General features: G+C 44.1%; 14 protein-coding genes, 2 long non-coding RNA genes and 1 other non-coding gene across 32 annotated transcripts; 11 read left to right on the top strand and 6 right to left on the bottom strand.

Annotated features, from left to right (window-relative positions):
- Nucleotides 1-3716: 3716 nt before the first annotated feature.
- agxtb (alanine--glyoxylate and serine--pyruvate aminotransferase b) lies at nucleotides 3717-7983 on the top strand. Its single transcript, XM_010901797.4, has 11 exons — nucleotides 3717-4063; nucleotides 4396-4588; nucleotides 4749-4813; nucleotides 5538-5638; nucleotides 5740-5810; nucleotides 6009-6093; nucleotides 6282-6380; nucleotides 6487-6556; nucleotides 6733-6828; nucleotides 7230-7358; nucleotides 7649-7983. The coding sequence occupies exons 1-11, from the start codon at nucleotides 3794-3796 to the stop codon at nucleotides 7754-7756; spliced, it is 1287 nt and encodes a 428-aa protein (XP_010900099.1). The 5' UTR covers nucleotides 3717-3793; the 3' UTR covers nucleotides 7757-7983.
- Nucleotides 7984-9980: 1997 nt separating this feature from the next.
- On the bottom strand, nucleotides 9981-17106 carry LOC114833201. Its single transcript, XR_003778431.1, has 2 exons — nucleotides 16796-17106; nucleotides 9981-10175 (listed from the first exon to the last, which is right to left on the bottom strand). It is a non-coding gene; the product is annotated as an uncharacterized LOC114833201 (long non-coding RNA).
- Nucleotides 17107-17187: 81 nt separating this feature from the next.
- LOC105028796 lies at nucleotides 17188-22194 on the top strand. The gene is made up of 6 exons (XM_013140150.4): nucleotides 17188-17408; nucleotides 17544-17699; nucleotides 17894-17970; nucleotides 18178-21637; nucleotides 21770-21848; nucleotides 22020-22194. Exons 1-6 carry the CDS (start codon nucleotides 17244-17246, stop codon nucleotides 22160-22162), a joined length of 4080 nt encoding a protein of 1359 aa, XP_012995604.3. The 5' UTR covers nucleotides 17188-17243; the 3' UTR covers nucleotides 22163-22194.
- An 11273-nt stretch (nucleotides 22195-33467) lies between these two features.
- On the top strand, nucleotides 33468-37669 carry LOC109615643. 2 transcript variants are annotated; one of them, XR_003778429.2, is made up of 5 exons: nucleotides 33468-33691; nucleotides 33874-34085; nucleotides 35488-37124; nucleotides 37244-37322; nucleotides 37507-37669. It is a non-coding gene; the product is annotated as an uncharacterized LOC109615643 (long non-coding RNA). The 2 variants fall into 2 exon arrangements; XR_004575609.1 differs by having other exon boundaries at nucleotides 33972-34085; nucleotides 37507-37668.
- A 17398-nt stretch (nucleotides 37670-55067) lies between these two features.
- LOC114838265 (THAP domain-containing protein 4-like) lies at nucleotides 55068-57501 on the top strand. Its single transcript, XM_029118911.2, has 5 exons — nucleotides 55068-55157; nucleotides 55598-55751; nucleotides 55888-55997; nucleotides 56354-56457; nucleotides 56905-57501. Exons 1-5 carry the CDS (start codon nucleotides 55127-55129, stop codon nucleotides 57040-57042), a joined length of 537 nt encoding a protein of 178 aa, XP_028974744.1. The 5' UTR covers nucleotides 55068-55126; the 3' UTR covers nucleotides 57043-57501.
- A 3817-nt stretch (nucleotides 57502-61318) lies between these two features.
- Nucleotides 61319-65180, top strand: LOC106024202. The gene is made up of 6 exons (XM_029116473.2): nucleotides 61319-61555; nucleotides 61691-61846; nucleotides 62042-62144; nucleotides 62289-64627; nucleotides 64762-64840; nucleotides 65023-65180. The coding sequence occupies exons 1-6, from the start codon at nucleotides 61391-61393 to the stop codon at nucleotides 65178-65180; spliced, it is 3000 nt and encodes a 999-aa protein (XP_028972306.2). The 5' UTR covers nucleotides 61319-61390.
- Nucleotides 65181-68618: 3438 nt separating this feature from the next.
- thap4 (THAP domain containing 4) lies at nucleotides 68619-72171 on the top strand. Of its 3 annotated transcripts, none has more exons than XM_029116474.2 (6): nucleotides 68619-68900; nucleotides 69341-69494; nucleotides 69636-69745; nucleotides 70965-71068; nucleotides 71448-71478; nucleotides 71733-72171. In XM_029116474.2, the coding sequence occupies exons 1-6, from the start codon at nucleotides 68870-68872 to the stop codon at nucleotides 71909-71911; spliced, it is 609 nt and encodes a 202-aa protein (XP_028972307.2). In that variant the 5' UTR covers nucleotides 68619-68869; the 3' UTR covers nucleotides 71912-72171. The 3 variants fall into 3 exon arrangements, with proteins under 3 accessions (XP_028972307.2, XP_028972309.2, XP_028972308.2); XM_029116475.2 differs by lacking the exon at nucleotides 68619-68900 and adding an exon at nucleotides 68937-69229; XM_029116476.2 differs by having other exon boundaries at nucleotides 68728-68900; nucleotides 71448-71851.
- A 245-nt stretch (nucleotides 72172-72416) lies between these two features.
- Nucleotides 72417-78122, bottom strand: LOC105028800 (bcl-2-related ovarian killer protein homolog A). 6 transcript variants are annotated; one of them, XM_034289227.1, is made up of 6 exons: nucleotides 77866-78122; nucleotides 77631-77707; nucleotides 76733-76906; nucleotides 76003-76131; nucleotides 73533-73696; nucleotides 72417-73301 (listed from the first exon to the last, which is right to left on the bottom strand). In XM_034289227.1, the coding sequence occupies exons 2-6, from the start codon at nucleotides 77638-77640 to the stop codon at nucleotides 73176-73178; spliced, it is 603 nt and encodes a 200-aa protein (XP_034145118.1). In that variant the 5' UTR covers nucleotides 77641-77707; nucleotides 77866-78122; the 3' UTR covers nucleotides 72417-73175. The 6 variants fall into 6 exon arrangements, with proteins under 6 accessions (XP_034145118.1, XP_012996102.1, XP_012996105.1 ...); XM_013140648.4 differs by having other exon boundaries at nucleotides 76733-77016; nucleotides 77866-77977; XM_013140651.4 differs by having other exon boundaries at nucleotides 77631-78122.
- Nucleotides 78123-81192: 3070 nt separating this feature from the next.
- Nucleotides 81193-113782, bottom strand: LOC105028801 (prostaglandin G/H synthase 2). Of its 4 annotated transcripts, none has more exons than XM_020045441.3 (9): nucleotides 113710-113782; nucleotides 85483-85599; nucleotides 85248-85391; nucleotides 84873-85016; nucleotides 84477-84658; nucleotides 84024-84354; nucleotides 83515-83801; nucleotides 82867-83014; nucleotides 81193-82377 (listed from the first exon to the last, which is right to left on the bottom strand). In XM_020045441.3, exons 1-9 carry the CDS (start codon nucleotides 113765-113767, stop codon nucleotides 81968-81970), a joined length of 1821 nt encoding a protein of 606 aa, XP_019901000.1. In that variant the 5' UTR covers nucleotides 113768-113782; the 3' UTR covers nucleotides 81193-81967. The 4 variants fall into 4 exon arrangements, with proteins under 4 accessions (XP_019901000.1, XP_019901001.1, XP_010900111.2 ...); XM_020045442.3 differs by lacking the exon at nucleotides 113710-113782 and adding an exon at nucleotides 89544-89631; XM_010901809.5 differs by lacking the exon at nucleotides 113710-113782 and adding an exon at nucleotides 85727-85960.
- On the top strand, nucleotides 87740-118431 carry LOC105028802 (cytosolic phospholipase A2). The gene is made up of 18 exons (XM_013133293.3): nucleotides 87740-87843; nucleotides 96770-96874; nucleotides 97247-97331; nucleotides 97608-97756; nucleotides 97933-98046; nucleotides 98498-98535; nucleotides 98654-98798; nucleotides 98907-99043; nucleotides 99230-99455; nucleotides 100314-100428; nucleotides 104539-104676; nucleotides 105188-105277; nucleotides 106137-106202; nucleotides 106327-106572; nucleotides 107430-107614; nucleotides 107732-107921; nucleotides 108711-108868; nucleotides 116276-118431. Exons 2-18 carry the CDS (start codon nucleotides 96842-96844, stop codon nucleotides 116414-116416), a joined length of 2256 nt encoding a protein of 751 aa, XP_012988747.2. The 5' UTR covers nucleotides 87740-87843; nucleotides 96770-96841; the 3' UTR covers nucleotides 116417-118431.
- trnad-guc lies at nucleotides 117264-117335 on the bottom strand. The gene has a single exon. It is a non-coding gene; the product is annotated as a tRNA-Asp (tRNA).
- A 4592-nt stretch (nucleotides 118432-123023) lies between the features above and the next one.
- Nucleotides 123024-126118, top strand: LOC105028803 (actin-related protein 2/3 complex subunit 5). The gene is made up of 4 exons (XM_010901813.3): nucleotides 123024-123280; nucleotides 123785-123857; nucleotides 124700-124876; nucleotides 125575-126118. The coding sequence occupies exons 1-4, from the start codon at nucleotides 123141-123143 to the stop codon at nucleotides 125635-125637; spliced, it is 453 nt and encodes a 150-aa protein (XP_010900115.1). The 5' UTR covers nucleotides 123024-123140; the 3' UTR covers nucleotides 125638-126118.
- Nucleotides 126119-133581: 7463 nt separating this feature from the next.
- Nucleotides 133582-134601, top strand: LOC117593914 (vegetative cell wall protein gp1-like; the record flags this gene model as incomplete). Its single annotated transcript, XM_034290613.1, has 1 exon — nucleotides 133582-134601. A coding segment is annotated over one exon (1020 nt), but the record flags the coding sequence as incomplete, so codon positions are not given.
- A 9013-nt stretch (nucleotides 134602-143614) lies between these two features.
- Nucleotides 143615-159672, top strand: si:ch211-106h4.4 (MAM and LDL-receptor class A domain-containing protein 1). Of its 2 annotated transcripts, XM_029115896.2 has the most exons (35): nucleotides 143615-143652; nucleotides 144787-144906; nucleotides 145070-145224; nucleotides 145484-145573; nucleotides 145683-145773; nucleotides 146113-146232; nucleotides 146369-146471; nucleotides 146586-146736; nucleotides 146937-147156; nucleotides 147295-147418; nucleotides 147924-148053; nucleotides 148147-148225; nucleotides 148641-148802; nucleotides 148902-149027; nucleotides 149124-149339; nucleotides 149987-150106; nucleotides 150229-150390; nucleotides 150710-150801; nucleotides 150970-151137; nucleotides 151279-151615; nucleotides 151984-152077; nucleotides 152563-152719; nucleotides 153083-153188; nucleotides 153385-153528; nucleotides 153772-153959; nucleotides 154647-154812; nucleotides 155029-155247; nucleotides 155560-155738; nucleotides 156040-156277; nucleotides 156564-156723; nucleotides 156795-156906; nucleotides 157952-158072; nucleotides 158278-158374; nucleotides 158499-158556; nucleotides 159293-159672. In XM_029115896.2, exons 1-35 carry the CDS (start codon nucleotides 143631-143633, stop codon nucleotides 159365-159367), a joined length of 4902 nt encoding a protein of 1633 aa, XP_028971729.2. In that variant the 5' UTR covers nucleotides 143615-143630; the 3' UTR covers nucleotides 159368-159672. The 2 variants fall into 2 exon arrangements, with proteins under 2 accessions (XP_028971729.2, XP_034144996.1); XM_034289105.1 differs by lacking the exons at nucleotides 156564-156723; nucleotides 156795-156906; nucleotides 157952-158072; ... (1 more) ...; nucleotides 158499-158556; nucleotides 159293-159672 and having other exon boundaries at nucleotides 156023-156142.
- A 1695-nt stretch (nucleotides 159673-161367) lies between these two features.
- Nucleotides 161368-186493, bottom strand: LOC105028815 (MAM and LDL-receptor class A domain-containing protein 1). 4 transcript variants are annotated; one of them, XM_029119157.2, is made up of 27 exons: nucleotides 186403-186493; nucleotides 174733-174861; nucleotides 173592-173720; nucleotides 173427-173523; nucleotides 173164-173326; nucleotides 172918-173049; nucleotides 172641-172708; nucleotides 172191-172319; nucleotides 171902-172026; nucleotides 171601-171685; nucleotides 171285-171479; nucleotides 170545-170664; nucleotides 170298-170452; nucleotides 169307-169399; nucleotides 168132-168222; nucleotides 167270-167380; nucleotides 166977-167079; nucleotides 166708-166858; nucleotides 166288-166507; nucleotides 166026-166149; nucleotides 165548-165677; nucleotides 165376-165454; nucleotides 164499-164660; nucleotides 164272-164397; nucleotides 163936-164175; nucleotides 162294-162323; nucleotides 161368-162095 (listed from the first exon to the last, which is right to left on the bottom strand). In XM_029119157.2, exons 6-27 carry the CDS (start codon nucleotides 173037-173039, stop codon nucleotides 161932-161934), a joined length of 2823 nt encoding a protein of 940 aa, XP_028974990.2. In that variant the 5' UTR covers nucleotides 173040-173049; nucleotides 173164-173326; nucleotides 173427-173523; nucleotides 173592-173720; nucleotides 174733-174861; nucleotides 186403-186493; the 3' UTR covers nucleotides 161368-161931. The 4 variants fall into 4 exon arrangements, with proteins under 4 accessions (XP_028974990.2, XP_028974991.2, XP_034144435.1 ...); XM_029119158.2 differs by having other exon boundaries at nucleotides 174733-174829; XM_034288544.1 differs by lacking the exon at nucleotides 186403-186493 and adding an exon at nucleotides 176152-176252.
- Nucleotides 179530-190617, top strand: LOC105028816 (plexin domain-containing protein 2-like). Its single transcript, XM_010901825.3, has 13 exons — nucleotides 179530-180064; nucleotides 181431-181600; nucleotides 182096-182239; nucleotides 183818-183887; nucleotides 184398-184520; nucleotides 186428-186546; nucleotides 186637-186736; nucleotides 186861-186956; nucleotides 187074-187155; nucleotides 187511-187571; nucleotides 187673-187907; nucleotides 189242-189405; nucleotides 189682-190617. The coding sequence occupies exons 1-13, from the start codon at nucleotides 179980-179982 to the stop codon at nucleotides 189904-189906; spliced, it is 1674 nt and encodes a 557-aa protein (XP_010900127.1). The 5' UTR covers nucleotides 179530-179979; the 3' UTR covers nucleotides 189907-190617.
- A 3619-nt stretch (nucleotides 190618-194236) lies between these two features.
- LOC105028817 (plectin) lies at nucleotides 194237-215874 on the bottom strand. Its single transcript, XM_034291341.1, has 17 exons — nucleotides 215604-215874; nucleotides 213059-213230; nucleotides 207680-207901; nucleotides 205340-205476; nucleotides 203898-203975; nucleotides 203312-203409; nucleotides 201688-201768; nucleotides 201412-201590; nucleotides 200454-200791; nucleotides 199620-200215; nucleotides 198174-199331; nucleotides 196749-197891; nucleotides 196172-196357; nucleotides 195771-195932; nucleotides 195252-195347; nucleotides 195026-195086; nucleotides 194237-194876 (listed from the first exon to the last, which is right to left on the bottom strand). Exons 2-17 carry the CDS (start codon nucleotides 213166-213168, stop codon nucleotides 194818-194820), a joined length of 4704 nt encoding a protein of 1567 aa, XP_034147232.1. The 5' UTR covers nucleotides 213169-213230; nucleotides 215604-215874; the 3' UTR covers nucleotides 194237-194817.
- Between the last annotated feature and the right edge of the window lie 7233 nt (nucleotides 215875-223107).

Raw genomic sequence — 223107 nt, 5'->3', positions numbered from 1 at the left:
AGTCAATGCATGTACACCTACGACAGCAGACGTACATCCACTGGCTCTTCCCTGAATTAAGTCTTTGTTCTTCAACTTGAACTATTTGACTGTGTGGACTCTGGTCTACAATAAGACTAGTTGTTTCTGGTGAATATCACATACTTCTCTGATGACCACAAACAGATTTGTGGTATTTATTATTATGGGTTGTAGTGCTATAGTTTTACAAAGTAGTTAGTAGATACAAGTTAAATCCCTTGCAATGTAGTATTTTGTATTTTCTTGTAATTGTATCTTTTTGAAGTGGTCACTGGGAAGTAAACAATCCCCTTTCAAGAGACTGCGGTTCTCTACCCGAGATATCAAATGTTTTTTACAGTCAGCATTTGAAATAGACAGCATCCTTTCTCACATTGTGTGCCTTGTCCCCAGGCTATTGTGTGTGTAGCCTGGCAAAGAGCCTGGTCAACGATGACACTGAGAAGGATGTGAAACATCAATGTTTGGACCCCATCTGCTGGTCAACTATTACTATTACACTAAATGATCAGACAACGCATTGCGATGTGGTTAAGAGCTCCCCTCACTGTATCTCTTTATCCTCTCATAATAACCCTGACAAGGCATGTATGGGGAAATAACATATTAAAAGCTTGACAAAATAAGTGGGAACAGTAGAACACATTAGTGGTGAACAGGGTGAACCCCCAATATGTTAAGTGCTTTGGGTATCCAGAAAAGCACTCAAGGCGCCTTGATCAATCAATAATAAAATGTCTTATGGTCACATTTTATTATGTCTTTGACATTGTTGACGTCTGAAAGGGAATCCCAAAAAATGATAAGCTTGGCTTCCGATGGACAACAGATAGACTGACAGATGCAATACACTTACACGTCAAATAAGGAAATATCCAGGGAAAGGCAATGTCAGGCTGGTGCATTATCAGACAGCGGAGTGACATTGTGTGGATTCAACTGTCATGAGTGTGACATCACACAACACAGAACTTGTCATGACTGTGACATCACACACCACAAATGTTGTCATGAGTGTGACATCACACACCACAGAGGTTGCTGCACTATTCATCGTCAAGCAAATCTCCTCAGATGAACATAGCCCCTTTGTCTCTGCTTCTGTACCCACCTTGTCTCTCCTTCTGTACACACCTGGTCTCTCCTTCTGCACACACCTTGTCTCTCCTTCTGTACCCACCTTGTCTCTCCTTCTGTACACACCTTCTCTCTCCTTCTTTACCCCCCTTGTCTCTCCCTCTCTACCCCCATGTCACTCGGTCTCTTTCCCTCTATTCCCCTTGTTTCTCCCTCTCTTTCCCATTGTCACTCTCTCTCCCTCTTTAACCCATGTCTCTCCCTCTTTACCCCCTTGTTTCGCCTTCTTTCTTACTTTCTCTTTTTCTCTTCTGTCTCTGGGTCTCTCTGTCTCCCGTTGTCTCTCACTCAAACCCGACAATCTGTCTCTCCATCTCTCTCACTCACTCACTAACTCATGCACTCACTTACTCTCTCAGTTCAAAGGTCAGTGAGAGGTAAACAGCAGGGTCCCATGTATTTACCAGCCTGTCTAATTATTGACCGTGGATTATATCAGAGGCAGGCACACAAATCGTTAAAGGTCCTGTTGTTGTGACATAATGTCTAAACCAAACTTGACAAACTTGAGGTGAATTGAACTGCCCACGACTTCCAGCCTCTCACAACTTTGTTTTGTCAAGCGAAGTCATTTTAAAATCCAACGTTTTTCTAGCATGTGTTGGATACAGACGCTGTATCTTAGTTTTCGAGACGTTTTCACTATAATCGGAAACAACATGCAGCAACAGGAACATTGGGATTTTTATGTAGGTTAGAAATAATGGACATGCTCTATAGTGGTTGGTATATTTTTCATACAGGCAAATCAAAATGGAAATTGCAAACTTTAGAGGCCTGTTTTTAAAAACATCACCAATGTGGAATTCCTTCATCAGCAGGATGATTACATTAATATGTGATATCTATGGCTGAATGTAGGCTGCTATCATCACAATGAAAAGTGTGTTGGTACAGCAGATACTGTATCATACTCTTTGTGATGCTACGGCAATCAACTGTTACATTTTTGAAGAGGTATTTCTCATTGGATTCTCATTACGGTCAATAGTTTCGTTTGAATTCCCTTCAATTGAATTCAGTAGGTGCTTTATTGCCAAAGCGGACATGCTTAGGTAGAAATAGTGATACAGTATATAAATAAATACAATGAAACTGTAAAAGGAAAATGTATTCCCTTCAAACAAGGTGTTTCATTTTTAGGGCATAGATTACTGTGACTCTATGAGTGGATCAAAACTCACGTATTGAATTGCTATGTAAATGTACAACAAATGTTTCTTGGAACTGATGTCTAACAGACAATTTTGTTTATACAAGCACAGCCCATCAACAACTGACCACTGTGAGAAACAACAGGTTGCTCATTAACCACCTACGGCTCCCCTCAAACCCTTTAACTTGGCCCACAGCGGATGGGCTGTGCCTCACTTCAGTGGACAGACAAAAACTGTTTTTTTGTATCAGATTTGTTGAGTTGTTCTGGGACATTTTCAAGTCAGCTGAATCAAACATTAATGTCGGTTTGGTGTTGAGTCGTGGTTCTTTGATTCCAGTGCGTTATTGAACATCAGATTATGCTCCAAAAGCCACAACAGGCTGGGTTACCTAGCTCTAGTCATTAATTAAAATAAGAAATGTTTTGATGGTGGTTTGGTGTGTGTGCAAATTAATTTTACTCTATAAATCGGGATCAAAGTGTCCTCGAACTGTAGTATAAACAAGGAAAATTCTGAAAAAAACAACTGTGGATATTTTTGGCACCCGTCTCCTTCAGGATTCAGTGTTTCTGAATTAAACTTTATAATTGGGGTTAGGGTTACAATCAGGGATGTGGTGAAGTTTACGGGTTAGGTTTAAGTTTATGAGGAATCGTTAAGGTTAAGGTTCATTGGTGTTACAAATAGGTTAAAGTTTGGAGTGCATGTGTGCGTGTGTGTACATGCACAAGCCTCTTTTTCTGCCCCCTGTTCAGCCAATCCTCTCACATTAAAAGGGTAGACTCCTCTCTAAACCCCTCAGCGAATGAAGTACAAGGGGTGGGAAAGGTCAGCAAGAACATACACTTCCTGCCACAATCAAAAACCAAAGCTAACTGGATCCAAGCCTGCCCATTTGAGTCAAATGCAAGGCATCACATATAATGTATCATTACAGCCATACTGCACGTTTGTTTTATTTTTATATTGATATATGGACGTGTAGTTAAAACTGTATAGAAAGATTCTAAGAGGCTTTTGTATTTATGTTTTTAATCAAGCCTAACTTACAGTGTCATAAACCAAAGGAATCCTAATATTTCCCAGGATCCACAACCTCTTTTGGTACCAAAATTTTTTTTCTACTGACTCTTTACCGACCCAGGTAAACCCATGTTAGTAAAAAAAAAAAAACTTCTACTATTCCGCTTCACGTGGGGGTATGTGCGTGATAACCATTCTACGATGAATAATTGGTCACTAACGTTCAAAAGTCCGTTAAAGACGACAATCGTTAATTGGTGTTGTTATGCTAGCAAGTAATATCCATATCGGTATGTTTTCATATGACACTGACGTGACGTGACGCACTCGGTGTCCAATAGGTCAAAAACCTGTTTGTTTAAAGTCTCCATCGAAGACCAAAGTAAACTCCAGTCCCTCTGTCTGTACCAGCAAGTCACAGTCGCGCGCTACACCGGAGAAAGGAGTAAACGATGATGCAGCGGGGTTTATTTCGTAGGGGTGCGCTGCTGGCCCAACAGGCCGCTGTGGAGAGCTCACTTCCTCCGATGATTTCACCTCTTCAACCGCGACTTGACCGCTCAATGTCCTCGTTGACAATTCCACCCCCGGCGTGCATGCTCCGGCCTCTCGAGGTTCCTTTCCGTTACCTGTTTGGACCCGGACCGTCCAACGTGCCTCCTCGCATTTTAGCCGCAGGGGCCAGGCCAATTATTGGTCATTTGCATCCAGAAATGTACGAGGTAAATGTTTGGCCCTGATGCTGACACGTTCGTGGATGTTTGACATTTTGACGTTTTGATGTATGAATTATTCACTCTATCCGTTATTCAAAACATGGACGTGGTAAGTTGGTCAATTGAAAAAGAAAACACAGCTACAATATTATTTATGATTGAGATTAAAATTACTTAGTTTTAAAAAGTTACAATGGCTGTGGAAATCAAACAAATCACTTGTATCCAATAATAATTTCATATGCCAATCAAAACATCTATCAAAGTGACAATACATTCGAATAAACATCATATAACTACGACTTAGCTAATTCAGCTATTTAAAATCTTGCTTGCAGATAATGAACGACATAAAGAAGGGAATCCAGTACGCTTTCCAGACACAGAACAACATGACGATAGCCATGAGCGGCTCGGGACATGCAGCCATGGAGTGCGCGATCTTCAACACCGTTGAACCGGGGGAGAGCGTGCTCGTAGCTGTTAACGGTATATGGGGAGAGCGAGTGGCTGAAATCGCCGAGAGAATGGGTATGTTATACGCACGGTTTTACGCACGGTTTCAGCTGTCACAAAACAAGACCAGCTGTTGCGGTTTGATGTTTGATAAAATGTTGTCCGGAAAAAAAATGTGTCTTGTGCATCTGTTCTGCCCTGATATCAGACGTATCAACATGTGTCTTTATTCCAGGTGCCAGTGTTCACACGATGGTGAAAGCCCCTGGAGGAGTTTTCACCAATGAAGAAATAGAAAAGGTAATTGTTTGGTAATGCATTAGGCGTGGCAAAGTAGCATTTACATACAGAATATTGATAACAGTTTCCTTGATCATTTTACCCTGGCCTGTGAACAGTTTCCTTGATCATTTTACCCTGGCCTGTGAACAGTTTCCCTGCTCATTTTACCCTGGCCTGTGATTAAAGCCACAGGCAAGCACAAATAATGGATGCTGATTGGCTGTTAGCCATTCTATAAGAAACACACGGATATGACATCACTTCACTTTAATAGCACTGTTGGTAACCAGTTTATAATACCAGTAATGCATCTCTGGTAGTGTTGTTTATTACGGTGCACTGTGCCTATGAACAGCTCTTAACTGTGGTTTATTGGCCATACATTATACCACAGCCCTTATCATTCTTTATTTCTTAAATATATACAAATATATTAGACAACTTTATTGCCATCGAACAAGTACAAGTACAGTACAACGAAATGCAGTTAGCATCTAACCAGAAGTACAAATAGAAGAAGGCAGAAAATGTACAAGTATTAAGTATATGTATATTACACATGGAATGCATAGATGTGCAATGAAGGCAGATGCAGTACAAATGGCAATACTCAATGTGCATTTAATATATATAGATACATATAGAAGTTAATATGCTCAACATGTCTTTTACTATGGCATATGGCATAATGTTCTAAAAACCAGTTGTTCATATCATCCGACTTAACTTTGGGTCAATCTAGGCCCTGGCTAAACACAAACCGGTCCTGTTCTTCCTCACACACGGAGAATCTTCTGCTGGCCTAGCACACCCTGTTGATGGCATTGGAGACCTCTGTCGCAAGTGAGACATTTGCTCCATCGCAAAACGTATTTCAGAACATCCCGCTGCATTTCTCTCAGGTCACTTTTCTGATGTTATCATGGATTGCTCTCTCTTCTCAGACACAACACGTTGTTCCTTGTAGATACTGTTGCATCTCTGGGGGCAGCACCTATTTTCATGGACCAGCAAAGTAAGGAAACGTTTAATATTGTTTAAACCATAGCTTGCATAACTCGGTCAGACGCTCCGCCACCTACATGTGCATTTTTTATGCAGTCCCCCCACTAGAGATAATAGAAATGGCCAGTTGTCTATATCCCCGCCTGTCTGTCTCTGTCTGCCCCACTGCCCGCGTGGTCACATCATCAGTTTGTTGCTGTGTTTGCAGATATCGACATCCTGTACACCGGCTCTCAAAAGGCCTTGAACGCACCGCCCGGCACGGCACCCATCTCCTTCAATGAAAGAGCCTGGTGAGAAATGTGCCCGTGGGAGTGTGAATGCATAAATGGCGCCTGTGTGTGTGCGAGAGGGAGGTGCATGTTCGACTGCATGTGTGTGTGAAGAAGGTTCGTCACTAATGAATAGAGGAGTAAGTTGTGTGCAAGGGAATGTTGGAGTGACAAGAAATATTTGGTCTTCCGCGTTTAATCCTGCGCAGCCAGAAGATGTTCACCAGGAAAACAAAACCAGTGTCCTACCTCTTGGACATGAGCCATCTGTCCAACTACTGGGGAAATGACGGGAAGCCAGCCAGACTGTAAGTTAATCGGTGAACACAATGCTTGTTATGTTTACACATCCCGTCCTAACTGGGTGAAATTGTAATAAACAATTGAGTCTTTAATGTGGCCCTCTGTTTTCAGATACCACCACACTGGGCCTGTGTCTGGGTTCTTTGCCCTGCGGGAAAGTCTTGCTATTCTTGCTGAGACGGTAAGAATCGAAACAAATAAACAATGTTTATGTATATTTTACGGTGCCATTAGCTTATTACTTTGCTCTGGATTGTCTGCATATTCAGCTGAATTATACAATCCAGCGGAACGGTTTCAGACTTGCAGGCTTTCTGCACCGGCCTGATAAGTAAAACGGTCTTTGTCTCCCCCTAGGGGCTGGAGGAGTCCTGGAAGCATCACAAGGAGGTGGCGGAGTACCTCTGGACAGGCCTGGAAGACTTGGGCCTCAAGCTGTTCATCCGGGAAAAGGTAAAAGCTTCAGGGCACTACTTCTGATCAACATGCCTGTTGGAATTTAGTGGAATATTAGAGTACGACTGTAAATAAAACCATTCACATTCTGCACTGAACAAAAATATAAGCACCACATTGCAAAATGTACGCAATTTATTTCATGAGTCTTATCAGTCATTTAAGATATAATCAATTTCGCCCAAATCTATGAATTTCATGAAAGAAACACTTTCTGGGGCTTGATAAACCTCTGGAATATTTTATTTCAGCTCATGAAACACAGGACCTACACTACACGTCACGCTTTCATGTTTTGTTAATTTAATACCTCCTTTCATGGCGGTTGCATTTGCCCGTCCCTGGGTTTCACAGAGGCGTGTGTTAATTTTGCGACTCTGGCATTTCGTCTCACACAGGACCTGAGGCTACCATCCGTCACAACCATTGCCATTCCCCAAGGCTACAACTGGAGGGAGATACTGCAGTACATCATGAAGCACCACCAGATGGAGATGACAGGGGGCTTGGGGCCCTCCATCAACATGGTGAGCGGGTTCAGTCTCCAAGCAGGTTTATGTGTGGTGCCGTATGGCTCAGCTGCCATAGAGCATCATGGTTAATGCCCAGGTTTTATTCCAGGGACCGTTCATCCGTGAAATACGTCTACGCTCGTCTGTCCCCGTTAAACGCTGTATTTGAACTTTGCGCTTGGTTTGGGGGCTGAGAGTGTGTGTGTTGATGTAGTTGGAGGGTTAGATTGCCGAGGGTGTAGAGCACACACCAGGTCAAATGTGAGCCCTCCGGATGATGTCTCCATAATTGTATGTCTTCTCAGGTGATACGCGTGGGCCTGATGGGATACAACTGCCAGAAGAGAAATGCTGACTTGGCCCTGGCTGCTCTGGCCGACGCTCTGAGGAACTGCAAAAAGAGCAAGGCGTGACAACGTTTTTATGTGTTTTCTACCCTGAAGGGTAACAGACGTGCCGGAGGAAGCTTGGAAGAAATGGACGGTTGTGAACACAGATCATTTAGGCAGCCATGTAAAAAGACAGATTCACATGCACCTGCTTTCCGCGTAGAGGGTTTTTAATTATTGTAAATGACAAATGCTCTCGTAGGGAAAGAATATACGATATATTCAAAGACAATAAAATATTTACAATGTGTGCATTGTGTCAAACTCGTCCACCCTAACTTTCTTGCCAATTGTCTTCCTGTATTCACATATTCTTGTCTTTTTTACCTCATATAATTTATGTAACATTAGGTAAGAGGTCATTCAAGATGACTGAAGTTCAAATTCAGGTCAGTGAATTGTGTTCTGTTGTATTATGTTCTCCTTTTACCGTTCTGTACATGATTATGTTTGGGATTTAATTATCGACAGCTCTCCATTTTGTTTTACTTGAATATTGTCTTCACTGTGCTGAGAGAGTTAAGTGCAACATGGACTCTGAACATACGTAGTGTATTGTAGCGAGTAACATAGTGTAACTGATAACTAGTTAGCATGTTAACATTCACGAAATTTAGGCACATGTCACATTTTCACTGCAGCAACATATCTAGGTATTTTGCATTTATTGAAATTGATTGAAAGTATATATAGCTAACTTATATATAGCTAACTGATGTCAATTATACTCCCCATACATGTCTATGTAGTCTGTAAGTTTGGCAACTCCCTTGCTGTCGGCCTAGTTACGTAGCTAATTAGTTAGGTACTGTAGTTATCTACAAAACTAAACACGTTAGTTAGGTTAGAAGTCCAGGAACTTCAACTAGTTAGCTACCTACCTTCTATTGAGCATCAACTCGCACGACACACAGACAGAGGGTCTAGTGAAAAGTGGAAAGCATTTGGATTTGATTCATTGGACCCAAAGATCGGGGATCGTTGGGCAGCCAGTAATCTCTGGTCTCAACAACTGACCCATTCTGTACGCACTAGTACAGAGAAGAATGCCCGTTTTATAATGATTCCCTTATGGAGTCCCTGGGAATCGATTTTTGACATTGATTCTTGACATCCCCAGAACCTATGTCATCCCTGTGTCAATGGCACACCCCTTTCGTGGTTGTATTACTATCAGCAAAATAATTCAGCGGTATTAATGGCACAAGGCCCTACCTAAGGCCCGAATCAGTTATTGCCAGCTTAAAACAACGGCAAAGAGATGCAGGGATATTCAACACCCTCGCGGCATATCATTGGCATATTTCACTGGGAGCAAAATGGGGCATAGCTATTTCGCTCTGGTATGGGGTGACATTTTTAGCTGACCACCCTCGATATTATAATGTACACCATGGAAAACTAAACCGTTAAAGGTTTTATCTTTCTCTCAGACACTGCTAGGAGCCCTCAGCTCACTCTGCTAAAACATTATATTCTGGCCTATAAAGTGGGTGGTGTGCCACTCTAAAGCTCGCTGAACAAGCACATTATACACAGATCCCAAATAGCGATAATACCACCAATGTCAATGTGCACATTTTGGTCCCAGGGTTGGTGGCCGAATGCCTCATGTTTGGTTTCTGCACCATTCTATATGATGGTTAAGTAATGTATTGCCAGGTGAAGCGGGAATGATGGCCCAGCAGGACGAGGGGACTTCATTAATGTTCGAGGCAGACCATGATTTGTACACATTGCCTGATTGGGTCGACTATGAGGAGGGCCATGAAGATGATGGGTCACCACCTGACTTGTAAAATCACTTTGTGACAACTGCTGATGTAAAAAGGGCTTTACAAAATAAATGCGATTGATTGAACTAACCATTTCTATCAATGGAGAGAGGAAGGTACTGTAACTGTCTAAAGGAGTTTCCTTTTGACAGAGTACTCACGGACATACAGAAAATACATGTGTTCTTTTAAGTCTGAAAGCTGAGGCATGAGCTCTGTTTCTGGAAACCTCTCACTCTTATACCATTCAATTATTTGAGAGTGTGCCCCCTCTCTTTCATCATAGGTACTGCAGTTACTTTTTTCTTCCGTGTCATTTAGAAACAACTCTTGCCAGGAATAGTTTGTGAAGCTAATTGAACACTATTCTTATAATGCTACAGTGGTTTCTGACTCTGAAACTTCAGGTAATATAATTAACCATAGTACTATTATAATTCCTAAAACTGTATAATGAAAAACAACATGAAGAATTACTGCAATGATTTTTATTGCAAACATTTTGAATACAGATTAATCAGACCCACTGTTGAAGCTGGAGGTAAAGAGACTGGACAGGCCATTTCTTGTATCTGAAAATGCCCTTGAAAAGAATTATTGCTTCCTAGTTTTTTCCTTGCCGGAGGTTCCATTCTCTGTTTTGCCAGTATTTTGATCGTAGACACTCCCTGAAAAATAATAAAGATGTTATTGTCTCAAATGGAGTTCCTTTGGATATTTAACATACATTCCTAATTTTGGTACCTATAATTCAGTAAAATTTATATTTTCCTTAAGTTTGTGATGTATGAAGGTTTTGATGCATGGTCCTTTTTCATGTCTACCTTCTTCGAATGCTAGATAAGAATTATTTTCAGAGTGGGTAGAATTGCACAAAAATAAATGTGGCAGTATTACAATACTGTCTAGCAAGCCAACTACAAGTAATGATTCAACAAGATATTAGACAAAATTGTAAAAGTGATATAAATAAATTAAGAACGAATTGAATTAAATGGTTGACACTCTGTTTTATACTGTTTTTAAACTGGTTTTCATTGTCCAGGTGCAGCAACGGGTCCAACGGCAGAGGAAGGTGAAGATAGAATTGAAGACCACTCAGACTCATTTCTGACTACAAGTAAGTGTAAAGTCCGTTTTTGCTTGTGTGATTGTACTTTGTCGGTTGGATAATATTAATAGTTTTTTTCAATTCATTGTAATTTTTTTCTTATCTTCATGATTTCACAATTCTTCACCATTTGAAAAGAAAAGGTCTACAGTTTCATCGGAGTTAACTAGATGAGATTTGCTACTTTACCAGATGGTTATGAAGTCCCACACAGTTCTGATTTTAATTTCTGTGCTGTTGACCAACCTGGGAGTGTGAGGTGGGTGATAAATCTTTTTATTTTTATTTATTACATAAATGTTCTGGTTTGTTTGTAAATGTATATACTTTTTTGCTACATATGGGGCTCTTGTATATTATTAGATATGTCATGTAAAGTGCTAGGAGAAATAAAGGTATGGAATAGTTCATCTTCAGTCTCGCTAGAAATTGCTCAATTCCTATGATTATTACTAGGAAGTTAGTAGGTACTAGTAAGCCTATTTTACACAATCCACAAAGGAGTCTAGCGGCTGCTCAAACTTGTAATGCCGTGGCGTAGTGGTTAACGACAGTCTCTCTCATATTGAGAGCAATGACATTTATTCATTATTTCTGGTAGATTCCACAATTTTCTCGTCTTTTAACTTGATGAAAAAGTTAGTTATCGTCGCCTTTATTGATAGTTATTGTATAAATGTAATTCACGAATGAAAGAAAAACGTATGTTGTTTTGCCATGAAAGAAAAAAATAGGTTCCTATGCCATGAAATGAAATTGCTTTGGCAGACTTGCTAGCAATTGCTCAATTCTTATGACTATTCCAATAAGTTAGTAGATACCGGTAAAGCTTATTACTGGCTAATACGCTGTTAAAACGGCCAGTGGCAAACGCAATACATAGCCGCTATTTGTGGTGGAGGTAAACTTAGTAAGAAACGTTAGTCAGTTTAACTATATCAATTTAATTCTCGAATGGCCAATTAACTGTTAAAACAGACAGTGACAAAAGAGGATTTGTTCAGGATAGAGACAAGAGGCACCTGGCAAAAGTGCAGCTCTGTGGTATAATGATTAATGACACAGCCTTTCACATGGGTGACCTGGGTTCGAATCTCGAGATGGCAACACCTGTTGCGGGCCGGCTGAACTAGCCTCGCCTGGTTTCTTGCTCTTTCATACGTGAATGACGCTGATGCAATAACTATCAGTATAGGTGACAATAACTGACTTTTCCCGTCAAGTTGCATACTTAACCAACTGCAAAACATAGCCCTTTTGAGTGATGTTCGTTATTTTCATGTGATATCATTGCGGATACAGTCTGTATTTTATCACACCGATCCGAGAATCATGGCAACCAAGCTTGATCCGTCTCGGGATCCGACAGTCAACTACATCATGTTGTATTCGACCACGTCGGATAACGGATCGGATCTCGCGTTATTGGATTTGGGATGTGTACGTGAAGACTTCTACCTCCTCTTCAGTTTTAACATGTAAGATGCATAGGCAGAGCTATCATATTTAAGTTATTGAACATTTTTACCACCAGAGTGCCCCCGACTTTACAGAAAACAAGTACGAATCGTTAGGATAGCACTGTTTTTTCCTTGCAGTCTAAGATGTGCATGCTCTTTTACTGCAGAAACCAAACATGGTGAATTAGATAACTTTTATTGCTGTTGTTCATGGCTTTCTACTAGATTTGCTTGTGATATTATATTCTGTAGACTGAATAATTAGGCAATTGTTGAAAAAAATAAACAAGGTGAATTCGTTAACATGACTATTTTTGTGAGTAACTAAACAGTGTGCTATTATAGTAAACAACAAGGTCCCACCATGATATAGACATGGAATTAAGATCTTGGACAAAAAGATTCATTAAATGAATCAGTGATTCATATGATCCGATTCTTTTCAAAGAAGTGTACTGAATGATTAGTAGTTCCTATGGCTGTGTGAAAAAGTGACTGCTAAAATGCACAATCTCTGTCTTAGTCTTCACTTAGCTAGCTAAGTAATGGAATGAGCCACCACCAGTCAAGAATGCAATGTAAGTAGCTAAGGTTCGTGGTAACAATCTCCACACCACCGCTGGCAATTTATTTTCTTCAGTTCTGATGTTTTGAATCCTCTAGATATAGCTAAAGTGTATTTTAAGAATTTGGTTTATGCTATGTATGATCATGGCAGGAAAGTGATGGACATGAACAAACAGGCAAGGAGAGAGAGAAAGAGGCTAGAAACCCACAGGTTAATCATTGATAAGAGCCACGCCAAGATAGACTGTTGATCTGTCATCATGTACATCAATCAGAGTCATTGAATAGGATCTCTGATAGCAGGACAGCAACTGAATTTAGGATTGTACGGTATGAGTTTACTTCATTCAGGAGAGAGGCCGTCATAACAATAGCATGGTAGCCTGAACGAGGGAGAGAGTGGCCACAAACCAACAGGTAAGATAGAGAAGTAATAATTAAATGTGGTTTATAGGAACAGATTGGAAAACTTAAAGCTGGACTAACATGCCTGAATGAAATGTTACCAACAGCACTGTAGTATTAGTCTCTTTAAAAATTAACTTTGGTTACATTATTCTCTGTCTGAAATGCCTTTCCAGCTGAAAAGTCCAACCATGCCAAAAAAGTCACACAAGGTATAATTTACCAATGCAAGTTTTGGACTATTGCATGTTGAGAAATCACTACTTTCTACTTGCCCATCACTACACACTCGCTGCATGGAAGTCCTAAGTCTGATTTATGCTTCTCGGGTCTGCGTTGTTAATATCATGTGCGTGTGTACCGAGACATTCTCAGCATTTATACTTGTGGGGCCTTGTTGTGTAGCCAGCCATTACACTTCTTAGCACTAGGCGGCAATGTCGCACAAAAATGTTTGTTGGCTTGTAGAGCAGGAAAGCTTCACAGAAGAAGTAACCCTGTAGTTGGTAAACAATATAATACATAGCCAACTAGCTAGATCGGGGAAGACGGTTTCTGGGTGGCGTGTTTGAGAGAACTAGTAAAATTAAATAAAGAGGAGGAAGGAAAGAGAGAAGACGCTTGGCACCTGATTAGTTTGCTTGTAGATCAGGAAAATTTCACACAACAAGAATCTGTTTAGTTTGTAAACAGTATAATAGCTATCTAGCTAGTATCCAGTGTACTTGTTCAACAGATGCGTAAGATGGACGAAGAGGTGTATTTAAAATATTTTAGCATGTTTCAACGATCTTCTGCACCGCTTGAAACCCTTTATTACACATCAAGCCACCCACTTCACGCAATCCTGCTTCAGGGGAAAATTGATGTCCCACCACCTGCAAACCTTCCTGGGATAGGAGTCACCATCCCCATGTCATCGTTGGAGATGCTGCTAGCCAATTGCTTGAATACTGACAACTTTACAGATTATCTGTTTTCTATGTACATCACTAGGAGATAGATGGACCAGGATAAAAAGCGTGAAGAACCGGTACCCACTAAGTGTTGATCATCTTAGCTGGTCTACAGGCACCGTAGGAGGTGTGACAGGCAATAATGTCCAGCAGTGCAGGTAGTGATTACATGAATACTTGTGAGAATGATAAACATGCCATACTGAAGGTCTGTCAATATAAGTTCTTTGTATCCCATTCCTCGCTTGCCTTTTGAGCTAAGCAGTGTAGGGCCCTATTTGGGAGACCAGACTTTGGTTTAAGTGTCTGTATTTTGGATGGGGTGTTATACAGGGATCCTGCCTGGTCACTACAGATCCCATGGCACTGATAGTATGAGTATGGGTTTTGAACCATGTCATGGCAAAATATAAAATATGGGCCTCATAACAACATTGGTACCTAATCATCCCCAGTCTCCAATTGGCTCATTCAAACCCTCCCCTCCCATTTTGACTATTCCCCCAGGTTATTGTTATAAATGAGAATGTTCTCAGTCAACTTACCAGGTAAAATAACATGTTCAATAACAATCTACTTGGGAAATTAAAATAATCTTCTATTCATGTGTATTAATTAGTCAATAACTAATTAATACCGCAGACTACCACAGGAACTGGGTCTAAAAGGAGTTCATATCTCTGGAGTGGTGGAAACTATGGATGCATCTACCTGTGAAACAAGATCTCTGCTCGTATCATCCAGTCATGTAGGGTAACTGCAGCAGTTGCCTTTCATTTTGTCTTGGGCTGGTAACCAAAATGTTGCTGTTTCTAATTCCCCAGCTGAAAGTTCTTAGTATACACTTCGGGTATTTTTTAAAGGGCAATATATATTTCATATCCAATGAGTTACATAGTGGCCAATTGTATGGATGGAGTAAAACACCAGCAACAATTGCAAATACACAGTGCCCCTTGATATGTTTTCTCCATATAATCATTCTATAGACTCTTCTGAACATTTTTTACAATACATTCACTGCGACGTATAGATATATTTTTTTTACAGGGCAATATATATTTCATATCCATTGAGTTACATTGTGGCAGAGTAAAACACCAGGAACAATTGCAAATACACAGTGCCCCTTAATGTTTTTGCATATAATCATTCTATAGAGTCTCCTTGACATTTCCTACAATACATTCACTGCGGCATATAGAATCGTTTTTTCTGTTTGAGTTAATGTGTATTTCATATCCATTGAGTTGCATTGTGGAAAAAGAGGGCGTGGAAATATTGTGTTGCTAGATGTAGCACACCATTCCCCATGATTAGACAGGTTTGTCTTACTCTACACATTCTCCTGGACATTTCCTACACTGCTTTCTCTGAGGAATATTCAATCGTTTCTGAGCTATGAGGCTATATGTATTCCATATTCTGTCATTGGCATTGTCTGAATTTTACCCTTGGAACGTGTTTTAATGCCCACTTTTTATCGAAATGACTGTCAAATATGATTATATTTGAATTGTTGTCAATGTTTTGAGAGGTACATGTTCTCAAACAATTAATAAACTCAAATTATCTTAGTTTTTAAGTAATTCCTTGGTCTCTTTTATTTTGGAAAGTTCCAGATTTTCGTGACCCGGAAGTGTTTCTTTAAAGTGCCCATATTATGAAAAAATCACTTTTTCTGGGTTTTGGGGTGTTCTTTTGTGTCTCTGGTGCTTCCACACGCACACAAACTTTGAAAAAAAACATCCATGCTGTTTTGAGTGAGATATGGGTTTCTGAATGTCCTCTGTCTTCAGTCTCTGGGTGAGCTGTTAGAAAACTTTTTAGAAACTTTAGAAAAGCTGCAGAGGACAGAAGAGCGGTATGGCTTGAATTCATTTTTGAAGGCAATGTCCCTGCTACAGTTGTCGAAAAAGTGTCTGTTTGTGCTAACCACTTTGAGACGGGCTGTTTCTCCAACTTCGGTCAGTACACGGCAGGATTAGCCAAGAAACTTTTGCTAAAAGAGTGCGCAATTCGAACTTTGCGTGGCATACCTGCAGACGAGGGACATGTAAGTAGTTCTATACAATTAGCAGTCTTTATTTTGCAATTCTACACGAACTAACCAAGAAGTGTTTTGTCAAACTACTACGTTCTCCCCGCTACCATGGTAACAGTTAGAGTGGGCGTGGGAACGGAGCAGCAGCTAATGAATTTGCTATGAGCAGCAGAAAACGGAAAACTTTGAAAGGGACTGAAACAGAGGGTAATAGAGGGAGGTAAGAATCTTTTCCTACAAGCTATTTCCAGCAAACAACTTAAGAAACATGTTTTATGGAACTTATAGACCTATTTTAACTTGTTGAAAAGCAGTCATAATATGGGCGCTTTAATGTAGTTCACAAGACGCTGATATTTCTCCGTACACCCTTACATGACATTAACAACGCAGACACGTAGAAGCATAAATCAGGCTTTAGGCTGCAATGAAAAAACAGTGCCATCCTAACGATTCATACTTCTTTTCTGTTGAGTCAGGGACACTCTGGGGGTAAACATTTTCAATAACTTAACTATGATAGCTCGGCCTATGCGTCTTACATATTAAGACGCGTAGCTAGATACCGTTAACATCTGATATGCACCTAGAAATAAATCAACTTCAGCTATATTGTCTCTGCTAATCTGTACAGCCCGGTACAGCGACACTAGATCACTTATTTTAAGCAATTAATTGCAAACAGTTCCTTTAATATCTACATATCTGCGAATTAAAACTGAGAGCGGAAGGGAAATTTACTCACTGTATTCCTGAACCCATATGTACATTCCACTGAAGAGAAAGGTTGTTACAATATGAATGCACTTTCATGGCATTCATTTGAAATGGCTACATATCTCCGCAGCAGGAAGACTAGGCAAATAGTTATACACATATTTTGATAAATATAGGGCATGAATCAAAATAATAAATAGTTGCGGGAGTTCAAGTATATAGATCCCTTTTCCTCCGTTTTTCAAAGCGCGCAAATGGGTTACGATGAGTTACGAAATGTGCGTGTCCCTCAAACAGTGGGTGGGGTTTGTAACTAGGGGGCGCGGTCAACACGTTGATGGCCATTGTTACGTCATCGTTTGCTGACGTTAGCACAATATACAGTATAAATAGAATCAGCTCGGATATTTGGCCATTACTTTTCAATAACACATGCACGATAGACACAGGATAGCCATTGAAATGCGCTGTTTACCATGGCAAATGAAAAGTTAAATTTGCCAAAGAAAGATCGAAATGATACTCGATGGTTTAAGGTCTGCTATTTGAAGACCTTTACCATGCGAAGAAGCAAACCAAAGGGTGGTCAACAAAATCATGACTTTCCTAAGGAGCAGGAGGCAATGAAGAGAAGTGTTAAGGTGAGAGAAGATGGAGGGTTGTTTGTCCTTACAATACACCTTCATGTGATATTAAATTAATCATATGGCCTGGCTCTTCTCTAAGGGCTATGAGAAGGCTTCCTTCTGAATCATCTGTCTTTGTCTGTAATACAGCATTGCCCCGTACATCCTGCTGGCTGGTTGCTGACACTACTCAGCCTCGTTGGTGTTGTTTGGCCCAAGAACATGAGACCGGATGCTGGAAGTAAAGGGAAGAAGGATCTCCTGCCTCAGACTGAGCAGGCGTCTAATAAGAAAAAGAGAGTCAAGGTGAGAAAATAGATTGGGAGTGATGTGGATATTTTGTGATGTCTTTTCAGGCTTTAAGTTTTTCTGAGAACAGTAAATTCTCCATACTATATATGTTTTTCCCCATTATTAAATAATGAGTCTTACTGCTGTCCTAAAAGGGCTGTAGTTTAGTGTCTTTAAACAATATGTAATTGACTGTTTTGTCTTTCAAGACCATAAGGATAAAGAGAAATGCAGTGGAGCCGATCGGTGAGAGAGATCGAAACCGATCATTAAGTTCTTCCAATGGGTAAGTTAATTATTAATTATGTAACCTGATGAGAATGTTTCACCTGACTATTTGGAAGCCAGTGTGGGGAAAACATATATATTTTGATATCTGGATAACATTCTAATGACACATTTTACTAATTGATTACTGAATGATGTATTCATGTGACTAAAGTGTCTATTGCAAAAACTGATTTGTTATATTTTCTGCTTTTTAACCATGCAGGTCTCAGACTGTGTTACCAAGGACTCAAGGAGACAGTGGACTTAAATCACCTGAGCCGCTTTCTGGAATCACTGAGGGCAGTCTCCTCTGTGGTGTTAGGAGTTCCTTTAGAGAGTTGCCCAAAATGTCTATACAAGACCAAGTCCTCTTTGACACCTCTGTAAACATTGTCAACCAGGTTCTAGCTTGGTCTATTTCTAAGGTGATGAAGGACGACTTATCTGTTGGAGGGATTAATTCCACCAACGTGAGGAACAGTGAGACAATGCAGAGTCGGGACAGTAATGTTGGCTCAGGAACATGCCAGGCATCATCTACAAAGGCCTCCCGCTCCATCAGCTCTGCCAAATCCAGAGCTTCCCAGAGTGATAGTTTTAGGAATGTTTTGCCAGGCACTCCAATCCCAAAAGAGTGGCCAGTTGAAAGTGATTTCCCTCTCATTAGGAGTTCGGCCATTGATATGGGTAGGTCCTCAACTAATTCCAAAGTGTCACTAAACAAGTCAAAGCAAACCATCGCTGCTGTAGTAGATACTGTTATGGAGGACAATAAAAGAGAAGAAAAAGATCAAAAGGACATTGCAACACTCCGTTCCAGTCTTCATAACTTTTCACGGGAGCTCACCGACAAAGTTCATGAGCTCATAGAGAGTCGCAACAGACCCGAAGATCTTTTTTCACCTGCTGGAAAGGCTGCATCAGACTCGACACTTTTGAAACTGAAGACCAGATTTGAAACTTGTGAACAATCTTGGGAGATTGAGCTGGTGAACTTCTTTACTAAGGAGTCAGTAAGACGTCTACTACAGGATCTGATCTCCTGGCGTCCTCCACCGTCTGAAGTACCAGATAGATCTGGTAGTTCCTCACAGGTTTATCCAGACACCGAGAAGCAGTTTGCTAATACAGAGGTCAATCGGTTGAAGAGTCAGAATCGGGACAGTAATGTTAGCTCGGGAACACACCAGGCATCATCAACAAAGTTCTCCCGCTTCATCAGCTCGGCCAAATCCAGAGCTTCCCAGAGTGATAGTTTTAGGAATGTTTTGCCAGGCACTCCAATCCCAAAAGAGTGGCCAGTTGAAAGTGATTTCCCTCTCATTAGGAGTTCGGCCATTGATATGGGTAGGACCTCAACTAATTCCAAAGTGTCACCAAACAAATCAAAGCAAACCATCGCTGCTGTAGTAGACACTGTTATGGAGGTCAATAAAAGAGGAGAAAAAGATCAAAAGGACATTGCAACACTCTGTTCCAATCTTCACACCTTTTCACGGGAGCTCACCAACAAAGTTCATGAGCTCATAGAGAGTCACAACAGACCCGAAGATCTTTTTTCACCTGCTGGAAAGGCTGCATCAGACTCGACACTTTTGAAACTGAAGACCAGATTTGAGACTTGTGAACAATCCTGGGAGATTGAGCTGGTGAACTCCTTTACTAAGGAGTCAGTAAGACGTCTACTACAGGATATGATCTCCTGGCATCCTCCACCGTCTGAAGTACCAGATAGAGCCAGTAGTTCCTCACAAGTTTATCCAGACACCGAGAAGCAGTTTGCCAATACAGAGGTCAATCAGTTGAAGAGTCAGAGTCGGGATAGTAATGTTAGCTCAGGAACACGCCGGGCATCATCATCAAAGTTCTCCCGCTGCATCAGCCCGGCCAAATCCAGAGTTTCCCAGAGTGATAGTTTTAGGAATGTTTTGCCAGGCACTCCAATCCCAAAAGAGTGGCCAGTTGAAAGTGATTTCCCTCTCATTAGGAGTTCGGCCATTGATATGGGTAGGTCCTCAACTAATTCCAAAGTGTCACTAAACAAGTCAAAGCAAACCATCGCTCCCATAGTAGATACTGTTATGGAGGTCAATAAAAGAGAAGCGAAAGATCAAAAGGACATTGCAATACTTCGTTCCAGTCTTCACAACTTTTCACGGGAGCTCACCGACAAAGTTCATGAGCTCATAGAGAGTCACAACAGGCCTGAAGACCTTTTTGCACCTGCTGGTAAAGCTGCATCAGACTCAACACTTTTGAAACTGAAGACCAGATTTGAGACTTGTGAACAATCCTGGGAGATTGAGCTGGTGAACTCCTTTACTAAGGAGTCAGTAAGACGTCTACTACAGGATCTGATCTCCTGGTGTCCTCCACCGTCTGAAATACCAGATAGATCCAGTAGTTCCTCACAAGTTTATCCAGACACCGAGAAGCAGTTTGCCAATACAGTCGTCAATCAGTTGAAGAGTCAGAATCGGGACAGTAATGTTAGCTCAGGAACACGCCGGGCATCATCTACAAAGTTCTCCCGCTCCATCAGCTCGGCCAAATCCAGAGCTTCCCAGAGTGATAGTTTTAGGAATGTTTTACCAGGCACTCCAATCCCAAACGAGTGGCCATTTGAAAGTGATTTCCCTCTCATTAGGAGTTCGGCCATTGATATGGGTAAGTCCTCAACTAAAGTGTCACCAAGCAAGTCAAAGCAAAGCATCGCTCCCGTAGTAGATACGGTTATGGAGGTCAATAAAAGAGGAGAAAAAGATCAAAAGGACATTGCAACACTCCATTCCAGTCTTCACAACTTTTCACGGGAGCTCACAGATAAGGTTTATGAGCTCATAGATTCTCACAATAGCCCCGAAGACCTTTTTGCACCTGCTGGAAAGGCTGCATCAGACTCAACACTTTTGAAACTGAAGACCAGATTTGAGACTTGTGAACAATCCTGGGAGATTGAGCTGGTGAACTCCTTTACTAAGGAGTCAGTAAGACGTCTACTACAGGATCTAAACTCCTGGCATCCTCCACCGTCTGAAGTACCAGATAGATCCGGTAGTTCCTCACAGGTTTATCGTGACACCAAGAAGCTGTTTGCCAATACAGAGGTCAATCAGTTGAAGAGTCAGATGCCACAGGGAAGTTATCCAGAACCTATGTTGGACCTGAACTCTGTTAAGGATACATCTTCCACACATCTGGCATTTGACTACACTAGCAATGACTACGCCACTTTAGTATTTTCACTGGTTTTTGGACTGCTGTCAAAGATAAGCGCAGGTATGTCAATGGAAACCTCTGTCATTGTTGACATAACCAAAGTTCTCATCAAGAGGATACTGTCTGATTTCTGTAGCATCTCAGGCATTCAACAAAGTCAAGCCTGCCCCCAGAAACTGAAAATCGAAATGATCTTCAAGAGCATCTACAAACAGCTTCATCAGGAATTTGGATCAAGAAAGATTCTCCAGGTGGCAATGAAGTCACAGAATACTGCATTTCACAATGCCTTGGTTAAATCAGTAACCAGGGAACTATTGAACATATGCAATGAGACCAGCTCTTCGTCCTTCTCAATTACCACATTGTCCTCAGACAGTGACAAGGCCAGGCCAGCTGGGCTTCCAAAGGCCGGTGAAAAGGAAAAGGGGGGAATCGCTCATCGGTTTCGACTACTTCTAAAGGTAAAATGAGTTAAAAATAGCAATTCTAATTATAAAGAATGTTTTGATTAATTGTGTAGTGTGACGGAAAACCTTAATACTTATCCTTTTTTTTTGTGAATTCTACCCACTCTGCAAATAAATCTTATCTAGCATTCAAAGAAGGTAAACATGAAAAAGGACCATGCATCCAAACCTTCCCAGAACCAGACCCCTGCTGTCCATAGACTAGGTATTTCAACACTCTCAAATATACTTGCTTTCCCAAGTTAAATATGTACCTTGCATCATATACTTAACAAAAATATACATTTTACTGAATTATAGGTATCTAAATTAGGAAGGTATGTTAAATATCAAAAGAAACACAATTTGAGACAATAACATCTTTATTATTTTTCAGGGAGTGTCTACGATCAAGATACTGGCAAAACAGAGAATGGAACCTCCGGCAAGAAAAAAGCAAGGAAGCAGTCATTCTTTTCAAGGGCATTTTCAGATACAAGAAATGCCCTGTCCAGTCTCTTTACAGTGGGTCTGATTTAATCTGTATTCAAAATAAACATCATTGCAGTAATTCTTCATGTTGTTTTTCATTATATAGTTTTAGGCATTATAGTAGTACTAATGTTTAATTATATTACCTTAAGTTTAAGAATCAGAAACCACTGTAGAATTATAAGAATAGTGTTCATCTGAGGTAACGAAGCGCAAATTGATGGGAAGACTTTGATGGTAAAACAACCACAAAATGGTGTGCCATTGACAGAATAGGTAAATTATTGAAACCAGAGATTACTGTATCCCCAATATTTGGGTCCAATTAATCAAATCCAAACGCTTTCCACTTTTCACTACACCTTCTGTCACTGTGTCGTGCGAGTTGATGCTCAATAGAAGGTAGGTAGCTAACTAGTTGAAGTTACTAACGGTTTGGTTTTGTAGAGGACAAAAGTATAACTAATTAGCTATGTAACTAGCCAGACGGCGAGGGAGTTGCCTAACGTACAGACTACATAGCCATGTATGGGGAGTATAACTGACATCAGTTAGCTATATATAAGTTTGTGTTGAAGTATAACACTTCCCCGAGTTGGTTTGTTGGAAAGGAGAATAAAACACAGGGAGTCAGGGCAATTACCGTAGTTATATGTCCATTTATTACAGAAGCTTCTGGAGACACGTGTCGCCGCACAATGTCTAAGGATCAACATTCAAAACATCATTTTTATACTTCTACTACGCCCAAAAGATAGAGGCGTTAACTTACAAAGTGTGTGCCATTGGCCCAATCCCAGTTTTATTCCTTATAGGATAACTGCAAGTATCTTCTTGTCTCCTCCTGGTATCTGTCTGGCCTGTCAGACTATGTGTGTGTGTCTCTGACCTGTGACCTGTTTCTCACAAAACAGACATACTAAATCTTTCTCTCCCCGGCAACTGCTTAACCAGGGTTTCCTATCCTCCTACTTGCTCCTTCAGTTTCGGTTCATATTACAGACATTTAATATTTTGTTTCATTGGTTACAACAGCTTATAACAGTTCACTAACTTATACAATCACTACATCTACAATTCCCCCTTTTGATCTCTCCCCAGAGAGATCACCCCTATTCGCCAAGCTCCAGTTCTCCTGGGTCATGCTGCTCCAGTAGAGGCATCAGCATCCCTGGTGGCGATCCTGGAGCCTTCTCAATGGCTGTAGAAATCACTCTCATGGCAAGCCCTCTTATGCATGGGATACAACAACACCCACAAGTAACCATTATAGCACCAAATGTAGAAAGCGATAAAAGAACAGACATTATCAAACCTTTCCACTGGCCGAACATTGAGGTCATCCATTCCTCCAGCGGATTATCTATCCCAGAATGCTCGTATGCGACCCCGTGACATAGTCCAATTCAATCCCCCAAATTTCCTCAAACAGGTGTCCTCAGGTGGGGTCGCTGACCTCTTCGCTGGGGGAATGAAGACCCGATGCCAACCTGGGAAACCTGTAACAACACACAACACACATATCATTATTCTACCAATTCCCATATACCACTTCATTCTACTATCATCTCCCCAGACCTTTCTCTGTAACCCTGTCATCTTGGTACGAGTGGTATGAGCCACTCGGTGTCCTATACCCCCTTTAGTTACAGTATTTTTCAGTTCTTTCCCCTAAGAGTCTATTCCCCTGGCGCCGTCCTCTGTCTCCTTCACTCGCTCGTAGTCCCGGCGCTGGTGTACACTGGCTCCAATGGTACCACGTCTCTCCTTTGTCCCTCAGGCGGACCGCATGACTCGTTCTCTCGACCACCTGATGAGGACCCGTCCACCTTGGCTCCGACCACTTTCGCTTGATGACCTTCAGCAACACCCACTCCGCCTGGGGCAGGTTCTGGTCCAGCGGGTGCAGGTCCCTCCGTTCTCCGACTCTGTTGGTGAATTCTGAAACGAGAGCTCGCAATTCATCAAAATACATTCTGTGATCTTTGGGCCACTTTTCCCCTTCCGGGACCGCAGGCCCCGCGGCTGGTCCTGGAAACTGTCTCCCCGTCAGCAGCTCGTATGGGGTGAACCCAGTGGTCTGATTTAACGAGCATTGAATCGTCATGAGTGCCAGTGGCAGTGCATCCACCCAGTTCAATTTAGTCTGTGCACATATCTTAGCCAACTTGTTTTTTAAGTTTTGGTTCATCCTTTCTACCTTTCCCTGGGACTGTGGATGGTACACAGTGCCAAAAGCATGTTTTAGGCCCAATAAGCTCTCTACCTTCTGTAAATCACTGTTCTTAAAGTGAGTCCCATTGTCTGACCTGATTTTCTCTGGGAAGCCGTGTCTGGGAATGTACTGGTTCACTAAACACTTGATCACTGTCTGACTGTCCTCCCTTCTTGCTGGCCAGGCTTCTGGCCACCCTGTGAACATGTCCACACACACTAACATGTAACGGCACCCCCGTACTGTTTCCCCCATGTCAGTGTAGTCTATCACTATCTCTTGTCCAGGTCTCGTCGTCATGGGGAACGCCCCCATCTCAGGTTTGATCGTCGGTTTTGGATTGTGGTGTGTGCAGATGGTGCATGTCCTAGTGTAGTTACGTACCATGTCTACCATAAACGGGTTCCTCAACATCTGTGCTGGCCCTACATGGCCCAACCCGTGGGCTTCTGCAAATTTATCTCCCCGCATGGCTGGTGGAAGTATTACTTTACCGTCTGGCCCTCTCCAGAGCCCGCTCGTCTCTGTTGCCAAATTGTTTTCTCTTGTAGGGAAGCCCCCTTTTGATGTCTCACTAGCTCGTCTCTCTCAGAGCCTTCTCCCCCCTTTTTCTGAAACAGGACCCCGTTCATGACTCATCCTGTTTCAGAAAAATCTAGAAAAAAGGTGTTGTGTAGTCTGGTATGGCCAGATCAGCTGCGGTGGCTAGTTGTTGTTTCAGCAAAATGAAGTCCTTGTCGGCCGGGCAAGTCCAATCGAGAGTGGCTTTAAGTTTACGCATTCCCTGCTCCTTAACTAGCGCTCTAAGTGGCTCTGTGAGCCCTGAATAGTTTGGGATGTAATTCCGGCTATACCCCGTGAGCCCCAGGAATGATAGCATGTCCTGAACAGTAGTGGGTTTAGGATGGTGGAGGATGGTTGTGCGGTGAGCTGAGGAAAGCCCCGCTCCTTTCTGCGAGATTACTCTGCCCAGAAAGGAGACATGCGTCCTTACCAGCAGTAGCTTTTCTTTTGACACCTTCAACCCTTTCTCAGCCAGTCTGGTGAGGACCGTCATTGTAGCTTGGATGCAGGCGGCCACCGTTGGGGCCGCCATTGTCGCCCCTATGTGTGAAAGAAAAAATATCACGAAGTTCCTCTGCTAGTGGGAGACAGAAAAAAGCGTTAGCCAGGTCAATGCAGGTGTACCATTTTTACGTCTTACAGCTGTGTGAGTACCATACGTTTGGCGCCTGAGTGAGTGTCCAATCAGTACATTTGACCGCCCTTTTAACCATGGGCCCCAGGTCTTTTGCTTGGTGTTTAGGATGCAGGGCCTACATGTATGAATTTAGACCCGACCTGCCACGTGTCCCCACACACTACATCCCCAAACCCCTCTCTATACACCTCATCGCCCTGCCGATCATAAAATAGGGTTACATGTGGGGGGTCTGGCAGAGGAAAGTACGGCTCGAGGAGGGAGACCCACGGCCTCCACTTGAAGTCGATGTCCCGTCTGGTAACGTGACAGTTAGTCCATCTGGAGAACACAAGATATTAGCCCCCAGTTTTATCAACAAGTCTCTCCCCAATAAGTTCACTGGTGTGTTTGCTGACACCACATACGGATGGCTGAGGGCCTGTTTACCCAGTATCGTTTTAAGAGGAAATGTCACTGGCAAAGTCTGTCCCACTCCTTCAAACCCCACAACTTCCACTGTCTTGGAGGATAGTAGTCCTGTGACGGGAGGGGCGGTGATGGTGGAAAAAGTGGCCCCTGTGTCAACCAGAAAGGAGAAGTCCTTCCCGTCGACATTCAGGGACAGCATAGGGTCTGCCCTTCCCCCGCTGTCCCCTCCCCCCCCTGTAGACCGTCACACCTGGTCCCACCCTCCCTCATAAGAGAGTGGGTATTGTCCAGGTGCGCTAGGTGGTGGGACGGCGTGTGGGTTGGGAACTGGAGCTGCCCCTTGGTTTGGGTATCCTCTGCCCCCTGCAGTGTTCTGTGGGCAGTTTCTGGACCAGTGGTTCGGGTCACCACACGTAAAGCAGACTCCGTACTGGACTTGGGCTCCTGGAGCCCCTCTGCCTCTACCCCGCCCCCTCCCCCTACCATAACCTCCCCTCGGAGTCCCTGGTCGATAGGGCGCGGTGAATGCCCCCCGGCCACCGTGAGGTTGGGGTGCCCATGTGGGAACAGGGTATAAATCGGGTGTGTCAGGTTCTCCTGAGCCTAGAGCTGCCATCTGTCTGTGTTTCTTTTTCCCTTCATTGAGCCTCCCTTTGGCTTCACCCAGCTGTAAGCGCAACAGGTTCTCTTCCAGTCCCTGTATCTGTTTGTCTTTCTCTGTCTCCTCATCTTTTGCCCTCTGTAAATTATGTACTATGTGTCTTTCCCATACGTGTGATTCACTATCCGGCAAGTCAGGATTTGCCATCATTGCCTCCTTTATTTTCTCTGGAAGTCCCTCTAAGACCGCCCTTCTAAACCACTCCTGCTGCAGACCCCCTTTCCCCGGGTGGTGCCCTGTGTGTTTGGCCCATGTGTCCTTACATGCTTCTAGATACTGTCTAGGGTGTTGCTCTTTTTCCCAAGGTAACTTGAGCATCGGGGCCCCAGCGGGCAAGGGAAATCGTTCCCTCAGGGCCGTGGCTATGCGCCCGACCACCTGACTGAAAGGAGTGTCGTCAGGGCTCCGCCTAGTGGCGGCCCCTTTTTCTATCTCAGTCATAGCCTGGGCGGACACGGCTCGGGCGGCTACTGCCCTCCAGTCCCCCAGTGCCAACATTTGACCAGCTGTGAGTTTATCAAATTGTGACAACCATAGTCCACCTCCCTCTCCCATCGGGGGTAATTTATCTACCAGTGCCTGTACGTGTCCCAGCCCCAATGGTTTATATCGCGGTTCTCCGCCTCCCACTCTAAAGAGAGGCAGCTGAAACCCAGCGCAACCAGCTTCCCCTGCTTGTGACCACGTATACATTTTATTTTGAGTCTTTTGAATTGATTCTACTGTGTCATGGTGTAGTTTATGTTCTGGTGGGGGCGTACGCGGCAGAGGGTATACGTCTACGTCTCCCTTACTCCCGTCTCCACTACTGTCTGTGTCGGGGTCTTCGTCTGAGTCAGTCCATCTCCCTACTGCTTTGCCCGTGAGTACCACCCGTCCTCTATGTGAATTCCCTTTTTTCTGCCTAATTCTGGTCCTTCTTACTGTGTCACTATCGTCCGACCCCAACCTTGAGTCCTCACCTAACCTGCCTTTAGTACGGCCTGATCTTTTCTTTATGGCCCCAGTAATCTCCTCTTGTTTATTCTTTCCTAGTCGTCTCCCCTTCTCGCTCCTCTTTCTCTGCCCTTGCCTTGAACGGTTTCACCTCCCCCTCAGTGTCTGTCTCGCTCTCTGACTCCGCCTTCCTACTTAATTTTCTCTTATCTTGCTTTCCTGTGAATTGAGTTATGGGCTTGCTGTTCTGTGTGTCTAAAGACAATATCCCACTCTCTAAACATAACGCTGGATATAATGGTACACGGTACCATGCACCACCAGGTCATCTTCATATGCTAGGGGTTCTATCTCTCCTCCCTTTTTCTCCTTAATTTTCTGTCCCTTTTTCTCTTTGTTCAAATGGTCTACGCCCTGACACCACACTGCTAATTTACACCATTCTTTTCTGTGCTTTTCTCATTCCTTCTCCTTTTCTCTATATCTCCCTCTCTTGACCAAATTGGCTGTTTCCTTCTTGTCTCTAACTCTATCTCGATTTTTAGAACACTCCTTCTCCTTATTCCACAAAATAACATGTAATGATCTCCTTTCCTCCATCCTTAATCCTGCCTCGCTCACCACTTGTCGCAATTTCTCTTCTATCCCTTCTTTTTCTTTCTGAATTGGGTCCATCCTGCCTACAACAGTCATTACATTTGCCACCTGTATCCCCAATTGTTACCACTTCCCAGTGCCTGGACACCGCCCATCGTCATCAACTTCTCTCTCACACTTCCCGTCCATTTCAACCTGACTTACGTTACCGGGACTCAGAATAATTAACAAATGATAAACGGGTACCTGACCCAACACTTTTTGGGACTTGAACCCAGTTCCCTTATACAGAATTTGGGGAGCTCTAAAACTCCCCGGGACTCCAACCCAGATACAGAATTTGGGGAGTTCTAAACCTCCCCGGGACTCTAACCCAGATACAGAATTTGGGGAGTTCTAAAACTCCCCGGGACTCTAACCCAGATACAGAATTTGGGGAGTTATAAAACTCCCCGGGACTCTAACCCAGATACAGAATTTGGGGAGTTATAAAACTCCCCGGGACTCTAACCCAGACACAGAATTTGGGGAGTTATAAAACTCCCCGGGACTCTAACCCAGATACAGAATTTGGGGAGTTATAAAACTCCCCGGGACTCTAACCCAATACAGAATTTGGGGAGTTATAAAACTCCCCGGGACTCTAACCCAGATACAGAATTTGGGGAGTTATAAAACTCCCCGGGACTCTAACCCAATACAGAATTTGGGGAGTTCTAAACCTCCCCGGGACTCTAACCCAATACAGAATTTGGGGAGTTCTAAACCTCCCCGGGACTCTAACCCAGATACAGAATTTGGGGAGTTATAAAACTCCCCGGGACTCTAACCCAGATACAGAATTTGGGGAGTTATAAAACTCCCCGGGACTCTAACCCAGATACAGAATTTGGGGAGTTATAAAACTCCCCGGGACTCTAACCCAGATACAGAATTTGGGGAGTTATAAAACTCCCCGGGACTCTAACCCAATACAGAATTTGGGGAGTTATAAAACTCCCCGGGACTCTAACCCAATACAGAATTTGGGGAGTTCTAAACCTCCCCGGGACTCTAACCCAGATACAGAATTTGGGGAGTTATAAAACTCCCCGGGACTCTAACCCAATACAGAATTTGGGGAGTTCTAAACCTCCCCGGGACTCTAACCCAGATACAGAATTTGGGGAGTTATAAAACTCCCCGGGACTCTAACCCAGATACAGAATTTGGGGAGTTATAAAACTCCCCGGGACTCTAACCCAATACAGAATTTGGGGAGTTATAAAACTCCCCGGGACTCTAACCCAGATACAGAATTTGGGGAGTTCTAAAACTCCCCGGGACTCTAACCCAGATGAACCTTTACACACAATAAGTACTTCGAGGTGCCCCTAAGTCCTCGGGACTCTAACCCGACTGGTTGCCGAGACTCTAACTCGCAACTCTCCACCGTCCCCGTCGGGAAGTGGCGTAGGGTAGTCAACCCTAGAACGATTAACGGGCCTCTAACCCGACTTAGAGTGAGACTCTAACTCACACACCGGTAGCGGGCCTCTAACCCGACTTACAGTGAGACTCTAACTCACACACCGGTAACGGGCCTCTAACCCGACTTATAGTGAGACTCTAACTCACAGACCGTTCCCCTGACCCCCTGAATTTAAACCAGTCTCCCAATACGTTTTCCACAGGTCCACAATTTAGTTCATAGCCAATATGCAGATTTAGATATAACAGGCTCTGCTTACCTTTATCATGAGCCGGCTCGGAACCTGTGAATCTCGCGTAGGTTGTCTGGACAAGATCGAATTCCTTCTCCTCTTTCCAATCCCGGACGAGCCCCCAAATTGTTGAAGTATAACACTTCCCCGAGTTGGTTTGTTGGAAAGGAGAATAAAACACAGGGAGTCAGGGCAATTACCGTAGTTATATGTCCATTTATTACAGAAGCTTCTGGAGACACGTGTCGCCGCACAATGTCTAAGGATCAACATTCAAAACATCATTTTTATACTTCTACTACGCCCAAAAGATAGAGGCGTTAACTTACAAAGTGTGTGCCATTGGCCCAATCCCAGTTTTATTCCTTATAGGATAACTGCAAGTATCTTCTTGTCTCCTCCTGGTATCTGTCTGGCCTGTCAGACTATGTGTGTGTGTCTCTGACCTGTGACCTGTTTCTCACAAAACAGACATACTAAATCTTTCTCTCCCCGGCAACTGCTTAACCAGGGTTTCCTATCCTCCTACTTGCTCCTTCAGTTTCGGTTCATATTACAGACATTTAATATTTTGTTTCATTGGTTACAACAGCTTATAACAGTTCACTAACTTATACAATCACTACATCTACATTTGCTATATATACATTCAGTCAATTTCAATAAATGTGAAATACCTAGAAAATGTGTTGCTGCAGTGAAAAAATGACATGCCTAAATTACGTGAATGTTAACATGCTAACTAGTTTTCAGTTACGCTCTATGACTCGCTACAACACTACGTATGTTCAGAGTCCATGTTGCACTTAACTCTCTCAGCACAGTGAGTACAATATCCAAGTAAAACAAAATGGAGAGCAGTCCTTAATGAAATCCCAAACAGAATAATGTACAGAAAGGTAAAAGGAGAACATAATACAACGGAACAAAATTCACTGCAGGGCTTGACATTAGCAGTTACAGTTTTTCCAGCATTCAAAACTCAAAGGTTACTCAAAGGTTCCCAAAATCTTGCACCGCGTCGGTGTGTTGCCATGGTAAAACCATTGGCGCTCATAAATAAAATACCAGACGGTAGGAGGAAAACGTTTCCATATTTTTATGTTGGCAGGTGGGGAGTTTTCTACACACAATTGCGGGATTATGTAATGGGCTAGGGTAGGTCGATTTTCTCTGGAGTCCGCGGGAGAATTGCAGTTTACTGACAATGAAATCTGTCAACCTTGCATACTGGACCACAGGTCCTGAAATCGCGTAGATCGGAAAAACAATTGGATAATTTTTTGTACAAATATTTCATTAAAACGTAATAACCTCAAACTACATCCAATCCGCATAACATTTTTTAACATTTCTGGTGACTTCTAGTTGCCTAGAATGACAGATTTATTTAATGAGAGATAGCGAGACAAACGAAGATGACTGGTGAAAAGACCATCAGATTAGTGTATGTACTGTCACCAGAAAACATTAGGCTATATATGCAATATACTGTGTAAAAATATACAAGACACTAACAATATAAATATATGAACATGAAGACAATGGATCAGCGACAGCAGCAGAGCCTAGTGCAGCTTAAGGAAGTCAGAGAGGGAAACAAACTATGTGACCTCAAGGGAAGGATGAGGAAAAAATTACGTGACAAGGCTGTAATATTTGCAGCTCTGTTTCGTTTTTTATGCACATCTATATTAACAAGAACATAGCATAACGAAATAGACAATAAATATTGACTGCGATTAATTTTAAAGCTGATGAGCTGACTTTTCAATACCACATGCAAGAAAGATACAAGATAGCCATTGAAATGCACTGTTTACCATGGCAAATGAAAAGGTACATTTGTAAATAAGTCATGTAGATAATCTCCCTGCGTACACGTACCAAAACCTCACACCAAAGGAAGCTATCTTCACTTTAGTCCTGTCAGAATCCACAGAAAGTCTGTCACTATGGATAACGACAGTGCTTATTCTAACCACCAAATGTATCCATCCCTCATGTCCTCTCCTGTCTCTCTAACAACATATTGATTAACATCCAGAGGTACCTCTAACTTTTCCCTCTAACTTTTCCTTTTATCTCCTGTCTGAATTTGCTCCCATCCTCCCTTTCCCTCGGTTTACTGATTATGTCCTTAACTTCTTTCCTAATTTCCTTAGTACCTAGTTCCCTTTATTTACTTGCTTTATTTTTTTCAAACTGTGTTTGTAGGACAGTTTGTGTGTAATGGTGGTGAAATGTATAGTGTCTCTGTGTCTGAAGTTAAACAAGGCCTTCAGAGCGCTAACAAAGAATGAAAAGTACATGACTAGTTGTTTGTACCACATATAAAACATGTTCTTATTTGTTCCCATCAGAGTTTAAATAAAGATCGAAATGATACTCGACGGTTTAAGGTCTGCTATTTGAAGACCTTTACCATGCGAAGAAGCAATCCAAAGGGTGGTCAACAAAATGATGACTTTCCTACGGTACAGGAGGCAATGAAGAGAAGAGTCAAGGTGAGAGAAGATGGAGGGTTGTTTGTCCTTACAATACACCTTCATGTAATATTAAAAGAATCATATGGCCTAGCTCTTCTCAAAGGGCTATGAAAAGGCTTCATTCTTTATCATCTGTCTTTGTCTGTAATACAGCATTGCCCTGTGCATCCTGCTGGCTGGTTGCTGACACTACTCAGCCTTGTTGGTGTTGTTTGGCCCTAGAATGTGAGACCAGACTCTGGAAGTAAAGGGAAGAAGGATCTCCTGCCTCAGACTGAGCAGACATCTGATAGGAAAAAGAGAGTCAATGTGAGAAAATAGATTGGGAGTGATGTGGATGTTTTGTGATGTCTTTTCAGGCTATTTAAGTTTTTCTGAGGACAGTAAATTCTCCACACTATCTTTGCACACACGTCCCTCCACATCTATGAAGTCACCTGGGATGGACTCAGCTCAATGGGTTCAATCGGGTGGGAATATCGGGAGTGAGAGAGTCACCAGGGCCTGTCAGACCACCAGGGCTCCTGAACTCCCTCCCTTAAATCGAAATTCTTGAACGTTTTCACGTGTGAGTTTTAAATATTCCTTACCAACCCCCCAGCGTGAGTTTTTTTGCACGTGACTTCAGTACTCACTCCAGCATTTTAACTCACTCCAGCATTAAAACAGTCACCTTGCCAGGTAAGGAAGACTACATACATTGCATTGCAAGCTTCTCAGCAAACATCAGCTAACCGCTAGCAAACGTCAGCTAACCACTAGCTAACAAAGCATGACCAGTAATTCAGTGCAGTGAAAATGAATAAACTATATAAAAAGCATACAACGGGTAACGTAACTTCTAGAAGGTTTTTACAATGGTTTTGATCGGTTGTCAGCTCTTCCAGGAAATGTTAAGATGGTCTATTGTACTCGCTAATATAATTTGTTTTTTTGTATTAGTGTTGGCTGTCTGTTGGTACGTAAGTAACACTTCCTGTCCCGATTTGAATGCTTTCTACCTGGTTAATATCATAGTGTGGTCTTGAAACAATTACAATCAGGAAATAAAGTTATAAACACTGTTTGAGCTAAATGTGAGTAAGTAACAGTGCGGTCTGACCAGCCATTGTTACGTTACTTGTAGCTAGGCATGCTAATGGTGCGTTCTAAACAAGACGTTCTAATCACACCGGTGTGACCGTATGCATCAAATGGTTAAATTCGATTATCATCCAGTTTCTCGAAAAACTAACCGAAGAGTAAGTCTAGACTTATTTTGTGCTGATGGTCTGCATGTTTGTGTTTTAGTATTCATGTTTGTGCTAAATTATATTACCTTCTGCAGGCAATGGAAGCAGCTAAGAGTTGGCACTACGGACCCTGTACGTTTTTTAATCTCATTTGTTAATCACGATTAATGTATCGTATATGAATAAATTATTAAATACAATTATATACAAGCACTTGATTTACAAATCATTCACATTATCATTATGCTGGTTGGGTAGCCTTGGTTAGAGCATCTACTAAAATAAGAGCAAAAAAAAGTATCTCTGTCCTACAGGAGATGAAGACACTGCTTGCAGGGATGATTTTGGAGAATGTACAGTTTGTGTCTGAGACCATCCAGGAAGTCATGCCTGCAGTTTTCCATTTCATTAGAATACACGGTCCTGTGCCTCCAGTGTCCATCAAGAGGAGTAGCAGCAATGTCAAAGTTTGCCAGTCAGGCCAAAACAAGTCACTTTCAACCCCCTCATCAAGCTCATCTAATGGGTAAGTTCATTTTTAATTATGTAACCTGATGAGAATGTTTCACCTGACTATTTGGAAGCCAGTGTGGGGGAGACATATATATATTTTGATATCTGGATAACATTCTAATGACACAATTTACTAATTGATTACTGAATGATGTATTCATATGACTAAAGTGTCTATTGCAGGGATGGAAATTAAAAAATGTTGTCCACCGGCCACTGTGGCTGGTGGATTTCAAAATCTACCAGCCACTCAATGTTTTTACCAGCCACTTTCTTGTTTTTAACCAACAACGTGAAGCGTGCTGACGACATACAGAGCAGTACATTATCAGATTTGTCTCGTCGTAAACTAACCAATCGCGGGACTCCCCATTGTCTGCTTTTCTCCAAAAGTTTTTTGACTTTCGCCTCTTTGTCCTCTGGCTCCTTCCGGAGATGTTTTCTCAGTGGACCTCTTAATGCCTGCGATGTAACGCCACATTCTTATGTGCGCCGCCTCTAAAGTGTACGTAAGAGGATTAGTGCCAAGCAATAATAAAAAAAATGAAACCATCTCGACAATAAAGTCATTATAATGCGAGATAAAACTCGTTATATTTCGAGAAAAAAAGTCGAAATACAGTCTTGAGAATAAACTCATTAAATATCGAGAATAAAGTCGTTGTGTTTCGAGAAAAAACTTGTTATATTTCGAGAAAAAAGTCGAAATACAATATTGAGAATAAACTCATGAAATATTGAGAATAAAAGTCGAAATTAAATGTAGAATAACGCATTCGATCAGTGTGCATTGCATACTGATGGCAGAGTTGGATCAATTATTCAAGCTATATTATAGACTTTCTTTCAGTAACAAAGAAATACTATCAACTATTAGCTAATTATGACAGAATTAAAAAGAGAATTTGCAAGCGGCTAGGTCTTTTTAGAAGAAAAAATCTGTCCAATTTGCGCTATGTACTCGCTTTGTCCAACATGAATTGACAACCAGTGGACAAATGCAAGGTTATCGCTGGCTTCACCTACGCGCGATTCATCGAGGTTTCGTGGTTTCCCAGGATACCATAAGACGGATTATTAAACGTTATTCTTGATATTTAATGAGTTTATTCTCAAGATTGTATTTCAAATTTTTTCTCTAAATTTAACAAGTTTAATCTCGCATTATAATGACTTTAATGTCGAGATGGTTTTATTTTTTTTATTATTACTTGGCACTAATCCACTAATCCGAAAAAGTGTCCGGGTGAAACAGTATGCTACTTTTATTTACCCGCCACGGTGGCCGGTAGGTGAAGCGAGTTTACCCGCCACAACACAAAATCACCCGCATTTGGCTGGTGGCGGGTGCTAATTTCCATCCCTGGTCTATTGCAAAAACTGATTTTTATATTCTCTGCTTTGTAACCCTGAAGGTCTCAGACTGTGTTACCAAGGACTCAAGGAGACAGTGGATTTAAATCACCTGAACCACTTTATGGAATCACTGAGGACAGCCTCCTCAGTGGTGTTAGGAGTTCCTTTAGAGAGTTGTCCAAAATGTCTATACAAGACCAAGTCCTCTTTGACACCTCTGTAAACATTGTCAACCAGGTTCTAGCTTGGTCTATTTCTAAGGTGATGAAGGACGACTTTTCTGTTGGAGGGGTTAATTCCACCAACGTGAGGAACAGTGAGACAATGCAGAGTCGGGACAGTAATGTTGGCTCAGGAACACACCAGGCTTCATCTACAAAGGCCTCCCGCTCCATCAGCTCTGCCAAATCCAGAGCTTCCCAGAGTGATTTTTTTAGGAATGTTTTACCAAGCACTCCAATCCGAAATAAGTGGCCAGTTGAAAGTGATTTCTCTCTCATTAGGAGTTCGGCCATTCATATGGGTAAGTCCTCAACTAATTCCAAAGTGTCACCGAACGAGTAAAAGCAAACCATCGCTGCCTCAGTAGATTCTGTTATGGAGGCCAATAAAAGAGGAGAAAAAGATCAATAGGACACTGAAACACTCCGTTCCAGTCTTCACAACTTTTCACGGGAGTTCATGAGTCTCACAACAGACCCGAAGATCTTTTTGCACCTACTGGAAAGGCTGCATCAGACTCAACACTTTTGAAACTGAAGACCAGATTTGAGACTTGTGAACAATCTTGGGAGATTGAGCTGGTGAACTCCTTTACTAAGGAGTCAGTAAGACGTCTACTACAGGATCTGATCTCCGGGCGTCCTCCACCGTCTGAAGTACCAGATAGATCCAGTAGTTCCTCACAGGTTTATCCAGACACCGAGAAGCAGTTTGCCAATACAGAGGTCAATCAGTTGAAGAGTCAGAATCTGGACAGTAATGTTAGCTCGGGAACACACCGGGCATCATCTACAAAGTTCTCCCGCTCCATCAGCTCTGCCAAATCCAGAGCTTCCCAGAGTGATAGTTTTAGGAATGTTTTACCAGGCACTCCGATCCCAAATGAGTGGCCAGTTGAAAGTGATTTTCCTCTCTTTAGGAGTTCGGCCATTGATATGGGTAAGTCCTCAACTAATTCCAAAGTGTCACCAAACAAGTCAAAGCAAGAGTCAGATGCCACAGGGAAGTTATCCAGAACCTATGTTGGACCTGAACACTGGTTCTTGGACTGCTGTCAAAGATGAGCGCAGATATGTCAATGGATTCCTCTGTCATTGATGACATATCCAAAGTTCTCACCAAGAGGATACTGTCCGATTTCTGTAGCATCTCAGGCATTCAACAAAGTCAAGCCTACCCCCAGAAATTGAAAATCAAAATGATTTTCATGAGCGTCTACAAACACCTTCATCAGGAATTTGGATCAAAAAAGATTCCCCAGGTGGCAATGAAGTCACAGAATACTGCATTTCACAATGCCTTGGTTAAATCGCTAACCAGGGAACTATTGAACATATGCAATGAGACCAGCTCTTCGTCCTTCTCAATTACCACATTGTCCTCAGACAGTGACAAGGCCAGGCCAGCTGGGCTTCCAAAGGCTGGTGAAAAGGAAAAGGGGGGAATCGCTCATCAGTTTTGACTACTTCTAAAGGTAAAATGAGTTAAAAATAGCAATGAATGTTTTGATTAATTGTGTAGTGTGACGGTAAACCTTAGTACTTATCCTTTTTTTTGTAAATTCTACCCACTCTGCAAATAAATCTTATCTAGCATTCAAAGAAGGTCAACATGAAAAAGGACCATGCATCAAAACCTTCCCAGAACCAGACCCCTGGTGTCCATAGACTAGGTATTTCAACACTCTCAAATATACTTGCTTTCCCAAGTTAAATATGTACCTTGCATATGTACCTTGCTTCATATACTTAACAAAAATATAAATTTTACTGAATTATAGGTATCTAAATTAGGAAGGTATGTTAAATATCAAAAGAAACACAATTTGAGACAATAACATCTTTATTATATTTCAGGGAGTGTCTACGATCAAAATACTGGCAAAACCGAGAATCGAACCTCCGGCAAGAAGAAAGCAAGGAAGCAATCATTATTTTCAAGGGCATTTTCAGATACAAGAAATGCCCTGTCCAGTCTCTTTACCTCCAGCTTCAACAATAGGTCTGATTAATCTGTATTCAAAATGTTTGCAATAAACATCATTGCTGTAATGGTTCATGTTGTTTTTCATTATATCGTTTTAGGAATTATAATAGTACTAATGGTTAATTATATTACCGTAAGTTTCAGAGTCAGAAACCACTGTAGAATTATAAGAATAGTGTTCATCTGAGGTAACGAAGCGCTGATGGGTAAACGTTGATGGTAAAACAACCACAAAAGGGTGTGCCATTGACATAGGGATAGGGATGTCCCTCTGGGGATGTCAAGAATCAATCTCAAAAATCGATTCCCAGGTAATCATTATAAAACGGACATTCTCCTTTGTACTTGTGCGTACAGAATGGGTAAGTTGTTGAGACCAGAGATTACTGTATCCCCAATCTTTTGGTCCAATTAATCAAATCCAAACGCTTTCCATTTTTCACTAGACCTTCTGTCAGTGTGTCGTGCGAGTTGATGCACAATAGAAGGTAGGTAGCTAACTAGTTGAAGTTACTGGACTTCTAAACTAACTAACGGTTTGGTTTTTTAGATAACAACAGTACCTAACTAATTGGCTACGTAACTAGTCAGATGGCGAGTGAGTTGCCAAACGTACAGCCATGTATGGGGAGTATAACTGACATCAGTTAGTTATATATAAGTTAGCTATATATGCTTTCAATCAATTTCAATAAATGTGAAATACCTAGAAAATGTGTTGTTAAAGTGGAAAAATGACGCCTAAATTACGTGAATGTTAACATGCTAACTAGTTATTAGTTACGCTATATGACTCACTACAATACACTTTGTTCTGGGGATGTCAAGAATCATTGTCAAAAATCGATTCCCAGGGACTCCATGAGGGAATCATTATAAAACAGGCATTCTTTTTGTACAAGTGGGTACAGAACGGGTGAATTGTTGAGACCAGAGATTACTGTATTCCCAATCTTTGGGTCCAATTAATCAAATCCAAACGCTTTCCACTATTCACTAGACCTTCTGTCAGTGTGTCGTGTGAGCTGATGCTCAATAGAAGGTAGGTAGCTAACTAGTTGAAGTTACTGGACTTCTAACCTAACTAACGGTTGGTTTTGTAGATAACAGTACGTAACTAATTGGCTACGTAACTAGTCAGACGGCGAGGGAGTTGCCAAACGTACAGACTACATAGCCATGTATGGGGAGTATAACTGACATCAGTTAGTTTTATGTAAGTTAGCTATATATGTTTTCAATCAATTTCAATAAATGTGAAATACCTAGAAAATTTGTTGTTAAAGTGAAAAAATGACATGCCTAAATTACGTGAATGTTAACATGCTAACTAGTTATCAGTTACGCTATGTGACTCACTACAATACACTACGTATGTTTAACTCTCTCAGCACAGTGAGTACAATATCCAAGTAAAACAAAATGGAGAGCAGTCCTTAATGAAATCCCAAACAGAATCATGTACAGAAAGGTAAAAGGAGAACATAATACAACGGAACAAAATTCACTGCAGGGCTTAACATTAGCAACCGCCGTCATTCGCAGTCACTCTACTAGCCACTTTGGCGGGTGAATTTTTATATATCCAGAGTTTTTCCAGCATTCAAAACTCAAAGGTTACTCAAAGGTTGAGTTAAGTCTGAAAAACAATTGGATCCTTTTTTACCCAAGCATGTAAAAATATTTCATTAAAACGTAATAACCTCAAACTACATCCAATCCGCATAAAAATGTTTTACATTTCAGGTAATTAATGAGAGATCGCGAGACAAACGAAGATGACTGGTGAAAAGACCATCAGATTAGTGTATGTACTGTCACCAGAAAACATTTGGCTATATATGCAATATACTGTGTAAAAATATACAAGACACTAACAATATAAATATATGAACATGAAGACAATGGATCAGCGACAGCAGCAGAGCCTAGTGCAGCTGAAGGAAGTCGAGAGAGGGAGACAAACCATGTGACCTCAAGGGAAGGATGAGAAAAAAATTATGTGACAAGGCTGTAATATTTGCAGCTCTGTTTCATTTTTTATGCACGTCTATACTAACAAGAACATAGCATAACGAAATAGACAATAATATTGACTGCGGTTAATTATAAAGCTGATGAGTGATTTCATTTTTCTTTTTAATAACATGTTTATAGGCTTATGTTAAGAATAAATATATTGCTTGTATATTTTGGTTGCTATTAGGGAGGACATGGACAACAGGACAATGCTCTTACTGAGGGAAGGAGGTTGTTGGAGGTTGTTGGCCAAGATCTCATGATACATTGCCCTATCCATCCTCCCCTCAATATGGTGCAGTCATCCTATCCCCTTGCAGAAAAGTTTCCACCTCCATGCTTCACAGTTGGGAGGGTGTTTTTGGGGTTGTACTCATCCTTCTTCTTCCTCCAAACACGGCGAGTGGAGTTTAGACCAAAAAGTTCTATTTTCGTCTAATCAAATAGGTAATGAGTGGAGAACAGGAGGGCTTTTTAAAGAAAAACTAACAGGTCTGTGAGAGCTGGAATTCCTACTGGTTGGTAGGTGATCAGATACTTATGTCATGCAATAAAATGCAAATTAATTATTTAGAAATCATACAATCCATCTCTCACAGTTGAAGTGTACCTATGATAAAAATTACAGACCTCTACATGCTTTAGTAGGAAAAAATAGGAAAACCTGCAAAATTGGCAGTGTATCAAATACTTGTTCTCCCCACTGTATATCCCACCCACTGACAGGTGCCATGATAATGAGATTATAAGCATTTTTCAATTCACCTGTCAGTGGTCATGATGTTATGGCTGATCGGTGTACAGTATGTCCCAAACCATAGTACACTGGAAATAGACCATTTTTGTATTAGTAAACAGCGATGATGTATATCGTAGCAAATCTGAACTGGTGGCCTTTTCCAATTATTCTGTAATGTAAATGTCATATCACAGATATAATATGACCGTATATCCAATAAATTCATTAAATGCTTGCAAAAATCCCGTAAGGACAGCTTGCACACCGTCCTGGCATCACCAAACTACGTTGGTGGCTTGCAACCATAAATATCTGCTGTCGTGCAAGATGGTGGCCAGTGTGGTTTGTAGTTTTTGAGCACTCGATAGTTTTTGAGTACCAACTTTTAAATTGAGAAATGGGTAATATGTTCTACTAAAACACGTTTGATGCGACCATTGATGGACAGACAAGATTTTCTTATACTACTACAGTGAGTAAACTGCACATTTATAGGTTTCTGCTTTGTGTTTTCAGTATAGCTAAATGCTAGCAGCCTAACTACTGTAACCTCAGGTAAAAATGCCCAAGCGTCACAAACAGAAAGGTTGTTGATGGAATTAGAACATGACCAAGACAAGTCGATGTCAGGATGCTCTTCTCTTGCCACCACCCCCACTAAAAGCCCTAATCCCAAGAATTTATGAAACCAAGATGGTGAAAAAGAGTGAAACCCTATATTGAATGAAATCCTAAAAGGATTTCAGGAGTTAAACTGCAAATTTGACACATTAGAACAGAAGATCAATCATAACGCGCAGGAGATTGTGGAGATAAAATAAAGACTGTAAGGTCTATACCATGAAATACAAATCTCTGTGGATAATATGATAAAAATGAGCAGTAGAATCAATACCCACAAAACAACAAAATTAAGATATAAAACAGTACAGCTGTAAATGGAATTTGAAGTTATTAATTCTCCCGGAGAATATCAGTGAGTTGACAGAAGATGTCAGGAACAAGATTTCTGACATTTGTAACCAAATTGTTCCAGGGGAGTTTTTTTGTGAATACAGTGCATCGAACTGGCCGACAGAGTATGTGGAGCAACTGCCGTCCAGTGTTGATTCTGTTCACAATGCGCACATACAGAGATAAGGTCTGGAGAGCTTCACGTCATGCCATGGTGATGAAGGAACAACGACTGAGGCTGGCGGAAGACCTGACAACATATAAACCGCACGTTGAGACAGCATGAAGAGAAGGGAAGGCGTCATGGAGAAGAGCTGATGCTGTAATCGACGGAAAAAGGGTTTCTGCAGTCGAGTAAGCAGAATTTACACTTACACTTGCTATTATCTCTATATGTAACACAACTGGTGCATTTTGATAAATAAGACAAACAGTCAATACTTCAGTTCAGCAAATATCTACTTGAAATGGGTTCTACAAAGTTACTGTCAGCTGCTGTCTACTTGAAAGGACTGTTTTAAAGTATAGTGCTCAAATCCTCAAGTTTTCAAATTTTACTAGAGTTTGTTATAATACATACATACATACATACATACATACATCTTCTTCCGCTTATCCGGGGCCGGGTCGCGGGGGCAGCAGTCTAAGCAGGGATGCCCAGACTTCCCTCTCCCCAGACACTTCCTCCAGCTCTTCCGGGGGGACACCGAGGCATTCCCAGGCCAGCCGGGAGACATAGTCCCTCCAGCGTGTCCTAGGTCTTCCCCGGGGTCTCCTCCCGGTGGGACGGGACCGGAACACCCTCCCAGGAAGGCGTTCCGGAGGCATCCGAAACAGATGCCCAAGCCACCTCAGCTGACCCCTCTCGATGTGGAGGAGCAGCGGCTCTACTCTGAGCTCCTCCCGGGTGACCGAGCTTCTCACCCTATCTCTAAGGGATCGCCCAGCCACCCTGCAGAGAAAGCTCATTTCGGCCGCCTGTATGCGGGATCTTGTCCTTTCGGTCATGACCCAAAGCTCATGACCATAGGTGAGAGTAGGAACGTAGATTGACCGGTAAATCGAGAGCTTCGCCTTGCGGCTCAGCTCTTTCTTCACCACGACAGACCGATACATCAACCGCATTACTGCAGAAGCTGCACCGATCCGTCTGTCAATCTCCCGTTCCTTCCTTCCCTCACTCGTGAACAGGACCCCTAGATACTTAAACTCCTCCACTTGAGGCAGGCACTCTCCACCAACCTGAAGTGGGCAAGCCACCCTTTTCCGACTGAGGACCATGGCCTCGGATTTGGAGGTACTGATTTTCATCCCCACCGCTTCACACTCGGCTGCAAACCGTCCAAGTGCATGCTGAAGGTCCTGGCTTGAAGGGGCCAACACGACAACATAATCCGCAAAGAGCAGAGACGAAATCGTGTGGTCCCCAAACCTGACACCCTCCGGCCCCTGGCTGCGCCTAGAAATTCTGTCCATAAAAATTACGAACAGAACCGGTGACAAAGGGCAGCCCTGCCGGAGTCCAACATGCACAGGGAACAAGTCTGACTTACTGCCGGCAATGCGGACCAAGCTCCTGCTTCGGTCGTACAGGGACCTGACAGCCCTTAGCAAGGGACCCAGGACCCCGTATTCCCGAAGCACCCTCCACAAGATGCCGCGAGGGACACAGTCGAATGCCTTCTCCAAATCCACAAAACACATGTGGATTGGTTGGGCAAACTCCCATGAACCCTCCATCACCCTGTAGAGGGTATAGAGCTGGTCCAGTGTTCCACGGCCTGGACGAAAACCACACTGTTCTTCCTGAATCCGAGGTTCTACTATCGGCCGTATTCTCCTCTCCAGAACCCTGGCATAGACTTTCCCGGGGAGGCTGAGAAGTGTGATCCCCCTATAGTTGGAACACACCCTCCGGTCCCCCTTCTTAAAAAGAGGGACCACCACCCCGGTCTGCCATCCCAGAGGCACTGTCCCCGACTGCCACGCGATGTTGCACAGGCGTGTCAGCCAAGACAGCCCCACAACATCCAGAGACTTGAGGTACTCAGGGCGGATCTCATCCACCCCCGGTGCCTTGCCACCGAGGAGTTTCTCAACCACCTCTGTGACTTCAGCCCGGGTGATGGACGAGTCCACCTCTGAACCCTCATCCTCTGCTTCCTCAATGGAAGACGTGACGGCGGGATTGAGGAGATCCTTGAAGTACTCCTTCCACCGCCCGACGACATCCCCAGTTGAGGTCAACAGCTGCCCACCTCTACTGTAAACAGCGTTGGTAGGGCACTGTTTCCCTCTCCTGAGGCGCCGGATGGTTTGCCAGAATCTCTTCGAGGCCAGCCGATAGTCCTTCTCCATGGCCTCACCGAACTCCTCCCAGGCCCGAGTTTTTGCCTCCACAACCACCCGGGCTGCAGTCCGCTTGGCCTGTCGGTACCCGTCAGCTGCCTCAGGAGTCCCACAAGCCAACCAGGCCTGATAGGACTCCTTCTTCAGCTTGACGGCATCCTTTACTTCCGGTGTCCACCACCGGGTTCGGGGATTGCCGCCTCGACAGGCACCGGAGACCTTATGGCCACAGCTCCGAGCGGCCGCTTCGACAATGGCGGTGGAGAACATGGTCCACTCGGACTCAATATCTCCAGCCTCCCTCGGGATCCAGTCGAAGCTCTGCCGGAGGTGGGAGTTAAAGATCTCTCTGACAGGAGACTCTGCCAGACGTTCCCAGCAGACCCTTACAGTACGCTTGGGCCTGCCGAGTCTGTCCAGGTTCCTCCCCCGCCATCGGATCCAACTCACAACCAGGTGGTGATCAGTTGACAGCTCCGCCCCTCTCTTTACCCGAGTGTCCAAGACATACGGCCGCAGGTCAGATGAAACGACAACAAAGTCGATCATCGACCTGCGGCCTAGGGTGTCCTGGTGCCACGTGCACTGATGGACACCCTTATGCTTGAACATGGTGTTCGTTATGGACAAACTGTGACTAGCACAGAAGTCCAAGAACTGAACACCGCTCGGGTTCAGATCAGGGGGGCCGTTCCTCCCAATCACGCCCCTCCAGGTGTCGCTGTCGTTGCCCACGTGGGCGTTGAAGTCCCCCAGTAGAACGATAGAGTCCCCAGTCGGAGCACTTTCCAGCACCCCTCCCAGAGACTCCAAGAAGGTCGGGTACTCTGCACTGCCGTTTGGCCCGTAGGCACAAACAACAGTGAGAGACCTATCCCCAACCCGTAGGCGCAGGGAAACGACCCTCTCGTTCACCGGGGTAAACTCCAACACATGGCGGCAGAGCTGGGGAGCTATAAGCAAACCCACACCAGCCCGCCGCCTCTCACCATGGGCAACTCCAGAGTGGTGAAAAGTCCATCCTCTCTCAAGGAGTGTGGTTCCGGAGCCCAAGCCGTGCGTAGAGGTGATCCCGACTACCTCTAGTCGGAACCTCTCAACCTCACGCACGATCTCAGGCTCCTTCCCCGCCAGCGAGGTGACGTTCCACGTCCCTAGAGCTAGTTTCTGTGTCCAGGGATCGGGTTGTCTAGGCCCCCGCCTTCGACTGCCGCCCGATCCTCTCTGCACCGGCCCCTTATGGTCCCTCCTGTGGGTGGTGAGCCCACGGGAGGGCGGCCCCATGTCGCTCGTTCGGGCTGGGCCCGGCCGGGCCCCATGGGGAAAGGCCCGGCCACCAGGCGCTCGCGATCGAGCCCCAACCCCGGGCCTGGCTCCAGGGTGGGGCCCCGGCTGCATGTTTGTTATAATCTTGTATTTATTTATTTTTACCTTAGAGGTTAGTTTACTAGATTTTCTGTGTATTCTCAGACACTGTTCATTTTTTCGTTTAGATGTCTGATTTTAAGTTCAACTCTTTAAAGATAATGTATTTTAATGTTAGGGGATTACATGACCATATTAAAAGAACAATATTCGCAAGAAAGACACTTGTCATATTGACAGTCATTTTTGGAAAAGTCAATGGGGGGACCAAGTATATTTTTCCCATGCCAAAAATCATTCAGCAGGTGTTGCTCTTCTTTTTTAATACATTTACCGGGGATATTTTGGAGAATTTAAACTTGGAAGATGGCAGGTGGATAATAGTTGTTATAAAATCATCTAACTCTTAATTCCTGGTCTGTAATGTGTATGGTCATAATGGGGTAACCCAGGCAAAAACCATGTTCACTCAAGTTTATTCAAGGATAAAAGATTTGCAAGATAAATATAGAGATACATATTTGCTTATAGGAAGGGACTTTAATGTTGCCCCAAATGATTGGAGATATAGAATCCCAGAAATACTTTTTCAAAACTCGCAATTTAAAGCCACATCTTATCTTGGCGAGAAGCTCTCAGTAACAGATGCGTGGCGATTTTTTTTAACTCAAGTGGTAAAGAATATACTTGGTCTAATGCTAAGTGTACTCAACATTCCAGGATCGATTTATGGTTACTCAATAAGCAATGTCTTTTCGAACATGAAAAATTAAAACCACTGCAATTCCAGAGTGGAATAGACAAATCATATATTGCAGCTGCTAAAGGAGCCTTCATACAATCCAGGGCAAGATGGTTAGAAAGTGGTGAAAAAAACACCAACGATTTCTTTGCATTGGAAAAACACAATCATAAAATAAATTATATTTTGGTCTTAAAAATAAACAACTTTAACAGTACTAATCCCAAAAAACATGTACATGTAAGATCGTTTTACAAAGAATTGTACACCTCTAAATTTTATCCACAAAACTTTCTTAAATAACATAAAAGAATATATTCCCACCATTTCAGAGCAGTTTAAAAATGACTGTGAAAAACCTATTTCAATCTTGGAAATTAAAGACGCTTTGAAACATTTGAAAATCACCTGGGATTGGTGGTTTGACTACTGAATTTTATTTCTACATTTGGTATGTTCTTGAAGCTCCACAATGACTCTTTATTTATAAAGAGTGCATTGATAAGAAAGAAAAACGACAACAATGAAACAAGGCTTAATTAGTCTGATACCTAAACCAAATAAAGACTCTCCATTGATAGAAAACTTGAGACCCATCATACTTTTAAATGTATTTGCTTAACGTTTGAAAATAAATCTTGAAGAGATTATAAATGAAACCCAAACAGGCATTATGGCTAATCGACATATAAGTAACAATATAAGATTGATTCTAGATTTACTTGATTACCATTACATGTGGAATTACCAGCTGTTATATATTATATTTTATATTATTATATTTCTCGATTTTTATAAAGTGTTTGTTACAGTAGAACAACCATGTATATATAAGGTTTTAGATTTTGCCAACTAAATGGTTAACATTTTTTTCTTTCTCAGACACTGCTAGGAGCCATCAGCTCACTCTGTTGAAACATTATATTCTGGCCTAAAAAAGTGGGTGATGTGCCACTCTAAATCTCGCTGAACAAGCATGCTGTACGCAGATCCCAAATAGCTATAATATCACCAATGTCATTCCTGCACTATCCAAAATAAGAGATGCTTTCGGACTATCTAGTTGCACAGGGACGTCTGCTGTGGCTTGGTTGACTGAGTATTTAGGTCCCTAGGGGGCCATTCATGTGCACATTTTTGTCCCAGGGTTGGTGGTCGAATGCCTCATGTTTGGTTTCTGCACCATTCTTTATGATGGTTAAGTAATGTATTGCCAGGTGAAGCGGGAATGATGGCCCAGCAGGACGAGGGAACTTCAATAAATATTCGAGGCAGACCATGATTTGTACACATTGCCTGATTGGGTCGACTATGAGGAGGGCCATGAAGATGATGGGTCACCACCTGACTTGTAAAATCACTTTTTGACAACTGCTGATGTAAAAAGGGCTTTATAAAATAAATGCGATTGATTGAACCAACCATTTCTATCAATGGAGGCATGAGTAAGAGCTCCCAGCAGCTCTGTTTCTGGAAAATTCTGTTATTTCAGAGTTTGCCCCCTCTCTTTCATCATAGGTACTGCAGTTACTTTTTTCTTAGGTGTCATTTAGAAACAACTCTTGCCGGGAATAGTTTGTGAACCTAATTGAACACTATTCTTATAATGCTACAGTGGTTACTGACTCTCAAACTTCAGGTAATATAATTAACCGTATGATAATTATTGCAAAAATTTTGAATACAGATTAATCAGACCCGTTGTTGAAGCTGGAAGTTAAGAGAATGGACAGGCCATTTCGTGTATCTGAAAATGCCCTTGAAAAGAATGATTGCTTCCTTGCTTTTTTCTTGCCGGAGGTTCCATTCTCTGTTTTGCCAGTATTTTGATCGTAGACACTCCCTGAAAAATAATAAAGATGTTTTTGTCTCAAATGGTGTTTCTAATTTAGGTACCTATAATTCAGTAAAATATATATTTTCGTTAAGTATATGATGTAAGGTACATATTTGATTTGAGACAGCAAGTTATATGTGAGAGTGTTGACATACCTAGTTTAATGAATATTTGGATATGTCATCAATGACAGAGGATTCCATTGACATATCAGTGCTTATCTTTGACAGCAGTCCAAGAACCAGTGAAAATACTGAAGTGGCGTAGTCATTGCTAGTGTAGTCAAATGCCAGATGTGTGGAAGACGTATCCTTAACATAGACTGTATAAATAATGGACGACGCCCTTTCGCTCTTTTCCATTGGTGAAAAATGAAGCCACCAGTGTCCTGATACGGCGCTGACATCTTGGACTTGCGTCTGCGCAGATAGCGATCTTGGCACCAGTTCTGCGCAGTAGTTATGCGCAGTAGCGAGAAGGAAGTAAAGCCGTAAAGCCGCGAAATCAACGGCCCCACCCCTGTGCCCAGCCCTCACTCTCCCTCGCAGAATGCGCATACCGTAATCAATCGCAAGTCCAAGTACAGTACAACCTTTGCTTGTTAAACCTAGACGATATGTTATAGCCTAACTTACATCATGTTTAACCTTAATTTAGAATAGGCCTAATACAAAAATAATTGGTAACTTCTAGCTAACGATCACCTGCTAGCTATTAACATGGCTATTAACGAGGCTTGTTGTCTTTTAGCTAACGTTAGCTAGCCCATTACATTTATTTACTAATTAAATGGCTTATAAATTTAACTTACCGAAAAAAATTAAAAGATCGATTGGAAATGCCAGATCGGTTAGCACAATGTACTGCAGAACAACCCATTATGTCCGTGTGAAATTATATCAATTATAGAAATTTAGAGATTAAATGTAAAGTTCCAATCTCCTTAGTCCTCCGAAGATTCAGTGGCTCCTCGGCTCAGATAGCTGTCAATCACAGCTGTGAATCACGACGTCACACCACCGTTTTTAGAGCATTCAATAACTAACTAAAAACAAACTTATTTTAAAAACAAACTCTTGAATTTACATTAGCGTGATACAAACTACAGTAAATGACAGAAACCAGCTTCGGAAAAAATATATTTGAAGGGTAATTTAATTGTTTAGTTGGTCTCGCGTCCCATTGAATAACATGGGGAGGGCGGGGTTTATGACCTATACTGGGACCACTCACTAAGGGGCGATCGAGACGTTTTGGCTTCACTTTTCAGGGCTTGTGCGGCACGCTTGATCCTTAACAGAGTTCAGGTCCAACATAGGTTCTGGATAACTTCCCTGTGGCATCTGACTCTTCAACTGATTGACCTCTGTATTGGCAAACAGCTTCTTGGTGTCACGATAAACCTGTGAGGAACTACTGGATCTATCTGGTACTTCAGATGGTGGAGGATGCCAGGAGATCAGATCCTGTAGTAGACGTCTTACTGACTCCTTAGTAAAGGAGTTCACCAGCTCAATCTCCCAGGATTGTTCACAAGTCTCAAATCTGGTCTTCAGTTTCAAAAGTGTTGAGTCTGATGCAGCCTTACCAGCAGGTGCAAAAAGGTCTTCGGGTCTGTTGTGACTCTCTATGAGCTCATGAACTTTGTTAGTGAGCTCCCGTGAAAAGTTGTGAAGACGGGAACGGAGCGTTGCAATGTCCTTTTGATCTTCTCTTTTATTGGCCTCCATAACAGTATCTACTACGGCAGCGATGGTTTGCTTTGACTCGTTTGGCGACACTTTGGAATTAATTGAGGACTTACCCATATCAATGGCCGAACTCCTAATGAGAAGGAAATTACTTTCAACTGGCACCACTCTGTTGGGATTGGAGTGGCTGGTAAAGCATTCCTAAAACTATCACTCTGGGAAGCTCTAGATTTGGCGGAGCTGATGGAGCGGGAGAACTTTGTAGATGATACCCGGCGTGTTCCCAAGCTAACATTACTGTCCTGACTCATCGCATCTAGCTCCTCCAACATGGAGCTCATAATAGAGCAAATCATTGAGCCTTCTGCTGAGGTCCAAAAGCTGTCTTGAACACGGAAAGGAAGGCCTGAAGCTGACAAGGATTTCTCTAAATGGCCAGACACCACAGTGTCAGACACATGAGTCGTCTGGGTAAAGCCATTAAAGTCTTAAGCGATGGTTTTAACAATATCAGAGGCAGCTTTTGTGTGAAGAGAAGAGGTCGACAAAGGTTCTGTTCTAGTCTTTTGGAAGTTTCCAAAATCTCTACTATCACCATCAATACTTGCTTAAAATCTCTGAACGTGTGAAGGATAACATATACTCCACTATAAGGCCTCCACTCAAATTATATCTCTAAATTACCTTTAAATGCAAATGGATTACATGCCGCAAGAGGAGATTTCAATTTTGGACCTCGATCTCTCACTGATCGGCTCCACTGCATTGTTCTTCATCCGTATGATCTTGAAAGACAAAATAGTCAATTACTTATTGTTTAAAGACACTTCACTACAGCCCTTTTAGGAGAGCAGTAAGATGTATTATTTAATATTGGAAAAAACACATTTAGTATGGACAATTTACCTCACAAAATATCCACATCACTCCCAACCTTGACTTTCTTTCTCTTATCGGACACCTGCACAGTCTGAGGCAGGAGATCCTTCTTCACTTTACTTCCAGAGTCTGGTCTCACATTCTTGGGCCAAACAAAACCAACTAGGCGGAGTAGTGTCAGCAGACAGCCGGCAGGATGTATGGTAATGTGCTGCATTACAGTCAAAGACAGATGATTCAGAATGAAGCCTTTTCATAGCCTTTTGAGAAGAGCAAGGGCATATGATTAATTTAATATTACATGAAGGTGTATTGTAAGGACAAACAACCCTCCATCTTCTCTCACCTATACTCTTCTCTTCATTGTCTCATTTTGTTGACCACCCTTTGGATTTCTTGTTCGCAAGTTATAAGTCTTCAAATAGCAGACCATATACTGTTGAGTATCATTTCGATCTTTATTTAAACTCTGATGGGAACAAATAAGAACGTGTTATATGTGGCACAAACACCTAGGTCTTACTTTTCAGTATGTTGTTAGAAAGACAGGAGAGGACATGAGGGATGGATACATTTGGTGGCAAGAATAAGCACTGTCGTTATGCATAGTGAAAGACTTTCTGTGGTTTCTGACAGGATTGAAGCGAAGTTAGCTTCCTACCGTGTGATTTTTTGGTACGTATGCGCAGGGAGATTTACGTGACTTGTTTATAAATTTAAAAAGTAATTTACAATAATTAGTCTTTCATTAATTCGTAAGTCAACTATCAAGTTAACAATATTTGCTAACTTTGGCTAACTTTAGGTCTAGTCTTCGTGAGGTAAAGAAACTCCATGGGAAAGTGATTGTTTCTAAACATTTTAGCTTAGTGAAACAATAATTCTTCAAAATCTCTCCACAGGTTGTATTGGGAAAGCAGTGCATGGAAAGGCTATGATTTTCACCTTATAATGGTGTGATTCTTGGCTAATCGGGTACGAGAATTCAATGCCCAGATCAAGCCCCGCCTCTACGCCAATAGGCTCTGTGCACAAGCGTATGGACGAACTTCCGCTTTAGCCAGATGTGGGCATATCATTTTCCGGTTTACTTAAGGCGATCACCCGCGTCGCCCAACATTTCTGTTTTTAGTAGATGTCTCCAAGAACTGCCTAAAATAAGCATTAGTGATGTCCATCGAATTGTTGATGCCTGGTCCCCTGCTCCAACAAGCAAGTGGAACAAGGGATTCAAACTCTACGTATCGAGTTATCTGCACAACTACGAGGGTAAGTAGTTTACTGTGGTGTGCCGTCCGGCTATCGGCTAAGCTAGTTAGCGACGTGTTCCTTTTTAGTGTGGTATTAGGCAGGACAATAGAATGCATACAAATTCACCCTAGTCTCAAAAACGGCAAAAGAACGCTAGCGCGTCCCTATAGCAAGTGAATTGAAACAAACCTTCGTTCAGCCTCTTCTAACCTGAATGAAGCTTAAAATTCCATAGCCTCAAAAAAGCACCAAAACAGGTCTCCTATTTTATTTATACCTCATTTCACAACGAAACTGAAAAATAACAACTGGCATAGGAAGTAAACATCTGGTCCTATATGGTATTAATTGCGCTTAAACCTGCGTTACGTGGAAGTATATGAAAAATCGCCTTTTCTGACTATTTCTGGTCTAGCGTTCGAAGTCATTGAATGGCGCAAGCCATATTTTATTAAAAAGAGGACATTCTCCTGATTAAAATGATGCCCCATTGTACCCTGAAACTTAAATGAGTCACGTACATTATATTTCTTTTTTTTTTTCGTACAGCAGCATCACTCATCTTGTTGTGAGTTTAGGTGTTTACTAATGCGGATGAGTATTAGTAAGTAAACCGGAAACTGCAACACAGACTTCTAGACAAAAGCGTAAGTTCTTACTACGCTGGTGCACAGAGTCTATTGAGGCTTAAAACTTGGTTTTGAGAAAACATGACTCGAACAAAGATGGGAAGAAAATGTAATCGTAAGACACGAACGTGGGAAAAAAGTTGTTTGAACGAAGACATTTTAAGATCGGACGCGAAAATCCATTTAATGATTTTAGCATACACTTTTTCCACACTTGAATCTGTTTTTGCCAAACCGGGTAAGTGGAGCCGGCTAAGAAGAGCGAATGTCTCTTACTGACTGACATACTGACTCCTCTTTGTTAAATAGCGTAGTGGTTAGAGAAGCAGACTTGTAAACTAAAGGTCCCGAGTTCGTATTTCCTTGCAGGCGATGCTTAGTACGCATTACGAATTATTACATATAGATGAAAACTAAGCTGGCTAAAACCGTTAGTATATACAGTGGGGAGAACAAGCATTTGATACACTGCCGATTTTGCAGTTTTTCCTACTTACAAAGCATGTAGAGGTAATTTGTATCATAGGTACTCTTCAACTGTGAGATACGGAATCTAAAACAAAAATCCAGAAAATCACATTGTATAATTTTTTTATTTTTAATTTGCATTTTATTGCATGACATAAGTATTTGATCACCTACCAACCAATAATTCCGGCACTCACAGACCTGTTAGTTTTTCTTTAAGAAGCCCTCCTGTTCTCCACTCATTACCTTTATTAACTGCTCCTGTTTGAACTCATTACCTGTATAAAAGACACCTGTCCACACACTCAATCAAACAGACTCCAACCTCTCCACAATGGCCAAGACCAGAGAGCTGTGTAAGGACATCATGGATAAAATTGTAGACCTGCACAAGGCTGGGATGGGCTACAGAACAATAGGCAAGCAGCTTGGTGAGAAGGCAACAACTGCTGGCGCAGTTATTAGAAAATGGAAGAAGTTCAAGATGACGGTCAATCTCCCTCGGTCTGGGGCTCCATGCAAGATCTCACCTTGTGGGGCATCAATAATCATGAGGAAGGTGAGGGATCAGCCCAGAACTACACGGCAGGACCTGGTCAATGACCTGAAGAGAGCTGGGACCACAGTCTCAAAGAAAACCATTAGTAACACACTACGCCATCATGGATTAAAATCTTGCAGCGCACGCAAGATCCCCCTGCTCAAGCCAGAGCATGTCCAGGCCCGTCTGAAGTTTGCCAATGACCATCTGGATGATCCAGAGGAGGAATGGGAGAAGGTCATGTGGTCTGATGAGACAAAAATAGAGCTTTTTGGTCTAAACTCCACTCGCTGTGTTTGGAGGAAGAAGAAGGATGAGTACAACCCCAAGAACACCATCCCAACCGTGAAGCATGGAGGTGAAACATCATTCTTTGGGCATGCTTTTCTGCAAAGGGGACAGGACGACTGCACCGTATTGAAGGGAGGATGGATGGGGCCATGTATCACGAGATCTTTGCCAACAACCTCCTTCCCTCAGTAAGAGCATTGAAGATGGGTCGTGGCTGGGTCTTCCAGCATGACAACGACCCGAAACACACAGCCAGGGCAACTAAGGAGTGGCTCCGTAAGAAGCATCTCAAGGTCCTGGAGTGGCCTAACCAGTCTCCAGACCTGAACCCAATAGAAAATCTTTGGAGGGACCTGAAAGTCTGTATTGCCCAGCCACAGCCCGAAACCTGAAGGATCTGGAGAAGGTCTGTATGGAGGAGTGGGCCAAAATCCCTGCTGCAGTGTGTGCAAACCTGGTCAAGAACTACAGGAAACATATGATCTCTGTAATTGGAAACAAAGGTTTCTGTACCAAATATTAAGTTCTGCTTTTCTGATGTATCAAATACTTATTTCATGCAATAAAATGCAAATTAATTACTTTAAAATCATACAATGTGATTTTCTGGGTTTTCGTTTTAGATTCCATCACTCACAGTTGAAGAGTACCTATGATAAAGATGTCAGACATGCTATGTAAGTGGGAAAATCTGCAAAATCAGCAGTATATCAAATACTTGTTCTCCCCACTGTACAATATATATATAGTGTAATGGAGCAGAGTGCAAACGATGCTGGAATGAATAATTAAGTATTTTGGTGCAGGTGTTATGTACATGAGGTAGGGGGATATGATATATTCAGTATATATGCAGTATGAACAGCACTGAATTACAGGATGACCAATAAATAATAAGTAAAAAACAGGTGGATGTTAGGATCAGAGTTACTGGGTTGTTATACAGGGATTGTGCCTTGCACTGAGTGTCTGGAGTTGACTGTTCATCAGAGTGATGGCCTGTGGGTAGAAACTGTGTGTCTGTATGTTTTGGCGTACAGAGCTCAGTGGCGCCTACCAGAGAGCAGGGGCTGGAAAAGGTTGTATCCAGTGTGTGATGGACCTGCAGTGATGTTTCCTGCCCTTTTACTGACTGGATTTGTATAAGTCCTGGATGGAGGGCAGGTTGGCACCAATTATCTTTTCTGTAGTTCTGACTGTCCGTTGTAGTCTGTTCTTTTCCTGTTTCGTGGCAGATCCAAACCAAACAGTGATGGACGTGCAGAGAACAGACTGCATGATGGCTGTGTAGAAGTGGAAGTGGGTGGTCATAATGTAAGTGATGATCGGTGTATGTTCTGGTAAACTAATCTGGCAGAAGTGGTACCAGGGTTGCCAGATTGCATTTGACACTACACTACTCCTGTTGATTCCACAAAATCCTGACAAACGAATATGTTATCATACAACCCTATCTGTAAATTGACATTACAAATAGCCCACTTGTTCGGGAACCTATCCTATCTGGCAACACAGGGTGTTACGGATGTGTCAGGAGCAGTAGAGATTAGGCACGCACATTCCTAACTGAAACGCCATAGAATAGGCCTAGATAAGTTGGCTAATGGCAAGATAGCAATCCTCCCAAGATTCATCTGTGAGAAGTGGGCGTCAGTAATGCATAAATAGCAATTGTCTCAGTGTGATAATTACTCATACACCTTTCGCTGCAGTTTGATCTTCAGTGGCTGACATAATGACTCACACGTGCCCTTTTCACCAGTCAGGTAAGCCATTTAAAACATTTGAAAGTCAATACAATGCGGCAAAATAATGAACTCCTGCTTGTTGTAAATGAATGAAAATATATTCAGTGTCAGCATACGATCGACTCGACGTAATTAATCTCGGTGCATAGCTTTCAGTCTTTGAAACATAAAACGCTATTGCGCAAACTCCATTTTGTAGGTCGGATAAAACATCAAGATATTAACAACAAACAGCACGTTTATAAATTGTCCTTAAATAATATACAAGAATTGCACTTGGGCGTTCATAGGCTACATTGAATTACGTGCCTTGTTGCGGGGGTATGTTACGGAAATTGCACTGCCCGGTAACTGACAATTTAAGTGTCATTTTCTCTGAACGCCTCAAAAAGATCCTTTTCATTAAAGCCAGTTCTGAGTTTTCCATCCTCGTTTGAACCCCTTTGTTTCCCCCGTAGCTGAGATGAACCCAGCGCTAATGCCGTTGGACTGGCTTCTTGGGGTCTGGGAGTTAGACGAGCCAGGAGAAGGCTCCTTTCCCTCCATACCCCCTTTCCGCTACAACGAAACTCTGCACTTCTCCCATGTCGGCCAACCAGTCATCTACTTCATGTGAGTCTGATTGCCGACTGAGTTATCTAAAATGTTTACAAGTCTTATTTCACAGGAAGTTTTCATGCCGTTGTCACTATATACATGTGGGCACAGTCTGACTCAGTAACTGCTCTTTATTTCTCTTCATACCCAGGTTTAATGCATTCAACGCAGAAAATAAGAAACCGTTGCACAGGGAGTGTGGCTTCATCAGGATGCAGCCAGGCACCAACAGAGTAGCCTTCATTATTGCACAGAACTCTGGTATGGAACTGTTCACACTGCATGTCTAGACTATGGGAGTGCCTCTCTGTTCCCGGAGGGCTCAAACACTTTGTTTAGATTATTACCTGCTAGTTTATTATACTGGTCTGTGACTCTGGAATGTTTAGATAGCTGGGAACTGTTCAATGCTTTATGGAAATGTTGAATATGCCTGACAACTGGAGAGCTGATCCGTGCAGTGTTCTAGTATGGCCAGAGACCCTGTCCACGCTGGCAGTCTTCCTGCAGTTCCGTGTGCCGAGGGCCCTGTGAGGAATGAGACTGTGACAAACGGCTGAATCCTTCAGTCTGTTCACTAGTTCAGGCCATTTTGTCAGAATGTGTGTTCTCTGCAGGGCTGGTGGAGGTGGAGGAAGGATTACTTACTGGACAGCAGTTGACTCTACACACCCATGCCCTGGCCAGGACCTCGTTTGCTAAAGAACCCCATGTACAGCAGGTGAGACGGGCACTTTCTGGTCAGATGTCAATAGGTCAAAGTCTGTCCCTAATAGGTCTGATTTAAGGTTACCCCTTGTCCGTTCTTGGGCTGTAGGGTTTAGAAACCTTCTAGGCACTTCTAGCAGCTTGGAGAAGTTGCCTTGTATCAACTTGCTTTACATTTTCTTGCTCCTGTAACTTTGACAATATGACACTAATTAGGGAGGTCGGGCCTGCCCACCCAATTCCTGGAGAGCTGATGTCCTGTGGGTTTTCCATCCCACCCTAGTTATGCGTAACCTGATTCAGTACCTAATCCAGCGAATAATTTGGGTTGGCGAGAGCCCCCACAGGACAGTATCCCTGACTTTCCAAAAGTAAACATTCCACATCGGATACACTGCGCCCATTAGGTACAACGCTCTGTACTAATTGAGGATATTGTGCGTGCCGTTCTCCCTCACAGATTTCCAGAGTCTTCCAGCTGAGACCGGACGGTAAGCTGGAGCAGACAGTCTCCATGGCCATGGAGGGCGGGCCACTGATTCAGCACCTGTACATCACCTACTGTAGCTCTGCTCGACCACAAGGAGGCACTATATGATCTTAGGTTTTGGTTGCACTAGATGGGAAACACAAGTTGGGGCAGAAAATTTAATAGTGAAACTAGATATTGTCGGGCTGTGAATTTTCAGGAGATTCAGTGAAGTTGCCGGACTTCCAACTTCGTTGGCTGATCCCTCCTGATAACCTGGTTGATCTTGATCATAATGGGAGCACACCGTGGCTCATTGTCTCAGTAAATTGAATGAGGAAACCAGTGGTCTCTTCCAAACAGGCCTTTAACTGGGTTATGTAGATGAAGAACAAAGACACGCAGTCTTGAGTTCCTGAAGTTGCTGAGCCTCTTTGACCTGTTGCGGTCAGTCCCCTTTAATTGGGAACTAGGAAATGCCGGGAGTCATTTTGGTTGCACTGTTGATTAACGTTTGACTACTGTTGGACTATTCCATGTGATTCCTAGTTATGTCAGTGCACTATTAAAGAGCTTTTGTTAATGACAGGAAACTGGAGATGTATCACTACAATTACAGAATAAAATACATTAGTAATTTAATAAAATAATTTAAGAATCAATAAGACATCACCAAAAACCAGAATTTCCCTTGTCTTCAACTGTATTGTGCTAGGTACAACTGGGGCGTATTCATTAGCGCACATCATAGCAAAGCAGAAACACATTTAAATCAGACAAGTACAAGCTCAATCCCTTCCCATTTGGTTCCCAGCAAATACACCCTGTGAGATCAATAGCACTGCCCAAGGCCTGGATAGACTGTCACACACTAGCGCCACACAGTGGTAGCTCGTCACACGAGTCCTGCACAGCGGAGCAGCAGAAAGCATCACATTCGTAACCGCTGAACAGACACTTGCGCTCCATCCACTTGTTCCCAGAGATGATCACAATGCACCTATCACAATGTACATAGTCACTGGGTACGGTTGCAGGAGCCGCAGTTCATTAAAGCTCTGAAAGATGCACGGGTATGTACAAGTCCGTGTGGAAGTGTATAATAAGTGTTTCACTGTGGCTTCTCTGGAATAGTCCTTTGTGATATTGGTGATTATACAGATTTGATACTGCGACTTGTGCTCTTCAAAAAGTAAAGTCACGGTTTAGACGGCCATCACCGATCAGCAAAGGGGTCTAAAAAAGGTTGAGTCTGTTAGATGACTTGTTGAATAATCAAGCTTTCACAGAAGTCCTTTTAACCAGTCCTTCATGAATCCTTCATAATGTAAATATAAAGTGTTGACAAAAAGTGCTTGCAGGACTCCGCAACAGGAGACAGCCAATGGGTCTGAAACAGCATCTACTTTCACCACACACCTAATGTCCGCCTGGGGAGGGAAAAAAAGACAACGTCAGGATGTTTTTTTTTTTGCTTGTGCAATTTTACTTGTGCAATTCCTCTGAAGACCACCAAGGGGTAGCATAGAGATGATCATAAACACTACATGGACCCATGTTTTTCATTATATAGTTTTAGGAATTATAATAGTTGTAAGAGCCAAGTAGTGCCCTTTGTATAAATAGGAACCAATATTTGGTTCCTCAGGGTGCAACCTGGATGCACATACAGTTTTTGACCACATACACACACCAACACCATACAAGCAGTAATTTGTCTGGACTACTAACGAATATCTCATGGAAATAAATGGAACCAATGGTGTTAACTGCAAATATGACTTGGACTTTCATTGATCAAAAAAGGTAAGAAAGTGCGTAAATTACTCTACCTTACTCTAATGATTCATTATATTACCGTAAGTTTCAGAGTCAGAAACCACTGTAGGATTATAACAATAGTGTTCATCTGAGGTAACGAAGCGCAAATTGATGGGAAGACTTTGATTCCCAGGGACTCCATGAGGGAATCATTATAAAACGGGCATTCTTCTCTGTACTAGTGTGTACAGAATGGGTAAGTTGTTGAGACCAGAGATTACTGTATCCCCAGTCTTTGGGTCCAATTAATCAAATCCAAACACTTTCCACTTTTCACTAGACCTTCTGTCAGTGTGTCGTGTGAGTTGATCCTCAATAGAAGGTAGGTAGCTAACTAGTTGAAGTTACTAACGGTTTGGTTTTGTAGATGACAACAGTACCTAACTAATTAGCTACGTAACTAGCCAGACGGCGAGGGAGTTGCCAAACGTACAGAGTACATAGCCATGTATGGGCAGTATAACTGAAATCAGTTAGCTATATATAAGTTAGCTATATGTACATTCAATCAATTTCATAAAATGTGAAATACCTAGAAAATGAGTTGCTGCAGTGAAAAAATAACATGCCTAAATTACGTGAATGTTAACATGCTAACTAGTTTTCAGTTACGCTATGTGACTCACTACAATACACTACGTATGTTCAGAGTCCATGTTGCTCTCAACTCTCTCAGCACAGTGAGTACAATATCCAAGTAAAACAAAATGGAGAGCAGTCCTTAATGAAATCCCAAACAGAATAATGTACAGAAAGGTAAAAGGAGAACATAATACAACGGAACAAAATTCACTGCAGGGCTTGACATTAGCACCCACCAAATTCGCAGTCACTCTTACTAGCCACTTTGGCGGGTGACATTTTATATATCTATTCAGAGTTTTTCCAGCATTCAAAACTCAAAGGTTACTCAAAGGTTGAGTAAAGTCGGAAAAACAATTGGATACTTTTTTACCCAAGCATGTACAAATATTTCATTAAAACGTAATAACCTCAAACTACATCCAATCCACATAAAAAAAAAATTACATTTCAGGTGACTTCTAGTTGCCTAGAATTACAGATTTATTTAATGAGAGATTGCGAGACAAACAAAGATGACTGGTGTAAAGACCATCAGATTAGGGTATGTACTGTCACCAGAAAACATTAGGCTATATATGCAATATACTGTGTAAAAATATACAAGACACTAACAATATAAATATATGAACATGAAGACAATGGATCAGCGACAGCAGCAGAGCCTAATGCAGCTGAAGGAAGTCGAGAGGGAAACAAACCATGTGAACTCAAGGGAAGGATGTGGAAAAAATAACGTGACAAGGCTGTAATATTTGCAGCTCTGTTTCGTTATTTATGCACGTCTATATTAACAAGAACATAGCATAACGAAATAGACAATAATATTGACTGCGATTATTTATAAAGCTGATGAGTGATTTCATTTTTCTTTTTAATAACATGTTTATTGGCTTATGTTAAGAATAAATATATTGCTTGTATATTTTGGTTGCTATTAGGGAGGACATTGTAGTGTGCATAAGCTGCTCAAATGGACAACAGGACAGATTTAACAATAAAATAGTTGTCGTTTTCAAGTGTGCAGCCACATATTACATACCAATGGTATGGGTGGAGTAAAACACCAGCAACAATTGCAAATACACAGTGCCCCTTGATTTTTTTTTGCATATAATCACTCTGTAGAATCTCCTTGGCATTTCCTACAATTCACTGTGGCGTATAGAATAGTTTTTTCTGTATGAGTCAATATGTATTTCATATCTATTGAGTTACATTGTGGAAAAAGAAGGCATGGAAATATTGTGTTGCTAGATTTGTCTTACTCTACACATTCACCTGAACATTTCCTACATTGCTTTCTCTGTGGACTATTCAATAGTTTATGAGCTATGACGCAATATGTATTCCATATTCTGTCATTGGCACTGTCAATGACTGAATTGACAATGACCCGGAAGTGGGGACTTGTTTAATGTTGCTCACAAGACGCTGATATGTCTCTGTACACCCGTACATGACATTAACAACGCAGACACGCAGAAGCATAAATCAGGCTTTAGGCTCTGTACAGCCCGGTACAGCGGCACTAGATCACTTATTTTAAGCTGTTAATTGCAAACAGTTCCTTTAATATCTACATCTCTGTGCAAATTAAAACTGAGATCTGAAGTGAAATTTACTCACTGTCTTACTGAACCCATTTGTACATTCCACTGAAGAGAAAGGTTGTTACAATATGAATGCACTTCATGGCATTCATTTGAAATAGCTACATATCTCCGCAGCAGGAAGACTTGGCAAATAGTTATACACATATTTTGATAAATATAGGGCATGAACCAAAATAATAAATAGTCGCGGGAGTTCAAGTATTTATATCCTTTTTCCTCCGTTTTTCAATGCGCGCAAACGGGTTACCATGAGTTACGAAATGTGTGTCCTTCAAACAGTGGGTGGGGTTTGTAACTCGGGGGCGCGGTCAACACTTCGATGGCCATTGTTACGTCATCGTTTGCTGACGTTAGCACAATATACAATATAAATCGAATCAGCTCGGATATTTGGCCATTACTTTTCAATAACACATGCACGATAGACACAGGATAGCCATTGAAATGCGCTGTTTACCATGGCAAATGAAAAGGTAAATTTGCCAAAGAAAGATCGAAATGATACTCGATGGTTTAAGGTCTGCTATTTGAAGACCTTTACCATGCGAAGAAGCAAACCAAAGGGTGGTCAACAAAATGATGACTTTCCTAAGGAGCAGGAGGCAATGAAGAGAAGTGTTAAGGTGAGAGAAGATGGAGGGTTGTTTGTCCTTACAATACATCTTAATGTAATATTAAATTAATCATATGGCCTAGCTCTTCTCAAAGGGCTATGAGAAGGCTTCATTCTTTATCATCTGTCTTTGTCTGTAATACAGCATTGCCCTGTACATTCTGCTGGCTGGTTGCTGACACTACTCAGCCTTGTTGGTGTTGTTTGGCCCAAGAACGTGAGACCGGATGATGGAAGTAAAGGGAAGAAGGATCTCCTGCCTCAGACTGAGCAGGCGTCTAATAAGAAAAAGAGAGTCAAGGTGAGAAAATAGATTCGGAGTGATATGGATATTTTGTGATGTCTTTTCAGGCTATTTAAGTTTTTCTGAGGACAGTAAATTCTGCATAATATATATGTTTTTCCCCAATATAATAATAAGTCTTACTGCTCTCCTAAAAGGGCTGTAGTGAAGTGTCTTTCAAAAAATATGTAATTGACTGTTTTGTCTTTCAAGACCATAAGGATAAAGAGAGATGCAGTGGAGCCGATCGGTGAGAGAGATCGAGGTCCGAAATTGAAATCTCCTCTTGCCGCATGTAATCCATTTGCATTTAAAGGTAATTTAAATATCATTTGAGTGGATGCCTTAAAGTGGAGTATATGTTATCCTTTTATTAGTTACTTTAAATTACAGTGCTCAAAGTTAGAACATACTTACCTCAGTGAATACTTTACCTCAGTGAATGCCTATTTGCACCCAGGTCCCTCCACATCTATGAAGTCACCTGGGATGGTCTCAGCTCAACGGGTTCAATCTGGTGTGAATATCGGGAGTGAGAGAGTCACCAGGGCTCCTGAACTCCCTGCGTTCAATCAAGATAGAGGAGAAAAAGATCAAAAGGACATTGCAACACTCTGTTCCAGTCTTCATAACTTTTCACGGGAGCTCACCGACAAAGTTCATGAGCTCATAGAGAGTCACAAAGGACCCGAAGATCTTTTTGCACCTGCTGGAAAGGCTGCATCAGACTCAACACTTTTGAAACTGAAGACCAGATTTGAGACTTGTGAACAATCCTGGGAGATTGAGCTGGTGAACTCCTTTACTAAGGAGTCGGTAAGACGTCTACTACAGGATCTGATCTCCTGGCATCCTCCACCATCTGAAGTACCAGATAGATCCAGTAGTTCCTCACAAGTTTATCCAGACACCGAGAAGCAGTTTGCCAATACAGAGGTCAATCAGTTGAAGAGTCAGAGTGGGGACAGTAATGTTAGCTCAGGAACACACCGGGCATCATCAACAAAGTTCTCCCGCTCCATTAGCTCCGCCAAATCCAGAGCTTCCCAGAGTGATAGTTTTAGGAATGTTTTACCAGGCACTCCGATCCCAAATGAGTGGCCAGTTGAAAGTGATTTTGCTCTCATTAGGAGTTCGGTCATTGATATGGGTAAGTCCTCAACTAATTCCAACGTGTCACCAAACAAGTCAAAGCAAACCATTGCTGCTGTAGTAGACACTGTTATGGAGGTCAATAAAAGAGAAAAAGATCAAAAGGACATTGCAACACTCCGTTCCAATCTTCACACCTTTTCACGGGAGCTCACCAACAAAGTTCATGAGCTCATTGAGAGTCACAACAGACCCGAAGACCTTTTTGCCCCTGCTGGAAAGGCTGCATCAGACTCAACACTTTTGAAACTGAAGACCAGATTTGAGACTTGTGAACAATCCTGGGAGATTGAGCTGGTGAACTCCTTTACTAAGGAGTCAGTAAGGCGTCTACTACAGGATCTGATCTCCTGGCATCCTCCACCGTCTGAAGTACCAGATAGATCTGGTAGGTCCTCACAGGTTTATCCAGTCAATCAGTTGAAGAGTCAGAATCGGGACAGTAATGTTAGCTCGGGAACACACCGGGCATCATCTACAAAGTTCTCCCGCTCCATCAGCTCTGCCAAATCCAGAGCTTCCCAGAGTGATAGTTTTAGGAATGTTTTGCCAGGCACTCCAATCCCAAAAGAGTGGCCAGTTGAAAGTGATTTCCCTCTCATTAGGAGTTCGGTCATTGATATGGGTAAGTCCTCAACTAATTCCAACGTGTCACCAAACAAGTCAAAGCAAACCATCACTGCTGTAGTAGACACTGTTATGGAGGTCAATAAAAGAGGAGAAAAAGATCAAAAGGACATTGCAACACACCATTCCAGTCTTCACAACTTTTCACGGGAGCTCACAGATAAGGTTTATGAGCTCATAGATTCTCACAATAGACCCGAAGACCTTTTTGCACCTGCTGGAAAGGCTGCATCAGACTCGACACTTTTGAAACTGAAGACCAGATTTGAGACTTGTGAACAATCCTGGGAGATTGAGCTGGTGAACTCCTTTACTAAGGAGTCAGTAAGACGTCTACTACAGGATCTAAACTCCTGGCATCCTCCACCGTCTGAAGTACCAGATAGATCCGGTAGTTCCTCACAGGTTTATCGTGACACCAAGAAGCTGTTTGCCAATACAGAGGTCAATCAGTTGAAGAGTCAGATGCCACAGGGAAGTTATCCAGAACCTATGTTGGACCTGAACTCTGTTAAGGATACATCTTCCACACATCTGGCATTTGACTACACTAGCAATGACTACGCCACTTTAGTATTTTCACTGGTTTTTGGACTGCTGTCAAAGATAAGCGCAGGTATGTCAATGGAAACCTCTGTCATTGTTGACATAACCAAAGTTCTCATCAAGAGGATACTGTCTGATTTCTGTAGCATCTCAGGCATTCAACAAAGTCAAGCCTGCCCCCAGAAACTGAAAATCGAAATGATCTTCAAGAGGATCTACAAACAGCTTCATCAGGAATTTGGATCAAAAAAGATTCTCCAGGTGGCAATGAAGTCACAGAATACTGCATTTCACAATGCCTTGGTTAAATCAGTAACCAGGGAACTATTGAACATATGCAATGAGACCAGCTCTTCGTCCTTCTCAATTACCACATTGTCCTCAGACAGTGACAAGGCCAGGCCAGCTGGGCTTCCAAAGGCCGGTGAAAAGGAAAAGGGGGGAATCGCTCATCGGTTTCAACTACTTCTAAAGGTAAAATGAGTTAAAAATAGCAATTCTAATTATAAAGAATGTTTTGATTAATTGTGTAGTGTGACGGTAAACCTTAATACTTATCCTTTTTTTTGTGAATTCTACCCACTCTGCAAATAAATAAATAAATCTAGCATTCAAAGAAGGTCAACATGAAAAAGGACCATGCATCAAAACCTTCCCAGAACCAGACCCCTGCTGTCCATAGACTAGGTATTTCAACACTCAAATATACTTGCTTTCCCAAGTTAAATATGTACCTTGCATATGTACCTTGCATCATATACTTAACAAAAATAGAAATTTTACTGAATTATAGGTATCTAAATTAGGAAGGTATGTTAAATATAAAAATAAACACAATTTGAGAAAATAACATCTTTATTATTTTTCAGGGAGTGTTTACGAACAAAATACTGGCAAAACAGAGAATGGAACCTCCGGCAAGAAAAAAGCAAGGAAGCAGTCATTCTTTTCAAGGGCATTTTCAGATACAAGAAATGCCCTGTCCAGTCTCTTTACAGTGGGTCTGATTAATCTGTCTTCAAAATAAACATCATTGCAGTAATTCTTCATGTTGTTGTATAGATGTCAAGAATCAATGTCAAAAATCGATTCCCAGGGACACCATAAGGGAATCATTATAAAACGGGCATTCTTCTCTGTACTAGTGCGTACGGAATGGTTTGGTTTTGTAGATAACAACAGTACGTAACTAATTGGCTACGTAACTAGTCAGACGGCGAGGGAGTTGCCAAACGTACAGACTACATAGCCATGTATGGGGAGTATAACTGACATCAGTTAGTTATATATAAGTTAGCTATATATACTTTCAATCAATTTCATAAAATGTGAAATACCTAGAAAATTTGTTGCTGCAGTGAAAAAATAACATGCCTAAATTACGTGAATGTTAACATGCTAACTAGTTTTCAGTTACGCTCTATGACTCGCTACAATACACTACGTATGTTCAGAGTCCATGTTGCACTTAACTCTCTCAGCACAGTGAGTACAATATCCAAGTAAAACAAAATGGAGAGCAGTCCTTAATTAAAATCCAAACAGAAGCATGTACAGAAAGGTAAAAGGAACAAAATTCACTGCAGGGCTTGACATTAGCACCCCCCAAATGCGGGTGGAATTTGCAGTCACTCTTACTAGCCACTTTGGCGGGTGAAATTTTATATATCTATTCAGAGTTTTTCCAGCATTCAAAACTCAAAGGTTACTCAAAGGTTCCCAAAATCTTGCACCGCCTCTGTGTGTTGCCATGGTAAAACCATTTGCGCTCATAAATAAAATTTCAGCGAATCACTGCAACTAATGTGACGGTAGGAGGAAAACAAATATACAATAGAAATATTTCATTAAAACGTAATAACCTCAAACTACATCCAATCCACATTGTTTTTTATTCACGTCTATATTAACAAGATCATAGCATAACGAAATAGACAATAACATTGACTGCTAGACTGTTGAGACTGCTGATGAGTGATTTCATTTTTCTTTTTAATAGCATGTTTATAGGCTTGTTAAGAATAAATATATTGCTTGTATATTTTGGTTTCTATTAGGGAGGACATTGTAGTGTGCATTAGCAGCTCAAATGGACAACAGGACAGATTTAACAATAAAATAGTTGTCTTTTTCAAGTGTGCAGCCACATATAAAAAAAAAGTATTTCACAGAGGGGGGTCTGATATACACACCCACACACTTTTTATTTTTATTTTAGTCTTCTCAAAAGATAAGAAATAATAAACTCACTGCAATGTGAGTGACACTACAAGCTACGTCCCTACAATTCCCATGAGCACTACCTCCATACAGTGTTTGATTCTGGTCCATTTGTGTTAGGCTTATTGCCTTGCGCGCCAGTGACCGACAGCATGAAGTATATAGATGTAGCAAAAATAACACACGCCTCTGGTCCAAGCAAATACAGGTAACAAACTGAGATTAGGAGCACTCCCTTTAAGAGTGTTCTCCTAATCTCATTTTGTTACCTTTATAAAAAGCACCTGGGAGCCAGAATCTTGTCAAAAATTTCTAAAATTGTCAAAAATTTCTAAAATTTCTAAAATTTTTGACATGCGTTTTTAACAGCTGTTCATAGGCACAGTGCACCGTAATAAATAACATCAGAAATGCATTAATGGTATTATAAACTGGTTACCAACAGTGCTATTAAGGTGAAGTGATGTCATATCCGGGACCTTGCTTATAAGTGCGTGTGTTTGTGTGGGTGTCTGTGTGGGTGTCTGTGTGTGTGCGCGTATGTGTTTGGATTTAATTTCGACAGACTTGTTAACAGTATGGTTATACCATGATATTAGCTCCTCCCATTATGCTAATTTCTGGATGAATCCTTCATCAATCTTCCACCAACCCTCTGGGATCCGCCCCCCAAACCACCGTTGCTGGCATGATGGTGATTTCTCTCATTCTCTCATTCTCTCAAGATTTTGCCAAGAGAGTCAAAGACAGGCTACAGGTCCCTCTGCCCTCAGTATGAGATAACAATAACCACTCATTGCACTGACCATGGGAACAGTGGTCGAGCCAGAGCATGAGGACAGTTCATCACTCTCTCTTAACAATTAAACTGTTTGGGAAAATAATATGAGCCCTGGTTAAATGTTTTATCAATTAACACTCAATTAATATACAAGTGGTCACATGAGACGTTCTGTCTACTCTTCATCAGGTTAATGTGAAATAACAACATTTTATGAAAATATCCCAAAAGATCAAGCATCAAACCATCATGAAAGGGTGCACATGGTCTGCAACAATGCTCAGGTAGGTGGTACGTGTCAAAGTAACATCAACAGGAATGGCAGGACCCAAGTTTTCCCAGCAGAACATTGCCCTTCTTGACCTTCTTCCCATGGTGCATCCTGGTGTCAGAGCAGGCCACCTCCTATTTCTCCGTGTGCCAGTTCTGATGCTCATGTACCCATTGTAGGCCCTTTCAGCAGTGGTACAGGGGTCAGCATGGGTTCCCTGACTGATCTGTGGCTACGCAGCCCCATACACAACAAACTGCGTTTTCTGACACCTTTCTATCATTACCAGCATTAAAGTTTTCAGCAATTTGAGCTACAGTAGCTTGTTGAATCGGATCACACGGGCCAGCGTTCGCTCCCCACGTGCATCAGTGAGCCTTGGCCTCCCATGAACCTGTCGCCGGTTCACCGTTTTTCCTTCCTTGGACCACTTTTGATAGGTACTGACCACTGCAGACGCCACAAAGGCTGCAGTTTTGGAGATGCTCTGAACCAGTTGTCTAGCCATCACAATTTGGCCCTTGTCAAAATCACTCAGATCAGATCAAAGTCGCTTGCCCATTTTTCCCATCAACATTGAGGACAGAATGTTCTCTTGCTGCCTGATACAGTGGGGAGAACAAGTATTTGATACACTGCAGATTTTGCAGGTTTTCCCACTTACAAAGTATGTAGAAGTCTGTAATTTTTTATCATAGGTACTCTTCAACTGTGAGTGACGGAATCTGAAACAAAAATCCAGAAAATCACATTGTAGGATTTTTAAGTAATTAATTTGCATTTTATTATATGACATAAGTATCTGATCACCTACCAGTAGCTCCATGGACAGGTTAAGCTTATTAGGCAGGTGGTCTAATGTTATGGATGAGCCGTGTATGTTCTGGTATACTAATCTGGCAGTGAGATTGAATTTTACACTATACCACACCTGTTGATTCCATAAAATTCTGACCAAACGAAAATGTTATCATACAACCCTATCTGTAAATATACCCGCCCAAGACATTTTTTGCCCGTAGATTGACATTAAAAATAGCCCACTTGTTCGGGAACCTGTCCTATCTGGCAACACAGGGTGTTACGGATGTGTCAGGAGCAGTAGAGATTACGCACGCGCATTGGAGAGTTGGCGTTTCCTAACTGAAACGAAATAGAATAGGCCTAGATAAGTTGGCTAATGGCAAGATAGCAACTGGCTTGTATCTGACTACGACCTGTCCTATGTTCTGCTCACTCGGATTCATTGGCCTCGTTTTGAGGGATTTCTTGATTTAGTTATAATCTTGGTAGTACGCCTTCATCACTCGTGTGGCAAAAAGACTACTTCTCCCATGATTCATCTGTGAGAAGTGGGCGTTAGTTATGCTTAAATAACAATTGTCGCAGTGTGATAATTACTTGTACACCTTTCGCTGCAGTTTGATCTTCAGTGGCTGACATAATGACTCACACGTGCCCTTTTCACCAGTCAGGTAAGCCATTTAAAACATTTGAGAGTCAATACAATGCGGCAAAATAATGAACTCCTGCTTGTTGTAAATGAATGAAAATATATTCAGTGTCAGCATACGATCGACTCGACGTAATTAATCTCGGTGCATAGCTTTCAGTCTTTGAAACATAAAACGCTATTGCGCAAACTCCATTTTGTAGGTCGGATAAAACATCAAGATATTAACAACAAACAGCACGTTTATAAATTGTCCTTAAATAATATACAAGAATTGCACTTGGGCGTTCATAGGCTACGTTGAATTACGTGCCTTGTTGCGGGGGTATGTTACGGAAATTGCACTGCCCGGTAACTGACAATTTAAGTGTCCTTTTCTCTGAACGCCTCAAAAAGATCCTTTTCATTAAAGCCAGTTCTGAGTTTTCCATCCTCGTTTGAACCCCTTTGTTTCCCCCGTAGCTGAGATGAACCCAGCGCTAATGCCGTTGGACTGGCTTCTTGGGGTCTGGGAGTCAGACGAGCCAGGAGAAGGCTCCTTTCCCTCCATACCCCCTTTCCGCTACAACGAAACTCTGCACTTCTCCCATGTCGGCCAACCAGTCATCAACTTCATGTGAGTCTGATTGCCGACTGAGTTATCTAAAATGTTTACAAGTCTTATTTCACAGGAAGTTTTCATGCCGTTGTCACTATATACATGTGGGCACAGTCTGACTCTGTACAGTAACTGCTCTTTATTTCTCTTCGCACCCAGGTTTAATGCATTTAACGCAGAAAATAAGAAACCGATGCACAGGGAGTGTGGCTTCATCAGGATGCAGCCAGGCACCAACAGAGTAGCCTTCATTATTGCACAGAACTCTGGTATGGAACTGTTCACACTGCATGTCTAGACTATGGGAGTGCCTCTCTGTTCCCGGAGGGCTCAAACACTTTGTTTAGATTATTACCTGCTAGTTTATTATACAGGTATGTGACTCTCCAGCTGGGCTGGTCTACAATCCCAACACGTTGGGCATCCTGGGAGAATGCTTTCTCAATGTGACTCTTGTTTTACCTGACAGTGTTGAGTTTAACTTAAATGGCCGGAACTTTGCATTTTAGCTGTTAAACAGAGTGTATTATATAATTTGGGTTATATGACTTTCTCAAGGGCACAGATCTTTCACCTTGAGATTGATCTGTGGCTTGATGAGTGTATTCTTGTTGGTCTCTGTGGGACAGATGGCTGGTCACTCAGGCCCAAAGGAACTGTTCAGGTGGCAGGTTTTCTTGGTCATGTTTGACAGTACTGCCTGCTCTCCACTTGTAAGGATATTTTTTTTGACAGCAGGGGATTGCCCAGGGTGGGAGGGGTTAGGAAAATGTTGTGCCGGCACACTTCTCTGCCCTGGATGAAGAGCAGGTGGCAGCCCACAAGCCTTTCTGCTGACCGTTCCACTCTACCGCTACTGCAAGTTTTCTGAACTGTGTTGTCTGCGTTATGTTCCGGAGCTTTCTACCTGCACACGGATACCGGCTTGCTGACCGCTGCGTTGAGACAGACCGGGCTAGCTTCTCTTGATGTGTTACAGGTACAGTTGTTGGTGTTAAGTAGAGAAGGGATGAGCGCATGTATGGTTGTGGTGCTACAGTGTTGAGGGACATGGTCTGAAACGTGCCTCCTTGTCTTTACATGCTGCTGGTCTGGAATTAAGTGATCCACTGAAAGATGAAGCTGTTCACCCGGGCAAGTTAGTCTTGCAGTACTTCTGGGATGATGTTAAATACTGAGCTAAAGTCCACAAACCGTATCCTTGCGTTCAAGAGGTAGTGGAAGGAAGATTTAGTGTGTTGTCTCATCATTCATGTTTAGATAGCTGGGAACTGTTCAATGCTTTATGGAAATGTTGAATATGCCTGACAACTGGAGAGCTGATCCGTGCAGTGTTCTAGTATGGCCAGAGACCCTGTCCACGCTGGCAGTCTTCCTGCAGTTCCGTGTGCCGAGGGCCCTGTGAGGAATGAGACTGTGACAAACGGCTGAATCCTTCAGTCTGTTCACTAGTTCAGGCCATTTTGTCAGAATGTGTGTTCTCTGCAGGGCTGGTGGAGGTGGAGGAAGGATTACTTACTGGACAGCAGTTGACTCTACACACCCATGCCCTGGCCAGGACCTCGTTTGCTAAAGAACCCCATGTACAGCAGGTGAGACGGGCACTTTCTGGTCAGATGTCAATAGGTCAAAGTCTGTCCCTAATAGGTCTGATTTAAGGTTACCCCTTGTCCCTTCTTGGGCTGTAGGGTTTAGAAACCTTCTAGGCACTTCTAGCAGCTTGGAGAAGTTGCCTTGTATCAACTAGCTTTACATTTTCTTGCTCCTCCTGGTTTTCTATCCCACCCTAGTTGTGCGTAACCTGATTCATGACCTAATCCAGTGAATAATTTGGGTTGGCGAGAGCCACCAGGAATCCTGTCCACTCAGACCTGGGCAGCCCTGATGTTCCAAAAGTAAACATTCCATATCGGATACAGTGCGCGCTTTAGGTGCAACGCTAATATTTTGCGTGCCCGTTCTCCCTCACAGATTTCCAGAGTCTTCCAGCTGAGACCGGACGGTAAGCTGGAGCAGACAGTCTCCATGGCAATGGAGGGCGGGCCACTGATTCAGCACCTGCACATCACTTACTGTCGCTCCGCTCTACCACAAGGAGGCACTATATGATCTTTAGGTTTTGGTTGCACTAGATGGGAAGCACAAGTTGGGGCAGAAAATAGGTATTTAATAGTGAAACTAGATTTTGTCAGGCTGTTAATTTTCAGGATTATAATTTTTTTACTTTGGCCCCTTTGACGCTGTTTCTGCGTACAGTGTTGTCGCCACAAATGTTGGAGGGCTTAAGGAAAACGTGTTCTGGCATAAAAATCACGCTGGAAGACATCGGCCATGTGAATTCAGAGAAGTTGCCGAACTTCCAACTTCGTTGGCTCCTGATAACCTGGTTGATCTTGATCATAATGGGAGCACACCGTGGCTCATTGTCTCAGTAAATTGAATGAGGAAACCAGTGGTCTCTTCCAAACTGACCTTTAACTGGGTTATGTAGATGAGGAACAAAGACACGCAGTCTTGAGTTCCTGAAGTTGCTGAGCCTCTTTGACCTGTTGCGGTCAGTCCCCTTTAATTGGGAACTAGGAAATGCCGGGAGTCATTTTGGTTGCACTGTTGATTAACGTTTGACTACTGTTGGACTATTCCATGTGATTCCTAGTTATGTCAGTGCACTATTAAAGAGCTTTTGTTAATGACAGGTGTTGCATTGTTTTTATTTTGTGTATTAAATTCTTCTAAAAAAGTGTCTGCTGAAAGAACACTGGGTCAGATTCAAACCTGTGATGCAGCAGCTCATCGAGGTGTCCTTGGACTACATTTATTTCGAACATCTCACTTTGCCTTTATTTAATGCTGTTGTAATCAAGCTGTCCTTCTAAAGGAGGCTGTTCACTTGACATCCATTCTAATTAGACAGTACAATATCACTTGTACACAAACGTCTTGTTTTAAATGTTTATTTTGCATGTGAAAAGCAGTTAATGTAATTGACCCCAAGGAAGAAACTGGAGCTGTATCACTACAATGACAGAATAAAATACATTAGTAATTAAAAATAATTTAAGAATCAAGACTTCCCCCAAAACCAGAATTTCCCTTGTCTTCAACTGTATTGTGTGAGGTACAACTGGGGCGTATTCATTAGCGCACATCATAGCAAAGCAGAAACACATTTAAATCAGACAAGTACAAGCTCAATCCCTTCCCATTTGGTTCCCAGCAAATACACCCTGTGAGATCAATAGCACTGCCCAAGGCCTGGATAGACTGTCACACACTAGCGCCACACAGTGGTAGCTCGTCACACGAGTCCTGCACAGCGGAGCAGCAGAAAGCATCACATTCCTAACCGCTGAACAGACACTTACGCTCCATCCACTTGTTCCCAGAGATGATCACAATGTACATAGTCACTGGGTACGGTTGCAGGAGCCGCAGTTCATCAAAGCTCTGAAAGATGCACGGGTCTGTACAAGTCTGTGTGGAAGTGTATAATAAGTGTTTCACTGTGGCTTCTCTGGAATAGTCCTTTGTGATATTGGTGATTATACAGATTTGATACTGCGACTTGTGCTCTTCAAAAAGTAAAGTCACGGTTTAGACGGCCATCACCGATCAGCAAAGGGGTCTAAAAAAAGGTTGAGTCTGTTAGATGACTTGTTGAATAATCAAGCTTTCACAGAAGTCCTTTTAACCAGTCCTTCATGACTCCTTCATAATGTAAATATAAAGTGTTGACAAAAAGTGCTTGCAGGACTCCGCAACAGGAGACAGCCAATGGGTCTGAGAAACGGCATCTACTTTGACAACACAGTTCTTAATGTCCGCCTGGGGAGGAAAAAAAAAATAGAATGTCAGGATGTTTTTTTTTGCTCCTGCTATTTTACTTGTGCAAATCCTCTGAAGACCACCAGGGGGTAGCATAGAGATTATCATAAACAGTGCATGGACCCAGCTTGCGCATTATTCAACTCTCATATTGAAATCTGCTCTGCAGCTGTTATGAAACCACACTGGCCCTTGTTCAGCAACATCAACAACAACTTTCCGGCCACTCACCCATCCTCCACGTTTCTTCAGCCAATGGGCCAGGTTCTTACGTACGAAGTGACCCAGGCTGTCCACGATGGTCTGGACCGTAGCAGGCTGGTTCTGACGCACACAGTCCACTGCTAGAGCACCAGCCACCGCATACATGGATACCACCTTCCCCCAAGTGATTCCTAATATGGACATGACAGAGGGAGACAATAACAAACCGGTTGGCTGATTGGTGTACTGGATCATAACGCTTCCTGCTTTCGTCTTGCAGTACCATAAGCAACAACACTAAAAAGTTCAAATGATGCAATCAAGACAGCTGAGTTTGCAATGGTGTTTGCCAGTCCCAATGTATATCCATATGTTTATATTGCTCTACATGCCCCTGGTTAGAAGACATAATACAGTCATAGACAGGGCTGTCACCAGGAATCCTGGGCCCCCACACTCATGGATGTAGCACAAAATTCTGGGCCCTGTACATAGGCGGTCTCTGAGGGCCCCTCCCCACTTTATTCAAGATTCAAAAATTTTTGAGGGCCCCCCTACACATTAGGGCCCTATATACTTAGTACCCCTTTTCCCCCCAGTCCAACGCCCCTGCCCACACTTATAGACAACAATGACATTATTACGATCAATGGGGCCTGCCAAGCCGTGGGCCTCATGAATCATCCCCACCTTTCCCTGCGTTTGCTATGCCCCTGGTCATAGGACAATGAATACTTTTGAAAATCATCAGTGTATTACGGTCAAGAATTAAGAGAAAATTGCAATCAGAGTTCCACGTAACAGGTCATTCGTTTCCCAGGACAGCAGTCTGGGGTGTCGACCTTGTTCTTACTATGATGTAACAGGAAGGCTAATGGTATTAGCAGTTTCCATTGGTGGAATGTTTGCCTGCACCGGCTGACCTGTGGCCTGGCTCTAGGGATTTATGGACCTCGGGGAAGGCTTAAATAAGTGGACTCTCTCTGGGACAGAGAGTCCCTCACGTCGTCTAGCTCTAGAGATCGGATCCTGACGTGAGAGAGAAGTTTGCCTGGGGGATATGGAGAAGATGGGGGGGACGAGTTGGAGGGAAAGAGTGAAGCATGCTTGATCAGTGCACTTCGGAATAAGGAAAAGAGGAAGCTTAAGCAAAATGTCTAGCCAAAGTACTTCCTCATGAAATGTAAAAAGCAATAATGCAATTATGTTTGCCAAATCACTTCCTTTTTCAACTTTAATGTGTATGGTTAATTTCAAGAGTTGTTTTTGGAAGCATATTTCAAGTGATGAAAGTCTATTATCTTAGTGCTGCTACTATTCTATTACAATAATTATATTTCAAGAATCTGGCTTATCCTTTCAGTCAGATAAATGTACAGTACAGCTGTTTAACCCCACATCCCAAAAGGCCAATGGTTTGTTTTTTCTCTTAGGAGGAATGCAAAAGTGTTCCAAAAATGCCCCCGGTGATGTGAAAACCGTCACAGTTCAGCCAAAACTCTATTTTAAATTATTTTTTCTGCAGGCTATTTTTATCTTTCCAGACACAGAGCCAAGTTAGAGAAAAAAAACATTGTTCATGTGCCCATTTTGTTCTGAAGCAGTAACTCACGTGTGACATTGAATTACTTTCTTTGACCATGCAGTAATGTTACACAGTAGAAACTGTGCGTACCCTACCCCCCTCCACTTAGCATAAGAGTTTTAACTCTTTTATGTTAAGTGGACAAAGACAAACAGCAGAGACTGTATGTACCCATGAAAGAACGGGATGGTTGTACCCAACACCCCACATTCTCTGTGTTTCAATGTAGAATGAAAGACACAGTTCACATCTTCAGGGCTGACATGTTCAGGGCTGAGCGTCAGTGGTTCAGCAGTCTAAACAACATTCCTGGGTCTGAGAAACCTTTTGGGAAGTAAAGTGACTGCAATACGAGTTTAGTGCTTTAGAGCAGTGGTTTTCAAACCTCTCGTTGTCCTCGGGTAACCCTGGACGTGAAATGCGGGGACACCGTTTGATTATTGTCAAAAAGAAAGGAACTTTCTTCGCTTTTGGGGCAACCCCTGAGACAAGCGATAAGTGGACTGGAGTGGGTCCGTCTGGATACAAAAATAATATGTGGGCTTTCCTGGTTTCTGAGCTTTGAAATATGGATATGATTCTCTTGCCCTATAGACTTGTCAGGGTGAAGAACCATCTAACCATGTGGGAAACAATGTGAATTAAAAGGCTGCAAGGAACATTGGTTGACTAGTAGAACATTCCTCATGGCTTTTTCAGGCTTGATTAACCAACTTGAAACACAAAGACTTGGAACCTGAGCTTAAGATGTTACATTTCTGTTGATGGGCAGGGTTAGAAGCATTTGAGTGGTGTGTCCAGATTCCTAAAACCGACATTCCAAAATTAACCCTGACCAACCTGTCTTACACAACCACCTCAAACCCTCATCACCCCCCACCCTAACCCTCACTTCATTTCACGGCTGTTCACCTGCAGAGAATATCTCCGTTGCCACAGCGACGAAGGCATCGGACACTGTGGTCTCCATGGCCACTGAGATGTTGAGCTGCTTCGCCACATTGCGGTAAACACTTGGTCGCATGCACTCCAGCTCGTCACCTAGGAAACCGGGGGAAATGCCAAAACTGGAAATTACAAACAAGACAGGATCGTTGTTAATGAAGCAAAGTTCATTTAACCATTGAGGCACAGGACATGAGGGAAACCAAATAGGTCAGAGGAAGTAGGTCAAAGATCAGGTTGGCTTTGTAACCAAGCTTTAAAAGACTTGTGATCAGCCAAGTAAACAATTCCATTGTCCTGGCCACCACTCATGTCAGCCATAGCCCAAAACCCATCAGTGATATTGCCCGTTGGTTCTGGCCTCTCTATCTTAAACCCGGCTCCACTGTTCACGTGGTGGACAAGCCACAATTGCAAGATCATATGGATCCTAAAGGGAAACACTGCTTTAACGCGCTGAACTACACACAAGCAAACACACTCAACAGACCAAACACTGTCGTTTTCCTCGAAGGAGCTCTCACTCCTGTTCCAGTGGCATTTGCCAACCAGGAGCTTCACATTTCTACAGCCATTGGGCCATCTGGTTCCCGGTTCCATCAGTTGTCATACTGTAGACGACAGGTGGTTGCCAATGCCCACAAGCGGGACTGTGTGACATGCAAAAATCGCCCAGTTCAAAGCAGCAGACTCTTACCGAGACAGAGAAGCACAGCGGACACCTCACAAGGCGTCGAGTCCACCTGGGTTTTGGACGAGCCCAGTCCGTAGAGGTTGAGTCTGGAGTGGATGTAGTCCCTGCACAAGGCCTTGGCCTGGAACACCAGCTCTTTGTCCGACGGGGAATAGTCAAAGGCCTCCATCACCCCAGCTGCAAACACAGAGGAGCGACGAATCACCTCCATGTTCCAAGCAGGAATCTGAGCAGGATGAACCTGATCAGCGTGGCCTGTCAGACCCAAAGGGAATCTCTCCAGCAGTCTGTCCCCAAAATGAGGAAAACATTTAGTCTGGGGGGGAATTTTTTTTATAAAAGGTACCACAAGCATTTGAGATTTTCTTTTTAATGGAATAAACATCAAACATGCATTGAAAAGCTTTTGTATTTTATATACCTTAACCTGATCAAACTTCAAGTATGTGGTATTTTTAACAATCTTGAGGCACAGTCAAGACAATTATTATCATAAACCCTGCAATTATTTAATATTGGTGTCTATGAAAGCTAGAAAACCACTCAAGTTGTTAATTATTCCATAATATTTTTGAGAGACCAGTTTACCGTCCAAAGAGAGAAGCCTGAATGTTCTGTTCTACCTCATAATTAATTACACACACCTGGTGCCCCAGAGCTAAATCTGTCTCTGCGTGCAACGATGAAGTAAAGAGATTTATATCTGGGCTTGATGTCCAGGCTTGAGAGACAGAAGCCAATGCCATCGTATTTGTAATGTTTATATATTATACTAGGATTTGCCCTAATTATTAATTTATTCTAGATGGAACTTTTTAACGGGTTACACAGCATACGCATGAACAGCTTAATCATCATAAAAAGTGGACTTGAAATGTCACCTTTATGAAATTGAACTTACCCGATGACATATCCGTTTCAAACCATTCCTCAGGTGCAAATTCAAAAATGCCAAATGAAGGCTATTTGGAATCCTGTCTGCACACCATCAAAAGAAACGGTGACACGAAAATCGTAGAAATAAAATTCGTAACCGTTCACGATATAAATAGAACAGCTTGGCACAGCGTTATTAATATTTATTAATAAATATTGCTGTACCTCGTGTGGAAATCAAATACATAGAAAACACTTACTGCAGAACAGCTCTAGTAACCTTCTAATGCAAACGATGCGGCGAAGACGCGCAGTCAGAAGCGTCTTTTGTCGCTCCTCCCTCTTGACCCGCGCAACGCATAGCGGCGGTTGTTGGCTCCATTCACATACTTTACATCCGAAATTGTTGTCATGCGTAAGTCAATAGGCATTCATATTTTGGAAATTGTCTTACAATGTGTTGTTAAATAAATTAATCTCCACCATCTTTCGTATAGAAAATGAGGGTTGAGCTAATATAGAAACTATAATATAGGCTGATCTGGCCACATCTAAATAAAATAACGATTATATGCCTAGTGGCTAACATTAGTCCTACAAAGAACTAGACCTGTTACAATTTTTTTATTATCTACATGCAAATAAATGGCACTTTACATTCCAAATATAGAAAATGATCATAAATAAACCACTAGATACATCTGATTTACCACACAAGAGCACAGATTCAATTCGGGGTGACTGTGTGTCCCCATGTGACCTCCATCCAGATCAGCGCTTTAGTCAGTGACGTCAGAATGTCAGAGCTCCCCCCGGGTCCACTTTCTACCTATGCCCTGGGCGTGGTTAGTAGGTTATATGTTATTTACCCACTGCTTCAGCGAATGGGCTGCTGGGGCCTTGTTTCAGCGAAGATGTGGAATTATGCCACCACTTTATTATAATTTCTCATATTGGAAATTATGCCACCACTTTATTATAATATCTCACATTGGAAATTTAAGGGGCAGTTTATTTGCAGGTAAATAAAAAACAGACAGCTGGAAAGATGCTTCTCCGAAGCACCACCTTGTGACTTGCAGGTGCTGATGTAAAAAGGTGCTTTAACTGAAAAAAGTTCACTGATTGATTTGAGAAGTACTGAATGCTAAAAGGGAGGGGGAGGGGGCAGAAAGAAGAGCAGAACAGATGAGGGGGGTACCTGAGTTGAAGAAGAGATGGTGATGGGATGGAAGAAAAGCTGGTGCTCCAGGAGAACGGCATGGGTCCTTCTACTGTATGTTACTGTATTTCACTGTATGTCACTGTATGTTACTGTATGTCACTGTATGTGCCTACTGTATGTGCAGGTGCCTACTCATTCAGCAGTCTCCAGGATCCTGGGAGGTGTAGTTCATCAGTATTTCCTAAAAACATAAGACACTCAAAAACCAGCAACTGATTTAAAGGTAGAGGCTGGGGATACTGTGGATGTCTGGGAATGTAACAATAGTTCTGCTTTGATGGCGTTGACAGGAGGACTAGTCCTCGGGGACTAAGACACATCCGCTTCCCATCAGACTGGCTGCAGGCACGGAAACGCGCACGTTATCAAGCCTAGCATCTAAACATATAGTTTCATGATGACAAGTCAAGTCGCCCTACATACATCACAAAGTCATGCTAACAAGTACGGCATAATGAAGTACATCACAGAACTATGTTGATGAACCTAGTCACTTTTGCAGCTACATCACAAACTAAAGTAGGACAAGCTCAAGATAGCAGTTGCAGTGAATTAACTGATTCCAAACCGCTTTCAATCTAAACAAAATGGAGAATTTCCTATAAAAAGCTATGTTCAATTATTAGTTTTTTCCATTTTATCTTAAGACATTATAATTAGTAAAAATTTTAGAAAAAGATTGTGCAATTTAAAATATGTTCTCTGCTTCCCCCTACATGAATCAAACAGTAGTGTCTTTCTGGCTACTTTCATAACAGTAGTAAATAGCTCCCCCTCAAGATGAGTGTGTAACTATTAGGCAGGTCCAACCCACTCATAAGCACTGTTGATGTGCTTAAAATACACTTATTGTATGACTAAATAGGCTAATTTGTCTCATTAATATATAAAACAATATAATACATGTACAATTTGTATTTAACCAGTTATTTTTTACAATGGATGGGGGAAAAAGGTGTCTTGTGTTAATTTAACAAGTTAGTGTGTTACCCATGACCAGTCAGGCATAGTCTCTTATTCTCAAAATGTTCCTCGGTACAAATGTAGCTGAGTGCACAAGCTAACAAGGCGACAGAAAACTACGAACGATTTGTACTTCTGTTCCTACATTAGTGTATAGTACACATCCTCCGTTCGTCTCATATGCTCACATTCCGGGTTAAGTAGGTTATGTGTATTCTCGCCCTACCACTGGCTTCGCCATTACACTTATATAAAGGTCTGGGTGTTTACAGATTTACCTACTGTACTGAATGAAGGCGATTAACCTATTAGTTATTTCTCACCACAAGGTGTCAGTATTCACTCTCACATGACTGTTGTTATAGCCACAATTAGCATTAAGGTAATGCCAAGTAATTAGATGATTTCTTTGTTAGAATCATTAACTACTATGTTTATTTGTCCAATGTAACTTTAAAATGTATCTGTAATGTTTCCCAGACACATTTGAACCCTGGAGGTGCTCAGTCTGGTTGTGGAGGGTTAGGGGAACCAATTAATAGATGTTAGGACCTTTTTTAGGCCCTTGAAATGCTTAGTCTGCTTGTAAGGGTTTGGGGAAACCAATAAGTGGTTGTTATTCCCTACACAAGGACCAATTGGTCAGAATCATCTGTGATTGCTATGTAAATGTACACATGTTCTTATCAGTCAAATGTATTTATTAAGCCCTTTTTACATCAGCAGTTGTCACACAGCAGTGTCCAGGGTCTGTAAAACCTAATCCAGGTCAGAAGCGTGACCAGATGGACAAGGACAGGGACAACCGGGGGCTTTGCAACACAACCAGGAGGACTTTGGACCAGCATAGCAATGAGTCTTCAGAGCCTGGTACTCCAGAGCTGTGGGCTAAGTCTTCATGTCCTCCTATGTTTAAATGAAAGAGGAGACAAGGAGAGTGTATTCCTTAGATTTACAGTAGAGAAGGAGAACTGACCCCACTCCCCCAGCCCAGTAATAAAGCAGCGTAAAACCTTGGGGCTGAGACAGGGGGGTCCAGTGACACTGTGGCCCTATTCGGCGGAGGCCTCAGACAGGGCCCAACAGGCAGGAAGTCAATCCACCCACATTGCCAAGCTCAGAATTGCATTTTACCATTGGTCATGGATGAAATGCCAGGCATGTAAATATTTCTCAGACATGCATTTATAAGTCAAACATCAATCAAATCTATTTATAAAGCCCTTTTTACAACAGCAGTTGTCACAAAGTGCTTTACAGAGACACCCGGCCTTAAACCCCAAGGAGCAAACAACAGTAGTGTTGAATTTGAGTGGCTAGGAAAAACTCCCTAAGGCCGAATTTTAGGAAGAAACCTAGAGAGGACCCAGGCTCAGAGGGGTGACCAGTCAAACATTAATTTATTTTATCATATTCTTTATTAAGTCATTTTAGTCTTAACAACATTCATTTAATTCAGTATAAAAAAGTCATTTAAAAAGTATATTTGTCTTAATGTACAAATTATGACCGAGAATATACAGTCCAGCTGATATTTCATTTGGGCAGATCAAGACCTAAAGTAGACACAATTATTAATGTTTTTCTTCAAGTAAATGTAACTTCACAGTGCATTCAGAGTAAACAAACAAGACATTTTGCATCTATCATGTGAAAGTCAAACTCTGCTCGATCCATAAATGGGAGCAATTAGTGTTAACTTCTCTTGGGGAAGGAACAACATACTTTCCCACCTTCTAGCATTCCCCTTTATTAGTCAGATCCGCTTATCGTTAAGCTAACTGTAAGGTGTTACAGCTATACATGTTTAAACATAAAAACTTACAAGCAACTTAATTTAATCACCACCAATACAATAAGCTAATAAATACATTAATAATAACTAATAAATACTTAAATAAATCCACATTAAATAAAAACAACAATGGTGAATGTGTGCAGTAATTGTTCAATGAGGCAGTATTAACCACTCAGGACCTAAAATGTCAGGCTAAAATACCCCAATATAACTGAGTAGGACCCAATGGACCTGAAAAGAGGAGGTGCTTAAAACATTTCAGAGAATTCTAGAGTTCAAGGGGACGTTAAATTAATGTACAACATATGACATATCGTGTCCCCGCTGTCCTCAAGAGGTCTGAGTATGTTTAAATAACACCTTGTGGTTTGACTCTTTAAAGCTCTGAAGTCCGTTCTTTGAGCAGAACCCCTGGGTTCACATCAATTGGCTGGGTCTCAGTATTGTTGACTGACGCCTTCTCAAATGTTCTGAGGAAATCCGGCACCTTGAAGGACACTGTTGGACAAGAGCCCTTCACATTATTGCACACCAGCCTCTCCAAGGAAGCAGTGTTGACAATGTCAAAGCCCACACTCCCTCCAAATGTGCTTGGCATCCAGTATTCTGGAGAGCAAATGGGGTTTCCCATGAGACCTTTCAGAGAGTAAGGGGAGCCCATCTCAACAATAGTCTCCCCGAAAATTGCGTTATGTCTGGGCCGCTCAACCAGAAGGCCTGGATACAGTTCTAGAGCATCCACGTCTCCGTACAGGTTCTCCAGCTCTGCTGCCATTTCGGTTTCTCCTACAACAGAACAACAGGGGGTTAACACATCGAACATGCTAGTCAAAATGTCATTTGAGAGGAAAAATTAGGCTGCAGCAATAGGTTATGTGGATCACGATATGTGGACATTTGTTTTGTAGAGGCAAATCAAATATGATTAATCAAATGCCTTTTGAAGCCTTGGATACACTCCAGTTTGTGATTCCTGCTGTGTACAGTATGAACCAAAAACATTTACCCAGGGGCAGCAAAAGAAAGGCATGCAATAGATAATTCACTTACAAAAGACGAAGCAGATTAAATTGGGGCCTGCCATGACAAGTCAGAGTTCTGCCCTTTATGGGTGTTATTTGGCAAGACACAGACAGGGCACACTGGGACCACTAGACTGTAATAACACACCTTGAGGTGATAATCACTCACACTCTCCTCAGCTGCCACAGAGATGGTAACCAAGCGAATTACAAAACAGCCTGACTAAACAAACCCTCTCGCAGTGGTTCTTACCTGTGAGGTCTTCAAATGAGGTGTAGGGCCTCATGCCGAAGCGTTTCCTGTAGGCATTCAGGGTCTGATAGCGCATCTCCCTGCTGTGTTCCAGGGACTTGGCTGCCACGCCAACTAACGTCGGGGGCAGGTTACGCCCACCGGCCACCTGGGAACCAATTGGAATCAAGATCCCCAGTCAATACAGCTGTTGTCCTCAGCAACAGGCCATCGTTCTCACGGAGAGAGCCAAGACCGTGGTCATAGTTCCCAAACAGTTACCTGAATGGCTACATTACATACCATAAACTAAAGTATAGGATTTGCACACTGCTCATATCTGATTATAATATATGCTCACCACTCATTGTATATCAATTTTGCCTAAATGTAGTGTTTTCTGTCTCTATATTCATGTTGCATACTAATAGCTGCACCATATCACCAAGTAAAATGCTACCTGTGTGTAAATGTATTTAGCGAATATGTGATTCTTATTCTGATATCCACCTGTATGAACTATGGGATGAATTAAGCTGTATGAGCATGTCTAATATTCGCTTTGTACTACAAGCTTTACCACAGACTCCATACCACAGCAAGCACTGTCTGCTTTGAAGAAACCAACAAAGGCAAAAACATTTGTCAACTCAACGGAAGGCAACTCACCCTTCCAGCGATCTGCTTGCTGAAGGAATCCACCAGGTTGTTGATGCCGTGCTTGGTCACCAGGGAGTTGTTGAAGACAAACTCAGGGTAGGTGTATTCGTTTTCCTCAATATTGAAGGTTTCGGGCATCAGTGGGTGCCAGTGGTACAGGGTATTGAACTCCGAGGCGATCCGGTTCTGATACTGGAAGCGCTGGTTGAACAGGAGTTCCGGGTTGAACTTGAGCTTGAAGTGGTAGCCACTCAGGTGCTGGACGTAGTCCTCAATCACAATTTTAATGGTCTCTCCTGCGAGACAGGATATGAAGGAGAGAGGGAGAAAAGGGACGTTTGAGACCTCTGCTGGAAGTTGGTGACACATCGGACATAATAAATACCTGAAACGATTACAATCTGACCAACACAAATCTGTTCCAATCTAATGAACTGGCGGTAGATGCTGTTCTTCTGCCACGGCTGGATGGCTCTCTCGCCGTAGTCTTAGTTTAAGACCATAGATCTGTAACTCACCAATCAGTATCAGGCGCGTGGTCTGGAAGATGCGTTCGTCGTCCCAGTCGGGATGCTCTCGCTTCAGGACGTCACAGACGCGGTTGTGCTCCCTCAGCCATATGGTGGCATACATCATGAGCCCTGGGAGGAGGCCAAAATGCTCGTGGCCCACGGCCAAGCGGTGCTCCTCTGCCACATGGGGCGGGTAATGCATCTGGACCCCCACCTCCCGTACCGACGGAGGGTAGACCTCCCCATTCACCTCCTGGTACTTCAGCTTGCCGTCCTTGAACAGCCTCAGTTTGTGCTGCCTCTCCAGAGTGTCTCCGTACACATGGTTCAAGTCCACCTGAAACACGGAGGGCAAGGGTGAAATTCGAGAGTACCTTTCAGAGAACACGGCTGAGTTCGAGTCAACCAAAAAAGAAAGAAACACAACGGTTCATTTGTTAATGATTAACAGGGACGTACGCCGTGGCCCAAGGCTCTGGTGAAAGCTGGTCCTTTCTTGAAATCTGATTTGAAGAACTGGTGGGTGAAGTGCTGGGCGAAGAAGGCAAACATGAGATTGGAACCCTGTGGATCCGGAATGAACCGCTTCCTTAACAGAACTTTCTCAACCACAAGCTTGGCGTCTGGAAGCACTGATCTTCCTATGAAGACAAAGATGTTATCAACATAACGTAGTTCCTTGCATACACTCATGGAATACGTTTTTCCTCACTAAAGACAGTTATAACAATGTCTATAAACGTTTACATGATTTCTTTGGACTTTCAGCTGGGAGTGAGAGATTTTTCTATGGGTAAAATGAATGAAATAAGGTAGGTTGTGGGGAATCCAATAAAACAGAGTGAATTCACTCACCCACGGTTCCCATGGGAGTAGGGCAGTTCTTTGGCACAGGGGGAAGGGTTCGTGTGTAGTACGACAGATTGGAGTAGGCCTCCCAGCTTTTGTAGCCATAATCAGCATTGTAAGTTGGTGGGCTGTCCACCAAATGTGAGCGGGCTGTGGATAGAATCAACAAAAGCAACATTATTAGTTTAGTTGGGAAGCCAAGCAAATAATGTAATCTGTATGATTTTCTGTAGGGTTTATGACAGGAAAAGTATTTCCTCAGTTATATTACTTATTTTTCCTCTTTATCGCCATCCTTCCTATCAGTAAATGTCATATTTTGAATATAAGCCATTCACTCAAGCTTTCAGACAAATATGAATATTTCATGCTTGAACTTACATGTCAGGACATAGCTCATTATGGCGTTACTCAAAAATGGGATCTTGTTAATGATGTTCCACAGCCCTTTGTAGTTAGTAAGGGCGTAGTAGACGGTGTTTGGAGCAGGTTTAAACAATGTCTTCATCCACGTTAGGAATTCAGCTATAGAATGGAAAGAATGTGGAACACGTGAGGTTAATGTGGGTATGCTACGCCAACCGTAGTCGCTAGAACGTGCATTAGGGCTACTTACGAGTTGAGCAGTTCTTTCCATAAAATCCCGTTCTTGTACAGTCGCACTCATAGTCGTCAAAGCCTTTGGAATTACATAACCCCCTATTTTCACAGGGCTGAGAACAACAAGGGTCCACTGAAAACAAAACATTTATGAGAATTAAGGCATTACTTTAGCAATGTAATGTTCTAACTACAAACGGTTATTACAAGCAAGCATATAAATCAGATAAAATGATATTGGCTATTAAATTCATTCTCACCTCCTTCACATAAATAGATCCCAAAGATCAACAGTAAAATAATACTGACTGTATACATTCCGAAAGATTCTGTTGAATCGCAGTCCGGTAGGAATATATATATATTATCGCAGTTCAAGCTGACGACCACTCCTGAACACGTTTCCCTTTGCCTGTTCCATTTATAGTACTGAAAGGGGCGGATCAGAACCATTCAGAACAGGGCGTCATTCAAGGTGCATCCGATTATTCATCGATTTTTGTAATTTTACCCAAGTTGGTTAGGTTTTACCGCTTGCTAACGTGCTCAGTTATATACAGATGGGCGATAATACCACACATGATAATACGAAATAACAAGAGACAGATATCTGTACGACTTAACCCAGCTCTGAATCGGGAAACGCCGACCAACGGACCTGGATACAAGTAAAAAAAAAATGGAGATGCTAACAACAGTGTTTTTTTCGGAGATGCCGGTCAAACGGTATTTTTTAAACAATCCCTCAACTCTTGCGGTGTGTCCGAAACATGCGAACACGCACATATACTCTCCAAAACTAGTTACAAAAAAGGGGTCACTGAATGGTTTAATATGAAAATGGTCTGAATAGGCCTTCGCAGTCACCTGATCTCAAGCCAACTGAACACCTATGGAAGATTTTGAACCCACGTGTTAGACAGCGCTCTCCAACACAATTTAGAAAGAATTGTATTTCACCCATCCAGGGAAGATCCAGTGGCTCGTAGAATCCGCAATGAAGCTGTTCTGGCCGCTCGTGGTGACCCAACAACTTACTGAGACACTTTATGTTGGTTTGTCGTTTAATTTGTCACCTGTTCTCAAACTTTTTTTCTGACTTCATGTTAGTTCCTTCAGAAAAGCTTTACTAACCTTATCTAACAAATCAATAACCTAAAACAAAATATGTTTAACTATGAACATCTTCCCATGGCTTACTTAAAAATCCACAAAATACAAACAATAGTGTTTAAAATCATTTCATATGTTTTTTTTTCTATCAGTAAATCTACTGGAGTTTGTAGTTCATAATCTCCTAATGATTGTGTGTGTGATAATAAAATCAGTTGTATGGTTCGTTGATTTTTGTATTTGCAGAATAGTATTTTAAATACCTACAAATACAAATTTGACATGAGTTGCTAAATATTCATTATGTATTGAACATGTATTGAACATTTTAGGCAAATCATGACAACTACTGCTTTTCTTCTAATAGTAGACATTTGAAACTACTAATGCAGTAAATAGGAATCAACTTTCAGGTTTACAACTAAGATGAAAAATTGAAAATTCTATCCTTTTGAATGTATCTAGGCTACATAAAACAGTTAGGCAATGCTACTCTGATTTTGTCAGTATGGCTGACTAAAAGATAAAATAGAAATATCTCTTTGCATTTGGATTTTGATCCAAATATCAGTTTCAAATCGTTTTACAATTACCCCAATTTTTACCACGATTTATTTTACTGTCCTTGTAAAAATAGCCGAATACGAGTTTCTGTGGAAAAAAAAAAGAAAGACTAAAAGCTTTAATAGTAAGGGGTTGACTAATCCCATTCAGAATTATTTGTGTTTCGGATTACTTAACAACTAAATGAAAATAATCACGTAAATAAACATGTTTAACAACATATTCATAAGGCCGGTAGCCTAATTAATAAATAATTGGATTTCGCTGTAGACTGTAGGATGTAACAAATAATAATCAACGTAAATTATTATTTTAGTTATTTTTCATATAATCCTTTAAATTATGTTATTGTACTGAAGCTAAAAATAATAATTCGTAAATAAAAAACGATTAATATGAAACTTGTATGTTATGAATCTAAAAGGCATGGATGCTCTCCATTCTCCACTGATTCATAATATAGTTTTTCATCATCCTCAAGGACTTGGCTTAAAAGCTAAGAAAAAAATGAAAGTGCCGAAGCCTGATCCACGAATGAGGGAACTTCCTCAAACCGACGCGAGGCAGCGCCAGAGCGCAAGCTTCCAAGCGTTGCTCCTCCGCTCCTGTGTAGTTTCACACATTTCGACAGCTCAAAGTTTTATAAGCAATACACTGAAGGAATGCAGTATCTGGGTTGATGGCTTGACATTCGTTAAAGGTGAGGTTTTATTTTGATAGAATACTGAATTCAAATAATGATTATTTATTGTCATAAATAACAACAACAATAGTTATACCACATTGAATTTCGCATGGTAGTAGCCTACATAGGCAGCTTACATCGAGAATTACTGGTTGGTTACGCTACCTGTCGACTTCCGACGACATCAATTCTAGCATTCATTGCTGGACAAGTGTACGTATTGTTTTTACGTCAGTTAGTGTCAAACATTTTGATGCACTTAGTCTTATGGACAGAAATATTATATATAGCGGCATTTTAAAAGAACCAAATCCACATAGGCTACAGCATAGACAGCATGCATATTAAAATGAAAAACTCCGTTTCGTATGACTACGGTCCATCAACTATTTGCTGAAGTAAACACTACTGCTTTCTATGTGTGCAAATATGTTGTTGTAGGCTTGTATTTAGGCTAAAATATAAGCATACATCGTCGACAGTAACCAGTGTTTTAACATTTCATATCTGTCCACAATGTTATAAAACAGTATACAGAACTTCTCCAAAACAAAAGAACAGTTGAGTAATGAGAGATACCACGTCATTTGAAAGCAGGTGCCTCCACACAAACGTGGAATTAACATCCCATCAGCTTAGGGTCTTGTAGAAAAATGCTCTATGGCAAAGTGCCCTGTATTTTGATTACCATGGCTGCAAGAGATCTAGCTGACTTCGAAAGTAGGAAACGTGTTGGGGCTAGTTTAACTGCTCAACTTTCAGACTGCTCAACGCACAGATGTTTCACGATATGCCGTTGCGGGCTCAGGGTCGACAGTTCTCAACCCACCTTTTGGAAGACTCTGGAGCTTAGTGTGAGACCGCGGTACTGCGCCACCTACAGTGGCCTATGTTTCAAACAGCGCGCGTGAACGGCCGCGCAGCAACGCCAGTCCCACCGCGCAAAAGTAATGCCAGTCCGCACAGACTACAAAACGTCACATCATTTTCCCTATTAGCATGGTAGCGGGAAGATATTTTCTTTAGGGTGTCATGACAAAACAGCTCAATGTATAGGGATATATACAAATACGCCATTTGCCTCACGCGCCATCTCAGCCACTGAACTGTAGGCTTTTGTTACAGGTAGTGGCGTCGTAGGGCCTGGGTGTCCGGGGCTATAACCTCGGATCTTTTATGAATAGCCCCGGATCTCAAACTGACCCAAAAAACTAAAACAAATAGCCCCTGATCTATTAATTGTGCATTGTGACAGAGGCGTTGCTAGGATCTCAATACACTCGGGCTTAGCCCATCCTCCTGCCCCGCCCGGGAAAGGAAGTACAGGGTTTTGAATGTACATGTGGAAAATGTCGATGTACACGCTAGCGGCTTAGATGTCTACATTGTCATAATGCGCAACCGTAATTATAGATGAATAGATCAGGGGCTATTATTATTTTTTGGTACGTTTGAGATCCGGGACTATACATAAAACGTCCGGGGCTAACAACGCCACTGGTGACAATGTAGACGTGTAGGCCCCTAGCGTGTACATCGACATTTTCTCCACGTACATTCAAAACCCTGTACATTTTGTCCCAGGAGGGGGCTAAGCCCCGAATGTATTGTGATCCTAGCGACGCCTCTGGTTACAGGCAGTAATAAAAGCGCAAAAATAGACTAGAGAATGAGCTAAAACGCTTCTGTTAAAGCAACACAATAGAACGTTGTACCTCTGCATAGCACGTGTCACTTTGCGTAAGAGTGCCCTTTACCGGTCGCGTGTGTCGTCCATCTGCTGCTTGATGGGCACGCGTGGTCCGTTTGTGCGAGCCGACAACGTCCGGTCCGCGTAACCTTTTAGCCCAACCTTTTTTCCAACTTTAGCACGTCCCTTGAAAGGTCTGTGGAAGCCCCCGCTCCCTGTGCAAATTTTGTTACCAGGTTTGATCAAACTGTTCATGTAGGATATCTTTCTCCATCCATAGCGCATAGCATCCAACAATTCGCAAGAACACCAACTAGCCAGAGCGATTAATCAAACACTTACGAAGAAGTAAATAACTTGTATGACTTTTTTCTGTCTGGCTGTCAAAAATCGCTCGCAAAGAACTTGGTCGCTATGCGTAAGCCTACGTCTGGGTTGAGAAAAAACGTCCAGCAAAGTTTTAACCGACTGCAGATCATTTGAATGACACGGGAGGTATTTTAACTGTGGTGACATTAAAAAAGGACCTATATAGTGAAGTGATTCAACTTTCTAGGTAGCCAGACATATTGCATATTCCCTAATACCTGGATGCAGCAAACAGCATTTTTCATGCGCAAACATAATGCCCATTTACTTAAATATGCCTACTGGGGCCTATTGGTTTGAATACTAGAGCCTATTTATTTGCAAAACATATTAATAATTTTTAAAACGCATCAATCTATTTTCCACTTCTCATGGAGTGTTTAGTAAAATATAGCCTATTTTTAAAACCTAAGATATAAACTTGGTATATCAGTATTGTTGTATTTGATATATTTTACATATATTATTGTCTTTGCTTCATATCTGTAACATACTTGAAATGCTGTTCCAATTTAGAGGCAGTGTTGAATTTTAAAGGCAGTCTTGGTTATATACTATAAGCTAGTCTATAAGCAGAATGTAGCCTACTCTGTATAATAATGATAATACATTTTAATGTTTTATTTTTGCAAATACAAAATCAGGCTCCCATGTAAAAATGTCACAAAGGCCACACTGTAAGGTGCAAACAGCTCAAAAAACAGAAAGGCCAGATTAAAATGGGCTAAAAATATGAAGCGTGGTGGTGGTAGTGTCATGGAATGGGCATTCATGGCTGCCTCTGGAACGGGCTAACTTATCTTTATTTAGGCTGTAACGAATGATGGCTGCAGCAGAATGAATTCTGAAGTGTTTAGTTGCATCTTTGCTACCAATGTACAAAACATATCCGCCACACATTCGGGAGAGTTTCACAATGCAACAGTACAATGATCCAAGACACCCTGCCAACACAACCAAAGAGTTCATTGGGGGCAAAAAGACAAGTCAATCTCCTGATTTAAATCTGATTGAATATGCATTTCACTTGCTGGAAAGGAGACTGAAGTCAGAAACGACCCAAAACAAGAAACAGCTCAAAATGGCTGCAGCAGAGGTGGGAAAACCCTCTCAAAGGATGATACCATTAGTTTGGGGTTGTCAGTGGGTCGCAGACTCACTGTTGTTATTGGATTCAAGGGATCATTGTTCACTATAATTGCATGCCGATAGTTGCACAGAATTTTCACAACTTTAAACTTTCCCCTCAGGAGACAAGACATTTCCACAATTACCCAAAATATCGGTGGGAAAATTGTCCACCAGCATAAACAACATACCAAAATCATGAAATGTATCATAGAAGAATGGTGTTGCATCCCTAGTCTAGGCCAAGATACACTGAATCTGTTATGGTGGTTTGTGATGCCTGTCTCCTTATTAAGACTATTTACTAATTCAGTGGTTCCCAACTGGGGGTACTTGGCCTCTCTAAGGGGGGTACTTGAAAACACTCATGACACCATAGGCTTACTAGTGAAATTAACATGAGGGGGGACTTCAGGGGTACTCCAAGCAGAGCAAGATTCTGTCAGAGGGACAGTAACTGGAAAGGGCTGGGAACCACTCATTAATGTACAGTGCTGTGAAAAAGTATGTCACTTTCCAATTTTCTCTATTTTTGTTACTGAATGTTATCAGAGCTTTAACCAAATCCTAATGTTAAAAAAAGGCAACATTAGCAAAATGTAGTACACGGTTTGTATAATATTTGTTTTATGAACAAAGTTATCCAACACCAGTATCTGGTTGTGCTCAATCAAACACTCCCTGTAGTGATGGATCAATCTCATTTCAAGCTCTGTCTTGCCTTTTCAACTAGATTTAGGTCTGGTCATTGACTAGGCCATTCCAAAACTTTATATGTGTTGCTTTTCAGACTGCTTCTCTTATGTACTTGCTTGTGTATTATGGATTATCTTCTTCCTCCATGCCTCAGATGTGCTTCAGCTCAAGATCACCTGACAAAAGCATCAAGTTTGCCAGAACACATATGGAAGCACCTGTCAAGACCTGTTAACACTCCACGGAAGACTTTTCTATGAATAGATGATTCAAAGGTGGCGCTTTACCAAATAACGTGAAGTTCCGGTATTTAGTGGAAACGGTTAAGCAACAACCATTTCCGTACAAAGAGGCCTTGCTGTTTGTGTAACCATGGACAACACCCTGCTGTTCTAAGGAAAAATCAGGGAAGGTTACATGCTCTTGCATGTTAAGGGAGGAAGTGGCACGGGTACTAATGCAGGCATGTGCAGACTGCTGCAACTCCGTGTTGGTAGGGCTGCCTGCTTGAGCCATCAATCCCCTGCCAGTCATCCAGAATGCCTAAGCCCACTTAATGTTCAGCCTTCCAAAGTTGTTCCATGTCACTCCACTGCTCAGCAGACTCCAGCGGTATCCAGGTGAAGCTCACATCCACAACAAGGCCATTGTGTTCCCCTACGGAGCAGGAAGGATAACTGCTCCTCCCTACCTTAAGGCAATGATCAAACCCTACACTCCTATCTGCAAAGTCTATAATTGGTAATTATTTCTTTAATTTCCCTCACCCTCATTCTTTTGTTCATCTGTGACTTGGCACAAGCTCTTTCCGTCATGCCTCTCCATCACAACGATGGTCACCGAAACATGACACCACAAAATGTTCTGGAGAAAGAGGATTTTTCTCTCTTCATTCTGCCACCTCTGGTCTCTTCCCATCCTTATGGGAAGGCAACTCCTAATCTCTCCTTGCTCCCCATTAGTGGAACCATCTCTCCCTTGGAGTAGGACTGTAGAGTGCCTGCCAATTTAACATTGGAAATTTTCCTTTTTCAAGAGTATCTCCAACCTACACCCACCATCCAACCTATTGTGAACGAATGCTTTCCATTTTTATCGCTGATTGTTTTCATCTTCCTTCTAACTATGATTTTGTTAATAGCTACTTCATTGAGTAAGGTGTAATTACTACTACTGAGTTGTTTGGTTGTCCAACTCCGGTATCTTAACAAGAATGCAATACTTTTATTTTACACTGCATAAAAGCGTTTCCTTAATGTTTACTATTTCAATTCAACTTGGGGCAGGGTTAAACCTCCATCAGATGAACAAAAGAATCATCCGAGGATGAGGTTGAGGGAAATTGCAGAGGAAGTTAGTCAACAGGCCTGGTTATCCGTTGGTGTGGCATGGTATAGCCACAAACTAATCGGTTTACTCAACCCAAGATACAGTATGTACAGCATGCATACTGTAATGGGAGAGAATGGGGACGGACACATTTCCAGTGTTTAAGGCTCTGAAGCAACAACCTAGGAGCAATTAAGATTCTCGATCCGGGACAAAACAAAAGAACGGCAAACTTGGGATTCACACAAAGCAATCTTTCAGTTTCTCGTCAGACACTTTAATCACTACACAACTGTAATGTGAAAACTGTATTATAAATGATGTCCTTGAAATATCCAACCCAATATATTCCCTGTAGAAGATATTTTGGCCGATGTGAAATTCAGCCCATTCAGCATGCTCACACACCCTTGCAGGTTACAATGTTGTGACACAATTTTGTGACACTGATGATGATATTGCAGACTAGGGTGAATTGTTCAATGAGTCTTGGACTACCTGGAGCTGTTAAAATATTGAGTTTAATAAATAATTGTGTTGTAGACCAGGTTCCTGAAAAGGACTAAGCTAAGACGAGGCTATCGCCTTGTCATGTGAAATAACGAGTGTCAGAATAGAAACAGCCTGCACCGTCCAAACCACAGATTCATTTGGTTGTGGGTCAACCTCTTTTCCTGTGTGAAGAGTGTATCCCCACTGTAGACTTTTTCTTTCTTTTACCCGACACCCTCCACAAATGGCATACCGTACATCACATTTCACTTGACTATTAATATTGTTCAGCTTGATTCTATATCCCTGCATTTGCTAGAACTGGTATTAAAGGAGATATTGGCGACTGTATGTGTACATTTAGCAGATGAGTACATTTATGAATAAATTCAAATGAAAAAATTCAGTTGGAAATGCCAGTTGTGTGTGTGTGGCATAAAGACTTGTAAGGATGTACTTTTTGAAGAAAACATTGCATTACGCCAACATATACATACAGGACTTAGGCATACTGGACATCATAATCTCTACAACATTCATAGAGTACGACCCTCCCTCACAAAGGTAGCAGCACATCTACTAAACTAGACTAAAATATACACGCAGTAGAGAAAAAGACAGCACTATAAACTGTTACAATGTTGGTAAATACTTTTTACTTCAAAAAGGAACTATGCAGTGTTCTAAACAGTCCACTATACAGTGAACTATACAGTGGGCCATACTGTGGACTATACAGTGGGCCATACAGTGATCTAAACAGTCCACTATACAGTGGGCCATACTGTGGACTATACAGTGGGCCATACTGTGGACTATACAGTGATCTAAACAGTCCACTATACAGTGAACTATACAGTGGGCCATACTGTGGACTATACAGTGATCTAAACAGTCCACTATACAGTGGACTATACAGTCCCCACTATACAGTGGACTATACAGAGGACTATAACAGTGGGCCATACAGAGGACTATGCAGTGGATTATACATTGGGCCATACAGAGGACTATGCAGTGGACTATACAGTGGGCTATACAGAGGACTATGCAGTGGACTATACAGTGGGCCATACAGTGGACTATTAGGGATGCAAGAGTACAGTGGGCCCACAGTTCAGTATGTATTGCGATTTGTGGGTATGGTACGGTTTCGGTATGAATTATGTCATCATGTTATAAATGTTTCCACTAGAGTAGCCGACAGCATGCTGACTGTACTATTGTTTACGGTCTTCTTATCCTTGTTATCGCACTGAACGCTGAATCCAAAATGTTCCCAGACAGCGGGTTTAAAGGACGGCGGTGCCTCTTCATATTGGCTTCTCTCTGATTGTATTTTAGCTCTGGTCATGCGCAGTGAGAAACCACGATTTCAGTTAGAATATTATATGTCACTCAGCAAGACACTTGTGACGGTTGGCTGCTTTTCCTCCAACAGTTGCTCAAGAGGTAGATAGCTAGCTAGTACTAAGCTAGGTAATTTAGTTAGTTACATAGTGGACATTGGCTGCTACATTTCCCGCTGGTACTATGTGAAAAGGCCAATTCAGTCATACGTTTTTGGACAGCAGCAATTTTGCTGTCTGGTTGAAATCTGTTGAAGAGAAAGAAAATGAAACCCACTGTTTTTTGCAAGAAGTCTTTCAAACTTGGACCATTTATGGGAATAAGATGTGTGGAATCCCATATGAAGTGTGAGAAACACAAAAACAACAAAAACGCTGCGAGAAAACTCCCAACAAACGCCCGGCATTTCTGCTCGTATCACTGACGTCAGTCCCACAAAGTACAAATCTACGTGTGAGTGTAGCATGCAGTGCAATAAGCATTATGGAAATTATAGGAAAATGGCCGGCATATCGCAATTCCGCGTGCAGAACGGTACGATAACATAGCGTTGCATCCCAAATGAGTGGTTCCCAGCCCTTTCCAGTTACTGTCCCTCTGACAGAATCTTGCTCTGCTTGGAGTACCCCTGAAGTCCCCCCTCATGTTAATTTCACTAGTAAGCCTATGGTGTCATGAGTGTTTTCAAGTACCCCCCTTAGAGAGGCCAAGTACCCCCAGTTGGGAACCACTGAATTAGTAAATAGTCTTAATAAGGAGACAGGCATCACAAACCACCATAACAGATTCAGTGTATCTTGGCCTAGACTAGGGATGCAACACCATTCTTCTATGATACATTTCATGATTTTGGTATGTTGTTTATGCTGGTGGACAATTTTCCCACCGATATTTTGGGTAATTGTGGAAATGTCTTGTCTCCTGAGGGGAAAGTTTAAAGTTGTGAAAATTCTGTGCAACTATCGGCATGCAATTATAGTGAACAATGATCCCTTGAATCCAATAACAACAGTGAGTCTGCGACCCACTGACAACCCCAAACTAATGGTATCATCCTTTGAGAGGGTTTTCCCACCTCTGCTGCAGCCATTTTGAGCTGTTTCTTGTTTTGGGTCGTTTCTGACTTCAGTCTCCTTTCCAGCAAGTGAAATGCATATTCAATCAGATTTAAATCAGGAGATTGACTTGTCTTTTTGCCCCCAATGGACTCTTTGGTTGTGTTGGCAGGGTGTCTTGGATCATTGTCCTGTTGCATTGTGAAACTCTCCCGAATGTGTGGCGGATATGTTTTGTACATTGGTAGCAAAGATGCAACTAAACACTTCAGAATTCATTCTGCTGCAGCCATCATTCGTTACAGCCTAAATAAAGATGAGTTAGCCCGTTCCAGAGGCAGCCATGAATGCCCATTCCATGACACTACCACCACCACGCTTCATATTTTTAGCTCATTTTAATCTGGCCTTTCTGTTTTCTGAGCTGTTTGCACCTTACAGTGTGGCCTTTGTGATATTTTTACACGGGAGCTTGATTTTGTACTTTCAAAAATAAACCATTAAAATGCATTATTGCAGAGGAATGGGCCATACAGAAGAGTATACAGTGGATTATATAGTGAGCTATTCGGTGCATCTCATTTTCCGAACATGAAGAAAACACAGAATACATAACACACCACGAATGATTTAAAACGAGAAGTATACGTTCATATATACGTATATGTTCACAACCTAAACTCCTGATGTGGTAGACCTAAATTTAAATATAGGTGTGTATTATACTGTATATTTTTTTTATGGCTTAGTATTCAGTAATATATTGTTTTCTGTCTGTCACCTGATTACAAATGTAACGTCAGTATTAAAATGTATTTGCTGTGTTATTCAGAGGGATTATCAAAATCTGAAAGTTCACTGGACAGCTGCTTAATTCAAAGTACCTTGACTGGCGTCAGAAAGAATGTCTTCAATAGACCCCTATCAGTATATTGTGGTAAGTAAACGTCAAGTATTGTAAGGACATTATAGACAAACAGTAATTTACATGTTATATCCTCACTTTTATCATGTCATCCAGTTGCTCTTGGTTTATGAGTCACAAACAGCTAAGTATGGAAATAGATAAACACACGCAGTGTGACGGACTGTGATGTCAGGCTTTTTAAGGTCAAATTCTGTCTGTTTGCTTTAGCTATTTGATGTTTTCCAGTCATTTGCATTCTGAAAGGAGCCCCCCACCCCCCAAAAAAAAGCAAATAATGTGTTTTTGTTTTGGTGACCAGAACAAGGGTTTGCAACGCCATTTGGAAAGTCTCCAGTTCTTTAGTTTATAATAGGACGTTCCTTCTGCTGTTTGCTCCTGCAGGTAGAACACCAGTATTCTCACCGGTTGAAAGTGACTGTGATACGAGCTGAGAATGTCACCAAGGGTTCTGCCCTGGGAGATTTGTGTGAGTTCGCAACACTGTGTGTGGGTGTCTGTGTGTTTACATGAGTGTGTGTGAGTGTGACGTGCGCGCCTGGGTTGGCGCGGGTTTCAGAAGGATGTACAACGAAAATATTACATTAACCTGGTTGTCGTTTGCACACAAGGTTCAGTCTAGATCTTACTTCCACATTTAACCCAGACCAGGTGATGCACATAAAACATGATATTTGTCTCAGTGTCCGTTTGTTTCACGTCTGTCCTCGTTGGCTGATGATTTGTCTGTGTTCCTGGGGGGCAGTGGACACTCCAGATCCGTATGTGGAGCTGTTCATCCCAGCTGCTCTGGAGTTAAGGAAACGTACGCGTCACATTGACAATGACATCCACCCCAAATGGAACGAGACCTTTGATTTCATCCTGGACCCCAATCAGGAAAACACCCTTCAGGTGACCACTGTCAGCTACGTGACACTGTATGATTTGACACTGACAAACATCACGTATTCTATCTGTGCTGTAAGATGGTCAGTTAGCTTATTATGAGCAGGAATACCACCACATCAAGATAAATGCCCAGTTCTGTATAACATTGTATTTTATGATTTGTGTAATTTCTGTTTCAGTTGACATTGATGGATGCTAACTATGTATTGGACGAGACCCTGGGAACGGCCTCCTACTCAATTTCTAAGCTCAATGTGGGACAAAGTGAAGTGGTTTCCTTCTTGATCGGCAAGGTAGGCCTGTCTTGTTTGACTTGGAAGATGGTACCGAAGGTACTGAACAGATGCTGATGACTACATTGGATTTAAGTGATCTTTGTTCCTGGATACAGTAACAGCCGTGAACCCTCCTCACCCCTCTGTGTTGAGGCTTAGAGAGGCCCAGCAGTAAATAAACACATTCCTCTCCTCCCATCCCATCCCCATTCAATCTCTGTACTCCCTTCCCTTCCCAAACAAGATGAGTGGCACAGCAGTATAAGCCAATGCCTGCAGTTCATGTGTCCTGATGTGTCATTGGTTTGAATCGGGCCCACTGTTCTTCCAGCAAAGATCTCCACTATCCTTCAACGATATCACTATCAAATACAGCGCAGACGTGCTACAAAATATATGTATGTATAATATAAAATAACCAAGCCATTGTAAATCTCTCCTCAAACATCCTCTGTCTTGTTTTCCCCAGTCAACCAAGGTGTACTTGGAGATGTCCTTGGAAGTGTGGTATGTGTCGCTGTCGAAAGAGGCTCCCGTACATTATTTGCAAGTAGCACTGAAGTGAGTTCCCTTTGTGGAGCTTATCAGCGTGCATGTCTCTCTATCTGTCTGGCATCTCCTCCAGTTCCACCACAGACCTGAGGTTCAGCATGGCCCTGTGTGACAAGGAGAAGCTGTTCAGACAGGCGCGCAGAGACCGGGTGATGCTGGCCATTAAGAAACTGCTTGACACCGAGAATAGAAAGCACCTGCCCACCTCGACCAGAGAGGCATGTCCACACTCACGCACGTCTGTAGAGCCCACTAGACGACGTCACGCTCATGGCGGCGATCTCTGACCGTTTTTTTTTTTACGTGCATTTTTTTGTTCCGTACAGGTACCTACCATCGCTATTCTGGGGTCAGGGGGCGGCTTCCGGGCTATGGTTGGTTTTTCTGGAGTGATGAAGGCCCTGTCTGATTCTGGAATTCTGGACTGTGCTACCTACATCGCGGGTCTCTCTGGGTCCACCTGGTCAGTCGGGAACAATGCTCTAGTTTAGCTTTCTGTTGAAAATCTCCCGAACGGCATAGTGCTTTGTCCGTTAACAGCAATTCCGCAACGGAGGCATCGGTTCGGTCCTCGCCACGACACCACAACGGGCCCGCTTCTGGGACGCACAGGAAGTGACTGTTTCCCACCCTCATCTCTTCCACGCAGGTACATGTCCATGCTGTACTCCCACCCGGAGTTCCCTGAGAACAGAGGCCCCGGGGAGATCAACAAGGAGCTGATGAGGTGCGTGAGCAACAACCCGCTGAAGCTGCTGCTGCCCCTGCACATCCGGCGCTACTTCAAGGCCCTGTGGAGTAAGAAGGCCGCCGGGCAGCCCGTCACCTTCACGGACGTCTTCGGCATGCTTATCGGAGAGACACTCATACCCGGGGTGAGATAGGGCTGATGCGGGGGGGGGGGGTGGGGGGGGGGGGCGTGTGGTGGGATGCTGGAAGGTGCGGCGGCGGTGGAGAGTGAAAGTGCGCGGCGTCTGGGTCATCCCTGAACGCAATAATGGTTCCCTTTACACTTTTATCTCGTTGTTAGCTGGAATAATCTGACGCTCGTGCATGTCCTCTGTGTTAAATGCCTGTGTTGTGGGTGGATTTCCTTAGCGCTGTACAGAAGATCTTAATTCAAACATCCTGTTGTTGTAGTAATTTTCCAGCAAAGCTATAAACATAAGCCTGCAGTGTATTTAAGGTTTAAAAAGGCTTCTGAAGTTTATTTCCATTTTTCTGGCTGGATTGTTCCTAACAAAAAAATTGCATCAACCCCTAAACATATTTCCATTTATTATTAATCCACAAATCACATTTCCTGTTGCTGCTGGATTATTTTTCCTGCTTTAACAAACAGTCTCAAATTTAGATATGACACCTGTAGCAAGGCTTCATCTAATCTGATGCCATCTCTTGCAACATGGCTTGTGGTTGTGTGTGAAGGATGAACATTGTATCTGAAGGGAAACCCACAGTGTTGTGTATACAAACCGATGTTGTGACTATTTGGACACATTGCTCATAGTGACGCAGTCAAAGTGAGGTGATTACATTTAAGATGGAAAGTAGTAATTCAGACACGTCAGGCATACACAACACATACACTTCACCTCTGAGAAGTTTACATCTGAGCACATCTGTTAATAGACGCATGAACAACTAATTTCTCACTCCACTTCCCTGTCTCCACTCCTCTTTGTATCTATGTCTTCCCTTGCTATCTCTCTCTTCTCCATTTCAACATCAAGAGAATGGACTCCAAGCTGAGCCACATGCAGAAGAAGGTGAACGAGGGCCAGACCCCACTGCCCATCTTCACCTGTCTGCATGTCAAGCCAGACGTCTCCGAACTCAAGTTTGCCGGTAGGGCTGAGAGGATGACTTCAGTTTCACTGTAATGGCAGTTGTCGAATGCTCACGGTAGTTTTCGAATGCTCACGAAAGTTCATATTGCTAGCAGGTGTCTTTTTACAAGTGCACAGCTCTAAGTGGTCTGACGACCTACATGAGTCCACCTCCCCACAAATATGGTTGTGACGATCCATCTTCTTGCGACATGTTTGCTTGAAATGAATGGAATAGATGAGCAGACATGTTTGGAGCTAATGTGTCTTTGGGGCAGTGCGTTGTGTGGCCTTCGGTCGTCAGGCTGTGTTTCAATGTCAACAGACAATAAGGATGCATTTGTTTATTTCCCTGGAACATATGCAAATGTGAGGTTCTATAAACGTTTTTGTCACACTGCTCATGTGACTGGTCAACATCTGGTGCTGTAGCTAACTGCCACCGACTAGCTACAGGGAAACTGTATGAACACTGCCCTGTGGTTTGCTGGCAAACGTGCAATACTACAGGAGACACACTGTCAAGCAAAACTTGGAATAGTGACCTGCCAATTAGTCAATGTTAATGCCCCCGGGATACATGACAGTATTGTTAGTGGTAAGCATCTAGATGAGTCAGTGTCTTTTTCTCTCTTGCTTGCTTCAACGCTGCAAGTTAGTATAGCCAAAAGCAAGGCACCTTAACCACCGTACAGCTGGCTGTGTGTGTCACCCCTGTTGCTTCAGCGCCCCTGAAGCGATTCTGAAGTAATTTTTTTATGTCTATTCTCCGCTGCACGCGATACCGATTTGCTTCCTTTGCGAGTCTCACTGACAAAACAAGAGCGCTACGTCGTTGGAAGTTGGTATGTGCAACTATCTGCTTAAAAGAATATAACCCTGCGCAATTAAAACAAGGCCCGCGCTATGAAAATGTCTGCTCCCGATGCGTGCGTTTCTTAACCCCATTCAAACTGAGTTAATGTCAGCTCTCAAAACAAGCAGACATCTACATTTTTCTGAATTTGAACAAAACACGCGGGACTAGTTATAAAAGAACCTGGGCTAACGACGCCAGTAGCTGCGACTACCTGAGTTTTCGTTACATTTGTCATTTATTTGGATGTGTACATACTTATAGTAATTTTGGCTAAACTTTATTCAAACAAACTTGCTAAATTGCTAACCTGAAGAACAACTGTGAATTATTTTATCGGTTGCATGCCCAGGAGAGAGCAACTGTAGGGTGAAGATAGTTTGGCTGGATTAGCCAATCTGCCGCTAAAGCAGGGAAGGGCAAACGTTTTGCCTCAGGGCCACATCAGGATTTTGAAATTAAACGGGGGGCCACATTTGTTTTGTAATTTGTTAATCATAAATGATTTTCAGGCCAGAAAGTGCAATAATTAAAACATCTATATTGCAGGTCCATTATAATGTCTAAATAATTTTAATTCACAAGTATAAGAATGGGCTGGTCAGTTATGTTTTACTTCCCCTCAACTGTTTTGTTACCAACAAAAACATGAAATTATGAAATAGACCATGGAATAGTCCATTAAATTATATAACTGGCTACAATATTATGAAGAATGTCTTGAAATTATGAAAAATGTCATGATATTTTTGAAAAGCCATTGAATGTCATGACTATGCCCCACCCAGAGTACTTAGCTTTGTGCATTTTTCTATGTGGGTGTGTTATAGCTGACTACCCTTGTGAAATATGCACATCCATTACATCAGTAGTTATTACAGCGCTCAGTCTATCACCTTGGAAACCTTCGAATATACATACAGCAGGCTTGAGCAGTGGCGTATAAACCTTTTGGCTCGAGGGCCACGTCACCTTTAGAAATCAGACGACAGTCCTGCGCATATTTCTGTTTCCCTCTGACATGTTTGTCAAATTTAATTTGTGACCCAGGAAAGAGCAGTTTTTAGAAATGTAAAAGGTCCATAATTTATTCTGCATACTTTCTGTCCTGTTTAAGACATTCAAGAGTCAGGGATGTGAACTAGGGCGGGACAAAAAAGGAGACAACAAGAAGAGGAAAAAAAGCAGAAAGCCTGTGTGAAATGACAGAATATTTGCTTATTTTCCGTGTGTTATTGTCACAAAACTAACATTTTACTAGTAGCATGACAACGACTGTCATTAAACCTACTGCTAACTATTCGTTCACCTCAAACCACAAAACAACTGCTCACATTTTTACACATGCTGTGACTGTGCTACACAGGAACCTGTCCCACCACTTTACATCTATCTTCACGGTTTACTTTACAACAGAATAGGCCAAATCAAAAGAGCTGTGCTCGTATCCAAAGGATGTTTTTTAGGAGGAATAACATCATGATGGGCTGATGTCAATGTGACCGTAAATGGAAAACACCACGAAACCATGTTCCAGCTGTTGTTTTCAGATAACCTGATGCATGTTGTATGTTCCGCTTGCCTCACACTCCTCTCTCACACGTACCTTTTGTCATACACATGCAGCGCTCTTTCATTCTCACTAGAGGCTAGTGGGACCTCAAGTGAACCATCCCTGTGAGCTGGTCTGGTGCCTCATATTTTTAAGTGAGCAATGTAGTTGGGAAATTCTGCAGCCGAGTTTTATAAACAAAATGGGAATGATAGGGTAATCTATGGAATGTAAGCGGTGTACCAGTCGACCTGATGTAGTTTGCAGTGATGGATGGTAAACTTGTCATCTGTGATAAAAGGCAGCTGTGTTGTAGAATTTGTTCAGGACTGTTTCCAGAGGTTTTAAAGTAGAGATTGCCACATGCATGTAGATTACAACCTTGTGATCCGCAGACATGAATGTAGCGCTGAGAAATATTTTCTTTTCTACCCCAATATATGAGCTCATATTTCTGTAAATGAACCCAACCTTCATTTTCAACTTTACTAACTTAATGGCATGTTTCGCTGCGTATCATCTGTCCAGATACCAAGATATCCATAAGAGGGAAGTCTGTCAATTTGGGCTTTGTTCAAGGTTACCGTTGCAAGGTAATTTAAGTCATGGGTCCTAGAAAATAGTGTCTAATTTAAAATAGATTGCATTTAGTACTAACTGAAGTTCCAAGAATCATCTCCCTAGTGCTGGTGAAAAGGCATTTCCACTGCTCCAAGTTCCACAGTTTGACCAGTCTTGTGTGTCAAGATCTGGCGACAATAGGCAATGTAGCCAATTCTGCACTGACAACCAAATGTAATTTAAGCACCCGTGACATGGTTTTGGTGAGCAGTAATTACTTGTGATTATGATATATAGGGGGAACAGTTGACACATCATTAATCCCCAAATAACCTAGCGGGCAAAATCAGAGTTTTCCTTTTCACGTTATACCGATAATTTATCCCATAACGGGATTTACATCCACATCAAATAAGATCGGTTTCCCTTACCCCGGCTCGGCATTTTAAATAACCGTGTAAATATCATCATAATAAGGTGATGCTTTTGTCCGTATTTGCATCGATTCACTCAAAACAAGTGTTGGCCAAATATAGTGGGGGATATTGATAAAATTAAAGAAGTCCCTTTGTCAGAGATATTTACACAGTTATCAAAATGCTGTGGCGTGAGTCTGATGTAATAACGCAACAAGACACATTTCAAGGTTTGCAGCTAGGCATTATGGGGATTATGACGCATTATTTCAATCAGTTGTGAAATTAACTCTCTGCTTTTTTTGTTTGTGACCAATAGTTAATGATGTTATCTTTTTGTTTGATATGGGAGTTAATATGCTCAAGCAGAATATCAATAGAATACAATCGTGGTTTATGTAGCGACGAGTATACAAATATTTGCCAAGTTTAAAAGGCTGGCTAGTTTGCTACGTTGTTAGCCAAAGGATAGCTCTCTGCTGTTCTGCTATCGCCCCCTGATGAATGGCATTGGGATAGGTGAGGGAATCACATGAACAAATGGGTGTTTACAGCTCCAAAGGTCCATATCCACCAACATAGTTCTAAGCAGATGGTCTGTGTAGACCCCTCTAAGTAGACATGGTTCCAGATTCTGCCGCTGGCATTCTAGTTGCACATGGCTAATTATACTGTACAGCTGAAGACCAATCGTCTGTTCCCCAATTATTTATAGATTTGCAATTTCTGTGTTTCGATGTGCAGACTGGATGGAGTTTACACCATACGAGATTGGCATGGCCAAGTATGGCACCTTCATGCCCCCTGACCTGTTTGGCAGTAAGTTCTTCATGGGCAGTGTGGTGAAACAGTATGAAGAGAATCCTCTGCACTTCCTCATGGGTAAGACTGGCTGCTGCACTGAAACGCATGCACCTGAGTTTCCATACATGCACAAATACACTTGAGCATCAATACAGGCACAAACACACCTGAGCTTCAATACAGGTACAAACGCACCTGAGCTTCAATACAGGCAACAAACACACCTGAGCTTCAATACAGGCAACAAACACACCTGAGCTTCAATACAGGCAACAAACACACCTGAGCTTCAATACAGGCACGAACACACCTGAGCTTCAATACTGGCATAAACGCAACCTGAGCTTCTATACTACCAGGAACACACCTGAGCTTCTATACTACCAGGAACACACCTGAGCTTCCATACTGGCAGGAACACACCTGAGCTTCCATACTGGCAGGAACACATGTGAACTGCAAAAACAAACAAACGCCCCAAGTAGACACACATCTTAACAGACAAAAAAGTTTATAGTTCATCATTGTACGCGGTGTGACGGTGGGTCGGGTTGTGTACACTTTTAGCTGTCTGTTGGGTCTTTTCCAGGGGTGTGGGGCAGTGCTTTCTCCATCCTCTTCAACCGGATCCTGGGGGTCAAAGATAACTCTGGAGGTAGCACCATGGAGGAGGAGCTCGGTAAGATACTGTAAAACAGCACCTACATTTATCCTGCTTAAGTCCCTTTAAATGCATGGTCTGTTCAGCATGCATTGGTGTGTGTGCCTGTGCATGTTATTCATTCTGAAACACAGACGCAACAACAGGCCAATCCCCCTTTTTCGCACTCTCACCTTATTCCTGTGAGTTTCCCCAGTTAAGTTTCTTCTGTCATCGCTTACAGACTTTTGTTCTTGAGCCCTCATTACAGCAAATACCGGTTTACCTTCAACCAGGTGACTGGTGACAGGGCTGACATTTTTTTCCGGTTTACCTAGAGTGTGTGGTGTGAACTGGAATGGCAACAACTGTCTGATATGAATCATAACTTTCTCATTCATGGCATTGTATAAGCTAATCTAAGATGGTACTTAATATTGCAGGAAGCAATGACTCCATATGAACAAACTTGCGACATGTGTGTCTGTGCTCTGACTGTTCTATTCATGAACTAGTCTACCTGTACATATTTATAATTAAGTCATTTAGCAGAATCTCAAATCCAGTCTGACTGAATGTAGAGTGCATACATTACCGAACATTATCATACTGGATCCAGTAGGCTTTGGAAAAACAAGAACTGAGTTTTGTCTGAAAGACAGCAAAGGAATTTTCACTTGTCTGGCAGTGATTGTCTACTTTTTCCAGGCATTTCCTGTTGCACAATGTGAGTCTTTCCAATGCGCTCACTGTTTCATGCTGATCATTTTCAGAAGTGGGAAACCAGGTTACAAGCACCCAACCCCCTGCCCATTGACTTGAATGGGATCGCCCTTCTCCATTCCGTTCATTTCCACTGCTTTTGGTTTTCACGCACGTTTTCATCCCTGTGTTTCAGAGCAGATCAAGCCACAGCACATCTTGGGTGAGGAGTCCCAAGAAAATGATGACGAGTCTGCGAAAGGTTAGAAAGAGTTTGTGCGTGCGTGTTGGAGGTCTATAAGGGAGAATGTGTGTCTGTATGTAGTGCACTAGGAGCTTAGGTTGCAAGGCCGTTCTCCCCCCCCCCCCCATATCTCCTCTCCAAGCAGGGGGAACGGAGAGCCAGGACGCGCAGGAGGAGCTGCAGCGTAAGGCCCAGGCCAGCTGGACCAGTCGGATGTTCACCTCCCTGGTAGGGGAGTCGACCCTCTTCAACACGCGCGAGGGCCGAGCGGGCAAGGTGCACAACTTCATGCTGGGCCTGAACCTCAACACCTCCATGCCCGTCTCGCCCTGCGGTGGCGGATCGCACATGTTCCAAACCCCGGAGGACGAAGCGGATGCCGTCACAGGTCTGAACGTCAGCTCAGCAACCACCATACACCCCCCCCCCCACCCCCCACCCCCCCCCCACCCCCACTGCACCCCACCCTCTACAGAAAAACAAGCAAAGGGAAAAGGAGAGCCGAGAGAAGCCGAGAAAAGAAAGGGCAATAGAAATGTGTGGGAGTGGCCGGGTGGGCCCGTTTTAAAACACATAATCGTGTCAGGTGAACTTACTATTTATCACCGGCAGTAAGAACTGGGTGAGAGTGAAACTCAAGTGCGAGGGTGAGTTTTCAGGAGTGAATTAGTGAATTGGTGAATTGGTGAAGTGGTTTGGTCCGTTAAGAGGCTCTCTCACTAGCTGAATGACTTCCCAACCAGTCGTGTTTGCTCGTCTGAGACCACGTGTCATGGAGGCTTCACGCTCCGCTGAAGCTGATTCTTCTTTGTTCTAACCCATTTAGTTCAGTGGTTGGGAGTAATTTTGGCTCGAGCAGTTTCATTTCGGACCACATATTTGCTGTTGTCAGGAGGGAGTTATTGGCCGGAGGAAGGGAAGCTACAACCTATATCACAGTTAAATGTGAAGGTCAGAGTTAGAAACAAACTCTCTATATTGTGAACAATGAATAGGGCTGTGATATTTTATACTTTTTTAATTGTAGACAGCATGTAAACGGAATTTTGTTTCCAAAAAAAAGTGTGATCTGTCCATAAAACTACATATACAGAAAAATGTTGATGACATTCTAATCAAGGATTTCCCTGTATTTTTAATGGGCTTGAAAATTCAAGGCATCAAAGATTTACAATGGGATACATTTAGGGAAGACCAGTTTTGGACCGGGCCCCTCCCTGTACATGTGTCCTTTGTGTTCACCAGACCCGGACGAGTTTGACCGCATCTACGAGCCGCTGGACGTGAGAAGTAAGAAGATTCACGTGGTGGACAGCGGCCTGACCTACAACCTGCCGTTCCCCCTCATCCTCAGGCAGCAGCGCGGCGTTGACCTCATCATCTCCTTCGACTTCTCGGCCCGCCCAGGGGACTCCAGCCCACCCTTTAAGGTGAGCAGGGAGTGCACGCACACACATGCGCACTCTCTTAACTTCTGAACAGTGAGTTTGTGCTTCTGTCTCTTTTTTTTTTTAAATCTATTTTTGTTTTTTTCACCATGCCACAAGGAGTTACTGCTCGCTGAGAAATGGGCTCGCATGAACAAGCTGCCCTTCCCTAAAATTGACCCCAAAGTCCTGGACCGCGAGGGCCTCAAAGAGTGCTACGTTTTCAAGCCCCGCAGGGATGACAAGAAGTGCCCCACTGTCATCCACTTTATACTGGCTAACATCAACTTCAGGGAATTCAAAGCTCCTGGTAAGGAGTAGTGAACCTGGGAAAACACTGTGGGAATCAGGAAATACCATAGAGGGCAATTATGGCATCCTATTGCCTATATGTAACCCTCTGATTACAGGCTATTATATGCTGAAACAACACTGCCCTTGGATTGGTTAGAATTCTGAACTAGGCTTGAATGTGTAATCAGATGGTGAATCATCCTAAACAGATGGGATAAACAACCATTCAGAAACCATAATACTTTTTCAGTAACACTGCCATGTCCATTTGAGATATTACACGTGTTTGTTATTTTACTGAGAGCAAGTTCTGATTTACAACAACAACCTGGGCAATATTTACTGGGGATTGAATGAACCAATTGGAATCTGGGGATAACTAGGTTGCCATGTTGGAATATTTACCGGGGAATGAATAAACCAATTGGAAGCTGGGGATTACTAGGTTGCCATGTTGGAATATTTACCGGGGAATGAATGACCCAGTTGGAAGCTGGGGATAACTAGGTTCCCATTTGGTTTTAGGAGAGGTTGCCATTACACTGGGGCTAAAACAGCTACTCATCTATGGGATCTGTAGTGATCACAGAGAATCAGGACACTTTAACATCCTGTCTGAATCCCACCCCTCCACACAGGCTGTCCCCAGTCATTGCCACGTGACTTTGGGATTTCCTTAGACCAAAGGAAACATACAGTAGGGGGCTTTAAGAGTGAAAGTGAGTTGTATTTGCATTATATAGTAAATATATGCACTGCTACAAACAAACACAGCAGCAATTCCCCCTACTGTTCTGTTATTCAGGAGTGCCTCGGGAGACTGACAAGGAGAGGGAGTTTGCCGACTTTGACATCTTTGATGACTCCGAGAGTCCATACTCAACATTCAACTTCCAGTACTCCAACCAGGCCTTCACCCGCCTTCATGACCTGATGGAATTCAACACGCTCAACAACATCGAGGTCAGTAAAGTACACAAACAAACACACAAATACATATTTATATAGACACAAAAATCCCTGGGGTCAGGGATCATCAGGGTTGAAAACAGCTTCTTAGTACTAGAAATGCTTTTCTAGTTTTGGAAATGGCTCCTTAATGTTTCCACATTAAGAATTTGCTGGAGTGGTCAGAACTTGAATTCCAAACCATGCGTGCTTGGTGAGCGCGTTCCTGTAAAACGCTAGCACAAGGATGCGCTCTTTAAAATTGTGATTGACTTTGATTTACAAACAAACCTACTATGTGCACAATGGGAATGTTTTTTTTGTAAGATTTGTTTTATGTCTGCAGTTTTTGCTGAAGTAATTCATGTTAATGGGCAGATATTATCACATCTCAAGAGTCTAAACCAACAGAATCATGCCTGTATGCAGAGGTCTGTGTGAAGTCTGCTCTGTGTCTGCTCTGTGTGCACTTTGGAGGGGAGTGCTCATTTCCCAGAACCAACCCCAGTAGACCACCTCCGCTACAAAAACAATGGTTTGGATCTGCCCAAAGTGCTGCTCCCCACATTTCCCAACTAAGCTGTCTCTGGTAGGCGTCCTTTTTTCGTGGTGCAGCTCTTAATGGTGACCCAGTAGCACCATGGTTGTGAGAGACGTTTCTTGCCAGAGAGGACGGAGGGGAGGACAAGCCTCACCTTCACATGCCAGTCACAGAGACTCCATGTGAACCAGGCATCCACAACCAAGCCATTTCTGGAGCCAACCGGCATCCGGAGACCAACCAGTTCCCTGGGCAATTCAGTGTTCAATCTGCCTGTTCAGTCGGCCAGCTTTTCCATTCAGTTCCAGCCCAAAGAGGGCCACATTGCCCCTGCTTCCACAGACACCAAAAACTGTGCACAGGGAAGGAACAAGATCTGCACCTCCATCATCCCGGCCCAACTTTTAAACTGTGTTTTTCTAATAGGCCTACTGTCCCACGCCACACAAGCCTTTTTCATTGTCTAGAGCGCACAGTTTCAGAAACTGTTTTCCAAAATCAAGTGAGGAGGGTCAATATACCACTGTCATTCTCAATGGAGCCAACTAGTGACTGTTTTAGTTATTGCAGGGAAGTTGTTACTGGTGTTGCCATGGTTAAGGAGATAATCAAAGTATGTTCTCCCTGTTTTCCACGTTGCAAATTCATAAAGCAAACTTTGTTTGAACTGCAACAGTTTTCCCCAAATTGAATTTATACCCCGCCAAACATTCATTTTGTGAGTAGAAGCAATATAGGAACTTAAAGTGAAGTGACTTTATTTAGCAGATGTAGGAAATTAACTGGTTGGCTGATGTTCATAGCTAAAACAACAATTTGTCTGCAGGTTTGGTAGCTAGCATACACGTCCAGCTAATTCCTTATGGTAGTTACAACCTTAAATAAATGTCTTCGTTCAACATTTTTCTAGGGCCCCTCTACATGTTAGGGCCCTATATTAGTACTCCCTTTTCACCCTGGTCCGACGCTACTGACGACAGGTGTAGGTGCTCAAAAAAGGGTGTCACAACAATTACATTAATTAATTAAGTGGTGGCCCCTAAGCTCACTCAATCAGCCTGTCAATCAAATGTATTTTAGAAATACCGTTCTACATAAGCAGTTGACACAAAGTTATTCCACTCGTCGACCTAATGTATTTTCTGAACACAGTCAGCCTGTATTCGTGGGGGCAGTGGGTGACTTCCACCAGAACTAACAACCTGGGAAGACAGGTCTGACACCCTACTCGATGGTACTGTCAGTCACCACAGCGATACGGGTGAATACACAGAAGCTATGTAACCAGAAGTGTATTCAGCGGTATGGCGAGGATGCAAAGCAAGGAAGAATGACAATGTTCTAGGGGTGGCTGAAACTCAGCGTTACGGGGCGTAACCACCATCTGATAACCTCAAAGCTGTACCTTAAAGACCCATCTGTCAGACAACCACAATGTCTGATAAAAGAAAAGTCTGGAATTGAAAATGATACAGCAAAGGGTAAGTGGGACAGGAAATAAAGAAACGTGCGCATTAGTGGAATAAGCTGGTGATTGACAGTGGAATCTTGTAGAGACATAATACAGCCGTTTCACGCAGCTTGAAGTCTATGAAGACATTGTGGTCCGTGTCCCAATATCCCTGTGTTCCAGAGATGTCACCTTTGGGTTTATCGCTAGTGAACCTTCAAGTTTCTCTCCGATAACTATGTGCACCTTGAAACAAACAGAGGCTAATATGTCATTGTAGATCAGGGAGTTCACAAAAAACTACACCCAAGTAGATATTCCAAGGTTTCCTTCCTCGGTTTGCATGTCCTACCAAGCACCAAGACCACGACAGAGGGTTTGTCAGAACCTCTCACACAGACGGCAACAACTTGCAGGGATCTCCCATTCTTTAACTTTTCCATGCCATCATCATTGGTGTATCAGTAGTGCGACTACGTTTTCTATATGCACTAGCAGTATTTAGTTAATCAGTCCAGTAGATGTCGCTGTGACGTTGTGGTCGTTGAGTAAACAACTAAGTTCTGGCCTCGCAGGCATCCTTTTTTTCAGAACATGCAAAAGCGTCAAAACTATTCAAGCTATTACCTTTGTTGTGTCTGTTTCTTGGTACAGGTAAAGTATTTTGGCTAAAGCAACCGTAAACCCTAATGAAAAGAAAATATCATGCTAGTCAACAAATCAGTTGAGGTGTTATAATTTGCTTTTAACGGTTAGGCTTTAATGTGTCACATCAAGTGAAGGACACAATTAACAGTGAATTAATGCATGTTAGCTTATGCTAGCGGTGGTAAATAAAACAAACATTTACCAGTTACATAGTCTTTTGGTTCAAGAAAAACTTGTCATAGTTTTTACTAGGATTTGTGTAAAATTTTGATCATGAGAAGGTAAAATGGGAGATTTCTCTTTCTGAAGGCAATGAGGGTGCACAAAGAAACAAACATTTGGGGTTGCGCTAGCTAGTTTAAGGCAGATTTTGTTTTATGTGTACTGTATTAATATTTAAACATGTTATTTCTAGTTCACCTGTAAGTGTTTCTGTGAATAAGAAATATTGGCCCCATAAGGCAGTCAATACTATACTACTGTATATGGAATCACGTATGCATTTGGCAGATGTACTCTAATGATAGTGCAACTGAGTGTACTATGAATTCAGAATTTTTCACGGACTGACTATATGGCGGAACGTGCCCAATGAACTTCTCGTCGTGCTGTAACAGCAATGGAGGCATTCTTTCAATCATACCAAATAAGGCACACTGGCGGCTCAGATCAAGTGCAAGAAATATTTCACCTTCTGCATGTAGGTGATTTTGTTGTCTAACCTTACTTCTACCGTAGCCATTTTGTTGTCTAATCTTATCCCAAACCTTAACCACACTAGAGTGTTACTAAACCGTAGCCCTTGACCAGTTTGTAGTGCTGCGCTTCCTTTTGCATACATCGGAATTTGGGCATTGACTTAACGGACGCAAATTTGTCATGAGATGCATTGAAGAGAGCGTAGGGCATGCAAAAAGATGATCTCACCATGTATTTGAGCGACTGGAATACGGAATCATCCAGTATTTCTCTGAAAAACAATGGACGTTCCATTTTCAAAAGGGGATTTTCTGTATTTGACCAGCTTGCGATCAAAGTCTGTTTAATTGAGAAACAATAGTCTGGGCATTTTTCTAAGACAGAAATGTAAATTGATTCACAATAAATACTACATTTGTTTTGTCCATGATCTGCTCGAGACGCTTCACACCTGTATGAGCTGGCTGTGCTTGAGTTGAACTGTCAGCTGAGTGCCTGTCAGTTACAATGTTGCTTGAAGTAACATTCATTCATTGCCAGTAGCAACTGCCAACTGCATTGTTGAACCTAGACATTATGTGACAAGGTGGTGAAGTTTATGACCCATTCGGACCACACGGGTTGAAGCTCGGGTTCCACATAAGTCTCCAAACAAATGAAGAGCGGAGTTGTGCTTTTCAGTTCAAAAGCCTTGCGACCACACGGGTTGAAGCTCGGGTTCCACATAAGTCTCCAAACAAATGAAGAGCGGAATTGTGCTTTTCATTTCAAAAGCCTTGCGTTATTTTACAAACCACAAAGGAACATATTAAAAGGTATTAAACGTGTACCAGAACATTAGAATTTACCTATTTTAATTAAAAGCAACTACACAAGGTATCAGGGCAATTGACAAAAAAACACAGCAGAAGGGTGAGGGCAGAGCCTCAGCCAGGAAGTGATACACTGATAACCCAGGGACCCGCACTGATAACCCAGGGACCCGCACTGATAACCCAGGGACCCGCACCAATGTGACGGTGGAGTTCATTTTATCCTACGACACCCGGTGCAGTGAGCCAACACTATCATGACGACTGTCCTGCCCGGAGTGCGCCACTCAAATAAAAAAACTGAACAACAAACTTATAGTCCTGCCCATAAAATCACTGACATACAACAAACAACTACTAAATAGTTGGTTAGGTTAATATACACGATTACACCAATCTGCCTACGCTACTCTTTCAATCTTAACACAATTGTAGGTTTTCTAGTAAAGCAAAATGGCAGCAGCATAGTCCTGCTGAACAAAGGCAATAATTAACTTGTGCTAAGATTATTAATCAGGAGTCATAAACAAGCACAATAAGGTCTTAACAATGCCATGAAACACAGCGGTAAAGTCAGACTCCTCGCCCTGGTTCCTTTCTTATTCCGACAGTATAGTCTAAAACTTGACAATTACATTATACACACAAATTACCCCAATACACAACAACATACAAAGAGCAAAGCTGCATCCATTTATCCACATACCTTGATAATGGAACACGGAATTTGCCAGCAACCGAAGGCGCTGACTGTCTTCCTGCATCCTAAACAGAAGCCTCTCTAACTACCAAGTGCCCACACCTGATATGCCCTCTGAGTGTCGGGCTACAAGGTGTCTCCTGAAAGGGACGGTCCTATCCTTAAAAGGACAGTACTACCCATCACAATCAGGCACTTTGGTCCAATGTGACTAGAGGATCAATGTGTGAATATTGTGCACTGCACAAACGTCTACTCCAGAGTCAGCAGGCTACTTTTATTGCTAGCTTGTCCCGTCTGCCGTTTTAGCTTTCCACTTATGCAGCACAGAAGTTGGGTAATATATTTTAATAATGGAGCTCACATAATGTGTCCAAGGTGTTGGGCCACGAGCCTCCAGGACAGCTTCAATGTGCCTTGGCGTAGATTCTACGAGTCTCTGGAACTCTACGTCCCCTCATTTGGTGTTTTGGTGATGGTGGTGGAGAGCCCTGGCTGAAATGTGGGCCCAAAATCCCCCATAGGTGTTCAATTGGGCTGAGACCCAGTGACTGTGAAGGCCGTAGCATAATGAGTCACCTCATTTTCATACTCATCAAACCGTTCCAGGGACCCCCTTGTGCCCTGTGGATGGGGGTATTGTCATCCTGGAAGAGACCACTCCCATCAGGTGTACGTTACACATGCATTCGCCCACGTTTTGTGAATGTGGTGTAGGATGACTCAACTGACCATATCCCTTTTTTCCACATCCATGTAGACAAGTGCCTATGGTTTTTGCAGCGCTGAAGTCTAAAATGTGCATTTGTCTTTGTAATGAGGAGTTTATGCACTGCAAATGTACTATAAAATCACTTTGTGTAGTTCTTGAATGACTGTTCTCGGTGATCCAGTCAGATCATGTCCTGCGTTGACATTCTCAGTTAACTGGCAAATAGTTGCCCTTTTGGTTTTTCCTTACATAAATCATTTCCTTACAGTAATACACAAGCGCTTCTGCCCACAAGTTCCCACCCTGTTTATTATGTCTGTCTCATAGGTATTAATACAGATGTAACATTAGTTACTGTTCCTATTGAAATACTAGCCAGTTGAGCGGACTTTGTTCCTTGCGCCTGGTCATCTGTGCCCCAGCAATGAACCCTTGTTCAATGTCACTTGAATCTTTTCACCTTGCCTTCATTGGTTATATTCCTCCTCTTATTAATTTAGTTTTTTGCCGGACAGCGCAAGCGGAGCCGACTAAGAAGAGCAAATGTCTCTTACTGAGCGACTGACTGACTGACTGCTCCTTGTTAATTAGCGTAGTGGTTAGAGACGCGGACTTGTGAACTATAAGTCGCTAGTTTGTATCTCCTTGCAGGTGAAGCAAAGTACGCATTGTGAATTATTCCGTATTGACGAAAACTTTGCTGGCTAAAACTGAAATTGTATACGGTTATATTGCGACTGTTTCTGGCTAGTCTCACTAGCAATTGCTCAATTCTTATGATTATTCCTAAGAAGTTAGTAGATACCAGTAAGCCTATTACTGGCTAATAAGCTGTTCAAAAGGCCAGTGGCAAAAGCTAAGTTCATAGATGCTATTTGTGGTGGAGGTAAACTTAGTAAGAAATGTTAGTCAGTTTAATTGTATCAATATCATTCATGGATGGCCAATTAGCTGTTAAAACTGCCAGAGGCAAAAGAGGATTTGTTCATAGACACCAGGCTATACTGAAAACCATTGAACGTAGAGCCCTGTGGTAGTGGTTAGCGACACAACCTTTCACGTGGGTGACCCAGGTTCGAATCTCAAGAGGGCATTACTTTATTGCGGTTCCGGCTGAACTAGGCGTGCCTGGTTTCTTGTATCTTTGATCTGTAGGTGAGCGAGACAACTTTTACAATGCAGTTTGAACCGAAGCTTTCTGCCGTAGGCTAACGTTTGTTGCTAGCTTTCAGCCATATCCTACATGGATTCACTTAACCTCAGTATTGAGTTAATATGCTAAGTGAACCATGTGAACCAAAACTATAAACCCCTCCTTGCCACCAACATAGTTTCTGGTGCACGTCACGTGCCTGGTTCATGCCTGAGTCATTTCATACCTTTCTTAAAGAGACAGTGCCGCTTTTAAGTTGGTCCTTTTCTGAAAATATATTTCTAATCAGTTGACCGTAATAGAATTTTATTTTAATGGAATTTATGGACTTGTAGTCACCGGTTGCCCCATGATGGCATATGAAACCAGCGTGCTATAGATCTTGATACTTTAACTTCAGCTGAAACCTTTATTTCTTGTGGTATAATTTTGCTATTGATTTAGTACAGGATGGTATCGAGTATTGCAACAATAAACCTAATATCATCACATTTCTGTCATCTTGGCAGCGCTAAACCGAAAATACATAGTATTTATGTTTTCCTTTTTATCATGTTTCTCTACATAGTACCATAGTCAAAGGACAGCATTTACCAACACGATTAAAAATGAACTTTGTGTAGGAACTGTATCTGAAGTGTCCCCATTGTTCAGTTCATGTCTTAATTTCTGTCTGTCACATGATGTTCTCTTCCTCTCTACTTCAGGTGATCAAAGATGCGATTAAGGACAGCATTAGCCAGAGACGAGAGAACCCTTCTCGCTGCTCCGTCTCCCTCTCCCTCAGCGAGATTGAAAACAAGAAATTCTTGAAACGGAATGGCAGCTCAGCTAAGCTCCCATTCTGACACCACCACAGACAACTTTCTATATCCATGACAAGACCTAATGATAAGCTTTTGGCTACAAAGACACATTACAGCTCATGGTTACCAACTACAGACTTGTCACTGTTTCGACAAAACAAGCCTTGCTTCAAGCCAACCTGGTTTCAGACATCCTGCCTCAGGGTTGGCTAGATGGCACAACTGGACTTGAAGTCGGGCTGGCTTTAAACTAGTGTTGTGGCTTTTGTTTTGAGCACTGTGAGTATGTTGTGTTAAAGCACACCTTGTTTTGTGCATTCCTGGTCTGTGATCTAAGGTGGGGTGATTGCACTTTAATTGGCTTGCTCACTCCATATTCATACATACACACACACACACACACACACACACACACACACACACACACACACACACACACACACACACACACCAACTCACATCCATAACCCAATACACATTCCGCACAAGAGAGGGGTGAGACAATGCCCCGGTATTTTCTGTGACGGGCTGCCCAGTTTTGTGTCCCTGGCATCGGCCAGTCACGGCATGGTGTTGGCAAAGGATCAATGCTTTACCAAAACTGCTTCTACTGACTAATGTGTATCTACTGCAAATCAAAACTGGAAACATTTTGTTTGTTTATTTTGAGTAAGTAATATCTAATGATAAGTCCCTATATTTATGTATTTATTAGAATTGCTGTTTCAAACAAACTGCTTCAAGGGTATTTTTGGCTTTGCTTTTATTGTGGAATGTGTAAGATTAAGGGCTTCCTCTTCTGTATTTCATTAGATGTGGAAAACAAAGATTTCTCTGAGGCTTTACTTTCCCTTTCCAGCCACGGAGTGGGGGGGGCAAAAAATGCATCCTCCCCGTCGGGGAATTGAACCCCGGTCTCCCGCGTGACAGGCGGGGATACTGACCACTATACTAACGAGGAGCTGGTGCTTACGGTAGCACAGCACTCACTATAAAAACACTGAAGCAATCTGAAATTCCATTGGCCTATATCCACCCACGCTCTCATCTTAAGCCAGCGCGGCAGTGGAGTGCTTGCACAGTTTCGTCCACCCGCCCTCACACTCCTCCCTCCCCCACACTGCGGATGTGAAGCGGGGGAAGGGTTAGGGGAATGCTTGTTTGCTCTTCTCACCGGTTCTAGTCGGTGAATACAGCCAGTGTGTTTTCCTTCCTCCATTCGAAAGGCCTGGCTGAATAGAGTGACGCGACAGTGGAAAATCGGGTGGTGGTGTTTGGAGTTGAGCAACCGTGTGATTTCTCAGAGCTTAAAGCTGACAATGGCTACGGAACACACAGGAAGCTTACTACCCCAAACGCGTTCCCCATCGGGGTGGCCAAATAAGGTGTCTCTTTCAGTAACCCTGCTACTATAACCGTATCATCGTAACCTGTAATATGGCTCTGGTTATTTCATAACAGCCGATACAGGTTGAATACTGTCGACACGAGCCATATTTAACAGGGGCTCGAGGGTTTGCGGTAATTTCTGAAGAGTCTGGAGGGTGTTTGACATCTTGCTTTGTGAACCTGTAGTCTTAACACAGAGGAACTGAATTGTATATGTGGTTTTCTCAAGAAAGCAACATCCTACTGTACCTCAGATGTGGTCACTTTTCAAAACAGGCCAATGGGAATGTTGTCATTACACTTGGATTTCACCTTGATGAAACCCTATCTACTAAACCTTACATTCAACACCTTCCCATACCTAAAAATATAAAAGTTAATAACAAATTGGCCAAATAATATATTTCCAAACAAATATGTGTTCAAAATATGAGCTTGAGGTTTGTAGCATAGAACATCAAGTAATATAATACAATTTGGTCCTTAAAAAGTCATGAATTATTGAAGTAAATTAATCCGCTCTCCTGTTCAAATATAGCAGTTATTTAATTTATGATTAGTTTTTTTTGCTTGCTTCCCACAAGTGACAAGTGTTTTGCTCATGTTGCGGTAAAACCACATGCAATTGTTACAAAGAAAATTAAATAAAATGTTGGCTTCCATACAAACATTTCCTTTGAAAGGTTCACTTTCTCTCCTTTGAATATGTGATGCAATATCCTTCACCATGTCAAATTGCCAGGGTTAGATAGATTAATGCTTTTGCTGGTCTAGATGCAGATTATATAGATAGGCTCTGCCTGTAGCCAAGGCTGGTGGTTCTGAAGGTTTAGGGCTGAAAAAAATAAGTGAACTAATTAGCCTACATTATCTAGAAAAAAATAATAACAATGCTGGATTCTCATGTACAATTAAAACTGAAATTCAAAATGTAAGCCCACACCTTTTAATGTTATAAATACCAGGTAGACCAGTGTCTGTGTATTAGCCAGTTTGTGTTTTTGCTGGGTTACAAAATGTTACATGCATGTTTTGCCTATTCCTTAGGCTTAGCTGCCACCGTGAATCCATTAAATCAGATGTAAGGCCACAGACCTAACTTAAGTTAATCTGTGAGGCCAAAGATTTTGTTTAGATTGTTTCATCTCTGCCGCCCAATCATCTCGGAAACACTCTACAGAAGGATTTGAACCAGATTTCAAACACTCCATCACATTCTCTCGCGCTCTTTACAACAGGGCTGGTGTGATTCAATTCCAGCCATTTGAGACGGCATGCTAAAATGAAATGTATCTTCACAGCTTGTCGACAAATCTGGAATTTGGTCATTTCATGTCTGGTGAATATGTATGTGAATATAAAGGTTGTGTGATTCCACGCTAGTGGAAGGAATGCACGCAGTCCATTACAAAAACAATGACTCAGCTAATTTTCACTTTTCCCCCGCTCCAGTAAACCAGCTGTCTAGACGTGGACTAGTATGCCTATTTGCTTCCACTGGTAAAGACGTCAGTCTGGATCATTTGCTTGATGTCGCACGCTGACTCATTTTTTTCTCACTGTTATTTCCTGGTTTGGAAATCTGTGTTTAGCAACACTACTACTAATAGCAGTGAGTCACCAACCGTACATCACCTTGCAATTACGGTCACCAACTAGAACGAACCGGAGCCCAGTCCATACCCTCCCCATCCATTCCATTCAGGGAGAGTGGGATTGTGTGTGACTCATGCTGATGTCACTGTGACCCCCTGTTAACCTAGATGACACGTTATCTGGCAAAGAGACAATATCTACAAAAACACAAGGAACCAAAAGGTAAGGGGTAATTCACTCACCAAAAGACCACAGGGAATTTTGTTCTTTATTATCTATAGTGATTGTGTATGATATCAGGACTGAGAGATGTTTTATCATGTTTTCTGTGTAGAGTCTGTGTCCCAGCTTGTGGAGGATACCTGTGACCAGAAAACAAGACACATCCATGTTTACACAGAAAGCCCAACTGTTATCTTTTTCTTGATTATTATTTTACAGGTACAAATGGTGCAGTGCCCAAATGCAAAATTATTTTCAGTGAGAGTCTTGTCTGCGGGTTGTATTTTGGTATGATAACACATTTATCAAATAGATAAATGTGACAAAAACCGCATTGGATTTTATTACCAGTAGATAGTTGGGCTGCCAGGATCAGGGTAAGAAAAGGTGCAGAAATAAAAAAGAAAAAATGTTTTTGTGCTTATTTAATTTATTTATTTCAGCATAATTTAACCAGTTAACGAGTCAAGTGACAAAGAATTCTGATTTTTAATAGAATACAATTGCAAAGAGGAACAGTAGTCTCAAGTTGACGCTGACTGGAGATGGACACGTAACAGGATATTTGGTCATATTTGGATAACACACAATCTCAATGATAATGTGTGTTATATATACAGTGGATATAAAAAGTATACACACCCCTGTGAAAATGCCAGGTTTTTGTGATGTAAAAGAATGTGACAAAGATAAATAATTTCAGAAATTCTTCCACTTTTAATGTGACCTATAATGTGAACAATTCAATTGAAAAACAAACTGAAATCTTCGAGGGGGGAAAATATAAAATTAAAACCTTACAATAACCTGGTTGCATAAGTGTGCACACCCTCTTATAACTGGGGATGTGGCTGTGTTCAGAATTAACCAATCACATTCAAACTCATGTTAAATAGAAGTCATTACACACCTGCCATCATTTAAAGTGACTCTGATTAATCACAAATAAAGTTCAGCTGTTCTAGTAGGATTTTCCTGACATTTTCTTTGTTGCATCTCAGAGCGAAAGCCATGGTCCGCAAAGAGCTTCCAAAGCATCAGAGGGATCTCATTGTTGAAAGATATCAGTCAGGAGAAGGGTACAAAATAATTTCCAAAGCATTAGATATACCATGGAACACAGTGAAGACAGTCATCATCAAGTGGAGAAAATATGGCACAACAGAGACATTACCACGAACTGGATGTCCCTCCAAAATTGATGAAAAGACGAGAAGAAAACTGATCAGGGAGGCTTCCAAGAGCCCTACAGGAACATTAAAGGAACTGCAGGAATTTCTTGCAAGTACTGGCTGTGTGCTACTTGTGACAACAATCTCCCGTATTCATCATATGAATGGGCTATGGGGTAGGGTGGCAAGACAGAAGCCTTTTCTTACAAAGAAAAAGCCCTGCTGAAGTTTGCAAAAACAAACATCAAATCCCCCAAAACCATGTGGGAAAATGTGAAAATGTGTTATGAACAGTTCCAAATATCAGGCAATTTTGGCACAAAACCTTCAGGCGTCCGTTAGAAAGCTGAAGATGAAGTTCATCTTTCAGCACGACAAACCCAAAGCACACATACAAATCAACAAAAGCATGGCTTCACCCAAACAAGATTAACGTTTTGGAATGGCCCAGCCAGAACCCAGACCTGAATCCAATTGAACATCTGTGGGGTGATCTGAAGAGGGCTGTGCACAGGAGCAGTATTAGTTTAAGGGTGTGAACACTTATGCAACCAGGTTATTATTAAGATTTGTTCGTTTTTCAATTGAATTGTTCATGTTATAGGCCACATTAAAGGTGGAAGAAGTTCTGAAATGATTTATCTTTGTCTCATTATTTTACATCACAAGAACCTGGCATTTTAACAGGGGTGTGTATACTTTTTATATCCACTGTGTTAAAAAAAGATATATAAGGAAATCATTTCAAATTGGTGTTCGGCAGGTGCAGGAAACAGAGGTGTGATAACATTTGCAATTATTTTTCAATTATTTTCAGCCATTGAAAATGAAATGAATTTTGGCAGGATGGTCATTTCTACAAGGGTATACTTGGCATCTTGGGTGAATGGTGTTTTAATGCCTAACAATAAACAGATTCTACAGTTAACTTCAAACTTAAGGTGGGTGATATACTTACTGGTTTGTAGTAATTATAATTATATATTGTGAAAAGTTGTTAAAGATACAGTACCAGCCAAAATCTTGAGTACACTTGCTAAGTTTGTTTGAAGTTATTTATCAGCAATATGTTTCTTTGCTAGCAAAAACACTATCAATTACAATGAATGCTAAAAGTTAAACGATATACTGTGAGATGGTAAGAAGCAAAAACAAAAAAGAAACTTCAAATGTGTTCCCGGAATTTCTTTGCCATCTCACAAGAAACTGTATAATGACCTTTTGTACAGAACAAAAACGAACAAGAGTTCCAGAGAGACCAAACAGCCGGTGCCCGAATTGCATCGGTCACAAAAACAGCTAAATTATTGAATGTGTCAAGGGGAACCGTTTGTTGACAGCATAATGCCAAATGTGGACACATTTCATCGGCAAAGAGGAACAGTAGTCTCAAGTTGACGCTGACTGACGGGCAGATGGACACGTAACAGGATATTTGGTCAACGCTCCAAAAGCACAGCCTTGAAAATGACCACCAGCATTGAATCAGCACCTCTGTGGCCCCAGTCTAAACAAAAACTGTACGGTGTGAGCTTAACAAAGTTGGAATTTATGACAGGGCTAACATCCAGAAACCCTCTGTATCTAACAGCAACATACAACGATGCATAACTTGGTCTCTTGAGCACAAAATCTTGACCCCTGAGTAATGGAAAAAAGTAATAGGGTTTGATTATTCACGTTTCATCCTATTTCCTACATCCTGACGGGTTCATGTTTGGAGAAAGCCAAAGGATGCCTTTGGCCCCCAGCGATGCCAACTGTTACACATGGTGGGGGATCCGTAATTGTGTGGGAAGCCATCTCATGGGAGTCACTGATTAAGATGATTGCTCTGCATGGTTGTATAATGATCAAGGAATATTAGTCCATTTTACAAGAACAGATGCACCCCATTGTGTAAACACTGTACCCCATGATGTTCCAATATTCCAGGATGATATTGCTCCTATACACACTGCTAAACAAATTCAACAGTGGTTTTTTGAACAACAGGATGATGCCAATTGCCTTCCATGGCCTCCCCCAATCACCAGACCTAAACACCATCGAAACTTCAAGAAAAGTTCTGGTAGGCAAAGTGCAAAGAACTGAACACATTTCTTCAATAACAGTGCATTAGCCCACTTCACAGTTCAGGGCATGAATGACGGCATTCCAAGAAGAGCTAGCGTTTTCTTGTCCTCTAATGCCATCTACTGTCACTTACGTGCATTGCTCCATTTAGATAATAGACATTAACCACTAGAGGGCGCCTTCTATGCGGAAGTTAAGCTGTCAGTGCAAGACAGGAAACCAAAGCAGAATTTTTTGAACTGTAGCAAGAGCACAGACACAGTGCAGTATTGTCCGCAATACCTCTTTAAACAACAAAAGGTGCCGTCAAAATGTCGAAGAATACTGATTCGAACCAGTTCAGGAAGGTAGATGTTGACGAGTACGACGAGAACAAATTCGTTGACGATGAGGATAATGGAGAGAGTCAGGTCGGTCCAGATGAAGCAGAAGTGGATTCGCTGATCAGACAATATCCTTTACACCGATTTGATTTATTACATTTAACGGAGTGGCGTAAAGCCGATGCAATTTTTCTACAGCGTTGCAATGCATACCCTCTGCCTAGTGGTGTTAGTTGCAATTTTGCAAATTATTATTCGCGTGTAATACTCAAGTCAAGGGCGTGGTGCTTCCATGCCATTCTACCTTTATTTTTTTGTATTTTGTTAAATCTGGTATTTGTCTTAAGTATGAGATCGTGTTAGTGGTTGTAGGAGTTCTGGGAGGAATAGTCGAATCGTGACATTAAGACATTTTGTTTTAAAGCATGTTCAGGCAAGTTGGGGGGTGGTAAGGAAGTAAATTCCACCAGTCAGTCAGTCAGTCTGTCTGTCCGTTGTCCGTGAGTCAGTCACCGAGTTTCTGAAACATAAAAGCGACGTGATTCAAAGAGAGGCAAATCAAACAGACCAATCTTCTCTCATCAGTGTGACACTGTCACAGTCTGCCTGTTTTCCTTAACATTTTGATGCACAGGGAACCTGATGGAAGCTCTACAGGCAGTGCTGAAGAATCCCCCCATCAATACCAAAAACCAAAATGTTAAGGTGGGCCTTGATGACAGTAACACCACACAAAATCTTAATAAACAGCCACTATCGTTTTTGGAACTGTACTGGTTGCCTGTAACGCAGTGGTTCTCAACTCCAGGCCCTGGGACCCAAAGTACTGCTGGTTATCATTCTAGATATTCTAAATATTTACTAATTTAGACTTGGAACACATGGTGAATTCAATGAACTATCTTGCAGAATAGAAAACAAGCAGCAGTCTGGGTCCCCAGGCTTGGAGTTAAGAACCCCTGCTGGAACAGACCGTGGTGTTCAGTCATGTTCCTTTTATTTTTACACTTCTCTATATTTTGTTTTTCACACATGATGACATCATTCAGTTAAAGCTGCACTAGGTTGGATCTTTGCAATTACTCACTGGTCAGAAAGCGGTTCCGCGTCAGTGCCCAGTAGCGAATTAAGTTCCTGATAATAATATGAAACTTAGAATTACCTGTTCCAAAAAACAAAACAATGTTGTTCTTAGCCTTTCTATTGTTAGGAAGCTTAGCATACCTGGTGGCTAGCTATAGAGAGCTAGCCTAAGTCTTCTTTCGCTTCTTTGGCTGGAAAGTAGCGGCACGCTCCAATAATTATAAACTGGACTGAACTGCCTGTGTTGCTAAACAACTCTTAGGGGGCCTCATTAGTTTATACATGTTTATAGGGGACAAAACTTTTGTTTATTAACAGAAAAAAACTCCTACCTAGTACATGGTTAAGGCATGTTAATGTGTCTACTTCTGTAGCAGAAGATATAAAAATTGCAGTGTTTGTTTGTGCGCGTGTGTTTGTGCGCATGTGTTTGTGCGTGTGTGCGTGCGTGCATGCGGTAATAGGATCGTGCTGAGGCTCTGGTGCTCAAAGTGCTGACCGCCTTCAAAAGTGGCGACATTGAGAAAGCTGTCCAGTCACTGGACAAGAATGGAGTTGACCTGCTCATGAAGTACATCTACAAGGGCTTCGAGACGCCCTCTGAAAACAGCAGTGCTACACTGCTGCAGTGGCATGAAAAGGTAAGACCCTTGGTGGTGTGTTGGTGTATGGCTGGAAGGCCAGGGTGTATGGCTGGAAGGCCAGGGTGTATGGCTGGAAGGCCAGGGTGTGTGTGGCTGGAAGGCAAGGGTGTGTGTGGCTGGAAGGCCAGGGTGTATGTGGCTGGAAGGCCAGGGTGTATGTGGCTGGAAGGCCAGGGTGTATGTGGCTGGAAGGCCAGGGTGTATGTGGCTGGAAGGCCAGGGTGTATGTGGCTGGAAGGCCAGGGTGTATGTGGCTGGAAGGCCAGGGTGTATGTGGCTGGAAGGCCAGGGTGTATGGCTGGAAGGCCAGGGTGTATGGCTGGAAGGCCAGGGTGTGTGTGGCTGGAAGGCCAGGGTGTGTGTGGCTGGAAGGCAAGGGTGTGTGTGGCTGGAAGGCCAGGGTGTATGTGGCTGGAAGGCCAGGGTGTATGTGGCTGGAAGGCCAGGGTGTATGTGGCTGGAAGGCCAGGGTGTATGTGGCTGGAAGGCCAGGGTGTATGTGGCTGGAAGGCCAGGGTGTATGTGGCTGGAAGGCCAGGGTGTATGGCTGGAAGGTGTGTGTGTGTGTGTGTACTTCTGTCTGCCACATGATTGATGACACAAGTGGATTTCCTTTACGAATGAATGACGCTGAAGTAAACATGCACTGTAGTTTAGGCGGCAGATCCATGCAGTGGTGTTTGTGTGTGTTCTAGGCCCTCTCTGCTGGAGGAGTCGGCTCCATCGTGAGAGTTCTGACTGCCAGGAAGACTGTGTAAAGCCGTCCTGGGCGCGACTGACTGCCACTGGGACCAAACACTCAGGGGATGTGCTGGCCATAAAATCCCCAAGGCCTGTACTCATTTAGCGTCTCGGAGAACGCGTGCTGAACTAGGATCGGTTTTGCCTTTTTTAGATAGGATTTAATAAAATCGTAGGACCGGGAAAATCTGATTTTAGTTTGGCACTTATATCCAGAGACACTTTATGAGTACTTTACTCGAAAACAGGTTTTCTCTCAACACCCACAAGGGTGCAAGATTATATCAGTGTTACTGTCGCAAATGGCCCCTTGAGAAGTTAAAATGCTAAAAGATATTTGATCAGAATCCAATGTCAGATTATTTTGTGTCTTTTGGTCAAAGAAAATGAGGAATACTCTTACTGTCAAATTTACATAGTCATGATGCCTTTAAAAAATCTGCCATTTTCCGAGGTGGATTTGGTTCTGTCGTCACGTGTGTAGATGTCACCATGCAGTAAGCTTCCATTTCCTCTCATATAGAGATCAGTTTGTGTGTGATTATGCTGGGACAAGTTGACCTGATTTTAGGTCTGTTTGTCCTGTCAGAGCCAAGTCCTACTTGGCTCTGATTAACAGCGCTGACAGGTTAGGGACAGCAATGTTACCAACAAGTCCTTAGCAATGTAGTGATGCTCTCACATTTTCCTGTACAAAAGTCCCAGAGGACATCCTTTTTTTATTTCACAAATTCCAACTAGCAAATAAACCATGTCTTCAATTTTCCACCTGTATATTTTAGGAAATATGTTACTGTAGTGTAAAGTGAAAACGTTCTAAATCCAATGACCAAATGCCTTATCAAAATGTTTTTATATGTACAATATAACCTTTCTGGATATAATAAACAGAAATCTGACTATATTCTGTTTGTTTTTTTTATTATTTCTGGGGATTAAAAATGTCCATTACATTTGAAATAATTGATACACTATTATTCTGCTTATAATTTGTTCTGCATGTAATATCTGCCTATCTACTCTATCACCTCACCTCTCTTTTTCTGTCTCGTGTCACTTGTATCTTACAAATGTTGCTGTACCTTAAAATTTTTCTGTCAGTCAAGAAAGGAAACTAAATCCATCACTGCATTGAAATGAAGGAATTCACAATATATAATTTTACTATTGAAATCTACTGGCATAGACCGAGCAAGCTTAGTTGATTCAAAAATGAGGTAGTTTAGATATTTAGAGATGAATGACACTGAACCGGTAACACAACAGTTACTGTAAATGTAAACATGTCTCTTGTACAGCATCCATATTAGGAACGTTATCATTCCTCCCCAGAAACTCTGTTCTTCCTCCTCCTCGGTCATCAGACCTCCCCCGGTCAAACGTCACCCCTGCCCTAGTTAAGTATCCGCTCTCCCCTTGACAAACATCACCCGTTTAAGCTTCAGTCCTCCCCTGGTCAATCATCAGTCCTCCCCTGGTCAATCATCAGTCCTCCCCTGGTCAATCATCAGCACTCCCCTTGTCAATCATCAGCACTCCCCTTGTCAATCATCAGCCCTCCCCTTGTCAATCATCAGTCCTCCCCTGGTCAATCATCAGTCCTCCCCTGGTCAATCATCAGTCCTCCCCTTGTCAATCATCAGCACTCCCCTTGTCAATCATCAGTCCTCCCCTTGTCAATCATCAGCACTCCCCTTGTCAGTCGTCAATCTTACCGTTGTCAATCGTCAGCCCTCCTCCAGTCAAACATCAGCAATCCCCTTAGTAAAGTATCAGTCAAAATATACGATTTTCCCCAGCGAATAAAACGAGCAGAAAAACTGGAACTATTATCACATGGACTCAATACAGAAGAGGTGCTAGCTTGTCTAAGGTAAGATCAATTTGAAAATTATGTTTTTCGCTCTCATAATTACAAAATGTCAACTTTATTGAAATATTGTTGTATACTTGCTTAGCTGACGATTGACCAGGGGAGGATTGAGGATTGACCAGGGGAGGGTTGAAGATTGACCAGGGGAGGACTGACGATTGACCAGGGGAGGACTGACGATTGACCAGGGGAGGACTGACGATTGACCAGGGGAGGACTGAAGCTTAAACGGGTGATGTTTGACAAGGGGAGAGCGGATACTTGACCAAGGGGAAGGTGACATTTGACCGGGGGAGGTATGATGACCGAGGAGGAGGAAGAACAGAGTTTCTTGGGAGGAATGATAATGTTCCCAGGTGACCCAGGTGGTAGGTCCCTTTTAGTCTCCTACAGCTCTTGCTGTGCCTCCTGTTGGGATCTTGTTGCAGACACCATCTGATCAGCTTACATTCTACGTGGTGAAGGAACAGTGATGGTGGGCTGGTCTTCAGACACCTTCTCAAATGAATATTTGTCTTTGGAGACCTTTAATAAAGTTATGTATACACAAGTACAAAATACGCACTCAAACATAACAGAAATGTTGGATTCTCTTTCCCTCTCTCTACTGGATGCAGTTCATCAGTAAAGTTATTTCAGATCATTGTTTATACTCTCACTGTTGGTCAATCCCTTGTTCAGCTGCCGGCACCCTGCAATAATGTCAGCCTCATTGTTGGAAGGTAGACGTCCACACACCATGATATAGAGCAGTACCCCCAGTGACCAGATGGTGGCGGTGCGGCCCTGGTACTCATCACTACGCAACCACTGGAGGACAGAACTGCTCTGTGCCTGGAGGGCAAATACGCAAGGCCTGGTCTAAGATGGGAGCTGTAACCCGTTCATATGCAGTTTCTGAGTAAAATCCACTTCTCTGAAGTGTATCTGTTTAAGTCAGTGATTAATAATTTACTACAAATAACAGCCCTAACAATAATAAAAATACTAATTTGTTATTAGTAAATAGCTTTACTCACACTGTGAGTTATAGGTGGGCCTGCCATGTGTGATGCGTTTTCCACACGTGACAGAGGGACTTCGGTGTACCTAGATTTAAAGGTCTGTGTGGTCGTGCCGACCGCTTACCTACCAGGTTCACATATGGCTCGGCCGTTGCCCTGGTTCCGTACTTTATGGCCACCTGAATGAAAAGCAGCACAATTAAAAACAAATCCTGATTTCCTGTGCTTTTACATCTCTACGGAAAACACTTGAATGTTGTCCTGGTAATCCAGCCGTATGACTGGAGTAAGAAATCAACATGGAATTGGCATGAGCTTCACCGTTGACCATCACTCTGGCAAATACCGACCCATAACCTCCTTCACCCAGCATGCTCGCCGCTGTGTAAAGAGACTCAAATCGGCCTGTAAGTAATACAGTTTTGCATGTGACAAAGCTCAGCATACACAGAACATTGAGACTATTCGTCTGACTGCCACGGAAGCCGGACAGCACTAAACCATCTGGGCCCAGTGTAGCGCGTAGCCGGGTCTTACCGGGGTTGGGTCCATGGTGAAATGTGCTGGAGTCTGAGAAGGATGATGATGTCCCAGAGCTAACTTGTGGTTTGTGTAGTGAGTTCATCACCTGGGCTCTCCTCTGTCGGGTAAGGTGATGCACAATCATGGGTCTCTCAGGACTGGTGGTTATATCGTTTTGACTCCTCCCTCCCTCCAAGGACCACTTTTCCTCCCCCGGTTTTTCTCCCCTGTTGGGTGTTGGCACGACGCCATCCCAGGACCAACCCTCCTCTCCTCCCTCCCCTCGGTGCGGAGCAGGACAGGACTCCGCTGTTCTCTTCCATGTCCTCCTCCTCCTCCTCCTCCTTGGTCTCCCCTCCCTCTCTACTGGCTGGAGCGTGAATCTCATCCAGCGCATGCGGAGCTGCGGCTCTGGGCCTGAGTCTGTATGTGTACGTCTGCTGGACGTCTCACTTTGACTCCTGCGTCATCTCGGGAGTGATGACTCGTCCCCCTGTGTCCCTGGCTTTGCCTCGCTCCCTGGGCTGCATCTATCGGACCGCGCTGGTTTTCACCTGTCGGTTCTTGGCTCTGGACGGAGCAGTAGGTTCCTTGTTGGTGGGATCACTGCCTTTTAGTCCAGGTGTCGTTCGGCCTCTTGCGTTCTCCCTTGGTTGAGAACGTTCTGACCCTGAGCCCTGATATCTCTGGCAACAGCTGAGCTGCCTGACCTAGTGTTCTACTACCTTCTCTCTCCTGTCTTTCTCCTTCTCTCTCCTGTCTTTCTCCTTCTCTCTCCCGATGGTTCCCTATCACTGCCAGAGCGGGACCAGCTTCTGCCAGCTTCTTTCTCGTTTTCCTCTCTGTTCTCACTCTCCTCTTCAATCACTGACTCTCTCCTCTGCTGACATCTAGGAGCTTTGTCCCTCACCATCTGAGAGTGGCGTCTCTTGATAATGTTGTGGAGCATTTAGTCTCCTTTTGTGTGGAGACCCAAGCCTCTTCACAGAGTCTGCTTCCAGTCTTTCATGAGGAGGGCGTCTCCTTGTCTTTCCAGAGGTGACCAGTGGTGGCCTGCGCCTCCTCCTGGGCTGTAGTTGGGGAGAGTCTTTCCTCTCTGTGGCACCTGAGGCTTCTAATGGGCAGGGGCCAGTGGCCGGTGAGTCTCTGGTCGTGGACAGAGGTCGTCCACAAAGCACCCTATGCCTCCCATGAACTGGCAGGGTAAAAAAGAGCTTCTTTATTTCTAAATAGCTTTTCTAACACCAAGGCCCAGACAAACAAAAAACAAACCATTCAAAACCCAGAACATTGTAAGCAATCAACAATCAACGGAGTTGTCGTCAGAACCGGTAGCTTAGAGAACACTAGAAAAGTCTAACTTCAGTCTTGTTTTTTAAACTGTTTCTATGGTAGCCAACCAGTCTTAAGTCTGTGGTCTTATAACATGGAGGAATAGCAGGCATATTTATGATATTAAAATAGCCAAGGGTATTCATATTTATAGCATGACATGGCTGCAGCTCATTGTAAATATGTTTTTAAAACATCAATTATTTGAACCTACCAAATCCAGCTGATGGACTAGACAACTTGCTGGCAGACATACCTTATGATCCAGTTTGCAGTTTAGCCTGGCAGAGCATCACCAGAGAAGATACCTAGTGTCTAGTGGGTTCAATGGGTCACAGACTTTAGGCGGTTATTGTATACAAATGACAAGCAACCAAATTCAAAAAATAAGTGCTTCATTTGGACAATATATAATTTTCTCCAAATGTGGGCAGAAAACATTCAAAAACTAGTCAATTATAAATATTTAATCCAATGTAGACAAATAGCCTTGAGTAAAAGCTGTCACGTCCTGGCTGTGCCCCTAGCCATCTCTGCGCTGGGCTCGGGGCATAGCCAGGACAGGACAGGAGGTGGCCTTTAGCCACCTCTACTCCTTTTTTTGGTTTCCCCAATTGGAGGCAGGTGTTAGTCATTGCCTCCAATTGGGGACCCTATTTAAGTTTAGTTTGTAGGCCCCAAGGCGTGGTTCATTTTGGTTTTGTTTATCCTGTGTAAGGAATACCCACGTCACTGGTTGCTGCTTTTTGTTTTGTTGGAGTCCTGCATTCTTTATTTTGTATTAAATGGATTACCTTACCTACCTCTACTCTGCGCCTGTGTCCTCTTCATCCCACAACCGTGACAGAATGAACCACCACCAAGAGACACAGCAGAAATGGACGGTAGGGGAACTCCTCGGTTGGCCGGACAGCGACACCGAGGAGGAGGAGAACCCCTACTGTCCTCTGCGGCACACCGGGCCTCCACAGCATCCACCCCGGAGGAGACGTCGACGGAGGCGACGTAAGCAAACCTCCGTGTGTCCGCCCCAAGAATTTCTTGGCGGGGTGCTGTGGGGGCAGGCGGAATGGAAGGACGCGGCCGTGCCACCCGTGCTCACGTGTGGGGTAGTCCAGGTGCCCCAGCCCTGCCCGGTGCCAGCTCCTAGGCGTCGGGCAACAACGCCGGGGGGGCCTATGAGGGCTTTCCCTGATGTTGGGAGATGTGAGGACTGGTGGGGCTATCGGGACCCGCCGTACCGGTTCTCGCAGCCAGCGCCCCCTGCTGCCCGGGAGCCGCAGCCAGCGCCCCCCGCTGCCCGGGAGCCGCAGCCAGCGCCCCCCGCTGCCCGGGAGCCGCAGCCTGCGCCCCCCGCTGCCCGGAAGCCGCAGCCTGCGCCCCCCGCTGCCCGGAAGCCGCAGCCTGCGCCCCCCGCTGCCCGGAAGCCGCAGCCTGCGCCCCCCGCTGCCCGGAAGCCGCAGCCAGCGCTCCCCGCTCCCTGGGAGCCGCAGCCAGCGCCGCCAGCGCCCCCCGCTGCCTGGGAGCCGCAGCCAGCGCCCCCCGCTGCCTGGGAGCCGCAGCCAGCGCCCCCTGCTGCCCGGGAGCCGCAGCCAGCGCTCCCCGCTCCCTGGGAGCCGCAGCCAGCGCTCCCCGCTCCCTGGGAGCCGCAGCCAGCGCCGCCAGCAACCCCTGCTGCTTGGGAGCCGCAGCCAGCGCCCCCCGCTGCTTGGGAGCTGCAGCCAGCGTCCCCCGCTGCCTGGGAGCCGCAGCCAGCGCCGCCAGCGCCCCCTGCTGCTTGGGAGCCGCAGCCAGCGCCCCCCGCTGCTTGGGAGCTGCAGCCAGCGCCCCCCGCTGCCTGGGAGCCGCAGCCAGCGCCGCCAGCGCCCCCTGCTGCCCGGGAGCCGCAGCCAGCGCCCCCCGCTGCCTGGGAGCCGCAGCCAGCGCCGCCAGCGCCCCCTGCTGCCCGGGAGCCGCAGCCAGCGCCCCCCGCTGCCTGGGAGCCGCAGCCAGCGCTCCCCGCTGCTTGGGAGCCGCAGCCAGCGTCCCCCGCTGCTTGGGAGCCGCAGCCAGTGCCCCCCGCTGCCTGGGAGACGCAGTCAGCGCTGCCAGCGCCCCCCGCTGCCCAGTGGCCTCCGCCGCCAGCTCCTCCCGCTGCCCAGTGGCCTCCGCCGCCAGCTCCACCCGCTGCCCAGTGGCCTCAGCCGCCAGCTCCACCCGCTGCCCAGTGGTCTCAGCCGCCAGCTCCACCCGCTGCCCAGTGGCCTCAGCCGCCAGCTCCTCCCGCTGCCCAGTGGCCTCAGCCGCCAGCTCCTCCCGCTGCCCAGTGGCCTCAGCCGCCAGCTCCACCCGCTGCCCAGTGGCCTCAGCCGCCAGCTCCACCCGCTGCCCAGTGGCCTCAGCCGCCAGCTCCTCCCGCTGCCCAGTGGCCTCAGCCGCCAGCTCCTCCCGCTGCCCAGTGGCCTCAGCCGCCAGCTCCACCCGCTGCCCAGTGGCCTCAGCCGCCAGCTCCACCCGCTGCCCAGTGGCCTCAGCCGCCAGCTCCACCCGCTGCCCAGTGGCCTCAGCCGCCAGCTCCTCCCGCTGCCCTGTTTTCGCCGCCGCCAGGACCCGCCGTGGACTGGCCGCCGCCCGGGCCCGTGGATGACTGGCCGCCGCCGCCCGGGCCCGCGGATGACTGGCCGCCGCCGCCCGGGCCCGCGGATGACTGGCCGCCGCCGCCCGGGCCCGCGGATGACTGGCCGCCGCCGCCGCCCGGGCCCGCGGATGACTGGCCGCCGCCGCCCGAGCCAGAGGATGACTGGTCGCCGCCGCCCGGGGCCGTGGATGACTGGCCGCCGCCGCCCGAGCCAGCGGTTGACTGGCCGCCCGAGGCCGCGGATGACTGGCCGCCGCCGCACGAGGCCGCGGATGACTGGCCGCCGCCCGAGCCCGCGGTGGACTGGCCGCCTTGTCCCGCAGCGCCTTCACCTGCCCAGGAGCCCCCGCATCGTCCTACGGCGCCCTCGCCTGTCCCGGCCTCAGCGGCGCCCTCGCCTGTCCCGGCCTCAGCGGCGCCCTCGCCTGTCCCGGCCTCAGCGGCGCCCTCGCCTGTCCCGGCTCTCCCTGACCCTCCGCCGGCTCTCCCTGACCCTCCGCCGGCTTCCCTGTCTCCGGCTCCTTCGCCGGCTCTCCCACAGGGTTCTGACCCTCCGGCGGCTCCCCCGGCTCCTGCTCCTCCACCGGCTCCTATTCCCCCGCCAGCTCCCCCGTCTCCTGCTCCTCCGCCGGCTCCTGCTCCCCCGCCGGCCGTCAACCCTCCGCCGGCTCCCCCGGCTCCTGCTCCTCCGCCGGCTGCCGACCTGCTGCCGGCTCCTATTCCTCCGCCGGCTCCCCTGTCTCCTATGCCTCCGCCGGCTCCTATTCCTCCGCCGGCTCCCCCGTCTCCTATTCCTCTGCCTGCTCCTATTCCTCCGCCGGCTCCCCCGGCTCCTACTCCTCCGCCGGCTCTTCCGCCGGCTCCGGACCCTCCGCCGGCTCTTCCGCCGACTCTTCCGCCGGCTCCGGACCCACCGCCGGCCCTTCCGCCGGCTCCGGACCCTCCGCCGGCTCCCCCGGCTCCTGCTCCTCCACCGGCTCCTGCTCCTCCACCGGCTCCTGCTCCTCCGCCGGCTCCTACTCCTCCGCCGGCTCTTCCGCCGGCTCCTGACCCTCCACCGGTTTCCCCGTCTCCTACTCCTCCGCCGGCTCTTCCGCAGGCTCCTGACCCTCCGCCGGCTCCCCCGTCTCCTATTCCTCCGCCGGCTCCCCCGGCTCCTACTCCTCCGCCGGCTCTTCCGCCGGCTCCGGACCCTCCGCCGGCTCCCCCGGCTCCTGCTCCTCCACCGGCTCCTATTCCCCCGCCGGCTCCCCCGTCTCCTGCTCCTCCGCCGGCTCCTACTCCTCCGCCGGCTCTTCCGCCGGCTCCTGACCCTCCGCCGGTTTCCCCATCTCCTGCTCCTCCGCCGGCTCTTCCGCCGGCTCTGGACCCTCCGCCGCCTCCCCCGGCTCCTGCTCCTCCGCCGGCTCCTATTCCCCCGCCGGCTCCCCCGTCTCCTACTCCTCCGCCGGCTCTCCCGCCGGCTCCGGACCCTCCGCCGCCTCCCCCGGCTCCTGCTCCTCCGCCGGCTCCTATTCCCCCGCCGGCTCCCCCGTCTCCTGCTCCTCCGCCGGCTCTTCCGCCGGCTCCTGACCCTCCGCCGGTTTCCCCGTCTCCTATTCCTCCACCGGCTCCCCCGGTTCCTGCTCCTCCGCCGGCTGTCGACCCTCCGCCGGTTCCCCCGGCTCCTGCTTCTCCGCCGGCTGTCGACCCGCCGCCGGCTCTCCTGCCGGTTCCTGTCCCTCCGCCGGCTCTCCCGTCTCCTGACCCTCTGCCTCCCTGGCCTGTCCCTGCGGCTCCGCCTCCCCGGCCTGTGCCGGCGGCTCCGGGCGCTGAGCCTCCGCCGGTCCGGGTGTGGTCGTCCCGGTCTTGCGGTCGGGAGCCCGCGCCTTTGGGGGGGGGTACTGTCACGTCCTGGCTGTGCCCCTAGCCATCTCTGCGCTGGGCTCGGGGCATAGCCAGGACAGGACAGGAGGTGGCCTTTAGCCACCTCTACTCCTTTTTTTGGTTTCCCCAATTGGAGGCAGGTGTTAGTCATTGCCTCCAATTGGGGACCCTATTTAAGTTTAGTTTGTAGGCCCCAAGGCGTGGTTCATTTTGGTTTTGTTTATCCTGTGTAAGGAATACCCACGTCACTGGTTGCTGCTTTTTGTTTTGTTGGAGTCCTGCATTCTTTATTTTGTATTAAATGGATTACCTTACCTACCTCTACTCTGCGCCTGTGTCCTCTTCATCCCACAACCGTGACAAAAGCTGAGACTGTCCTGTGTGTCTCAACCTCAAAACAAGAGTATAGAGCCAAGAAGAAAATAACAAATTATTCACTGTCCCAATACTTACCCAGCTCACGTTACTGTATGTAAATATGCTAATCTATTTACAGTAGATATGCTAGAATATGAATAGTTGACTAATCTACACCCTTCAGATTATCACAGGCTTTGCCCTCCACTGGTTGAGTCCATTGTGCGATACATTTCCTAGCATTAGCATATCTGTCAGCTGTGAATTTCAGTACCTTATAATCATGAAAATTCTTATTGGCATGAGACCTCAAATTCCCTGATGTCCAACTGTACAGTTGTTTGACATTCTTTTCATTAGTCCACCATCCCCATTGTTTTCATTACTTGACTGTCTCTGTTCTTTTCAATTGTCCACTGCCTCCATTTGTTTCAATTGTCCACTGTCTCCATTTGTTTCAATTGTCCACTGTCTCCATTTGTTTCAATTGTCCACTGTCTCCATTTGTTTCAATTGTCCACTGTCTCCATTTGTTTTAATTGTCCACTGTCTCCATTTGTTTCAATTGTCCACTGTCTCCATTTGTTTCAATTGTCCACTGTCTCCATTTGTTTCAATTGTCTACGGTCTCCATTCTTTTCATTAGACTACAGTTCCAATTCTTTCGTTGGTCTTCTGTCCTCAACTTTGACCACAAGGAGACACACTGTACTCTGTCTATGTTCCCATCTCAAGTCCATGTCAGTGAACACAATGAGAGATCAAGGAACACAAGTCAATCTCTAGACATTCAGCAATCTAGAGCCACTTTGTGCTTTACCAGGCAGACTCAGACATGGTTCAGACTTTCACAGAGCAGCTCAGTGCTTCATCAGGTCCCTCTGATAAAATAACCTTCAATATTGTCTAAAAGAAAAATAGGGCCCTAGAGCAACACTGCTTCTCTGAAATGCTCTTTATGAACACTGACCCGAAAACACTCTTTAGGCCATAAAAACAAAGCAGCGGAAATGTGATGAGCTTAATGAGAACACTGTGTGGACTTTAAGCACATGCTGGTGATAAGAACCATAGAAAGACAAAATGATTTAGATAAAGGAATCAGTCCAAGATGCTCTGTGAAACACATTCCTGGAAGAGAGAGTATAGTTCATATCATCCCTGGTCAACACTTATTTATCCTCAAGCCGACTTAGCTACACAGACTTTTGTTCAACATGAGAAGATTATTTGTCCTCTTAACAGGTGAGTTTTCCCGCCCATATTGACTGACTTTGATATTACTGTGAATACCTTTGGGTGTATTTGTGTTTGTGTCTCTTCATGATCTTCAGGCAGAAACATTAGTGTGGTTTTGGTACACGTGGTGTGACCGTTACCTTGACCTGTCTGGAATGGAATGGTCGCCTGGGGGTTTTGATCAGTGATGAGATTGTCTGAAATTGACAGGTGGATTTGTGGGATGATGTATGATTGGAAGAAAGGGAGAAGAGGGGTATTTTAGGAAGTGGAAACAAGTGTATTTAGTTATAATGGCCCTTGATTAAAGACATTCTGAAAAATACCAGTTGGATATTTATCATAACATATCTAAATTGCCACCTAAAACTATGTGTTTCTTTAGAATGTTTTTGGTTTTATCATATATACTATGAAATTGGATGATGTAACATACAGACAATGGGGTACCTGTTCTGTTTCATACATTTTGAGTAGACATTTCAAATGTAATTCTAAATCACTGTTTGAATGTTGCCATTAGTCCACCATTATGAATTGCTCCTTTTCAGTTTCTGTGGTCCTGGTTTCCTGTTTTCATGAGGGAGACGTCCTGTGTGCGTCTGGGAAATGTGTCCCTGGTGATGTTGCCTGTGATTTCAGGCAGGACTGTGAGGAAGAGTTCTGTGGTGCGTCTCTCTTCCTACACCAACAGCTACTCAGCCAAACTCTGAGCTATCCAGTTATATACTTTTAAACTATTTTTTTATATTATTTTTGTATATTTTTATCTGAAAGTGACCGGAACCAGTTGCTAAATACCTTCTGTCTGATTTTCTTTTTTTTATCCTGTTATTGTCAGAGGTTCTCTCGCCTCATCCCAGCCTTAAGGCTGAGTCATATTCACAAACTAACAAAAAATCTATAAAAGTAACGTTTCAGTTTCTTCCATTTGGGGCCTTATGAACGTGACCTTGCTGTCCCCTCTCAGGGTCGTGTGATTTTGAGTCCCACTCTTGTGGCTGGAAGGACATCAGTGTGGGACAGTATCGCTGGAGATGGGAGATGGCCAACATCAGCCTGATACCAGGACAGGACCATACCACAGGATCACCATGGGGTAAATGTCTCCATAAACACACACACAAACACACACACACACACACACAGTACTTGACCTGTTTAATCCAGGTGTTTATGTGTCACAGGTCATGTCATGCATGTGAAAAATGAATCGCGTCCAGGCTTTACAAAGGCTGTGTTGGAGTATTCAGTCAACAAAACAGGGGCCCTGGGATGCCAGATCAGGTAAGAATAAATAGTCAGAGTCTCCCTTTGGTAAATAGATAGTTTAATCATTGCATAAGAAAAGTAATTGTTGTGCTGAAGATGCACCTCAATGTTTCAGCTTCTGGTCATTCCTCATTTATGACATGGGTTCGTCAACTAATCTGTATCTGAAGATGATCCGAGGCTCTGTGACCACTGATCTCCTGCACATAAAGCCTCAGCAAACTAATGAATGGCGGAAATCCACAGCCTTCATTGGTAATCAACCAGGAGGTTTTAAGGTTGGCATTGAAAACTAACACACACGCACAAACACATGCTCGCACACACACACACACACACACACACACACACACACACACACACACACACCCTCGCACGCACACACACATGTTAAATGCACATTTGACAACAAAGCCATTTTTCCGACCCTCATGCAGAGTGACTTACAGTAAATTGATAACAGCACACATGTTCATGTTCTCTGTCTTGCTCTCTTTAGTTAGTGTTTTATGTGGAGCCGTCATATTTCGGTGCAAAGGACGTCGTGCTGGATGATATCAGCTTTGACAGGTGCAGGGAGGGGGACATACCGACAGGTTCCCAAAACCTCACATGTGACTTTGAGAAAGACACCTGTGCCTGGTAATGATATTACAGTAGCACCCGTTCACTCGCTGTCATCCATTATCTTCCCCATAATCATCCGTATTATAATGACCATCCGTGTAATCATCATTCTCATCATCCTTATCCTCATATTTGTTCTGGTCCTCATCATCCCGTCCCAATAATCATTCTTATTTTCATCAAATCATCATCATCCTCAATCTGTCTTCCTGGTATGTTTGAAGGTACCCAGACCAGACCACTTCCCATCTGTGGAAAAGATCACCAGGAAAAGACCACACATCTGGCTCTGGTACGGCTGAGTGTTACCAAAACCTCATAGTCTGTAGAGAGTCTCTTTGATAAACAGAGAGGGAGAGATGAGGAGATGAGGAGATGAGGAGATGAGGAGATGGAGAGATGAGGAGATGAAGAGATGAGAGATGGAGAGATGAGGAGATGGAGAGATGAGAAGATGGAGAGATGAGCAGCTGGAGAAATAGAAATATGAAGAGATGGAGAGATAAAGATGGTTTTCAACAAATGCTATTGACTTTGTACTTTTCTTTGTATGTTTTTTTTTTGGAGTTTGCTATTCTCAGCTAATTAAATTTTTTATTGTTTGGGTTTCATTAATGTGGTCATATGTAATCTGTGCGTGTGTGTGTACATGCGTGTGTGTGTGGTGTGTGGGTATGTGTGTATTGTGATGCCAGGTTATTTCATGTCCAACAACCCTACCAGAAATCCAGACCCATCGTCAACAGCCAGACTCATCAGCTACCCTCAACCAGCAGGCACAATGTGTGTTAGCTTCTGGTATCGTATATATGGCAGTAATATTGGTAAGACCATTGCATAATGGTGACATTAAATATTTTAAGACAATTACTGTATGTGTTACGTCTCTTTAACAATGTAATTCAAGAGGCGTCAGGCTTTCAGGAAGCAGAGGGACCTCAATACTCAGTACTTCTACAGACCAACAGACAATGTGGTTCTGTTCCAGGCTCATTGAGGTTCCTCACTAAGTCATCAGGGGAACCAGAGACTGTTGTGTGGATCAGACACGGAACTCAGGGGAACAAGTGGCGCTTTGCAGACCTCACCTTTACTACTGACGCTCCACTACAGGTACTATGCCTGTTTGATATACCTCATATGTATCATACCTCTTGCAGTGTATAGAATACCTCACAGCATAGTCTCCTACACTGGAACAATCTGGAAGAGTTGTGTGGTATCAGCTTTACAAACAGGAAGAGTTTTGTGGTATCAGCTTTACAAACAGGGAGAGTTATGTGGTATCAGCTTTACAAACAGGGAGAGTTATGTGGTATCAGCTTTACAAACAGGAAGAGTTGTGTGGTATCAGCTTTACAAACAGGAAGAGTTTTGTGGTATCAGCTTTACAAACAGGGAGAGTTATGTGGTATCAGCTTTACAAACAGGAAGAGTTGTGTGGTATCAGCTTTACAAACAGGAAGAGTTGTGTGGTATCAGCTTTACAAACAGGAAGAGTTGTGTGGTATCAGCTTTACAAACAGGAAGAGTTGTGTGGTATCAGCTTTACAAACAGGAAGAGTTGTGTGGTATGCGTAGTGTTGGGGAGATCAGGGTAATCTGGCTGTTAAAGCATCTGACCAGTAACCCAAATGTCAGTAGATTAAATGCCCTAGCAGGCAAGGTAAAAACTGTAATTCCGGTAGTTGGGAAAAAACAGCCCCAAAAAAAAATGTAAATAGTTTGTTTTGATTTTGGTACGCAAAGCACAAACATAATTCATTTGAACTAAGTCCCATCTATACTTTTCAGTTCATTCTGGAAACTGTGGTAGATGGCAAGGTGGGCAGCATTGCCATTGATGATGTGGTAGTTAGCCGAAGCGCGGATGGCTCCTGTCCCCCTGAGAGAGAGTGCACCTTCCAGGGGTCCCTGTGCGGCCTGCGGGCGGACACGTCTGGAAACTTCAGCTGGGACAGAAACGCCGGAGTCCTGGCGGCCAATACCTCCAGCCCAGCCCTTGACCACACCCTGGGCACTGAAGTGGGTGAGGGAGACACAAGTTTTTGTACACACGCCCGCACGTGCACACACACACATTTAAACATCCACCCAAACACACCGTCACCTTGTCTGGGTTGTTGTTATGTTCCCCAGGCTACTACTTGAGTGCTCAGCTGTGGAAGCGCCCGGGCGGCAGCAGGGGCCGAATGGTGACCGGGGCTAACGAGGCCACCCCTCCCAGTGGAGAGTGCTGGATGTTCTGGTACCACATGGAGGGTGGCGCCGCAGCGGAGCTCAACATCTACTTGCAGCCCCTAAAATCTTCCAGGTCCCCTACACGACTCTGGTACAGGAGCGGAGACCAGGGAAGCCGCTGGAGACACGGCCGAGTCACCATACTGAGCCCGGATATAGCCTACCAGGTGCAGGTTGACTCTGTTGGTACTGGTACTACTGGTACTGCTGCTGCTAGACCTACCTCTGCTGGTACTCATCTTAGTACTATTTATACTGCTACTACAACCATAACTAGCAGCAGTATCAGGATTAATAACTAGTACTAATTGAGCTACCGCTACTATGGCTACATTACTACTTTCTAATACAGATACACCAAATACTATGACTACTAATACTACTACATCTTCTCTTACTACTAATACTCCTAATAGTACTACTACTAATGCTCCTGCTACAACAACTACTACTACAGCTCCTATTACTGCTATTACTACTACTACTACTGCTCCTATTACTACTGTTACTACTACTACTATTACAACTACTACTACAGCTGCTATTACTGCTGCTGCTACTACTACTACTACTACTACCACAGCTCCTATTACTACTAATAGTATTAACACTACCATTACTGTTAATCAACAACCACTGAATGTACATTCATTTGGCCTCAGCCGTAGTGTTTCGATTTAAAACGTTTGGCACTGTTTCACGGCTAAACACGTTTCCTCACTGAACCGTCTCTTAATTGAGTGATTTAATAGCTCATATCAGGTATGAGACGTAATGTTTTAACTGAATGAGCAACATGAATAACCCACCAGTGAAAGATAAGGACTCAAGGCATGTTGCCGCTACGGACGGGAGATATAACCGCCGTCACGTACCTCGTTGACATTGTCACAGAGTCCACCCTGGCCACTGATATCAGGTTGGGATGTTTCCGCAGCATAATTAGGTTTGCTTTGTACAGCCAGTTGACCCTGGGAAGTGCTGAGGGGTGCAGTCTGCAATCTGGTTCTCCGGTTCTGTAGTTAAGTCACCTGGTGAAAGAGACCAATCCCGGGTCTGAAGGGAAAACTGTCAGTCAGCAACCTGGCAACCGTTGCTTGCCAACAACTGCTCCTCGCGAAACTAGTGTGTAAGTCCCCTGCTCTAATGGATGTGTGTTTTCAGGGCAGGTTGGAGTAAAGTCAAACTCGTTTTGGAACTCGGGTTCAACGGCCAAATTCATTTGTCATATTTTGAGTGTATTAGCACACAGAGAATAATCTTAGGAGAACTGGAAGATATCCAAGGCCCTAAACCAGAGCTGAACAGTATTGCCCTCTATTGGGAATAGGGTATGAATTCTCCAGAACTGGGATAACCTGATGACACTGTCCTTACCGTCCACTCTGTTACTTTTATCAAGCCTTGTATATGTTGTAGCATAAGTATTGTCAAGACTTTGGCAATGTGTTTTCGGATTGATAGGTCATCTTCGAGGCTGTGGCTGGAGATGGCCATGACGGGGACATTGCCATTGATGACCTCACTCTTCTAAACGGGCCGTGTCCACCCGACGGTGAGTAACAGGCAGAGGACATGATCGGTAAAAACAGGAAATAGAAAACGTATTCTGATTTGAGTGTGTGTGTGTGTGTGCGCGTTCTGCAGGGTTCTGTGACTTCGAGATGGACTACTGTGGCTGGCTGAACAGTCCCCCAAACAGGACAGGAGTGGACTGGGACTGGTGGTCTGGGTCAAGTGGAGGGAGGTTCTCTCCAACAGTGGACCATACCACCAACTCTGGCCAGGGTACGCTCCCAGTCCTAAAGACCTTATATTGATCACACTTGTTATTTTCCTTTACTTTTTGTTGTGTATTTCAAGTTTTACATGTTGGAACTTTTCACCCTGCAATTTGACCTAGATAATATATTTCTTTTTTTTATGTACATAATGATTCACATTTTCGTTTGCTGGAGTAATATTTTCCAGTTTGGAAACAGAACTTCAAAAAGAAAATGTCATTTTTTTATCTAAATATTCTGTTTGTCATGGTTGTGCTCTCCAGGCCACTACATCATCTTCTTGATTAATATGTGGCATCCCTCTGGCATGGCGACCGCCCAGCTGCAGAGTGAGCCAATGGAGGCTGTGGAGAAAGCATGTGTGGAGTTCTGGTACTTCATGGATATGTGGAGCAGCTCAAGTGAGTACAGCCTCCACTGGGTCCTAAGTAGTTGTAAAGTATTTGTAAGTTGTAATGTTAGTCTAATGTAGTAATAAATGGTAAAGGCTGTATCTCAAAACACTAAAACATGTATTGTACCATAACAAGTGATAATTTGGAGTTGGATCGCACCCCCAGGCCCTCTGGAGCTGGCAGTCTATGTGAATGAGATGGGCGTCCTACGCTCCATATGGAGCAGATTTGGAAGGCTTGAACCAATCTGGCATCTAGCCATGGTGGACTACAACACCACGGGACTACACCAGGTTGGACAAACCTCAACCAATGACACAGACTGGTTGTAATAACCCAGACTGGCTGTAATAATGCAGACTGGTTGTAATAATGCAGACTGGTTGTAATAACGCAGACTGGCTGTAATAACGCAGACTGGCTACAATAACGCAGACTGGTTTTAATAACGCAGACTGGTCGTAATAACGCAGACTGGTCGTAATAACGCAGACTGGCTGTAATAACACAGACTGGTTATAATAACCCAGACTGGTTGTAACAATGCAGACTGGTTGTAATAACACAGACTGTTTGTAATAACCCAGACTGGTTGTAATAACCCAGACTGGTTGTAATAACACAGACTGGCTGTAATAACGCAGACTGGCTGTAATAACGCAGATTGGTCTTTTAAGTGAGTCAGTCTGCCTACAAATGTGCCTGCCCTCATCCACTCTATGTACTGGTTGCAGATTGTATTTGCCACCAACCGTTCCAAAACGGATGAGGGAGGCATTGCCCTGGATGATATCCACATCAGGATGGGCCAGACCTGTGCAGAGCTGGTCTCTACTACCCCAGCCCCCACCCCAGCCCCCACCACCCCCCAAGCCTCTCCGATGGACTGTAACTTTGAACTTGGTAAGGCACAGGCAGCTCATGGCAACTCTGATGGTCACTGACAAGCCAATAGCCATAGGGGTTGGCGACACAGCACAAACGGGTCTGGATCTAGGCTAAATATACTGTTTTTCCTCTTTTTGTGGTGTTATTTAACTGAAATTATAATTGATTGGATTTTTATTTATTTTTTTACATGGATCATGAATTCAGGTCTCCCTACAAAATGTTCCTTGGGGTTCAAGTCCAGGCTTTGGCTGTATACCATACCCATACCATAACCATACCCATACCATACCCATGCAATACCCATACCCATACCATAACCATACCCTAACCCATACCATACCCATAAAATACCCATACCATAACCATACCCATACCATATCCATACCCATACCATAACCATACCCATACCATAAACATACCCATACCCATAACATAAAACCAATGGTTGTCTTTCTGGCAGGTTCTCCCATCTCTGCATGGAAACTCTAAAGCTGTTTGAGTCACCATTGGGTTTTTCTTCACCTCCCTGACCAAGGTCATTCTGTCCTGACCACTTAGTTTAGCTGGATTGTCAGCTCTAAGAAGAGTATTGGTGGTTGAAAACGTCTTCCATTTCACAATGATGAAGCTCACTGTGCTCCTGTCAATGCTTTAGCAATGTTTTATAACCTTCCTCATATCTACGCCTTGACACAATTCTATCTCTGAGGTCTACGGAGAGTTCCTTGGACTTAATGGCTTTATATTTGCTCTGACATGTACTTTGAAATGTTAGACCATATATAGGCAGGTGTGTGCCTTTCCAAATCAACTGAATTTGCCACAGGAGGGGTAAATTCACTCTGTAATTTTGATGTATTGAATCTAGATCGATGGCAAAAGTGCACTAAATCTTGGGAAAGTGAATGGGTCTGAAGACTTTTCCAAGGCACAGGATTTTCAGTGCCGCCTTATTTAATATGAAAGAATTACAGTAGACCTGAAGGATAATTCTTCTGCCTGATTTGCATTAAGGAGGAGTGGCATTGAGTAGACGTAAAGCCTAGAATTTAGCTTTATGGGGGAAGCAGTAAAGTGGAAGCAATACAAGATAAGACGAGAACGATAAGAACGTACGATTAAACTGTTCTTGTCCTTCACCGTCAGGCCTGTGTAACTGGGTTCAGAAGACAGACGAGGCCTTCGACTGGGTCCGGTCCCAAGGTCTGCAGGTGAACCATCAATGGAATGGACCCCTATACGACCACACAGTGGGAAATGACCAAGGTACTGACGTCAAAACGGACCTACATAAGGGGTGACCTCAACATAACCATGAAGCTGTTAAAGATTTCACATGCAGTGAATGTGGTAGTGGTTTGCAGCCGTTATCTATTACCTGTTCTTCTCTCCTTCTCGTTGTGTGCGTACATGTCTGTGTGTGGTTCAGGTTATTACATGGTGGTGAATATGTCTGGCAGTGTGGACGAAGAGACCGCGGTCATCTCTGTTCCTGTTACGGTCAATACCACAGACATCTGTGTCGGATTCTGGTATTACATGTTGGGACCGTCTGTGTCCAGCCTGGACCTCATAGTAGAAATGGTACTCAAGTAGAAACTTGAGGAGGAGCCCGACTCCTCTTACTCCTAATCCTTCTAATTTAATTACACAGCATGCTTAATAGTCCCGATATAGAAACTAAGCAGAAAAAAATTGAAAAGCAAAGACCACCACTGACTTAATATAACATGGTGGTAATAACATCATAACGTCGTACTTTCGTTATCAGTTTCAAACTTCCACCACAAGAGAGATTCAAATGAAACCTTAACATGTACAAACATGGATACTTTCTTGGCAGAAATCGTCAAGACGTGTGATTTGGACTCGACAAGGCAGCCAAGATTCAGAGTGGATGAACGCACAGGTTAGCGTAGCAGATACACGGGAGGTAAGGAGGACACAGGAACATAGAAACACACACTCATACACACACGCACGCACGCACGCACGCACGCACACACATTAATAGTGTAAATGACATTTCATCTGTTTACCAGGTCCAGTTCTCAGCCAGTAGGAAAACTTCTGGAAGTGGGTTTATAGCCATTGATGATGTCACAGTCAAGGAAGGAGCCTGCAAAGATCTAAGTAAGAGATGCTGAGGGTCTATTTGACTCTATAAACGCACTGCCCTTTATAACTGCCTTTTAATCACTTTGTGTGTGGTTGTTATTATTGTTTAGTAAAATACTGCAGGTTGTATATAAATACATATAACCTGCAGTATTTGGGGTCACTTAGAAATGTCCTTGTTTTCCATTGAAACGATACCTTCAGGCAGCCATCGGGAAATTAGCATTCAGGATTCGAACCACACCTTTTATTAGAGTCTATAACAAACCCCTCAGTAGATGTCATCGCCAAATTGAGACTGCGGATATTTTATGAGAGAGAATGAGTTAACAGGGGGATCTGTCTTTGTCCCAGATCCCTGTGGATTTGAGAACTCCTGGTGTAACTTTGAAGTAGACATGAGTCACAAGGGGCGCTGGGAGAACCGGAGAGGGACAATGGACCGACCAGACCACACCTACAAAACGGAGAACGGTGAGGGTTACCGGGGGAACATTTTAACAGGCCTCCGGAACGCTGGTCATTCAAAGTGAAAGTTTAGTTGCCAATGTAATTTGTTTATCCAGTCTGTTAGTATCACTGCTATTGATATTCCCTCTCTTTCCTACAGGGTTCTACATGACCGTCTTGTCACCAGGCCCAGAACAGACGTCAGTGGCTCAGCTGTTTTCTCCAGAGATTAGCGCTTCCACAGGGATGTGTGTTCGCTTCTGGTAAGCTCAGTCCCTGTCTGGTCTGGGTTTGTGTGTGGATGTGTGTGTGTCTCTGTTAGTACTTTCCCCTGCCTTAGCTCCAGTCTTCACTCGCCTACCCCACACCTCTTGAAGGTACCGTCTGCCTGTTGGTTCTACTGAGAGTCTGTCAGCACACGTCCTGTGGAGTGGAGAGCAGGGCCCGGCTCTGTGGCAGCGCTCTGGAGCTCCCTCTACAGGCTGGGAGGTGGCAGAACTTACCGTGTCCGCACCCAACTCCTTTAAGGTCGGCCCACCAAGTGAGCTACCCAACACTGTTCACCTGTTAATGCCCTAGACAGAACCAGTGATAAAGATGGATCTGATTCTAGTCACGTCAGTAATCAGGGATTCCTCACTGGAAAGAGAAATGGGAAGTGACTGATGGGGGTGTCTTTCAACTACACACTCACACAAATACCTCCCCCACCTCCCCCACATTCTCAGGTGGTGTTCAGAGCAGAGCACGCTCCAGGCTCAGTTTCCACGGTGCAGATTGATGATGTGTCAATCAGGGCAGGACCGTGTTCTCCTGTGGGCAGCTGTGACTTTGAGTCCGGCCAGTGTACCTGGGTCAACGAGGCCCAGCCAGACGGACATGACTGGGTACAGGCAGACGGACGCTTCCAGGGCCCGGCCACAGACCACACCACTCAGACAGCAGAGGGTATGGACCAGCACCACGGGAACGCAGATGAAACCAGGTTCTAAAACCAGGTTCAAACACGCCAGAAGAAGCTGAAGTTATCTTGATTGTCTTATGATGACGTCTTATGTGATCTCTTGTGATCTGTTCTGCTACCAGGGAGGTTCTTACTGAGCCCGGCCCAGTCCCAGAACCAGAGCAGCCGGGCTGTGGTGGTCTCAGAGTGGATCCAGTTCAAGATTAAATCCACCTGCCTCACCGTCTGGTACTACATGCATGGCAGGTCAGAACCTTGACTTACAGGGACTTTACTTTTCTAAGAAGGAAGTTCTCTTGGGTTCTGTTGGGGGGTTAAAACATAACAGAAGGAACATCCTTCCAGCTGAGACCTATAGAGACATGACCAGTACTACTGGGATATCAGGAGACATTTAACCTTAAACAGGGGCTTTGTATCAGTACAGTTCTTTAAGGTAATAGAATGTGATAAATAAGGTCCTAAATGACCGACCAGGTAAAATAAAGGAGTAGACATTACTATATTAATGATCTGACCGACCAGGTAAAATAAAGGAGTAGACATTCCTCTACTATATTAATGATCTGACCTACCAGGTAAAATAAAGGAGTAGACATTCCTCTACTATATTAATGATCTGACCGACCAGGTAAAATAAAGGAGTAGACATTCCTCTACTATATTAATGATCTGACCCACCTGGTCAAATAAAGCAGTAGATAGTCCTCTACTATAGCAATCTTCTGCTTATATAACCTTTATTGTACAGGAACTCTGGGACCCTGCGACTGTTTGCTCGCTCAGGCCCAACAGAGCAGGAGTTACTGTTTCAGACCCAGTCTGGTCAATCCAACTGGACCCTTTTCTCTGGTGCTGTGCAGAAGTCCGGACCATTCCAGGTACAGCCAGTGACTGGTTCTTTGTTCTGTAAGTAGATGATCCACTTGTCCTCCACAGCTGAGTAAACTCTGTCTCTCATCCTGTCTGTCCAGGTGCTGGTAGAGGCGGAGTCTAGTGACAGTGGATTCATTGCTGTTGATGACATCATTATGACACCAGGGCTTTGTCCAGGTACAGTAAATATTAGGGCACATTGTAGCTCTGTGTAGTTGTTGTAATGGGATATTAACAAATCAGACCCACAAGTCTTAATGTCCCTCAACCTGTTCCCTGACCCTTATCCTCTGTCCCCCTTTACACCTGTTTCTGTCCCTCTGTTCCATGTCCCCTTCTCCTCTGTCTCTCTATTCCATGTCCCCTTCTCCTCTGTCCCTCTATTCCATGTCCCCTTCTCATCTGTCCCTCTATTCCATGTCCCCCTCTCCTCTGTCCCTCTATTCCATGTACCCTTCTCCTCTGTCCCTCTGTTCCATGTCCCCCTCTCCTCTGTCCCTCTATTCCATGTCCCCCTATCCTCTGTTCCTCTATTCCATGTCCCCTCTCCCCTGTCCCTCTATTCCATGTCCTCTCTCCTCTGTCCCTACAGATAACAGCACTGACAGGGGCTTTTTGGGGTGTTCATTTGAAAATGGGACCTGTGAGTGGGAGGATATCAGTGTGGGCCAGTTTACATGGCAGAGGGACAGGAATGGGACTGCTACAAAAAATACAGGCCCTTCAGTAGACCACACCCTGGGCACTGAGCTGGGTAAGACACACACACACACACACACAAGAACACACAGCCACATGTACACACACACCACCCCTGTAGTTCAGTACCTCTGCCTGTCCTGTGTCCCTCCAGGTTGGTACATGCTGGTTGAGTCCAGCCGCGGGGACGTGAATGACTTTGCCAAACTGCAAAGTCCCTTCATGAAGCAGGCCAGTGCTGAGTGTCTGCTGGAGTTCTACTACCACATGAATGGAAAAGGTAAGGTACTGTGTGTGTGTGTGTGTGTGTGCACAGTATGTGTGTCAGTGTGAGTGCGTGGTTGTGGTCATTCCTACAGTACATGTGTGTGCTCAGGTATAAGGGAGCTCAGGGTTCTCCTCCAGGAGGGATCCAGGACCACTCCTCTTTGGTGGCGGTCAGGTGACCAGGGGGACGCGTGGCGTCGGGGGGAGGTGAAGGTGGGTCGGACCCCCCAGGTGTTCAGCCTGTTCTTCCAGGCCACAAGGACCTCCAGTCAGCTAGGAGACATCGCCATCGACGACATCCTCTTCCTCAACTGTACTCTTCCTGGTGAGCAGCAGATACAGACTGACTGTAGAAGGGGGTTGTGTTACTGGTGTTGTAGAAAGGGGTTGTGTTACTGGTGCTGTAGAAGGGGGTTGTGTTACTGGTGTTGTAGAAGGGGGTTGTGTTACTGGTGTTGTAGAAAGGGGTTGTGTTACTGGTGTTGTAGAAGGGGGTTGTGTTACTGGTGTTGTAGAAGGGGGTTGTGTTACTGGTGTTGTAGAAAGGGGTTGTGTTACTGGTGTTGTAGAAGGGGGTTGTGTTACTGGTGTTGTAGAAGGGGGTTGTGTTACTGGTGTTGTAGAAGGGGGTTGTGTTGCTGGTGTTGTAGGAGAAGGAAAGTTATTAGAGGTAAATTGTAGGAGGGGTAATATACAGAACCACTAGAAGTCTATTACAGCAAAGTAGAGGTTTCGCATTCATCTGATGATATGTACTAATTAGTCATTGCACATTTTCCTTAATATATTCGCTACTAGTAACATCTCTACTACTGGGAGAAAAGGGAAATCTGCAGGGGGCCTGGGTGCTGAGTATTTAAGATACTCTTTGAAGTTCTTTTGAAAAATAGGATCTAGATTGAATGTCACATTGCTTCAGTGCTGATTTGAAGTAGGTTTAGTGAGTCTTTGCTGAATGATGTTCTCTGACAGAGGCTCAAGACTCCTGTCCGGCTGGTTTGTTCACCTGTTCTAACCGTGTGTGTGTGGAGCCAAATCGAGTTTGTGACTTCACCGATGACTGTGGGGATGGAACAGACGAGGATGGCTGTGGTGAGTGACATGGACAGGCTGAGCGGGGAAACATCCGTTCAGAATTGGTTCAAGTAAAATAACAAAGTAGTCATGTTGTTTAGTTGAGCCTGAGACCTCCCGACATTCTTTGTGTATCCCAGAGAAGTGGGGATTTGCAGGGCATTGTAGCTTCGAGGAGGGCCTGTGTTCCTGGGGAGAGAGTGAGGTGGACACCCCCGCAGGCGACTGGACCCTCCAGAACGGAGAGGCTGCCTGGCCCAATCACGGACCCCCGAGGGACCACACCAAAAACAACAGAGCTGGTAGGAACCCGTCTAACTGGAGTGGGGATGACGTTACAGAGGGATGAGGAGCTGGGGTGACTTTGTGGTTGGATCAGGAGTTCGGATGATGTTGTAGATGGATCGGGGGTTGAAGAATTGCCCCATGGCCATCCCCCTAGTCTCACAGACATCTAGATTAGCAGCACTCATGAACCTTATTAATGTAATTGCTTTGGATATGAGCCTGTTCTTTAAAATAGGACAGTGTTTACTACAGTCTGAGATAGAGACAGGCTGGTCTTTATAATAGTGACAGAGTGGTCTTCATAATAGTGACAGGGTGTTCTTTGTATTTCAGGTCACTATGTAGTTCCTGGAAGCCACCTGACTGAGAAAGGCCAGACATCAGAGATCCTCTCCAGAACTCTGCTACCCAGCTCCAACTGCACTGTGAGTCACTCTGGATTCACAACTAGTATGCCAACCACTATGAGTAGGTCCGCAATGTACATGTGTGTTGTCTCTATCCATCTCTATGCACCAACAGCAGTTCTCTCTCTTCCTCCAGCCAGTCCGAGGGTCCATCGGTAAGATGTTGCTCTCTGTCTCCCTCTACAGGTGAGGTTCTACTACTACAGTCAGGATGAGCAGACAGCCAGTCTGAGTGTGAGACTGAGAACAGACCACACTGGGATGTTTGACAAGCTGTTGTGGATGAGAGATTCACCACAGGACTACAGCTGGCACAGGGCAGAGGTCATACTGTCCTCAACGGTCAACAGCAAGGTCAGAGAGTTCAGCCTATATCCATACACACACTTATTGTGTATGTTATGTGGGCAATATAAAGAGCTGTCTTAATTTGATCTTTTCCAGCTTCTTAATTCATTGTGTTTGTGTGTTGTGTTCATGTTGTGTGTGTTTCAGGTTGTGTTCCAGTATGAGAGAGGAGAAGAGCCTAAACGTCTTGTTGCAGTTGATGACGTTTCCTTCTCCAAGCAGTGTGTCCACGACCTTAGCAACAGCCAGCTGCCAATCAAACCTTCCTCCTCAGTTGCCCCCACTACTTTGGCCACTCCCACTTCCTCAGGCCTTCCCACAACTGAAACCACACCCACTTCCTCTGTACCTCCCACCACCAGTCCCTGTACATTTGAACGTGACCTGTGTCAGTGGAGGGACACCAGCCACGGGGCTAACAGGTGGCAGAGACAGGAAGCCAGTGGACAGACAGTGCCAGAGACTGACCACACGACTGGCACAGGTACTACATTGACCATACACTGTCTATACACTGTCTAAACACTGACCATACACTGTCTATACACTGACCATACACTGCCTATACACTGTCTATACACTGACCATACACTTGCTATACAGTCTATACACTGACCATACACTGACTATATACCGAACATAAACTGACCATACACTGACCCTATACTGACTTTACACATGACTATATACTGTCATGACCTACAGTGACCATAAACGTTAATATACTCTGACTATTAAGTGACTTTACCCTGCCTAGTATGCATTGATCAACAAGAGTAGCACTTTTAACAGAGACTTTAAGGTGCAGATTGCACCTCTTCCTCTTTTCACCTCCCTTTGCTTTGTATGCAGGCAACTACATGGCAGTGAATTTCAGCCAGTCCCAAATGGAGGCTCGTCTTCAGAGTCCTGCACCCCCATCCCCGTCCCCCTACTGCCAGATTCTGTGAGTGACAGGAGGGACAGCCAGTAGGCTGATGCCACTAAGCACCATGTGATGTCTACAGTACCTGTGGATTTTATTTACCTCTGTTTTATTCTATTATTTTATATTATAGCATGTAATATATGCCATTATCTCTCTCTCTCTCTTCCTCCCTCACTCTTCCTCCCTCCCTCCCTCCCTCTTCCTCCCTCCCTCCCTCCCTCCCTCACTCTTCCTCCCTCCCTCCCTCCCTCCCTCACTCTTCCTCCCTCCCTCACTCTTCCTCCCTCCCTCCCTCACTCTCCCTCCCTCCCTCACTCTTCCTCCCTCCCTCCCTCCCTCCCTCCCTCCCTCCCTCACTCTTCCTCCCTCCCTCCCTCCCTCCCTCCCTCACTCTTCCTCCCTCCCTCCCTCCCTCTCTTACTCTCCCTCCCTCCCCCTTCCTCACTCTTCCTCCCTCCCTCCCTCTCTCACTCTTCCTCCCTCTCTCTCCCGCTGCCTCACAGGTTCCACTTTCAGATGCGTGGCAAGACTGTAGGATCTCTGAGTGTTCTTCTTCAGGAGGTTGAGGGCAGAGAGAGAGAACTGTGGTCCCGCACGCTCCCCACTGCCCCCCAGTGGAGGCCAGAGCACCTGCCTCTGGGCCAGCTGCTGCCCTACCAGGTCTGTTTGTGAAACATGTCGGACTACTTCCTTGTTGGTCAGGTCTACTTCATTTCAGACACTCTGTGTCTCAGTGGGCTTTTCCTTCTTGAGTTAATAACAGAGACGCACCAGTTCCTAGCCTTTATTGATATGACCCCACTGGACTTTGCTTTGGACTGGCTTGGTCGTTATAATGGGCTCAGACACCACATGCTTAGATCCGGGAGTTTGTACGGGAATGTTACCTGGAGACAAAGGAATCCTAACCGGAATCGTCTAGGGCAGAGAATATTCCGATGTTCTTCCTCAGTTGAGCAGGGAAACCCTGTGGCCCCCCGTCATGCTAGTGGACTGAACCAGTGCAACCTTCTGCCCTGTTAGGTGGTGTTCAGTAGCCGGACTGGGAACAGCGTCTCAGCTGAACGCTGTGCTGTAGCTCTGGACGACATCTCTTTCCTCAACTGTGACTCTTCCTACCAGCCACCAGGTACAGTAGGAGAGGACCGTATCAGCAGAACAAGATGATCTAGGGATCAGTTTTAGCCTGTTTGACGATGAGGAAAATACATCTACATAGACGAAAGAGGACCTGGCCCTGGATCAGCACTCTGACACACTTTACGATCTGCACCCTGGCTGGCATCGTGTCATTGTGGTCACTGCTTTTACTTTTCTGTCTGCAGCCCTGTCGGCTTTCGGCTGTTCCTTTGAGGAGGACCTGTGTGGTTGGGTGCAGGGGGCAGAGGAGGAGCAGGACTGGCTGAGGAGGTCTGGTCCCACGGACACCCCCAACACCGGGCCGGCTGGGGACCACACTACCAGCAGGGGTCAGTCAGTCCCACAGTGTCGTCACACCACCAGTCAGTTCACCACTGTATGTCATCGCCGGGAACCTGTTGCCAGAACTATGGGGCAGGCTGGCTGATTTTGACAGTTAGAAGCGACTGTAAACGTCACCATTTATGCGGTTGAACAGCCGGTCGTGTTCAAAACACGGACTGCTCCAACATACTGCGTAATCCCAGTGTTTATAAACCTCCATGATAATCAGTGTGTTCTTTAACTCCTAGGTTATTACCTATACATCGAAAGCTCTGCCCCCAGCACAGTGGGTAGCGTGGCTCAGCTTAAGTCCCTGCTGTTGCCCCCTGCAGGGGCCCAGGGGTACTGCCTGTCATTCTGGTACCACATGTTCGGGCCAACAGTAGGATCACTCAGCATGGTGCTACACACCACACAGTCGCGGGTCGGAACACCAGTAAGAGCAGCCTCCGGATCAGAAACTCAGCCTACCGTCTACCTTCATTCAACCCTAGTCTAAATTATTTATCGGTGATATCTGACCCTAACCCTTAACCTAACTCCTCTATATGCAATATCTGACCCTAACCCTTTACCTTGCTGATCTATCTGTAATATCTGACCCTAACCCTTTACCTTGCTGATCTATCTCTAATATCTGACCCTAACCCTTTACCTTGCTGATCTATCTGTAATATCTGACCCTAACCCTTTACCTTGCTGATCTATCTCTAATATCTGACCCTAACCCTTTACCTTGCTGATCTATCTCTAATATCTGACCCTAACCCTTTACCTTGCTGATTTATCTGTAATATCTGGCCCTAACCCTTTACCTTGCGGATCTATCTGTAATATCTGACCCTAACCCTTTACCTTGCTGATTTATCTGTAATATCTGACCTCAATCCTTTACCTAAATCATCTACGGTAATTTATCTAGGTACAGTAAAATGTCCCTACCTGCCGACTAAATTCATTAGAAAAATTTACTTTTGAATGTCTTCAATGTCCTGTGCTCAGCGGGCAAGTATTTACCCAGATCTAATATCCGACTTTAACCCTCTAGCTGAGAGATCTGTAGAAAGTATCTGCCTCCAGGTCGGTGATTAGTGAGTCAACATGCTCCTCTGCTCCTCTGTAGATGTGGCACCGTGCCCACACTCAAGGGGATGAGTGGCGGTTGGCTCAGAGTCACGTGACCTCACCGGAAGTCCACCAGGTGGTGCTGGAGGCCTCGGTGGGCGGGGAGGCGGGCGACATAGCCATCGATGACATCGCTTTCACCGCAGGGGCCTGCACCCCCTCGGGTAACCCCCGTCATAACCCCCGCGTGACGAAAACGTTTCATTCTGCATTCCTACCTGCCCCCCTTACCCTGCCTTCCTATTTGTTGGTTTTCTGTGACTTTTTGTATAGGTTGATATATACGCTCATTCATTTAGAAGTACAGTATACGTGTGGTTTGAATATTCAACTCCATTTTGATACGTGTTTGGGTATGTATTTCACCCCCCCCCCCCCAGACCTGTGTGACTTTGAGGAGGGAAACTGTAACTGGCTGCAGGAGACGGATGACGACGCCGACTGGGTCAGGGGGTCCGGATCCGCCTCTCACCCTAACACCGGTCCAGACCACGACCACACCACCAACACCGCCTCGGGACATTACTTCCATCTGCCCTGGTCAGGGGGTGGTCAGTCTGGAGACACAGCCAGGATGGCCTCGCCGCTGTTCCACGCAGGTGACTGAGATACTCGGAGACACATTTCTTTGCCCTTGTGCACCAGCTGTTTGCGTCCCTTTTCGGAATTGAAAGGTTATAGGTAGGGGCGTGAACGGGGCGCCTGGTATGCAAAAACCAAGTGGGCTCCGTGACTCAAGGCGCTGTGAGTTTTGTGACTCAACATTTCAGATCTGAACTTAAATGATCCAGTCGCAGAGCACGTGTGAAATGAATGACGGACATCAACGTTTGCCCGGTTAGCGTGTTCGTGGAGCGTTCAATGCAGAGCAGATCCCGTTCAATCGTGAATATGTTCTGCGTGGGTTCTAGGTAAAGGGGCGTGTCTGCAGCTGTGGTTCCACATGTTCGGCCGGGACGCGGGGACACTGAATGTGTACCAGCGGGCTGAGAAAGGGAACAAAATCCTGCTGCTGTCCCACTCTGGAGACCAGGGGGCTCTGTGGAGGTTTGCCCAGGCAACGCTGCAGCTTGGTGAGGAGGACTACAGAGTGAGTCCTAGGCCAGACAAAACACACACACACACGCACTCGCACGTCCTGTGAATAGCCCGGGCTATCAAATCCAATCAAGTTGCAGTGGAATAGATTTTCAGTCCCACAGATCTTTGTCTTGTTATATTACAGTAGCAAACATCCCGGTAAAAGGGCTTTATAAATAAATACGTATGATTGATTTGAGTGAAAAAACATCCACTTCAGAGGGTAACTTAGTAGCTGCCTGAAGACCCATGTGCTGTGTATAGTGGTGGTTTTGAATCTCCTGGTTCCCACAGCTGTTCTGCTGCTTCAGGTCGTTGTGGAGGGGGTGATGGGGAGCAGCCCGGAGGGGGACATGGCCTTCGATGATGTCCTGGTGACCCGCCAGCCCTGCCCTCCACCCGGAGACTGTGATTTCGAGGCCGGCCTGTGTGGCTGGACAAACGTGGCAAGGGCAGGGGTGGATGAGGGAGACTGGCTGAGGGGCAGAGGGGCCTCTCCAAACCCCAACACTGGCCCCAGTGTGGACCATACCACCAACTCGTCCCTGGGTGAGGGTGGGCTGTGTTCAGGGGGGCAGCATGTAGCAAACTGTTTTCAAAATGTGAACGAAACAGTGTTTCATAAATGTGTTTAAATGTTTTTAATTCAGAGAGATGCAACGCTGAGTGATTTCAGTGAATGCTTGAAGCAGACTCGACATACCAAATCTTTGTTTTCATACTAAACGCTATTTGGCCTTGATATTTGGAATATTTTGTGATCAGCTAAAAAAACGAATAAGTATTTTTTTATGGTGTACCTACTTTCAAACTGACCTGGTCTTTTGTCCCTCAGGTTACTACCTGTATGTGGACAGTTCTGTGGGCCAATGGGGAGACAGGTCCATTCTGTTGGGCGAAGTACTGCAGCCGAACAGCAGGGGGCACTGCCTGACTTTCTGGTTTCACATGTACGGTCCTCACATCGGGACCCTCAACGTCCAGAGCAACAGCAGGTAGGTGGCGCCTCGTTGTCCCTGGACGGGTGGTCGGGCGGATGAACTGACCGGTCCTTCGTTGTCCGCAGGAAGCCGCATGCTAACGGAGGTGCAGTGGAAGTCTTATGGAGCGAATCGGGCAGTCAGGGGGACATGTGGCACCAGGGCAGCGTATATGTGGACTACACAGAGGCATTCTGGGTAAGGTGGCTGCAGTAATGGCCCAATGCTCCGTCACTATACCAGTAATGCACCTTTTAGGGAGCTTATGAAATTCTAAAGTCTTCTGGTCAACATTTATTTGGTTTGCAGTTGTACAAAATGATTTATATATAGATGTTTATAGTAAATAAACTATATATATTTCCCCCTATAAAAATTAAGTAACCCTACTAGACAAAGATTGTCCCAGTTTAACATTTCCTGGGCAATCAAATATTCTACAGGCAGTGCATCCTGTGTCATGAACCTCAGTTCCCAGGTTTTCATTACAACAGACAGACTAGACTTTATAGTAACGTGGGTCGGCCGTGTCTCTAACATTACTGTATCAGTGTGGGATTATGGGGCCGTGTCTCTAACATTACTGTATCAGTGTGGGATTATGGGGCCGTGTCTCTAACATTACTGTATCAGTGTGGGATTATGGGGCCATGTCTCTAACATTACTGTATCAGTGTGGGATTATGGGGCCATGTCACTAACATTACTGTATCAGTGTGGGATTATGGGGCCGTGTCACTAACATTACTGTATCAGTGTGGGATTATGGGGCCGTGTCACTAACATTACTGTATCAGTGTGGAATTATTGGGCCATGTCACTAAAATTACTGTATCAGTGTGGGATTATGGGGCTGTGTCACTAACATTACTGTATCAGTGTGGGATTATTGGGCCATGTCACTAACATTACTGTATCAGTGTGGGATTATGGGGCCGTGTCACTAACATTACTGTATCAGTGTGGGATTATTGGGCCATGTCACTAACATTACTGTATCAGTGTGGGATTATGGGGCCGTGTCACTAACATTACTGTATCAGTGTGGGATTATTGGGCCATGTCACTAACATTACTGTATCAGTGTGGGATTATGGGGCCGTGTCACTAACATTACTGTATCAGTGTGGGATTATTGGGCCATGTCACTAACATTACTGTATCAGTGTGGGATTATGGGGCTGTGTCATTAACATTTCTGTATCTGTGTGGGATTATGGGCTATGTCCGGTTCCCTCCACAGTTTGAATTCATTCACCAGAGAGGCCGAGCTCCTGGGGGAGACGTGGCCCTAGATGACATCACCATCCACCCCGGTCACTGTTCCAACACCGTGCCCACAGATGCTCCATCTACTACAGACAGTAAGGCTGTGATGTCATACCACACCTAAATTGACTGCAAAGTACTTGACGGACTGACTGACTGGCTGGGACTGTACTGACTGACTCCCTGGCTGGGACTAGCCTGACTGACTGACTGGGACTGAACTTTCTGACTGCCTGGAACCAGGAGCTGTGACAGACTAGGTCAATGGTCAACCTTTGCAATGTGGTCCTGTGCCTGTAGATGCGGTGTACGCGTTGTTGGGAGTGGCTCTCCTTCTACTGACGGTTGTTGCCATCGTCGCCGTTCTCTATGTACTGCAACAGAGACGCTCCATCACGTATGTCAAGATGATAGTAACAATGTCAAACACCATATCTGATTATCCTAATTCGATGTTTCAGATGATATCTGTTTAAGAAAGTGGTAGAAATACAGTGTTTCACTGATGTCTCTGCACACAGCAGGTCTGAACATCGGGAAACTGTTTCCGTTTTCAGTCTTCATGATTGTAAAATAAATGTAAGTATTGATACATCAATAAGTTTACATTATGAGCAGCTCATAGACCAAACAGTTATTCTTCCTCTCTACCACCCCTCTACACCACGCCCCTCTACCACCCCTCTATACCACCCCTCTCTACCACGCCCCTCTACCACCCCTCTATACCACCCCTCTCTACCACGCCCCTCTACCACCCCTCTATACAACCACTCTATACCACCCCTCTCTACCACCCCTCTACCACCCCTCTCTACCACCCCTCTACCACTCCTCTATACCACCCCTCTATACCACCCCTCTATACCACGCCTCTAAACCACCCCTCTATACCACCCCTCTATACCACGCCTCTAAACCACCCCTCTCCACCACCCCTCTCTACCACACCCCTCTACCACCCCTCTATACCACACCTCTAAACCACCCCTCTATACCACCCCTCTACCACTCCTCTATACCACCCCTCTATACCACCCCTCTATACCACGCCTCTAAACCACCCCTCTCCACCACCCCTCTATACCACGCCTCTAAACCACCCCTCTCCACCACCCCTCTCTACCACGCCCCTCTACCACCCCTCTATACCACGCCTCTATACCACCCCTCTATACCACGCCTCTAAAACACCCCTCTCCACCACCCCTCTCCACTAGCCCTCTCCACTAGCCCTCTCACCAGTATGTTTATAAGCCACTGGCCTCATGTCGTCTATTGTAAGTTACCTAAAGATACAGACTTTGATTTCTAGGGTGCAGAAGACCGAAATGGATCTGATCTGTCATTCTCCAACAACTTATACGAATCCTCTTCAGACAAAGATTGAGGAGTCATCCTAAATAGTAAAAATTTTTAAATAAAACATAACTGTTCTCATGACTTTCTTTTGTGCACTCTGAATTTGCATGACATTACATCCAATGACCAACCTCAGTCTGAGCCCTTTGTCCAATCCAGCACGGTGCCAGGTTTTATCCCATTACCCATTAGAGGGCTGAACAGGGGGTCATGGACAGGGGGCCACAACACAGGCTTCAGAGACTATGAATATGTGGAAACCTTCCATAGTGCGAGCAATGCACTGGACTGCCCTATTATGTTGTTTTTTTCACACGGACGTAACACAGTGAATTTCCACGAGCTGACAGTCGAAACATAATCCTGATGACGCGCTGAATAGCCACGACTGTACTTCCTGAAGACTCAGAAACATCCTGATGACGCGCTGAATAGCCACGACTGTACTTCCCCCTGTGAATGTATTCCAGGAATTAAATAACATTTTACACCAAAGATTCTGAAATGTTTTGTCCAACACCACAATGTAAAATAAAGAAATAAAAAAGATGATGTAATGAAGGGACAATGTTAACATTTAACAAACCCTTTGGCATTGACCACTGAGGAAGGTTCTTCATCAAAAGTTCTTTAAGGAACGATAAAAATTAGTTCTTTGAAATACTCATATTTCCCCCTTAGAAATGTTAGGGGTACCCACACAGTTTCAGGGATGAAACCTGAAAGGATCCTCCAATTTCTGCAGGACCGTGTAAGCGGAGCCGGCTAAGAAGAGCAAATGTCTCTTACTGAGTCCATGCGTCCGTGCCTGACTGAGTGACGACTCCTTGTTAAATAGCGTTGTGGTTAGAGACGCGGACTATGGAACAACAAGTCATGCGTTTGACTCCTGCAATAGTCAGAATCTGAATCAGCTTCAGATTGACAGACTGGCTACCCCTTGTTAAATAAGTGTAGTGGTTAGAGAAGCTGACTTGTAAATTATAGGTCTTGAGTTTGTATCTCCTCGCAGGCGAAGAGAAATATGCATTATGAATTATTCCGTATTGGTCAAAAACTTTGCTAGCTGAAACTGTATACGGTTTTATTGCGACTGTTTCTGACAAGGAATAGTTTATCTTCAGTCTCGATAGAAATTGCTCAATTCTTATGATTATTCCTAGGAAGTTAGTAGATACTATCAATCAATCAAATGTATTTATAAAGCCCTTTTTACATCAACAGATGTCACAAAGTGCTTTTACAAAACACCCGGCCTTAAACCCCAAGGAGCAAACAACAGTAGTGTTGAATTTCAGTGGCTAGGAAAAACTCCCTAAGAAGGCCGAGCCAGGTACTCCGCAGATGTGGGCCAGGACCTCATGCCCTCCTATGCTCCAAACAGGAGAAGACTGGGAAAAATCTGAAAATGCATTTCTCATATCAACAAGGATTTATAGTGGAGAAGGAGAACTGACCCTACTCCCCCAGCACAATAATATAGCAGCGTAAGACCTTGGGACTGAGACAGTAGATACTAGTAAGCCTATTACTGGCTAATAAGCTGTTAAAACGGCCAGTGGCAAAAGCAATACAATTCACAGACGCTATTTGGGTTGGAGGTAAACATAATAAGAAACGTAAGTCAGTTTTACACAATCCTCAAAGGAGTCTAGCAACTGCTGAAACGTGTAATGCCGTCGCATAGTGGTTATAGACAGTGCCTCTCATGTGGAAGACCTATGTTTGAATCTGTTGAGAGCAACAACATTTATTAATTATTTCTGGTAGATTCCACGATTCTCGTCTTTTCACTTGATGAAAAAGTTATCATCACCTTTATTGATAGTTATCGTATAAATGTCATTCACTAATGAAAGAAAAAAATAAGTTTTTATGCCATTTAATGCTCTATTCTTATGACATTTCCAGTTAGTTTGTAGATACCGGAAAAGCTTATTACTGGCTAATACGCTGTTAAAACGGCCAGTGGCAAACGCAATACATAGTAAGAAACATTAGTCAGGTTAACTGTATCAATGTCATTCATGAATGGCCAATTAACTGTTAAAAAATATAATTCACGAATGGCCAATTAACTATTAAAACAGCCAGTGGCTATACTGACACCAAGCACTTGCACAGCTCCGTGGTGTAGTGGTTATCCACACAGCCCTTAACATGGGCAACCCGGGTTTGAATCTCGAGGTGGCAATGTTTTCTATTACGGGCCAGCTGAACTAGCCTCGCCTGGTTTCTTGTTTAAAGGTGTAGGTTGGCAGACAAAAGTAATAGAGACATTTTTCAAAATTATTGGTATTTTAAAGAAAAGATTGTTAAGCTAAAGTAAGTAATATCCCCCTGTTCAACCAGAAAGTACAATAAAATATGAAAACAACAAACAATCTCCATATATACTTTAGAAAACCCAAAACAAATTAGATAATTTCAAGTATACACAATAAAAGTTGTTTAAAATGGTTTGACCATAAGATACTAACATTTGAAAATATGAAATTCAATTAACTATACCGGACTTCATTTCAGGTTGATGCACCATAACATTGTATTTGCTGCCACGTCAATCCTTTTTGTTAGTTAATATATTTGAATCTAAACTTGGGTCTCAGAGAGTTCAACAGGAACAGGGGTCCATGATCTTGGGGCTTCCTCCGTGACAGGAATGGAACATTTTTGTTGGAATAAAAATGAAACAATGACTATGACCGCCACCAGCAGCAGAGAGAGGACCACTGCCAACCAGACGTGTATCGGATCTGTGGGCATGAGAGCACATTGCCGACGTTAACACAACGTGTACATTGTGTCAGTGTTTCTAACATTGTGTTTGAATAAGAGGTTGCTAGTAGATTTGGAAAGCTTTCAATTTGGCCTAGTAATTTATTTGTGAAATAAGTTTGTAGGGGTGTTAAGTTTTATGCTTGTATGGCTGCCACTGGAACCTGCTCACTTGCCTTCATTGATGATGTCACTGATGATTATCTCTGTAATTGCAAACAAAGGTTTCTTTACCAAATATTAAGTTTTGCTTTTCTGATGTATCACATACTTATGTCATGCAATAAAATCCAAATCAATTACTTAAAAATAATATAATGTGATTTTCTGGATTTTTTTTAGATTCTGTCTCTCACAGTTGAAGTGTACCTATGATAAAAATTACAGACCTCTACATGCTTTATAAGTAGGAAAACCTGCAAAATCGGCAGTGTATCAAATACTTGTTCTCCCCACTGTACGAGGAATTTGGCTCTGATGTGCTTATGCATAAAAAACTTAAACAAAGGACACTCAACAAGCGTTACGACTGCAATATACTGTACATATAAATACACACAATTAACCAAACAACAACATAGATTATGCCTGAGTTTCAGGACAAACAAAAACTTTGTTGACTATAACTTTATGTAGCTACGTAATAGGAAGCCTGAAATAAAACAGTTCTGGTGGAAATTAGGATTTGTTCAGGATAGACAAACACTTCGCTGCCTGCATGATTCTCTCATCTTCTCACTTGACAAAAAAGTAAGTTATCGTCACCCATATTGATAGATACTCAATGTCATTCACGAATGGCTAATTAGCTGTTAAAACGGAGAGTGGTAAAAGAGGATATGTTCAGAATAGACAAAAACTGCTGGCTAAAACCTTCTGTAGCTATGGGAAGCCTAAAATGAAAATGCTTACTGCAGTGATGACCAAACGAGACTTCATTAGCGTTATTTTAGCAGCAGGATATTATGCTGACAGTGGTCAGATTTTCATTAACACAATAAAAGCCATCATTGACATTTATAAGGCCATACAGTTAACAATCTAGTATGTAAAAACAGAACAGACAAGAAAAACATTGGAAAGGACATTAAACATAAAATTAAAGATTGACAGACTAGATTGTTAACTGTATCGCTTTATATAATTCAATGATGGCTTTTATTTTGAAAATGAAAATATGAGTTAGCGCTGCTAGCATAATAAACTGCTGCTAGAAGAACATCCCTAATTTACTGTTATATTGGGACTATTTCTGATGGATTTTCGAATTATGTCTTAGCATTTCTTCAGAATAGTCAAACTCTTCGCTGGCTGCACGATTCTCTCGTCTTTTCACTTGACGTAAAAGTCAGTTTTCGTCACCTATATTGATACAGTAGTTATTGTATCAGTGTCATTCATGAATGGCAAATAAGCTGTTTAAACGACCAGTGGCAAAAGCCATACAGTTAATAGATGCTATTTGTGGTGGAGGTAAACTTAATAAGTTTAACACAATGCATAATGGCGTCTAGCGTCATTTTACTGGCTATTAAGCTTTTAAAACGGCCCGACAATGCGCAATAACTAATTAGTACATATCATCAGATTAATGCGAAACCTCTACGTTGCTGTAATAGACTTCTAGTGGTTCTGTATATTACCCCTCCTACAATTTACCTCTAATAACTTTCCTTCTCCTACAACACCAGTAACACAACCCCCTTCTACAACACCAGTAACACAACCCCCTTCTACAACACCAGTAACACAACCCCCTCCTACAACCCCAGTAACACAACCCCCTTCTACAACACCAGTAACACAACCCCCTCCTACCGTCAGTCTGTATCTGCTGCTCACCAGGACCAATACAGTTGAGGAAGAGGATGTCGTCGATGGCGATGTCTCCTAGCTGACTGGAGGTCCTTGTGGCCTGGAAGAACAGGCTGAACACCTGGGGGGTCCGACCCACCTTCACCTCCCCCCGACGCCACGCGTCCCCCTGGTCACCTGACCGCCACCAAAGAGGAGTGGTCCTGGATCCCTCCTGGAGGAGAACCCTGAGCTCCCCTATACCTGAGCACACACATGTACTGTAGGAATGACCACAACCACGCACTCACACTGACACACATACTGTGCACACACACACTCACACACACAGTACCTTACCTTTTCCATTCATGTGGTAGTAGAACTCCAGCAGACACTCAGCACTGGCCTGCTTCATGAAGGGACTTTGCAGTTTGGCAAAGTCATTCACGTCCCCGCGGCTGGACTCAACCAGCATGTACCAACCTGGAGGGACACAGGACAGGCAGAGGTACTGAACTACAGGGGTGGTGTGTGTGTACATGTGTCTGTGTGTTCTTGTGTGTGTGTGTGTGTGTGTGTCTTACCCAGCTCAGTGCCCAGGGTGTGGTCTACTGAAGGGCCTGTATTTTTTGTAGCAGTCCCATTCCTGTCCCTCTGCCATGTAAACTGGCCCACACTGATATCCTCCCACTCACAGGTCCCATTTTCAAATGAACACCCCAAAAAGCCCCTGTCAGTGCTGCTATCTGTAGGGACAGAGGAGAGAGGACATGGAATAGAGGGACAGAGGACAGGGGACATGGAATAGAGGGACAGAGGACAGGGGGACATGGAATAGAGGGACAGAGGAGAAGGGGACATGGAATAGAGGGACAGAGGAGAAGGGGACATGGAATAGAGGGACAGAGGACAGGGGGACATGGAATAGAGGGACAGAGGAGAAGGGGACATGGAATAGAGGGACAGAGGAGAAGGGGACATGGAATAGAGGGACAGAGGACAGGGGGACATGGAATAGAGGGACAGAGGAGAAGGGGACATGGAATAGAGGGACAGAGGAGAAGGGGACATGGAATAGAGGGACAGAGGAGAAGGGGACATGGAATAGAGGGACAGAGGACAGGGGGACATGGAATAGAGGGACAGAGGAGAAGGGGACATGGAATAGAGGGACAGAGGAGAAGGGGACATGGAATAGAGGGACAGAGGAGAAGGGGACATGGAACAGAGGGACAGGGGAGAAGGGGACATGGAATAGAGGGACAGAGGAGAAGGGGACATGGAATAGAGGGACAGAGGAGAAGGGGACATGGAACAGAGGGACAGAAACAGGTGTAAAGGGTGACAAAGAAGAAGGGTCAGGGAACAGGTTGAGGGACATTAAGACTTGTGGGTCTGATTTGTTAATATCCCATTACAACAACTACACAGAGCTACAATGTGTCTTAATATTTACTGTACCTGGACAAAGCCCTGGTGTCATAATGATGTCATCAACAGCGATGAATCCACTGTCACTAGACTCCGCCTCTACCAGCACCTGGACAGATAGGATGAGAGACAGAGTTTACTCAGCTGTGGAGGACAAGTGGATCATCTACTTACAGAACAAAGAACCAGTCACTGGCTGTACCTGGAATGGTTCGGACTTCTGCACAGCACCAGAGAAAAGGGTCCAGTTGGATTGACCAGACTGGGTCTGAAACAGTAACTCCTGCTCTGTTGGGCCTGAGCGCGCAAACAGTCGCAAGGTCCCAGAGTTCCTGTACAATAAAGGTTATATAAGCAGAAGATTGCTATAGTAGAGGACTATCTACTTCTTTATTTGACCAGGTGGGTCAGATCATTAATATAGTAGAGGAATGTCTACTTTATTTTACCTGGTCGGTCATTTAGGACCTTATTTATCACATTCTATTACCTTAAAGAACTGTACTGATACAAAGCCCCTGTTTAAGGTTAAATGTCTCCTGATATCCCAGTAGTACTGGTCATGTCTCTATAGGTCTCAGCTGGAAGGATGTTCCTTCTGTTATGTTTTAACCCCCCAACAGAACCCAAGAGAACTTCCTTCTTAGAAAAGTAAAGTCCCTGTAAGTCAAGGTTCTGACCTGCCATGAATGTAGTACCAGACGTTGAGGCAGGTGGATTTAATCTTGAACTGGATCCACTCTGAGACCACCACAGCCCGGTTGCTCTGGTTCTGGGACTGGGCCGGGCTCAGTAAGAACCTCCCTGGTAGCAGAACAGATCACAAGAGATCACATAAGACGTCATCATAAGACAATCAAGATAACTTCAGCTTCTTCTGGCGTGTTTGAACCTGGTTTTAGAACCTGGTTTCATCTGCGTTCCCGTGGTGCTGGTCCATACCCTCTGCTGTCTGAGTGGTGTGGTCTGTGGCCGGGCCCTGGAAGCGTCCGTCTGCCTGTACCCAGTCATGTCCGTCTGGCTGGGCCTCGTTGACCCAGGTACACTGGCCGGACTCAAAGTCACAGCTGCCCACAGGAGAACACGGTCCTGCCCTGATTGACACATCATCAATCTGCACCGTGGAAACTGAGCCTGGAGCGTGCTCTGCTCTGAACACCACCTGAGAATGTGGGGGAGGTGGGGGAGGTATTTGTGTGAGTGTGTAGTTGAAAGACACCCCCATCAGTCACTTCCCATTTCTCTTTCCAGTGAGGAATCCCTGATTACTGACGTGACTAGAATCAGATCCATCTTTATCACTGGTTCTGTCTAGGGCATTAACAGGTGAACAGTGTTGGGTAGCTCACTTGGTGGGCCGACCTTAAAGGAGTTGGGTGCGGACACGGTAAGTTCTGCCACCTCCCAGCCTGTAGAGGGAGCTCCAGAGCGCTGCCACAGAGCCGGGCCCTGCTCTCCACTCCACAGGACGTGTGCTGACAGACTCTCAGTAGAACCAACAGGCAGACGGTACCTTCAAGAGGTGTGGGGTAGGCGAGTGAAGACTGGAGCTAAGGCAGGGGAAAGTACTAACAGAGACACACACACACACATCCACACACAAACCCAGACCAGACAGGGACTGAGCTCACCAGAAGCGAACACACATCCCTGTGGAAGCGCTAAGCTCTGGAGAAAACAGCTGAGCCACTGACGTCTGCTTAGGGTCCATTATCAACACAGTCAAGTAGAATCCTGTTGTACACAGAGAGACAATCAATCCTTGTCATAATAAAATGTTTTACATGTCAAACAATGACTACTGTTTCAGAAAGGATTGCCTTATTTGCATAAAGGTAGAAGTAAAAGCATAGAACCACTGCATGTGCCTCTCTCTTATCCCAGCCTTCTCAACAACGCTGACATTTTCCATCATTACACTGACCTTTCTCTGTTCTGAAGGTGTGGTCCATTACATTTGCCATTCGTGCCCAAAAGCCATAACCACCGGAGGCCACGGTAAATTCACACCAGGTGTTCTCAAATCCACACGGATCTGTGTGGAGGAAACGCAGATAACCCTGTTGCTTTCCCATCTCTCTCTATGGAATATCTCCGTAGTCTCCACCTGTGATGAAATATGGTGCCCTTTGGAAGTATTGAGACTGTGATTTTGCTCTACTCTACAATTCTTCTAAACCTCTACTCTAAAACTCTACTACAACTGCTCTAGTGGGGATTTTAAATTAAAATGTTCAAACTATTATTATTAGTTTAAAGCTGGTTCTATATTCTTAATATGCAAGTTTATTTTGTCATGCCTAATGTTTAGGGTATGTCTTCGACAGATTTAGTCTGATTTATCTGTATCATGATGGCCAGCTTGACTCCAAATGGAAATGCAAAGGCTAGAATTAAGACTAATGTGAGACGGCCAATTGGTGAAGCCAACTGTACAAATACTTTTGATACTCTCAAATGGGGATGTTATGTGGGGTCACTCTCCAATCACTAATGGACCTTTGAGCGATTTCAGGAGCCTAAACTGCCGGTTGTAACCTGTGAAGTCCAAATCATGAAGATGTGCAGTGTGTTTACAGAGCCTGTATGAAAAGTGTGTTTATAGAGCCTGTATGAACAGTGTGTTTATAGAGCCAGTATGAGCAGTGTGTTTATAGAGCAAGTATGACCATCAGCATCACTAGTATTTTATTAAACGATAATAACAACTGCACATACTGTGGCTAAAAGGCAGTTATAAAGGGCAGTGTGTTTATAGAGTCAATATGACCCTCAGCATCTCTCACTTAGATCTTTGCAGGCTCCTTCCTTGAATGTGACATCATCAATGGCTATAAACCCACTTCCAGAGGTTTTCCTACTCGCTGAGAACTGGACCTGGTAAACAGATGAAATGTCATTTACACTATTAATGTGTGTTTGTGTGTGTGTGAGTGTGTATGTATGTGTGTGGGTATGGCAGGTGAAAAAGGACTTAAATAAGCTATTTAAACGACCTAACGTGTATACCACCTTATGGCCCATCCACCACTGCCCAGACATCCCTGTGGACCACGAACAGCCATTATTGGGCAGGTATAATTTACATGTCCTTTTTATGCATCTAAGAATTTTTTTTATATTGGTTCTTCCTACCACCATTCTACCAGAATAACTACCAGTTGAAGGACAGAGTGGTCCTGAGATAACACTTTCTATCCCAAATATCTCTTGGAGCCTAGACACTTTTCATAGTCAGTAAGGGGAGAGTTTGCATGGCCATGAAGGCCTGGGGGCACCAGTCGAGCCATGACGACTGTATATCACCCCCCCCCCCCCCTCCCCATATGTGGAAACCACCTCCTACCGTTCCTGTTTATTCTTGGTGCCTTTTGCCTTCAGGTTTGTCTCCAGCAAAAAAAGTCCATGCAGGTCAGGTGACTGACGGGTGCTTGTTTCAACAGTCAGATCATTGGCAGCCATACATGCCTGTGCCACAACACTTCCTCCACCATGCTTCACAGAAGAGGTGCCATAACACTTCCTCCACCATGCTTCATAGAAGAGGTGCCATAACACTTCCTCCACCATGCTTCACAGAAGAGGTGCCATAACACTTCCTCCACCATGTTTCACAGAAGAGGTGCCATAACACTTCCTCCACCATGTTTCACAGAAGAGGTGCCATAACACTTCCAACTTCGTGAAGTTGGCCCCCCACCCAACGCCAAACTTCATCAAAATAGTCTCAATCGTTTGTGCCGGTTTGTGCCGTTGAAATGTGCGGTGTCACGGCAGTGTGGCGACGGTGTTATAGACATTGTCAACATTTCTTATGCCGCCGTGATCATGTTTTTATCTAGCTACGGTCGCATTACGCGGTGCTATACAAGTTAGGTCGTTTAAATAGCTTGTTAAAGTTCCTTTTTGCCTGCCATAGTGTGTGTGTGTGTGTGTTTCCATGTGCTCTTGTCCTCCTTACCTCCCATGTGTCTTCCTTTCTGAGTGTAACCTGTGCGTTCATCCACCCTGAATCTTGACTGCCTTGTCGAGTCCACATCGCATGCCTCGATCCCTGCCAAGGTAAAGAGTTCACATCACATGCCTCGATCCCTGCCAAGGTAAAGAGTTCACATCACATGCCTCGATCCCTGCCAAGGTAAAGAGTTCACATCACATGCCTCGATCCCTGCCAAGGTAAAGAGTTCACATCACATGCCTCGATCCCTGCCAAGGTAAAGAGTTCACATCGCATGCCTCGATCCCTGCCAAGGTAAAGAGTTCACAACGCATGCCTCGATCCCTGCCAAGGTAAAGAGTTCACATCACATGCCTCGATCCCTGCCAAGGTAAAGAGTTCACAACGCATGCCTCGATCCCTGCCAAGGTAAAGAGTTCACATCACATGCCTCGATCCCTGCCAAGGTAAAGAGTTCACATCGCATGCCTCGATCCCTGCCAAGGTAAAGAGTTCACATCGCATGCCTCGATCCCTGCCAAGGTAAAGAGTTCACATCACATGCCTCGATCCCTGCCAAGGTAAAGAGTTCACATCGCATGCCTCGATCCCTGCCAAGGTAAAGAGTTCACATCGCATGCCTCGATCCCTGCCAAGGTAAAGAGTTCACATCGCATGCCTCGATCCCTGCCAAGGTAAAGAGTTCACATCACCCCTTGTAATCCCAAATGCTGCAATGTTTTATGACACAATGAAAGCGTCGTTTGGAAAAGTAATTGTTGAAATTCACTATTAGATTTGAAATGCTTATTAAATCTAAGGGCTAAACATAATCAATAGCTATTTTAAAATGAATTTGCGACACACTTCCAGACAAAATATATTGTATTGCTTTCCATTTGGGGTCAGTTTTCTGGTCACACACAGCCCTACACAACCAACCGCCCCAACCCCTTTTTATTGCATTGTTGGGAATATTTACTACACCAATTATAATCACACCATGTTATTATACCTTTTGTCTAATTAGGTCCAGGCTGGACACAGACGGTCCCAACATGTAATACCAGAATCCAACACAGAACTCTCTGGCTTTGACCTTAACAGGAACAGAGAGGACCGCGGTCTCTCCATCCACACTGCCGGACATATTCACCACCATGTAATAACCTGAACCACACAAAAACAGACAGAGATGACAGAATAATGATTGAGCGGCCTTGACGGTCACCCTTTGTGTAGGTCCATCTTGACGTCAGTACCTTGGTCATTTCCCACTGTGTGGTCGTATCGGGGTCCATTCCAGGGACGGTTCACCTGCAGACCTTGGGACCGGACCCAGTCGAAGGCCTCGTCTGTCTTCTGAACCCAGTTACACAGGCCTGACGGGATTTTTTTTTTAAATGTTCACGGTGGGTTCTAATCTTATTTTCTCCTTAAAAAGGGTTTAGAAATTATGTGAAATTCCTTTCAATAATTTTTCAGCATCAGACCTGCCTCAGTTTTAGCTTGAAATATAACTTGTATGTTTAAATGGCAATCTTTCACATTCTGGAAAATATATTGCTCCTTTTATGAAACTGACCAACTCCCTGACACTCGTTTTCTATGCCAGTATGTCACACGGAAATCCTACTACAAGTTTCCAGTAATTCTCAAACTGTTTGGGTTGAATCAGGAGCGTCGGGCAAAGCTGTGTTTCTCTAGCCTCTACCAAGATGATTTTACTATTTTTCTATGGTTTTGTTACACTATTGGGTGCTGGCTACATATTTATTAGTTTAGTAGTTAGGGTACGCAAACCATTAGCTTCTAAAGTGAAAGTCATCGAAACCTCCCTAGCTGTCCAATAACAGAATAAAAGATTCTGATGGCATATCATGCACTGTAATTTTGCAGATGACAGTGAAATAATCTGACAGATGACAGTGAAGTAGAACTAACTTTCCAGCTAAAAAGACAGGTACCCAGGCTAACTGCAAGGCTAAATTTTGTGCCTTACCTTGTTCAAAGTTACAGTCCATTGGACAGGCTGGAGGGGTGGCGGCTGGGCTGGGGGACGGGGTAGTAATGTGGTTACCCGTTGAAGAGAAAGGTCCTCCAGGGGAACTTGAATCCCATTCCAATTTCCGTCTTCTTGACTTTATTGTTGATCTGTTCGGCCAGCCATGGTATTCCATCTCAAAGTCACAGAACCCTGCAGAACACACACACACACACACACATTCAGTCCTGCGTCCACTCATTCAAGTGTGAAAAACTTCCTGTGCATTCATTTACATAATTAACGTCACACTGCCCCTTACTGGCTCACTCACCCTCAGGCGGGAAAGGGCTGTTAAAAACAACAAGGTCATCAATGGCAATGTCCCCGTCTCGCCCACCCACAGCCTCAAAGATGACCTGTCAATCAGGAAACACACCGTCCGTTTCCTTGATTCACTGCACCCAGAAGACCAAGTGACCACAGTTGTTGCAGTTTTAAGTCCGTTTCAAAACGACTCATTTGAAGTGCAGTTCAGTAGTAAAGAAGAGTGCGGCTGAGATATCTTTGGAAATTGTTGCATGTTACGTTAATACAGTATTCTTGTTCAGTAGAAGCAGCAGCAACATCTGAACCTGGAGTGGAGCGTCAGTAGTAAAGGTGAGGTCTGCAAAGCGCCACTCGTTCCCCTGAGTTCCGTGTCTCATCCACACAACAGTCTCTGGTTCCCCTGATGACTTAGTGAGGAACCTCAATGAGCCTGGAACAGAACCACATTGTCTGTTGGTCTGTAGAAGTACTGAGTATTGAGATCCCTCTGCTTCCTGAAAGCCTGACGCCTCTTGAATTACATCGTTAAAGAGACGTAACACATACAGTAATTGTCTTAAAATATTTAATGTCACCATTATGCAATGGTCTTACCAATATTACTGCCGTATATACGATACCAGAAGCTAACACACATTGTGCCTGCTGGTTGAGGGTAGCTGATGAGTCTGGCTGTTGACGATGGGTCTGGATTTCTGGTGGGGTTGTTGGACATGAAATAACCTGGCATCACAATAACACACACACACACACACACACACACAAATCACATTAGACAACATCAATCACATGAAACCCAAACAATATATTTTTAATTACCAAGCTCAAAAACAATCTTTCTATCTTTCTATCTTCTCGTTTTTCTATCTCTCCATCTCCTCATCTCCTCATCTCTCCATCTCTCATCTCTCCATCTCCTCATCTCTCATCTCTCCATCTCCTCATCTCCTCATCTCCTCATCTCCTCATCTCTCCATCTCTCCATCTCTGTTTATCAAAGAGAATCTCTACAGACTCTGAGGTTTTGGTAACACTCAGCCGTACCAGAGCCAGATGTGTGGTCTTTTCCTGGTGATCTTTTCCACAGATGGGAAGTGGTCTGGTCTGGGTACCTTTAAACATACCAGAAAGACAGATTGAGGATGATGATGATTTGATGAAAACAAGAATGATTATTGGGACGGGATGATGAGGACCAGAACAAATATGAGGATAAGGATGATGAGAAGGATGATTACACGGATGGTCATTATAATACGGATGATAATGGGGAAGATAATGGATGACAGCGAGTGAACGGGTGCTACTGTAATATCATTACCAGGCACAGGTGTCTTTCTCAAAGGTTTTGGGAACCTGCCGGTATGTCCCCCTCCCTGCACCTGTCAAAGCTGATATCATCCAGCACGACGTCCTTTGCACCGAAATATGACGGCTCCACATAAAACACTAACTAAAGAGAGCAAGACAGAGAACATGAAAATGTATGCTGTTATCAATTTCCTGTAAGTCACTCCAAAGTGTGTGTGTGCGAGCGTGTGTGTCAGTGTTAGTTTTCAATGCCAACCTTAAAACCTCCTGGTTGATTACCAATGAAGGCTGTGGATTTCTGCCATTCATTAGTTTGCTGAGGCTTTATGTGCAGGAGATCAGTGGTCACAGAGCCTCGGATCATCTTCAGATACAGATTAGTTGACGAACCCATGTCATAAATGAGGAATGACCAGAAGCTGAAACATTGAGGTGCATCTTCAGTACAACAATTACTTTTCTTATGCAATGATTAAACTATCTATTTACCAAAGGGAGACTCTGACTATTTATTCTTACCTGATCTGGCATCCCAGGGCCCCTGTTTTGTTAACTGAATACTCCAACACAGCCTTTGTAATGTCTGGTGATTCTTCTTTCACATATATGAAATGACCTGTGACACATAAACACCTGGATTAAACAGGTCAAGTACTGTGTGTGTGTGTTTATGGAGACATTTACCCCATGGTGATCCTGTGGTATGGTCCTGTCCTGGTATCAGGCTGATGTTGGCCATCTCCCATCTCCAGCGATACCGTCCCTCACTGATGTCCTTCCAGCCACAGGAGTGGGACTCAAAATTACACGACCCTGAGAGGAGACAGCAAGGTCATGTTCATAAGGCCCCAAATGGAAGAAATCAGACTGAAATACCAACTGAAACAGGTGTCATTTTTTGTAGCAATTTTGCTTCAGTGTTACCAAAATTCACAGAAGAAAGAGTTATGGAAGGTTTCTTGAGCTGTCCCCATAAGAAAATAGTTTTTGGTACGAAGTATAATCCTTGTGTTCCATGTTGAAACCTCTGTGGAAAGGGTCCAACATGGAACCGAAAAAGGTTCTAGCTGAGACTTAAGTGTTCCAACCCTAACCCCTAACCCCAACCCAAGGATTCTCCATTATTCAACATTATTCCAGAAATCAGGTTGTAGGTACATCAGAGGAGGGACTGACGGCTAGGTGAGATAGTAGCTGGGTTAACAGAGGAGAGACTGATGGCTAGGTGAGATAGTAGCTGGGTTAACAGAGGAGAGACTGACGGCTAGGTGAGATAGTAGCTGGGTTAACAGAGGAGAGACTGATGGCTAGGTGAGATAGTAGCTGGGTTAACAGAGGAGAGACTGATGGCTAGGTGAGATAGTAGCTGGGTTAACAGAGGAGGGATTGACGGCTAGGTGAGATAGTAGCTGGGTTAACAGAGGAGGGACTGATGGCTAGGTGAGATAGTAGCTGGGTTAACAGAGGAGGGACTGATGGCTAGGTGAGATAGTAGCTGGGTTAACAGAGGAGGGACTGATGGCTAGGTGAGATAGTAGCTGGGTTAACAGAGGAGGGACTGACGGCTAGGTGAGATAGTAGCTGGGTTAACAGAGGAGGGACTGATGGCTAGGTGAGATAGTAGCTGGGTTAACAGAGGAGGGACTGATGGCTAGGTGAGATAGTAGCTGGGTTAACAGAGGAGAGACTGATGGCTAGGTGAGATAGTAGCTGGGTTAACAGAGGAGGGACTGATGGCTAGGTGAGATAGTAGCTGGGTTAACAGAGGAGGGACTGATGGCTAGGTGAGATAGTAGCTGCTAGTGAAGTGGGAAGGAGGACGCACCGCAGAACTCTTCATCCGTCCCATCCTCACAGTCCTGCTTGAAATCACAGTCAACATCACCGGGGACGCATTTCCCAGACGCACACAGGAAGTCTCCCTGAGGACAACAGGAAACCAGGACCACAGAAACTGAGAAACAGAATTGGCAATTAGTGGAGTTCCATCTGCTCTTCAGCGCGTGCCTACAAGCTAAAGGAATCCGGACTGAGCGCGCTGTGTGATCGATCATCCTGCACCTGTTATGTAAACGCTGCAGCCAAGCCAGACGACTATTGGTCATTGAACACCAAGAAATTGTTAGTACATCAAAATATGTGCACCTCATGCCTCATCCATACGGTCTACAAACAGATTGCAGGCAATGACCTTGCCACAAGGTGTCGCTAGAGAGCAGCATAGTGATCGTTTCCCCCTCCCTGCGTGGCCTCCTCATGTCCTGCATCCATCGCCACCGGGAGTTATATTTCACTTCCTTCATCTGATCGTTGTCGTATATTTCTATGACAACTTTACATCAGTGAATTTCTGTGATTGGAGAATCGGTGGGGAAATGTACCTGGCTCAAATTGTAGTCTTGATTGAAATGTGATTGAAATGTGATTGAAATGTGATTGAAATGTGATTGAAATGTGATTGCATGGGCAACCTGCATGGGCCCCGGGCCAAGACGTTGAACGTTGTTTCATTGTGTAAATGTGTCGATGCAACAGCCTAATAGTAACCTAAGGTAGCAAATTTGGTGCCACGGGCGTGCTGTTTCCAAAGTACGGAAAATAATTTTTTGTTTTCACATTTTAATTCATGCTGATCAACAGGGACAAACTGACAACTTGTCCATTTGATCATCACAGAGTCAACGCTGGACAAGTTGCCATATGCACGATATCTGTCAACAACTCTGCCATTCAGGGACATTCCAATGGGATGATGCTGCAAGAAGTGGGATGAATGACTGAACCCCCCCGCCTGCACACACACACACACACTCGCACACACACACACACCCACACACACACACACACACACACAATAAAGCAAGTGTGCATGGCAATACTGTAATCTCTATGACAGTCATACTGGAAAATGTAACACTCTCGCAGTAAGCTCATCACCTTCTGAAAATGTTTTTACAAATAGTAGACCCTTGATTATATTTGAAATAATTTACATATGATGTCTACTAGAATATACATAATTTCCCCTTTCCCTTCCCTAAAAGCATAACACTTTCCTCACATCCAACTGTCAATTACAGAAAAGGTTATCACTGATTTAGTCACCTTACTATTCTATGCCTTTTATGCATTATTGTCATGTAACATGTATGACCAAAAGATGCTTCCACCAGACACATACTGTACACACATACACATAGTTACAGAAGGATTAGTGTCAGTCATTGTTTGTGGCACAACTCACCTGATAAGAGCACCAATAATATTCTCATGTTGAACAAAAATAATTAGAACAAGAGTATAATCTATGAAGTTTGGTCAGCATGAGGGTTAAATCAGTGTTGCCTGGCGATGATATGAACTCTACCCAGAGTACACTCCCTTCCAAGAATGCATTTGACAGAACATGCTACAATGATTCCATTATCTGTTTGGTCATTCAGTGGTTCTTGTACCCAAGATCTGCTTAAAGTCCACAAAGCTCACTCGTTAAAGGGGCAGTACGTAAGGTTTTTACAGTACTAAACCACTATTGTTCTACACAGAGCCTCAGTTATAACCAGTCTCATTCCTAACCAGTCTCATTCCTAACCAGTCTCAGTCCTAACCAGTCCCAGTTTTAACCAGTCTCATTCCTAACCAGTCTCATTCCTAACCAGTCCCAGTTTTAACCAGTCTCATTCCTAACCAGTCTCAGTCCTAACCAGTCTCAATCCTAACCAGTCTCAGTCCTAACCAGTCTCATTCCTAACCAGTCTCATTCCTAACCAGTCTCAGTCCTAACCAGTCCCAGTTTTAACCAGTCTCATTCCTAACCAGTCTCATTCCTAACCAGTCCCAGTTTTAACCAGTCTCATTCCTAACCAGTCTCATTCCTAACCAGTCTCAGTCCTAACCAGTCTCAATCCTAACCAGTCTCAGTCCTAACCAGTCTCATTCCTAACCAGTCTCATTCCTAACCAGTCTCAGTCCTAACCAGTCTCATTCCTAACCAGTCTCAGTCCTAACCAGTCTCATTCCTAACCAGTCTCAGTCCTAACCAGTCTCATTCCTAACCAGTCTCAGTCCTAACCAGTCTCATTCCTAACCAGTCTCAGTCTTAGCGAGCTCCGTCCTGACGTGGACCTGTGTTTTATTATTACTAATTATTATTAATGGCTGTACACTCACTACTTTACATTGTAGCAAAGTTTCATTTCTTCAGTGTTGTCACATGAAAAGACATACTGTGTACTCACTTTTGTGAAATACTGTATTTGACTGGGCGCATGACATCACGTCGATACACAATATGAACACTTGCTGAAACCACATATTGTTTATGGTGCGTAACCAATCAGCGGTGTTGACCCCTGTCAGCACAGTCCTTGGAAGTGTGATATTTCACTGACTGGTTCAAAGGCTTAAGCATCCTCATTTTAATTAATGCTGCCAAGGACACAGCTGAAAGCAGGATCTTGTCCAATCACTACCACCCAACTCAGTGCGTGTACTAGGACTTAAGGCATTGTTGTCAAAGCAAAACCGGAGAGAAGCTGACATACTGAATGATACTCTTTATTTTGGGTCCCAATTTCCATCTGTAGATATTATCAACAAACCTTCAACAAACGTCAATCACATTATCGGTTGACAAGCAACAGCTGTCTAAGGTTAAAGTTAGGGTTAGGTTTAGAATAAGGTTACGGGCAAGGGTTATGTGTAGGGATAGAATAAAGGTTACGTTTAGGATATACGGGGGGAGAAGTATTTTATACACTGCCAATTTTGCAGGTTTTCCTACTTACAAAGCATGGTTTTTCTTTAAGAAGCCCTCCTGTTCTCCACTCATTACCTGTATTAACTGCACCTGTTTGAACTCGTTACCTGTATAAAAGACACCTGTCAGACTCCAACCTCTCCACAATGGCCAAGACCAGAGAGCTGTGTAAGGACATCAGGGATAAAATTGTAGACCTGCACAAGGCTGGGATGGGCTACAGGAAAAAAGGCAAGCAGCTTGGTGAGAAGGCAACAACTGTTGGCGCAATTATTAGAAAATGGAAGAAGTTCAAGATGACGGTCAATCTCCCTCGGTCTGGGGCTCCATGCAAGATCTCACCTGGTGGGGCATCAATGATCATGAGGAAGGTGAGGGATCAGCCCAGAACTACACGGCATGAGCTGGTCAATGACCTGAAGAGAGCTGGGACCACAGTCTCAAAGAAAACCATTAGTAACACACTATGCCGTCATGGATTAAAATCCTGCAGCGCACGCAAGGTCCCCCTGCTCAAGCCAGCACATGTCCAGGCCCGTCAGAAGTTTGCCAATGACCATCTGGATGATCCAGAGGAGGAATGGGAGAAGGCCATGTGGTCTGATGAGACAAAAATAGAGCTTTTTGGTCTAAACTCCACTCGCCGTGTTTGGAGGAAGAAGAAAGATGAGTACAACCCCAAGAACACCATCCCAACAGTGAAGCATGAAGGTGGAAACATCATTCTTTGGGGATGCTTTTCTGCAAAGGGGACAGGACGACTGCACCGTATTGAGGGGAGGATGGATGGGGCCATGTATCGCGAGATCTTGGCCAACAACCTCCTTGCCTCAGTAAGAGCATTGAAGATGGCTGGGTCTTCCAGCATGACAACGACCAGAAACACACAGCCAGGGCAACTAAGGAGTGGCTCCGTAAGAAGCATCTCAAGGTCCTGGAGTGGCCTAACCAGTCTACAGACCTGAACCCAATAGAAAATCTTTGGAGGGAGCTGAAAGTCTGTATTGCCCAGCGACAGCCCCGAAACCTGAAGGATCTGGAGAAGTGGGCCAAAATACCTTATGCAGTGTGTGCAAACCTGGTCAGGAACAACAGGAAACATATGATCTCTGTAATTGCAAACAAAGGGTTCTGTACCAAATATTAAGTTCTGCTTTTCTGATGTATCAAATACTTATGTCATGCAATAAACTGCAAATTAATTACTTAAAAATCATACAATGTGATTTTCTGGATTTTTGATTTTAGATTCTGTCACTCACAGTTGAAGAGTACCTATGATAAAAATTACAGACTTCTACATGCTTTGTAAGTGGGAAAACCTGCAAAATCGGCAGTGTATCAAATACTTGTTCTCCCCACTGTAGGTAAGTCTTAGGGCTAGTCGATAGTTAGTTAAAACGTTAAAGATAGTCAGTAGACACACTGTAGAGCTTCTACAGGCACAACCTAACATGTCACCCATGTCTGTTTAATTCCACCCACTTTGAGACAAGCTGACGTGGACTAAGCAGAGTACAATTACATTGCACCACCAGCACAGACCCTGAATTACTATCCACTCCCACTTTCTCAAAACACGCGCGCGAGCTTCCTGCAGCTGGAACGCCTCTCAGCCGCGTGAGACATCTCACACTCTTACAAACTGTAGCATTCTAGTAGAAAATTCTCAAGAGCAGACGGCCATATAGTTGAAACAAACAGGCATATGTGTACGGTGAACACATGCGCACACACCCACACACACACGCTAAGACAGCACATGCACACACACCCACACACGCACGCTAAGACAGCACATGCACACGCACACACACCCACACACACACGCACGCTAAGACAGCATTGGCACACAGAGGAGGAGGCAGCGACCACTTTTCGCAGTGTGTCAATTTCCTGCTCTAACACACCATCTCCACGCTCCAACTGTGATATTGGAGATTATCATGCCGCCAAGGGACATTTACAGCACCGCAGGCCAGTCACTGCCATCAGACTTCCTGACTATTTACAAGTACCCATCCGGTTCAGATGATCGCACAACCTTTCCGAAGTAGAATTAGCTCATTCTGATTCTTAATTTGTGTTAAGTGGACATTTCCTGGAAACGGGAAGTATTGCTTTTGAAATGTTTCAAATATTATTTTAAAAATATAACTTCTGGATTTTATTTCATACCTTGCACAGCGTTTTTGTTTGAAAAGTGGGCAACCTTCCGACTGAATAGAATAACATTTGAAGACAAAAAAACATTCTGAAATTGCATGTGCGTGTTTTAGCAAAAAACAGAAGAACAGACTTAGGGAACAAACAATGATGAAGAATCAACATTTTATCATCAGAATATTAATACTTTTCCAGTGTCAAACAAGCCCTGTGGAATTGTTGCCTGCAAATGGTAAGTCATTATGATTCTAGAATTCTCCTTGGCATATTTATGTCCTTGTATCTCAGCCTTGAGCATTAAGATTTCTTTATATCCTTCATTTTTTAATATATATATATATATTTAAAGCAAACAAATGTTGAAGCAATTACTGTAGCCTAAACATTAGACCATAAAATAATAGGAAACAATTATTTAGTATATCATTCACGGAACTACTGAATGAGAAAAGAGATGGACTTATCGTAGAACGTAATTTTTCTGAGAAATTATCTGTTTGTTTTTGACTCAAATAAATATTGTTTGTTACAAGATCTTATTAAAAGGTCTGATATGATTTGTCTCTGTGTGTCCCCAAAACCTAGCTAAAAACCTGTCATTTTTATCTATTAAGATTATTAGTCACTGAATCCATGAATCTGAGTGTTTACACATTGGAGACTAGCAGTAACCTGAACACTTGGTGACACTCTGAAACGGAAAAGACATTCCCGCTCTGTCATAGCTGCCCCTGTTCCGTCCTCTGGGCTGGGCTTGTCAATGTGAAGAATGTGAGAGACATTCAATCTTTCCTGTGAAAAGAGGGGGGAGTGGACAGTTGCTATCTGTGGCAGGATTTGGTTGAAGAAGGTTGGGTGTTTGCTTGGCCAGGTAAGAGAGGGTATAGTAGGCTGTTTAGGTCTCTCACATGTTGCACTTCCAGCCAAACAGGCGTAGGCTACAACGTCTCCCTCTGAAGACATTCAACATGTCACCCTCACGTGGGACATTCTTGGGACATTTTCAAACACTGGTGGGATAGATCAATGAGTGGGTTGGAGATGTTTGTCAGTTTCAACATAAGGTCCAACTGCCATTTGGCAGCTGCCTTTACTTCAACCCCTCCAAAATAGAGAGGGCCGGGAGGGCTGCCACCATGGGAGATAACTGCCTTGCTCCGGGACAGGACAACATATTTACATTTCCTTTTTTCATTTTGCTGGCACTGGGATTCAATCACAGGGCCACCTGTTGCCCCACTGAATTCTTCCCTGAGTAATCCTTTATTTAGCTGGGCAGGTGGGCACAGTTTGCACTATGGTCGTACGCCATTTTTAATCCAGTGTGTGTGTGTGCTGTGGCGTTGGACTGGGGGGAAAGGGGTACTAAGCATTTAGGGCCCTAACGTGTAGAAGGTCCCTCAAAAATGTTTGAATCTTGAATAAAGAGGGGAGGGGCCCTCAAAGACTGCCTATGTATAGAGCCCAGAATTTTGTGCTACACCCGGGTGTGTGCGTGTGTGTGTGTGTGTGTGTGTGCGTGTGTCTCAAGCACTTAAAGGTCAGAGTGTATGACATCTCTGTGTGTGTGTGTGTGTGTGTGTGTGTGTTTGGTCCAGATCTAAGAGGTGCCTTTGGGGACCAGACCTCCAGGCAGAGTGAGGGGAGGTGGCTGGCTACCTCCAGGCCAGGGTTCCCAGGCTGGGCCAGTGACAACCACCATGGCCGCTACCAGGATCAGAATGACCTGCTGACTGAGAAGGGACACGACAACAGCTCCCAGATCAAAGTAGGAACACTAATATAAGATATGTGTTATTGTTTGGACCATAGACATTACATATGGTTCCAGAATAATTGACTAGAGCAGGACAAAAACCTGTTCTCATTGGATGGAAACCGACATGTCTTGTTATCTGCGCAGACATGCTTGTTATCATGAGGCTCAGTGTGTAATGCCAGGGGGGGGTGGGTTGAAGTCCTACTGGGAAAAGGGTGTACCTGTGTACACAACTACTGTACTATAAATCACCTGCTGTGATTGCCTGCTAAATTCACCGAAATGTAGGCAAACCACTAGGCTATTTGGTGTTTAAGGTTAAAAAAGTCTGACATTTGCACTTTAAAATGTAAACATTTAGATGATGCCCAGTACCAGTCAAAGGTTTGGACGCACTGACCCGTTCACCGGGGCTCAGGGAGAAATGTGTGTTCTGTTCAGGCGATACGTTGGCCACCCCCAGTCTACGATAACATTGAATAAACTGGGGGTGTTTACTCTCAGGACATGGACCACAGCTACTACACATCCAAGATCTACGGGGCCTCCGAGGCTGTCAGTAAAAATCTGTGGGTGGATGTGGATAAGCTGGACCCGGGGAAGGCGAAGACCCATGGCCTGCTCTCCAATATGCACCGACAAGCAGCGGTATGCAGCCTTAGTAGGGTGGATGTAGGCCGCGTCCACCACAGACATGCTTCTCAGTAGTTGGAAAATCAGTACAGTTGCATTAATCAGAGAACAACTGAGAGTGTAATAACAGGTTGAAAGAAATTACTGAATTCCCACCTACAGTGAGGGAAAAAAGTATTTGATCCCCTGCTGATTTTGTATGTTTGCCCACTAACATTATCAGTCTATAATTTTAATGGTAGGTTTATTTAAACAGTGTGAGACAGAATAACAACAAAAAAATCCAGAAAAACGCATGTCAAAAATGTTATAAATTGATTTGCATTTTAATGAGTGAAATAAGTATTCGAACCCTCTGCAAAACATGACTTAGTACTTGGTGGCAAAACCCTTGTTGGCAATCACAGAGGTCTGATGTTTCTTGTAATTGTCCACCAGGTTTGCACACATCTCACAAGGGATTTTGTCCCACTCCTCTTTGCAGATCTTCTCCAAGTCATTATGGTTTTGAGGCTGACGTTAGGCGGTGGGGATGGTGTTCTTGTTGTCATAGGCAAAATTCCTCCTCCTCCAAACATGGCGAGTTGAGTTGATGCCAAAGAGCTTGATTTTGGTCTCATCTGACCACAACACTTTCACCCAGTTCTCCTCTGAATCATGTTCATTGGCATACTTCAGACAGGCCTGTACATGTGCTTTCTTGAGCAGGGGGACCTTGCTGGCGCTGCAGGATTTCAGTCCTTCACGGACGTAGTGTGTTACCAATTGTTTTCTTGGTGACTATGGTCCCAGCTGCCTTGAGATCATTGACAAGATCCTCTCGTGTAGATCTGGGCTGATTCCTCACCGTTCTCATGATCATTGCAACTCCACGAGGTGAGGTCTTGCATGGAGCCCCAGACCGAGGGAGATTGACAGTTCTTTTGTGTTTCTTCCATTTGCAAATAATCGCACCAACTGTTGTCACCTTCTCACCAAGCTGCATGGCTATGGTCCTGTAGCCCATTCCAGCCTTGTGTAGGTCTACAATCTTGTGCCTGACATCCTTGGACAGCTCTTTGGTCTTGGCCATAGTGGAGGGTTTGGAATCTGATTGATTGATTGGTTCTGTAGACACGTGTCTTTTACACAGGTAACAAACTGAGATTAGGAGCACTCCCTTTAAGAGTGTGCTCCTAATCTCAGCTTGTTACCTGTATAAAAGATACCTGGGAGCCAGAATCTCTATGATTGAGAGGGGATGAATTACTTATTTCACTAATTAAACTACAAATGAACTGATAACATTTTTGACATGCTTTAGTCTGGATTCTTTTGTTCTTATTATGTCCCTCACTGTTCAAATGAACCTACCATTAAAATGATAGACCGTTAATTTCTTTCTCAGGGGGCAAACGTACAAAATCAGTGGGGGATCAAATACTTTTTTCCCTCACTGTAGCTATTGTAAAATGAGTACATTAGCTGGAACTCTCTCCAGATAACAGCATCTGCTTAATTACTAAAATTGACATGCAATAAACTGTACATACCAACTGTCACTGAATTGTATTGTCACTGAATTACATCTAATCTATGTGGTTCTGTATTTAGAGAGTGAATCTCTCCTTTGAGTTCCCTTTCTATGGGCACAAGCTGCGAGAAATCACTGTGGCAACAGGCGGTAAGTTCCGGCGTAGAACATTAGAACATATATCACTTAAATAACAACTCTGTTGTGATCTTGGAATATAACGGTTGTTGTTTTCTAGATTCAGTACAATAATTAGGATATTGTGATTATTCGTTTTCTATAGTTTTTTGGGTTAAAGGGAATTTGTATGAGAGAGAGTTTTTTTTGTGTGGAGTATGGTTAGAGAATGCCATTGAGTGCTAATCCCTATTGTTTGGTATTAGATAGCCACCAACGTCTTGGATAATGCTTTTTGATGATCAGCCTTTTCTGAGCAACCCTCGAAACAGTGACTACAGGAAAGGACTGGTCTTGGGATAGGCAGATGTGGTGTTAACTGGAACGGGAGATTCCAGATTAACAACAAAAGCACAATTCTGAATGTGTGCAAATGTACTTTAGTTATTAAAGGTGATTATCTTTCTTTATGTGTGTGTGTGTGTGTTTGTGTATGTGTGTGTGTGTGTGTGCATTTGGCCACGCCCCTCTGCACTCTGTCAGGTTTCATCTACACAGGAGATGTGATCCACAGGATGTTGACAGCCACCCAGTACATCGCCCCTCTGATGGCCAACTTTGACCCCAGTGTCTCAGCTAACTGCACCGTTAGTTACTTTGACAACGGTAAGTCATGCAGAATGGAAAGGCACAGCCTTGGTGGTTAACTGAGATATACAGCTCCGGAAAAAATTAAGAGACAACTGCACCTTTTTCTCTCCTTTCCAAAAACGCTGTGCCTATAGATACTCATATACAGCTCTAGAAAAGGAATGTTTTGAGTGAGGAACAGAAGCGTTCAATTTGCAGTGGTCTCTTAAATGTAACCCTTCTGTTCCTCACTCAAAACATTCCTTTTCTAGAGCAGTATATGAGTATCTATAGGCACAGCGTTGGTGGTTAACATGTATATGAGTATCTACAGTGGGGAGAACAGGTATTTGATACACTGCCGATTTTGCAGGTTTTCCTACTTACAAAGCATGTAGAGGTCTGTAATTGTCCAGAAAATCTAAATGTATGATTTTTTTATAATTAATTTGCATTTTATTGCATGACATAAGTATTTGATCACCTACCAACCAGTAAAAATTCCAGCTCTCACAGACCTGTTAGTTTGTCTTTGAGAAGCCCTCCTGTTCTCCACTCATTACCTGTATTAACTGCACCTGTTTGAATTTGTTACCTGTATAAAAGACACCTGTCCACACACTCAATCAAACAGACTCCAACCTCTCCACAATGGCCAAGATCAGAGAGCTGTGTAAGGCCATCAGGGATAAAATTGTAGACCTGCACAAGGCTGGGATGGGCTACAGGACAATAGGCAACTGTTGGCGCAATTATTAGAAAATGGAAGAAGTTCAAGATGACGGTCAATCTCCCTCGGTCTGGGGCTCCATGCAAGATCTCACCTGGTGGGGCATCAATGATCATGAGGAAGGTGAGGGATCAGCCCAGAACTACACGGCAGGACCTGGTCAATGACCTGAAGAGAGCTGGGACCACAGTCTCAAAGAAAACCATTAGTAACACATTACGCTGTCATGGATTAAAATCCTGCAGCGCACGCAAGGTCCCCCTGCTCAAGCCAGCACATGTCCAGGCCCGTCAGAAGTTTGCCAATTACCATCTGGATGATCCAGAGGAGGAATTGGAGAAGGTCATGTGGTCTGATGAGACAAAAATAGAGCTTTTTGGTCTAAACTCCACTCGCTGTGTTTGGAGGAAGAAGAAGGATGAGTACAACCCCAAGAACACCATCCCAACCGTGAAGCATGGAGGTGGAAACATCATTCTTTGGGGATGCTTTTCTGCAAAGGGGACAGGACGACTGCACCGTATTGAGGGGAGGATGGATGGGGCCATGTATCGCAAGATCTTGACCAACAACCTCCTTCCCTCAGTAAGAGCATTGAAGATGGGTCGTGGCTGGGTCTTCCAGCATGACAACGACACGAAACACACAGCCAGTAAGAAGCATCTCAAGGTCCTGGAGTGGCCTAACCAGTCTCCAGACCTGACCCCAATAGAAAATCTTTGGAGGGAGCTGAAAGTCTGTATTGCCCAGCGACAGCCCCGAAACCTGAAGGATCTGTAGAAGGTCTGTATGGAGGAGTGGGACAAAATCCCTGCTGCAGTGCGTGCAAACCTGGTCAAGAAAATCAGGAAACATATGATCTCTGTAATTGCAAACAAAGATTTCTGTACCAAATATTAAGTCCTGCTTTTCTGATGTATCAAATACTTATGTCATGCAATAAAATGCTAATTAATTACTTAGAAATCATACAATGTGATTTTCTGGATTTTAGTTTTGGATTCCGTCACTCACAGTTGAAGAATACCTATGCTAAAAATTACAGACTTCTACATGCTTTGTAAGTGGGAAAACCTGCAAAATCGGAAGTGTATCAAATACTTGTTCTCCCCACTGTATAGGCAAAGCCTCGTGGTTAACTGACATGTAGGTGTTTTCTAGGCACTGCCTTGGTGTTTTCTTACCAACCTGTATGGGTTTCTCTGTCCTCTAGGCACAGCCTTGGTTGTCCAATGGGACCACATTCTTCTGCAGGACAGCATCAGTCGAGGACCTTTCACCTTTCAGACCACTCTGCACAACGACGGACACATTGTTTTCGCCTATAAGGAGGTGATTTCCACACTCCCGTCCCGCTCCTCCTCTGGCTGTCATAGACAGTGTCTCAATTTACCTCGGCTGTGATCTCGTTTTTGTGTTTAGGTTCCCATGGACCTCAGTGAGATCAGTGCAGTGAACCACCCAGTCAAAGTGGGTCTCTCGGATGCATTTGTGGTTCTCCACGACATTGAGCAGATACCCAGTGAGTACTGACAGTACAGTCACGCCCTTCATGAGCATCTCTGTTCCTCCAGTACAGTGTGATTGGAGTAGGGAGAACCTTCCCTCTGCCTGACCACCGTTCAACACATACCTAATTTTGCCAGATGTCCGCAGGAAGACCATCTATGAGTACCACAAAGTGGATATCGACAAGTCCAAGATTTCTAACTACACAGCGGTCGAGATTATTCCGCTGCCCAGTAAGTCAGAGGAACGTCACTCAGTTCGGCTAAAACATGTTTTTTTTGCCGAGTAAAACCCCCGTGGGGGAGCATCGGGCCTGGTTGTCAGGGATCCTTCTCCTCTTTATCACTCAGCATGTCTCCAGTTCTCCAGCTGTGGTCCTTGTGTCTCTACTGAGATCGGCTTCGACTGCAGCTGGTGCAGCCGTCTGCAAAGGTAAATACTAACGTTAAGCGGCTCCTTTTGGCTGGTCGAGCGTCCGCTAGCTGACTTACGTCGTCGGTCAAAGGGTCCTCCTCCAACTTGGATAACTGCCCGGTTAAAGCTGTGTGTTAAGAATTGTTGTCGTGAAATGTATTAGAAGGTTTGTGTTCAATCCCCCGATCACGTCAGGAGATTATGAAAAAGGGTTATACCTAAAACTAGATCAATAAACTTCCATGTCTCAAGTGGGAGAAAAGGAGGTGAAGTTGGATAAACATACATGAAAAAACGTCGAAATAATGTACCGTCACTTGGTCGATATAGGATGTGTGGATTATCCGGGTGATAGTTGTTCTGTCCTTGGTAGGTGCTCCAGTGGCATCGACCGGCTTCGTCAGGACTGGGTTGACAAGGGCTGTCCTGAAGAGGTACTCATTATGTTTAAAGGTTTTGTGGTTTCACACCGACTTAAATAATCATCATAACTCGTAAATCAGTCGAGTTATTTGACGACCTGTTACTTTGACAGGAAAAGAAGCGTGGCTGTTCCTTCAACACGGTCGCAACCACCAACACCAGCAACACACCACTTTACAACATGACGCGCAGTCACACTCCAACCACTCAGGTCGCTACAGCAAGAACACAGCGGACCACCGCCTCTGTTTCCACGACTACCACCACCGCTACAACTACTACAACCAGGCCTGGACCCATCTCCAGTGTCGCTGTGACCCGGGGTTTAACCAATGCTTCTACAGCGGGTTAGTAGCAATAGATACATGCTTTCTGCCCAATGCCTTCTATCCAACATGAGCACTAATCCCTCATGGATTTGTTGTGAAAGTACTGAAAGGTATGTATCGAAAATCACTCTCGTTCTGGTTTACCAAATCTAATCCGGAGCTTCTAAATCAATCGAACAAGTGCAATCTTAGGGAAAATAAAATAAATGGAACGATGGTTCTTAACTGGTTTTGGCTCAGAACCAAAACAGCACCAGATTTGCTCGGTCACGTACCAGTTATATTTGCAAAAAATATATCTGGAAAACAAGCATGCTGAGAGTGTATATATGAATTATACAAGGAAACTGCAATAACAAATTTTTCTTGTTTGTAATTCCTGAATTCTTGATAAATCATATTACCTAGTTTACTTGCTTAACATATATATATATAAAAAAAACAATGGTTATAACTCCATATTTTACACACAGTGAATTAAGGAAAATCGTTAGTATTTTATTATTTGAAAAGTATTTTATAAATTTGAAAATGAATTATGTTTATTATAACGTTCCACTTAGTAGTACACCATATGTTTAAATTCAGAGCTTCTTTAGTATGTTTTCATAAGAAATGTACAGTACACCATTTAATAATAAATACATAAATTAAAAACAGGTTATTGACATACTGTATAAATGAATATATTAATTATGAATACGTTATGTGAATACATTATAAAATTAATCAATCAAAATAGTCAGACACATCCCCCCCATTCAAAACATCCTGTGGAACTGAATGTCAGTCGGGCTTTATGTTTGCTCTGGCTGCTCCAGGGCGTATTTGTGACGAGGGTCCGGTCTCCAGCTATTTCCCAGCCTGCTGTCAGATGACAGTGCAACTGTTTACACAACGCATTGACAAATACTACACGCGGGCACCATAGCGGCGTAATACCCACGTCACACGGGGGAGAGAGGACAGGGTGTCCTCATTGTGTGTTCCTAACGCAAAACGTACGCCTCTGTGCAGAAAAACAGCTTGTGTGTTCATGTTAACCACAGCCTTCAGACTTACAGGATCTCAATTTGGGCCTTAGTCTTGGAGACAAATATTCATCTGTATTCTTTTTGGGACATTTTAGATTAAACAAAAATGTCCCTTCGCATAGGTCCTAACGTGAATAATAAATATGCGTTGCACATTTGGGCCTTCTGCATTGGTTCTAACAAGCCCTGCGCTTGGCAAGCTAAGAAAAGCAGCGTTAAAGTATTTCACTATAAAGAAATATCCCAGGCCTGTGACTACCCAGCAGACAGCAAACATTCCCACAACGTCAGCTAACGTCCACACTTGTCCCCATCCAGCTGCGGAGGAAGACGAGTCTGAGGAGCAACAGAGGGAGGTGCGCCTGCAGACTGGTCTCCTGGTGGGCATCTCCCTGGTCATCATCGCCATGGCAGCAGCCGTCATAGCAACGGTGTACATGTACCACAACCCGACCTCCAGTGCCAGCCTGTTTTTCATACAGGTTAGTTCCTGAACCCTGCAAGCACTCTTAATGATTTGTGTCTTTATTGTACACCTTCATTTGGTCAGGAAAGTGCTGAGAACCCATCGTTGGATTTCTTAATTGTCTACATGGAGTAATTACACATTTTAATCGGCAGATATTGTGAAGAATTCTGAATACCTGTATCTGTACTTTTACCGTGGGTGGGTCCTAATTGCAACTAGAACCAGTTGACTATACTCAACTATTTTAGTGTGAACCTCTTTTCAGTTAATCCGCCTCTGCTTCCCCCAGAGGCGTCCGGCTCGCTGGCCTGCCATGAAGTTCCGTTGTGGCTCGGTGAAACCCGCGTACGCAGAGGTGGAGGTCGCAGGGCTTGAGAGGGACAGTCTGGCGGTTATCGGCCCCAAACACGCGTTCATTATCTCTGACCGTGACCGCAGGGAGAGCTTCATGGACGGCAAGGATGGCTTCATCGTCCCCGACCCAAAAGAGCACTTCTTGGCAGACCAGTGCTGACTGGACCCAACTGGAACCAACCACAACTGCCTGGACTGGATGTTACAAGGAGAAAAAATTCAGGTGGCTTGGGGAGGAGCTAGTATTTTATGTTGGTGTAGGAAAGTGTGTTCTATTACCTCGAATTCCAACTGAGATGCAGAAACAGACTTGATTTTTTTTTTGTTACTTTTTATACCCTGGTGGGACCAGTGGAAGATTTTGGATGAAGCTGCTTCTCAGTTGTTCTGTCCATCAGTTCTATGGTGGAAGAACTGTGAATTGCTTCAACCAGAGTGACTAGCCTTTTCTTACAGCGCATTACAACCTCAAGGCTCACAGAGGCTGAGGAAACAAAGACATGCTGATTTAAAAAGGCAAGGAATGTGATCAGCGTGGTAACCAGGTTTGGGTTTCTTAACTGATAACACGACTACAACTCACTTGAGATGGAGATGGACATGGCTCAGGAGAACCTCAGGCCTGAGCACTGAACAAAAATGACTGATCCCCTACTGTAAATATTATTCACCTGCTGTTAATATTATGAAAAATGTATAGAAAAATATACATATATATATATATATTTGTTACAATGATGAGGACTTGTTGTCTGATGATTATTTTTCCTGTACTATCGTTCGCTAAATATTTCAGTCTGAGACTTTCAATTGTCTATTTCCCAAACACCAAGCCTAGGACCTTGACAATAAAAACAGTACGGGTATTCAACTGACTCGCCTCAGTCCAGTCTGTGTGACAGTGGTACCTGCGAAAAAAACCACAACACATGCTGATTGGATGGACTGAATGCCCATCGCATCTCTGAAATTCTAACCTCTTGGGCCCTGTGGTTCTCAACCTGTTTTGGGCCAGCGGCCTCCTGTCCATTATCCAGGTCCCTGACCGCCCCCATCAAATAAGATATTGTCTAATTTAAATGAATATAAATTATTATTTTTATTATTATGATTATTATTAATGTTGTTATTATTATTGTTGTTACTATTGCTATCATCAAAATTCATTAAAAAAGCACATAATTGAATGACAGACAAAATATTTATTAGTTTCCCAGAGCCAACCAGAAATAGCTAGCAATTTAATATTCAAATCTTAATGAAACAACAGCCAATCAGAAATAGCTAGCAATTTAACATTCAAATCTTAATAAAACAACAGCCAATCAGAAACGCCAAACAATAATCATTTTTATCCATTGTTCCAACGGAAAACAAGCTGGCAACTATGAAGGGGTAAAAACAGAAGGGTTAACTTTCAAAGGAAATAAGTTAAAAACCTTTGTAATTTAGTGAGAGCCCTGTGGCTGGTTGTATTGCAGTCATAACAACAATGCCACCTGTATTGAATAGTGTTTTAATGTGCGTCTGGATGCTGGACGCTAAAGTTGCATTCAGGGGAAGTCCGACAGCTGAATATTCCTCTTGTTAATGTGTAACCTCTGCGATAACAAGGCGTTCACGGTCTATCTCTCAGAGAAATGTATGCTTTTAAGAGAAAGAAATTCTTCCATGGGTAATACCAAGAAAGAGTGCGTCCATTTTCCACAGTTTACACAGTAAATGCCATGTAGGTGAAGTTCCATAGACGATACTCTGACGTCCGGTTCCCGTGAAGGCAGCACGGAGCTGCGCCACAAGAAGCTGACAGAAACACTGAAGAGAATAGTTACGATACACTGTCTCGTCCAGTCGCAGTGGTGTAAACTGACAGGTTTTAATGTTGAAGACCACAGTTTTTTGCAAGTAGTTGAAACTTGAACTCATATTGTTGTGAATCTTCTGGGTAACTCGCCTTAAAACAAATGCCCCCTAAGAGGACCTCAATGTCCCCCTTTCCAAAATACTGCGTCCCCCATCATCCTCTGAACGCCCCCTGGGGGGCAGTTACTGCCCCCGTTGAGAAACACTGCTCTGGGCTTTTGTGCACATGGGGCAGAACAGTCTGCGGACAAGAAAATCTGTCTAGACTCTTCAGGGAACAGTGAGAGAGTAGAGGGCCTAACAACACGTTATCATGGACATGATTGATTGTAGGGACAGCAGGGTATACTAATGACAGGCGAGCTTAGCTTTCACTACCATGGGTGAGAGCAATGCCACCCCTTCCCAGCCACCACAGTGAACTCTTTATATTGCCTATATGATTTCCCATGTGTAATATATAGGAAGACAATACTGACTTTTAATACCATTCTCAGAATAATGGAAGTAAGTCTCATCTACCAAGATGAACAGAAGCATTTTTTTAGGCTACAACAATTTGTAACCTGCTGTTAAAAGCCGAAACTGCTAGCTACTGTGGGACCTGGATCACTCACCATCTTCCCTCTGTTCTCTGTTGTAGTGTACACTGCCTCTGCTGTTGTCTTTATATTCTTCAGCCAATGATCCGGCTAGATCTGACGTCATTACGCACACACAGTCATAGATTGTTTGATATTAAAGTGCATTATGGAATCATGAAACAAGTCAAACAATAAAAAAAAAAAATATGGCCATTATAGCACATTCGGTAAACCACAACTTTCCCAAATAAATAGCTCACGGACAAATAACTTTGCTAACAACATAATTAGCCAAGAATGGAAGGGTTGACAAGGGTTCAGTATTTTCCGAACTACCTTTCTGAGAGCTAAGTATTGGGTTAGGCTTACACAAAGGGTTAGGCTTACATATTGTTGGGAAATAAGAAAATCCTTGATCATAAGAAAAGTCTCTTCTCTCCTCGTGCATGCATAGTGCAAACAGATTGTTTTTGTGCATATATAGGCCATGTGTGTAACTGTTCTTTATTTGTGCACACATTTCAGGTGTAACAAAAAATCACTTAAACTAATAGAACATGTATTATTGTGTAGGTCTACACACTTGTTGTGCTACGGAAATAATCAAACAGCATTGCTTTTTGGGTCTTTGTTTTTCCCTAGGTTGTTGCTGTAAAATGAGCACTTGATCATACTGAATATCTAACGCTAAATGTTATGCAATCACTACAGTAGCTCCAGGCCACACACAGCCATCATCAAATTTGATGGACAGAACTCAGCCATGAAATAGCATAAGCAAGACAAATATTTTAAGCCAGTGGCGTCGTTAGCCCTGGGCGTCCGGGGCTATAGCCCCGGATCTTTTATGATTAGCCCCGGATCTCAAATGGAACAAAAATAATAATAATATTCATTATTGATCTATTCATTCATATAATTCCGATTGCGCATTATGACAACGTGGACGTGTAGCCCGCTAGCGTGTACCTCGAACTTTTCCACAAGTACATTCAAAACTGTACTTTCTGTCCCGGGCGGGGCGGGAGGGTGGGCTAAGCCCCGAATGCATTGTGATCCTAGCGACGCCTCTGTTTTAAGCATCTTGACCTAAATCACTTAAATGTATTTTGCAGCTCAGACAGATATTCTATGCTAGGCTATTCTGTGTCCTTGTCATTTTCACACACAAGTATTTCACTTAATACCTAAACACATTATAGTCAACTGTTAAAAAACAGCTAAGGACTTATATTTTGAACATGAAATCGGGAATTGCAATGCTCATGTAGAACACTGTGTTAGCCGTCCAACTTATTGTTGCTAGCTTCACAGCTTCGAAAAGCTACGTTCAGGTGATGTCGTTGCAGATGCCACTTTACTGACATAAGTTTGTACATAGAAAAACTATCCAAAAACAAGTAGATGGAGACGGAAAGAGGGTCGTCTAAAAAGTTGTAAAAGGGTGTTTGTACGTTCACAGACCAAATTTCACGATAACGTTTCATGTTTTACGTATTACTTTTTTTCCATTCATTTGATCTTATTAATTTTCTTACGATCGTAATACGTAGCCTACGCCTTTGGCAGATATCTAACTCCATACCAGTCCACATTGTCAGCAATTCAGAGAACCAAAGCCTGAATGTAGCTAACTGTGATGATATTAGCTAAGGGGTAGTTATAGGTTTCTACACAGCTGTGAGTTAATTTGACCACTGGAAACATTTTATGAGACCTTTTTTATAGATTCCCTCTGTGTGCAGAGCTAGGCTCAATCTGGTCATTGAGACATGAGTGCCACCTCCTCTGTTCCTCAGTTCAAAATAATTTTCACATCTCTTAACTTACGTATTAGAGCTAAGCAAATTTTGTATGGATGATTTTTGAAGTAAATTAAGTAAAGCCTTTAGACATTTTTTGGAAGACAACTAGCCTAAACATTTAAATTACGCCAGAGCATTGTATAAATGATTTCTTCAATGGGTTTACTTATCAAGGAAACTGAGGAATTAATGTATGAGAGCCCATACATCTTTGAATGATAATTTTATTGTACGCCATCATATACAATATAAAATCAAACTTAAAATGTACAATGTTACAAATAACTAATGACCCTAGACCTTTATCGTGGGACTGAAAATACTAAATGAGCAATGTACTGTATTAAACATATTTAACAGGCAACTATCATCAATGATTAAGAATATCATTTAGCACTTCTCGGGATAGATGTCTCCAATATATTTGTTCCTATAACAACAATAGATCAAACATGTTAAAACAATCAGTAATCACAGCTCTCAGACAGTAACCACAGCTTGTGAGTGTCCATTGTCAAGGGACGAAATATCTTAAATACTCTTCAATGCCATATGAGGGTATTCGGTCAATTATTAGATAAAAGGTCCAAAACAAAGAGATGATTGACTCACAAGCATTTTCTTAAGATAAATATTCTATACAAAACCAATCTTTTTTATTTATTTTTATTAACATGCTTCTATTTTTACATGACATTATGTACTATTTATTCATACATTTATTACGAAATCTACAACTCCTGTCTTTGTGGTAATACTGTCAGACTGACCACTCTATAGTGTCCCGATGGTTGGTTTAAACTGGACCGCCCTGAGTGCTCAAAGCAAGGGCTCCCGACGGTCAGCTTGCCTCATCAGTCCGGATTGGGTTTCTTTGTCTAAAATGAAACGAGACGTGTGGTTCAACACACAGCACTGAGACGAGTCGACAAACACTCACACACACTCAAATTAAATACAGGAAGTAATGTGATTGTAGAAGTTTGACTATGTATAACATATAGACTATATTCCACATGTAGCTAACCCATCGAGGGCGGAGCAGGTAGCCGCCTCCTCTTTTCCCGGGTTGAGGCCAACATTCTCCGCTGCGGGAAGTGATCATGTGATACAGTATTAGTTTTGTTAAAAAAAAATCACAAGAAAATATGTTTGTTAAACGTTGTTAGTGGGTAAGTTTTGTAGAGGATCAAACTGCTGACAGGGAGGAAGTTCTGGTCCAACATGTAAAAAGTTGTGTTCTGTTCCAGTACCTTGGGCTCTTTCTTAGGCTTAGAAAAGCGGTTGTGTGGGACAACGTTGAGACCTGCGTTCTTCAGAGCTGTGATCCTGGCTGCGATGTCTGACACCTACACGGAAGTAGAAATATTATTATGAAAATGATCTGACTCGGGTCAACTTGAGAAGCACACTTTTGAAGTATATGTCGTGAGGCCAAAGGCACATTTTCCAAATCAAAGGCAACTCTATGATTCTCTGAAACATTGTATTTTTGACATTTTCACGATGTGACAACAACCAGTATTCAGACATACAGTACAATGACATGTTCTAACTCTAATTTCTCCATACCCGCGGTAAAACCCGAGGTAAAATCCCCCGTTTTCTCCTTTTTTCCACTGTTAAAGGCTGCGTCTGAAAAGCCACAAAGGGCTCGGGTCAAAAGTCGTCAACTACACAGGGAACCGTGCTCCATTTTTTTTGACACTAGCTAGTCAGCCATGAGGCACACGGCGTCCCGGGCACACACACACACACACACCCACACACACCTGGAGGTCCGACTGGTGGACCTGGGCGGCCGCCGACGCCACCTGCTCTTCCAGGTAGGACAGCTCCAGATCTGGGGTGGCGCCACTGATGGCCCGGGCACATGCCTCCAGGTCGCCGAGCTCCGCCTCCAGGCCGTATGCCGTGCTCGCGGCCACGTACACCTTCAGTTGGGAGAGATATCGGACAGACGGGGGGAGCAATGGAGTGTTTATAACACATTACGTTTTAATCTGATTTGTGTTTGCATTATCACTGGAAACCATATCAAGAGACAAAGACAGACAGACAGGCAGACGGGCAGACAGACAGGCGGATAGACAGACAGGCAGAAGCTCTGGCTTGTACCAGAATGTGTCTGCCAATGTAAGCTACAGCCAGAGACACAGGCGAAATGTCTTACATTCTCCTCCAGTCTGCTGAGCTGTTCGTCCAGCCTCTTGGGGTCAGCACTTGGGCGCCGGGTGGGGGTGTAGGGCGGGGAACGGTCATAGTCAACCCCCTCCATCCCCTGAAGAAGGTCCTCTGTCGCGTTCAACACCCTCAGCACCTCGGTGGTGATGCTGCGCAGGGAAACCGCTGAGTACCTCTACATGCACACAGACAACAGACACACCCACAGACACACACACACAACTGATTGCATTTTCAGTGTATGTTACATTACCCCTAATGTTATGAGAATTCATTTTAGACAGAAATAGACACTGAAATAGTGTTTCATTGATTCATTATGTATGCATATATTTGATTGATTTAGATTTATATAACGCAGTGCCTGTCATATGTTCAGTTTGTGCGTGAACACACCTGTAATAACACAGCAGAGTCTAGCCTAAGTCTTTCTCATCAGGACTATCTCAACACACAACAGAACGGATGAATTAATATAGACCATGAATTGAAACTATACAAATGTCATACGGTTGAAGCCACAGGATGTAATTTGTATGTATCTCTTAGTCCCCTTTGTTGCTTACATTCTGGATTTCTAGTGGCGACAGTATCTCCTTCTGAACACAAGGGGTGCTGTCCCCTGGCTCCTTAACGCTGTCGTCCTCACTTCCTTTCTCTTCCCCGTCCGTATTGTTCTCGTCTTCTCTTTCAACAAGAACTTTGCTCTCGTTCTGGCTCGTCTGACCTGTCACCTCCCTGGCCTTGTATACTCCTTCCAGCCTCTCTCTTGGCCCTTCTTCCAGCTCCTCTAGTGTCTGGCTGGTTGTCTGCTCTGATACTTTCTCTACTCTCTCGTCTAAATTCTCGGGTACGGGACTTCGGTGTGTCTCCTTTTCCGTCAGCTCTTCTTCCTCTCCGGAATTCTCTCGACCTTTCTCAACCACATATACGGTGTTACCAAACGTGTTCATTTCTCTCTCCGCCTCTGCGTCCTCATCCTCCTCTTTCCCTCCTGTCTTCTCTTCAGGTTTGAGTCTTGTCTTATCCAAAGAGCCTCTCGGGTCTGATAGCGGCCAGAGCATTAGCATCTTATCAAGTAGAAGTTCATCAATAAATTCTTCTTCATTCAGCCCGGTTTCCACAGCTTTTATGCTATTCTTGTCCCTTTCTCTGTCTTCCATCACCATCTCTTCATTCATCTCTACCTCAACCTCTCCCATCCTCCTCACTCCATCCGTCTCTGCCTCCGTCTCTGCCTCCATCTCTGCCTCCGCCTCTGCCTCCGTCTCTGCCTCCGTCTCTGCCTCGGCCTCTGACTCCGTCTCTGCCTGCGTCTCTGCCTCCATCTCTGCCTCCGTCTCTGCCTCCGTCTCTGCCTCCGTCTCTGTGTCGATGCCAACGAGTGCATTCACTAGTCCACTGATAACGTTATCAAATGCCTCCTCTCCCTCCAAAGTGTCCATGCTGTCGCTTCGCTCTCGCTCTTGTCCTCCCACCGCTCCGTCTCCCACCCCTCCTTCCGTCTTTCTCTTTGCTTCCTCTGGGCCTCCGTTTTCTTCTCCTCCTCCCGTAAATGTGTTCTCCGTCATTGTCTGTACCTCTGTGGCTGCCTCTTGGTTTGTCGCCTCATATGGGAGCTCCTCTCTGTCACTTTCATCATCAAAGTCAAACAGTCTGGCGTCCAGTTCCCCGATGCTGTCTTTCCTCTCCTCGCTCAACATCCTCCCCTCTGTTGTCATCACCACCCCTAGATACCAGTCTTTCTTTCTCACCATCTCCACCTCTCCCCATCTCCTCTCTCCCTCCATCTCTCCCCATTTCCTCTCTCCCTCCATCTCTCCCCATCTCCTCTCTCCCTCCATCTCTCCCCATCTCCTCTCTCCCTCCATCTCTCCCCATCTCCTCTCTCCCTCCATCTCTCCCCATCTCCTCTCTCCCTCCGTCTCTCTCCATCTCCTCTCTCCCTCCATCTCCCCTCTCTCTCCCTTGATCTCCCCCCTCCTCTCTCCCTCCATCTCCCCGCTCCTCTCTCCCTCTATCGCTCCCCATCTCCTTCCATTCCACATGTCCCTAATTTCTCCTCCACTGTCTCCAACAAACTCTTCCCGTCCATAGGGTAACTCCCTTCTGTCTTCTTCGCTCCTCTCTGCAGTCTCCTCCTCTTCTCTCTCTCCCTCCTCCTCTCCCACTCTGTCCAGTTCGTCTTCTGTGGAGGAGAATTGGGAGGCACTGACAAGGCTGGCCAGGTCTCTCAGCTTAAAAGTCTGTTTTTCTTCATCACCTTCCATTTCCCACAATGCCCGTGGGTCTACCTCTTCCCTCTCTCCTCCTCCCTCGTCCCCTTCTCCCTCCATCTCGTCATCATCATCCAGGCCTACTCTATCCAGCTCGTCCTCTGTGGATGAGAACTGTGTTGCGCTGACCTGGCTAGCCAGTCTGCACAGCTTGGATGTCAGCTCTTCCTCTCCGTCCATTCCTTCACTATTCTGGTACGTCTCTCCATCGCTGAGGCCCATTTGGTCCAGCTCGTCCTCTGTGGAGGAGAACTGTGACACTTGGCCAGCCAGCCTACACAACCTGGCAGTGAGCTCCTCTCGGTCTCCCTCCCTGTCTTCTTCACTCTCTTCCGCCCGGTCTCCTCTCTCTTCCCATTCCTCCTCTTCCTTACCAGCCCTGTCCAACTCGTCCTCGGTCGATGAGAACTCGGTGCATCTAATCTGACTAGCTAGCGTGATTAGTGTCAATTTCATATCGCCTCCGCCACCTGCCTCCCTCATTTCCGCCATCTCTCCTTCACTGTGTGACCTGTCCCTACCTCCCTCCATCTCCATTTGCCATAACATCTCCTCATCCTGATCTCCTTCTATCCTTCCCCTGCTCCCACGCTGGTCCTCTTCGGGTCTGTCCAGTTCATCGTCACTCGATGACAGCCTGCTTTGTCGGGCCAACTCTTTCAGTCTGCTTGTCAGTTCCTGCTCCAGAGGGGCACTCCCCCTGCCTTGGCCCTCAGGGGCCTCCCCATCCAGACCACAGGGTTCAGGGGTCAGCGCCCCAGAAGTCAAGCCGTCGTCGGACTTCTGAGCGTCCGGGGTGACAGTGCTGGACGGGCTGGTCTTCTTCACGCTTCGTTTCTTGACCAGGGCGTCCAGGAGCACGTTGCTGTACTCCTGTTAAATGAGGACGGACAATATCGGATGAATAACACGCAGACGAAAACAACTGGAAAATGTTGTCACTAACACTCACACTTTTCCTACTGGCTGACTTTGCCGATACCTTCTTTACTGAGAAACAATGTAGTAACTGTGACTGAGGTTTGTGATTGTCCAACCTAGCTGTCTTAAGATGAATGCCCTGTAATTCATCCTGGATAACAGAGTCCGCTAAAAAGACTCAAATCTAAATTAAAGGCTCTATGTAGTGTAAGTTATTGTTAGTATTGCCTCTCCTTGTACCTCCTCATGCTCCTTCTTACTCCTCCTCTTCCTCCGTGATCTCCTGACCGAGCCCGCTTCCTCTAGCTCATCAGCCTCGCTGCTCTCTGCCTTCAGGCCCGCCCCCTCGGGGTTAAAGTTGACGTCAAAGAGTCCCGGTCGAGACGACCGACGTGTTGATGGGCCATGCCGATGCTCTTCTGCCACCTTCCTCTTCAGGAAAGAGAACAAAGGCTTTTTGGCCTTCGGGCGCGGACCTTCAACCAGACCTCCTCGGGCCTCAGGCTCTGACTGGATGTCTGTGGTGGCGTGCTGGCCCGGCGAGGGCACAATGGGATTTGGGTCAGAGGACACCTGGCCGCCTGGAGCTTCAGACCTTCGGTTGGTGTTGGAGGTCAGTTTCCTGCGTATCTCCAGCAGGGCGGCGCCCCAGGGCCCTTCGCTGCCCTCCGGCTCGTCGGAGCCCATCTCGTCGTAGGCAGAGATCGCACATGATTCCCTCTCCAGGACGCTGAATAACAGCGACTTCCTCTTGGTGAGCAGGCTGGGCCGGGACAGCTGGGTGCTCTGCAAGGCGATCCAGTTCCCGTCTGGGCTCTTCAGCACTGAGGACGCACCTCCGGGGACACACACACACACACACACACAAACCATGGTAGAGAGATGACACACACACAAACACACAAAATAACATACACACACCAAATAGACACAAAAACACAAGGGAGGATGTATTTAGCCTCCAGTAAATAAATACATTCAGAATACTACTACATAAGTTATATATTTTCAGATAGAGGCATTTGTTAAGGAGTGTGTGTGAACAGGACATTCCAGTGGCCAACAGACTCTTACTAGAATTGTCCAGGCGGTCAACACTCTTCCAGCTGGCCAACCCCGCTGCTGCTCCCTTCTCCAGCCCCTTCTGAGTCTCCTGGCAAACCCCAGAAGACTGCATCACAACGTGGCCATCCAGCAGGGAGAAGGCAGAACGAGACCGCTGAGGTAAATACATAGGATTAAACAGTAAGTAGGTTCTGCACTGTTTCGGTACTCGATCCGTACTGGTTTTGAACCCGCGCTGAACTGCGTTAGCGGCCGAGTTAGAACATGGCTGTTTGCGGTCTAAATGAGCTGCTGTCTCACACCTCAGATGGTGATCGTTGCTTTGACCGTCAACCAACGGTGAGCATTACTTCCACCAAGAAGGCTTGCTAGGGTTTTGTGGATTAAAATTGTGGATGGGCGCAAAATACATGCTCAATCTCAGGACCTTCAGTTAGCCCAGTAAGAGAAAGGCAATCATCTTCACTTAAAGTGGCCACTATTACATTTTGACTGTACAAACAAGCATTAACGTCCAGAAAACATCTGCTGGGAATGTTCGAAGTTAATAAATTTTTGTACTTTTTTAAACGTTAGTGGCAGGATTCCGCACAATGCCCCTTTAAACCATTACAAAAACCTAGCTCTAAATTTAAGCAGGGGCACATCAAGCTCGAACAGGCAAGGCACCCAAATTCAATTACTAACCCCCCGAAAAAAAGTTTTGGCTAATTGCACTGACCTCCCCTCCCCATGAACCCTGGGCTAATCCGCAAGCGAAGTCGGAATGACTGCAGCTAACTGCAAGGTAGCGGCTTTACCGCCGCGCCATTCAGGGACCACTGAATTCAAAGACCAAACTCGGTAGCTTGCTGAGGCAACCGCTAACAAGCCGGTCCTTTGAGGCCAACATCCTGGGTCGTCAGTCAGCGCACCACTCCTCGCCTACCCATCAGTCGTCAGGACGCTAAACCTTCTGGCTAGCTACCTTTCCTGTAAGCATACCCAGAGTGAGGCCTTGGCCCGGCCGGCCGTGCTCAGGGTGCCGGGAGACTGGGAGCTCGGGGAGCTCGACGCCAAGGCCTCGTCACCGCTTTGGTTGTCCGGGGGCCAGTCCAAGTCATAGTCTGGATTTATCGCGGCCAGGTTCTTTTTCTGCCGGATAATCTGCCATGGAATCGAGGCGACAAATCGGAGGTTGGTACATGGTGAGACTGTGCGTTATGATAATCTTAGTGAAGGGGGTTGTCCCACTTCTTTATACCTTCTGAACAATGGTTCTGGCCAGTTCCCCAATCAGCTCCTCTCTGTGGTCCAGTAGGTACTTCATCTCGTTCTGCTTGTCCTGGGCGGAACATAAAACAGAGATAGACTGTTCTTCAGATGAAAACTCTCTTAAACGTAAACCCTATACATTTCATGCTCAGCTGATAGACACATTTCTTTGAAAAATATAGTTTTGAGCATTTTATGCTTTATGAACAGAGGAAAGAAAGACAGAGGGGAAAGTGTGCTGAAAGAGCAGAAGGCCGGAATCAAACCCATTTTGCAGCAGTATATATGCACCCGTAACTGTCTTCCACCACCAGACATCCACTGGCCGATACATCAGGTTTTTATATACTGATTGAGGAAACCATTTAAAGGCCGGGTAAAAAAATCTTTACCACACATATTGAACACAATGGACAGTTCAGTAAAGAATGGAGCTACCCATTCCTTAAGACTGTCAATCACGTTCCATCGCGTCCCAAACTTCACTCCAGAATGTCACTCCTGCATGAATCCCGTTGCCATGTCAACCTCTACTGAACGGCTTCAAACTGGCTTCATATCTTTGGACTGAGCATTTGAAAAGGCCAAAGGAGCCTCAGGGAAATTCCAGGAATAAACACACACACAAACACACACACACACAGACAGGGATTAATTACACATGAAGTGAGGATTCATAAATAATAAATAAACACATAAAAAAGTTTAAAGGCGTTTTAGCTACTAAAGAATGTGTTTTAACAGGGCAGTACAGAGGATATTCTACAGGCTATGAATAATCTGCACATTTAATCTGCATTTCAGCTAACTGTAAGGAATAAATATTGTAACGCAAAGCACCTGTCTATTGCTTTGTTCCTACTCAACTATATTATAATGACAGAAACACAGGCAGGCAGACAGAATAGCAAATAGACAGACAATCAAACAAACAGGCATACAGACAGGTAATCAAACAGACAAGCATACAGACAGACAGGTAATCAAACAGACAGGCATACAGACAGACAGGTAATCAAACAGACAGGCAGGCAGACAGACAGGTAATCAAACAGACAGGCAGGCAGACAGACAGGTAATCAATCAAACAAACAGGCATACAGACAGGTAATCAAACAGACAAGCATACAGACAGACAGGTAATCAAACAGACAAGAATACAGACAGACAGGTAATCAGACAGACAGGCATACAGACAGACAGACAGGTAATCAAACAGACAGGCAGGCATACAGACAGGTAATCAAACAGACAAGCAGGCAGACGGACAGGTAATCAAACAGACAGACAGGCAGGCAGACAGACAGGTAATCAAACAGACAAGCAGGCAGACAGACAGGTAATCAAATAGACAGGCATACAGACAGACAGGTAATCAAACAGACAGGCAGGCAGACAGACAGGTAATCAAACAGACAGGCAGGCAGACAGACAGGTAATCAAACAGACAAGCAGGCAGACGGACAGGTAATCAAACAGACAGGCAGGCAGACAGACAGGTAATCAAACAGACAGGCAGGCAGGCAGACAGACAGGTAATCAAACAGACAGGCAGGCAGACATACAGGTAATCAAACAGACAAGCAGGCAGACAGATAAAGGCATTATGTTACCAGGCTGTCAGTGTGTTCCTCTGCCTTGGTGATGGCTTCGTCGATGGCCTCTTCTGCCACCCTCAGTGCCACAGTGAGAGTGTCTGCCATGCTGTGTTCTGGTAGAGATGGAGGGCAAACATACTGTAACACCAATCTCTCTGTAGACCAGGGGAGGGCAAACTTTTGGACTCGGGGGGTCACATAAGGATTTTGCAATTAAATGGAGGGCCACATTTGTTTTGTAATTTGTTAATCACACATGACTTGCCAGCCAGAAAAGGGCAATAATTAAAACATTTATACAAGTAGGTCCATTATAATGTCAAAATTATTTTTTCAGGTGTATAAGAGGGGGCTGGTGAGTTATGTTTTACTTGCCCTCAGAACTATTTTATTACCTACCGTGGGCCAGATTCGGGCCACGGGCCTAAGTTTGCCCATCCCTGCTATAGGCAGATATCTGCCGTGCTGAACACACACCGGCCAGCAGGTGGCATTAGTACCCTGCACTTTGTTTTTAATCAGACTAATTCCCTATCAGTCTACAGTGTGTGTTCTTTCAGTAGGGAGGAGATGGTGCCCTGAGGACGTGACCAAAGCCCACCTTCACTCTGCCTGTAGAAGGTGCTGTCACTGCAGACGCTGCCCTCATTGCCGATGCTCTCCTCGTACGTGCTGCCCTCTGCACGGAGACACGACAACACAAGGAACAGTGTCATGTCCACTGGGACTCGATGCGGCGAACACGTTTGAAACCAAACAAAATGCCTGTTCTGCATGGGTCTTTTTTTTTTCAAGTAAACATCTCTTGTGCTCCTGTAGCATGACCCGGGCTTAAGATTAAGCCCACAGAGGCCCAGACTAGTGTGTAAGAAATACAATACACAAATTTGAGCATGTTAGCGGAAAGAAGTACAGCCCTGAAAGTAACACCATTACTGTAGTGCATTAATAGCCAGAGTGGTGCTACAGACAGGATGGACTGATCCGTGTGAACTTCTACCGGGGTGGTTTCTGTGTTTAAAGGTCTGGTTAAAGAACGCCCATCTGCTGTGAAGTGGTCGGAGATGTGTGAGCAGTCAGCTGACAGAGGCCGTCCGGGGGTCATGGTGTTGAAAGGTCAAAGCTGGAAGGGCGCTTGACTGACATGAACGAGATTTGATAATAATAATAATAAAATAATAAAAATGCTTTCTTCCCAAACAATATTTTCTAACTGGCAGTGTATTCAGGGTCCAAATTGCTGTTAACTACAAATGTAAAACAGAAAATCACTGATTGCAAACGTTTTCACCCCTTTCCCATGATCCACCTGAATGAGCTGTGGTGCGGCCATCACATGACTCCAGGTTAAATACACCCGTCTCTGTGTCGTGTCCATTAACTGCCATCTAAACAGTCTCTCTCCACGTCCTCCCTCTCCGCCTCCCTCCCCCTCTCCCCCTGCACCTCCCCCTTTGCTCCAGGCCACCGAGGAGGTCTATTGAAGTGGGTCTAATCCGGACCGTAGTTCAGCAGCCCTGTTAACTCCAGTGCAGCTCCTCATCCGTTATTAATGCACCCCAGTGTGAGCCCGTTGGCGGCCCCGGCTACGCCAGGCTCTCTCTGAGCACGGCACGACGACTCTGACCAATGGCTGCGCACTGGAGGGACCTGGCGCGATGACCTCGCTTGATACCCGAATGTGTGCGTTAACTCAGTGGACTGACACAGCCGCGTCCCGGGCCCAGTGCCAAGCCCAGTGCCAAGCCCAGTGCCAAGCCCAGTGCCAAGCCCAGTTGACACTCCTCTTTGTGTCTCCCTAACAAACCGATTTGCACTGTGAGAAAGATTTGCACAGATGAATTAACTTTGAACTTTGAAATGACATTAGTTGCTCGGCGTTAATAATGCGCTGTGCCAAGCTATGCTCACACTCATGGTTTATGCATCACAAGTTGTTGTTTCGCTTGTCAGGGTAAACATGCAAAACATGCGTTTCTGTTTGGTTTCACACAATATCCAGTTGAAAGTGATTGGTAGCACTGAAAAAACATGTTTCTCTACCAGTGAGTTCTCCCAGTGTCCCTTGCTCCGCCAGGTGTTTCCTGTATAGTGTCTTTAGCACCTTGGCACTGCCAAACCTTTTGAAGCGACACTTCACATTGTTGTAGTACCACTCCAGGGACTGGGTCTTCAGAAGTCTGCGAGTGAGAAAACAGATAGAGACAGATGACGGTGTTCGAAAAGAAGACAGATGAACGGAAAGGGGAGTGAGGACAAGGGAAAGAGGAGACGAAGGAAAGAGACGAGAGGGAGAAATGAAAGAGAAAAGGGAAATGAGAGAGTGGGAGGGAGAGGAGAAGAAAGACGAGAAAGAGAAACAAACTGAAGAACAGATAGACAAGTGCTGAGCACAGGTCTGTATGTACACTGTACGACTAATGGTGGATGCTGTTTCGTAACGCCATCTTAATTGTAATAATGTCTACATTTGTTGTCGCTGAATGTTTATTTAATTGTATTAACACATTAACACATAGTCTGAGATTATATTTTATGAGGTAAATATAAAGTGTCACAATTTTTTTTTTATATTTGACTAACATTATTGTCCCCACTGAAAACTCTGTAAGTGAATGTCCTTTTGTCCCTTGAACGTTCAGACGTTAAGCGAGGGTACGCTGGCGTGTCTTCTTTAGGACCGCACGGCAACCTGGGAAGTGTGTGTTGGCCTGCTAACTGCCACGAGGGCTTGTGGGAAAAAAAAAAGTATGACATAGAAATGTGACATTAATGTCTGCTGGGTGAGTGCTCGCTTCCACAACGAACACATAAATTAACTAAATCCCAGAAACCCTTGCAGGGAAATAACGATGAACATCAAAAATGTGTCCAAGTTCATAAATCGCTTGAAATAATTGTTGCTGTGTATTTGTGCCTGCAGCTCCCACCCTCAGGGAGTTCCGGGTCGAGCTGGGGCCAGGTCAACGTCGTCTGGGTATACTGCTCCCTCCACAATAATGCGATCAAATGGAACTTCGTGAAATAACAATTATTATATATGGAATACACATGTTCTGGCGCAGCAGTGATACAAAATTGTGGAACCCAAACTGACTGTGAAACACATCGTATTCCTTTCATGTGACAAATGGTCTGTCGTAGGACTGAAAGTTGACCTTTCCTAATATCTCACTGCGCGAGCCAAACGATACACCTTTGGTTAAACCCCTTGTACGTAATTCCTCATCCTTTGAAAGCCTGGTTTTTGTGGGGGCCGGCTGGTTCTCAACCACATTCTGTGTCAGTCTACCTCCCAACCAAACCCTCCCCTAGTTCGGTCTCAAAGCTTTCCTACGTCACACTGATTTCCACATCCACATGGACTCCAGATGCTGTGCCACTGCTCCCTATTTCCAGGTCTCTCAGCGTCACACAGCGCCTACCGCTTCCCGCATGACAAAGGACAACTCTGGACCGTGTTGGCTCAACGGGGGCCTTGACCCCTCCGACCTGTCCGCGGCCTATCAGGTCGTCTCAGACCACGTTGCCATGACCAAAACAAACATCACATACAGGTACATGAAATCCATCGGCTCAGCCGTCCTAGGGCACATGCTTGAAAACCGACTCCGGACTGCTCAGCGTGCCACAACAAAGCCTCCTCGCCCGGGAGAGGTGGGAATTAAAGGGCAGCGATGACAACGGGTGAACACGGCATTTCGGGAAGGTGGCTATACGGTCGGCGTTGCTAAGAGGGGCTCCAGATGTTCACTGTGTTAAGGCACCCGGCGCAATGTGCTGTAATTAATGAATGCCCTCGAATTAAAACGTCTGCACTTCAGCCCCATTGTGTCGCTGTATGAGAACGGAGCGTGTCGCTGTCCAAATGCGTTAACACACTCACCGGACGCACATTCAAATGGCACCGACGCACACAAGAGAAAAAGAAACCTCGAATACGTACAATGTTGACAGCGCCCCCTGCCTAGGGTTCTCCACGGCGCCGTGGCAACTGACGCAGACCCTGTCTACTGTACGACCAGTCTGAGGTCTGTAACTGTACCCAGGCAGTCAGCGTGTGTCATGGTGGCCCAGCCATCGCCCCGTAACCCCCATGCACCAACACAGGAACCAAACCCAGTGTCCAAGGCAACAACCGTCACCATGATGCCGCCAGGTAGCTCGCTTGGAACGTTCCTGGCACCTGCCCCGCCGGCGGGGTATTAAGGCCATCCCGTCGCCGTCCCGAGCTTCCGGCACGCTTTTCCCCCCTGAAAAATACCGGGTCTACAAAGTGCACCGTTAGAAGGAGGCCAGCCAGGCAGCCTGATCACGCGGACATCTAAAGGTTAGCGCTTCCCCTCCGACTGTACGCCTCGTCCTGAGAGAGTCGGCACTGACCTGCCCTTCAGGCACGCGGAGCAGACCCAGGCTTTGTCCTTCTTGCTGTAGGAGCGGCAGGTCTTGCAGACGTTGTACAGGCAGTCCAGACACTGGCGCCGGGGGTTCAGCAGGAAGGTGAAGGGGGAGCAGCAGCGGATGCAACAGCGCTCGTTGAAGCGGTGCTGTCGAGAGAGCAAGGAGCAGCGACTGCCCTCCTCGTCCAGCTCCTGTTTCATTTCACTGAGGGAGGACGGGGGGGGGGGGGGGGGTGAGTGGAGGAGAAACGGTTAGGAGGGATGAGTGGAGGATGAGGATGGGAAATGAGGGGTGACAGGGATTGGGACAGGATGAGAGAATGGGGACATTTGGCGATTTACAGTGAAACATCTGAATAGTGTTTGTAAATAGTATTTGGGTGAACTGGGTGACAGACAACATCCCGTGACATCACGTACACGAATGCCCTCTGCCGTCGCTCTCCACCTGTGGACACCAATAGCACCACACATCTAATACTAACAATGCATCTACCTACAATATCACAGCGCTGTAGAATGCTCGTTTGTGACTCCAGGATGCACTGCATTTTAAAAACGCAGGACGGTCTCTCCCCACTGGCCGTGTCTGCTACACGCACGGGAAGGGGAGTAATGAATAGGGACGGAACATATGAACCCATGAATATGAGGACACTGCATACGGCTGCAGTGACCTCTGCCGACAAAAAGGTCACGACCCAACAGAACTGGCCAGACCGTGTTTACGGTGCCGTACGCACAAGCCGGCACCGGTCACCGTCTGGATATTTTCCTAACCGCCTACCATTCCGGGCTCTCCGCCAGTCTTCCCTCGGGCAGACTACCGACTGGAGCCACCGGTCAGGGTGACGGCATCGACAAGGCCCCCGCGTGGAGTCGGGCCCCGGCGCCAAAATGGCACGAGACACTTCAACACATAAGCCAGTTGGATCCCAGAGTAGAGCCACTAAGATTAGCGTTGTTTACAAAGCGCCTGCCCGGCTGTGCCGGCTGTGCCCCCCCCCCCCCCCCCCCCACATGACGGGCCAGGGCAGACGCTCTCTCTTACCTGTGAGGGAAAAGGCCACGGCTCCAGGCTCCTTAGTCTGAATGGAATCCTGATAATCTTGGGCATGAATGCTGGATTAGTATCGACGGTAACACCGCTGGGACTGATTCACGTTAGCCCACACGCTAGCCATGTCAATTATTGTTCATTGTTTCAAATGAAATACCATGAATGTTCACTCAGCAGCCTGGGATGCCGCTGTGAACATATGGTGTTTTCAGCCAAATGCTTCTACTCCTTCAGATGATTTTACTGTACGTTCCTAATTCCATTACACATGCTACATGCTAACTCAGGACAGACAGGTAGAACAGTTAGCCTGGTTGAACTTTGAGTCACTTTGAGGGTCATGGAGTTGACTGGTGACCGGGGGAAGATCTTCCACTATGGACAGGTAGGTCATGACCCCTCTACACCTCCTTGTTTGACTTTTCATAAGTGATCTGGGAGGTCATGACCGCTCTACATCTCCTTTTTGTCTTTTTATAAGAGATCAGGGAGGTCACGACCCCTCTACACCTCCTTGTTTCACTTTTTATAAGAGATCAGGGAGGTCACGGCCCCTCTACACCTCCTTGTTGTCTTTTCATAAGTGATCTGGGAGGTCATGACCGCTCTACATCTCTTTGTTGTCTTTTTATGAGAGATCTGGGAGGTCACGACCCCTCTACACCTCCTTGTTTGACTTTTTATAAGAGATCAGGGAGATTACAACCCCTCTACACCTACTTGTTGTCTTTTTATAAGTGATCAGGGAGGTCACAACCCCTCTACACCTCCTTGTTGTCTTTTTATAAGTCACGACCCCTCTACACCTCCTTGCTGTCTTTTTACAAGTGATCAGGGAGGTCACGACCCCTCTACACTTCCTTGTTGTCTTTTTATAAGAGATCAGGAAGGTCACGACCCCTCTACACCTCCTTGTTGTCATTTTATAAGAGATCAGGGAGGTCAAGACCCATCTACACCTTCTTGTTGTCTTTTTATAAGAGGTAATTCTGGTTTCAACAAGGTAAAATGGAGCCCTAAAGGTGGACTGCCAAGCTACAGAAGTAAAGTCCAGTAAACACAGAGACATCAGTCCAGATCAGGACAATGTTCCAACCATGCCAGCCCTGGTCAGGTGTGAACATCACTACTCTTACAGATTTTGGTGCTTTTAGCGGCAGAGAGTACTGCTTTGTTTCCAGCCTCCATTTGAAAGTGGCCAGTGCAATTAAAAAGAGACATTTGCTTTAATGTCATTAGTCAGCCTCAGCTTCACTCTCCACGGCCCTCATCTGGACTATAGGAGAACATCCGCCTCCTAAAGCAGGTCATCTCCAGAGCCAGGGGATTTGCCAGTTCAGAAATGTGATGACATTATAAGAGTTTTATATGTTTAAATACTGTTCTGTTTTTTTCACCTATGATTTTCAGGGTTTCACCATCTTTAGTCTTAGTGGCGCATCAGAAACTGGAGGTGGTCCTTTTCTCCTGGATGTTCCTTTTGCAGTTGATCACACCATCCCCAGCCTCTCACACCATCCCCAGCCTCTCACACCATCCCCAGCCTCTCACACCATCCCCAGCCTCTCACACCATCCCCAGCCTCTCACACCATCCCCAGCCTCTCACACCATCCCCACCCCCTCACACCATCCCCAGCCCCTCACACCATCCCCAGCCTCTCACACCATCCCCAGCCTCTCACACCATCCCCAGCCTCTCACACCATCCCCAGCCTCTCACACCATCCCCACCCCCTCACACCATCCCCAGCCCCTCACACCATCCCCAGCCCCTCACACCATCCCCACCCCCTCACACCATCCCCAGCCCCTCACACCATCCCCAGCCTCTCACACCATATGTCCACAGTTCCAGTGGCTACCGGGTGTCCACACAGGAAGTGCATCAAGGACAGGCTGGATGCTACACCTCAGCCAATGCACATCTGTCACAAACGCACACAGCGGGCCTTTTCGCTAATGTAAAAAAGCTCCGACGTGAGTGGAGCTTAGGTCGGGGGAAACTGTCCGCCTTCTTACCCTGTTGCCGCTCTCGTGAGATTAATTAGGGAGGCCAGAAAAAGATAATGAACCTTGGTTAATGTGTCCATGCACTGAATCAAAACCCCCTGTGCCATTCATGAATCCCGTGATGTAGCGCTAACTCATCTCTGTCAGTCAAGGACATGTACAGGGGTTCAGTCTCCCATGGGAGCAGCCTCGTGGTAAAGTGAATGCATTGCCCTAATCCTTCTGAATGCTGCAGCGGACTTCCAGAATGCTGGCCAGACACCAGACATTCTGTCCGAGAAACGGAGCAGTTCGGAAACAGCCTGGTCTTGGGTGAATCCCAGCATTTCAGCCCACCACTCAATCAAACCTAGCCTTGTGAACTCGACAAAATTTATGGTGATAGCATCTGTTTCTGCGTACATAAATGAAGGCAGTTATCAGGCTGATTCAACCCTGGGCCCATTGTACTCTCATCCTGTATACAACAATGCATTATTAGTATCTAGACAATTGAACGAGAGAGGAGAAGGGGACAGAAGCAGGGCCATATTCATGTTATTTCTACTGCAAAACTCACTAATCCGAGGAAAGAGCCCTCACTCATCAGGACTGACTGTTTTCCTCCTGGTATGTTCTTGGACAGGACTTTCCCTTGCCTTACTGACATACCACACAGAGAAAGTACGACGACCAAGTTCCAGTAGAACCAATTCCATTAATTCCGCACATTGAGAATCAACCTGCTCCTATTGCAGCCTATTGATGCAGCCACACACAGCGGGTGAGCATCTGTCTACCTGACCGCTCCACATGACCGCTCCACATGACTGCTCTACATGACCGTACCACAGGACCTTCAGTAATAGTCTTTTGAATGAATACACCCAAACGTATCACCAACCCATAACTATTGGCAAAGACGGACCAGAAATGACTAGATGGGTAAAAGACAACATTGGTACCATGAACTAATGCCTGATAGGTCCTCTGCTTCCACTTGTTCACCCCTATCCAAGCCTATCAGATCCTATCAGACGTATCAGATCCTATCAGACCTCCTGAGGTTCCTGGAAGTTTTACGATTGGGTGTATCCATGGTAATTCGGACGGAATGTGAGTTAGAGGAACAGGAAAGGGCAGGCTCTTCCTGCTTGTTGTTTAGAGGACACAGCGGGGCCACGCAGGATGGGAAATCTCCCATGATCTCCGACAATGCCGGGAATGTAGCTTAAGCGAAACACAATGCGAATGGCAAATGAACAGCATTGGGAATAACATGAATACATTCATAATCTCAGCAGTTATCAACACACTGTTGTTAGACGTACAGACGATTGATGTGATTGGAGGGTTAAAAGGCCCCCATCACACACGTGCAGCTACCTCTCCTCAGTAATGTTTTTCAAATGTGACCACACAGCCAATGGACTTCACCGTGACGCAATGCCACGTGGGACATACTGACCTGGACGTACTGTAAATCTGTGATCATTCTGTCACCCGTGACCCATTACCTCTGTGACACAACGCCACGTGGGACATACTGACCTGGACGTACTGTAAATCTGTGATCATTCCGTCACCCGTGACCTATTACATCTGTGACGCAATGCCACGTGGGACATACTGACCTAGACGTACAGTAAATCTGTGATCATTCCGTCACCCGTTACCTATTACATCTGTGACGCAATGCCACGTGGGACATACTGACCTGGACGTACTGTAAATCTGTGATCATTCCGTCACCCGTGACCTATTACATCTGTGACGCAATGCCACGTGGGACATACTGACCTAGACGTACTGTAAATCTGTGATCATTCCGTCACCCGTGACCTATTACATCTGTGACGCAATGCCACGTGGGACATACTGACCTAGACGTACAGTAAATCTGTGATCATTCCGTCACCCGTTACCTATTACATCTGTGACGCAATGCCACGTGGGACATACTGACCTAGACGTACTGTAAATCTGTGATCATTCCGTCACCCGTGACCTATTACATCTGTGACGCAATGCCACGTGGGACATACTGACCTAGACGTACAGTAAATCTGTGATCATTCCGTCACCTGTGACCCATTACATCTGTGACACAATGCCACGTGGGACATACTGACCTAGACGTACAGTAAATCTGTGATCATTCCGTCACCCGTTACCTATTACATCTGTGACGCAATGCCACGTGGGACATACTGACCTGGACGTACAGTAAATCTGTGATCATTCTGTCACCCGTTACAAATGCCAAAACGGGCCTATGCACCGACTCCACGGTCCAAAGGCTGACGCTCACCTGAGGCGCTCCTCCTCTTTCTTCCTGAGCCTCATGTCCCTCTGCACCACCTGCAGGACGTGCTCCGCCTCGTCATCCGTCAGGCCCGTCAGGTCAAGTTTCCTCCCCATTGTCGACCCTGGTTGCACTGTCAATCAAACACCCTGGCCCAATCCGCTGTCTTCGCTGACCTCTGGGTAAGGGGATGAGAGACATGGAGAAAACGGATGAAGGTAACTCAAAGATTATAATTGTAAGGACAATTTGGGTTGTTTCTTTAACTTGCTGAGCATTTGATTTGAGGGGGTTCAACTGGACTTGTGTCTGTGCTCAACATCCACAGCACAAACATTCATTATAAGATTGCACAGTGTGGTATAGTCTAATACAGCCTCAGCCATTAAGTCCTATCTGGACTGTTGAAAAGTATTTTGTTAAATACAAAACACAGTTCTTTAAAGTATCTTGATTCTCAATCCTGGATTGTGACTGCATACCCAAAAGTAGTTGGAATAGATATTTCAAATACATGTAAAATAAATAATGTCCATCTCTGGGTAGCTCTGCATTCATTAGTCAGTGAGACAGGTTTCTTGCTGATGAGACAGAATAACATTTCTATCCAGTCATTTAACGGTATTATTTGCCTCTCTGTGTACAAGGAATTCCATAAAAGAGCTGAAACCATTCCATATTTCATAACTTTTTACAATGTCTTTCTAAAAATCCTCTCCTATCACAGAAGAATGAATGTAATGAGTTATTTTTCACCTGAAAATGTGATGTCTTCACTTCATCACAATGAATGAAAGAGCGGAACCTTAATCACCCACTAATAAAATAACTCGCGACTGACAACACTGACCGCATCATAACAACAGGATTATAAGTGGCTCAACTGAAAGAAAACAAGTGGCTCTAATAAATGAAAACAGGTGCGATCTGATGCAGAGTTATTCTTATGCAGACTGCATCAAGGTTCACTTGTACACATAAACTAAAAAACACGCTGAGCTGTCCGTCTCATCGCCCAGCAGACCTGAGTTCCACGTGCTGTGTGAGCGGGAAGGGTTTGCACTTTTGCAATACTGTTTCCATAGCGGTGGACAAAGTGTGCACAGCTAGTTAACCTATGTTAACATATTTCAAGTAGTATTTGAACCCAGTCTGACACCCACGACTGGCTTGGTAAAACCTGATTATGGTGCTCACTAGTCTACACCAGCTGATTAGGACTGCTCAGAGTACAGCAGCTCGCTAAACCTCTTCGTGAACGGACATACATAAGCTGCAACAATCAAACCATTTTGTAAGGAGCATTAGAACTCCATGACCTGAATATTATGTCCCAAGCGGTATTTTCTCTTCCATTCTCACACACAGATAAGATTGAAATACTCTCTGAAGTTTCAATAGATTCTCTGATATTTCCAGAATTCCTGGTTGGGATGTTGGTTTTCTTGTGTCTTTTTTACCTTTCCTTAAATCCTTAAATTGTGATTTCAGGGAAAACCAGAGAATTTATTGCAGCATAAACCTGGACAACGTATGAACCCAGTCAGAAGTCCCAGAGGAGTTCCAGCATCAATAGTGTGTGTACGCCTGACGTTTGTGCAAGTGGAAATGAATGTCTATTTATACAGTTATAGAGATGAACGTTCATATGTGAGTGAAAGCAAACATCCCTGTGTAAGATGGTGTAAAGAACCATACAGGAACTATTTGCACGGTCTCTTACAGGGACGTTTGGGGTTAAGATTAGGTACTACGGAAAGGGTTAAGAATTAAGGTTTAGGGTTGAGTAAGAAACATGAACTATACATGGATTCAAACCTACAGGATTTATGGCCTCTGTGGCTTGGCCACCCACTGCTCATCACCTCTCACAACGCCCCAGCAAACCACCATTGCAGTTAGATTTACCATCACTCAAAATAACATCTGTCTGCTTATTTTTAAGCCATAATACAGACATTCATGTCTCCTTGACAGTTGTCTTATATTGACCTTTATCAGGTTAGTCTGGCGTTTGTGGGTGTTAGTGTGTGGTAACTATATGCTAGCCTAACCCACAAGTTATTTATTTACAATGAAGTCAAAAATTCAAAAAACATCATTAAAACAGTCAGAGATTGAATGACAATTTGTGAATAATTCATTATGATAGGAGTTTTACATTTTACATTTTGGTGATAGTGAACAGTAGAACCTCTCATTCATCTCCTTATGAATGGGATATATACTGCTATATTAGTCTCCAAGGTGAAGATTTTCTCAAAACTAAAGCAGCTAAAATATTAGCTTATCTTTAGTTGCAAAGACACTTAGAGGAAAACACTTGTCGTGGGAAAAATAAAATTAAAATGTTTTAATGTAAGTTAATGTAGTCGTCCACAACTAATTAGCTAATATCTAGCTACTTTCGTTGCGTTCGAAACTACATTACTCATAACTACTATCTTTGACCGGGTGTAGCCTAATAGTTACAATTCTAACTATTACAATTTCCCCCCCGAAACGTTATTAATATCGAAACACGTAAATAGAAAGAACTACCACGACTTACCGTGACTTCAGCTTCTCACTTCCAGACCCCTACAATGAAAATGAGGAAATCTAGGGACCGACGTAGTTGCAATGAAAATATTTAAGAAAGCCAGAAGCACTTTACCCGATCCTATCCATGTACATTTAGTCCATTTAATTTCTCTTCAGAATTTCGATTGCCTCTTAGTCAACTTCGGTTCTCTACTGTAACGAAGATGCGGCATCTGAACTATTGACAAACGCAATAGATCTTTCCAAAATCTGAGTTGTGCGCTGGTGCCGAAACAGCTTATCAGACCAATGGACATGAACTGTTATTTCCCTCCTCGGGGTGAAATCCCTGGGATAAACTGTTAATTATGTTTGTCCATAGGCTACTAGTTACATCACAAAAGACAGCTGTAGGTTATTTGATTGACTGAAATTAATAATTCAGCAAAAACTTTATCAATTTCTAGTAGCACTTTTTTCAAAGGAAACAGTTGGGATTTCCAAAGGTTTAATAAAAACCTTATTAATAACTAACTAACATATTAATAACTAATCAGTGCATGTCAAAAAAGTGAGCAAGTATTTGCCAGTTATTCACCTTTTCACAAATGCACCTATAAAACGCTTATAAGATCTTACAAACTTTTTGTTAATGGCTACACTGCTATATATAAATGATTGTTATATCAACACACTTATCCACATCTGATGAACTCTGGTGGGAAATGGTAACCTTATTGCCTTGGGTTGGTAAAGCACAGGATGATGTACCACAGATTATTGATTTGTGTGTTTCATATCCATCAGCCGAATATCTACTCTCATTTGTGAGGAGTGCTCAACTTGGTCTAATCTAAAAATCCTCATTAAATGATTTACCAAAATGTATTACTGATAGGATACATTATTTTGAAGTGCAAACCTTTGACGTTAACAACATTTATAACTGCAGAAAATATATGGGTTTTATTGTCAAAAAATTTGGACGAGGAATCAACATCTAGAACCACTGTAGTTATACCTTATGAACATGTTTAACCAACATCAGAATGTTTAATGTATTTACAAATGCCTATAGAACCCTTAATAAGGTTATCATAATCTTTTATAACCCCTTTAAACTTTTACATTATTTTGAAGTGTTACCAATGTTAGTGGAGGAGTGAGAATACAGGCATTCGAGCTCTAAGCTTCCTTCAAGGGGCGGCTGTGGTCTAGAGCCAGCTGGAATTACGGTTAAAACCACTAATGTTCAAAACTCCATAATCACATTGGGCAACAATACCTGAAATACTGTACATTTAAATAATGAACTGCTGAATAAGAAAAACATTCTTGGCTAATGTCACTACCTTTTTCATGATGCTTACTCTGGCTTTATTTTATTCATAAACTAGAGGCAGATCTGTCCTCATGGCCTGACGCCACTTAACCCAACAAGAAAACAATTAATTCTCTACATGCACCAGAATGACCAGAACGACAAAATATAAGGTCACAACAGCAAAAGATGGGGAAATAAACTGTATATTGATTAAAAAACACAAAACCTCAGACTCACTCCATGACCTTTGCATAATGGTTTTGAATCCCAGAGAAGCTCCTCCTGGAACAGTGACAAAGCTAACCAAGAGGAACCTGTTTGCATTATCCTGCCAACTGTCTGTGGTTCCTGAGCAGACAATCCAGGAGCTGGCTATGGGGGGGTGGGGGGACTGACGGACGGACAGAGGAGTGAGTGTCTGGAAGACGTAACACTTAAGATTTATGATGTAATGCAGGGTTCAGTGATCTAATTTAGGGCGGTGTAGAGTGGTGTGATGTAGTCTACAATGGGGTGATGTTATGTAGGGTGGGGTTATGTAATTTAGGGTGGTATAGGTTGGGGTGATGTAGTTTAGGTGTGATCTGGTGTATGGTGGGTTATGTAGTCTACAATAGGGTGATGTAATGTATGGTGAGGTGATGCAATTTAGGGTGGTGTAATGTAATGTAGGGTGGTGTGGTGTAGGCTGGTGTGGGGTGGGGTGATGTAATGTAGGGGGAGGGGAGAAGGGTAATTTAAGGTGGTATAGGGTGGTGTAATGTAATGTAGGGTGCTGTGCTGTAGGCTGGTGAAGAGTCGGGTGATGTAATTTAGGATAGGGTGATGTCATTCAGAATGGGGTGATGTAATTTAGGATGGGGGGATGTAATTTAGAATGGGGTGATGTAATTTAGGGTGGTTTGGGTGGGGTGATGTAGTGTAGGGTGGTTTGGGTGGGGTGATATAATGTTGGTAGGTTTGCAGTAGGCTGGTATAGGTTGGGCTGATGTGGAGTAGGGTGGTGCAGGGTGGGCTGGTGTTGTGTGCTCTAAACTGGCAGCAGAATGGAGCTAAGCATCGTTGAGTTGTGTTACAGTGTTGCATTGTGACAGTGTTAGGTGGTTTCAGTGTTACAGTGTTACATTGTCACAGTGTTACATTGTGGCAGTGTTACAATGTTTGGAAAATTATGCCAAGCTCCGAAGCAAAAGCTGAATGAAATTCAGTGAACAAGGAAAACAAGCTTACACCTGTTTCCTCATTCCACCACCAAGAGGGCACATCACGCCATGTCAGGTTTATTGCAATACGTTACGTGAGTCAACTGAGTAACCGATAATATCGTTCTGTTCGAATTTGCACCTGTTGGGTTTTGCGCTGTGGAAGAGAATAGCCTTGTCTCAGGGAGCTTGGCGGTCTGTTGGTGTCCATGTCTGGGGCTATGTCTGGCAAATTAGATTTCCTGTCTTAGACTTTGCTGTCTTAGTCACCAGTATCTACACTGCAATAGTCTTTGTGTTGAGGGTTTTGTCCTGACCACTGTAATATGTCATATTTTTATTCTAATCTGGTATCCTGTGGGATTTTAAGTTTGCTCCCTTTCAATTCTCTGGTGTCCAGCGGGCTTTTAGAGGGTCCTTTGCCCAGGGACCACCACAGACTAACTGGTCTAACGACTACTGGTCTAACGACTCCAAAAATCCAGCTGGACTTTTGCGGATCAACATTCTGCCTAGAGACAGCTCAGTTGACCAAACAAGCATATTTTTATGACTGCGGATCCTAAAAATATTTAAATTTATTGGTGGAAACTGTAGCCATCAAAGGTAATTAACTGTTATAATGGACCACTAGAAGAGGAGAGGCCAAACAGAGAGGCTTACGCATAGAGAAACAGAAAGGAAGTGTGTGTGTTGAATGCGTGTGTGAGCGTGTAGAGTGCTGCGTGTGTAGTCAGGGTCCAGTACAACAGTATGGAGAAAGCTGTGTGGCTACTGGCTCTTCTGTGTCTGCAGGTCTGTCTGCTCTCCACAGAGGCCCAACCTGGAACAGACAGACTGACAGCTGCCCAAACCAACCAAGACATGGTAAGACATACTTAACTGACATGTTGTTTTTTACACACAGTTAGAAAGAATATAGATATATCTATATATAATGTAGATGCATCTCCATGGTTAACTTTGAGGTAAGGGAGTGTTGTGAATCATTAAGAGTTTGTCCACTATGGTCACTAATAAAGTCATCTGTCGTGTAATATGACATAGGTGAACATGTCCTTCAGTCAATATAGTATAGAAATATTGTATGCAAACATCCTGGGAGTTTTTTTTTTCTGTATGATAACAAAATTACACTTAGAAAGAGTTTTAAGTCAGGTTTTTTAATCAGGTTCTAATCCAGAGATGTCCAGTGAAACATTTTCATTTTGTGTTCATTATGTTGTTTTTTGGGCAGACCACAAAAAACAACCAAATAGAGAGCATTCGTATGTATCACAGTATCCTAGCTAATATCAGTATATATCCAGGTCATCTGTAAGGTTCTCATTACCAGAATACATGTTGGTAAAGGCAATTGTAAGATGGTTTTATGTTTCAACTCACAAACAGATTGCTTAAGTATCCTGGTGAATATTAATGTATATTGTTGTGCATGTAAATTGAAACTGGTTATTTATTGTCAGATAAATTTTAGTCATATTGCAAATGTTATGTTCAGAAGGTTTGTAACTTCACAAGTTCATTTCTCCATAACTATTTCGTGGCAACTATGACAATGCATTTGTTATATTGTGAAATATCCTGTGTAAGTAATTGTTGTATGATGACAAAGACAAAACAACCTCCTTATCTTGTCGAAAGATACAGTTCCAGTGCAACATTAGTAAAATTACACCATGGTGTTGATGAAGCAATTGCCATGGTAACATGATGGTGTTGTCCCCTACCTAAACCCATTTACACGATTAATCAATTTAGGTGCTTTCAGAGGCTATCAATACACTTTAGGGAAAATACACGTTAAAAAGCATAATAACTTTACTCAGTGAAATTTAACAAAATAGTCCCTCGAACTAAGAAGTTTCATCTCAAATCACACCATAACCATATTACATGAGCATTCAGGCTTGACAGTCTTACTCAGGGAGAGAACAAATTATGATTTTTACCTTGCCGACTCAAGGCAAGGTGATTAAACGCCAGAAGAATCCCTCAAAACATCGCACCCGCCCAGGATCGTTGTCTGCTCCGGTAAGAGACAACTAAACACACTCATGAACATCCAAAGAAGTTGTATAGGAAACAAAGCTTGAGGAAATGTGCTCATTAAAATGTCTTGATGACATCACGGATTAAAGTGTCATTAAATGAAAACTGTTATTTTCTTTGTCACAACAATATGTAGGGACTCGTTGGTCCTTCTTCTCGTGATCATCCTCATCTGTTTCCTCCAACTCAGGTGAGAAACCAATCTGGTATCATGTTTGAGGACATCCACTCACTGGGGTAGCTGTTGGGGGTGCAGGGTGTGAGGCTGCACCAAGGCCCGTGGTGGGTGGGGGTGGGTCGTGGTGGGTGGGGGTGGGTGGGGGATCCAGTGTGGGCGGGGGGAATCCGAGTTCGCTCAGTTTATTTGTATTTTTACATTTTACTGTGTCTGTCTATGTGGTTATCACAGTCAGATGTCGACTGTGAGGTTAATCTACACCAGGATCGTCTTTACATGCATATATACCACATCGTAATCTGAGGGGGGCCTGTAAGGACAGCTTGCACCCCGGCTCGGCAGCACCACGCTACACCAGTATACCCACTGTATTTGAATATTTATTGTGGCAGGTGACGGGGAGTGGTGAGGGGAGTGGTGATTGAGAGAAGATATCTGATGGCCCACTGGCTCCACCGCCCGAGCCTTATATGGACTTCCCCCAGCAGGGGGGAGGGGAAGGTGTGCAGAGCGTGTGTTTCAATAGCCTTATCTGTGTGATTACCTGTTGTGACCTGGACTGTCTGATTAACCCCCTGTGTACCAAACTGGTTTGGACGAGGACCCGATTACCTCTGGAAAAAGGACAACAAACTACGAGAACGAAGTGTGGACGGTGAACTGGTTGATGAATTCCCCCTTTTTCCCCCACTGTGTACAAACATCCCTAATAAATCCCAAAACTGCATTCTAGTCATGCTTTCTGTGCTTTGTCTTTATTCAATCAAATGTATTTATAAAGCCATTTTTACAACAGCAGTTGTCACAAAGTGCTTTACAGAGACACCCGGCCTTAAACCCCAAGGAGCAAACAACAGTAGTGTTGAATTTCAGTGGCTAGGAAAAACTCCCTATGGTCGAATTTTAGGAAAAAACCTAGAGAGGACCCAGCCTCAGAGGGGTGACCAGTCCTCTTCTGGCTGTGCCGGGTGAGATATTAAGAGTCCAATTGGAATAATAAATACATTTCTCTGGGCTAAATCCAGAGTCTATTTGAATTTAGACTAGGTCAGAAGTATGACCAGGTGGACAAGGACAGGGACAGCAACGGGCCCCCCAAACCAGGTAATCCGCAGGTGTGGACCAGGACCTCATCTCCTTCTAAAATTTAAAACTGGAGGAAATTGAGAAAAGTTAATAGTACATCCCTCATATCCCCCAGCACAATAATATAGCAGCGTAACACCTTGGAACTGAGACGGGGGGGTCCGGTGACACTGTGGCCCTACCCGGGGGAGGCCCCGGACAGGGCCCAACAAGCAGGAAATCAATCCAACCACATTGCCAGGCATCAACCAAGGGACACCCACCAACCGCAACCCCCCTGAATGAGGGCCGAGTATTGCTAGCGGCGTACAGCCCAATTGCACAAGTGCGCAACAGAGAGTCAACAACAAGCCAGTGACTCTTCCCACGAAAGGCATTGGAAGGAGGGCATCCCAATGGTGACGAGAGCCCACCTGGCAAGACAGCAAGGGTGGACAGTATCAAGCCTACTGGTCACCTTCACGCCCCCGGGCCAGGCTACACCTAATTATAAACCATGCTGTAGAGATGAGTTTTTAGTAGACACTTGAAAGTTTGCACTGAGTTTGCATTTCTAACCTTAATTGGCAGATCATTCCATAAGAGTGGAGCTCTATGAGAAAAGGCCCTGCCACCAACTGTTTGTTTAGAAATTCTAGGTACAATTAAAAGGCCTGCATCTTGCGATCTAAGGTTACGTGTAGGTATGTATGGCTGGATCATTTCAGCCAGGTAAGTAGGAGCAAATCCATGTATTGATTTATAGGTTAACAATAAAACCTTAAAATCAGCCCTAACCCTAACAGGCAGCCAATGTAAGGACGCCAGGACAGGAGTAATGTGTTCAAATTTTTTTGTTCGAGTTAGGATTCTAGCAGCCGTGTGCAGCACTTATTGAAGTTTATTTATTAATTTGTCTGGATAACCAGAGAGAAGAGCATTGCAGTAATCTAATCTAGAAGTAACGAAAGCGTGGATAAATTTTTCTGCATCAGTTTTTGATAGAAAGTTTCTAATTTTTGCGATGTTTCGAAGATGAAAATAAGCAACTCTTGAGACATATTTTATATGTTCCTCAAAGGAGAGGTCAGGGTCAAGGGTAACGCCAAGGTTTTTTACAGTTTTTTGGGATACGACCATGCAGCCGTCGAGGTTCACAGTGAGATCTGCTAGTAACGCTCTTTGTTTTTTGGGTCCTAAAAGGAGCATTTCTGTTTTATTTGAGTTTAAGAGCAAGAAATTCTCTGTCATCCACTTCCTAATATCTGAAACGCATGCTTCCAAAATAGCTAATTTAGGGGCTTCTCCATGCTTCATTGAAATATATAACTGTGTGTCATCAGCATAACAGTGAAAGTTAATATTGTGATTTCGGATTACATCGCCCAGAGGGAGCATGTATAGTGAGAACAATAATGGGCCCAGAACCGAGCCTTGAGGAACTCCAAAGCATACCTTTGACTTGTCAGAGGATATGCCATCCACACTAACGAACTGATATCTTTCAGCTAAATAAGATTTAAACCAGGCTAGAACATGTCCACGTAGCCCAATATTGGTTTCCAGTCTCTCTAAGAGAAGGGAGTGATCAATAGTGTCAAAAGCAGCACTAAGATCAAGACGCAACAGGACGGATGCGGAACCTTTGTCTGAGGCCATTGGAAGGTCATTTGTTACCTTCACGAGTGCAGTCTCAGTACTATGATGGGAT

This window comes from Esox lucius, chromosome 3 (assembly GCF_011004845.1).
Source record: "Esox lucius isolate fEsoLuc1 chromosome 3, fEsoLuc1.pri, whole genome shotgun sequence".
NCBI classification, from domain to species: Eukaryota; Metazoa; Chordata; class Actinopteri; order Esociformes; family Esocidae; genus Esox; species Esox lucius.
The sequence above is the reverse complement of the archived record's forward strand: the minus strand, read 5'-3'. Positions and strand labels throughout refer to the sequence as shown.

Coding starts and splice junctions, on each gene's coding strand:
- agxtb (XM_010901797.4), top strand. CDS start 3,794: ATGATGCAGCGGGGTTTATTTCGTAGGGGTGCGCTGCTGGCCCAACAG. Junction 4,814..5,537: donor CCAATGAAGAAATAGAAAAG/GTAATTGTTTGG, acceptor GGGTCAATCTAG/GCCCTGGCTAAACACAAACC. Junction 6,557..6,732: donor TTGCTATTCTTGCTGAGACG/GTAAGAATCGAA, acceptor GTCTCCCCCTAG/GGGCTGGAGGAGTCCTGGAA.
- LOC105028796 (XM_013140150.4), top strand. CDS start 17,244: ATGGCAAATGAAAAGTTAAATTTGCCAAAGAAAGATCGAAATGATACT. Junction 17,409..17,543: donor CAATGAAGAGAAGTGTTAAG/GTGAGAGAAGAT, acceptor TCTGTAATACAG/CATTGCCCCGTACATCCTGC. Junction 21,849..22,019: donor CCCTGCTGTCCATAGACTAG/GTATTTCAACAC, acceptor ATTATTTTTCAG/GGAGTGTCTACGATCAAGAT.
- LOC114838265 (XM_029118911.2), top strand. CDS start 55,127: ATGACTCACACGTGCCCTTTTCACCAGTCAG. Junction 55,998..56,353: donor CATTATTGCACAGAACTCTG/GTATGGAACTGT, acceptor TGTTCTCTGCAG/GGCTGGTGGAGGTGGAGGAA. Junction 56,458..56,904: donor AAGAACCCCATGTACAGCAG/GTGAGACGGGCA, acceptor TCTCCCTCACAG/ATTTCCAGAGTCTTCCAGCT.
- LOC106024202 (XM_029116473.2), top strand. CDS start 61,391: ATGGCAAATGAAAAGGTAAATTTGCCAAAGAAAGATCGAAATGATACT. Junction 62,145..62,288: donor TAATCCATTTGCATTTAAAG/GTAATTTAAATA, acceptor ATTTGCACCCAG/GTCCCTCCACATCTATGAAG. Junction 64,628..64,761: donor GGTTTCAACTACTTCTAAAG/GTAAAATGAGTT, acceptor AAATAAATCTAG/CATTCAAAGAAGGTCAACAT.
- thap4 (XM_029116474.2), top strand. CDS start 68,870: ATGACTCACACGTGCCCTTTTCACCAGTCAG. Junction 69,495..69,635: donor CAACCAGTCATCAACTTCAT/GTGAGTCTGATT, acceptor CTTCGCACCCAG/GTTTAATGCATTTAACGCAG. Junction 69,746..70,964: donor CATTATTGCACAGAACTCTG/GTATGGAACTGT, acceptor TGTTCTCTGCAG/GGCTGGTGGAGGTGGAGGAA.
- LOC105028800 (XM_013140648.4), bottom strand. CDS start 76,940: ATGGAGGTGATTCGTCGCTCCTCTGTGTTTGCAGCTGGGGTGATGGAG. Junction 73,697..76,002: donor AACGGAGATATTCTCTGCAG/GTGAACAGCCGT, acceptor TGTCCATATTAG/GAATCACTTGGGGGAAGGTG. Junction 73,302..73,532: donor TGAAGAAACGTGGAGGATGG/GTGAGTGGCCGG, acceptor TTTCCTCCCCAG/GCGGACATTAAGAACTGTGT.
- LOC105028801 (XM_010901809.5), bottom strand. CDS start 85,919: ATGGTTCTGATCCGCCCCTTTCAGTACTATAAATGGAACAGGCAAAGG. Junction 85,017..85,247: donor AATGAGCTATGTCCTGACAT/GTAAGTTCAAGC, acceptor TTCTATCCACAG/CCCGCTCACATTTGGTGGAC. Junction 84,659..84,872: donor TACTCCCATGGGAACCGTGG/GTGAGTGAATTC, acceptor TTGTCTTCATAG/GAAGATCAGTGCTTCCAGAC.
- LOC105028802 (XM_013133293.3), top strand. CDS start 96,842: ATGTCTTCAATAGACCCCTATCAGTATATTGTG. Junction 98,536..98,653: donor GAGATGTCCTTGGAAGTGTG/GTATGTGTCGCT, acceptor CATCTCCTCCAG/TTCCACCACAGACCTGAGGT. Junction 106,573..107,429: donor CGAAGCGGATGCCGTCACAG/GTCTGAACGTCA, acceptor TGTGTTCACCAG/ACCCGGACGAGTTTGACCGC.
- LOC105028803 (XM_010901813.3), top strand. CDS start 123,141: ATGTCGAAGAATACTGATTCGAACCAGTTCAGGAAGGTAGATGTTGAC. Junction 123,858..124,699: donor CCAAAAACCAAAATGTTAAG/GTGGGCCTTGAT, acceptor ATGCGGTAATAG/GATCGTGCTGAGGCTCTGGT. Junction 124,877..125,574: donor TGCTGCAGTGGCATGAAAAG/GTAAGACCCTTG, acceptor TGTGTGTTCTAG/GCCCTCTCTGCTGGAGGAGT.
- si:ch211-106h4.4 (XM_029115896.2), top strand. CDS start 143,631: ATGGACTGTAACTTTGAACTTG. Junction 153,189..153,384: donor CTCTTCCTACCAGCCACCAG/GTACAGTAGGAG, acceptor TTCTGTCTGCAG/CCCTGTCGGCTTTCGGCTGT. Junction 158,073..158,277: donor TGCTCCATCTACTACAGACA/GTAAGGCTGTGA, acceptor CTGTGCCTGTAG/ATGCGGTGTACGCGTTGTTG.
- LOC105028815 (XM_029119157.2), bottom strand. CDS start 173,039: ATGTGGAGCCGTCATATTTCGGTGCAAAGGACGTCGTGCTGGATGATA. Junction 168,223..169,306: donor GAAAGGAAGACACATGGGAG/GTAAGGAGGACA, acceptor TCTGTTTACCAG/GTCCAGTTCTCAGCGAGTAG. Junction 164,176..164,271: donor CTACCACATGAATGGAAAAG/GTAAGGTACTGT, acceptor GTGTGTGCTCAG/GTATAGGGGAGCTCAGGGTT.
- LOC105028816 (XM_010901825.3), top strand. CDS start 179,980: ATGATGAAGAATCAACATTTTATCATCAGAATATTAATACTTTTCCAG. Junction 180,065..181,430: donor GGAATTGTTGCCTGCAAATG/GTAAGTCATTAT, acceptor TGTTTGGTCCAG/ATCTAAGAGGTGCCTTTGGG. Junction 187,156..187,510: donor TGGTGCAGCCGTCTGCAAAG/GTAAATACTAAC, acceptor TGTCCTTGGTAG/GTGCTCCAGTGGCATCGACC.
- LOC105028817 (XM_034291341.1), bottom strand. CDS start 213,168: ATGGGGAGGAAACTTGACCTGACGGGCCTGACGGATGACGAGGCGGAG. Junction 203,410..203,897: donor CTTCTACAGGCAGAGTGAAG/GTGGGCTTTGGT, acceptor CATCTCTACCAG/AACACAGCATGGCAGACACT. Junction 195,933..196,171: donor TCAGCAGACTGGAGGAGAAT/GTAAGACATTTC, acceptor TCCCAACTGAAG/GTGTACGTGGCCGCGAGCAC.